The sequence below is a fragment of the Dermacentor silvarum genome, chromosome 3 (assembly GCF_013339745.2).
Source record: "Dermacentor silvarum isolate Dsil-2018 chromosome 3, BIME_Dsil_1.4, whole genome shotgun sequence".
In the NCBI taxonomy this organism is placed as follows: Eukaryota; Metazoa; Arthropoda; class Arachnida; order Ixodida; family Ixodidae; genus Dermacentor; species Dermacentor silvarum.
In genome coordinates, this window is record NC_051156.1 from 213,173,706 (window position 1) to 213,459,464 (window position 285,759).

The window sequence follows — 285,759 nt, forward strand, 5'->3', positions numbered from 1 at the left end:
TGACCGCGAGCGAGTACGTGTGAGTGTGAGCGGAAGAGTGTGCAAGTGAGTGCGTGGTGGTGCAGGTTTCTAGACGTGAGTGTGAACGTGACTTTGAAGCGAGCTCTACAGTGCACCTTTTAGTGAGCTGGTAATTCACACGAGTGGGCGATTCCATGAGATTTAACGGTGTCTGATGGCATGACTCCGTCATATTGTGTCCATGGGCGTCCCTTCCGGACGCGTCCCTTCCGGATGAAAAGTATGTTATGAAAAGTGAAAGTATGTGAAAGTTATTATGTTATTATTATGTTAAAGTGTTAGTGAAAAGTATGTTATGATTAATCGTATCAAAAGGCTTTAGTGAAGTCTGAAAATACCGAACCAACGAAGTTACCAGTATCTATCGAGTGACGAATGTAGTCGGTTAGGGATATTAAAGCTAAGTTAGTTGAACTGCCAGCGCGAAAACCAAATTGAGAAGATTGCAACAGATTAAATTTTTTAAGGTAAATATTTAGGCGCTTACAAAATAACTTCTCAACAACTTTACTAAACGACGAGAGAATAGAAATAGGACGATAGTTAAACACCTCCGTTTTATGACCTTTCTTATGTACAGGAATAATCTTAGCCCTATTAAGCGTACTTGGAAAAATACCACATTTACAAATGTTATTAATTATAATACAAAGTACATCAGAAATAAGTGGTGCAACAAGTTTTAGATGAAATATACTAATGTTATCTAAGCCAGGGCTAGTATTCTTCAGAGCTAATGCCACGGAGCATACCTCATCAGCAGTTACGGGAAAGAGAAAAAAAGGATTGATTGCATCGAAACATGGGATAATTAGAGATCATCTGACGACTGCCGTATATGTTATAGAAGTAGTCACCGAACGAATTTGCAATGCTAGAAGAATCAGTAAGTGTTTTATTGTTGTAATTTCTTTTATCAGCACTATTACCGGACTTAGGTAATTTCATGAACGCATTAAGAAGTTGCCATTGTTTTTTGGGGTTGTTCTTGTGTTTTGCAAATTCATTTTCGTAATACTGTCTTTTAGACATCTTTAGCAAATTATTCAGAATGTTACAATAATTTTTATGACGTGCCGCTAAGCGTAAATTAAACGGTTTCTTTTTCGGGGTTTTTTTTTTTTGTATAAGTTTTCTTTCTTTTTTTCTCATCCTAGTCAGTAAACCTTTCGTTACCCAAGGATTGGAGGGAAACTTAAAATGTTTCCTGCATCTGACGGTAGTTGTGTTAGCACGAACGGCTTTTTCAAAGATGGAGCAAAAATTTTCAAGAGCTTAATTGGAATCATGCAGAGAGTTAATTAAAGACCAATCAGTACCTGCTATAGTGTTAACAAATTAAGTTATCTCGGTCAAAAGTGGAAGAAGAAAAAGCAAGGCTCGGTCTGTCACCTTTCGGCCTGAAAGGTGACAAATAATGGGAAATGGTCGTTGAGTATCTATGACACCAGGTTGGAGTTGGCGCGATGTTAGTTAGAGCATGGTCAAGAAACGTGTTGGTACCATGAGTAGAACACCTAGTGGGAGAGGTGATTAATGATTCAAGTCCGAAACCAGCAAAATAGTCTGCATAAGGTGTTGCATTTCCTGTTGTCGGTGCCAAGTAAATTAATGTTGATATCACTGACAATTAGCACTTGCTTATTTTCAAGAGAATTGTTTTTTGCAAAATCATGGAGAGTTCACTCAGAAAATCATGGATAGATGAAGAAGGGGGGCGGTAGACACAACCAAGAATAAAACTGTTACGATTATGAGAATTCGGCTGTAAGTCAGTTTCGATCCATACCGATTCACATTTATTTAGATTAAAAAAAAGATCAAGTCTTCGCTTATACTTAATATGGGGTGAAACAAATATAGCGGAACCACCATGGCGATCCGAGGTACGGTGGCAGTATTCTGCTTGGTATGAACAAAAGCCGTATAAATTATCATCCGCATTATCAAGCCATGTTTGAGAATGAGAACAAATAAATGAGAATGAATGACTAAGTGAGTCAGTAAATGCTGAGATGGAATCGTGGTTCTTGGGCAAACTTCGCGCATTGATATGAAGAACATAGTGATTAGAAGATTTAAGCAATGGTTTGACTTCGGCGGGTGATAGCAAGGACGTGATGGAAATTATTCGGGGACGAGTGTGCAATCAATCCACAGGGCAAGAAAAGCAGCGATAAGCTATGCCGACGCGAAGATGCGAAAATCAGCCTCCGATTCGATTCGGAAGACCCTGCTATCAGTTGATTTACGACCTTTAATCTGGCAGCTTTTGTTCCATAAAAACTGCCATTTGTTCTCTTTTTTTTATGCAAGAGCTTTGCTGAATAGGAGTTTGTTATCGAGTGTGAGTTGTTCGTTGATGTAAACGGGATGATCAGTGATACCAGAAAAGCCTATCTGGGAGCGTCGCAGGCGAGCTTTTCCGACCCTTGCGAAGAAATTCTTTCTTCTTCTCGCGTGAACAAAAACGAACAATGGCGTTCTTGTCAGACGTCTTGCTGGCCACACGATGAACTATGTCAATTTGCCCAGAAGAGATTGAGCACTCAATTGCATCGGCAACCTTCTTCAAAATTGCAGAGCAGTGCTCTCCCCGTGGTGATCGGAATGCCTTTTATTTCGATGTTATCCATCCTGCTGTACTGCTCCATGTCGGCGATTCTTTTTGATAAGGCGTGATTCTGAGCAGTTAATGCTCTGTTAGTGGATACCAGTTCATTAAATGTCTCTTTGAAGGTGTCATAACTGTTCGCTCATGAAACGCACGCTTTCAGCTAGAGAAGCACGGTTGCCGAATCCCTGATCATCAAACTTCTTCCCAATTTTGGCGGCAAGATTGTCAACAAGGGAATCAAGCTTATTGTTTAGCAGTGATTCTAGGTGCTCAATCTTTTTAGCGAGTTCAGTGTTGGTGGGCATCGTAGAAGACAAACGGACTCAAGAGAGACTTATGAGCAGAAGCCGCAACGACAGTAGCATAGGACGCAGTGAAAAGTATAAAAACTAACCCGCAGTAGAAATAGCGGATGCTTAGAATGCGCCCTTTCCGGTTACAACTGCTGCTCAAAATGAAACTCGAAATGAATCTCCAGGATGACACCAGTCTCAAAATATTATTTCCCAAAGTGTGGGATAAAATAAGTGAGCGTTGCAGTTACTTTTGTGCTTCAATGTATAAAAGAGCGTTCTTTTTACAAAAGTAAGTGGAACAACAGTGAATTTTGACTGCAAGTTTGATGGCGCATATACGTCCAAACTGGTGTCATTCTGGAAATCAATTCCAAGTAAATACGCCTTGCAAATTCACCGGATACGATTCGTAAATGGCAATATGTACCGTAATGTAATTAATTAAGAAGTTATTTAGTGTTTTTTTTCAATTAGTTGAAGATTTCTTACAATTTCTCTTGCAAGTAATGTCTGCCTCCATGAATAATGCTGCTTAAGGACTAGAATTACGCTATCTGTGGCAGCGTATGTGTTGTTGTTTTTTATTTTGAGAAACCTAAACATGATCACCCCGTATATTAAACTTATAGTAGCATGCCAAACCTCTTGCTCGACTAACCTCCCCTACCATCATTAAAATTTACCTCACCAGCGTGCAGATATTTTCAACTATACTTGTTGATATTTCAACTATACTTGTTGTTGTGATACATTCTTGGAATACGCAAATTATGTACATGGTGGATGGGCTATCCGGTGTGAATAAAGTAAGATGGCAGTGTGAGGTCAAGAGACTAGAACACTATAGGCTAGCGGTCTGGCATAACGCAACTCCATCATTCTGAAAAGTTTAGCACACAGGACCAATATGCAAAATATCATGTCTTCTTGTTCACTGCTGTACTATATATCTACACAGGGCGTTTCAGCGAACACTTTCAAAAATTTTTAAAGGTTTCCTATGGCAGATAGCACAATTCTATTTCATGAGCTGGTGTACTCGAAGAGGCGGACAATACTTGCACAAAAAATCGAAATTCATAATCGACTAATTAGCAAACATTCACTAATTAAGTTTTTAACTAATTTCTTATGGCCCATATTGAAATTTACAAATTCTAGCCGTGGAGTTCGCAAGACGGATCCACTTGGAACGAATTCTCAGGATGACACCAGTTTCGAGATATTAATTCCCGAACTTTGCGGAGAAATGTATTGGCGTTCCAGTTACTTAGATACTTATGCCGTAATCTGAAAACAGCATCTCGTGAAAACTTTTAAGGAGATGCTTTGATTTCGGCAAGTCAGTGCTACAGCTCTAAAACGCACTCTGGTTCTATCACCACTTGAACCACGTCGAATGATATGCCGTTTATACTTTATTCTTCACTTATATTATTATTGCGATATCAATTATATGGACACTCAAAGCGAATTTCTGCCGTCGGCGTCGCCGTCGCCGGGAGGTTCCGTATGACGTTAACGGTGATGAAATCGTCGCCGCGCGCCGTATGCTGTATGCTGTATGTGCGAGTGAAAGCGCACGAGGGGCGCGTGCTTTCACGGGAGCGAACGCACGGCGGAGGGCAAACGCGCGTTCTGCGCCGTGCTCCCCGAAGGGCTGCAGGTTAGGCGTCTCTTTCCTGGTTAGGCGTCTCTATCCTGGCACCGGCAACAGTCACCAACGCCGCGCACGTTCGGTGCGAACGCGGGCAAAACGCCGACGGCGTAGACAACAGTTCTGCGCGTTTCTGGTGCTGCTGCATGTCCAAGTTTATACAGCTGATAAAACTACTATCCTTACTCCATATAGCTCTCTACTAATTTGCTATCGCAATTGATGCTTCGCCTTTCGGGTGAAACTGCGACCATTTTTATACCACAGAATCACGACACGCACTCCTAAACTCTCCCCTGAGAACATCTTCCCGTTTATCTCACAGCCAACCGAGAGCACGTCTCAAAAGTCAAGCAACAGCGAAGAACCACTCATTCTTTTCCCATGCTATTATATACTGTGGAATTTCCCTCCCTGATAAAATTGCATCTTGCAAGGACCACTCAAAATTTCGCGAGATGCTCACAAGCCATCTTCTCATTAACAGAAACGCCTACGTCGCAGCGTCAATCTTTTACTTCCCCTTTTCATTTTAATAACGAAGCTTTTGTTTGCGAACCTCACCGGGTTTGGTGACCGTGACTGCGGCCCAGCTGTTCTCTTGCCGAATAGACCAACCAATCACAGGGGAGTACGCGCGCCGCGCGCGCCGCTGGGTTCCTTGCAACACCACCAGATGGCGCTCGCCTCCGCGCACCCACTGACTATTTGTCGCCACCCCGTTTCAAAGGGGATGCCAATAAATCATCATCATCATCATAATCCACAAGAAGTATGAGGTGGTGCTTGGAATCTGGAAAGGAGTAATGGTGCCAGCGCTAACATTTGCAAATGTCATTCTATGCTTAAAATCGGATATCTTGTCGGGTTTGGAAGGAAGGAAAGAGTGGAGAAGGAAAGGCAGGGAGGTTAACCAGCTCAGCACAACCGGTTTGCTACCCTACACATGGGAGCGGTCGGGTTTGGAAGTTAACCAAAGATTAGTAGGCCGGTTGACTTTGGGAGCCCACGGTAATATCACAAATGAGGCAGTGCATGGTGACATGGGTTGGGCCTCTTTTGAAGTCAGAAAAGCACAGAGCAAAATTAGTTTTGAAGAAAGGCTCAGGAACATGGATGAAAATAAATGGGCGGCTAACTAAAGTGCACAAGTATCTCTACATGAAAAGCGTGGACACAGAATGGAGGAAGAGGTCACGGAAGTTGGCAACCAAGTACAGGATAATCGAAACTGTAAATAGACAACCAGGAGTCATCAGAAAGAAAGTGAGAGAAATAGAGACTGTGAATTGGATGCAAAGAATGGAAACAAAAGGACAATGGAGATTTACAAGAATGAGAAGAAAGAAATTAGAAGGGGAAATTTGTACGATAACACAAAAGGCAGTGCCTTGTTATTTCCAGAGACCACTCAGATCCAGAGACCACTCAGCACATCCTAATGGCATGCGACGTGATCCACCCAGCGAGAACCGTAGGTAACGTGCAACTCCCAGAAGCGCTTTGGTTTAAAGTGGAAGGAAACATCAACAGATCAGCCGTAGAGATAAGCAAGAGACGATTAGAGTACTGGTGGAAAAAAAAGCAGGGAAAAGATGGATACGACCTGATCTCTTAAAGTCATAGGTAGCGGTACAAGGTAAATTTTTGAAAAAGAAAAAAGAATAATGAGATGTATACAAAAATGCTAGATAAAGCACATGTATAGTATACCTGATTAAATCAAGCAGGCTAAGTGACTATTTGTCGCCACCCCGTTTCAAAGGGGATGCCAATAAACCATCATCATCATCATCACCGCGGAGGCGCAGAGGCGACAACATGTTTTCGGGGTTGAAAATTCACCAAAGATCGGTAGGCCGATTGGCTTTGGGAGCCCAGGGTAAAGCCACGAGTGAAGCAGTGCAGGGAGACATGGGTTGGACCTCTTTTGAAGTCAGAGAAGCGCAGAGCAAAATAAGTTTTGAAGAAAGACTCAGGAACATGGATGAATATAAATGGGCGACTAAAGTGTACAAGTATCTGTAACTAAAAGCGTGGACATAGAATGGATCGTAAGAGGTCAACAAAGTTGGCAAACAGAGTAATTGAAAGTGTAAATAGGCACCCAGGAGTCATCATAACAAAAAAAAGTGGTAGGAACAGAGACAGCGAATTAGATGCAAAGAATGGAAACAAAAATAATGTCATGGAGAATTACAAGAATGGAAAGGAAGAAATTTGAAGGGAAAATCTGTACGATCGATAACACAAAGGGCAGTGCCTTGCCATTTGAGGCTCGAGCTGGTTGCCTAAGGACAAAAAAATACCGGTGCAAATATTCGCAACCAGGTGAGGCATGTTTATGCTGCAGCAAAAAATCCGGGGACCATGCACTCAGCACATCCTTATGGAATGCGAAGTGATTGACCCAGTGAGACCCGTAGGTAACGTGCACCTTCCAGAAACGCTTAGATTTAAAGTAGACGGAAGCATCAACCCGTTAGCAGTCGAGATAAGCAAGAGACGTTTAGAGTATTGGAGGAAAAAGAGCAGAGAAGAGATTGATACGACCGGATCTGTTACAAGCATAGGTAGCGCTGCAAGGTATATCGAGAGGTTTTGAGGTCTAAAAAGAAGATTAAGGAGATGTATACAAAATTGCTATAATGAAAAACTTGTATAGCATACCTGATTAAATCAAGCAGGCTAGGGGGCTATTTGCCACCGCCTCGTTTCAAGGGAAATGCCAATAAATCATTATCATCATCATCACCGGGGCAGCGGCGGCGGCGGCGGCCGTGCGGGGGCAAAAAAAAAAAAGAACCAGAAAGCTCGCCTTCGTGCATCCGCGGCTGCACGGTAATGAAGAAGTAAGCACTTCCTGCGGATAGAATGGATTATAATTGCGCTATACGTACCTATGCGCATGCTGCCTCTGAAACCATGATGCGTTCAAGGCGTCCGTCGTACTCGCTAGTGGTCAGCAACTCCGCTTAACAAAAAGCTCGGTATATATAATTTGTGTGCGCCCGCACTTGTGTGCGTGCGATCCGCGCGTGCGTCTACTCGTGTTTCGACTCTTTATGAACTCGCACAAAGCTTATATAGATTCCAACTCGATGGAACTGTTGCATTTTTATTTCTCCTTTTGTGTTTAACGTACTACTTAGTTACTTGTGAAGTTCCGAACTATAGTTACGCTATTTGGTTTTCTGCCAGAGTTACAACTGTATTTTGACACATCCTGTGGGGTTGTATTTTTCTATTTATATAGTGTGTATTTATATGCACTGCTGTATCCCCTTCACACCTTACGTAGTGCCCACAGGCATTTAAGGTACAATAAATGAGAAGATCAGAATGAAAAACAAGACACATACGAGGCCTTCCTCGGGCTCGCGCTCGTTCAACGTCTGAAGCTTCAAAGATTCGAGATTTCGGGTTGCGAAGCCTGCTGCCGTACCGAGGCAGGGCTCAGGAAGGAGGCAACGGCGAACTAAGAAATGAGCTTCATGCTTTACAGCCATTTAAATGCTGTAGTTTCGTGGGCGAAATGTTGGCGAAAGCTCTACAACCCAGCGCGCATGGGCGAAGTCGAGAGTCTGCGCGTCTTCTGACATGGGGGTAGTGTTGCCAGATGGCGCCGAGGGACATAGCCAAAACATATGGATATTATAGCCAAAAAGTAGCCAACCACTGCAGTCGGGCCTCGGTAGCTTGTAGTCAGAATGTAGCCATCATTTCTTCTAGCGTAATATGGCAAAAATGAGCCATGGAAACTATAGTAATGTTATTATTATTATTATTATTATTATTATTATTATTATTATTATTATTATTATTATTATTATTATTATTATTATTATTATTATTATTATTATTATTATTATTATTATTATTATTCGCAAGTAAATGTGCTAACTGAAAGCATCAAATACACGGCCAAAACCAGGTGTTTGACTCGAATAGCACACATCAGAAAACTTAAATTTATCACATGTACAAGCATCAAGCACACGCCCAAGCAAAGGGGTTGTTACAAGAGGTAAAGCACACGAAGAAAAAATATCAAATGGAAATCATTCACCATGGTTGCCCAGTGGCTAACCGCACGCACTATTTATAGCCAACATGACGATGATGATGATGATGATCGTACGGTGCTCTTCCCTTTGTAACAGGCGGACGTAGAAATTAGGCCTCCCTAGCACAAAACCCGGTGTATCGTGCCATGCCATGGACACATATGCGGAAACAAACAGAAAAAGGTTGCGCCACCGGCTCGTCGAAGGTACCGAGAATCTCAAAACACGCTTTCTTGCGATTCCTAATCTACATAAAAATGTAGCCCAAAATAGCCACATAGCCAGCTCATCTAAAACACAGCCAAATTAAAATTTAAGTACCCATATTTCGCTACAAATAGCCCAATCTGGCAACACTCCATGGGAGCAGAGTACCCACCACGGTGGCTCAGTCAGTTAAGGCACAGTTGTGCTGCTGAGCACGTAATCGCGGGATCGAATCTCGGCCGCGGCGGCCGCAAAAAAAATTCACAGCATATCCACGGGGTGAATGATGATGAGTGGGCGAAGCTCCGGAGGGAATCATCGGATCTCCCGCTTAAGGGGACGCTAGCATAAACGCGTTAGAAACGTGGAGTACTAATGGGGAGCGGCCACAGCGTCTTACGCAGCCATTTACACATGCCGGAACGTGCACCGCGTTTGCCGACGCCATCACATGACTGCTGAGAGAGTATACCCCCCGTATTCATAAACGCTCCTCGACTTGAACTTGACTTGCCACCGCCTTGGGCAGCGCGTTCGAAACGCGTTGAACGTAAGGCGGAGAGGCCACAGCGTCTTACACCAGCTTCTTACACGGGCCGTAACGCGCTAGCACAAACGCGTTAGAAACGCGCTAGAAACGCGGCCTTTCGTTAATGTTGGGTATTTATAGCCATCGTGATGCGTTTGTCCATGTCCGCTTCGTGGCGTAGTGGGCTAACGCCGCGCGCTCGGAAGCGAGGGGTCCCTGGTTCGATTCCGCGCTACGGACACAACTTCGGAATTTTTTAACACGAAAGTGTTTTATGCCGGGGTCCACCAAGACTTCACTGACGTATTTCCGTCACGGAAATACGTATTTCCGTGACGTATTTCCGTCACGGAAATACGTCATAGAACATAATACAAAGAAAGAAACCAGAAGAAAAAGTTCCACAAACATGCAAAATTTGGAAATCGAACCCACGACCTCTCGGTCCGCGACGATAGATCGCCGAGCGTTTAACCCATTGCGCCACAAACGCATTTGCAGAGAGCTACACAGACGCGCCTTATATATCTAACACTCCTCCGTGTACCCGCGCTCTTGCTCGGGGCGGTGCCGCCGCCTACGAGCAGAAAAGAGAAGTACTGCATTATGACACTAACGCGCACCGACAGTGAACGCTTCGGTGGTCTCAGCACTACGACGCCTCGATGCCAGCATTCGAAGGGACGCTGGCATCAAGAAGCACTACCAACGCCACTTAGGTGGCGTTCACCGTACTCAGCACAGCGGAGCGTGGCCTCCGCAATTAGCTCTGAAAATGTTTCTGAAGTTGATCGCGGAGGCTGCAATTACGACGCGCTGTACGCGCTGATTTGACTCGGTGACGATTCAGTTACGTGCTTTGTCTTGCGCGTTGTATTAGTGTGTCAGTTACGTGCTTCGTCTTTCGCGTTGTGCTAGCGTGTGCAGCGTAGTGCAGCTTCCATATGCACGACGGTTGCTCATGGTCATCGACGTTGGTAGTCGTGATGGAGGAGACGTGCCACCAGGCGTCAGCGTGGGTGCATCAACGCCTAAGGGCGCTTTAGCCACAAAACACCAATAGACATTATATATAAATGTGCAATAAACATTACACTACTTCTGTGAAGACACGTTTCACTTTCGTGTTCTATACCGATTCCTATATAAGAGGGATCAACCACATTTTTTTTCTCATTTTTCTCAGACTGGTTACACACTACTACTACTACTACGACGGGGATGGAACGGGTGCCGCTATAAGGAGCTTCGCCCCTAAAACGCCCGTGTGCTTGCGTTGTATACTGCACGTTAAAAGAACCACAGGTGGTCAAAATTAATCCGGAGCCCTCCACTACGGCGTGCCTGATAATCAGAACTGGTTTTGGCACGTAAAACCACAGAAAGATGAACAGGGACCACCCAATAGGAGCGTCGCGCGCTCTTCACGCTATAGTCGCATGATCATTCTGATTCGATGGCGCTGACTCGGACGAAATGACCCGATCCATAACTGCAGTGAAACTGGCTCCCTGAAAGAAGCGCAGCAGCGCAAGATTTTGTGGAGAAGCCCTGCTGTCAGGAGAAGTCTCTGTGGAGAAAAACGGCCCACCTGCGCGCCGGCCGTTATAGGAAGGACCACCGGATTTGGCCCACGGCCTGAAGACCCCTGGCCTATAAGAAAGCAGAACGTCGGTATAGAGTCATCTCGTAGCGCTTTCTTTAACTACCACGCATTGAAATTGTTCTCTCCTAGCATAAGTGTTTCCGTAGAAGAGAAGAAAATCGCCATTTTGACGTAAATTGAAGTTTATTTCGAATAGATATTTGCAAAGTTTTCATAAATGGGTTTGGACCCTTAAGTAGAAGTACCGGGTCCAAGGTAGAATCGGGTACATAAGCAGAAGTCTCGGGTACCATTTGGTAAGTATGGACAAAAAGTTAAAAAAATGCGATTAAGTAACTTCGAAGGCATAAACGAACAAGGACACATTGTTGCCGCCAATACATTTGCACCAGTGCATAATCATCATCATCAGCAGCAGCAACAGCCTATTTTTATGCCCACTGCAGGACGAAGACCTCTCCCAGCGATATCCAATTATCCGTGTCTTGCGCTGGCTGATTCAAACTTGCGCCTGCAAATTTTCTAGTTTCATCACCCGCTCAAGCTGTAAAGGAGCGCTTTACAAACTCAGGTTACCCAACTGATTTCAGAAGCTGACTTATTCTTGGAGAGCCATGCGGACGAAGAAGCTCTAAATGTCTTGCGGGAGAGGCTCAGTGCCCTCCAAGTATATACAGCTGAAGGAGGTGGACTCAGCCATCGAGCTGTTAGCTGTAGACCAAGACGCAGAGCAAAATGATATACGGACCATACAACGACCGTATCGTCGCATACACCGCAAAAACTCCGCCAAGAATTAAGACGAACAAGACCAGCGAACAGAACAAGCAGAAATGTGATAGCGACGCGGACGCGAACCGACGGCCATCCGATGGGTCCAAAGTGAAAATGCCGAAGCTCGAGTTACAACGATTTAGCGGCGGTGCCACAAGGTGACAGCCCTTCTGGGTGCAGTTCGAGCAGACGGTGCAAGCTGAAACGACGCCCTCTCCAATGCTGAGAAGTTTTCGTATACTTACGATCGGCACTTACGAGAAAAGCCGCATCGGCCACTGCCGGCATTCGAGTGACTGAAGCGAATTACACCACTGCGATCGAACTTCTAACAGAGCGCTTCGGTCGACGAGATGTGCTGATCCATGGAACTCCTGACTTAGTTGCATTTCACGCATCTTCCAGAGATACAGCTGGATGAATACCTCTGACCGAAGCCCTGGAACCAGGACCAAAGTTTAACCCAGACTTATTGAAGGTTTAGCTAAACTTAGGAATTCATCATATTGGAATAAACGCAGCAGTTGAGAAGGCATTCCTGCGAATTTCTGTGCAACTGGCAGACCGAGATGCCACGATTCTCCTGGTATGAACTCCTTCCAACGAACGAAGACCCAGAACCTCCGAAAGAAGTCTTGAGAATGACACGGCCGGGGGCCCTTCGGTGTAACAAGCAGTCCATTCCTCCAATAGCAGCTACCGCGTGTAGCCATTTGTCCACGACACGGAGTTATCCACTAAGAACAGAAACTATTAGTGAGAGCCTTTACGTGAACGACCTCATAACAGGAGCGAACTCAGAAGAAGAGGTTGCAGACTTCTACCGAAGGGCACTAGACGTCATGAACCGAGCAAGCATGACATCACTCCGCAAGTAAAACTGAAATTCCAAAAGCTGCAACAAATGTTCAATGACGAAGGAACCGGATGTGCCCTGAGCTATACGTGGAGCGTCCAACAGCAAGTGTTTTACGGGTCCTCGGACTTGTATCCATGGGATAAGGAAGAGTTCTTCTGGCATTTTCCATGGAGGCCATCTTTGATTTCCTAGACCAAAACAGCAACACAAAACGATTCCCTCTTCAGGCATCGGATCGTATACATATGACCCATTGGTCTCATTTCTCCTGTCGTAGTGACAACCAACTGATGTTCCAAACACTGTGGTAATTGGCTATTTAGTGGGGCGCACCTCTACCTAAAGAAGTCAAAGCAATTTGGACGCTACATGTGGCACACCCAGCTACACCATTTCACTGGACGTAACAGTGTCAAGACGATATGGTAGCTTGCCAAACGATAACTAGAAAGAAATGCACATCGTCACAGATGCTAGCCTTAAAGCTTATACGGCGCAATTGCGTATTTGCGCAGCTCTGGGGTCAAGGAAGCGACGAATACTCTGGTCCTCTCAAAAGTCCCGAGTAGAACCGATTAAAGAGCCGCCCACCAGGTGTGGCCATTTTGAGCTGACAAGTGCAGTGCACACAATGCGCGCTAGCGATCGTGTCTGCTAAGTATTACGTCCCTACGCGCCGCGGAAAGAGCTTACATTTCAAACCAAACGCCGTTTGTCCTTCTCCTCGCGGGCGCCGCGCTCCCAGCCGGAGAGTCGACGTCGGTCGCGCAAGTGCGCCTACGTACATAGAAGTACTGTGACGTCACTCGTGGTGGCACGTGACTTCGGCAAAGGCAACATATCAGTTATTTGTTTAATCTGCTGCTTCAATAGACGAATTAAAGTTTAGAGAAACAATAAAACATACAAATCGAATCTCTGCGTGGTTTTCTTTTACTTCGTACCGTAGCAAGAGATGTACTTCTGTTTCAGTCTGCTTGTTCCCACGTCGTGCAGTCGCGCGCGCAGAGAATGGAACTATGTAATTTCGTACCGTGTTCCCGCGCCGCGATCATGCTCTTTCATCTGCTCACGCCTGCCTCAGTGCTCGTGATTGTGGCACGGACTTGTGGCCGTTAATCAGGTGTTCTCGTCCGCTGCGCGAAACGAGACAAACGCAACAGCTTGCGTGCGAGACCGTCACCGGAAGTGCGCCACTCAGCAAAAACGCGAGAGAGAGAAAAAAAATGAAAAAAAAGGCGGGGCCCATGACGTATTCGTCACGCGACCCTCCGGCTCCGGTATGGGAGAACGCAGGGAAGGAATTTCGCTTACGGAGGCTATAGACGGGGCAAATGGAGAGAGTCTCTATGTTGGCGGTAACACTCGCCTCCTGAAATCATGGGTTCGCGGCATTTCAAATATTTCTGTCAGTTACTTGGTTACTGCATTAATGAACTAATTTGAAAAATTCTTGCGGTAGAACACTCCTTAGAGGGCACGTAACAACGTCCAGCGTATAACCAATGTTTGCTATGTGGCCATGGTGAGGGGCCCTTTAGAGGCTTTTCTCTCAAGGCTGGAATTGATGGGCTTGCATAGTGATATGTGCTCAAGCCCTCGCCGTCTCCTGCATGCTGGCGCGCTGAAGACTCTTACCGCGGACTGAGGGAACAGAACTGGATTGTGCTGAGAAAGCTAATGGTGAAAAATGTATTCACGAAATGTGTGACGTGCAACCGTTTTAACAACCGTGCTGCTACTGACTCAGTCGCTTCTCTGTCACGTGTGAGGGTGACACAAGCGCCATGTATTCTTTGATGTATACCATTGTAGACTTCGCTGGACCACTGAACACAAAGGATCAAGGAAACAACAAGAAGTGAGTCATCGTCATTTTCACGTGGGCAGTGATGCGTGCAATATACCTTGAACTGGAGACCAACATGTTGACTTCACTCTCCCTGGTGGCATTCCGAAGATATGCGAGAAGATGATGTCTGTCCAGTAATCTTTTCCGACAACGTCAAGACATTCCAGCGCGCATATAAGGGTCTAAGGTGGCTGTGGACAAGAATACGGGAAGAATACATCCAGAACTTGTTCACAAGCCACCAGGTCCGCTATAAATTTACACCTGCAGCTGAGAAAGCCGCTTGGTGGGGTGGTTCTTGGGAAAGGATGGTTCCGGCCATGAAAACATCCTTGAAGACTGTCTCGGGAAAAAGCTACTGCAGCTTCGAGAGAAGGATGGTTCCGGCCATGAAAACATCCTTGAAGACTGTCTCGAGAAAAAGCTACTGCAGCTTCGAGAGCTCCTAATACTAAAAATACTGCAATAATAATAGAAATCAAAGCTGTCATGAATTCTCGATCCCTCACATACGTCTACACGGGGCCGAACGAACCCGAACCTATATATAGAATCTCACTTTCGTGTATACGAAAGCGACTGACCACTCTTCCTGGCAGCGGTTGTGCTACAGAGACGGGCAGTCACTTGGTCAACTCACTCGTCACTGGCGAGTGAGTTAACCTACGTAGCTCCACAGGATGGTCGACTAATTTTGGCGTCGTTGGCGAAATGAGTATCTGACGAGTCTCCGATCAGCACATTTCGCTATGCCGAATTCGTCAAGCGCGCTAAAGGAAGGAACTCTCGTTTCAATTCACGAATACCATGCATCTGCCGAGGCAACTCTGGATAACTGTAGAAGTGGTCGTATAGTTCTCTGACTAGATGGAAGGATCAGAGCCTGCATGGTGCGCACTGCTGAATGGAACCACCTTTAGAAGACCGATTCAACAGTTGTATCTTATCGAATGTCCTGAAGCTCAATCAGGGGTAATATGAAGGAACTAACGACTTCAGACTTTTCCTTTTCGTCAACTGGCAAGTTGCAACCCTGTACTCCCGAGAACTGCGCTCGCCAACGGGCATTTCTGGCGAAATAAACGTTATATATAGTCGTTTTGTTCACCTCAAACGGAGCAGTTGGCTTTTCTTGATCTGCCATAGTTTTCTCAATCCGTGAGCAAGTGGCCGTTTACTTTCCGAACGTTGTTCTGCCATGTCTGCATCGACGCGTAACGGTTTGGCTCGACGCAGACACCATCCGTGAAGGAATGCGGCTGCGGCGTCCACAGTCGCACCATCGGAGCTCTGGCTTCGTCTAAAATAAACGACCAAGGCACAATCATAACGGAGTCCAAAGTAGCTCAAAACAGCAAAGGTGCTCTTTGATGATTGTCCGGCGTTCGGTGCCACACAATGCGGGTTGGTCGAATTTCAATACAGAAATTAAAGCGTCAGCTATAGCGATGCAAGCATATCGAAGGTATTGGGCACGCGCCAGCATTCGACGTAATATAACAGATCACGCCATATGGAGTGCGGGCATGCATGCTGCTCCCTAACAGGTCTCATGTACGCAATGTTAAGATCGGCCTGGAATTCAGCGTCGCAAGTCTCGACAACCTTCCAGTAGGGTTGCGATCTGGGTCAGTTGGTACATATTCTTGAGTACTGAACCACTCAAAAGACGAAGCGTGTGTACCACGTCTCTTCTCTGTGCTTCGTCTTTTGACTGGTTTAATAGTCAACAACCTTCCAGCTCGCTTTTCTTTGTAGAGCTAATTGCCCTCATCTACGAGTAAACGTCACACCACTTTGGCCCCTGCCACTCCCTGAGCTGACCCGGGCAACGAAGCAAGCAACGAAGGGGAGGAGGCCATTGACCTCACTAATGGACAACAGGACGAAATCTGCGGCGAGAACTCAGGCACTGGCACCGCCATGGGCGCACCCACTGAGATGACTCAGACAACAAAGATAAATCACGATGGGTAAACGACCTTTTCTTTGGAAGTACCTTCGCATTCCTGTACATTGCCACTTCCTTTAATCCGCCGAGTGTCTCGGCTATACGCGGACAGTTATATATGGCCGTCTTGGCACCAGTGTTAACCAGAACCGCTCGCGGCTCTGATCGAGTCACTATACCTTGTACATACATTTCTTCTCATTTTGATCATCATAATATTGCCCGCCTTCGTCCTCGTCCCCTCATTCCTGCGGTGAAGCCCCATCTCGCGCGGTCTTGGTCGCATCAGAGAGCTTTAGCGCGTCCGGTATTCCGGTAAACGCAAGCGAACTGAGCGCTTTACTGGATGAGTGGAGGCGCAAACCTGAACGGACTATATGGTGCCAGCCACCTGGTGGCGCAGAGCTCAACCGGACAGACACACCTAATATTGCAGTAACCAAGGGTATCTTACTTTGCTGCTGGTGTACATTTTCGGCAGCAACACGATTACGCCGCTGCCGAAAATTTACGCCAGCAGCGAAGTAGAATACGCGTACACTTGGTTACTGCAATATTAGCTCTGTGTTTGTCTGGTTGAGTTCTGCGCCACCATTTGGTTGCACCGTGCAGGCCGTTCACGTTTGCGTCACCGCTCATCCGGTAAAACGCCCAGTCCGCCTGCGTTTAGCGAAATACCGGGCAAGCTAAAACTCTATTCGGAAGAGCAGAATGCCCGCACCTCATACGGCACCGCTTGTACGTTTTGTAACATGCATATGTTTTGTAGTGCAAAACATTCAAAGCAACAGTTATTAGACCTGCTGCCGGTGCCGTACCAGTGTCTTACATCTATATACGGTGTCTATAGCGGCGGCGAAAATGTAATAATTATGTTCTCATTGTCTCTTACCGTGCACTTTACTTTTAACGATTTGTCAAAACGCGAAACAATGTGAAAAACAAGCAAAGACAAGCATATGAGAGAGCGTTATAAGTATATGGACCACCGTCATAAGATCGTTATAAGTATGAACTAACTAGCCCAGCAACAAGTTCTTATACGTCATCATCATCATCATATCATCATCATCATCAGCATCAGCAGCCTATATTTATGTCCATTGCAGGACGAAGGCCTCTCCCTGTGATCTCCAATTACCCCTGTCTTGCGCTAGTTGATTGCAACTTGCGCCTGCGAATTTCCTAACTTCATCACCCATATACATCTATATAGCATGGCCGGGGGCGGGCATGTTGATCCGCCGTTGATAGGGCCGGGTCCGCGCGGCCTTTCCTCAGCCCGCCGTCGGGCCGAACTGGACACGAGCAGAAAGAGCAGGTGCTCGATGTGGTTCAGCAACAGTGAACACGCAGCGGTCACGCATCACACGCATGCGCGAACAGGCAACATCGGCAGGTGTGGTTCGGCACAATATATCTGCAGGTGTTATATAGTCCAAACAAGGGCAGAAGATGAGCATATTATACACTTGGTGCTTGCTGCATGACCGCGACGAGTGTAATATACAGAGGGGCCAGCAGCAACGGATCGTAACTGCAAAGAAATATCAAAAAACTCACAAGGATGCGAACAGGTGCGCGCCGCTGCAGAGAAGATGTATTGCGAAAGTTTTACTGCGGCAGCAGTACACAGTTTCGGCATGTCCGTATACATATTGCTCCTTACAGATTACCGGATGCCAACAGCAACGCTGACAGCGACATCTTCTGGCGCTTCATTCAACAACAACGTGTTAGAAACGTTTCTTGTGCGGTATGATGTATGGTTGTTGCAGGTGGAAAAAAGAAGAAAAAAAAACACTACGCAGTAATAATTGCCGACCCATTCAGGCCAACGACTAAAAGTACGTTGTCCGTCATAGCAATATTACAGTTCTGCTCACTCCGGTTGAACTCACGGTTCACAAGATGGCTCCACCATGAGCTGCTACGCATGTCTGCGTAACCGGTATCTTACTCCGTTAAAGGAAATACATATACGGCCAGGCTAAAGCGCTAAAATTAGCTTTAGCCGGTGCAGTAGCGCTTTAACGGAAGACTGGGACTTCAGTACCGCGAACAGTATAGCGTTGGCAATATCTTGTGACGCTGATATTACGATTCGATTAGAGCGGCCATGCCCGGACCACGTGCGAACGCATGTGAATCGGCAGGCCTAACGATCTCGCTCGTCAACATGAATAGACGTGTCCGTCACAAGGGTCAGAGACGAAACATGTCGTGCCGCCTTGCAACGCCTCTCATCCCCCGCTGAGGACGTTCACCCCGTTACGGTCACGCACCCTCTCCACTTCGTCTGGTTTGCCCTGTCCTGCAGTGGGGGAGAGGAGAGAGGGAGAGGGGGTATAAGAAAGCCAGCCAGCAGCCACGTGGCAGAGAACACTTTTGCTTTGCCTAAGCGCGCGGGTGCATGCACGCTGAACGTTTCTTGTATGTTTTCTTCGGAGCACACCGCTCACCCGTAATCATGTATTAAACTTGTGTTATTTGTTTTTACATCGCCTCGTCTTCCCTGTCGGACCCTCTCCGATGGTCAACCTGGTTCCAGCTCCAAGCAAGACGCTGTTACGGCCCGTAACACTGAGCTCAACTGACTGCGTGGACCTTTTACTACGTTCTGTTGCTGTCCATACAAGGCAGAGGTTCACATGAAGTTTGAGACTTGAAGTGATCCCCTTGTGGAAACGCTTTCTCCTGCCTGAAACATGCCTTGTTCGACCACAATGACTTATATAGTTCATTTCATAACCGCAGTATCACACTTACGGAACACGAAGTTACCGCAGCTGTGGACGAATGTATACTAGAGTTTCTTCTAAAGTGTACTAAAGCTTCTTCCCCCTTCGCGCTTGATTCTCAAGCCGGCATATAGCCGGATTATACTTGGCAGCAGAAACTGATCTCCCTTCCTGTCGCCACCGTCGTTGCTTCTGATTGACAGCACTCACAATACAGGCGATGTTAACTGGTTTTAATGCGAGTAAATGAGATAACAAAAATGTTGCAGTCGCGAGAAAGCACCGTTCACCACACATCTTGCTCGCACAAATCTCTGTCCTCATCTGTCTGCCGTGTTTATTGGCCACGTCTCGCGTGGAATCGAGGAGGGAGAGCTGTGAAATGCGGCGTATGAACCCGATTCCTCGGACGCCAGGCGCGTTTCGGCAGTTGGCCAGGGGCGTTATATGCTCAGGTGGGGAAGTGCCTTCTTCGTCATCGTACTCCTCGCGCGAAGAGAGGCGCAGGTGTAGCTGCATGCAATGTTGGAGGCGACTCCATGGCGACGAGATAGCCTATTATAAATGCTGCTGACATGACCATCAGAAATGTGACGCCATGCATGGACGCTTATCATTATACTAGCGGACAACTTTTATTGGATATGAAGCAAGGGCTACGGAACAAAACCGCGCTTGTGACTTTTGACACTGCCCAGGCGGCGCATCGGATGATGATGATGATGATTTATTGGCATCCCCTTTGAAACGGGGTGGCGTCAAATAGTCACCTAGCCTGCTTGATTTAATCAGGTATATTATACATGTTCTTTATCTAGCATTTTTGTATACCTCTCATTATTTTTATTTTTCAAAAATTTACCTTGTACCGCTGCCTATGATTTTAACAGATCAGGTCGTATCCATCTTTTCCCTGCTTTTTTTCCACCAGTACTCTAATCGTCTCTTGCTGATCTCTACGGCTGATCTGTTTATGTTTCCTTCCACTTTAAACCCAAGCGCTTCTGGGAGTTGCACGTTACCTACGGTTCTCGCTGGGTGGATCCCGTCGCATTCCATTAGGATGTGCTGAGTGGTCTCTGGATCTTTACTGCAGCATACACATGTCTCATCTAGTTCCGAATATTTGTTCCGATATGTTGTCGTCCTTAGGCAACCGGCTCGAGCCTCAAATAGCAAGGCACTGTCCTTTGTGTTATCGTACAAATTTTCCCTTCTAATTTCTTTCTTCTCATTCTTGTAAATCTCCATTGTCCTTTTTGTTTCCATTCTTTGCATCCAATTCACGGTCTCTATTTCTCTCACTTTCGTTCTGATGACCCCTGGTTGTCTATTTACAGTTTCGATTATCCTGTACTTGGTTGCCAACTTCCTTGACCTCTTCCTCCATTCTGTGTCCACGCTTTTCATGTAGAGATACTTGTGCACTTTAGCCGCCCATTTATTTTCATCCATGTTCCTGAGCCTTTCTTCAAAACTAATTTTGCTCTGTGCTTCTCTGACTTCAAAAGAGGCCCAACCCATGTCACCCTGCACTGCCTCATTTGTCGTATTACCGTGTGCTCCCAAAGCCAACCGGCCTACTGATCTTTGGTTAACTTCCAAACCCGCCAATATAACCGATTTTAAGCATATAATGGCATTTGCAAATGTTAGCGCTGGCACCATGACTCCTTTCCAGATTCCACGCGCCACCTCATACTTATTGTGGCCCCATAGTGCTCTGTGTTTCATTATTGCTGCATTCCGCTTCCCCTTTATTTTCAGATTATCTTGGTGGTTGCTTGAGTAATTCTTTCCTTCGTTTATGTGTACGCCAAGGTACTTATATTGCTTCACTATGGGTATTACTTGCTGTTTAATTGACACCACGAAGTTACTCGTGTGTTCATTAAAGATCATAATCCCTGATTTCTCCGTGCTAAACTTAAGGCCTAGATTTGTCGCTGCGTTCCCACAGATATTCGCAAGTATCTGTAAATCTTTTTTATTGTCCGCTGGTACCACAATGTCGTCTGCGTACATCAGTCCAGGGACCTTCTGTTGCACCATTTGTCCATTACGCATGTAGGATAAATCGAAACCTAATTCGCTGTTTTCCAGTCGTCTTTCTATACCCTTCACGTAAAGCGTGAACAACAATGGTGACAGAGGGCATCCTTGCTTCAATCCTTGGTGAATTCCCACCATTTAATTTCCTTTTCGGCCTTCCCATACCACTTGTACTTGGTTGTCTCGATATATCTCCCTCAGCAGCTCCACGAAATCGTCATCTATGCCATCGTATTGAAGAATATCCCACAACAATTCCCCGTCTACGTTGTCATAAGCTCCTTTAATATCTAGAAATGCTATCCATAAAGGTCTTTTCTGAGCTACTGAAATCTCTATGCACTGAGTTAGTACAAACATATTGTCTTCTAAGCGTCTGCCTGGCCTGAACCCATTCTGTAGTTCCCCCAATACATCGTTTTCCTCCACCCACTTCGACAGTTCTAATTTTATGGCTTGCATTGCCATTCTATATATCACCGACGTTACTGTAACTGGCCTGTGCGAGCTCGTGTTATCCTTATCTCCTTTGCCTTTGTAGATGAGATTCATTTTGCTTTCACGCCATCCATCAGGAATATTCTTTGTTCTAATCACTTGCTCTATGGCATTAGTCAGCAGTGCTTTGCTTTTTGTACCGAGGTTTTTGATTAGCTGTATTGGGATTTCATCGGGTCCTGCTGCCGTGTTGTTAGGGACATTTTCTGCTGCATTTTTCCAATAAAAGCTTTCTATGCTAAATTTTGATCTCTCAGGCCTCTCTGTTGTTACTGGATCTGTTGTCTGAACTACGCTTTTTCTCGTGCCGAAGTTATGCCTGATAACGTCTGTGATGTACCGCAGCGCATCATCGCCTTCATAGATGTTACCGTCTTCATCCCTTAAAGTCGTTTGCGAGTTTATAGTTGGAGCCCCGAGTGCTTCGGAGCACGAACTATCAGCGCCTCGCGCGGCAACTTGGGTCAACACTGGCACGGAGGTACAGTGCCCCTTCTAGAGCACTGTAACGGAGGGACCGGGCACCCGCGTTGGGCTAGCATCGAAACTGCATGCGCGCTCTTGCTTAGATCAATAGAAATGGCGCGAATTTTGCTTTGTGAATCCAAGCCACACTTTGAAGAAAGCGAAATGGAAAACTAAGATTTAGGGGTGCTTTAAGGTAATTAGTAAGTATAGTCTTACTTAAGTAATTAAAGTAAGTAAGTAATAGGTATTTGTAAGTAAGTTTTATTGTATTTCTTTGTTTGCCCTTTCGGGTTTTCACACATGGAAGACAATCGCTCGTTTTACGCGCTCTTCAAAGGAAAAGTGGCGCTAGTGGCGCCTACGTCTTCTGGTGAGCGTGCGTCACTTGCGCTGTTCCGACTGTCAGCTTTCCTGAGAGAGAGAAAGATTGACTACCTTCAGCTACAAATGGATGTCCGACCGCGCAGAACAAGTGCGTGCGATGTCTGCGCGGACACCTGCAGGCGTGTTACCGACGCCAAGGTCGAATACACGGCCACTTCGGGGATCCGACGCAGGTCGAGTTGCTCGCTGTTCAGAGCTCTGTACACATATGGGATGCCTGTAAAGATCGAGTAGCTTCAGAAATTCGCGCAGAGTCAACTGAGTCTGCCGGGCACCACGAGTACTATGTACTCGTTGCTTTTATCAAGTACTTCTTTTTTCTTCCTTTTTTTCAGGGCGGCAGCCTCTAGTGCATGCTCGCGCGAGCAAATGCCGTTGGCGCGCAGCAATACCTGGACGGAACGCGCAGCGAAGTACTGACGGAAAGCGCAGAGTGATACATCTTCGTAACCGATCTTGTGTAGATTACACAGCGTTGCACTTGGTGTTTGAAGCGGAGTATGCCTTCTGCATTCATCTCATGGATTTCTTAATGATCGACTCGATGCAGCGAAGGCTCGTGTCAGTCGGTAACGAGAACCACTTTCCTGTGAGTGCGCCCCACCGTTAGGAAGGTGTACCATGAAAGGGTGAATGACTCCATTGAACCTCTCACAATGGGTATCAGTTCAACCTGACGATCCTAAAACTCCTCCAAGGTGACATTTTACTGCCATGGAATGCCTGAGCGAGACAAAGGTGCGTATGATGCGCTAACGCATGTATATATATGCATGTTTCTTCTGAAGGGCATATGCGGCTGGCACTCTTCGCCTGTCATTGAAGTGGCTGTAGTGTACTGCAACCGACACTACAGATGGCCGTCGTTGGTGTGGCACGAGGAGGGCCGTATCCTGGAGTTTTAATTTCCAGGAAAATTTTCCACTTTCGCCCGACGTGACTACCGCATACTGTTTGCTCGCTCAGCCAATCGGCACACTCTCACAAGCTATATATTCCTGATAGCGATCGATCGAAAATTCAGCTCCACGATCGGAGACCGGCGAAGAATGCTTCCGCTCAGTAGACCCCTGGAGGATGTTTCCATCCAAGCCCTTTCGGTCACGCCGATGATGACGAGCCTTCAAAGCATGGCAGGTATACCACAGTGGGGGATCATTCAGGAATCGGGGGATTTGTACGCGCTTGTAATTGCAGGAACGAATGAAGAACTGTGAATGATAAAGCTGGGGACCAATTACGATGACCTGTTTGAGAAGTAGGACCAAATGATTCATCAGGTTTCTTTTTATTCCATGGGACAACGAAACCGCAGTTTCGGTTTCGCCACGGGCACGCATGGTTGAGGCAGGGACAGGGGAAATTAAATACGGGGATGTTAACCAGAATGAATGTGCTTTAGGCTACCCTGGCGTGCTTTTCGTGCGTGGGATGCCGAGCAGAATGTATTTCCCTTTTCCACATATAGCCGATGTGCACTACTAATGGACCATTTGCAAAATGATGCCGTCAATGCGAGAGAAAGGCTTTCTTTCTTATTTTCAACCGAAATATATTGACCACAGATTGGTAGGACAAAGTATTGTTCACATGGAACGTCCTCACTATCAAGCCCAACGCAACACGCCGAGAAATCTGGCACCCAACGAGCGAACGTAAACAATGCGGTCGACGTAAACCGTGCTCAACTTGCACGGATTACGTCTGGTCGGTCTCAACTTGCGAAACAGGCAGACCACTTGCCGCGCAGCGAACTTGCGCATTCCTTCGGCTTAGTGCATGGATTCAGACAGGCAGAGTGTGCCTGACCATGGGAAACGCGTTCGCCGTCCGGCGATCTGCAGGTGTTACGTCTCAACCTGAGCCAGCGTTCACCACAAGGCAGCCCGTTTCATCAGCGTCGCCCAGACGGCGACAGTGCTCGACGCAGACGGTGAAGGGCAGACAAGCGTCCCAAATCGGCAGTGCACCTCCTTTGGGTGTTGCCTCGAGGCAGCCCCTTTCATAAGCGTCGCCCAGACGGCACTACCGCCCGACACCGACCATGACGAGTTGACCGGATTGAGGCGAGAGGCCAACTTCGAGGAATTACCACCCTGGGAACGACAACGATCTCGGTTTCCTGGATGAACCCGCAGTGGCAGCAAAGGCGAGGATGCAACAGTAGAGGCGGTGTTGGGTGAACAATACAACCTCTCTGATTGGCCGCACCAAGGTCAGCAGATTCCCCAGTCGAGTCTCCTAGGGAAGACCAAGGGATTAAAAGCAGAGACCGGGGGTGTTGACGTGACCTGATACGAACTCAGACGTTGGAATATGCTCCTGATGGAGTGGGCTTCCGTGCCAGGAGCCAGTGTACCTACTGTAAATTAAACCATTTTCCTGTTTCCTACTACTGGATGTATTCATCGATGTGCTTGGTGGATTCTTGGCCCAAATGCCACCTCGAGCCGCAACAAACTGGTTGGCAGCGGTGAGATGAAGAAGGCAGTCCTCATGATCTGGGATCGGCGGACTTCAGTAATTACGATGAAGCTAAGAGTGCGTTACTCCGGCATTTCGGTATTTCCTGTTGAGCACTAGAGGGAAAGCCCGAATGACGATCAACAAAGTGCAAGGAAAGAGGATGAGACAGCCGGCGCCGGAGACGTAGTTAAGCTATAGAGGAAGAAATCGTTCCTATTTCTCCGACCGAAATTCAGGTAGATAATCAGGCGCTGACTTGCGACGATCATAATGCAAAGAAAGAGTAAGAAACAGGTAGCTCCGGAGATGTAGTTAAGTTGGAGGAGGAAATCGTTACGATTTCTCCGACCGAAATTCAGGAATGTAGTCAGGCACTGAGTTGCGACGATCAAAGTATAAAGTAAACGGAAGAAACAGGTAGCTTTGGAGACGTAATTAATCCGGAGGAGGAAATCTTTCCGATTTCCCCGAAAGAAATTCAAGAAGGGGGTCAGGCTGAGGAGCCGCAAACGGAAAGAAAGAAAGGGTACTCGAAATGGAGCACAAGAAAGAGTGCGAAGAGAAAGAGACGTCGCAAATTGAGAAATGCGGCAGAAAAGGCAACGCGGCGAAATAATCCAAATGCCACTAAACCTTGTGGGGAGCGCAAGGAAAGAGTTGGAAAAGCGCGTTTGTCGATTAGAATGTTTCGAGACAGAGTGTGTCCGAACGGCCAGACGAGGAAGAAAAGAAAGCGCCGTTCGGCGCGAAGGTGGAAAATAGGCAGGGGGCATGTTCCCCTTCGTGGAGTTGTCGATGTGTACAAGGCATGATCGACACCGGAGAGCGAGGCAGTGAGGCGACGCGAATTCGTCATACAGGACAGGGAATTCGAAGTGCGATACCTAGAATGCATATGGCGTGCACGTACTGTGTCGGAGGTCGGCAGTGAGGGTAATGACCTGAGTGTCCTTGGTATTCCCTGGTTGACAAGACGAGCTTTCAGGCTGCGGCCACCTGGTGTACGGCTTAAAGATATGACGGCACCGTGGGCTATTCAGAATGAAAAGCGGTAAACATTTTTTGTGTAAGCAGTTGTTTGTTTCTTTATTTTAGTGTCAGTTTAGACGTTTGAGATCTATAAAGATCGTGGCGAAAAGTAAATTTTGAGCTTTGTTTAGCTTGTTTATTTTAGAAGCTCACCGATATTCTGAAAGAATGTTTTTCGTGCCTATAATGTTTTGAAACTGTTTTTCGATGTGTCATTTTTATGAGGTACGCTTGCAACGTCTAGCTTAGGTGTTGGAAGCCTGTAATGGCGCGCTGGAGGATTCGTTCACTTTTCGGAAGTGTTCGCGATATTTTTTTTTCTTCAATGATAAGACTTGTTATTTGGAGGAGCCGTTGTTAACTGCACAATTTTAGAAAGTGTTAGGACCATTCCTTTAAATCGTGTCTTGCTCGGACCTAGATAGGTAATGAGTTGGTGCATGTCACAACAGCGTCTTGAGTAGCGCTTAGAACGTGCGTAGAAGAATTTGAGAATGAGCTCGAATTTTCGTGTGGTTCCGAGCACGTAATTTACGCCAAGTATTTTTTTTTTTTTTTTTTTTTTTTTTTTAGTGCGTGCCCATTGTGGACAAGAAAAAGAAATTGTTGGTGCGTGAATCACACGGAAGTGGGAAATTTGAGAAGCCGAATTCGGAATATGTGGATTGTTTTAAGAAGGAATCTTGCTTTGACTTCACGACCTGTGCTTGACTCGCTAGACCACCGGCTACCGGGGTCTAGGTGTCGTTCTTGCCCAACTTAATGAAAGCGGTGGAGAGCATGCCATGCTCTACTTCAGTCGAAAATTGACATTGAGAGATGGAGTCTTTTTTTGCTGGAATAGAACATCAAGGTCGAGAATAGGAAAGAGAGACAGAATAAGAAGGCAGACGGTTTGAGCCGGGAATTTTAAATAACGGTTCAAGGTTTTGTTTTAAACAAAGAAACGTGTTTCGTACGTATCGTTATCGAAGTTATTGAAACAGGCGACTAAATTGTGTCTTGTCGAGGGCTGACCAGGACAAAAAGGGGAGAGAGACTGAGAGACGGGTAGAACTTGGCAAAGCGATGTGGGAATCACAGCGTCCGGTAGGCGTGTCGTTCGGGCACGCCGACCAGAGTTTGTGTTGTGTGTGCTTGTGTTTGCCTAGGAAGAAGGCCGCAAGACGCGAGTGCTGGGACGCCAGCTGCAACAGGTCCTCAGCCATCACCTCGAAAGGGAGCCTCGACACTTCGGGCAACCTGACAGCTGGTCGTGCACCCTCAGGTCAATCTCTTGGTGGCGGAGGAGTCTGTTACGTCTCAACATGGGCCAGCGTATAACTTGGAAGTTTCACCAGCCCGTTTCATCAGCGTCGCCCAGATGGCGACAGTGCTCGACGCAGACGGTGAAGGGCAGACAAGCGTCCCAAATCGGCAGTGCAGCTCCTTTGGGTGTTGCCTCGAGGCAGCCCCTTTCATCAGCGTCGCCCAGACGGCGCTATCCGCCCGACACCGACCATGACGAGTTGACCGGATTGAGGCGAGAGGCCAACTTCGAGGAATTACCACCCTGGGAACGACAACGATCTCGGTTTCCTAGATGAACCCGCAGTGGCAGCAAAGGCGAGGATGCAACAGTAGAGGCGGTGTTGGGTGAACAATACAACCTCTCTGATTGGCCGCACCAAGGTCAGCAGATTCCCCAGTCGAGTCTCCTAGGGAAGACCAAGGGATTAAAAGCGGAGACCGGGGGTGTTGACGTGACCTGATACGAACTTAGACGTTGAATATGCTCCTGATGGAGTGGGCTTCCGTGCCAGGAGCCAGTGTACCTTCTGTAAATTAAACCATTTTCCTGTTTCCTATTTCTGGATGTATTCATCGATGGTCTTGGTGGATTCTTGGCCCAAACGCCACCTCGAGTCGCAACACAGGGCATATTTCTGCGAGTGTGATCACCTCCAAGCGACGGCGTTTACATCGACGCGATGCGGAATAAGTGGATTCCCGGAAACGCTCCCTACGGTGGTGTTCGACTGTTTGTACCCAAGGTATACCATGCGTGAAACCAAAGACCCTGTGTACGGCCACTTGTTATATGAGAACGAACAAAAACACGCCGGCATATAGCAGTTGTTCCCGCGCTGATCCATGTCTGCGGGGTCGGACGAACCAATGATTGTTGTGGTTGTACCGTGGGAAAGATTGCTGCCGAATCTGAGACCAATGAACAACTCCTGCGAAAGACTGCGCCCAAGTCAAGACCGATGAACAGCTGCTGGGAAAGAGTACTGCAATTTCCCGACCAATGGACAAATTATGGGAAAGGAGAACTATCAGTTGACTTGACGTTACTGTGCATTGCGGTGTGAGATAATATTTAAAGAGAGGATCCAACCTTTGGGGAGACAGATACATCAGAACGTAGAATAAAGATCTGACCAATTTCCATGCTTGTCTGGAAAAGTCTTCGAATTGAACCGAGCTTTGCAGGAGAACAGAAGCAGTGTTGCGAATAGGAGCGTCGGAGTGCAAACAGAATTTCGTATAAGACCACCTAATATCAGTCGCGTCAAGTTTCACACATCCAACTCTCATATCTGCGTAACTGATTCCCCCGCACGTCTCTTTCTGGGGGGATTCAGCAGTGGTAAAGGCAATACACGGTGTTTTCCAAACAAGAATTGTCATTCTTCTTTCAACAAGAAAGCACATTAATTCTTGTTAACCTCCTTGTTTTTTTTTTTTTTGTTTTTTTTTTTTCATTTCCCATATATCTCTGTCTCAACCACGCGTGCCCATGACGAAACCGTAACTGCGGTTTCGTTGTCGCGTGGAAAAGAAAGAAGCCTGGGTGAATCGATGATCTGGTCTGACTTCTCAAACAGATTTGACCCCATTTGTATCATCGCCAGTTCTTCATTGTTCTCAATTGCTTGTTAAGAACTCTCGTTCACAGACTGCATTTCGCCCTCTAAGTGCTGTTGGAGGGCATTTCCTTTCAGGAAGGAAATGCGAGCACAAAGGTTGTTCAAAAATTACTGTGAAAATTCCGTGTCCTCATAGACACCCTACACCTGCTCACCAGAGAACGCTATATATGCTATTATTCTATAGGCTTTACCATCACCAAACTCTAGGAGAGCACAGGCGTGAGCAGGGTCAAAGCCACCTATAGGGCACGGTTCGGTGGTGACGAAGACGAAGCTGTGGATGGGAACAATAGTTCGTTAAATTGGTGTTTCTCTCTTCGACTGCCCTACTTTACACCAATATTCCAGGCAGAGTTATTGGCTATCATTCTAGCTCTACGAAATCTTCCCACATATATTTTGTCAGCCGTAATCATAACCGACTCCTTGTCCGTTTGCTATGCTCTACCAGTTCAAAATTCATCTACCATTCTACAGCGGATGGTGGTTAGCAAGAGAACATGGTTTCATTTACGAGAATGCCTTGCCGAATACCAATGCTAAATTTTTATTCCCACAGGTCTCGTTTGGCTTCTTCCACTAAATATTGTTTTTGCAATGAACCGGAAACAACGGAACACATCTTCATAGAATTTCGTCGGTTCGACGTGCAAAGAAAACGACTTCTTGTATTGGTCATTACGCTTCCTGTGATACTACTATCTCTTAGGGCGTCGGCACCAGGATACTGCAATAGGAACGTATGTGATGTCATATTTAATTTTGTAAGCAAAACAAACTGCCATGTTAATTTTATCGGTTTCTTTTCATTTCGGCCTCCCCATGAAAACAAACACATTAGCTTGGTATTCAAGATTAGTGTTCGTTTAATATCTCATTCTTAATTTACAAAATGCCATTTAAGTCTTCTTCCCTTGATTCTTCTCGTAGTGGGTTGAGCCATACTCATAGGCACCAAACCAAACCAAAGTTCGTTCTGCTAGTCTGTGGTCGAGATTATTTTGTTGGAAAGTACCTTTCTCGCGCATGCGCACCAACATTCTTGCGAATGGTCTACTGAATGGGAACAATACATTTCATCTCCTTGCCGTGAACACGTTTGGGCGTATACTCAGCGAGTCGTGGCGTGAAATTTTCCTGGAGTATTCTAGGAAAGACTTTGTGTTCTCCCTTCCTCTCTATGGACAAGTATTTCGTTCCACGAAACAACCTTCCCGAAGCGCGGCCGGATTAGAGAGGAGACGCGAGTAAAGACGAAGCTGTTCAATGGGAACAATGCTTCGTTCTGCTATAGTCTGTGGTCGAGATTATTTGGTTTAAAAATACCTTTCTCGCGCATGCGCAGCAACATTCTTGCAAATGGTCTATTGAAGGGGAACAATACATTCCGTTTCGTTGCCGTGAACACGTTTGGGCGTACTCAGCTGGTCGCAACATGGAATTTTCCTGTAGTATTCTAGGAAAGGCGCGTCTACCCTCGAGCCCTACCCTGCCCGAAGACATTTCTTCGCAGCATCTTGCCAGCCAAATTCTCGTCGCGACACGCCTGACCGCCGCGGAAACATTTTCCATTCCTCCTCCACACCCTCGTACCATTGGCGTGTGTCGTGTTTTTCAACTGCCTCTTACCCCACCACTGGTCTTTCACTCAGCAGGATGGCTGCGGATGCTTCTGAACTGTAACATTTCACGTTGGATTTTTTTTTCCGACAATGAAACACGGAGGCGCTTGCGCGATTCTTCAAGCTCCTTTTTCCGAGTTTCGAAAAAAATAGAAAGAAAGAGAAAAAAAGCTCCTGCGCGCGCCTAAGCACGCGCTCTCCCACAAGGCCCCCAAGCGGGGCCTCAAAATAAACGGAAAGCCGATACGCCGGAGACGCCCGCAAAAATAAACCGGCGCGGCGTCGAGTGCGCGCGCACGTGCAGAACGAGGCCCACCGAGCGCCGGCTAGACCTTTCGGAGCGGCTTGTGAGCAAGCGCGCAGAAGTGCACCGTAGCCAGCCAACTCTCACTAAACACGGCGGTTCCACGCTTGCCAACTGCGGATTGACCCAAAGGCTCTCATTATGTACCGGAGGCACTCCTTCAAGCCTCGTGCACACACCAGCACAGGGGCGAGCGAAAAAGACCTAACGATAAATGCACAATGAGCACGGGGGGTAATGGCGTGGCAAATGGCCGCCCGGAGAGCGCCACAACATCGGCGAAGCTGTTTCCCAAAGGCCACGCCACGGCCTCGTTCGAAGCAAACACAAGCAGACGACGCGGCAGCTCCAGCCCGCTTCCCCCGCGGCGCCCCGAAATGGACTCTACCCGAGACGGCCTCCTCTGCTCTGCGCATGCGCAACGCCACGCGCTTGCCTGGCCAATAGGCGCTACCCAGAACCAGCGCATAACCGCTTCCTTCATTGGCTTGAATTTGGGCCGCCCAAGCAGTGTTCCCATGCTGCTGGGGTAGGCGGGACCAATTATCATGGGAGACCGCGAGCTGTACATGACGTCACTTGCTCGAGCAACCAATAGTAGTGCAGGGTTTTCGTCGCAGAAAGTTGGCCAGGCGGCCGCTCAAGAAGGAAAGAGGTTCTTGCGTTTTTCTGGGGGTGCGACGTCGCCAGCGTTGGTTGCCGCGCGTGGATCGTCGACTGCCCGTGCGCAGTTCGTTTCGCGAAAACCTCGGTGGCATCACTGTGGCTTGTGTGTGTGAAAACTGTGTGTGATATATCTGCGAAGCACTCGCTTTGGATAACCGGCACGAAGCAGCGACGGCCACTTGGATCTAACGACGACTCGCAGACCTCGCACCACCATTTCGGTGAGTCGCCCAGCATGTGGTCGCGATACGAGCATGGTTACGTTCGTACCAGTCCCACATTACCGCGTCTGAAACAGTGTACGTTCTCTTCGTGACGCCTTTCTAGCACGGTTTAGTCCTGTAATGTTGTTTATGGCATTTTCGATTTTCATTTATTTATGTCGAGCGTGTGCATGGCGCGCGTATTACGACCTGATATCGTCGAAATTTGCGATTTTCGAACCTCACCTTGGCACCCTGCCTTACAGATTTTGGAGCAGATGTATCCGACCCTAGACTTCTTTAGTTTTGTGCCTCCGCGGTCGCGGCTGGCTGCCTGTCGTCCCGCATAATAATTACGCGACAACGAACGAACCAACGAAGCGACCCACGGTTCCAATCATAATTTCCATAGTGGAAAGGGGCGAGAGAGAACCGTCAGCGAAGCAAACACAACCACCTTGGCGCGGTCGACGGAGCAATGAAAATATCTGCAACGGCGTACCGAGCGCTTGCATCGACCGAAGCGGAGTGCGAGGAGGCGTCGTTGCATAAAGCGCATACACAAAAGCTTCCGTCGCCGTTAAATAATCTGCGCAGAGAAAAACTCGGCGAAGCAAAAAGTGTCAAGTGGAGATCACCGTCAATGCCCGACAGGAGGCGCTCAGAACGTGGCCCTCAGGTTGCCATGGCGACCCCGGACGCCCCCCTCCGTTCGTGTCGTCTGCTACAATGGCCGTCCTGCTGCCGCCGCTGCTACACGCGAGTTCGTGCGTCGGCCGCCCACTGGGCGCCGCGTGTTCGCGAGGCTCGCAGCTGAGTTTGCTCGAACGTCTGATCGGCTCCGACCCGTTTTTGCCTCTCGCTCAAAATAAGCGCCAGCCTGCGCGCACCACGGCTGCTAGGGGACGGCCGTTTTATGCACGGCCAAGCTTTCTTTCGAAGACATCCGCTTACGGCCTCCGTATCTCGGCCCCCTTGCCATCTCGCGTTCTGCGCCCCCCCCCCCCCCTCCCCTCATCTTTTCAACCCCCCTTTGCGATGCCCCACTCGCCTGTTTGTTGCACATAGCTATCAGCTCCGCGAGTCCTTCCGGGAGCCGGCCCGAAAAAAGAGGGGGGTCGGAAGGGGGGTAAAGCAGGCAGGGGGCACTCTTCGCAAATCCCCGTCGCTCCGGATGTGTTCCACCCACCGCTGTCGCTTTGTGCATTTGCTTCATTCGCTTTCCCTGCGGCCGCACCCCGCTGATACGAGTGCCAGTAGTTTTCCTCCTGCGGGGTATCAGTTGGGGGCTTGTCTGTCCAGCGCCGATGTGTGCTCGGTTCCCAGGGGGGACGCACGTGGGGGGAAGAGAACGCGGGGGGGTTTGCTGTGAAAGAGCGTTAAAGGAGGAGAGGGAGGGTAACAGTAGATTCGCGCGCCTCGCTTGCTGGACCGTCGGCGCCGGTCCGCCCTTCCTTTCCCGCTTTCCGTCTCTCTCGCACGCGCGCTGTGCACGACGGGACGAAAACAGCCGGCAGACCTCGCGAGTGTCTGTACCGGCCTCCGGCTGGTGCGGCTTGCCTCCCCACAACGGTCTTCGACGGTTTCAAATGCGGTGCTGTGTGATGCGGCTTCTCGTCGGTTCTCAAGAGAGGATTGCGCCTAAACGTTCACGCCGTTTCGACGCAACCTTTCGCGATGACGGCAGCATTTGCGGGCGCGAGAAATGGAACAGCGAACGGTCGTGTGCGCGTCGCAGCCTCCACGGACGTGTAGTACGACGCCGGTTTGCTCTGCGATCGATACGGTGTCCTCGGTTTTTTTTTTGGGGGGGATATCTGATCTTGAGCTCCATGCATCTGGGTTTGGTTTTATTCTCCACCTTGTGTGACCGTGTTCAAGCAGGTTGTATTGGTTTTGTGAACTTATATTCGTGTTGCCTATCGTGGTTCTTTCTATTTTTGTTAGTGTAGAACGGCGGCGGAGCGTGTTGCACATTTTGTGTGGCATTTCTCCAGCAGTGGTTTCGCCCGTTTCGTGGTACTTCGACGACTCGTTAGTCCACCATGGTGCAAGTTTGTGTTACCTAGTGGGATTGATTTAATACGCCCGCCTTGTCTTACCTCCCCTAACTTGGTACCATCGGCGCGCTTTCCGCGTATTTCCTTTCCTCCGAGAAACAGACGATGGTGTCGACTTGCAAACTTCGCCCTCTTCGTCTCGTGTTTAAAATGTTCTAACGATCGTCTATCGTTTTCTGAGTAGCGTACTGTTACTTCGCTAAAACATTACTTGCCGTCTTGTAATGCAGTTGACATTGCTATGTGATTGTGTCCTTGCAACTTCATCGCAGTAGCTTGTTTTTGATGTGTGACGTCGTCGCACTCAGTTTTTATGCTTCACTGTTTCTTCCTCTACATTGGGAATGGATGCCCCGGACACAAACTTTGTTGTTGCTTTGATCCGCAGACACGCCTTTCGATTAACAAGCAAGGGTTATCAGGCGTGACGGAAGCTTCTTTATTTATATTTTCTTATTGTACAAGGTCGATATCTCTTCACGCACGTTATAATCGTTCGCAAGTTGTTCCGGTCTGGGCGCACTTGCGTTAGGTCTGTTCACCGCATGTGCTTATGTGTCGCGTTGACACAATCTATTTTGCTGGATATCATCGAACCTTTGACTCTGTCACTTTCTCCGTCGTGGCTTGGTCAACATTTGTTGGCATAGATCCAGACTTGTGTGCTGCGACCCACTGTGTTGGAAAAAAAAAATGAGAAGGAAGTTAAACATGGTCTGCAGTAAATGAAAAATGAAAAAATACAAGTCGAAGCAACTTGTCTCGATTCTTATTGAACGCTTGCTTATTCCTTGTTACTGTGGGTATTTTTCGTGCTCTTGATATTGGTGATTCCTGAATAAAGATGCCTCTGGTTTATTACTATACGATTTGTGTGCGAGACTGTTTATGTGTGTGTTTATGACGTTCATGCGTTCTTCTTTAATTCAAGGACGAACTGCCTGTTTTATTTATAGCGCCACAAACTCTACAACTATTCGAATTCACAGTGCGCTGTATGGTGCGCTATTGCCATGCGAAATTTCGTTCGGTATAACCGGGATGTATCCATATGAGGGTATAACCGAAGAGGCAGTCGGACTTCGCAAAGCACGCTTGCGCGCCATGAACATTTTTCTGACACAGGTCTGTGTCCCAGATTGGCTGCAGTTACTCGTATCATTGAAAAGATAATAAAACGGTCATAGGTCGAGGATGATCAAACGGTTTCATCGTCTCGATGTCGTTAGCTACATTTACCAGTGCCCTCACAAGTGAGTTGTGTTTTCTCACTGCGTACTATAATTGACAAAAGTAGGTGGTTGTCCTCAAGTACGAGTGAATCGCATCGTGAATCGCATCCGCTCGTGTTCATAGCAACCATTCTTGCGCAGTTTACAGTCGTTTCTTCTGAGGACGCCCGCATGACCAAATTATTAGTCTTCCAAAGATTACGCCGGCCAGGCGAGCTCCAATGCCGACCTAGTCTTTAAGTACGCTGCTTCACTTTGTTAAAGCATATTTCTTAAAAGTATTTGAGGCTCTTTTGTCGACCTTATGAGAAAGACTTGTGGATTGTTCCTGATGGTGGGTGTTAGGCGGCACCGCGACAAAATTCAGCACTTCATAACGGTCTCGCGCAACAGCAGACTATTAGCGGGTCACTTCGGTACGTTCGAGAGTGTTTTCGAGTGCAGTAGCTGGCGAACATTCTGGAAGTGGGCTATATACAAAACACTATCGTGCAGACTCAACTTTTTGTGCTTTCCGAAAACGAAAAGAGGAATGCCGTTCGTCTTTCACAATTTTCAGCAAGTTGAGGTCCTTGACCATAGCGAGTGGCCACAACGAGTGGCGGCATTGGTGCGGCGTGTCTTTGCACAAGGTATACAAAAGGGGAGCGACCTTGCTGAGGTACAGAACAGAAATAGAATCAAATTTTGGTGTATTAGTTCTCCGAAAACTGAGAAAATAGCGCTCTAGCTGCGCATTTAGATTTAGCTACGCATCTATAGCTTTAGCAAGCTGGTTCAGGGGCGATATTGCGATGCCGCTTTCCGCGGGAACTGAAAAATGCAGTGTTTTGCCGAACCATGTGCGGAACAGTCACTTTAATTAAAGTCTAGTCCAACGAGCCAGCGCCTTCACTGAAGGCCAACTAGAAAGGGCGCGTTTCGAACGCAATTCTCTAGAATGCAGTTTCCTTCGCGGTGGCAACGCTTTTTCCGAGTATTTCACCTTCATAGTTGTTATCGACGCGGAAAACGATGGCAACGCGAAGCGCACGGACGAGCGATGTCCGTTTGCCCTGCACTTTTCTTCAGGTCGACGAGAGACATGCGTGACTTTCTGTAGTTGAGCGAAATAAACTTCTCTGATTTGCTCTTAAGGGGGTGTTCCCGCATTTGTTCAAAGTTGAGCATTGTGACTGGCCACTTCCACAATAGGATTTTCTTTGAGTGGCTGCAACGCGACATTAATGTCACTGCTGATGCCGTCGATTGGCGAAGGTCGCAAAATCGGTCTTATATAGATCAGCCAAATGTGGTATCCGCCTGAGAGGCAGTGCACTTTGATCTCTTCGACGGTGGAACGACCGTCGCGCTCTTGCAAAGGTCTGCGCGCAGCCCGGCAGTCGGCGCGCTGCGTGGAAAATTCCTGCCGCTGCCCGTATAATGTCACAGCATGGCGTGTATGTATCCCCAGTGAGTGTCGTCTCTGCCTTAGGAATTCTTCGCCTCTTGAGTGGCAGACACGACGACCGTTGAAAGAGCGGTGCGTTTCAGTACGTGGTCAGTGCTCACTTTCGCGACCTTAATTTCGACGTCTCTCTCGTTTCTTTATTGGGTGAATGACGTCGGAGGGTGTGCGCGCCGAAACGCAGAGCCATGCACGGACAATGTGGAAATCTTTCTGTCTTTTTATGTGCCTTTTAAAGAAAGAATTGAAAGAGCAGTGATGAGGCGTGGCTCTTGTCCTGTTTCTTTTTTCTTTTTTTAATGCCTGCCTGTTCTTTCAAAGATCGGTCCACTTGGCACGCCTACATGTGCAATACTATAACATTTTATTTCAATCGAGAACGTGGGTTGTGGGTAAAAGCTGCTCCCATAACAGCGGTCACAGAACAGAAATCCCCTTTACACAAAGTTATCTACTATATACATATAGCAGGATGTACGCGACGCTGTAGTAAATACTATAGTCATTTTATACTGCTATGAACTCAATATATATTACATCTGCCTGCGGGAATAGATCACATGTACGACAGCCATGCGAGATGTTCCGATAACCTCAATAATTTTCTTTTCTTCATGTATGTGAAAGTCGGGGTATCGCTGTTTTCAAGGCAACAGTGAAGGAAACGTGTATGAAGTTTAGACGCGTTTAATCGAGTACGTTTTCGGTGATTTCATTTCACCGTACACCGTTGGACGTCATCGCAGGCGCAGGCTCTCAGGTACATGCACGACAAACTTGGGCAGCAACGTCGTCTGTTATTTAAGACCCAACCACAACACACGGCGTCGACGAGCTTTCATACATGATCTGCTATAGTCGCCACTTCGGGGAGTCGACGCTGTGATCTGTCATGGACAAACTTCGGCGTCAAGCGAGCGTCACAGTGTTTTTTGACGACGCCGAATATCCATCGAAAACTTGTTACTTAATTGTGGTTGGGGCCGTTATGCCGCTGCTTCTTGGCTTCGTTCAAGGCAGGGTTGACTCGCTCTTGTTCTCTGACAGAAGCAAGATAAGTCTATAGACTCAATAACGCAATCGCTGCTAACAGCAGACAGTTTTAGATTACTTGATGCGTCACCTAATGGGTATATACGCAAGGCGCCTGCATTCAAGCGCCTTGCTTACCCAAAATCTGTTCGGGCAATGAACTCTGTGGCAATGAAGCGGAAGCTATGCAGAGACTCCACATGTGTTTCAGCGCCGAGCAGTCCGGCACAGTCTGGCAGCGCTTCCAGGAGATACCGAATCTCATTTCGCCGAACGCGGAAGAGAAAAGTGAAACAAAGAAAGGGAAAGTCAGATTTAACACTGAACGAGCGCGTTTTATGCCTTGTTTTAGCTTAACCTGACGCAAATAAGACTTCGGGACTATTTTCAAAAGTGCTGTTTGTTGCTAGTGCACGCTTTGTCGCCGCATCTTTTTCTTCATTGCCACATAAAGCTGTCCGCGTGTATACAGCAACGCGATGCCGCTTTGACGCTAACGGACCCTTGATCTGCACTTTTCATTTCCGCAACGCACAACTTGAAAAGCACTGCGCATAAGGACGCCATGATTGTATAGTTTAACGCCTTGAGCATAGCGCGATATTTAACACGCGATGATCTCCCTCCTAACGAATTCGCCTCTCATCTAAATCAGCGTCGTGTATCGTCGTCGGCGTCAACGAGTAACGAACGAGTTATTCCGGCATATTCTCGTGTTGACGAAACAGACACCTCTCGAGCTAGCACGAAAAGAAAGAATAATAATTAAAAAAAAAAACGTTAATCGTAGCACCGTGTCAGACGAGGTTCTGCCGATATGTTGCCGATGGCCGTGGACGCATCCACGCTGCCCTAATCAAATAAAATGTGCCGTGAATATGTTGCTAATGGGCTTCTTTCTCTCTGCGCGCGACTTCGTCGAGTTTGCTCGCTCGTGCGAGGCCAAACGCGCTTGGACGAACGCTTTACATTCTGTATAGTTTCTTTAATTTGCAGGAATGTCAGGTTTGGCTACACTGCGCCAAAACCTTCCATAGTCTGCTGCGTTAATTTTCTTGCGCCTCACCGTTTGGCTACATTTAAAACCAATACCGTGCATTGACGGTAATACCTGAAGGCATACGCTCGTATATTTGGACTTTGCGTAAACCGTCCCGTTTTACACACCGACACTATAGCATAAGATACACAGCGTTTTCGTCCTGGGTGGTATCAAAATTTAATAATGTCGCAAGTCGTCGTCCTAACGTGCACCTGAAACATCCGCAGTGAATACTAGTACGGCTTTCTGCGGTGACCTAAACGCTCGCCTTTTAATTGCAATGGTAATTATGCGGACGCTCGAACCGCATTTGCGCCGTCGCCGTGCTGTCCTGCCATCGACGGCACATGCCTGCAACGCGTGGAGGCACTTTGGAAGGTTTCCACAGATGCGCAATGCGTTTGACTCCAACAGCGATGAAGCCAAGTGCACAGTCACGCTCCATTGAATCGTACTCTCCTCCGTGGTGGCTTCCACTGCTGGCGTAAGCGTTGTGCGCACAAACATTGGAGTGTTCCCGCTGAGCAGCTGTGCGCATATACCACACCGTGATACGTGCACACACTTGTCAGAGTGGAACAGATAGCAAACGCCAAGCTAAATTTATGCGGTGCTTTCTTTGGACGCTCAAAAAAAGAACGCCGACGGTTTTCCTTCGGTCTCCTTTCGCGCACTATCGAGGTGTGCGCAACACCGCTCGTAAGTTCCTCAGCACGTCAGTGTTTCGAGGCGCTTTCGGCGTGTACGCTAAGCTTTATACTATCACTTTCCATGCTTCTTCGCCTTCGTGCGAAACTAACAATTTTTCCAGCAAATATCTTGTCTACTTTTCGAAAATTCGTGAATACATTGGGGAATTTGGGACATGGAAACCGTGCCTACAAACTCGCAGTTTAATGCCGTTACACTTTTCTTGAAATACTAAGGACTTGTAATTGTTTTCTCGTATTGGGGCTGTTTTGAGCACAGGAAAAGCTCCTCGGAACTTGCCGGGTTGATCCTTGAGTGAATGCAACGTAGTCCCTTCTTTGTCGGTGTACAATTAAACATAGACTTGAGTAGACGCTGTGAAATATACGTAACGCCACTGGCGAGCTGGAGCAGGAACTTCAAGGCGGTGTCGCCTCTAGCCTTTCTTCGTTTTTGACTCTTTTTCTGAATCACCAAGCCTTTTTCCACGGTAATAGTGGCCGCATTGCTATTGCAGCAACGTATAGTGTACACACACAGCATGACTGAACATGCAATGTAAGCGTAGATTTAAATTGTAGATGTTTTGCCCCTGCAATGGCGCCGAATTGGCGGGAGAAAGAGCACGCGCAGAACGACGATGCCGCGCAAACGTTTCCCGACGGGGTCTTCGCGCCTATATGCGACTCGCAGGGATTCCCTTCTGCTCTCGCCCAGGTCGCAGGCTAAGGCGATCCACTCGCTACTCGTAGGTGCATGACAGCATCGGGGCCATGCCGCGAACAAGTGCACACGTTTAATACATTGTATACAACTCTCGGCCTGCCCGCACACGGCCGCGCGACGCACACACAATCCTCCTTGACGGGCGAGGACATTCATCACCGCCACCGGCGTGTATAATGCTGTTCGCATCAGCAGCAGCTATGCTGGCCGCCATGTCCCACGGTAGCGACAGCAGGCTGGCCTCCTTTCTTTCTTTGAAGACGCCGCATCGCATGCACGCCCGTGGAGGCGCGTTCGTTGGCCAGGCCCCGGTCAAGCCGCTGCAACTCTCAGTCGCGCGGTCACACTGGTGGTCACTTGCGCTGCGCGATTCGTCGCTGCGCTCGTCGGCGACCTCATTGTCGTGTCTGTGCCACTCGGGGGCAGGTTGCCTATATCCCCTCGGAATCATCAAACCGATGAGCAGACACGGGTTGACACCGATTGAGCAGTGTAATTTCGTGGTGGCGCGGTGGTCCTCCGCGTGGTCATTTTGTCCAGCAGAAGCTGCACAGCCTGCGCGGCGCCACCTTGATCCCGTCAGGTTGACCCACCGAGAGAGAGAGAGGATGAGAGAGAGAGAAAATATGCGGAATTGGATTCGAAACGTCGTCTCAACGACAGCCGATGCAGTTTACCTTCCGAACGCTCGCCGGTCGCTCGGCAAGCGGCTGTGTGTGACGGTTGCCGGCGAAAATTGGAAGTGGCGGCGCGGGAAATGCGTCAGTGCCAATTAGGGGCCAGCTGGCCCGGCGTACTCTTTTGCTCAAACCGCGTGTGCGCAGAGAACGAGCAGTGCAGGGTATAGGTCGGTATGTATGCTGCGGGCGAGCTTGGAACGTGCGCGCTTCATTTTGCGTGATGCTCACGTTCTGCGGTCATTACTCTCCGTCGAGAGAGAGAGAGAGAGGAGCGGCGAGGTGCGGAAATCACGGCTACGATGCTTGTTGGGTCGTGGGCGCTTTCAAACAAGAATCCAACGTAAACCGCGAGTCCTCCGATGATTGCATGACAACCTTCGAACATCGCGTGATGGGACATGTTGGTCATGCATTCTATGACGGGCCAAAAATTGCTGCCTAGGTTGGTTACCTTTCTCTGTACTAAAGTGCTCTTCTCGTAGTGGTACAACGCACAAATGGCGTGGGCAAAGAATAATGTGCCGCCCCTAGAGTGAATAAGGCCAGTCGGTCACCTCGCGCTACAGCGCTTGGAAACCGAGAGCGAGACACATTTGCACTAAAGTTACTACACTGGATTATTGCAGGTTGTTGATCAGCGTTAACTGGGACATCAGTTCATCTCGCCATAGATTTCGAGAACGTATTCCTCGAAACTGCTGCTATGCCAAGGACTTCGGCTAAATTGATATTACCGCGGATACTACCCCGTTTCAATTCCGTAATTGTTACATGTGCCGTGAAGTGAATACGGCGGGATTGTGAATCCTCGTCATTCAAAATCACGCTGTGATTTATCATGCAGGTATAATGTCCACAGCTTTCAATAATCCAGCTGATACGACATGATTGCGCTATATACCACGGCCCATCTTCCATAACTCTGTTTCAACAACAACAACAACAAAACGTTCGGCAGCATGTTGCACTCCTGTAACACATGAAGGCGGAAGCCTGCTACACACTTGGTAATGCGCCGCCTCACGTCGCCGTGTTGCTGCAAAAGCAGCAGCGCGACTGTTTCTTTAATTTTTTCCTTCTTTTTGCAAGAAGACCACCAAAATCGCGTTCAAAATTCGCTCGATCGTCTAAATATCCCGCTAAAAATCCGCCGTGACGAATTTAAATGAAAACGACGATCGCGTATGCAGTCAACAGGCGACGAATCCACAAAGCTTTTTCGTTTGTAATTGCTCCTTACCATTGGCCGGTCGGCTTGACTAACAGCATTGTTACGCGTAACTCAGGTGCAAAGCTATATATACGAGATATATTTTCAGCGTCAGTCTAATCGCGACTAAGATGGCGATCCACTAGTAATCGGCGCCACTTCGTCTTTATCTTCGTCTCACTGCAGTACTTCGTCTCCAGCGTCAGGATTGGCCGGTTCGTAAGAACAACGCCATAGCGTAAGAGCTTTTTTGGATTGTTTGTTTGTTTGTTACTACGGGCCCAGAAGTTTTGAAGACACGGAAAACTTAATTATTACGGCAGCGACGCTTCGAGCTCCTGAAATGCAAACTTGGACGTTTATTTACGTCGACAATCAAGCGCATGCATATTCGACCCCCCCCCCCCCCCCAAAAAAAAAAAAAGAAATATATTCGGTGTTTGAAAGCACATCTACTGCAAGGGTTGTGTGAATGTAGTCATATTATCGTATGGTCAGTATAATTACTAACGTCATGTCACGAGTCATGCTTGGCTGCATCGGCCCCACGAGCACATTCCCGCGAGCGCATAATGGCGCCTTATACGTAAGCTTCCTCACCAGCGCTGCATTCATTATATGCGGCGTGTTTTAACCTGAACGCGTTGCATGCTGCTGTATATATACCGCCGAAGTGCATGCAGAGGGTCGACATTGTGATTCTCAGTTTGCGTCGAACGTGTCACAGTGTGCGGATATACGCTGTACGAAGGTCAGCACACATGTCTTGAACACTCTTCTGAGGACCAAAGCAGCGACCAAAGCTTAAGCGGACCACCATGATCGAGAGAAGTCAATGGAAACTGTAAATGTAGTCACGCAACCTCACACACAGCCGATTTTGTGCCACATGGCATCTTCAGGTATCACCAGCACAGTCCCGAGAACGTGGTTCGCGTGTCCTAGAGAAGTGTGTTGACCTCTGTATACGCCTATTTCGTAGCTCGCCTCCATGTCGCGTTTGGCGGGGTGGGGCGACTTTCTTTTAGACCAGTCTTGACTTGACTAAGACAGTCTTGCTTTAACATATATAACAAGGCAATCCGCCTTGAAATCGGGAGCAAGATGCTCACTGTTATAGCGGCACACACGCCCTCGGCGCTGTTACGTACGTTCTTGAGTATATATGGAACTGCGTCAACTATCTTCTGTCGGTGATCGCTTAATGCAGCAGAGGAAAGCGGATATTCAAATTCCGCACATGACCTAACTGCCCCAAAACGCAACTGGTTGCAACAGTTGCATGCTTTGCAGTGTCACGAAGCTTATTGTCGAACCCAGTTACGTGCCGGAAATAGTTCGATATATCGGGTAATTCGATATACCCAAGCTCGGCTATACCGACGCGAAATAAGATTTTGTCACGAGGTCGTTATACACGGCTTTACAGCGCAGAAAAAAAGCCTGTATATTGAGAACTCATCGATTTATTGATAACAAGACTACGTGAAGAAGGCATATTAATGAAATTGCCTGTGATTTATAAAATATAAAGCACAGGCAATTTAATAGACTTTCTACTACAATTTTTGTAAGGGTATAATGTTTCTCAGTGTCACTAGGTATGGCTTTCTCGATGCACGAGATTGTTGATACCTGCTCCACTCGACTTCCCTATAAATATCGGCACAGTATGCCGGCGTCCTACGAGGCGGCAGCAGCAGACACCCCGAGTACGATAGATTCATTGTCCATTTCATTATGAGGGAGGTAATTACTTGACACGTGTTTCGGTCAGCAAGTTTCGCGTGTTCGATATAAAGAATACCTCGCTTTATCCGGGTTTGGCGGTATATCTGTATGTGTATCTGCACATTCGGCGTGCAAGCAAGCGCGGGGCCGCTCGTCGAAGTCTCACTATGCACTGATTGGGACAAAGCGAGTGTAAGCGCTCGTGCGCCATCATATTGCATGCATCTTTCTCATGCGTGCTCTTGCAGTCGCGTGCGTGCGTACGCGAAACGCGTGTGACCGTGTACACGGCTTCGGCGCTCGCTCCGTGCGTTGTACGTCTCGTTCATTAGGAGATAAGCCGCAAGCACCCATTTATAGCTAGCTATACACAAGAAGGCAATCACGGCAACGACTACTTTCTGTAATCGAGCCGGACCTGAGTGTGAGCGGCGATGTGATCGCTGCTGTTGCTAACGAGTTGTTCGCTGGCAGCGTCGAGCATGTGGGTCGGTATAATGTATAGCGGTTCTATTCCAGTTTCTTTGTTCTCTTTTCGCGCTTCGTCAATGGTTAAGGCCTTAGTAAGTGGTTGCAGCGCGCGGCCGCCCACTTTATCACCAATACCGGCCAGTCGTGAGCGTTGGATGATAAGGAAAGAATAGAATTGAGCGAAATGAATCGTTACGTTATATCGGTCATGGTTTGCCGGCACTCCTGACTCGCTATATAGCGCCTTATTCGACGGAACCATGTCTTAGGAAAGCACGTGGATTCAGAAATTTTTCTTCTTTCTGAGGTTTTACGTGCCAAAACCAGTTCTGATTATGAGGCATGCCGTAGTAGAGGGCTCCGGATGAATTTCGACCACCTGGGGTTCTAAAGATTAACGTGCACTACAACGCAAGCACACGGGCGTTTCTTGCATTTCGCCTCCATCGAGGCTTCAGAAGTTAAGCACGGCGCACTGCAGTGGCGTAATTTCATTCCTGTCAAACGCTTTAGAATTCTTCGTATGTTTTACGAAGTTGGACTCGTTCGACGATCTCACAATTTTTGCGTCGAATTTTATCAAAAACTTCCTTCGAGCAACCTTATTTTATTTAGCAATACTGCCGATCTCACAAGAGATTCATATTCATACAAGTTCCCGAAGCAGGTGTAATCGGCAACAGCAAAGCCACTGATAAAGTCACTGCATGTCTAAAAACAAGCGTGTTAATTGCTTGTCTGTCTGAGCTGTTCCATTGCTGCTTATTTTCGTGCTACGTCTGAAGGTAAATCATCGTAAATAAAGTGCGCATATATGCCGCAAAGATGTGTGCTCAGGACAAACTAAAAAAAAAAAAAATCGTGCTATTCCTTCACTTATGCTCCTATTTGCCATGCATGTACGCTTGGTTTTTACTAATTTTAATGTCCACGAGTTACAGGCACGTAGTTCTGACGAACGTCGAGCGAGGAGAGAGGTTTTGTATGATTAAAGGGGGAGAGAGAGAAATCATAATTGCTACAAAACTTTTTTCCCTTGTGATAAGGCATGCGATAAGCAACTCCGTCGACAACGTCTAAAAGAAGGCTGAGAACTGGTCAGCATTCGTTTTTCTGGAGACAGCCGTCTGCATGTATCGGTGCGTGCAATGTTCGCGTCACCGGAGCCTTGCGTCATACATTTCTCTCGCATACAGCGTCGAGCTTGCCCGCGATAGCGACGAAGTACAGCGCGCGGTGCCATTTCCTCTTCGCCTCCCTTCTGTACTTTGAACCGCACGTCTTGCTGTGTGATTCACCCACCGGCTTCAGTTTCCTTCTATGCGGTTACTCTCGCATCGTATTCTCTGCATTCGATACCGAGATTTGTCGCAACTCCACCGTTTTTGGCAGCGAGAAACATTTTCGGAAGGCGACGCAATCCCAAGAAATCTCAAAACCACAGTTGCAACGCACCTGTTTTATTTCTTTCTCTTCTTGCTGTTCACAATCGTTCCTTCGCTCCACATACTCAGTCCCCTCCACTGCGCTGTCGGAAAAAAAACTCGCTTACCGTTTCTTACTGCGGGCTCGCCCACCACATCAGGCGTATTAGCCGTCAGCTATACAAAGGTAGTTATACGCGAAATTTTGCTTCTGTAGTCGTAGACCGTAAATATTGCATTTGCTGCATTGTTTTTTTTTTTTTTGTTTTGCTCCCCAGAAAGGTTTCCCGTATGGTCTGGTGCCCTCTGTACTGAAATATGCTGCATGTCAAAAGCTCTTTGATCTTGCTATCAACTAGCGTATACTTCTCGTTCCCAACTGTACACATGACGTCCGGTGGCAGCGGCCAATGCAACACCAATGGTTAGTTTCTCGCATCTATCCAATTGAGCAGCTTTTCACACGGTTTTTCCGCTTCCCTTGATATAACATAATGGCCCAGTGTGGTAAGACAGTATTTACGCAGAATAATTCGGCGAAGCAGGGCGCTGTATGAAAGAGACGCAAGCATCAACCATTAAAATCTTCAATGCTTACTTCATTCCTTCATGTAGGTTCTCCTTGTTTACGAATCGAAGGAGCTGCTGGTCAGCTTAGTACGAGAGCTTTCTTCCGCATATAGATCGCGGGACGTATCTTTGAGTACAAAAATCGCCTTAATATGTTTTAAGAATAGCGCGAAATACCTACTCGGGGTTGGTTGAAAGGAAGTTGGGGGACAGGGCTTATATATTTCACGTTGCCATCGCATCTGCGCGTTTATCAATAAGCCCAACTAATGACCTTAATTAACGTTCTGTGAAAATGTGATATCGCACATTCCCGACGGGCAAACCTTGTGCATTGCTTTCAAGTCGATGCACTCTTGCTCTTATTTCTTGTCGTATCGGAGTTCCGAGTCCGTACAGCGACAGCCAGGCGCGAGGCAGGGAGCCCTCGCCGCCTATCACCGACACCAGCTGCGCCCTCGGCAACCGATTGCGGTGGAACACCGGCTCGCACGCTTGCCACCGATCACGCGTGCGTCAATTTTCGAAACCCTCGTTGATTACCGCCGTCAAATGCGCGCGCAACAGCGCCAACTTAACTGGCGACGAAGTTCAGCGCAACTTTTTTGTGCTCACCAATTCGTAACGCATAATTGGCGTTTCACGCGCTGCTTGTGAAGCACAATGTAAGTCAAGAAAAAAAAAAGAAAAAAAATTTTTTGACTCGAGTCTTAGCCACATGCCTTTCTTTTCTTTCTCCCTGGATTTTGTCGCCTATAAGCGCACGTGAACACACCCGATTGCTGGCGAACGTGCAAAAAGCTCGCAGTTGAGCGCACTGCTCGGAACACCGAGGGCGAGCTTCAGAACAGATCGAAAGGTGAAGAAACAGAGAAGCCAGCCATGGGAGCCGAAAAGGGGTTTCTCTGTAGTGCAGCCTCCCAAGAAAAGCGCTGCAGAGGCACCTTTTTCTTTCTCCTCTATCTCTCTCTCTTTTCGGGAGGGGGGCAAACAAAGGAGTAGGGGTCCTAGGCTGGAGGGGTTAAAAGCCATAAATAACATCGCCTGGTCCGAGGGTGGATACACGTATGCGCACCTACGACCTGTCCGCCTGTGATCGCCTCGGCTACTTCGGTGAAGGCTTTTAGTGCGTGCGCGTCCCGGAGACACCGTGGAAGGCAGGAGGGGGTGTGGGCTTGGTGCTCCTTTCACACAGAGCCTGTTCCTTTCTCTGCTCGTCGCTAGCTGGTCTCTCACATCGGCATACCGGGCCAAAAGGGTTTCACCCCCCCCCACCTCTCTTCCCACTTCCCCACCACGCCAACTCCCAGGCACCGTCTTCTTTCGTGTAACTGAAAATGGTCCCCGGTTGAGGTGGTGCTACGAGCAGAGTAGCGTAGTGGCAGAATCGAATAGAGGCGCGACGTGTTTCGAATGGCCATTACCTTGACGAAAGCATTAAGCCTGGTGACAGTGGCAACGACGGCCGGCTTCGTTCATCGGTGCTGTCAAGAACGCATATCCCAAGGGTCATTGCGACGAGAAGTTGCGAACGACCTCCGCTGTGTAAGGACTGTGGCTGTGTTGAGCCTTCGTGGCAGTGATTGACGACGCGTGCGCAGCATTTTCGCAAAATATCGCAACGCAAGATGGTAATATTAAAACTTGAAAATTTAGTCCGTGCAGGCGCCAAAGGAGCAGCTCTTCTCCAGAGCAGCACAAGTGTTAGTGATGTCGCCGGGAATTTTTCGTCTACTATCGGAATAATTTCTTTTTTTTTTTTTTTCGTCGGCAGCACTTGCATTCTTCAAAACCGGTAACCAAGGAATTCAATACAAGCTTCGTCAACAAAACCGCACTGCATGGCCCGTACCGTCCGTGGCTCCATGCTCAAAAACGATAGTTCACGAGGGACGCCGATATTGAATGAAATTCGCCTTTGCCGTGACGTCACGTAAATGAGCGAACACAATGAAGTGTGGCATCTAGGCAAGTTACTTTGTGAGCTAGACAGCTGTGTATTTGTCAGTGATCGTCACCAACTTGGCACTTTGTGCTGTTGCTGAGCTCAGTATGGGCCACGAGCCTTAATTTGGGAATGTAGACAGGCGTTTGCCATGCCTTAGTGGAGCATTTGCGCGCCAGTATTATACCGAATACGATTCTCGCCGTAATCATGGCTTTAAAGTAAGCTATAATATTCGCTATAAGGTGGCTTCGTCAATAGCAACGTGGGGAACATTCGTGCGCGCTTTAACGGACGAGCACCTCTCAAACGCCGAAGGAGTTGGTAAAATGTTCAATGAGCGTTCTACTTGCGATGATGCGTATGCTTGCGCAAAAACTGTAATTGCCCTACTTTTACGCGACGCAACGTTGAATATTCCTGAAATTCGGCGGCGTCATTTCTTCATCTGTCTGGAGAACTCCTCTCTTGCCCGTAGCAGTAACTTTGCATAATCGTTTGACGTCGCCAGTATTGCTCCCATATCCAATAATGGGCGATGTCAGCGCCACGATTAGAGATTTCACTGAGGTGTTTATTAGTTTTATTGTTTGTTTCGTAGCGCATTTTTTCAAGCCGCTCTTGTTTCGCGAAGTGCACGCATGGATATATTGTACTGAGACGCAGAGGGCGATGTTTAATGAAAACTGAAGATTACAGCCCTGCGACATGCAGGGCTTGCTACTTTAGATGGGTGATGGAAATCGTCAAACAAACAGTAAACTTATAAAGAAAGTAGAAACAAGTCAAGCATAGATATTCAGAGTGCTCAAATAGTGCCTCGACAGTCCTGACGAGCGAGCGTATCCATGCCGCTGCAGTCGAACGGCTTCGCTTACACAAAGTGATCGCCGACGCGCCCAGTCTCACTGTTCGGGGCGCTAGCGCAATAGCAAGACCGCGGCTTCTCACCAACGGAGCGTGTTCCTTCTGACTACTTCAGTAGTACTTCTGTCTTCTCGCATACCCCCCCCCCCCCCCCCCCCCCAATCCGCTCTGTGCAATGCTGTGCACGCGACGGTTCTTCCAAGTGCGTTCAACACGTCCCTCGAGTTTGCCGCCTGAGCTGCACGTTTTCCCTTCGTGCTTGTTTTTTCTTTCTTTTCATTTTTTTTCTTTTTTCTTTGTCGTCGTCTCCGTCCACGGACGCCCAGGCACGAAGCTCTCAGAAAAGAGATCGCCGGGGGCGCACGGCCTGCTGCAGCAAAGGGGAAAGGCAGACCAGTCGGACTGCGCGTTGTAGAAAGCTCTTCGGGAGGTAGAAGGGGAGTACGCGCGCGGCCATTTCTTCGTCGCGAGCTATTTCATTTTGTTTCGTTTGAATCGGCGTTCCTCTTTGGACTGATGCTGCTGCTGCTGCTGCCTTTAATATTAAAAGGCCTCTTCGTCGACGAATGTATATAAGCAACGTAGAGTGAGGGGGAGGAAGGAAGGGGAGGGCGTGAGCGGCGCAATCGATGGGAGCTCCCGCCGCTGTGGCCGTGGCAGCGACGGCCGAGCCGAAGCGCGGCGGCCTCGGCGGAGAGAACGCGTGCCGGGAACGAGCGCGCTGCTTGCTCGCGCGAGAGGAGCTTCCGTTCGAGCTTCCGTTCTTTTTTGTGTAACAGGCGAAAATGAGCGGGGAAAAAAAAATAGGGAAGATCGCGCGCCTGCGGCTGCGAAGCGCTACGTCGTCTCACCAATATGCGCGTCTGTGTAGTAGACAATGTCGAAAGCTTTCGTGGAGGCAAGAGAGACGCGGTCGTCCCCGCTGCGGTCACGTGCTGAAAGGGACTTGTAAATAGCGCTGTATACGGTTAAACGCAACGCTATAGCGTGAGTTTCGTCGCAAATCGGTGCCAACACAATCTAGCGTGTGAAGACGCTGTTTGTTCATATTGTTCGCAATTTTCCGCCGAGACATCCGACTTCCGCATCTTTTTCGGTGGCCGCCGTATTGAATAATAAGTATTCAAAGCGGCAGTAGTGACGGAGAGGCGGATTATGGCAGTACGTACACCGTAGAGTGACTGTATATTTTTTCTAAGCTACTGTCATCATCATGAATGAGCCTATTCGAGTCTATGGAATCCATGGAGGGTAAAAAGCCTCTCCGGGGATTCTCAAATTATTATTTGTGTGTTCCCATATGCTGTGCATCTAGTCAAATCCAAGTTTCAGTAAAATCCAGGGTCTGATTTCGTTATAGAACGTGCAGTTTGCTTCAAGCGGCCTGTCGCAGAGCTCGAGGCAGACGCCGGTTCCGCTTGATTAAAAATGGAAACGCCGGTGTAGTTTATTTCTGGTTGAGTAGCAAAATATACATGTATATTTGTCGCAGTAAAACACGAACGAGTGAAGAGAGGACAACAGGACACGCGTTGTCCATTCTGTCCGTGCCCAATTATACATATGTAGACAGGTCTCATTTACCCTGTCCTTCTCCCCCCTCGTCCCCTCCACTGCTGACCGTGATTCAGGTGTGAACAGACTGCGCTCAGTAGCAATTTTTTCTTCCCTTCTTCCTTTTCTTCCATCATGTATACCCAGTTTATTAAAATAAACTAACAATTACTACTACTACTACTACTACTACTACTACTACTACTACTACTACTACTACTACTACTACTACTACTACTACTGCTAGCTACTACTACACACGTGTCCTGTCCGTGCCCTTAATTCGGCATAGAACATCAGGACTAGCGACCGCACAGGCTGGCTAGGTATACGTGGGACTCAAGTGTTGAGCTCTCGTGTGACGCGCAATGCGGCCGTGTTTCTGTCGCCCAAAACTTTGACAAAAAAAATAATAAAACACTTTTTATGGGCTTTACTGTCGCCGTTCGGCTGAGCACGTCAGGGAGCGGTCTTTTCTTTTTCCAAGGACTAAGTAACGAAAAGGGCCAGTACTCTCGACAATTTTGCCGGTCATACCTAAACATTGAATCACATGTCCTGTCTCCCTAGCGGTTTCAACCCGTAGTAACCTACCTTACCTTCCCCATCCCCCTTCCCCTTTCTCCCCTCGTGCCTAGGTGAGGCGTGCAAATCTTGCGAATTTCCGCCCTCGGCAGTAGTATCTATTGTTGAGGAAATGGGAAGAGGCCGCGGGTATCGGAACTTTACGCGAACACCTCTACTGTTCCGCGGCCAGGAAGGAGTGGAAGGAAAGGCTTGGCAGTGACCGAGAGAGGGAGTAGTAGAGGGGGGGGGGGGGGGGGGACTGTCAATGGTAAAGACTGTCAACGTATGCGCCTAGACGTACACGCGTGGGCAACGCCATAGTGCACCGTGAGTACTGCGTGCGTGCTCGTCCGCATGCAAGACTCGAAACGCCAGCTTCGCTTCGCCGTATACGGATTGGAGAGGAGCGCAAAGGCTCCGTGCAGAACCGACACTGCGGAGGAGGTGGGGAGAGGGTTTCGAGCACGCGGGAACTAAAGGGATCCTCCTATAGGCAGGGAGGAGGGAATGGCCCGCGAGGCGCCGCTTGTTATGGGACGCTGGGGAAACGTAGAGCTGCAAGACCCCCCTCCGAGGGAAGATGGCGACACCCGCGGGAGCTATGCCTCGTTGTTACCTTCCGCGTCGCATGCCGTACTTCCGACTCGCAGCAGGCAAGGCGAGTCTTGGTAGTGCTTCCACTTCTCCCCCTCCCCCTTGAGAATTTACGTGCGATGTGTTGCTGGTTTTCGCGCTCGTTTAACCCCCCCCCCCCCCCCTCCTTCTGTCTCACTGTCTCTGCGCGTGTGTGACCTCCGTTGTCTTTAATTAATAGGAGCCAGATGGCAGTCTGGATGGGAGCTTGGACTGCACAGCTGTGACGTAAGCAAAGCGAATGAACGTGTGGATGACGAAGCAAGCAACAGCCTTCAGCGCAGTCCACCTGACGCATCAGCGTACGACTAAAGAGGATGTACGATAAGCGTTTTTTGAGATGTTTCTTTGCGTTATATTCCTAGGTGATTCGCTTGACACTGAGTCGATATATCGCCATGCTTTCAGCATTCCTGGCATAGTGATGTGCTCTGTAAAGTACCTATCAGAAAACCCAGTGGTATTGTCTTGTCTTTAATAAGCTTTCTTGTACTCTCTCCTCTGGACGAGCAGCGAGTCAAAAAGGATGTTGTCATGCAACCTGGTGGTATCGCGGGCCACTTGAAACAGTGTCATGTCAGACGAGTGTAGCGTTTGGGAAATCGAGGGCTAAGCTAGTTTTTGGATTCTCGAGTATCGCTCTGTAAAAACACGTAGTCGATAAGGAGACGCTGCAAACTGCATCAGAGAACACGAAGGTCAAACAAGGAGACCGAGGCAGTCACAAGGCGTTGACAAACCCACTAGTCCAACACTACGTTCTTACTAACGCAACGTAAATTAAAATTTAATTAAATGGTGGTGTTTTACGTGCCAAAACCACGATATGATTACGAGGCACGCCGTAGTGGAGGGCTTCGTATTAATTTCGACCACCTGAGGTTCTTAACGTGCATAACGGGACACCCAATGCACGAACGCTTTTGCATTTCGCCCCCACCTAATTGCGGCCACCGCGGCCGGGATTCGATACCGCGGCCTCGGGCTAAGCGGCGCAACGCCGTAGCAACTACTCCTCCACAGAGGGTGACTAAGGATACGTGTAGCAGGCACTGCTCCGGAGAGTTTTACAATGTAAATGGTTTAGGAACGCCATTAACACCCGGCGGGCGTTCCCGTGTGGGAGAGGCCGGGATGGCTGACGTAAAATCGGGCCCGTCTCGTTCCCGAAGGGTTGAAAGTTGATTTCCTGCTGACTGACGTTTGTCTGGACGGTTGCTCGGTTTGGTCACCTATAGGCTAAATCAGTTGCCCCTCTTACTTTCATAGGTATTCAGACTGCTGCTAATAACAATCGAGTAGCAGAAGGTTGAATCGCAAATTGAGACCCACGTGCTAGATCGATGAGGGGTGCCAGTGTCAACAGATATCATTTCGTTCCAACTGTGAGAAGCCACTCAACCGGCTCGTGCCTAACGCGCGAGAACGTCGCGTGTGTCGCAAAGTAAAACACGAACGTGTCTCTGTCTTCCGTGCTGGGCTCGTTCTGCAACTGAATTACCAAACTCGCCATGCTATACCCTTGTTGTGAGAGCTGCCTCAACCACACCCAGAACGTGGCGCCTGTTCGCCAAGGGCTGCACCTACCAGCGCTACTATAGGCACCGAATTCCTCGGGACTTTCCAGCTCGAACCTTGAGAATTCCTGGCAGCTTCCCGTTGAACGATTTCTTCGTCTTCTTACACGTCTTCGTATGCAAAACGGGAGAAGGGATACCACGAGCACGTGATAAGCGCATCCCGGATTCGCGCCTGCGTTTCGGGACGCGAAATGCTCGTCATGCCGGCTCGCACTGACGGCGCAAGTTAAAGCCTTCCTCGCCTCGCGAGCGCCAAAACGACGAAGGCTCGCTCGCTCGTCAACTGCTGCTGCTGCTGCTGTTACTGCTGCTCGTGCGTGCACGCGCGAGCCCGCTCTAATGACACGCACGTCTCGCGCAGCCTGGCGCCTCATCCAATCCTCGGTAATCTTTTTCTGTCTCGCGCTCACTCGTTCCTCCAGAACGTGCACGGCTGTCGTTAGGGGCTCTCGCGGAATTTCCTTTAGACTCGCGAAACGAAAAAGAACGAATATATGGTGAGATAATGCAGAGGAAGCGGACGGGATAAGGGGGAGTGGAATGGAGGGGGGGGGGGGGGGGGGGCGTTAGAGGTAGCACTGTGCTCACTTGGCTATGTGCACCGTGCACCAACCACTGCACTAGCGCAGTACCTCCTGCACCCCCCCCCCCCCTCCCCCTTCCCCTTTCTTGAGGAGATGAAGCAGCGAGCGATGAGGAGCCTTGCGTGAGTTGAACGACGGGCAAACTTTGGCAGGAAAACTCGCTGTACGCCTAAAACGGAGTGAAAAAGAAAAGAAGGGGTGCTTTTTCTTATTCCTTTTTTTTTTTTCCTTGTGTATTTATTAGGCGCCAGCTAAAGGGACCAGTGGAAATCGGTGCGTTCGGGCGTTTGTACGAGAAATGGGAGGACGGACGGGGAGAGGGTGGAATGAGGGGCTTTCGAGAAGCCCCGTAGGTTGTTCGTTCGTACGTGTGTGTGTGTTCCGGGGCGAAAAGTGCTCCGTTAATTCGTCGTTGGCATTTGGGGAAAAGCGCGCGCGCGCTGCGTGAAAAAGAATGAAGAGGGAATGAGCGGCGACGAAAGACGCCGTAAAAAAAAAGGCTGTAAAGAAAGAGAAAGGAAAGAAATAACTAAATAGAGAGCGCGATTAAGTAAAAGAGCGGACCAGTGCCGGGCGCTGTGTAAAACTCTGGAGATAACTGGAGGAGATGGAAAAGAAGAGAGCGGACGGCGAGAAGGAAAGAAAAAGAAAATTAAAGCAGACACTCGTGGAACTGCTACCAGACGAGGCCGAAGGAAAAGAGAGAGGCAGAGATGCCCTTTGTGTTTGGAGGAGGGCGCGCAAGCAGGCCTCCCTCGGTGTACGCACCACGTAAAAGCTCTGCAGGCTCTCATTTTTTTGCTCGCGGTCCTCTTTTGAACTGCCAATTTAAGGGAACGTAACAGGAGGGGGAGAGAGCTAGGACGGATTCGAGTGTTGGCCCGTTTAGGCAGCAGGAAAACGAGTGGTTCTTCGCCATTTGTGTTCCTTTTTCTCTTCTTCCGCTCCCTGCTGTCATTTCGTTATTCGGCAATGGTGCGGCGACGCAATGAGGCGGCGAAAACGCGAGAACGCGGTTTTAACGAACGGCCAATGAGCGGGCGTTCATCTCGCACACCCCGCCGTCCTCCGCTCCTGTCGAGCAGTACAGTCGCGGAGCCGTTCATCTGCGGCGTTTTCCTAATGGTCCTTTATGAACGTGCACCGCGGAAGTTTTTAAATGCTGAGATTTTTGGCTTCCTCCTTCCCCCCCCCCCCTCCTTTGTCCTCCCCCCACCTCAACTCCTTACAGGAGCTCTCATTTGATCGTTCCCAGAGACGGTCCCCCATTTCGGCCTTGCTCGCAGTTCGTGTCTGTCGGCAGAGTCGAGGCGAAGTGAGCGAGATTGAGCGATTAAAAAACGGTCCGGGGGGCTCGGTTGGAGCGCCCGGACCACCGCCCGAGCTATGTTGGTACGGGGGCAGTTTGTTCTGGAGCTGTATAGCTACGTAGCTTGCGCATGCTGCGAGCTGCCGTTTCGCGTGTAGTTGACCTTTTCCCGACCTCAGCAGACTCGAGTATACGGTCATTTCCAGGTACACACACTCCGATGCTGACTGCGCTGTTGCCGACTGGTCACGTCTTCTCGGCAGCTGACGCTTCGAGATGGTTTGAAATGGGGTGGGCTGCAAGTTACAGGTTGTCACCCCCTTGTGATATACGGTGTACTTGCTGGCGTACAGCGAGGTGAAAGAAGGGAACGAGAATCGTGCCAGGGTTGGAGCGCTTAACTGTCCGCCCCCATTCTCTTCGCTAGTGAAGCGGTGGTAGTTTATTTCTGACCGCGGTTGTTATCACGATGCAGGGCCGAAATTCACAAAGCTTTTCGTACGTAAGTCCTCTGTGCAATTGGCTCGCCGCCTTTGCTAATAATATGTCCAGCGTCAAGACTGGCTGAAATTCGCTCTTACGAACAATTTTTTGCGTAAGAAAGCTTCGCGGATACGGGCCTAATTCTCTCTTGAAGCGTGAGGTTTTAGAAACCATGCAATATCCTGGCTCAGCGTACGGCGCGTGAGCTCTTAGTTGCCTGCATTTTCGTACCCGCGTCAAGCAGCCGCTGTAAACTGAAATACGCTCTCCATAGAATTGTAGAAACACCCTCGATCGCCATGAAATACTGCCATGGAATCTAATGAAGACGCTCTCGAGTAAGCCGCGGTGATGTGGACGTCACCGCTTTCGTCACACCGGGCTCGGCAATGGAAATTTCAGTCCTAGTAGCATGACGTCATAAAGCAGAGTGCACAGGCCTGCTATCTATAGGAGGCGTTGACAATGGGAGTAAAACGAAGGCGCAATAAGGTAGGGCATGGGAAAGCCCTCGTGATAAACACGGCTCTACAACGATAACAATTAGCTCCGTTTGCTCCCCCTCGAAACGCTTAACATGTCACCAGCGCTGATTCGCCTAGCTTTCGGTTCGTTTGTTTCATAAGCGTGTATATACTTGATAGATGTCTTGCTTTCTGTGCCGGTGAAGACAGTGTAGCGCCACTGTCAGCAAGGATACTTTCGCATAATAGCTCGTCTGGTTTAGTTAGTATGTATCGGAACTCGTTAACCATATGCTATAGCATTTATGTAAGAGGCTAAGCCCTCGTTTCCAAGATCACTTGCGAAACGTAACATGCTTGAAGCGATCACCGGACATACGAACACAATCAAGAATGCCGCGTCGCTTTGGCGTGAACTGATCTCATCTGTGCCCTATACAAAATTGAAGTATAGAACTGTGTCGGCTAGTTATAAAACGCTAACCTCGTGATATATATATACATTTGTATCGATAGTGCAGCTATTTAGAGAAGGCTCTCTGTGAAAGAAATTGTGTGCAAAATGCAAATTGGTGCGTGTAAAACAACTCGCTAAAATAATGTTTTCTGTGCAGAAACTGGCAAAAACGTCGCTATTACAGGTCGCCGAAAGCGACGCTGAACCCAGACTCGGCCTGGCGGTGTGGTATCGATGCTTGCTGCTTCACATGCGTAGTGTTTGCTGCGTGCTGTTGCACTTAGAACACGCGTTTACTCGTGTATTTTAAACGCAAATAGCATTGCGACATCTCGCGACGCGCCCCGTGTGGTTATCGGATTGACGTCATATCAGCCTTATCACGTAAGTGCGCGGCGCACGGATGGGTGCCTGTCGCCTGCTACAGTGCAGTCTGAGCGCTGATTAAAATCTGTTTGGTGGCTAGCCATGCGGCTTTATCGCAGTTACTTTGATTTACTTCATTTGCCATTGGCTGGCACGTAACTTTCCCTAGTATTATGACCGGCGTCAGGATTGGCTGCAATTATGCTTACGAACAATCCTTACGTGAGAGCTCTTTGTGACTATATACGAGCTCTCTGTGAATTTCTCAGCAAAGCAAATAAGTGTCATTCTGAATTGGTGGCAGCTGCAGCAATCGACAAGCGAACTTCCGCTTTTAAAAAACGGGTTTCGTGATAAAAAAGAGAAGAAAAAAGACGGTTACGCTGGTATTGTTTCTATAAGATAACATTCTAGTCAGTCCTGATTCTGAACATATCAATAGGCAAAGCGGATGAGCAAGGAGTCGGACCAAGGGCGCTTGCGAAGGAAAAGCACTGTGAATACGGGCCCACTCATTAAAGCGCGAACAGAGAATTGTAGTTATGCTGGCTAAAACGAGAGGCCAAATTCGTAAAGCTATTCGTTTGTAAGCGCTCTTTGGCAGTGGCTGGCTGCGTTCGCTAATTATGGGCCTGAAAATGCAATTGGATGACATAGTCTCTTATCAACATATACTATAACTTCAAGATATTTCGTAAATATGGCTCGTGTTTAGGATGATTTCATTGCAACATATGCAGTTATTATTATTATTTTTTTTACTTCATCGAATCGCACTCGCAATTATAAATCGAAACAACGGGTGGTTTCTAAATTTATAGAGGTAAGACATATGAGTGAGTCGTACAGTTCGTAGGAACAAGATGCTAATTTACGTTGGCCTAAATATACTGGCATTTTTTTTTTAGTTTTACGTAATTAAAAAAAAAATCGCCTGTTGCAGATGGCACAATTCTTGTCCTTGAGCTGGATGAATTTGAAGAGGCGGACATTATTACTAGCACGAAAAATTAAAACACACATTTAACTAATTAACAGAGTGAACTACTTAATTGCTTTACGGCACATATTGCAATTTGCGAATCGTAGCTGGTGAGTCTGCATGCACGCACCCACTTGAGATGAATTTCCAGGATGGCACCACTTTCAAGATAGTGTTTCCCAAAGTGTGAGAAGAAATAGATGGGCGTTCTATTTACTTTTGTGCTTCAATGCGTGAAAGAGCGTTTTATTTAAAAAAGTAAGTAGACCAACAGTGCATTTTTATGGCGAGTTTGATGGCGCATATCTCTAAATTCCAGTAATTCATTCTAAGTCGATACGCCTAACAAACTCACCGGCTAGAATTCGTAAATTGCAATACGTGCCGTAAAGTAATTAATTAACAAGTTAATTTGTGAAATTTTGCTAACTATTTGCATATGCATTCCGTTTCTTTGTGCAAGTAATTTCTGCCTCTGAAAACTTGTTATTAGATCTGCAACAGGCGATTTTTGAAAATTGCATAAAACAAAGATGATCACCCCGTATATATAGCAGCACTTGTATAATACTTCCCGCGCCGTCGGTTGCGCGACGTCTTTCGTTTCTTTTTTTACGCAATACCGTTTTTGTTTTCTTTTTAGTATTCCTGAAGGGTTGCACATTCGCTGGGGAGATTTGCAGTTTGTGTCACCAAATGCTCCGTGTGACAAAGCGCGTGTGATACTAGCGGCTGACAATATAACCAACGAAGAGTCCTTACAGTACTGAGTTGCTGTAGGTACGAATAGATAAACAAACAAATCCATGTTAAAGAGACGGTGAACATGCCCATCTGACGCGGAATATTGTTCCTTTAATATCTCACTCAGATAGTTTGAAGTTTTCTTTGTTGTCATTTGCTACTCAAATTTAGAATAACCTACATGCTTCTTAGCGGAAATTGCTACCTGATCGTTTTTTGAAGGAACTTCCTTTGCACGTGATATGTTCATTGTATGTACGTTGTATTAGTAGTGTACAAAAGCAGGAGGCAACTTTATTTCTAAATAAATAAAAATATTGAAACGCACTTCTGCAGGAAGTTGCGCAAGTAGGCTATATTGGCAGGACGTTGTATTGTAGTGATGCTACATTGCTTAAAGTAATAGCACGATAATAAAGTTAAAAGAAGGTGGTAAACGCAAAACATTGGCCCCGCGGAATTCAGCGTTGCAGTTTAGCGGGCATTTGAACTATGCCGCGGGCAGTGTCATCTAGTTAGTTCCGTACGCGAAGCTCTCGCCGAGTTCGCGAATCACGAAGATATAAAACACATATCGTGGAAAAATATTTTGACGTGCATGCATGGCGCAGACATTTGTCAACACGTTAACAATGACGCATGAAAGCAGCATGCTATCTGAAGTCACTTCGGTTAAACCAAAAGTACCATGCGCGCGGTAAAAGGAGGGGGGTGGGGGGAGAAAGAGAGAGAAGCAGAGGCTGTGACACAGCTACGGATCTCGTCCGAACAATGTGGTGTGTTACTATGTGTCTATGCTGTTTGCTGGTCGTCATACGGATGTACTGTATACACCACTTCGAAGATTCATTTGGAAGTCCCGTGAGGTGTGTGCTAGGGGCCCACGGCGTGACTTCTGTCGTGATTAGAGAGCTGCACACGCAAACGTCCGCGCTTGCACGTCGCATCAAAAAAAGATACACTACTGCCCCGATGCCCGTTAGCATTTTGCCTTTGCCAGCCGCATGGCATTCGCTTGCAGCGGACGATAGATAATCCTGGCAGTGCTGACCTTCTGCCAAAAAGTCAGGTCGTCGTCCAGAGACGAGTCCGAGCAACCTTTGCGAGGCAAAAAAGGTCGGCCGCGTCGCGTCTTCGGCATGCTTCGGGGGTTCAGTAAGCAATTCTTCGCGGGACCTTCTTTTTTCGAGGGGCCGGCCTTTCTGCCGAGGCCGTGGAGAGTCAGCCAGCCGGTGCGCTGCGCTCGCACGCATGTCGGCGGACTCGGCGTGTCTCCTAGCGACAGGCAGGCAGGTTCGAGGCAGAAAAACTCAGCGGGGTGCCCGGCTGCTGAACGCTGCGAGCCGGGCAGCACGCCAGGCCAGCCTCGCCAGCCAGCCCAGCCGGAGAAGCCTCCTCCTTCCCTTCTTTCCAATCTCCGGTTCGCCCGCCCCTCTAGGAAATGCCGGTCCCCCTCGGTCTGCGCATGCTCCGAAAGCCTCGCCTCCTCGCCTACGCTTTCTGTTCCGTCCTTTCCGTTTTATTTTGCCTTTTTGTGGCTCCCTCTGTTCGTGTTTTATTTTTCGTCTTTGGCTATTGTGGTTACTACGCTTCCCCCTCCGCACGGCCGTGCGCGGCGTTGTTTGATGTCTTTTTCCTCCGCTGCGCGCCCTCCTCTCCCTTTTGTCTTTCCCCCTTTCCACCTAGTCCTCATCCTCAGCCGACGCTATTATCGAAACCTTTTCGAGCGGTGCTTTGGCTGCGTGCTTTCTCGCCCTTTCCATCTCTCTCTCTCTCTCCAATGTTCTTTCCACTCACGTGGCCCAGCTTGCTCGCGGGGAGAGGGGGTCATTGCCACAGACGCTCCCTGCACGCCGTTGTGGAGAGGAGGAGTAAGAGAGGGCGAGAGTGAGGAGGCCGAGGAGGAATGTTTTTCTGCCCGGTTGCAGCACTGCCCGGCGCCGGCGTGCGGGGCTGTGGTGCGGGTTCGCTCGTACGAGCGATGTGCCGCCTCCGCGCCGCGGCAGCCGATCTACGGTCGTTGCTGGGTCGGTGGGTCGCCATCGCCGTAAAGCGCGGCGCGTCGCTTCAAATTCTGAAGCCCTGCCGGCTCCCAAACCACTCTGCCGCGCTTACACACCCACCTTCCTCCGTACGCACACACACACAGTCCAGTGCACCTTCTATTCGCCATTTATTCGGTCCCTCTTTCAGTGAAATTCCCGACCAAACCCGCGTTCGGGCAGCAGATTTCCCTGAAGACCCGGCTATCCCCCGTTGTCCGTTCTGCACTGGTCACGCACTGTGAGGGCCAGTAGCGATGGGAGCTATTCATTACGAACACTTCTCTCACGCTCTCTCTCTCTCTCTCTGTTTACTTTATTATTATTTTTTGTGTGTGTCTGTGTTCGTTTTCATCGTCATTCGCTGGTTTGAACGCACGCCATGCACTATCCGCTCTCGAAGCGCTGCTATTGCGGCTGCGGTTGACCACTTTCTCAACGTCCGCGTGGGCCTCGCTAACCGCAGGTAAAAAAAACGGCGGGTTGTCTTGCGGACGGATGTGTATTACGCGGTCGCGAGTAGAATTCGGGCTTCTCGCGGGGTTGTTGTCTTTTGCTTTTGCTGGCCGTCGAGCTGCGCCGCCCCGATCATATTTGTCTTTCGCGCTCGGTGGATGCAATCGCCGTTTCAGCGTATATAGCCGGTGTGTCTACCGTGCGCCAGCGGAAGCACCCCCGGGGACCCTCCTGAGCGCTCGCCGCAAAATCAACGGCCGTTTCGCATTAGTCTTCTGGCCGCTTCGCGCGGGCTTTTGTCCGTGTGTGGCAGTGCCTGGGAGGCGCTTCGGCCGTCACGCTTCCGGCTCCGCAGCTGGGTACCGAGAGCACCGAGAGAAGCTGCGGAGAAGCGAAGGCGATGGGTCTCGAGCGTCGAGCGAAAATAACGAGTGAAAAGAACCGTCTGGCACGTACAGGGTGTTAATTTGACTGCCGGAAGCGCACTGGGCGCGAGAAGGTCGCGACGCTCTGATGAGTGCCGCTGCGGTAATGGAAGCAAGCTGAGATTGCTGCGTGGTTATGGTCTCGAGTGTGAGCGTAGCTAACGTTAAGATAATGCCTCGCTGCGAGCGCGCACCGCGTGCTTGTTTTTGCCCTTTTCGGTCGAGCATTCTGCGTAGCGGATCTTCAGAACAGTCAAACCTTTATTTAGAACGAGGACACTCTCCGGGAATAGTTTGCCAGAAGAGAAGGGTGCGCCGCGTTTGCGTTTCAGATTCGTTAGCAAGTGTGGTGTTTTACTACATTGCCTGTATTTTCCGGTTATGCGTTCTTTTTTTTTTTTTCCTACGGGCAGCCAGATGTTGTGATACGCATAAGTTCGCTCTGCCCCATGCCAGGGCCTACGTGTTTTGCGTAGCAGGTAGTAAAGGAGAACTTTGACTTCACTGCACTCGTGCGCGATCAAATAAGGAGGCGATAGCCAACGTACCATGCCTCCGCATTCTGATGTCTTGTGGCCGTCTTTCGATGACCTCTGGCGTGTTTTCGACTTTTGCTGCGTCGTACACGCTTCGCGCCTTCCGGCAACCATCAATCCCCGCCTTCAGATGATCTCCGCATTCCTTCGACCGGTTTCGCTCGCTTGCGATTAGCCGTAAGATTCGTTCAAACCCCTTGGACCGCGTACCCGAACGTGACCGATGTCGCATCTCCTCATCCGCGCTTGTAAAGGAGGAGACGCGCGGTATGTATACGACTCCGATAGTTGCAGCTTGTTGGGACCTGTTTAAAACTTGTTCGAATGTGGTTGTTAGTGCGGCTGGTTGCAAGTCAGATAGCACGAGGAATCGTGTATCATGTATTTCCTGTTTAAAGGTCTCGTGAATCTGGGTCCATGCTTCGTTAGCGCCATAAAACACGACAATTGACAGGGAGGAGACAGAACACGAGCTTGCCCTGTCTCCTCCCTGGCTGACGGTTGTCGGAACTAGTGAAACATGATTCTAAACCTAGTAGTACTCTTACTTGTAGATAGCTCGACAGGGAAGGTGTATTCTAGAACGTGGGTCCGGTATTTCAGTAGGCTTCTGTCAAAGTGCCGAGCGCATCTCTGTGCGATGGTCACTATTATGAGAGGCTAGAGCACGCGAACGATAGCTGTCGAGAAAACACTGCCACTTGCTTACGAGAAGTTTTGCGATAACGACTACTCTTGTCGTGTGCGCTTTAACATGAATTCGCATACTTCAGGGTAACTGCTGTTCCCCGTCTTTAGCCGCTGACTTAAAGCGGGTTTACAGTTCGTTTTGCGAGCGCACAGTGCTTGGCCATCTGCTGGAAAGCAAGTCTGTCCACTCATTCAGCAAGAAGGATACTCCGGCGGAACGAGTTCAGAGCACGCGGGCAAGCGGAGGGTGTCTGTGTGTGTGCGTGCGGGGGGGGGGGGGGGGGGGGCATGCGCGCGCTCATCTCCCATCGTGAAGGCCTCGGACCACGTTTGGGGGCCCACATAAAACGCACGGTTTTCGTCGGTATACAGTGGCGTCTCGGCGTCCTTCCTACTGCCGTTTCCAAACGCCGTTGAACGCTGCACCGCACGTGTTTAGGGATGGTCGTGTGCCTAGACCATGCCGTATACGGTATATAGAAATCCTCTAGAACCAACCTTACGATGGAGTTCTAGACAGACCCCGCCTTCCCTCGCTGCTGTCGGATCCGCGCCTTTGTTCTGTGCGCTTCGTTGCGCTGTGCCGGAAATAATAACAATAAAATAAAGAAGAAAAAGAAGGCGAGAACCGTGGAAAGCGAGAAATTTCCGCAGGCGGCCCGGAGGCAAGTGCGAAGGGCGGTGGCGCAGCCTGTACTTTTTTTTTTTTTTTTCTCCAGCTCGACAACGTATAGTGTACGCGTATACCAGGCGCCCGGGGATCTGGTGCTCCCTGCATGCTGTTGTTGGCCGAAGGCGGCTGGAATGTCTGAACGGTCGGCCTGCATACTTTATGAGCCGTAAAACGCGCGGCTTTGGCTGCTGCGTCGCCGTTTCACTCTCTCTCTCTCTCTCTCGCTATTGCCAGTTTGCCGGCTATACTATATAATATATGTGTATATACGGCTGATCGTGCGCCAGATGCGGCGGGCTGAGCTCCTCCTGTCCGTGCTCTATCAGAGGCCACCCTCTCTCGCGCTGCACTGAAAGAAAGCACGCGTCTAGTGAGAGGGACGAGCTTAATGTGGGGAGGTTTCTCATTTTGACGCAACCTGTTTTCTCTCGTCGTGGTCTTTAGTTGAGCTCGCGGACGTCGGTAGGGGCGGTGAATCACATCAAGTCGTGTGTGCACTTGCGCCATTGTCCAGAGAAATAAAGTCACGAGCATTATTTGGCTTATCATTGTCTCTCTTATATTTATTTCTGTTTGTTGGGGAGTTTCGATGTCGTAATATCGGATACCGCGCAGGTTTAACTCGCAAGCGGATCCGCCTAATGTTACCGACGTTGAGAAAAGAAAGAAAGGCGATAAGCACTGAGTGTTTGTCCGCAGCCCACCACACGTATCGACCGCTTTGCAGTTCGGAAAAAAGGTACCCCGACAAGCTCCCGGTTCTCCTCAGAGAAATACAGCGTGCAAGAAAGACAATGTTCACGGCGTCTCTGGTTGCTTAGTTCAAGTTCTCTTAAGCTACCATAGCTACTTTATTGAGTTCGACCTTACCATGCCAGACAAATTCTGATAAGATTGCTGTTGGAATGGCGAGTACTGTTTCACTCGGTCTTGGTATACGTACTGTAATCGATGTTGTGGGCCCATGCCGCGCCGTAGCTGTAGTTAAAGGAACACATTAAAGTCCGGCATTGAATAAGTTTGGACTGGTAAATTGCTCCTCCAAAACATTATTTTGATTCATTTGGCGTGAAAGAATGGCTATTTATTACTGGAGAAAATTTAATCCACCTGGTGTTCTTTAAGCTGCATCCAAAGCGCGATATACGCGGGTTTTGCCTTTCGCCCTTGTCGCCATGCGGCGACAGCGGTCGGGCATCGAACCGGCCACATCGTGCTCAACAACAGAACGCCATACAGTCGAACCCGGATATAACCGAATTATTGTGTATAACGAACAGCACTAAAATCCCATCGAAAGATTTTGTATAATATTTTTATTTTTATATCGAATTACCTATATATCGAACTTGTTTGTGTGATCCCCTTCAGATTCGATATATCCGGGTTCAACTGTATATCCACGAGCTGCAGGTACGAAAAAGGACAAGAAAGATACAAGACGAATGAGAAAATGCCACTTGGAAGCGGGCGGACTGACCCGCGTTTAGATCAATATTCAGATCAACTGAATACTCGTCTGCCGCCGTTAACTCGGGAGCACTGCGTTTCGTCGTACCTTGTGTTGGTTCGTTCATGACGCCCGGTTTTTCGAGTTCTGAATGCATGCATATACGAACAACTTCGCTGCGCAGCAGAGGCAGCAGCACCGCATGCATCTTCAAGGTGGAGGAAAAACAACAACAACAAACGTGAACCCCCTCCCCCGCTCTCACCCCCTCGCAGCCGCTGCGTTTAACTGTCGGTTCGCGTGTCCTAGAGACGTACTCACACGTGTTGTGTGCGCGCGGACCGGCGAGTCCGGAAAGTGCCGGGTGCGTGCTTTCTCTACCTTCTTCGCTGGCCCGCGTTGTCGCAACGGACGGCTGGTAGTCTTCCTCTAGCTTTTTTCGCCGTTCCTTGTCGTGGCTCGTGCGTCGGCGTACGCGGTGTAATTGCCGGCGGTCGTCTCTGTCCATCTGTCCGCCCATGCGTAGGCAGACAGCTGACGGGGACAGCAACAGGTCCGAGGGAGAGCCACGCCCTGTAATCGCCCTCCCCCGTCTTCTGCTTCTTCGCATTTCCTTCTATTTTACAAGCTGGAGAGAAAGCCGTCCAGCGTCCATTGCCGGCAGCGAAGTCGACACTACTGTGTCCTTTGCACGCACTTGTCGCCGAGGCTGCAAGCCGGATTCTGGCTCCATGTGCGCGGTTGGACGAAGCCTTTGCTCTGTACACGTTAGAGAAGCTGACCTGACGCTCGTGACGTGGCCAATTACAAAGCGCTCTTACGTAGAAGAGTAGCTCGGTGAACCTGACTTCTGAGGTCTAAAGAGCAATAAGTGTTGCTGCTTGGGCAGTAGGAACCGCCGCGTTTTATTGATCTTATATAAACGTGTACGCGAAGGTGCAGCGTTCTGTACGTATCTTCTTTAGGTGTTCTCACGGTTGGTTTGTTTGTTTCTATGTTTGTTAGCATCGCGCGTGTTCTTTGCTCCTCCTTCGCGAACGCAAGATGAGCGTTGGAGCCAATGGTGGCTCGAGCGCGTTTGTGTGAACGTCACCCCAAAAGAAAACTGGGTATACACAGGGCTTCCACGAAGAGGGCATAACCAGCGGACTCGGTGCCTTACTTTGTCCTCTTCCTCTCTGTTACGCTGTCCATGAAACCATTGCGAGAACCACGTTGATGATGGCTACGGAAGATACAGCTCCGAACCACAGCGGCCATTCTTTTCGAGGTAGCCTCGCCGCTACGTGCGCTCTCCTCGTGATTGATTCGACAACTCGGGAGACAGCGAAAGCAGCGGGGACGTATACGACTCCCCAAAGCGATTCCGTGGCTCAATTCAATGGAACCAGGGCGCCCTGGAAACAGAGCTTCGCATTATATAAGACAGAGCCCCTCGGTGTCGGGTTCTGACGGTCCTAGCCGGCCGCCGTGTCCGATTGCCGACTGAGCTCTTTCTCGTCTTCCCTATCTTTTATCTCTCCATTCCGACCCCCTCTCTCCCCTATTGCGGAAGCCCTTTTCATCCTTTCAATCACAGCGCACGGTTTTGGATGTTGTCATCGTCCTTTCCCGAGACATTCGTCTTTTGCGCCTCTGTCCTTTTCCCGCTTGTAACACGGACCATTCCCCCCCTCTTTTTGTTGGTGGGGCGCCCTTCGAGAACAGCGAGAGGAAAGGCTTCCCTATATATAGCCCGCGAGGCCAACACGTTCTGTCTTGCTTACTGCCCGCGTGTTGTGCCACCCCTGTCGCGTGAAATATACGAGCGCCCATATATATAATCCGCGCTCTCGTCTTTTTTGTTCGCGCCCTTGTCTCTTTTCTTTCTCTAAAAGAAAGTGGAGGGGCTTTGCCACTTCTTTTCGCCCCGCTACGCGCGGGTCGCACTCGCGCGGACCTGCAACCTTCCACGCTATATACTTCAACTAAGTACGCTGCAGTGCTGGGTACGCTGTACAGACGTGCAGCAGGTCCTCCCGGGTGGCCATGTTTGGGTGCTTCGCGTTAGACCGGCTCCTGAATGTAACGTTTCTGTAAAGTGATTGTTTATCGATGCCGTACACTTGTTGGCGATCCACGAATCGGCGAGGCAAACGGCGCGCGAATTTAAGAAGGTTTATTAATTTTTAATCTGCGAAAGAAATGGCCTTCGCACCTCGCCACCGCATTGGGAGTTTTAGAACTAGTGCACCCAATCGGCCTTTGCGTAACCATAACTCAAACCCCTTTTGCACGACTCTTGCGTTGTTGTTTTTTTTTTCTCTCTCTTTGCGATCTTTTGTACGCCTGGCCGATAGCATTTCCTAGCTTTGGGTTTCCTACCTATTTCTAAAACTCCCTAATTAATTTGCTTCTCAACGTCATCCGCTACCAGTATCGCCGAAACACGGCTCTATAGATTCTCGTCTGCGGCACTCTGGTCGCCGCGTTTTCGCACTTCGCACCTTTCACAATGCTGCACATATTTATCGGGGCGCGGTATGAAACCCTGCTATATATAGCGATGGGCCTTTCTTCTTCCCTAACTCGGGTCGCCATTTCCCCTCTTTCCCTTCCTTTGCAGCGAAGCCGACGCGCATCTCTTTCTGTCTCCGCGACGTTCTTCCTATTTTCTTTCCCCTCCCTATTGTTTATATGCTTACCCGCGTCGTTGTTTGTACTCGTTTGCTTCGTTTTTGCTCCTTTTCGGCGCGTTAGGAGCGTTAGGAGGCGGTCCAGCTACACGTCGAATAACAGAAAGCGCGCGTGATGCCGCGCCACCTATACGCAAAAAAAAAGAAAAGAAAAAGTCGCGGGACGCGACTAATTAGGATTTGCATGACGAACTAATCTTCGCCGTGTTAGCCGTCGTTAAACAGCGCTAGCAGGCAGATTTCGCTGCAAATTCGCTATATTGAATAAAGCGGACGTCTAACAACGTTGTCAACGCCAAAAGTAGGATGTTATAGCGGTATATTATATCAATAAAGTAGACTGATTGTATACGCGGCGCTTTCTGGCCTATGTGACCTTGTTTTTGGTGCTATACCAGGCAGTTAATGGGTGCAGTCCTGTACGGTCGGTTGTGAATGCTGATGAAGCTCATGGACATTCTCTTTTATTGAAATACATTTCGTTTGCTTTGACGAATGGAGTTGCATAAATTATTACCCAACGGAGAGTAGTCACGTGTGTTTAGCAACTCGTTGTCTTATTTTTTGGCGTCGGTGATAAATAAAAGAGGTCAGCTACGCTATAATTTGATTCGCAGGCTAGCATTTTTCGTGGATCGCTCTGCACTATACTTTGACATTCAAGGACTTTCATGTGATTTCGTGTATTCAAGTTGTGTGCGCAAAACGGTAACACGAAATCTACGTTTCGTATCCAGAGCTCGTATTCACAAAAAAGCGCTTACGGTATAATTGTTCGCAATTGAAAATTTCAGCCGATCCTGATTCTGGTCACATCATTAGCGAAGGCGTCCGGGCAGTGGCAAAGTGCACTTAAGAATGAAGAGCTTTGTGAATTTCCGCCCCAGGTTTTGAAGCAAAAAGGAACGTGAACATTGATTTAGAAGGGGAGGAGGGGAGATAAGTGGACGCCCTTAGACTTCAGCCCTGTACTTCCGTGATTATGGGAACCTGCGCGTTAACCATGATTTAAACCACGGCACTTAAGCGACGCCGAAAATAATATAACTTCGCAGTCTTCTTCGAAGTTTTCTTCAAGTTGTGCTTCTCTTCTTTTCGCCTCATGATTTCGTCTCCGATTGTTCCTCTCGCCGGTCGTGCGTGTATACTCAATGTCGGGTGCACCCTTCTCAGCCACATAATGACTTCGCATTAGATTACAGCGCCCGCGCTTTTCCTCATCTCAATGGCTCTTGGCTTTGCCGTCCCCGGAACTTACGCGGATGCGCCGGGACTCGTCCTCCTGATCGCCGTATACCGGGACCAAACTCTCGGGTCTGTCATCACATTGCTGCTCGCTTATGGTACCATCACGACCGTGTAATGCGCTCCGGGCCATGCACAGCCAACAGTCTCCGACGGTAAAAACAAGGGAAACTTAACGTTGCCGCCTGCGCCTGTTTCAGCCGCGTTACCCTTCGCCCTGATCACACCCTCTCCCTTCCTCAATCTCCTTTCCAAACTAAACTGCTGTTCTGCTGTTGCAGTGGGGGATTGAGAAAATGGCGAGGGAGAGAGCATGGAACGGCCGCTGTCCTGCTTAGGTCCCCGCTCTCTTAGTACCAAGCTAGCCGCAACACGCAATCTACGTTTATCAATCCGGCGATTTGTGCGCGGCAGCGCCGTGCCTCTCTGCACCTATATATGAGAGCCATGACGTCGACCCCCCCACCCCACCCGGTTGTTTCTCCCGGAACAGCCAGCGCGCTTTATACACACGACTTATAATGTGCAGCTTGCAATGTGAAGTATCCAGAAAAAAAAAAAAAAAATCATGCCGAAGAAATTTAGGCGGTTTGCTTCAACTTTTCTTTTCGTGTCATTGCTGTATGTAGTTGCCAGTTGATGTCCGTCAGGTTTCATTGCTCTCGCGTTTCTCTTCGCATTCCTGTGACGTTATAAATTTGGTCTTCCCACCATTGCCCCCTTGCTTAGTTTCTTGCTTTCCTTCTTTCTTTCTCTTTCGTTCTTTCTTATTTTCTTTCTTTCATTCTTTCTTTGACGCCCTGTTTTTCGTCGCCTATTCCTTTTCTTCCTTTCTTTACTAACATCCGCATATACTACTATACGGAGCAGAACGCGCCCCCTCCGCAGGAGAGGATACATTGTATATTGCGCTCTCTGTGCTCTGGTCGAGGCCCACCTTCTCCGCGAAATCGAGGTGCAGAGGGAGAGATGTGAATCGAGGGATGGGGGGGGGGGGGGGGGGGGGGCAGCCGTAGTGCGCGTTGGCGCGCTGAGAAGGGTGGAGGGAGGGGGCGTCGGTAGCATACCGTAATTTCGCTCCGAATCGTCGGAGGCCCGCAATTCGCGTTGGTTGCGGCGGCGCGCCGGCGGTGATGCCGGTTGCGCGCAAGTGGTCGTCCGGGGGCGAAGAGGGAAGAATGCCTGCGTGCGTTGTTCGTGTAGTGCGCGGTGGAGTGGAGGGGGGCGGAAAAGTGGTGGGGGGGGGGGCGGAAGAGGAGGGGGTTGGGTCGTATAGAGACGCCTGGCCCCGGTCGCAACGAAGGACGCTCTCGGCAGCTTCGCTGCTCTCCCGCTCGAAATAAATGTGAGCCACTTGGAGAACACAGCTGTGCGCGTCGTTTGGCCGTGCGGACGAGGCCTCCATGTACATCTGTCTGTCCTCCTCTCTCGCTCTCTCTCTGTACACGCGTCCTTCCTTGCTCGCTTATCAACCTATTACTGCGCCCTTCCTCTTTACCGTATTGTCTTACATTTGGGTACTTTTCTTTGGTCCGTGTGACCGTCAGCCTCTATTGCTGCTGTAACTACGTCTGTCCTTAGCGCCGTGTCTCCTTGTCTTATTGCTTTTTTCCCCTCTACACTCTCGCTTATCGGCCTATTAGTGTTTTCTTTCTCTAGTTTCGGATTTTGGTGTCCTCGCCCTTTTCATAGTTGTGAGAATTTGTAGCGTTGCACGAAACTGCACCGAGCGCTGTGCATCCTCCTGAAGTTCCTCTAGGACAAGGAAATCGACGTCCTTTGCTGCCTATTATCTCTCTCACTTTTTGTTATATTTTCCTCCTCCTCTTCTTCGAGCCAGCGAAGCGGCGTGTCGTATGACTGCACTCTGTGCCGCTAGTGCGTTCGGTAATAACGGTCCCTAGCCTGAAAAAAAAGGTAAAGAAAGAGAAAGGAAAACGAATAGGAAAGGAAGCACGGTAAGGAAAACAGGATAGCATAACAGTGCGCGTGAAAGCGAACACTTATATATGCGTACATTTATGTATGTAACTTAGCTTAAATCTTCGTAATGCTGGCTTGCTTCAGAGTATAGTGGGAAGAGTAAGAATAAAGTGGAAGTTGAAACGTCTCGCGGGGATGTTTTGTAATTTGTGTACCTGGCATAGCGGGATGGAAATCACGTTGGTGACGGATTTTAATTTTCAGTGGTCGTGCACGGCCCCCATTTGTTCCGCTTTATTTCATAATATTGGCCCCTTGCAGTGGAAACCTGTTACTCACAACCGCTACTTGGCCAACAATGCTCGCTTTTTATTTATCTGGCGCCCGTTATCAGAGTGCCTGCTGCAGCTTCCTTGGAGCCGCTGTAGGAAGCTGAGTGCAGATGTACCACTGCCGAAATGTTGCGCAGTTCTCTAAAAGCGCGTTTATGCGTCCCGTTGGCGCTCTCACTTGTGGGAAGGACAGTCGACTTCCTCTTTTATCTCTCACTTCTGACTTATGCTCAGGGGCAGGGGCTGGGTTTAGTGATTAATTGCGTTTTCCGTTCTTTGCGTCATTGGTTCCCCTCGCCAATGGTTGCTTGTCTAACCGCTAGTATTCATCCCTAAATCTAATTCTGGCAATTTGTGTCTCTCTTTCTAGTCATTTGTCAATGTGTTCATATGACTCAACTTTATAATAGGATATTCCCCACTCGGTATTGCTTATTCATTGAGGAAATATTATTTTTCTTGAAGTTTTGTAGCCACATATCGATGTGCTCATCTGCCCAATTTCATCGGGAAGCGCAGGGGTCAGCAGCTTATATATTTGTCCTGTAATATAACTAATGTTTTCAGTTATCCACGCAATCAACATTAAGAGGAGTCATCCTATGATGTGGACAAGAAGGTGTTTCTGTTGAATGGATTTTATCGGTTGCACATTCCAGCTAAGAGCGAGCAAAGTATCGTGAGATAATTTTTTTACACGACTCGAGGGGCACTAAACGTACGCGTTCCGAAAGAAGCAGTTTCATACTCGGCCCCAGCAAGGTTTTCCTTACGTGATTGCCATGGCGACAGCTTGAAGACTTTTTGGGCTACCTTTTTAAGCAGCTGCAGGGAATTGACTACTTTCTTGACTCCTTGGAGATTTCTTCTATGATTCTCACTTTCTTTTTAGCCTGGCAATCAAACCTGGTTCCGTCTTTCTTTCTTGCCTGCCGTCTGCGCTGTTCACTATTGTTATTTACAAACAACTAGCCCGTTTTCATTTTTCCTTAAGGGGAAGACGCCCTTTATTCGAGAATCCAAAAGAAATGTACAAAAACTGTTCGTACTCTCGTACAGTTTTAATGCACGCGTGTGTTTCACACGTATGTGCAAGTGCGCGCGAATGGCAGAATGCAGGGGGAAAAATAATAAAGAAGGTCTATCTTCGGATGTTGAAATGACATTATTAAGTTACGATGCAGTTATTGAACTGCACGTGACGCGGTATCACAGTGTGTCACATTTTCGCCTCGCAGGAATTCGAGCACTGTGACAGGTCATGATGCCGTGCGAAGTTCACTTTCTTTCGACATCAAAATCGCTGGCGCTTCCTCGTCGATTCATCGTCTAAATGTTTGGCGTCACAATAATAAAAAACTTAACACTTCTCGCGAGAAAAAAAAAAAAGGAAGAAAATTGGAATCTTACTCTGTAGTTGGTACGTCTGACAGATGCACGCTACTTTGATCTTAGTAAAGCAGCCTCAGGCGTCGCGAATCATTAAATGCTCATGACATAAAGAAAGCAACAAAAGAAAGTACGAAACGAATGGAAAAGCTTTGAAATGATCGTCGTGTACCGCTGCTCTTCGGAGGCATTCTCCGTTCTGAGAGGGTGGAAGCGAAGTCGCGGCGAACGCGAAAGCATTCTTTCTTTTTTTTTTTTTTTTTTTTTAGATTATGTTCTGTTCATGCAAAGACGACGCTGAGAGAGAGAGAGAGAGCAATCGGTTATGCTCGCTGCGGCAGGAGCGTTCGGATAAAGATGCACGCGAGCTTCCACTGGCGGCCGCGTCGGACGACGTCCTTCCCTCTTCGTGTAACTCGCCGTGGCGTTGTAAGAAGGAAGCGAGCAAGGCGTCCCGAAGAATGCATAAAACTTATCGCCCGTGGCGGCGAAACGATCGAGCCATAGCGGTCTCGGTCGGTCGTCTCCGCCGCGTCGATGGCCTTATTTTTTTACTTCTGCAGTTCCGGTCTAGTTCCGTGCAATGTGCAGAAGCCTATCGATCGTGCAGCTGTGACTAGTAGTGCTGCGTAGCGAGCTTATATCACTGGAGTTTTGAGAATCTCGGTATAGATAGCCAAGACTGCATGTTAGTAAACTGGCGAAGATGATGTTCGATGCGGGATGGCAATTAATTATGCCGTGTAGGCAAGCATCAGCTCACGTTATAGCAGATCGACCCTACGTTTATTTGTCACGATCACCGTACTTTGCGATACTCATATATTCAAAAATCTTTCTTTCCCCCAGAACTGTTGGGGTTGCTTTGAACCAAAATTAACGCCAGGAAAAGCTAGTCCTATGGGGGCCAATCACGAACTCCGAGATAAACGCGTAAGTGCCGCAGCAGGGTCCATCTACAAAACAGCCGATCAAAATTGGGTAAGCGCCTGGCGTTGCACGGATTAGTGGACCGAATTAACGCTTCAAATATGACAGCTTGCAGACCAAAACTTAAATAGCCTACACCACGTGTTCGCCGGATTTGCGTATCAAAGCGTACTGATTTCTTTCAGCGTAATATTCTGTGTTCACTTACAGACTACAGCACTTCGTGCCTTTTTTTTCTTTCCATCTTTGATAGCTTTCAGTGTCGGCTACTCCTGTTCCAGAGAGAATACGACGTTATGCCGCCTACGTATGTGCGTCTGTATAACACTGCGATATAATGTATATGAGCTTGTTCTTTCGTTTGAATTAAATTGTACAGCAAATTCTATAGATGTTGAGTTCACGCATCAGGCGTCTTTGTATACATAAACTGACCGCAGAGAAAATAATAAGAATAGCGTTAGACGGCGCCTTACTGTTGCTTTATTATTTTTTCTATATAAAAGCTCCGTCTCTCTCGCGTGACTTTCTTTCTTGCTTGCTTGCTTGCTTGCTTGCTTGCTTTTCTTATCTGTACATCATACGCATGCCTTGCCGGAGCGTCCATCGCAAAGCAACGATTTGAATTACAAGAGAAGGCGAACGCGGTAATAAGGACCCTGCTTTCTTTTTTTTTTTTTTTTCCTCTGTGTATGCTGGCCTTTCATCCAAGCAGCGACATTGTGCTCTTTCTTGGACACTGTACTCTACGAAGAAAAGGAGAGAGAGTGTGTGTGTTCGTAGGATCCTATAATGCAAGCTGAGACTTCAACGGAAAAGAAAGCGAGAGAAAACAAAGAAAAAAGAAGAAGAAGAAGCCTGGAGTGTATATTTGAGCGAGTGCCGGGATAATTTTGTCTATTTCCTTCCGTGTTCTCTTTTGCTATAACTCCATCTTTTTCTCGCCAACCCTGCTCATTCTGAAAGAGAGAGACAGCGCGCGCGGGGGGATGTGCCCGATCGCGGCGTCTGCATATATCCCCCTTAACGACTGTTCAGCGGCGCTCGAATTTTGATCGTCGACGTCGTTCTCCCGCTGAGCACGTCCGGAGAGCCCCCGGGATGAGCCACCGAGGAGGAAAAAAAAGGCCTGGCTCCTTTCGAATGCACCACGCCACGACGAGAAGAAAGTCCGGCCCCTGCGCCGTCCGCAGTGCATGTTCAGTTCTGCGCGGACCCCCTTCTTCTCCCTGCAGTATAGCCGCCGTGGTATACATTATTCCGCAGCATTCACTGTCTCCCGCTGGGCTCTCTCTGATGTCTTTGTATAGTGAACGTGCTGGCTCCACCCCGCGCTTTCAGAGACGCTTTGCCGTGGTCTTTATTCGGCGTATTTTCTTTTATTTATTTACTTGAGTTTGCATTGAAAAGTGTGCTTTTATGTTTCTACGTAATTTATTTTTAAACTGGCCTCCAACTCCCGGTTTCCCGCTAAGCGGGGATGTTTCGTCCACCGCTCTCTAAGGGGCGGTTATCATCTGGGACAGCGATAACTGGGCCTGCACAGTGTGGCTGTACCCGGCTTCTAGCCACGTGACATACATTACACTATTTTGATATGGTGTAAGTATTGGAACTGACCCTGTATATGGCTAGCATACAGAATATACAAAATTCACGCGGAGTTAGTTGAGCAACTCAACTCATCCCTTGCCTACAACACCGATATGTGCGGCCGCTTCCTGTACCTAATAGGCGTCTCTTCCTGAGTGGGAGGGAGGGAGGGAGATGGAGGCAGGTGACCATAAGTACATCAAAATTACGGTGCTAAGCGGTTGGGTCCTATTATTTTGCTCCCCTGGAATCCATTCTGGCCTATTTCTTGAGTGCCGAAGGGACATTCGTCGTCAGCCGCCATTCACCAGCCGTATACGAAGGACCCCGAAGAACGAACGGGTGGCTTTCCTCTCCCAAAAAGGCGTTCCGCTTCCGCCCGTTTCAGCGTTACAAAGCCCGCTGTGCGATTGTTTGGGACGAATTTGAACGAGCACTCCTCCTCTACATGGGCGTTGTATACGCGCTCACAGCCGAACAAAATGTGTAACGCCGATGCGCCAACGGCTGCGAATGCGAGTCACGTCGGCCGTTCGCTCGCTTCGCATATAGATCGCGCATGCGCACGCGTGACCCCACTGGCATGTGCAAGCACTCAGTCGGGCATGGGCCTTCCCCTTTACCGTGCTCTTGGCAAGCCTTCCTTGTACGTACAGCTGACGCCGCAGCAGGATACACTGGGCCGGCCGCTAACGGGTCTTCAGTGGGGACGAACGGCAAGGGTTGCGAACAGGTCGAGAAAGGGGTGCCGACGCTAACTCGATTTTTACGATGGCAAGCACGACCAGCGCCGCCGACGCCGTGTTCTCTCTGAGCGTGCTTGTCTGTGCTGCGCGTTCAGCCTTTTAAAGAGTGAGGGTCCGCGCGGGCGCCTTGCGTGTTGCCGCTCGGCGGATATGCAAATTAAGTGCCCCCCCCCGTACACTCATCCGACGCCAACCGCCGCCAGACAGTGAGTCTCGCCTTGGGCACGGATGAGGCCCGCAAGACCGACCGACCGACCGACTGGCGCAAGGGCCTAACGATCGTCGCGGACGTCGTTAGCAGAAGCCCGCACGCTGTGGGCAGAGGATGATGATGGTGCGTTGCGGTCGCTCAGTGCGGAGCCGCCGCTGCTGCTGCTGGCAGCGCAGTAGAACGCGTACTCCTATCATGGGAAGCGTGCCGCCAGCAGGCACCTCCTCGCTATAGAAGTAGCGCGAGGCTGCAGAGGCTTTGTAGCTTTCTACGGGCGGCGGACCGGTGCTTGGCTGCTGAGTTGTTTTTTTTTTTTTTTTTTCACGGCCTTGCTCACTTTCTCTTTAGCCTTCCTTCCTTCCTTATTCTTTCATTCATTCATTCACTCTTCCTTCATCCATTCACTCACTCTTTATTAGTCTTCTTTCTTTCTTTCTTTCTTTCTTTCTTTCTTTCTTTCTTTCTTTCTTTCTTTCTTTCTTTCTTTCTGTGTTGTGTGTGGTGCGTGTTCGCTGCAAGTGAATTCATTCCCGAAGCGCCCTCGTCGAATGCTTGCCGATTGTATCGGTTTTGCAGCCGTGGTATTATACCTATACTGCTCTCGACTGTGGTGGTGCAGCAGTCGATGTGCACACTGTGGGGGTCGGGGGGAGAGAATGGCCCGCCGTGGACGGTCGTTATAGACAGCGCCGCCGGTATTATTAGTGTTCCGCCAGCGCGGCTGCGTGAATGAGATGGATGCGAAGATGGAGGAGTTCGATGCCGTACGCGTATACACCGAGGGTGGATTGTCCAGACTCGTGCACCTTTTCGCGAGCGAGATCGATCCGTGTGCGGGTGGCGATAAGAATGTTTTCTCGCGTACGAGTATATAGTACACGTCAGCGTGGGCGCCGTCGAATGGACATCGTTCTTCATCGCGTGCAGCAACAACTGCTGCCGTGACCTCTTTTATTTGTAATTGCCGTCGTCGCCTAAGGCATGCAGGCTTCCCTTCGGTGCTTTAGCGGATTTAATTAGCTATTTTGGTTATTTTAGCTGTGCACGCATTCATTGATCTAGTGAGAAGTAGAGGCGACGTTCGGGTGAGCGTGCATGGTTTCGCAGAATAAGCCGCCATGCGACTGTCAGGTCTATTTTGAAAGTGTTTAACATTAAACATACTTCGTTCAGGGTACTGTCGCATGATTTGTATCTGTTGAACCGACACATTGTAAAGTATATGATCGTCATCATCATCATCGTCAACATAAATGTTTCAAGTCGCTATACACCTTGCGCTCTGCTTTGAATGCACAACGCACGCTTCTTCTTCCTTCCTACATGCTCATGGTAAATGTCGCAGATAGCTTTATTTGGACACGCTTTCATATAACCACTAAGCCGAGATGCTGGCGCAGACCATGCGCTTGAATGGGAACCGCTAGCGACACCTAGCGTGGTCACTTTTTTCACCTCTAAATCACGGTTTTCAATGGTAGCGTCGACCATCCTCGACGGCGTCACACTCAGAGCGCCCACTGTGTTGATGACCACGCGCACTATATAGACTTGCGCGCGCGTGAGCTGTAGGTTTCCACCGTAAAGTTTCCAACGAAAACGACGTCGGGCCTGCGTGCGATGAAGGAGAGGCGTGCGCGGAGACACGGTCGACCACTGATGACGCCGAGCATGACGCGCGGTTCTCCCATATACGTTCCCGCGTGTTTGGGTCCCGCACATGCACGCTCTGTCGTATGGGGGCGCGCTCTTCCGTCCTCGATGCGCGTCGACACGCCCTCGTCTCCTCGTGCCCCCATCCCGGTTCAGAAACAGGCTCCTTTACTCTCTGTTACCCCCCACCTCCCTCTCCGCCCCGATTTCCCCGCAGGCATACGTCATTCCAGCCTGCATTCGTACGCCACGGGGACAGGCGCATGCATGCCATGCAGGCAGGCAGACCGAAATGTTCGCGTAATGCAAAATCCATATCCGACGGATATGCGCGCCTGCATGTCGCGTGTGTGTATCCGTGCCTGCGCGTAAGTATTCCCCCATGTGCAACTCGCAGTTTCGCGTACGTTCTTCAGCGGAGAGATGTGTGTGTCTATATGGGGGGGAGCGAGCACGCTAGGGGGCTTCTTCTTTTGAGAGACGTGTGCGCATTGTTCAACCCCGACCGTATATGTGGTACACGGCTGTATACGTGGAACGTATAGCGTCCATCCATTCCACGCGGCTGTCTCAAAGGCGCGCTCCGCCTCGAGCGCTGAAAGCAGCCGGCTTTCGTCTTCGGAACGAGCGTATTCGATCTTCCTTTTGTGCCGTGTGTTGTGTATGTAGTCCGCCCGGTTCACTTTAGAGTTGGCATCGTGCTTCGGTACCATCTCCTTGTCGGATTCTTGCAGCTTTCCGCGTTTCTATGGCTCGGCTATCTGTGTTTTAACGTTCGATAACGCCGAAGTTTCTTCGTGTCGTCCTATAGTTCCGAAGGTATACGCCAACGTCTTCACGTCGTCCGGAGGTGCTCACTTGAAGTCAGTTCAGGTCATAGTTATGAAGGCGATAACGTGGAGAGGTTTATATGATGATAAAACCAACTAACAGTACCTGAACATGTATTGCTTGATCGAAGCCCTAAGTTGTGTCCAAGAGGCTTTGCTGAGGTATACGATTGGATCATTGTTGCTGTGTGACCGTTGTCGCCTTGCTACGTCCCATTCCTAAACGGGGTTGGTGTTCTTCCACAACACCTTGCCACTTACTCGTTGTTCGTCACCGCCCTAATTCTTGACATTTAATGTCATTAAGAAGTGGTGAAAATCGAAGCAAGATAGTCATCGGAATGAGGAGCTCAGCAACATTAATGTTCACTTCAGTCCAAACAGCCGGGAATGCACATCGTGACGCTTCACTTAATGGCCATTCAGTGGTGCAGGTGCGCACAACTAAGTATATAATAATAATAATAAAATAATAATAATAAAGAGAGAGGAGGTAGAACTAATAGTTGTTAGAAGTGGGCGGAGCTGGACTTGCGCGGACGCCGTAAAGGACTTCTACAAGGCGGACAACTCAACCATTCTTACGCGGCAGAAGGTAAAAATGGCGGGCGTTGGTTCGAAGAACGCTATACAGTAGCTAGAAGCGCGACGAGCGTGCGCGCGCCTTTGGATGAATACTATCAGCCTCAGTTAGGTCACGAAGCTGAAGTCAGTGTGCATCCACGTCTCTCTTGACTGACATCTGCACGCGTGACTGACAGGCGCATTAATGTCGCGCGCCAATCGACCTCTCAAACCTGGCTTCCTTGGCGCTCAGCTGGACCGAGGGAGCGCGAGAGACCTCAGAGAGAGAGAGCTCCTCTGAGCGCTGCAAATGATTCGACAGGTGACCGGTAGCTTCGCGTCCGCCTTTCCTTCGTCAAGCACAACCTTGCTGCCTTCCCCCTTGCTCTTCTGTAGCGCTGTTGGCGGCGTTCTCCCTTCTTCCAGCGCCGAGGCGCGCCAACCCCCAGCGCAGCTTGTTACTTCGACCGCAACAGGCCTTGCCCACGCCGCGCTATCTGCGCGAGGCCACGCAGAGACGCTTGGTGTCCGCGCATGCATGCACGCCGCGCGAGACCATTAGCGGGACACGCGACCACGCACGTTTACCTACCCGCCCCTCTTTTTCCTCGGCCGGAGCGAAGTAAGTGGAGGGGGGGGGGGGGGGGGGGGCAGAACCAAGGGGGGAGAAAGAGTTCGCCTTTCAGTTGCATCGTCAGTTGCGTGCAGCGCTCCCGGAACCTCGTTGCCGTACTGTAGGAAGCGTTGGTTGGCTGCATGCCGGTGTTGTATCCTACTGGATAAGCGTAGCTTCATATTCGGGTGGATGCACGCAATAGAAATGGTTAGTCATAATAATACATTGTCTCGCCAGGCGTGAAACTTGGTGCGCATTCAGCGTTACTCTGATTGACGCGATATTTAGAGATTCCGAATTGCCGCGTCATCTTTGGGAGGAGAAATGAACTACGATGCCCGCCATGTGGCATCTTGTGGACGAAAGTTTAACATATCTGGAGCAAGTACCATCGATACCCCCCCCCCCCCCTCTTTCAAAATAAAAGAAATTGTATAAACTGGGAGAGTGGCAGCCGGGTATTTGTCGTGCTTCTCCAGGCCAACCACCTGCGTTTCGTGACACACCCACAGCAGAACGTTTTCGAAAGCTCTGCAGGCATTGCTAATTGCGCGTAACGTTCAGAAGGCTGGTCGTCTGATTAATGCAAGGGCCACACATTAAGACGCCGCGCGTCGACAAGTCGGCTACACCGGCCTTTTAAAGCCTGACGGAACCTGTTGGAAACTTGTTGGACGCGGCTGCTGTAGTGCGACACGTCTCTCCTGCTTTTGGCCGTTGTTTACCGTATAGCCATTGGCTTCCGCTGCACGGAACTGCGCCGGAGCACTGCAGCTGCCCGCGCCTTCGACGACGACTCGCTCTCTCCCGCTCCCCGAGTCGCGGCGCGCGAGCGGCGTCGCGGGCGTAGGCTGCGTGTTGTCTGGAGCGGGCAGACAGCGCGCCAGTCAAGCAGGCGGGCAAGAGCGAGGCGGTGGCGGGATCGATACGGGCCCCGGCTTAACGCAAGCTCAGTTGAGGGCGCCCGTTCTCCTCGGTCGGTGGGAACCGTGAACAGCCGCTCTCTGTTGGGCCCTGCCTGCCTGGATGTCGGCTGCGTGCATGCCGTGCTGTCGTTGACGGGTGCTCGCTGCGATCACGACTCGCTCGCGTGCAGCACGTGCCGTGGACGTGCCCGCGCAAGCGGCGCGGGTTCGTTCGTCCGGTCTGGACTTTGGCGGCGTGCTGTTGAAAGATGTGCGAGAGAGAGGTTTGGGTTGAGCGGGACAGAGGAGAGAGAGCATAGACAAGCTGTGACGGCGACGAATGGCGGGGCATTGATGTGTGCGACTTTTTCGTTGGCTCTTCGTTAGCTGGCTGTTGACCTGTCTGTCGTCAGGCGTCGGTCGTCGTGCTTTTGCTGGTCGACCCTGGCTGCGCAAGCGCAAGTGTTCAACGGCAGGAGGCAGCTTGTTTGCCGAAGAGAAAGAAAGCGAGGAAGAGAGAAAAAAAAAGTGAGGGTGGGTAGTAGTAAGCGTGGAAGGAGTTATGTTTTTATTACGCGCGAGCGGTTGTGACAAATTGCCGCGGTGATTAATGTAGCCCACGGCCACCACGATGAAAGCCCACGGTTTCCCCAGGCCCCCCACGGCATCTGATGCTGGCTGCAAGAAGGTCCCTCCCCGCATCACTGCTACAGAAAAAAAGTTTGGGCCCATATTGGTTGTTTTGATGTGTTTGTCGTTGGTACTTGTGCCGCGCAAGCCTTCACGATCGCTCATTGGCTGCCAAACTCGGAGGAAAGAAACAAACAAACCGTACGTGTTCTCTCCTAGTGTCAGGCCGCCGTTATGCTTGATGAATAAGTGGACGTGTTGCGATTGCATTCTGAATTAGTCGTATCGCCTTCCGAGGCACCGTCGACTGGCTAACGCCCGCTGCTCGCTCCGAAGCCGGAATGCATCTCGCTTACTTTGATATAACCAGATGCAGCCTTTAAAATATAGCTTAGCTGCTTTGTGTGTTAATGTGCGCCTCGTGGGGATGCAGCATGCCTTATATATATATATATATATATATATATATATATATATATATATATATATATATATACCATCAGCCGCGGTCTCGGTTCGAAAGCGGTATACAGTGCCAAATACCGAACTTCAAAAGGAAATTGAAAAGAGCACTGTACAGCCGAGTTGCGATTAGCTGTGAAGTTCAAAACAAGGTCATGTATACTGCCAAGAAGCTTTATACGCTTGCAGGAACAGCGTGTGTCGGAGGCAGAGTCTGGCGGTGTCGATTTCCTGATAAAATATTTGAAACGCCTTTGTCGGAAGGTTGTCAATTTTAGCGCACATAACGCCCCTGTACTACACAGTACACTTGTCCTGCAGACTTCTCAAAACACCAGCAAATGTACTTGCCATGCCTGCGCCATTTGCTAAATAGCTAGCCAGATGTTTACAACGGAGAGCAGCTTCCGCCCATGTCCCCTCCGTTCTCTCCCAATCCCACTCTCTGATTGGCTTGCGACAAGCGATGCTCTTTTTAGGGGCGAAGCTCCTTAGGGTGTGGGTCTGTCCCTCCTCTGTAGTAGTAGTCGTCGTAGTAGGTAGCCACGTCTACTTTTATGAGAAAAAAAAAATTCCGAGAGTTGTGGCCGTAGCGGAATCGAACCAGGGACCCCTCGCTTCTGAACGCGTGGAGCGAGCGCAAACGGGGCGCGCAAGACGACAGAGAAGGACAACTTCTCTATCGCTTAGCGTGCCCCTTTTGAGCTACACATCGCTTCAGTTAAGTTTATAATCTCCTTGGAAAGAAAAAAACTCCTTAGGTACTACTGGCCAAGAAAATCTGGCAGTCCATTTATGACTTGCGCGCTTAATGCGTATCGTTCACTTATGGTGTGCACGCACACGAAGTGCACGGCTCATCAGATTCCACCTTTTAAATTTCAGGCAATTTTCTCACGAAGATGCAAAGTGCTGCTTTACATCTAGTTCAGATAGACAGCACACGAACTTCCAACTATTCATGATATATAGACAATACCGCGTTCGCCGCATCACTCCACGAGACGGACGAAAACAGCAAAGTGCATGGGGAGTAACTGTTGCAGTTCGTCCTCGCCGTTGCTCTCTTTCGGACCAGGAATCGTACACTTACTCTGGAAAATTTGCACACGCCACGCACACTCCTGCAGTTACTCCCTTGAGGGACGGAAATTTCTAATTGGAACGGGGCAGAAGATCGATCCCTCGAAGACGGCTGTGCCTCTGTGGCCGGAGGCGGTCACGTCGGGGGTATGGGGTGTCGACGGCTGGGGTTCCCAGGAGTTAATTGCTTGGCGGCGTTTCGCCCAAAAGCAGACAAGCAGCTCGGAGCTGCCCTATATAGACAGCGTTGCAGGGCCGAGTAACAGGTCGATCCCTGATATATAAGGGAGTTTTAGATTTCGTGTACGCAAACGGTGGTTTGGGTAGCCAAGGGGACCTTTGCGTAAGCAAAGCGCCACGCCCGGTTTGCGTTCTTTCGTACTCCTTTGCAGTTCTCTTGTATCCCTCTTCGCGTTCTTTTGAAATCCAGGCTGTTCGTATCCCCTATAACGTTGCGTCGCAAACTCTAAAACTCCCTACAGTGTAATCAAATGTATCACGTAGCTTTGCTGGCCGTTTTTCACGCTAGTGCGCGATATGTGTCCTCGCAAGGGTGTTTTTATTGTAGTTTGTAACGCGAGCCGATCCTGGACGCAGTGCAAGAAGTGGTGTCCAAATGCAAGCCCCAGCGACTGTTCCCTCCGACTAGTGGAAACTATATGCTGCTGGTCACATGCGCCAGAAGCAATTGCAGAGCCGGAAACACGTCATGGGCATCATGTTTCCCACATTAGTTATGGTGATAATGCTGTCGCGTTACAGTCGCTCAGGTATATATACCTGTATGATATATATAGCGTGTATAGATCTATAGTTTCGTCCACCCTTTTTCTCCTGGTTTGACGCCGAGTAAATGTGGCGGAAATTGAAATCATTGCATTCTACCGGTGCTAACATATGGGGCAGAAACTTGGAAGTTAACAAAGAAGCTCGAGGACCGTTCAAAGAGCGATGCAACGAAAAATGTTAGGCTCAACGTTAAGAGACAGGAAGATAGCGGCGTGGATCAGAGAGCAAACGGGGATAGCTGATATTGCCCATATTCTAGTTGACATTAAGGGAAGGAAATGGAGCTGGGCAGGCCACCTAATGCGTAGGGTAGATAACCAGTGAACCGTTAGAGTTATAGAATTGGTGCCGAGGGAAAGGGAAGCGCAGTCGAGGACGGCAGAAAACTATGTGCACGGTGTGATGAAGTTAGGAAATTTGCAGGCGCGAGTTGGAATCAGCTAACGCAAGAGAGGGATAACTGGAGATCGCAGGGAGACATAAATACAGCCTGATGATGGAATGGCGTAAGTTTGAAATAAAATACAATAATTGCACGCATCATGTGTCTCTTCGCGTGCATATCCTCTTGAAATGATTCAATAAAGCTTCGATCGCTTTCCGCTTCGCTTCGCTTAGATTCCAACGAGTGCCTCGGATCTGCAGTGATTCTTTATTTGTTTTTCCTGGATTCACCTGCGGAGAGCGGGTAGCGCTCGCCTCCACGTTGATCAGAAAGCGGTCTGGCGTGACCGATCTATTTATAGCACGCCCGGCGCGCCCGTGTTCGCGGGACGTTACGTAAGCTACGGGTCCTCGTTTCACGTGGCACGAAAGCTGCGCCATCATTCGACACGATATGCTGCTAGCGCGCTAAATTTTATGCACGGTAAGGAATCGACCGCGTTGTCCGGTGCAGCGAAAAGTGGTCTTAATGCGTTCGCATTAGGAGTGTCAATGTGTGGGAAGTGTTGGGAAGCCGAATCACGTGGTAGAGCTGGATACGTGGTCTGCTCCGAACCGCCGTCACTTGCGCTTCGCTCCTCGAAAAGGTACGACGTGTGTTGATCGAGTTCCTGAACAACACCTTGCAATGTGGTGAATTCGGTGTAAAGCATGGACCCCGGATATCAAAAACAAAAAAGAAAAAGTGTGACGTAATGCTAACGCATTTCATTCGCATTTACAACTAAATCGTCCCTGATTTTTTTTTTTTTATTTTTTTATTGGAGTTACTCTCGACCAGAGAGTGAAACGGGACAAGAGAATTCGCCATATGAGAGTCAAGTCAAAACACTGCACTTAAAGTACGTGACGTTCATCTTGGAATAGGTGTATAAAAAAGAACAGATATAGGACGACATGGGACAAATTCACCTGTTCCTTCCGTGTATCCCTATCTTCCTATTCTATTTTTTTTTATTTTGCCGTTAATAGTGACAGGAACTGTTCGAACAACTGTAAGAACCAGGCTGAGTGCAATAACACGAGGCAGTGACTGATCTTTTCTGATGCACAGTGTAATGTGTACGACGCTAGCCGTGCACGTGTGCTTGGATGACACGGACACGCACTTGGCTTTGCTCGTATAGTGTCGTGCTCGTATACGCTGCACGCTTTTCTCAGCACAACACAGTCGCATAGAATCAGCACTCAGCTCCTTCCAAACACGCATGTGTTGTTATGCTGTTGTACTAGGCAGGTAGTCATCTCAGTGCAAACGAAAGAAAGAAGAAGAAAGAAAGAAAGAAAGAAAGAAAGAAAGAAAGAAAAGAGAAAGGGTGGGTTAGTCGCGCGACAATAGGACTGTTCTCCTCCCATATTTCCCGATGAATACAAGAAGAAGCGAAAGGCAAAGCTCCTTCCGTATAGGATCATAGATGGAGGATCATCTCGACGCACTAACTCAGCGACATGGGAAGTCTCTCACCGGGGATAATGCAGCCAGGTGCATATCCTTACGTCGAATCCACGCTCACGTAAAACGGAGCAGTATATACGAGGGGTCGACTGCAGTATATATATAGCCGCGCTCCATGGGAAGGTATAAACGATGATTGTAAGCTCGCTGAAAGCTATAGGCTTTTCCTGCGCCAGGCATTCCCGCCGGGTTAGCGCACCAATACATGTATGTAGAAATGCACTCTCATCTGTTGTGTGTATGCGTCTCGCACACTCAATAGCTATATAGGGTGTCCAAGCGGAGGCGCCGCCACACAGCCACACTGCGCATGTGGAGAACTCGAACTGAGATTGGGTAACTTTGGGTACCCTATTTCTAAAACTCCGTAGTATTTCGCACCCACCAAACACACCTGGGACGTACGTACGTACATACATACATACATACATACATACATACATACATACATACATACATACATACATACATACATACATACATACATACATAATACATACATACATACATACATACTACATACATACATACATACATACATACATACATACATACATACATACATACATACATACATACATACATACGCGTAAAAACAAACGGACGGACGGACGGACGAACACGTGTTGACAAACATCGCACGGACTCGGGCAAGCGCTCTGGTTTCGCAATGTCGTCCGCATAGCTTGCCACCCGGCTCCCCAGTATGAAAATAGGCACCCGCATGCATACACTGTCCACGCAGGGCGCATAGCCGTCGCCGGTGGCTTTCCCCGCAGGCGTATATTGGAGGTGGCCGTCGTCGACGTCCACCCCCCTGGGAGCAGCCGCCAGGAGCTGCTGTTCCCGCTGAGTGGTGGTGTGTGCCGGGAAGGGGGGGACCACTCGCCTATCGATTGCTATTGGATTCCCATCGGGCCTCCTCTCGCCACCCGCTGTCCCGAGCGCTTTCGTTCCATGGCTTCCTCGGGTTGGGTTTTTGGGATGCGGCCCGGGAAAGAAGTGGGAGCGAGCGCGCAGGGCCTTGCCGGCCCGGTGTTGTCGCCTAGATGACGGCACCCGCGCTATACTGCAGATGATGGGGCAGATCGGTTTGACTGCGTCCAAAGCATGCAGGGCAAAATGGGGCATTCAGCAGATTGCGGTCGTTGCTTCGATGCCCCCCCCCCCCCTCCCCTTCTCTCTACAGTTCCTTACAGTGTGTGTGTGTGTGTGTGGGGGGGGGGGGGGGGGGCTGTTTTATTAGCTTTCTATTGTAGAGAGAGTCTAACTTTATTGACAAGCTGGAACTGTTAGTTTCCCATGCTACTCCCGATGTTGGGTGAGCAACGTGATATAGGCATTGATCACACAAACGGCACATGCGCACCTACATACACGCACGTGCCTAGAATGTCCCGCAGCTCCAGCAGAGCGGCTGTGTATATACGTATAGTACTGTCTTCAGTGATTGTGTGTCTCTGGCAAGTAACGATAACAGGCACATAGAACGTGCTGCAAGTCCTTGAGAACATTATGCAGAGAGCACATTGGCGAGTCTCCCCACTGCATTTCGCACTTCAAGTATAGTTCGTGCGAGCCACATTGTGTCTGATGAAGTCAAATCAAGCTACTTTGCCGCTTGTTATGCGGACCAACCACGCTACAGAAGGACAGGATCCGACTTTTGTGAGGAAGCTTAATTGGTTTAGAGGCGTTTCTCACAAAACCGTAGTAGCTGGTGGCTGTGACTAGCGCGGTGATAATTAACAACCCGCGTTATACTGCATCTCGGGATGTTCGAAACACCTGAAAAACCGGCGTGTGGTTACGCTTTGACTTTGTGTCAGTCCTGCGCTTGCGAGTAAGCGTCTGAAATTAAGCCTCTGATGTGTCCGTTTTGTTGATATTGTTTCTTTTTTTCTATATTTTCCGTCTGGATACCCATTTGCATGGCTTTAACTTTTAACTTTACTCAGTCTTTTTTTTCTCGACCCTTTAATCTGAGGTTTAGCGTTCTTATCTAGATTTTATTGATCTTGCAATATGTCCGATTGTGTTGGTCTATTGTAGTAGTGTTTTGTTGTCGGCTTTCCCCGCAAGATTCTAAGTTTTCTGATGAATTCGATCATCGCCGCAGCGTTTGTGTTGCGAAGTATCGGTCCAGCCACTCCTCGACGGTTTGCCGTCGAATCCTTTGTTTTGTGCGCAGTTACAAGGAGAGACCTATTAAGCGATAAGCTCTTCTATCCCGAACCATACCGAGCGCAACCCGCTCCTGCAACACCATGGGGCCTCGTTCCCCCTTCCACGAGTCTTATTTATTTTGAAAACACCATAGGCGGGTTTCTTCATTTATAAATCTTCTTTCTGCACTTTTTCTTTCCCTCTTTCTCGGCTCGTTGGCCGCGATGGGAGATTGTTTAAAATGTCGCTTCCAGTCGTCCGTGCAATTCGTCATATCGGCCATTGCCGCGCGCCGGGAGGTGAAAAGAAAACGAGAAGAAAAGAGAACTGGAAGAAACGAAGTGCAGGAGAGCGGCGAAAGCGTAAAATGAGTTCTGCAAGGAAACGCCGCGACGTTGGCGAGGCCGGAGGCTGCTCGGACAGCGAAGATGAAGCGTGCATGAACAAGTAGAGGTCGTAATAACTCTCTCTCTCTTTAAAAGGAAAACGTGTAAAGGGTGAGAAGTTTTGACGGAACGGCAGGTTTCGAAAAAAAACAACAACGAAAGCGAGAATGTAAGATTATGAAGGGTTGCCGGTTTGTTTCAACTTCTTCTCTCTCTGTCTCCCCTTTATTATTTTTCATTCATGTGGAGCGAAACCGAAACATTAAAGAAAGAAAAGCATGATGGAGGTTAGGAGAGGGGAACCATCGCATTGAATAACAGCGCACGTGGGGGCCTTTACGCCTAAGCCGAAGTTAAAAAAATGCAACGAATAAGACGATTCTAAGAAAGCAAGAGGAGAGGATGGAAACTAAGGGGCGAAAATAATGTGTACGGCGGCGCGCGACGGTTTATTTCGCCGGAGTTGTTTCCTGGTTTCTCTTTCATTTCATTTTTGTTTCCTGTTTTTCATGCCACATATTAAATTGGAAGGAGTAGTGAGGAGAAGGAATATGCCAAGCGTGGAGCGCATTAACATGGGAGGCGGAGGTCGGCCGCGGTGGGCGAAAGTGAAAAGAGAAATAGAAATTACGGGTAAAAAGAACAGAGAAAGAATATTTACAGGGCAGAAAGAACAGAAAAATAACCGTGCAACGTTATGGAGGGTATACGACGTACTCACTGAGGCGGTCACTGCACGGCGCCAGGGGTTCAGTATAACGCCGATAATTATTAGCCGCACTTTTTCTGTACATTTCTCGGTCTTCGAAGCTTGCGTTTACGAGTATACTTTTATGCATAGGTTAAAGGAAAACGTACTATGATGTTTTTTGTCGTTTTTTTTGTTTTTTGTTTTCTGAATAAAAACAATGAATGAATGAAAGAGTAGTGTTCCGGCTGCAGAGGGCACACGGACATGCTATAAGGGCAGCTCACACCGAGCCATTTATCTGTTTTCCGCTTTCATGCTCACTATCGAGCCGTTCGATTTCTCTGCAAGCCTCGGGTGACCACCGTGAAGAAACACACAGCCAGTGTTGCCCTGATTGGGGCAGCGAGGAACCGCGCCGGCCAGAGGGCGCGAACTCTAGTTTTATGCATGGCTTCAATGAGGTAACGTGAAAAGAGACGCGATGAGAGCGTATATAAGGATGCGAAGGAAAAGAGGGGGAGGGGGAGCTCAGGAAAGAGTGAGAGAACCGTGGTTCGCTGATGAAGGGAATACTTTAGCGCTCGAAGTTCGCTCCGTTATGCAAACAGCCGCTGGAGGCAAGAGCTAACGAAGGAGTCAACGTGAAAACGCCTTCCTTCTTTTCTTTTTTTTTTTCTCTCTTCTACCCGTGACCTCGTACATACGTGTATACGTTGTATGACTTCTTCGTCTCTTATCCTGCGTCTGTGAAGTGCACTTATGCGTATCATTTCTATTCTCATCATTAACATCTTGTGTAGCATGCTATAGGCGTGTGACGCTAGGCAAGATTGCCAGATTCGTGAAATCTATCTTTTTTTTACTCGGTTTTGGTTTAAGTGCTGAACACGGTAAAAATGTCGATTATGCTATGCAGCTGCCTTCAGTGCATGTCTTCGCTCATAAGTTTCTCATTTCCTCTCTATTTAACTCTTTCTTCACCCTCTCTTTTCCCACTTTTTTGCCACAAGCCGTGAAACCATGGTGTCCTGGCATGTGGCCACTTTGCCGACGTTTCCATCACGAAGCGCGCAACACCGGCTGAAGCAGGGGTGCGCGCTGTGGTCTGCGGAATCGGTGATCTTGCGGGCTGCCAGAACTCAATTCTGACGTAAAAAAAAACAGCGATATTTAATTCAAATCTCCACGAGGAGTATCCCGCGCAGCTGCCGCGCGGCGGTGGCTCTTGTTTCATTGTAAGTTGTTTAATGCAATGGTCATACTGCACTTTTGTTTGTCCGCGGTATGTTATAGATATGGAACACCCCACGTTGCTAGATACCAGCCTGCTAGGTAAAGCTGGGTTCTCGACGGCAAGTAAAGATCTTTGCGCATCGAACGAATAACGAAGAGTTCCTTGGAACCGCTTCCACTGCCTGTGTGTGTGTTTTTCTCTTTCTCTGTCGGTGCCTTTGACTCCCAGCATGTACACTGCACAGGCTCATAACACGCAGACGCTGATGATGTATCGCCTGCCCCGGTTCCGTTCCCCTTTTCATAAAAGGAACGACTGAGAGGAAGCCGCGCTTTCCCGCACAAAGAGGCTGGCAGCAACAAAAGAAGCCCGGCTGCGCATGAATGGGCCAGAGCTTTTTCCTTACAGAAACTTTCGGAGAATTCGCATTCTTCTCTCTCTCTCTCTCTCATTGCGCGTCCTCGTGTTTACTGCGCTTTGCATATTCACTAAGTCCCGTGCACCGCATTGTCCTCGCTCGCTGCAGTGTGAAACTTACTTCATCCTCTCTCTCTCTCTCACTACCCCTTCCTCTCCGCTCAGAGACGTATTTAGAGTGCTTTAGCATAGCGCCGACATTTTAGACAGCATCTCTTGCTGGGCGACAGCTTGCGACGTTCTGTTCGATCGTAACGTTTTTGCATATCGCGGCTCATTTTGGCGAAGTAAACACTTTCCTTTAGAATGTATTACTGCCGTCACCTTTACCCGTATATTAGGGTAGCACATTTATAGAATTAGCGCACTCAATCATTTTGAGCGCTCTGGTCGGTAACCCTGGCGAAACGCAGATGTCACAAAGTGTAGCATCCTGCGCTGCGGTCACGCCCTCCGTTGTCCATCTAGGGACGATATGCTAAAATATTTTGTTAAGAGATATTTATTAGACGTATACAATGGTGTATGGGTATGCCGAAATACCGGCATACGCATAACTCCGGATCAACAGCGCTTGGGGCGACGCCTGGCGAATGTTCTGCACGACTCTTTATGCCTTTTCTCCCCAAGCAACAAAAAATGCATAAACGCGTTCGCGGGGATTATGTGGCTGCCGACATGCTTACGCCAACTAAGTCGGATAAAGAAAACAAAAATATTATTTCGTATACCAAGTCGCCTTTGCGCTATGAGTTATAGTGCAACTGTACAACACTCCCTAAAACGTTATAGATTATAACATTTTAGGGAGTGTTGGCAACATCGTATGGTTTGATCTGCAACGTAGAAAGAAGCGCGCTCAGAATTTCGTGTTTCCTTGCTCTTCACTATTCAGAACCGCTCTTATAGCGTTCATATGGCGTTCATAGTGTTCTTATACTGGAGCGTTCTCAGGCAATCGGTGCACCGAGTTGCCGATCTCGGCTACGAAGGTATGTCATTACACCGCATCAAACGAAGTCTGGAACGGTAGAGCTTAGAGTTGACCGAGTTGGATTCCTTGCATTCTGGTTAAAACAGTGCCAAAGACGATGGTGACTCGCCGACAGACCGCTGTCGTGCTGTGCAATGTTCTGCTCCTCGTCTGTCGCCATGTTTGACCACAACGAATCCTATAGAGGGGGTCTAGTCGGAAATCGGGCTGACCGAGACCAGCTCGATTGCGTTTACATGCATTTTAGGAAGCGGATCGAGCGAATCGACTCCATCCCTTGCAGCTGCTATGTTTACTCGAACTCGGGTTCACACAGCTCGGATCGACGCTATAGCTTGACACGACTTAATGAACCCAACAACCGCTTTTTGTTCCACAAGCCGGTGAAGGTATGAAGGGGGGGGGAGTCTAGGAGAACAAGTCTAGCGCGCTTTTGGAGGAAAGCAGGAGTTTCTGCGGCATTCTTGACTGCTGTCACCGACCTGTCAATGGTTTCCCGAAACCTACATACACGTATTTCCTTGTGACGTCGGAGGCGCCACTCACCTATGGAAGCGATTACACTTTACGCTAAATCCGGCGAATGGGCACGTTATAGCGGTAAGTTTGCCTTATACGCCCATCCACGGTCTCCCGCATATACCTGTACAAACATACTGCCTTTGACCACCACTCAACCGGAAGGTAAAGAAAAACACGCTGAAAAAAAAAGGGGGACTCCGCGTCGTAGAAACGTGAAGCAAAGGAACCACAAGGCCTCAGCGAGGCCCCCTTTGATGGAACCGCGGCGTATACGTAATACAGCCAAGACTCGATGCCTCAGTGGACGCGATGATGCACTCCGTCTATAATACTCTCGGCGTTCGAGCGAGATCGCGCTGCTTTTTTTTTATATGTATACAGCCATCTCGCGCACGCTGATGTATGTGCGTCAGCGGGGCATACACTGCCTCCATCATCGGAGCAATACAGTAGACGTATCGGAGGCATATGGGCCCGAGGGAAAGATAAATATGGGCGCCAGCGGTGGATGGCCCCGTGCGCTTCCTTCTCCTCTGCTCGTCGGTGCAATCCCTTCCGTGCCTTGCTTAACGCGTAGAGAGAGAGAGCGCGAAGAACCTCTTTCGCGCGACTCCGAACGGGCGCTCTCTTCTTGCGAACGCAGCGTGCACTGTGTCTGCCCCGCGGTTCATTTGCATGCGTTTTTGTTTGATCTTCCGCGGCCTGAGGGGGGAACGGGAGATCAAGAGAAAGGGGGGAAGAGGCCTGAGAGGAAGGAGTGGGGGGGGGGGAGAGAGAGAGCAGTCGCAGCCTCTGTTGCTGCCCTTCTTTTTTTCTTGCGTTTGTCTTTCTTCATCACTTTTCTCTCTCTCTCTCTCTCTCTTTCTTTTTTTTTTTTTTTCTAGTGTGTGATACTTGGAAGGAGTTTTACGCCTCTTCGAACATCTTTCTTTTCCCTGCGCGCGCGGCGAGGGTTGTTTGCCTTCGTTTTAGTGCGATCCGCCTGCGTGGCTCTTTTGTGGACCTCTCCTGTTTTTGTCTTTGCCGCGAGGTCGTTTGGTATTTCTTACGTCCGATTTCCTTAATCTCCCTCCCTTCTCTTCGGACTCGGTACAGGGAGCAGGTGCTCTCTATCGCATCCTCTCGCTTTAGTTGGTCGCTCGTCGGCGCAACTTAATTGTTTTAATTTTATTACGCCGCCTTGCCAAGCTATTCGTTTGCGTTGCGCCAATTCCTCTTCGCGATGATGGCGGGCGCGAGTCCGAGCGGCCGAATCTATTATTCTCCGTTGGTGCACTTCCGCCTCGTTGTCTCGGTGTCCAAAATTCTACACTTGTGTTTACGAGGTTTTGTGGCTTTCTAGTTCTTACATTGTCTCCTTTTTATCTTTCGTTGTCCACATTTCGCACGTTTTAACGAGTCTGCTTTCTTTTCGCTTTGCTTCCTTGCAGGATACTTGAACGCAACGAGGTGTGGGATAACCTGTACGCCAGCCCCCCAGGTTCTTCATCCGGGGAGTTATAAGGTAAGTACTGCGTCGTGCAGTAATTCTCCCGAACAGGTTTCTTATAGATGTAAGAACAAATAATGTACGTGACTTGCGTCTGTGCAGGCGAATGGGCTTATTATAAGGAAGTGGGGAGCGTTTCAATTGAAGGGCTCGCGTGGTACACGAACAACGATGGACAAGTGTAAACTCTTGAGAACTCACCTTGCCGGTGCACCCTGTCGTTTATCGAACTACCACCGACGTCGGTGGTAGTTCGATAAAGGCACAGTCGGTGCAAATTTTTAGCTGTATCAGATGTTCATAATTACGATAATATTATACGTACAAAACCTTAATGCGCGCGCAGAACGCAGGATCTGTGGAAAATAATTCTGAGATCCCTGTACAGCGTGGAGTTGCAGTTTGCAGAGACTCTGTATATTAATGCGCGCAACCGACTCGATGTTTCATTAATTTTAAATTTAGGCTGCGTGCCTGAACAGCGTTGAATAGACAGCCGTGTTTTTTTTTTTTTTTTTTTCATAACGCAGCGCGCTGATTGGTCCGGAGTTTCGGGGTATCACTGTGTATATCGGTCGCAGTGTTGCTGTAATAACTGACGAAGCTGACACACGAGGCCTTGGTGGTGACCTTCGCACAGGTTGAAAAGGAACAGACAGTATGCGTTGAAGGTTTGCACCGACGGCAAAATAAGAGCGACGAGTAGTCCTCTTCTCAGCCTCCTTCCCTGAATACGAAAAAAAAAAAGAAAGAATAAGAGAGAAAGAAGAAAAAGATTCGTGGGGTAGAGGGAGAGGGGGATCGGGCCTAAATGAATCATAGCAGATGGAAAGAGGGAGAGAAAGGGCGAGAAAAAAAAAAGGCAAATCGATGGGCCGACGGAGCACATTCGCTGCTCCGACCAACCGGAGCCCAGCAGAGGCAACGGGGGTTCTCGTATTCCCGTTTGGCTGGTTATTTATCCGTTCGTACTACGGCGAAAAGCGTCCCGACCCGCAATACACGCAAAGGTCTGTCTGTCTGCGTCTGTCTGTCTGCACGCTTGCCTCGGGGGTGCAGCCGAAAAGGCGGTCTCTTGCCAGTTGATGGCGAGGTGCCCACAACTCGGCGAAGTTGTACACGATCGCTAGTGCTCACCGATCGAGCGATGCGGATGCGATCGAGCGGCGGTTTTAGAGTGCCGCTGCTATACAGGAAGGATTCTTTCTCGCCGCGATACCGGCATGTTTACATTCGTGCTCCTTTGCGCCAACGCCAGGAGGAGCTGGATACGTTGATACAAAATGTGTTGATTCGTGTGAAACGTCTATAAATAGGGCGAATACGATTTTCCAGCGTGTTCATCCTCGCTATATAATATGAGCGCGTTTTATTGTTTTTCTGCTTGCTTCGCCTGCGTCTTGTTTACGCTAATGGCGTATGTTCTCTCCTTCATGTCTTGTGCGCTGTTTCTCAGTATGGAATAGACCTAGCCAACGAGCCCAAACCACCACCGTATATTGAACAGAATTCCGCTCTCTCGTGTGCTTGAACGATTGCAGGAATCTGTAATCAACCTTGCTACGTTAATTGCTTGCGTTCCTCGTCTTTCGACGGGAAGCAGGAGATTCTGCCTCGTAAGTGTGTCACCATTATGCTCGACATGTCCCCGATATGTATTTTTCTAGCATCTTCGAGACAAGCTCATCCGTCAGGAGCCGGCGCGCTGCCCGCAGCGCTTATCCTAGAAAAACACCGTTGCTGGAAAAATGTGTCCTGTTTAAGCTACAGATTGGAATTAAATTACGGGGTTCCACAGGCCTCTTATACTCGTAGCCTCACGCTTTGGCGATTCAACGCCGCACCTCTTTTTAATAACGAGCATGACCGTCAATCGAACGCTGCACCCCCCCCCCCCCTTCCCTTTTCTTTTTGGGTGTTTTATTGGAGCTTTCCTTACCGATATCCTCGGGGTATGGCGTGGCTGATTTACTCGCCGTGTAAGCTGGGCGGAACCCGGAGGGGGTGTAATTATGTTCGAATGTGAATTGCAGTCCCGACGTTCACGAAGCAGTGTGCTCAGCAGCAAACTGGAAAGACACCAGCTCAGCTGACGTTTGGCAGAAAATTGCAATCAAACCTCCGCAGTCTGTTCCCTGCAGATTCAACGCGTAGACGGTATGTGTCGATCGCAAACATGTCCTTTCATCCCTGTTAAGAAGTTTTTGCACGCATCCTCAGAACGGGACCACGGTTGCGTTCCAAGTGTTATTGTGTAAGAGCGACCGCACCCCGCTCTTGGCTCATCCAAAAGAGTCTCGGGGGTGATATGACGTCCTATGAATCACTACCGGCGTGGGTCCGCGGCGTTAGGAAAGATGAGAGTCGCACCCCCATGGCGGAGGCTGCCGACGCTCACGGAGCCGATCAGACTTGAACAACCCACACAGGCACCGATGCCCGCCGAATAGGTATATGCAGTTCTCGACCGACATTGGGGAAGGCTGCTGTGTCGCGCCACTGCGAGCCGCATCGCTCCGTTCACAACCGCCTCTGCGCCAACATCGCCCTCGCCCGCTCCGACCGCCGAGACTCCGGTAACCTGAACCCAAGCAGAGCCGCAGAGGGCGGATAGCGTCAGCGACTCACGCAAGCAGAACACCTGCAGCCGCCTAGCCGCCGCACTTCGTATAAAGAGCTAAATAAAGAGTTTCACAAAGGCATAACAGGAAGTAAACTGTCATTATTTCAGAGCGGCATCATTATCTGTTCGACCACTGATGATTACTTCGAGTCTGCATCTTCCGCTGACCGTTAGATAACGTCAACACGTTTAGCATTACCACAGTCATCAATTAAGGTCCGCGTCCACCGCTTCCCGCAGTGCTTGGGAACCGCATTTCTCTTTTATTTCCTATTTTTGTTTACTTTCTCGTGTCCTGGAAGTCTGTGTGCACGGTCTCTCTCTCTCTCTCTCTCCCTCTATCTCTCTCGTTCCTCTCTCTCTCTGACAGGTCTCGCTGGATTTCTGGCAAGGAGAATCCGTGAGGTGGGGTCTGCCGGCGGGGTTTCCTTGATTAAGCGCGTTAATCTTGCACGAGGAGGGAGAGCTCGCGTTACCGGAAGCCGTGCTGGAGTTATGCGCCTGCTCCCGACACTCGGCTGAAGGGAACCGTTCCTCTCGTTCCTGGTATTTCATAACTTTACTTCAACCATTTACGCATATATAAGCATCGTCATATCAATCCTAAGATCAGCGGGAGCGACAACTGGCAGTTTCGATTTATCAAGAAAACCTGATACAACGAAGCGGTAGAGAAGTCAGAAGCGTGACAGGTATTCCTAGGAGTTTCGAGGCCTGTACTGCGCATACATCGTGGCTTACAGGTCGAAGTGACTGCGCATGCGCTTACAGGTCGAAGTGACTGCGCATGCGCTGGACTCAGCTATTGCTCTAGCTGACTGTATTGCGCTGTCTCAGCGAACCATTAAATCCGCTCGCTAGAAAATAGCGTAACATAACCTCGTTGTTACGCAATACTTCGACGTGCAAGGCCTGTTTACGCAGTTTATACAAGCAGTAATAACCTGACCTATATAACATGTACGTGCGAGGTAATTCGAAGACGCGCGCGACAACGCAGGGCATCCGTCATCTAGATGTACGCTGTCTGGAGACGGGCGTCTGTTTCTAACGGTGCAAGGCAGATGACGTGGATGTGATTCCAGGTTCTTCACGTTTTGCGTTCGTGTCCTGTCCGCACGTGCGTGTATAGTCTCATACGGCATCCATATCGCCCCAAAGCGTGCCGCATTGGTCGCATGACCAGGTAAATTTATCCGGTGGATATTAATAGAGATCTATATTTCCGCCTGCTCGTGAACAGGTGTATCTGTGGAGTCAACCTGTTTACTGAGTATATAGCTCTTCAAAACGTCTCACTTTTTACTTATGAAACATGTGCAATACGCAAATTAAAACCTACACCAGTCTGCATTCTTCTAAAACCAGTTTACAGCAAACAAAGATAAAGAGATACTGACTTCAATGATGACCTGGAGTAGGTTAGGGTGCCGGGTGGCCTGGAGTGCTATTCCAGCTGTTGCAACTGCAACGGGAGCACTGCTTATCGCACTTCTGTACGTCTTATAACTGCGCACTGCACGACGTCCCCACTTCGCGAAAAGTAGCATGTCTGTCCACGTTTGGTCCCCGAACCCGTGTCTAGCGAAAATACCCCAATTCGAACTCAACCAAGAATTGCGAACGCGAAAAGACGGAACTGCCGGACGAGTCGACTACGTGGAAGTATACATTGGGAGGGTGGGGAGGGAGGTATTCATGTAGCCTGAAATAATATACTACTAGGTGGGCGCGGGATTATATATACTGAATGTACGAAGCCGCCACGGGCCACCGCAGGCGTCCCACAACGCGCCCTTCTTTGAAGAATGTCGCCTGCATGCAGGAGGAGGGCTAACGTTGCATCAGCAGTAGCAGTTGTGCAAGCGCGCATTATAAGACCCCGCGTGCTTGCGCGGAGGCAAATGCGAGGCATTCACTACCGGCGCCGCCTCCGTGTTTCCCAGAGAGCGCTTTTAAAATATTTACCGCTGTGTGCCGCGCGCGTTTTTACGTTGAGTGCGAGAAACGCGCAGGGCGTAAGAGGCTTTTCGCTCAAGCCCGCCTGAACAGAAAGAAAGAGAGGAAAAAAGAAAGCGAACCAAATATGCTGACGATCTGTTTTTGTCGATCTTCGTGTCTCTTCTACGCTGTTTCACTTGGGAGCTCTTCATTCCATAACGCCCTCTATATCTCTTTCATTTTTTGTGTGTGTTTGTGTGGGGAGCTCAAGTCTGCTTTCCGTTCGTATAGTAGCCTTCTTTTCCTTTTTCATATTTTTATCCGCCGCCTACTGTTAAACATTTTGTACGCAATAGACAGCGCGCGTAAAATATATATACTACACCCGGCCCTTTCTACCGCACGTATCTACATATGCGTCGTGTCTGTCTATTTTATATAATCTCGCACGATTCGGTCGCGTCTCGGGAACGTCTCGCGTTTCATTTTCTGTTTACGTTTTCCTCTTCCGGGTTATATGTATGCGGTCGTAAAGCGAAGGCGCGAAATGGCTCTCCTTCTCCGGCACCGCCACCCTGGGAGCAGCAGTGCGCGGCACCGTGGAACCGTGTAACTTGCTCGCCCTCTGCCTCAGCCGAGGTCGTTACCCGCGCCGCAAAGCGCGTCTGTTGCGTTTAATATTGCCTCGTGCGCCAGTTCACGTAAGAATTTAAGCGCTGCGCGAAGTGCGCCGTAAAACAGACACGCGTGTGCCCACGTAGGGGACCTTGTGATCTTATAGTTGACTAGCACCCGCCGGCGGTGGATGTTGCGTCCTGCTGCTGAATGCGAGGTTGCGAGTTCGATTCCTAGCAGCGCTGGCCGAGTTCGTATAGCATCGGTGGCCGAGTTCCGACGGAGGTGGAACGCCAAAACGCTCGCGTGCTTGGATTTAGGCGCACGTTAGAAAAAACACTCCACGTGGCCAAAACAGAACTGGAGCCCTCCTCTATACGGTGTTGATGTGTCACAGCCCAGGCGTTGCACTGCGCACAATGGTTGAACGGATGACAGTACGTGTACCGTGCGAACACTCAAGCTAGTAATAGCGACTGAAAGAGTTTGGCCTGAGCTATCAGGGGGCACTGTTGAGGACTAAGGATTAGTTTTGAGCGGTTTTTTTTTTCTTCTTTTTTTCTCCGCTCCCATCTGAATACCGAGGCGGGGAGTCGCACCCGGGGCCTAGTGCATGGCTGCAGAACGCCATGGCCAGCCAGCCCAAGCCAAACGCTCCTGCCAGTTGTGTCTATAGTACACGCCTTAGTGCAAGTGTCCCTGCCTGCTGTTGTGAAGTTGGGTGTCGATCCGAGCGGCCACGAAGGTTCCATGGCTGGTGCGGTGCCGGGCGAAAGAGAGGTCCAGTGCGACGTCCGAGGGATGATAAAATCGAAGTTTTATGTACGAATTTACATATTGAGGTTCACAAGAAGGCGTTGGCTCTTTGCAACAGTTAATGAGCTCTCCGTAACGGCCATCTTGTAGTGACAGTCGCTACCGCTTCCAAAGAATGTGGCGGTTGTAGTTACCTCGAAGGGAGGTTCTTTGTCCGCCCGTCAATAGTCGGCACCGGGCCCCGCCGTCGTCCGGGTGGGCGCTGATGAAATATTCGCTTTGCGGGAAGGACACAAAGAATGACATTGCCGTTTAGAGACGCAACATGACTGATGACCGAGTGCAGTTTGGGGTCCCGGAACTCGTCTCGTTCGCCAGCTCTGGGTCGTCGAACAGACGAAGCGACTCATAGGCGCTGTCAATTATCTTTATGTGAGTGAGGCTGGTTTCGTCGCCAGCTCTTTGGCGTCGAAAAGACCATGAAGCGAGGAGGGTGGCATTCAATAGCTGCACGCTCGCCGGTGAAGCACCTTTTGTCCAGAAGGAACGCCAGGCACAAGACTGTCCTCGCTCGGAACTGTTGCGCTCAAGGGCATGTTTGTTGAGCGCTTCCTAGAACTCCTGCTTGGTCATCTGCTCCAGGTCGCGTGCGGCTTTTCATATATAAATACTCTAAACCAGCCTGTCGGTCTCTCCTGCGCTCTCGTCGCATCGTTCTGTCTTCAAGGACAGGCAAGCGCTGCGTCATTGGCGAGACCTCACTGTCCGGGCGCATCTGACAGCTGACGTCGTTTTCCTGACAGACCTATCCGAAACGGCGATTGACGTCGTTGTGCGAGACACGCATATGCGTGTCTGCGTAGGTAGCCCGTGCACTGGCTGCGTACAGCGCACGTGTCGAACGAAAAATTCCCGTGTAGAACCGCACGAGCTACTCGGTGCAAGGACATGCCCGGTTATTCCTTGTATGCCGGAAGCACTCCGTCACTGTGTCCTCACGCGTCCACTCTTTCGCGAAAGGCCAGCTGGCCGTGCATGGAAAGCACTGAATGATGCGTTGGGGAGGCCTTCGAGAAGTTGCTCAATCGAAAGGTACCTGTCCACGGCGAATGCGTAGAATGCAAGCAAGACAACTGAAAGGGGGAATGGCGAAAGAAAGGACGCGTCATAAAACATGTATACGTGCAGTCGGCGTCAAAAGTGTACAGACCACGCGATCTGAGGAGAACGCCGAATGTTTCCGCACCAGGTCTGGACACGCAGCTTGGTATTCGGATTTCCAGCTTGCACTGCACTATACTAGAGGAGAACAGACTGCCGTACAAGGTTTTACTGGCTACTGTCACAAACAGCTCAGTAAAGTCAACGTTTGTTTTCTCTGACTCCACGTTTTCTCTGTGGAGGCCTATTCATTCAAACTGTGCAGGTCTGCGTGTTATTAATAAGCGCCGCGGAACCCTCATGCGACTCCAAGGTGTCGTGATATGTATCCCTTTACGCCCTGGACTGCATAAAAAGAAAGAAAAAAAAAGAAAAAGACTGCCTGAGAGAAAATGCACCACAGTGCAACGTCCGGGAACCACGCGCCAAAGAAAGATAGTTTTGACGCGAAACATTATTACAGTTTTCTTCCCTCAAGACGACGGCTTCCCCACAATGCCCATTCATTCCACTTTCTGCCACAGCTGCGCATTGCGTGCCTCATTTTCGTAGTAAGGAAGGCGTTCTTTCTTTCTTTCTTTCTTTCTTTCTTTCTTTCTTTCTTTCTTTCTTTCTTTCTTTCTTTCTTTCTTTCTTTCTTGTCTTGTGTCATCGCCCAACCAAGCTGTGCGCGTAGCCGATGCTCCGAGGCTCTGTTTCTGCCGCCGCTGCATACTTCATGAAGCCTGCTGCCCGAAGCGCTGTAGTAGTCGGGAACCGCATTCCCGAATGTTTGCGTTGCTCGGCGTTGCGCCCCCCCCCCCCCCCCCCTTTTCCCCCGTACGCACACCGCCGCTCCTTGGCAGAGGTATATAGTCGCGGAATTACGGTAGCATCACAAAGAAAGATTGAAAGGGAGAGCTCGCGTGAGGCTTCTTTGATGTCGCCCCACGAAAGCCGAGCGAAGAGAGAGGCGTGCGCATTCCCGAAAGGAGACACAGCTAGCGTTAGAACGAAAAGGAACAGCAAGATGGAATGGTGATGTAAGAAGAACGAAAGAAAAAGAAAATACAGGAGAGGGAGCGAGGGAGGGTTGCGAGAAACCGTTTTCTCCACTTTCGCCACCGCCGTCTCTGTCATTCCTTTCGGCGGCGGCGTGCACGCTGCAAAAAGAGAAACGCTCGCGCCCAGCTGAAGAAGGCACGACCGACCGACATTGCCGACCATTTGCGTGAACAATGGGCCGGAAAAAAAAAAAAAAAAATGTAGGGAGGCATCTCTCGGCTTTCGCCTCCTCTGCCGTGGTGCGTCTCTGTGAGGAAGGAGAATAAGGAGGGTTGTAGTGATGAAGGGAGAAATAACAAAAACAAACCACAAGACTCTCTCTCTCTCTCTCTCTCTCTGCAAGCGCCGCTGAAGGAGATGGAGAGAAAAGGCGTTGTTGGGAGAGGGAGATGTTCCGCGAGGAAGTGTTATTTCTTCTTCTTCTTCGAAGAAAGGAGGTGGAGAGGAGGCGATGCCGTTCCGTGGTATAGACCACGTGGTCCGGACGGCCAGCGCCGCGGAAGGCGCCCGACGGGATTGGAAGGTGGTTGTGGTGATGGGTGAGGGGGAGCCCTGTGTGGCGCGAACTGTTCTAGTGCTTGTGGAGCGGAGGCCCGTGGCGGCGGAAGGAAAGTGTGGCTCCAGTGTTGCGCCGACCAGGCGTCGTTGCCTGTTTCGTATGAATAGAACAACAAACGAGCGAAGACTTGGTGCGTAGGGCCGGTCGGAACTTGGGTCCACAAACTATGGCTGTGCCGTTGTTTCTGCAGAGCGTTGCAGAAGAGTTCGCGTCACGTTGCGGCACCACTGCATGGTGGCTGCCCGTGACGATGCGTATGCATTATTCGTTAACTAGTATTTTTTTTTCTCCAGATGTACTTTCGCATTCACTACAGAGCTAATGATCCTCCATGCTCACTAATCGGTTGTTTGCGCAGACACCGTGCACACTAGAAACATCCCACGGGCACTTTCTCGATGCGTCTTTCATGAATAGCTTGTGGCTGCTTTCGAGGTCCAGGGTGTCAATGTCAGCATCTTTACCGTTCGAGCGAAACAGAGGGCTCCTCTCGCACCCAAATTGAGCTAGTTGAGCTGTTAATGAAAAGAGCTGGACCCACGGTTCGAACGTAGTCTCGGTGGCGTTATGGCCACGTGTATTTAGGAACATTTTGTTTTTCCAGCACAGCTACGCAATGTGTAGACAGGAACACGGCACTCAGCGTAACGGCACATCCATGTCTCGCTCGAGGCTTCTACGTCGGTTTACCGTAAGGCGTCCGCTCCGGGCGGTGCGCACCTCCTTGCGCTGCTCCCCGCCTGGCACGCACAAAGGGGGCGTCTTCTCGGTGCTTCCCAGGGCGAGGAGCATAATGGCGTAATGGAGTCTGCGCTGCGTGGCGTGGCGGCGGAGGACGCCCCTGTGTGCACCGGTTTGGGGTCTTACGTCAGAGTCGGCTTGCGCGTGGGCCCAGATAGCGGGGCCGACACTACTGCTGCAGAGGCGGAATATTACACAGGGAAGAAAAGGAGGAAAAGAGGGAATGAACAAGAAAGAAAAGCATGCGCCGAGCGTGCTCGCGTGTACACGCGTGTGCGGCCCGCCCACCGTAAGACTGAGGACCCCAAGGAGACCGTCTCTCACTTGTTCTCTCCATTTCGTGCGTGCGTGCGTGCGTGCGTGCGTGTGTGTGTGTGTGTGTGTGTGTGTGTGTGTGTGTGTGTGTGTGTGTGTGTGTGTGTGTGTGTGTGTGTGTGTGTGTGTGTGTGTGTGTGTGTGTGTGTGTGTTTCGCATTGCACGTCAGCAGTAATGTACCTGCGACCAAAGCGGCGAGGTCTGTGATGCAAAGGAGGCTGGAGGAAGAAAAGAAAATGCAGCAGAAGACAATCAGCAGACGGCAGCGAAATGATGCCTCGAGAGGGAACATGCAAAGAAAGGGAACTCGGAATTCAAAATGTTTTTCATGTGGAACGAACAATAGTGGCAGCGGCGGCGGCGTGTTCGAATCGGAATAAGCGAGCGAGCGCGGCCGAGCGTTTGTGAAAAGAGCTCTGCTCGTTGAGCGCATAAATTCGTGTGCGTGCGCGCCTTTCGGAACCCACACGCGTGTACGGCGGATGTTGTGCGTAGCTGAATAGCGTTTTCGTGTTGCCAGCGAGCCAAGCTTATAGCTTTGTTCTTTTCGTCGTTTCGTTTCTGTTTGATTGAAGAGTCAGCTTCGCGCATGAATGCCCGCAGAGCGGAAAGTTTTTTTGCGCGGCGTTTGCTGTGAGTGCGTTGCAGCGAAGCCGTACTAGCGCGTGAAGAACGGGAAATCTCACAGCAGCAATCCGTGCGTTTTGGTATTGATTCCGCTTGGTGACATGTTACCGTTATAGCAGGCCTCGCTGCTGTTACTGTCTATTTTCGTCGCCGCTTACACTGAGCATTTGAGCAGCCGGGACATCAGAGCTTTATAGTTGGCGCGCTGTCATACGAAACCCATCTCACAATCACTAGTCGTTGGTGCCTTACTTGTTTCGTGGTCTTTAACCCGAGCGGCTCGAAGCACCGCGTGCACTAGTGGCTGTAGGGAACCCATTTTCTTTTTTCGGTGATCAGAGGCCTTTCCTTGCCAGCCTAAGCCGTTTGGAAGAAGCTCGCTTACGGAGCAACGGATACCGGGACCTTGACCTCGAACGTCATTCATGCAGAAAACACGTATACAACGCTGTAGAGACATACAGAGTGAGGCCGAAAGTCGTAATACTGACAGCGAGACACAGGGTGTCGCTCTACAAACGTGTAGCTACTGTATACATACTGTTTGAAGAGCTTTGCCTTCGCCTCGATTTCGACGTCCTGTTTCGTGCGTTTTTCTTAATTTTTTTAAGCAACATTTGTTCTCTTTCTTTCATCGGGAGACCGGGGATCTTTCGTTTTTTGCCGCAAGCTGGCCTGGTTGCAGCGTGCACGGCTGCCGACCCAGCGGCTGCGGGACGACGCCGCTGGAAGCGGTTTGTCCCGCCACTGTTACCCGAGATCGTTACTCGAGAGCTAGCTAGCTCTCGCGTTTTGTTTTTGGCGTCCGTTCGGGAGGCATCCGCTAGCAGCGCGGCGCATCGCGTACACTCTTTCTTGGTAATTGCGTGCAGCGCTGCTGATACTATGTGGAGGCTGCGCACGCTTATCTGAATAGCGGGTGCGCTACAGTGTCCCTCCGCAGTGTGCGCATGCACATCGACGCGTCCTCTGCTGTCGATACTGACGAGCAGACGAACATGAAAAGTGCGCGTTGGCGCAAGCTGGCGGCCCTTTTTTCACGATTGTTGTTTTAAGCCGCAATAAATACTCAGTGTGTAAGCGTCGTCAAGTCTCATCACTTCACCTTTGTCCCTAGTGACCGGCTGTGTGCGCTCAGATCGTGAATTCCTCGACACTGCACGGCATCGGCGAGACGAGAGCGTATATAGCTTGCGGCGGTGTTCGTCCGTTGAGCCGTTCTGGTTGCCATCGCTTTGTCGTCGCTCGGTTGCGTGGAATACGACACTTCTTCTGGGCGCTGCTCAACTTCCTGTGCCTCCTCCGATGCCAGACGGAGAGGGCGAGCTGCGTTATATCTAGGCAGAGGAGAGACGGTGGAAAGAACAGTCGAGGAACAATACGTCGCGCCACTTCTTCTTCCTGTGCTTTTTCTCTCCGTGCCCACCCTCCTGTTCTCGTTTTTGCCTTTCCATTCGTCGCTTCTCCCACCCACAGCCAAGCGCCCGAAACTTGGATGAAGTCGTCTCTCTGCTTCGTCGTCTCTGTACGTGCGAGTTGAAGCTTCCTGTCGCCCTCGTGTAGTGTGTGTGTGTGTGCGCAGCCAATTGTCTAAATGTTGTTCGACGCCCGTTTCCGCTTCCCTCTTTCTTTCTCTCTTCTCACCTCCGGTGTAGCTTCGCACTCGTGAAGGTTTTTTTCTTCTTCTTCTTTATCGCGGGGTGCGCTTTGACTGTTGCGCGAGTTGTGCCCCGCGGTAGCTTTCTGCCGCGATGAGAAGACAGTTCCGTCTCACTCGACGCTAACAACAGCGCTCTCTGAGCAAACGGTCGAACTTCTGGAAGACACTGGAACTTTCTGGAGCAAACGAACTTCTGGAATCAAGAAAAACCAGCGCTCACGTTTTGCGTTTATGGTCTGCTGCTGCTGGCTGTCGCTGGTACTGCCGTTGGCAGTCGGACTCCCTTTAGCTCATTTCGACGTTTGCGAATCGCGATCGCGGTGATGTGCACGTCGTGGGACGCGGCGGGAGTGGGAGCGTCGATCACGCGTGGCGCGCTTTGCTGACGCCCTTCGCAGGAGAAGTCGAGCGAAGCGGTCGGCTCCTGAATAGTTTTAGATTACGAACACAAGCCGCTTGTTTCCCCGAACCTCAGTCTCTCTTATGACTTCTGGATGTTTCGCTATGCCAAGATTTAGGGCGGTTGATGAACTTCCGTAGTGAGCGCACTGCTTCTCATACCACCGGAATAAGACCGTCACTATACAGCATTCAGACGTTTTTTAGGAAATGAATGAATGAATGAATGAATGAATGAATGAATGAATGAATGAATGAATGCGGAGCATCTGGCTAGTGTTTAGTTCATCGTGAAATCCCTGAAGCCGTGTAACTTTTCTATCATAGATAGTAACGAGTAATGATCTTTCCGGTGACTGCTCTTGGCTATTTTTCTTTCTTTGTGTGACATAGTGTCTGCGACAGCAGCATAAATGCTGTTGAATAGTGCACTTGCGACATCCGCTAGACAGTATAAACGTGCAGTGCAAGAAACAGCAGGGGTGAACGTCATGATATTTTTCGTGACATTCCCACACAACGATTTATAATAGTAACTCGCTGAGCGCAAGAAGGCTTGAAACAAATAAAGCCAGAACATATATGCTGTTCTTGTAACACGACTCGTTGCGCAGTTAAAATATCGCTTCGCTTAGGATTTTGTGCACACAATTGCTACTTATCAAAGCGTGTCTACGAAGCGAAACTTAACAGAGTACGGCATTTTAATTTACCGGGCGCCCTCGCTCGGACTTACTAATATAGCCGTCACTTCGTGGAATGGCTCACAGGCTGGCAGTACCGGCCGTGCGCCCGTTCTCCATACAGAGCACGGGCACTCTTTTGTTTCCTCGTCGTTCACCGGGCCGGCAGCTCGGAGCAAAACGCGCAGGCACCGGAGTCTCCTTTGTACTAGGCAACCCCTCCACGTCGTAGCACCATCCCCTCTCACCCTCTAGCGTTTCTAAACACGGCGCCGAACCCTGTGCGTTCTTGCCGTGCGAGGCTTCATTTGAGCGCTTCTTTGACGGCAGAGCACGTGACCGGGCCTCGCGCTGCCGCCGCCCTTTTGTTTCCCGCGCCGGCGCCGTCTGGTCGCTCCCTGGGAGACGCGACCCGATGCATCCTATACCACCACGTGGACTATACTACTTGCATACGGGTTGGATGGAGGGAGTGTGGGAGGGGGGTTTAAGGGGCTCGAACGTGCCGTGGCAACAACTACCACCATCCCCCACGCACCGCTCCTCTCCTCCACCCTTACCGCTCGCTGCTGGCGCTGGCATCGCCTCCATCTTCTTCTCTCCGGTTCCATTCATCGCCCGGGGGCAACACCTGAATCTGCCACCTGACGTCTTCTCCCTGCCGTCGGAGAAGTGACGCTCGAGAGAGAATGAACACGTTTTCGCGTGCGGGCCGGGCTATAGCCGTCCCTCAAAGGAACTGGCGAAGTGTGTACGCCGCCGCCGCTGCTGCTGCTGCTGCGGCGGCGCCCGACCGAGGCCTTCCGTCTGCTGCGCCACCTTGCGTTGTCTCTGCGTTGGCCGCTACTTTTTTCTGCGCTTTCGTCGCCGCGACTCTGTTGTTGCTTTCGCGTAGCCGTCTGGCGCGAGCTGCTGGATGTCGGCCGTCTGCACGCTCTGTTGAATGGCCGCCCTACGTAGCCGCCCCCTTCGTGCGAGCGTTCGCGCGCGACCGTCGGCGCGCCGACGCTCTCTCTCTACTGAGCGTTCCCTTGGTTTACTCCGCTTCTTTCTTTCTTTCCTTCCCTGTAGCGTACTCCGAAGCAACACCTGTTCCTCGGCACCGAGCGAGATGAAGTGAACGAAACGCAGTCTGGCGTGAACTGATATAGCGTCAGCTGCCCCGTTATATATACTCATTTCATTTCAGAAGTCATTTGGAAAGTCCATCAGCTCTTCCTTGTTCTGAATCCAGAAAAAAAGAAATCGTATATGGCTGGGGCCCGTTTAGGGCTTCGTTTGGATGTGTTACTTCTGGGAACTCTCTTCGCGAAAACCTCAGCGTACAGTGCCTCAGTATAAGCCAAGCGTCTGAATTCCCTGGACTAAGCGAGTGCCATTGAACGACGTGTACCTGCTGCCTCTCTCTCCCCCTCGTTTATACTTGTTTGTCTACCCGCCAATAAATGACATACGATATAGTTACCAAAGCTAAACGCTTGTGGGATTTCGTTATGCAAGTGCTACGTGGAAGCTACGTTGTAGTCAATGCAGCAGTGGGGAGAGCTAGCTGCCATCCCCTTGAAGCGAGGCTCCGATATCGACTTTTCTGAGGCTAATTAGAACGATCCAGTGAAGAGGTGGAATTCGCTATGTTTTGGCGATGCTCTAAAGAGCCTCTCTGAGAGACAGCAATTGAGCTCTGTAGTTAGTTGCAGAAGGGAAGCAGCTGAGACAAGCGAGTCTCTTGATGCGTGCTGTCCCGCGTGGAGAAATCGTTCCCTTCACGCGAAGCGATAAGCAGAACAATACGCTCGTATACAAATCCAACGGAGTTCAACTGGCTGTTAATTGCTCCTAGACGATCACTATAGCATCCGTTGCCTTCATTCTTTTGACCAACAATTTTTCGCCCCCTCGCTCACCAGTAATTGAAAAGGGTTGAGTGGAAAGGGCCTTTATGAGCTCATCCATCCACCCTTTCCTGTTTGTCGTGGTATTGTCTTTTTTTTTTTTTTTTCGCATAGCGGGAAGTCTGCGCGCGGTGCACGCTCAACTTCCGCTCTACGTTCTCTCGTAATCGCGTGCATTCGCCGCGAGTTGAGTGCATACAGTCGATCTATTAGTCAAGAAGTGGTTACGGGCTGACATCTCTCCAGCCTGAAATGGCCTCTTAAACTTATAGCCGTGTCGTGGTTAGACCGCGTACTTAGGTGGCTCAAGGGATGGGGCAAGTTTAATAGCGGGTAACTAGCGAGTACGTAACGTTCCCCACGCGCAGGTGCGGCTATCTTGAGTCGTATCTCTTTCCGCGTGCGCGTGCACGACCCGCGCACTCGCGGTCGTGCGATCGTTATTTTGCCGTTTCTTCTCGCTTCGCTCTTTCAGTGTTTGTTTACAGAAAGAAAGAAAAAAAATTACAATCGACGTCAAAAGTTCATAAGGTCCTAAAGAAAAAGTGGAATATTTCCACACACTTCGGGCGTGTGCAAGCTGGTATTCGGATTAGCCTGTATTGTATACACGAACGACATAGTGTTGCATACTGTTTTACTGGCTAGCAGTTGCAAACTTCTCGGGAATTCCACGTTTTTATCCGGTCACGCGTGGCCCGTAAATTTATTACGCTGACTGTTCTACACTATTCGCGTCGCTCGTGCTAGGTCATCGACAACGTTTGCTAAGTTTCACACACGGCGCAAGCGAGTCTCGAGCGAGAGGTATAAACGCGATAACAATGACGAAGGAAGCAAAACGACTGGACGCATGCGGCACTAGAATTTTGTCAGCCCACCGCTGCGTGGGGCTTAGTGGCTATGGTTCTTCCGCTGCTGTGAACGAAGGTGGCGGGTTCGATTCCTGGCTGTATTTCTCTCATAACCCACTGCGCAGGCAGTTTCGGGAGCTCAAACCCCGCAATTTATTATTTATACTTGTAACTTCGCATGCCTGTTTAGCTCTTGTGATTCAGTGTACTGCGCAGCCTATCGCCGGCAGTCTGTACCTACATTATCCTGGATATCTCAGACACTACACCGGTACTCCGTTTGCTGTCTGCTGTTTGTTCTAATCTTGCATTAGTAATTCATTTTTATACTACAGTGTGAAAAGGAATAGTCATCATCACTATTGCCAGAATGTCTCTTCATTTCGTTTCTCTCTTTCACACATTTCATTTCACCACTCATTTCATTTCAAATTAAAGAGATAAAAATAAAAGAAATATATTGAAAGAAAGTAAGAAAGAAAGAAACGGGCCCGTGATACCGTATAATTTTTAAACGGGACACACTGTCTAGGTCGTCGTTCACATTGCTACAGAACATTTACTTTTTCGAAGAGCAGGCCTACCAATGCATTGAAGACCACGACGATGACATGATCGAAATCTATAACCTTGCGTGGGTTGTTCGCCTATAAATAAAACTGTATATAGTATCTCCCCTTTCCGTGGAACATTTCCACCAGGGCGCTCTTCTCTCGCAGACACGGTACTCAAAAGCTGCCCTGTGCCCGTTTACAGTGTTACAACGTTGTTTCCCTGTTCTTGAAACATCTCCTTCGCGAACGTGTCGCAGCGGTCTCGTACATCACGGAGTAGGGAAGCGATAAGCGCGACCATCTCTCCCCGAGCCGTGCACTACGTAGTCTGTATATTGACTATGGTATAAAGTAGCATGGAAAGAACCGCCCGCACGGTGCCGGACCATAACATGGTCGCTCGCAACACGTGCCATGGCATGCCCGTATACGCGAAGTTCGACCCCGCACCCCCGACTTTTAGCTTTCCCGAACTTGTTTACGACTGACCTGGGAAAAAAGGCGCGCGCCACGATCGCGGACTTCCCTGCAGCTTTGCTGCGCGCGGGCGGGTTTCTCTTCGTCGCTGCGTGACTCTGCCTGCTGTCCCTATAGAACCGTTCAACATTGCCGAAGGTACAGTGAATGCTAAGCAAGGGCATAGATAGATAGATAGTTGGATAGATAGATAGATAGATAGATAGATACCTAGATAGATAGATACCTAGATAGATGGATAGATAGATAGATAGATAGATAGATAGATAGATAGATAGATAGATAGATAGATAGATAGATAGATAGATATGAATAGATACAGACAGACAGATAGACAGATTGTCAGACAGACATATAGATAGATAGATAGATAGATAGATAGATAGATAGATAGATAGATAGATAGATAGATAGATAGATAGATCTGAAGAGGTTATAGCGACTTGCTTGCATAGAGTTCCATACAATAATTGCTAGAAGGAACTTTGGCGCTATAGTGCCTACGGGAGCTGCAAGGCTGAGTCATCATGGGAATGATGGGTAGTACATGGATTTGCCTCAACGTCGTCCTTCTGGCTTCAAACGGCTTCGTGACTTTGTAAACTCGTCATTTTTTAACAACGTACTGCGTAAAAATATTTATATAAGCATTAATGAAATTGTCCGATGGCAGGATTCCAATACTCTGTAGCACAGAATCCCGATAGTGAAACCTTTACGCCACAGACGCATGCATTGACGAGCGGCAGCAGAACGCCCTTATGAATCCAGCGCGTTGAGACGCTTGGCTCATTTCGATTTGGCAACCTCGACATGCAGGCCGCTGTAATTAGTAGCGATTGCGTTCGCATCTTCCTGTTCGCATTTGAATATTCACGTTCGCGTGTTACTTGCCTTCATTACAGTCTACTGCATGCGATACGCGTTATCCGCTTGGCCTTATATCATAGTATATGTACCACTTGCCGGGCTGCATGCCGGGGCCTCCGTAGAACTTCCGCTGCTGCGAAGCCTTTAGAGATTGAGAAGCACAGTGCTTCTCACTTTCTTCAGCTTCAGGAGTGCCAGGAATGCATTCAAAACTTCCTATTTTTCTTTTTTCTTTCCTTTCCTTTTTTTTTTTTTTTTTTAAAGCAGCGCTTGCTATTGGGCTAGTCGGTGTATAGCACGAGACCGACACACAACGAAGGTGATGGAACGTATCCAAGGATTTCAAAACTCTGGGCAGAGTTTGCATTACGGACGGGCGCTCTCGCTCTATCCTATATTCTGCAGGTGTACCTGCAGAATGTGTTGGGCTATATAGTTAGTGCTTACTTAATGACCTAATGCAGCGCAGCGACAACACCGAGATGAAATACGGAGACACATAGCGGCTGTGACGTGTGTCATGTGTGTTTCAGTCTTGATTGTGTCGTTCGTGTTTCTGAATTACATCGGTGGAAAACACGGGGAATGCGGGAGATGGAAATTCAAGACTATGAGCAACACGTGAACAAGGCGAGAGCAGGAGACAATGTGTGAGCAGGAACCAGCGTTTCGACTTGTCTTTTTGAAAAAAGACAAGTCCACTTGCCGAAACGTTGGCTCCTGCTCTCACCTTGTTCTGGCGTTGCTCATCACCGTATAGTCGGGTAACATGACTGCCGTACATCGTCCAGAATGCTGCACGGTATTAATGTGACGGCGTGTAGTGTGGTGTATGCATGTATACCGCCACCTCGCGCTTGTCTCTCTCTTTCCCTCTCGCCTTATTTATCTGCATCCGGCCGCGCTTGGCATGGGACAGCATGTTGGAAGCTGGCAGCGGGGAACCGACCATCCGCTCGTTTAAACCTGTTCCTCTGCAGCCAGTGCTGTGTGTTGTACTACATACGGCGCTTCGCGACTGTACACGCCTCGTTGTTATGCCTCCACGCCGACTCACGAACCGTTTCTGTCTCGAATATTTCTTTCAGTTATTCTTTTCAACTTCATTCGCTCCTTTATCCATACGTGACCAGGAAACCGAGGTGCGCGGAGGTGGTGTTTTATTAAGAGGAGCGATTTCTGTTGCCGGCTAAGTGCCTCGTACGTTGGGGGCGATGCGTGTATGATTTGTTGTTTATCTATTTATTTTCTTGCGTTCGAGAAAAAAAAAAAAGGCAAAGCCCGCAGTTTGTCGTTAGTTCTTTGTTGAATGTTTTATCGATATGGCATCTGTCGTCACGGCTGGCGTTGCACGAGCGGTCGTCGTCGGGGAAGTCGTTATTGCACCATTAATGAGTAACACGGCCTCGGGGCGACCGTAAATGGCCATTCAATGCACGAACGGGCCGCTTTCTAATGTCGCGGTGACGGTCGTTGGATGTGATTCTGCGTCGCGACGGTTATGCGGTACAGGGCACGAAATCGTGCTCGTCGCTGAGATTCAGCAGCCTATAAGATATATAACTATAGCGGTTCTCTTCTTTGATCGTGCGGTATATTCCTGGAGGCTATGCTTACGTGTCAATTTACGTGCACCGGAAGCTGAGTCCTGTTTTGACATTACTGCGCAATTTTTGTGAGCGCCTGTATGTAGCCTGTTGCAGTTTTACGTTTGGTCATTCAAACATTTTATTTATAGGCATGCACCTTGCACTGCAGCTTTCCACATTCCACAGTTGACAGCAGGCGCCAGAAAACACAGCGTATAATGAGCGGTGGATGTGAAATTAGAGGTACGCGATCAACATTCGCGGTGACATCTCCGACCGCTTATCTCGAGGCAAAAGTGATCGAGATCTGAAAATGTCCAAGAGCGCGTATTCTCCGCATATGCCTCGGCATGCTTGCGATCGAGATTAGAATTGCGAGCATTCCCCCAGCGTCAGCTTGGCAAAGCAACATTCAGGCAAACGTGGAAGCATGGGTCGTAGTTTTTAATGTCATCTCACCTTCTCTACATCCCGAATTCGCTGATGCCGGGGTGGTAAATGAAATCTTCGTCGCGCCCTCTGGTTGGTACAAGGCGTCTGTAGTGTCACTGATATGTCAGGATTTTGAAAGTATCTTATATATATATATATTCGTATTTCGACCGTCTTCAAAATAGCAAGACGTCTCAAAACTTCACGGTCTCGTCATTGCCTCTTTTAGAAGACAATATAGCCCTTACTTACCGAGCTGCACGATGCGGAAACTTCAAGCTTGCCGGCTGTCTTTCGTTTTGGCTATACCAACTCTCCTGTTATACGGTGCAGTCGCAGGAACGTAATTTATTAGCGCAGTTAACTTAATATTCTTCTTTAGTATTCCTTCATCTTCCATACAACTAGACGAGTGTTTCTGCGCTTGCGCATGCAGTTTCGCGGCGGCGTTTGCGCAAGAGCAAACACCACGTGGTTAACGAAGATATGCAAAAGCACCTGTCTGGAAAGCTGTTGAACACGGAGGCGCGTCTTTTAAGAAATGCTCGCTCTGAGTTACATAGAGCCAGGAGCCGGGAAGGTGTTTTCAGAAGGCACAGTGTGAGCTCCCGCAACGGCATGATCTTTCTTTGCCATTCTGTGCGTCCTGAATGCTGGCAACGTGTTTACACTTTCAGTTGCTTTTGTTTGTTGCTGTTTAACTAGACCGGAATAGGCGCAGGCGGGCGCGGCATGAACGAATATTTGTTCTTGCCAGCGTTGTAACTCCGCACTGTAACGACTCGGATGAGCCAGGGTAACTGCTGAGCGTGGGATGAGAAGAAAGTGCGACAGCGGAACGGCTGTGCCTCTAGAAACGAGTCAACGCCAGTGGAAGCGGCTCGCGAAGCGGCAGCGGCGTTGATTGAATTAAGAGGTGTTAGAAGAAAGCCATCGATAACGGCGTCGTCGTTTTCGGGAGCAGAACGCGAATGAGCCGGAGGAAGTCAAAGAGAAAGGAAGTTTTCGTTCTTCTGTGTCTCGTTGTATTCTATTATAACTTCGCTCCCAGGGAACTTGGTGTGTTAGTAACAGGGCCAGATAACATATGGCTTGAAAAAAAAAAAAACGGAACGCTAGGTTTAAAGGAAGTGTCCGGGAAAGGGCCGTTTGTGGGAAAGAAGGGGATAGAGAGGAAATGAAATTTTCTCAAGCGGAACTCGTGCTTCTGTCGCATAAGTGTAATTTACGAGCGGTTCCACTCGGTCGCCGGCTGAAGAGAAAAAGACCAGTGAGGAGTGTGTCGCGCCCGCCAAATGGCGATCGCTAAGCATAAATAATAACCCTCCATCTTTGCCTCGCCAGCGCAGCGTATCCGTTCTGGTTCAGTATCCTCCGGTATACGTTTTGTTCCGATACTCACTGACACTTCTTATTTTCTCTTTTAATGCGTTAGCATTATCAGTGGTTAAGTCGAAAAAAAGTGAATGTGTGTGAAGTGTAAGAAGCCGGTCACGTGGTATACATATATAGTGCAACGGGCCACCGTCACTTGCACTCCGCTCCTCCAATAGACAGGTCGTGTGTTCTCCTGAACAACAATGTGGCGAACGTGGTTTAAATCATAGATATACGGGACCTGAAAGAGGTGTGACGTAATGCTGACGCATTTCTCTCGCATCTATACCGCTAAATCGCGAATGCATTTCTTTTTTCTTTTTTTTTTTCGGTTTGTATACTCCTTAGCAGTATTTGTCGCCTCTTACGAAACTGTATATAGTTTGTTCAGGTGTTGCGCTAAGCAAAATAAGGTGGCTTAGAACGAAAAGTGCAACGACAAATTGATACGACTACGTCTGAACCACTTTACAAGCCAGTCGGCAGTGCTTGTTGGTTTCTTTGTTTCCTTATGCAACCTGTTTGCAATGTTTCTTCAGTTAACGGTTCAGTAAACTTCAAGCAATATATGTAGTAACGAGGGTGTGTGTGTGTGTGTGTGTGTGTGTGTGTGTGTGTGTGTGTGTGTGTGTGTGTGTGTGTGTGTGTGTGTGTGTGTGTGTGTGTGTGTGTGTGTGTGTGTGTGTGTTCGACAATGCTTCACATTGCTGCCAAACGGATAAACTTGGTCCCATACGCATATAAGTTTGCAAACGCAGATATCTTGGTTACCGAGCACACACACCATCGAAGCTATAGACGCATTCCGACCAACGAGGAGCACGGTTACGCAGCCTTATCTGCACGACACCGGTGATGATGACGAAGAGGCCAGCGACGAGTCGATTTCGACGCACTTGAATCTGGAGAACGAGCGGGGTGGGTGGGCTGAGTAGTTGCGCAGGACGGGGGAGAGATAAGTGTAAGAAAGGGTGATGGGAATCGAAGAAGGGCGTATACGATATAAGAGCGTGCCAGGAGTGTCGGAAAACTGGGGTGCAGATCGGATCGATGAATCCCTTCTCGTTGCGTTGCGAACCTCACAGCCTAGCTATCTCCCTCCCTTACTCGTCGTCCCCCCTCTTCCATAGAGTATATAATTTTGTTTATGCTGAAATGAAAATGAGGAAGGAGTCGTGATCATTCTGAATTGGCGGCGTGTATACTTCTTTTTTACTTAAGTGAGGAAGACGTGTATAATAAGATCGCACAGAAATAATCGGAGGATTATTTATCAAACTTTAGTGATGGCTCTCCGGTAGACTCACTTAGCTCAACGTACAATTTCCTATTTGTCCCAATGCCTCAACGTATCACCAGTAATGCCCAGCGCATAATTTATTCTACACTGATTTTTATACCTCAAAATTCTAATTTAAGCACAGGAAACCTAACGCGTAGCGTTTTTGGTAGTCGCATGGAGCGAGTTTTCAGTTCTGGATGGTTTAGTAAAAACAATTAGTAAATAATTACGATACTGATTAAGTACTTACTCAATTAACACTTCATTGCATTTTGTGTACAAATTTTCGTGACCATAAATAGAGCTGAATAAGTTCTATAATTTTCCTTTATGGGGAACTGTGTTTTCGCCATTATATCGTTAATGTTATGATGCATATGTATGGACTACTGCCATGTCGCACTGTTTCTAGGATTGGCCCGCGTGACAAAACCACACTGAAACCCTCGCGAGAACACACATCGTGCACTGTTCTCAGTATCGGTCTACAAATTCACCACCTTTGATTGCACTCTCTTCGGGATCGGTTCAGCTAACTCATCCAGACAGCCGACCGTGCACGCAAAAAAAGTTTCGCTTTAGAAGATGACGCAGGTGAAGACGCGCTATAACAGAATAGAACGGATACAAAAACGAGTATGGCCGGTGTTAGCTTGCAGAGAGAGAGACACAAGGGGCAGGCGCAGCTGGATGCCCCCGTTGTGTTCAGAAACGTGCGTGCCGTCTGACCACAGAACATGTCCTCTCACTCCCTCGCTTATTACATTTCGCCGTGTCCCATTTCTCCCGTGATACAGCATTCGGAAGATAAGGGTCTGCTATCCGGCACCTACTGTGGATAGGGGTGTTTAGCTTGAAGGGAGGGCGGTGGCTGTGGGGTCGTTATAGGTGATTGGAACGCCCCTCCAGCTTCAGTAATATAACGGTGCCTATTAGCGTGTATCTCGCATTCCCACAACAGCTCATTTTTTTTTTCTCTCTCTCGCTCTATCTGACCTGTTCTGTCTTAATTTATTTCCATGCCGGCTGTTAATACGGCGGTGCAGCGACATCGATCCCTGTATCAGTGTCAAAGCGCTCGCAGCTGCTGCGTCTCGTTATCACGCAGGCGGCTTGTAGGTGGAAGAAAAAGAAATAAAGATAAGTAATGCAGCTTGCGGTCCCGCTGTCGACCCAATCTCTCTCTCTCTCTCTCTCTCTGTGTGTGTGTGTGTGTGTGTGTGTGTGTTGGAATTTTTTCCGATAAAAAAGAAAGAAAGGCCCTTCTAGTGAGCCCTTCCGGTCAGAAAAGTATTTGCGTCAATCGAATACGTGTCGCGAATGAGATAAAGACAGTGATAACGGTTGTTGCACATACGCTGTGTGGGTTCGTTTCGCGCTAACGCTGAGACGAGCGCTCTCGTATGAGCGAATTGAAAAGCCGCCATGTGTCGCGATCACGGCGTACCAACTGCGACTTCGCGTCTCGTTTCTCTCTCTCCCTTTTTCTCGTTTTCCCTTTTTTTTTTTAGGAGTGCGTTTTTCATTAACATTCCTGTACAAAGCAGGATTCTCCTGCGAGTGAGTAGTGCGTGATTACAGGCAGTCAGTTCTTCATCAACATTAAGTCTTCCCCAGTGGCGTGAAACGAGCGACATTTTGGAAATGTAAGAGCCGAAATCTCGCAGATTGGTTGGGGAAATAGAGCGGCAGGTCGTGCCTTGATTTGGCCCGGATTATACGCCGCTAGAAATACACTACTAACGATAATTTTCGTTCTTGAATTGCATGACCTCGTCTCCCCGCTCCTTCCATCCCCCCCCCCTCTCCCTCTCCCCCCTCTGATTTCGTTACCGCCAGCACACGTTTTTGATATACACGTAATAGATGCATGGTGATGCCTCGTTATCATGACCCTCATTAGCAATGAAAGTTCAACCGCAGACAACGTATTCGTATTATGGACGACATTACGAAAACGATGGGTATCATGTATTAAGCAACTTCCTATTTGGCCGGCTGTTTACAAATGTAGTGACTCGCCACTTAGGTATTTACGGTGTTGAGTAGCACTCAGTAACAATCTCGTTAAGTAATCAATGTGGTCAGGTGCTCGTTAAAAACCCCAGGTGGTTCAAATTAATCCGGAGTCCCCCACTACGGCGTGCCTCATAATGAGATGGTGGTTTTGGCACGTAAAACCCCATAATTTAATTTATTCTACGACTATTGCCACATCGTGGAGAATTCGTTGAGTCAGCCAGGAGGCAGAGATATGCCTGTAGAAATTCGACAGAGGGTCTTTGCAAGTGTATGCCACTGTACGATGCGGACATCGTACGCGTTCGTTCGTCGACGTGTGTCCCGTTACCGTGGCGCATGCTAATAGACTCGCAGATTAGGCGCGTATACGTGGATTGTCTGTGCTGACTGCAGTTACGAAGCGATCGCCTGTCGTGCATACTCGAGTTTTCAGAGTTCGTACGGGAGTTCGTGGAGTCGCCGCTTGGAAGCGCTAGCTGCAGCCTGTATACCTGCAACACGCACTCGGAACACGCGCGTCAATGAGCCCGACGTCAATGCCGTTCCGTTCTTCTTCTCCCCCGAGGCTTTTGCCGGGTATTCCTTCGGGAGATGGCCAGGGAATTACTGCGGGATGGCTGCTTAGACGAGGAGACGGTAATTAGCAGGAACCAATCGATACAGCTCGCGAGTGATTAGTGCTGCGTGGCCCCTCGTTGGCGGGCGCGCATGATCTTTGAGTTGTATTTGGGTCTTGCCTAATTGCCTCCCCCTTTCCCCAGACGATTAATTTCGAAGCCTTCAGCTCGCTTCTTTGCAATCATTTTGGCGGCGACGGGTCATGCAGAGCAAGAATATGGCGAATGATTTGTAGCCTTGACTGCCAAGCGCGCAGTATCCCAAGTGGTACTGTCTCAGGGCCGGTCCCCTTCACTATTGTCCTTATGGAAACATATTGTGTTTCGGTAGAGTTTCTGTTGATTTCAATATACATTCTTTTGATATGTAATTGAGTGTTGTGAATAACTTTTGCCAGGGTTATGTGGAGAGAGATAAAGACATGCCCTTTTAAGCAAACCTAAACTAACGAATCTGGCGACCCGCAGTGCTGACATACGTATAGCACACAAGTGATATGACATTTGAATCATTTTCGCTTTCTGGCTGCTTTGAGAAACCATAGCCTGCTTGAACCCGATTAAACCCGCGTATTGACCGAGTAAATTTTGGAAACCTGACCCCGAGTATCGAACGCATCTTTCGTGTAAAATTTATGCCAGCAGGGTTTTCTGAAAAGTTATTTCGCGTGATCCGAAAGTGACAACAATGCAGCCGCATCTTCGCGACATCAAGCTCTGCGGCTTTTTCTGAATCATTACGAACGCTACATGTAAGCGTAGCGCTCAGTGGACCGGTTGAGACACCTATACTACATTATATGTTGTAACGCTAATTAGATATGACAAGAGTTACTGGTTTGTTTTAGCGTGCATTTCGAGCGTTTATCTTATATACTATAGCCTCCTCAGGATAGGACTCAGACCGGGTTATTTTGATTTGACTTTCTCAATGCCACAAATTCACATGCTGGTTTCCGTCCGTTGTAATGCTATTCCTATCCCCTGCCCCTTCTCCCATTATTTAGTGCATTTCAGTATGCTTACATAGTTGCATACACTGTCGCATATTCGGTGGTATCTGTGCCATAGTAAACATCACGTGGTATTTCATTTTATTTGTTATATGTAGCAGGTTTGTGCATTAAGCAATTTTCCGACAACATGGTATGATGTTTATGAATGTATGAATTGTGTCCCCCCCATTTGTCATGTCCATCTAGGCGTTCAGGGTACACAAAATAAAATACACATAGGCCGGTATTCACAAAGTGAACTTAAGTAAGGCGTCAATAAGTGCGGGAAAAGTACAAGCATTAGCAAACTTGTAGGAGAGTACTTAAAAACCACACTTGAGTATCACTTTCGAAAGTAACACTTTTCGAGTCAAGTATGTCGTCTGGTGTCGAGGATACGTGAATAATTTACGTGTACGATCGGTTCAATCGTTAAAAAAGGTCATTTTTGCAGCAGAGTAATGCGGATATAAATATTGCAGTGCTTGCACGCGCATTCTGCTGAGTAAAATGCGAATAACTATTTGGTTTTAGCGCTTTACTCAAACTCGTCTGGCCACAAGTTCACATTGGTTCTCGCAGCCACTGCGGTTTGTGTCGCCGTCCCGACTTTTTTTATTGATGAAAACGTGCGGTGTTTGTCCGTAGAGTGTTTTTTTTTTTTTTTTTCAACCCGCGCGGACGATGGAAAAAAGAAAACAAACTTTCACGAAGAAGAACGCGCCGTGCTCTTGAAGCTCGTTTCGCGTATTAATTAAATTAATTAAATTAACTAAACATTAACGAGGTCCCCGGTGACAACCTAAAAGTTTCCGGCACCGTAGAATCGCAGTGCGATCAGAAGCTCGTGCAGCGGCGGCACGGGTTGACCGCGTTCGTTGTCTTTTGGGGCCAGTGGCAGCATTTCCAACTAGCCGTGGCACCGGTTGCTCGGAAAAGCGATACCGCCACGAGAATTCCGCGTCGTTGTATACTTCCATGGGATTCTGTCGATCGCTAAGCCGTAGCCGTAGTGGCGGATCGTATCGGTATGCGTCATCCTCCGTAATATATCGTGCACACGTCCGGCGAAATCGGCAAAGTCGGCGAGGCTGCCCTATAGCAGTCGGCCAAGCTGGCTAGGCGAGAGTAGCGAAAGTCGCACTTAAGGTTGCCAATGGCTGTACTTTACTTTCCGGCACTCAAGTGTCGATTAAAGTTTACCTTAAGTAGAGGATTTCTATACGAAACGCGTTAAACATCGACCGGCTACTTCAGTCATAAGTTAAGGGCAAGTTCCGTTTGTGAATACGGGCCATATAAATAAATAAATAAGATTGTGCAGATCCAGCGCACATGCTGTGATCCACGTGAAGCGATCGAAGGTTTAGTCAAGCGGTGTGTCCTACCTAACTAACGGCGGTTTCGTGCAATTGTGTTTACTTTCATCCTGTGCAGCATAATGCAATGTTTATGTTTATCCACCACGAAGATCACTACTCTAATGTCATCCTTAATCTTTAAACCTTAAACCGGGCGCAGTTTCGTCATTCGGGATTAGTTCACCTCTCGGGTGAACTTCCTGAAAACAACAAGTTCCATATCTGTGGCAGTGAGGCGTGATCTACCGATTATTGTTGCCATAGGCCGTCGTGGTTGAAGACAGGGGCCGCAACTCTTGCGAACTTATCTATGACCGCTAAAGTGATTCAGTGCGAAATACAAATGAATAAGCTGGTGATCTCTACCGTGTGTCCCAGCCAACGTTAGCTAAGCTGTTGAACGGAAAAAAAGATTGAAAAAAAAAAAAAAGCATGGTGCAAGACACAAGATTTACGGTGTTCGGTCGTCAGAGGTCTGCCTACAGAACAGTAGGTCTTGCACCACGTTCTCTTTAATTTTTTTTTTTTCAACAGCTTGGCTAGCGCTAGCTGGGACACCCTATATAATGCTTTTATACTAAGTCGTATAACCTTTACAGGGTGACCTGTACTGGTTGAATACGGAGTATTAAGGAACACTGTTTCGTGAAACGTTTCAAACTTCCATGTAGGCTCTTCTAGATTTCGACTCTAACAAATGAAAATATTCGGCAGCAGCATACGTTAAACGCCGTCCGAAAGTTTCTCGTTGTGTGCCTTGTCTTGTGACATATTAGGTATAATTATGGTCGATAAATTCCCTCGCTGTCTCCTTTTGTACGCGCAGAGTATAATAGCTCGGCCTATACTGCGACTCCGAGCCACGAACACTGTTCTGATATCTGACAGGGCCACCGGGCCATCACCACTTGCAATTGCAACGTAGCGACTTGAAATTGAGGAAGGTTCCAGCTCATCTCTCCCTCCCCGCTCGGACCCGAGTAAAGAAAGACGCGTTCCGAGCTTCTCGATGTCTCTTCGGAGGCGGCCAGTACCGAAGAGACTAGGAGCACTGTGAGCGAACCTGCGTGCTGCTGCTTCGAAGTAGTGGCTGCAGTAGGACACACACCACACAGTGCGAGTGAAACAGCCGAGTGGGAGAGGCAGACGAGGGGGTTGAACTTCGCAAGAAAGGCCTGCTTCACGCGTCTGGTGTGCGACTCCCCATATCTAGCGTGTCTTTCTTTTCTCGGTGCACTTTTTATTTTATTCCGTCCTTCCTCTTCGATCTGCCCTTCCGCTTCCCCCTCCATCCTCTCCCGCGCTTTGTGCGTCCCTCCTGCCCCTCTTCCTCACCGGCCAGGCTCAAAGTGCGCTCGCAGCACATCTAGCCTCGCGGGCACAGCCAGCCGCGCGCAGCCAGCAGGCTGGCGCACGAGATAGGCTCGCGAGTGCGCATGACCGGCAATCCATCGCTGCCCGCCCTGCGGGAAGGCGGGTCCGGACCAGTTTGCGCATGCGCGCTCTTCGCATCTCGTAACCTAGGGAAGGGGAGCGGCTCAAGGCAAAAGGAAGGGGAAGGGGGGAGGGGGGATACAAGGGGGGGGGGGGTGTTCACGGCGTGCACGAACCTAAGCTTGGCCTTCCTTCTTTCCTTCCGAGCTGAGCACGCACGCACAGTATTTTACACTGATATATAGAGGAAGCAGCGAGCGGTCCCTGCGCACACGCCCGAGGCGGCGGCAGCAGCAGCGGCCCCGAATTCGAATCGCTAGCACGCGAGGACTGGGAGAGCGCGAAAGGCGAGACCGGGGAACGCGTCCTCTGTGTACGCTATATATATATATATTCATTCGCAGACCCTGTCTCTCACCCACTCTTCTCCCTGCTTGTCCCCGGCACCGTTGAAAAAACACCGAAGCCCCTTACTTCCCTCCCCTCCTTCATCTCTGCAATGCTTGAGCGCGGGGCTGGGGAATTAAGGGAGAGGAGGGTGACGAGGGCACCGCCGTGTGCCGAGCGAGCCGTCCTCTTTCACGTTTGCCCATCGCATCTTCGGCTGTTGTGCAAGTCCAGAATAGTGGGGGGAGCAGAGCGGGCGCCTCTGTGAACGTTCTCTCCACTTCTTTCCGTCGTCGTAATCGTACAGCCCCGGGTTGGGTTGACGTCGCCCAGCCGCTAGCACCACTCGCTCCTCCCCCCCCCCCCCCCCTCCTTTAAATATATATATTTTTTTCTCCACCGCCAACTTTCTTTCTCTGCCGTCTACCCTGTATTCTTGTTAGAGAAGACGGCTCTACTCGGCTGCCGGGAGCGAACGTTTCTCGAAAAAGCCTACCCGCCAGCTCGCGGGCTTCGTGCCGGCGGGTAGGCTCCTACGCTGCTTCGACTTCGACCGGCACAGCGGCTCGGCGGAGAACCCCCTGTTCCGCGCTCCCTGTTGGGATAATGGACTAGACCGCCGCGTTCCCCTCGCTCTTATCCTCTCCCATCTTTCTCTCTCTCTCCTCTTGCAAGGCAGGGGAGCACTTTGCATCGAGTGGAAAGAGGGGCTTGGCAGTGCCTCCCTGCCGCCTAGCAATCTTCACCTCTCTTTATTCTGTTTTGTTTTTGTTTTTCATCACTGCGCTCCTCCTTTGCAAGGCCTCCTTCCCCCGCCTTCCTCTCCACTCGGCGCTCGCCCCTTGACCCACTTCCTTTTTATATTTCGGAAGTTTCTGTCCGTATCTCTCCTTTTTTTTTTCTTTTTTTTTCCCGCCGTATTTCTTTTGACGTATTTCTTTCTGTTTTCTTTTTGTTCTTTTCCTCCCTGGGAGCTTGTGCGTATGCCTTCTTCCTTTGCGTTGGTCGGAAGAGCCCGTGGGCCTCCCCCTTCTTCTTTATGATTGTTTTTGCTGCATCGTTTCGGCTGGCATCGCATTTCTTTCGTTTTCCTACTCGCACTGCAGCCGCCGCATCCTCTCCTCTCCTGCCGCGGTTCAGTCGTCGCCCCCTCTCTCGACCTCTTGCCGACCGGCGCCCCTCCTGGCGGGCTTCCCTCCGCGTCTCTGAAAAGCTTCGCCCAACTTAGCTTTTACCGTTTTTATTTATTTTCCTTTTCCGTGCTCTCTCGGTGTTGCCGGCGGGGGAAGCCCCGCTCGGACCAGACGGATGGACTTTGGCTGCTCGCTTTTTGCTTTGCCCCTCGCTGACGCGTCTTTCATTTATGCCTGCTGTTGCCGCTGCCGCATCTTCTGCTTCTGTTTTCTTTTGCTTCTTTTTTTTTTCGTTTGTTTTGTTTTTAGTTTATTTCGGTCTTGGCAGTAGAGGCGGCGCGAATGAGAGAGGCCAGACCGTGACACTGGGGACGAGAAGAAAAGAGAAACAAAAGTAGCGGAAGTCCTAACTTGTGGCACGGAATGTCGCACGCGCGACCGATGCAAGTCGCGAGTACAAGTGGGCGAGAGAAAGAGAGGGACAAAGAGAAAAAAAATACACGATACAAGGCGAGGCGAAAGCGCTAATAGCAGCCGGAAAACTGGGTAAATTGGAAGCGCCAAGAAAAATGAAAGAAATAAGGAAGTGCTTTTTTTTTTTTTTTTCGGGGGTGGCACGGGGGATACTTAGGAGGTGCGTGCCGCGCGGCTGTATTGGAAGCGGCACAAATATAGTGAAGATAGACGCGTCGAGCGAAGTCCTTCGTGCGTACGTGACACTTCGGCACTCTCTGATTCACCGTGTCACGGATTTGGTTCGTTTGTTTGCGTACTGGAGTGCTCTGGGAACGGGAGGAACAGAAGTTCATCTCTAGCTCTCTAAAGGCCAATGGCATCAACTTCAAGGGATTCGGCGACTCAGGATTCATTTTGTGGTTCCACGAATGCCATTGGCTGTGTCCATTCGTGCTCTAGTTGCCCCGAAATCTTTGAGCAAATAGTGTCGGTAAATAGAGGGCGAGGAAATAACAGGGGGGGGGGGGGGGGGTCATCAAAGCAGACAGAATACGGGGAGGGGCCAATCTGCGGCCCCCTTCCCCCCTTCTCCATCCCTTCCTCTGTATCGGTCACCGCTGGCCATGATATGGGAACATTGAGCAGAAAAGACGGAGTTCATGGTCTTCTCGAGAATTCTTGGCGTCGACTGCTAAGTCCTATATATACATAGATAGAAAGAATACATATTTATTAGGTCTTTTTGAGCAGTGTATCTTCCTTCGGGTGGAGCTCCGGTGTGTCTCACGTGGCCTCGCCTGTGCACCAGAAGAACGCTCTACTGCCTTTGTCCATGTTACCGCTGATAAGCCCCTCTCTCTCCTTATATTTCAGGCATATCTTTCTGCCGTTTTCCGAAATAAATGTCCCTATTTTACTTTATCTCCGTAGACGACTTATCGTTGGCAGACGTTGGTAAGTAAGAGGCGGAAATACAGGTCGGCCCGTTCATAGATACGACGGGGCCCACTTTTCAAACCAATATAACTTCAGTATTTGTCTTACTTTATTATGTACAAAGAAAGCGACCGTGGCATGCACGCATATAATAATAAAGCAATAGACTGCATGAATTCATGCCGGATTCCGGCTGCTATAGGAGCGTGTATACGAGCGACGTGTTTTCCCCGATAGCGGACGACCCGCTTTCCTGAATACTCTCGCATGTAATGGCTTCGCCGCGCAAATGGAACGTCGCTAACAGAGAGCTCTGGCTTTCACGGCATTGCATAGTATTAGCGGTGTAGACAGTGTAGTAGTAGTACACGCGGAACGGGGCCCATGGAGTCCGTTACGAAAGCGCGCTTCGCCTCGCCATCCACAAGCTGGCGCTTTATCGGAGGAGTGACGCGCGCTGGCGCTTCGGCGACGGGACAGGTTGCAGCCCGGCGGCCCCTCTCAGCCTTGCGCAACCAACCGTCATGATGCCACGGCCGGCGCCGCGTCGCCCGCGAGACAGATAGATGCGTCTGCTGCGAGTGGGCGGAAATGGGTGACGCACGATTCATCACGATTCCTTAGCTGTGTACGCTGTACGCAGTGCAGCGCTTTGCGTTTCTCTAGCTGTCTCTCTCTTTCAATGCGAATCGCAGAGCGAATGCAACCTGACTGCGGCGAAAGTTTGTCCACTTCTGCGTTGCACGTCGTTCGCCAACGGCTCGTCACGCGGGTTCTCGTCGTCAGTCACGTCAAGCTAAGCAGAATTAGTCTCGGTCAGTGCCTGTGTGCGTGTGGTGAAGTGCGCGAGGAAGAAGGGGGGAGGGGCGGGGGGAGGGGGGGGGTGTAGGTTAGTGCTACCTTCCATGGTGGCTTTGCGGCTGTCGCGTTCTGCAGCCGAGCACGAGCTGTCAAGTTCGATGGCCGCATTCCGGTAGGGCAGAGTGCGAAAGCGCTTGTGCACTGATCTTTGAATGCACGTTGAAGAACCACGTGCGATCAAAGTTAGTCCGGAGCCGTCCGTTACGAAATCCCTCATAAGCAATGTGTTGATTTGGGACGGTAAACGCAAAGAATCAATGTAATCAGTTAGTAGGTTGATCCGCGGATCAGCATTGAGTGCGGATGGCTCTTGGGTTTGATCAGGTGTTTCAGGTGGCTCATGGGTTGATCAGGAAATGTCAGATGTCAGCGTTGAGTGAGATAGATTAAAGTGTACAGTATCCGCCTCTGCTCAAGCACTATTATCCGTGTACGTACGTAACAAGGGCTCATTTATAGCAGTAGGCCTGCACAAGTGCATTAGAAGCTTCATGAAGCCTCCACATCATTCGCGTTCGAGTACACGTTCAACCTGTAGGCATAGCCCACATTATGAGCCACTAACCTTAACCAATGCTCGCAGCCAGGGAATCGGCCACTCTGCTCGTGCAGCTTCAACGTCGATGTGTCGGCACGAGTCCACCTGCGCGGTTTTCCGGTTTTCGTTCCCGCTCTTCCACTACCGCACAACCCGGTCTGCGTCGGAACCTTTCAGCGGTTCCCAAACATGCGCGTGCCATTCCCACAGCGGCTCAATCTAATTACGCACACGGTGCATTGCACTATGCTTCACCGGCATTCCTCCTCAGGCTGTGTGCTGCTGTCTGCACACGGCGTTCTCTGCACCAGAGGAAGCCCTATCCGGCCGCCTATCCTTAATTTTTTTCGTTCTCTCTTTTTTTTTTTTTTTTTTTTTTTGCGCCCCGCAAGCTTCTTGTGGTGGCTGGTCCCTGCGGTGAAGGGCCGGTGCCCGCAGGGTTTTCCAACAAGAGCGCAAGGCCACGGGGAGCCACAGTATAGAAAGAGGGTGGTGGGAGGGGAACTCAAACCGCTAGGGGGCGGAGCCACACAAAGGGGCTTGTGAGGAAGACGAGGAACGAGCCTCACAATAAAAAGCCGGAGGAACGCGGGAAACAGAAGTAGATGAAGAAAATACGAGAAAGAAAATAAAATGAAAGCGCAGAGGCTGCCTGCAGAAAAGAGGATCTTCGCAGAGCTCCAGCAGGGCACCAGCGGTGTGCGCACGCACTTGCGCTCGGGTGCGTCTTGAAGGAAAACGGATGAGCAGCGGAGGCGGCGGATGGAAGCCGAGGGATGGAAGGGAACTGCGAGCGGTGCGTCCTCGTATGGAAGGGAGGAGCGGGTCCGCCGGGAGGATTAGGGGAGGAAGGGAACGCCACCTGGTGGTGAAGACACCGCTGGCTCCATTTATCTTGGTTTGCGCGCCCGCTGCGGACAAAAGAGCTGCGGATCCCCCCTCCGGCGTCTTCGTCGCCGCCGCCGTCATGCCCAGGATTTCTCTCTCTCTCTTTTTAACACGAAAGTGTTTTATTCCGGGGTCCACCAAGACTTCACTGACGTATTTCCGTCACGGAAATACGTCATAGAACATAATACAAAGAAAGAAACCAGAAGAAAAAGTTCCACAAACATGCAAAATTTGGGAATCGAACCCACGACCTCTCGGTCCGCGACGATAGATCGCCGAGCGTTTAACCCATTGCGCCACAAACGCATTCGCAGAGAGCTACACAGACGCGCCTTATATCTAACACTCCTCCGTGTACCCGCGCTCTTGCTCGGGGCGGTGCCGCCGCCTACGAGCAGAAAAGAGAAGTACTGCATTATGACACTAAAGCCCGGGATACATGGAGCGAACTTTCTCGACGAACTTCACGCGTCAAGTAACGACGCGGCGACACGACGCAGGATGTTTGCTGTGTTGCAATACATGCGGCGAACGCCGCCGCGCGTTGGCCGCCGTGTTGGCGGCGGTCCCGGCCGCCCGCTTCGAACTGAATTTGGCGTTGTCCTTGTAGAATTCACTTAGTTGGAAGCAAATGACTGCGTAAACGGCTTTCGCTTAGTCTCAGGCCGCTTCGACGACAGAGTATTATGGATAACCTTGAGTAGTTTTCGAGATCGCTTCTCGTTTCGAACGCGTCTAAGCCTAGCGAAAGAAATATCCGATGCCAACGCCATCTATCGGGGAAGTCGGGAGATAGGCATGACGACAGCATGTGGCCTCTGAGATCAGAAGATTTCTGTTGAAGGTTGTTGTAGAGAGCTTGCACTGCTTGTCTGTTTCCTCGCAGATCAGCGGATATGGGATGTACAAATACAACGCGATTCCTGAGAGATCATACTAGGAACTACTCAATCGGTGCAGAGACATGCAGACACGGCAACACCAACGCGATTGCAGACGACGCGAAAAGGCGCGCGCGCGCGAAACACCAGCATGCATTGCGACCGGAACTAGTGCCTCCTGATTGGCTGTCGTCCACCGCTGCGCGCTAGACGCTTCCGGCGGCGGCGTTCGCCCGACGAAAATGTTTGGACAGGCAGATCGGCTGCGGACGGCAAATTTCTTGACGCCGGCCGTCGGACGTTCGCCGCCCGACGAAGTTCTTCGCTCGGACGCCGGTTATTCGCTCCATGTATTCCGGCCTTAACGCGCACCGACAGTGAACGCTTCGGTGGTCTCAGCACTACGACGCCTCGATGCCAGCATTCGAAGGGACGCTGGCATCAAGAAGCACTACCAACGCCACCTAGGTGGCGTTCACCGTACTCAGCACAGCGGAGCGTGGCCTCCGCAATTAGCTCTGAAAATGTTTCTGAAGTTGATCGCGGAGGCTGCAATTACGACGCGCTGTACTGCGGACAAAAGAGCTGCGGATCCCCCCTCCGGCGTCTTCGTCGCCGCCGCCGTCATGCCCAGGATTTCTCTCTCTCTTTTTTTTTTTTTTACTCCGCATTTCGTCCTTGTCTTGTCTCGCTCTTGATGGCAGTGCCTTTCAACGTCACCGATGTTCCCGCCTGCCTTCCGATTTCTTCGTCTTCCTCAATGTCACACGGACTCCCTCTCCGATCTTTACTGCGTTACGTTCTGGTTTCAGTACTTCAGTGTTTTCCTGCTAGCCGTCTCCTTCTGCTACCTGACTAGAACGGACTCAGATGAGACGTACGAGTCCGAAACGACTCCGGCGGGAGTGCATTAGGGAGTGGCTAGTTGACGTCTATCGGAAGTAACAACGCGTGTGCAGCTGCTGAACAAGGCCGGTGCATATGTGTTAGTAGGAGTTAGCATAGCTGCATGCGAAAGTCACTGTGGGGACAAGCCTAGTGCTCCTTGCAATTACCTGGAAGAAAAGGTGACGCTCCGATATTGTATCAAGTACTGCTATAGAGAGGCTGATGATTCCAGCGTCTCTAGCTTTGCAATGCTGCGAAATGGGGAGGGGGTACCTTCTTTACAGAAAGCCGGGGCACACTGAGCCGAGCAACGGTGTTGCGAGAAATGGGTCGCATCTTGTGAACACTGTTTAGTGCTTACCAATGTATCCGCTGTTTTGCTATGTTAAGGAAAACAGTACTGATCAGAATCTTCATGCTCTCGCGCTAGGGTGCGCTAAATATTAATTCTCGACATCATACTGCAGGCGTTTCGCTTATATGTGAAAGAAACAGAAGGTTAACGTTCGCTGTGCTCCTGTCCCTATCGTGTTTTTTCTTCCTTTACTTTTATACGACAAATCCAATGCGATTTGTAGCAAGAAAGCTTTATTTTCACAAGCATCGGCACATTTTGCCGAAGCCACATGCAACGCGATCCGAGCATTCTGCATCTCACCAGCATGCTGTTCTAGTAGCCACTCAAATTAGATTCAACCGTCTTCTCAGGCAATCAGAGCAGGCGAGATAGCGAATTCGACACGGGCAAAGTGCGCACATTATGACCCTAGTATAGTGGTTACTACGCATAGATGGGGGGCGCCACCTTTCGCCCTAGCGGCAGCTGTGGGTAATTAACTCTGGCGATAAACTAATCGGCCAGAGGCCGCATGCGTGAGCTTGATTGAAACACGTCTCGTCCGAATATGCGTGTTCTTGTAATCGTGAGGTCGTACTCTCGAAACCGCACTTCGAATCTCGGGCGCCCTGAGTTATTCGAACGCCGATCAGGTTTAATCTGCGCACTCCCATTACGTCGCGCAGTCTGAATGCCAACCGCAAGCCTTCTCTCGCATCTGTCGGTCGGTCCTCGACAGACAATCAGGCTCGCCTAATCTAATAATTCTGCCTCCCCCCCCATTCTTTTTTTCTTTTCTTTTCAGTCGTCTTTCGGAACGTTTTTCGTTCCTCCGTTTAATCAACTATGTATCTCAACTCCTGTCGGATTTCTGTTCCTTGAGGTCGCTGCTCCCTCTCTCAATCTCTCTGTTCTTGTTGCGAAAGTTGGCTGGCCGCTGCACTTTGGACGATTAAGTACAAATTAGAAACACTGCGAGGTATTTAAAAAGCGCCCTCTAATGAAAAAAAAAAGATATCCATAATCCAGCGTATACTCCCACCGACGCCATCAGAAACAGCCGGCTAGCCGCAGGCGCGCGCCGCCAATTCCGGCGTGGTGGCTTCATTAAATCAAATTTGAAACAAAATCGATACAGCTTGCGTTCAAGCGCAGGAAAAGAAAAATGTAACCAACACTGAACGGTATAGTAAAAAAAGTAAATGGCACCCATTCACAGAATTTAATACCGCACTCCCTTTTCCTGCCGCAACGAAAAGGGGGAGGAGGATGACTCCCACTCTCCCCATTTCCCTCTTCCTCACGCTTCCCTTCGTCTACCATAGAAGGGAAGGGCGCCAGTGCGTCGATCTGTTTGTGCGCCGTCACGATGTGCTTCTTGTACGCCGTGCCTCCGCGTTCTTCTCCATTTGCTTGCTTACTTCGATCTTCACGTTTGAAGTTGAGGTTTCGGTCGCACGGCAATCATTCTTCTTCATTTGGCCCCCCTCTCCCTCCGTTCTCTCCTTTCCTGCAATCCTCGATGCCTCCTAACCAAGGCTTCGTTTATATTCTAGCTTTTTCCCCATGGCACTCTCTGGTTCAATTCGCTTTCCGTCGCCATCTCTCCCTTTCCCTCTCTCCACTCATTTTGGGATAGCTCTGGTTCACGAATCTTAACACCGTCCGCATGAGCGGCGACTGCGCGCGCGAAATTCATTCCGCTCAAATGCTTCTTTGGGCGCGGAACTGCCACGCAAGACGTCGCACCAGGACAGCGGGATGTATAAACGGGAAGCCGCATAAGTACGCCTGGAACCGCTCTAAAATATATCTACGGCTTTTATACGGGCGCTCGTCGCAGGCGTGGAAATCAGTCTCCTAAAGAATTGAAAAACGATAAGTGAGAGGGGGAAGCGAGGGAGTGAGAAATGGATACTTTCTGTTTCTGCTGGCTCGAAGTAGAATCAGTTGAACTCCATTCTCTTTTCTTTATTTCTTTCTTTCCTGTCTATTTTCTTGCTCCTTTCTTTTCGGTGGAACGTCGCTGCGTTATTAATTCATACGCGGTTCACATTTGGCTGGCTCCTCGAGTGGCTATTTTTCTTCGGTTGATGTTTCCTCCAGGTGTCCTCCTCTGCGGCGTGCCCACCTCCCCTCCACCACCTGCCGAATTTTGTGCTGTACTGATTTTCGGAGTAGTAATTTTGAATTATAGGGAATGGAACTGATAGCAAAGACGTGTGGCCTTCCGAACACTGGCCGGTGTTTCCTAAGGAAAAAAAAAACCCGGTAATTCGCACGCACGCACGCACGCACGCACGCGTGCACACTCAAAAACAGCACGCCGAAAGCTCGGTACTGCCACCTTTCACTCCTGAAAACCCTGACGCCCAGGAAAAAACAAATAATAGAAAAGGACAAAGAGAAAGAATTACGCTTAACCTTTCACTCGGCCGCGCAACGCGTGGCCGGAATCAACGCGTGACCGGAATCAAGCATTTGCCGGAAATGCGCGCGAACTTTTGATCGTATTACTCATGATGATTTGACGTCACTCATAATCATGATGATTTTACGTCAAACACTTGCCTTTGCTTCGAGTTGTTGACAAATTCGACTTCGCCCTGCCATCTCCAAGCCGCCTGGTTAGCTCAGTTGGTAGAGCGGCTGCCCCGGAAAGGCGGTGGTCCCGGGTTCGAGTCCCGGACCAGGACAACTTTTTCTTCAACTGCGAGGCTTTCTTTCGAGGAACCCGTATGGGTTTCCTTTGTAGCAATTGCTACATTTGGGTGGATGTCTCATTTTCCCTTTACTCATGATGATGATAATTTCTTTTCGCGCGTCTCTGACTTACGTCCGTCATTGCGCGTTGCATAGCGCAGCTTGCAACAGCGACACCGCGTTCCAATGCCGACACCGCGTTCCAGGAGACCCGCTCCGTGAATGCGTCTCTCTCTCTCTCTCTCTCTCGCAGTCGTAGCGCGCAAAACCTTTTCACCTCGCAGAGCACAAGCGTACGAACGCACCAGCTGTGGACGACGCTCGAACGCAATCATATGGTTCGCATAAATACATGTTCTGTAAGCGTGGCTGTATAGCCTAGTGGTTACGACGCTCGCTTTGGGATCGCGGTTACGCAGGCTCGAATCCCGCTTCGGCAAGAAATATTATTTTATTTTCTTTATTGGTAGATTCTTGATACGCACCACAAATTACGGCTTGCTTTTAAACAGCTTCGCTGTTAAAAATGTCATCAAGCTGGCCCTCTTGTTCCCATTTTATTACTGATCGAAGCCGAGCGGTCGCTTTGAAGAGGAGGATGGGGAAAGGAAAAACACTCCCGCACGAGACAGCCCTCAAAGGGAGAGAGAGAGGGCGGAGGGTGGCAGAGCAGTGGACGAAGGAAAAAGGGCTTCCGCTCAACCGGCGGCCGGCTGATTTGCCCCCCCCCCCCCCCTCCCCCTTCCCGTCCTCAGCGGCTGGCCTGTCACTCTGACGCACTGAGCGCCAGCAGAGCACTTGTGGCGACGACGCTGCACTCCACGAACGTGAGCTGAGCTGTGTACGCCCCAGTCAGAGACGAATGTATGTACAAGAAACGATGGGGCCGAAGAAAACGTCGCCAACCGGCCCCATCGATATCGCGCACACGTAGCCACCAATACTGCTCTTCTGAAGCACCCCACCCGCCGGCCCTCCACACCAGCTCACGCTCTAAGCAGGCGAATACGCTTAGGAACGTCAAATCAAACGGCGTTTCTTCGAAATCCCTGGGGAAGGCGCCCTGCCGGCCTGTCCTGCTGCTGCTGCATACGGCGCCAGCTTCCTCGGCTTTTAAAAGAATTGTTCCACTTTCTTCTTCCTTCTTCTCTGCTGGTTTTATTTCTTTCTTTGCTCGGTGCTGTTGGCTGGGTAAGTTCTTGCTCGACTTGTGACGATTTGGATTTCGGCCTGTGCTCTGCCCGAGCTTGTACACGGGGATAGCCGGACCTTCAAATATGGCCGCCAGCTGTGCAGTGATCTCAGGCGGCTCTGCGTGGAGCCATATGCCGCTGTACGCTTGGGATCAGATCCGAAGAGTCGCTTTAAATTAAAAAAGTGAGCGGAGCCGCGGGGGCAAGCGAAGTCAGTCACGTGGCACGGACTGCAACGCTGCGGTGTTGCTGCGTTGCTAAGATCGTGCGCCGAAGAGAATGACGAAAAGTAAGATGGAAGGTCGGCTGCTGTCTTTCGGTGCTTCGTATTTAGGCTATGGCTTTAACTTGGCCGATGCTATCGGATAGCTGCCTAGTGCACTTGGCGGCCATGGTTTCAGCTGTAATCTGCGTTCTAAGTGATGCGTTCGACAGAGAGAGAGAGAGAGAGAAAATACCATATAGCAGGAAAGATAGGTAGGATAGATGCCTCTTCTTCGTATAGTGTATACTAACCGATAGGGAACGGTGAACTTTCGTGCTTCTTTCTGTTCAGCGCTGCTTTTGAAACAGTGCTATTGAATTCAACTTTGGCGCCTATTGGGTTAGTCGCAAACTGGAAAGCCTGGTAGACGATGTCTTTCCTTCGTGTTTAGTTTGGATTGACCTCACTCCTACCGTACATAGCTGCATTCGTGAATTAACCTTGCACAATACCAACAAAGGCACTCTTACTGTGAGAATAGTGTAAGCCAGAAAAGAAGCAAAACTTAAGACTGGTGGCGCTGTCACCTTGAAGTTCGCGCACCAACTTGCAGTGACGTCATGGATTTTTACGGTGTCTGCTCGGATCAATACAGATTTTTTTTTTTTTGTGAGATCGTACAGATGTTTTAAATTAAAAAAGAAGTAATGAGCGCAGCGAACGTGGCGTTGTTAAAGACAATCCCGCAGGCGAGGTGGACATACTTTGCCACGAATAACGCGAACTTCGGAAGACTAATTACCAAAAATGCATTAATTAACTTTGCAATACAGTTCATTGGATTCTTTGTTGCGCTGTAACGATGAAAGTAATTCCAGGTGCATTATTAAATACGAGAAATATGTAGCACGTATCAGCTTGTGCCCGCCTGTATACATAAGGTATAGAATACCACATGTCATCGTGAAAGAAGGTAAGGCGTGCAGACACGGACACAAGAGAACCAAACAGCACAAACGACGGCGTTTGTGTTGTCTGGTTCTCTTGTGTCCATGTCTGCACGCCTTAACTTCTTTCACGACAATTCCCTACCAAGTAGCTCAATTTTCTGTGGTTCTAAATACATGCACTTGACGTAAGGATTCTTCTGTGCTTTCGAACGAGTGGCCGATGCTTTCTGTTTCACAAGAAGACATCGGGCAGTTTCTTTTCCCAGTGTCGCTTTAGGCATACAGTCGGCGCTATTAGTTGGCGTCAGAGTTTTCTATTTCATCTTGGATTTTACTTGCGTGCGCGCCTATTCGGATCATCGCACGCGCGCGCACACTTCACGCGTTCCACGGTTTCGTCACATCAGCAAGGCGGTGTCATTGCCCTGAACATTTGGGAACCGTAGCGCTTCCTCAGCAGAAGCAGCAGCCCTTCGTGGAACGAGTAGAAGAACTTGGAATCGATGAAAAACAGAGGCCAAGAGAAGGAAAGAGGAACTGACGAGAAGAATAGAGTAGGGCTGGCTGCAGGCTCGCGGGAGGCACTACGGGGCCGGCAACGAGGCGAGATACGATATTCCCGGGGTGGCGGCGGCGACCGGGCGGGGTTATCTGGGAGGCATGCCGTTCACACGCGCACAGGCCCACACACACACACGCACGCACAGCCGGTGCCCGTACAGCGGGCGAGGAAGCAGCTCCCGGAGATTGGGAAGTCCTCTGCGGGGGGCGATAAAAGAGAACGGGGTATATGTACGCGCTCGCGGGCTTCCAAAGCACGGTGCCTTTTTTTTTTTTCTCTCTCTCTCTCCCGCCTCGGTCGCCGCCGCCGCCGCCGACGGCGCCTCGGTCTGTATAGTCTCAGATGTGGCACGCTTTTTAGTCCGGGATCGATAGTTCCGGCGTTGGTAGTGTTGCCGTCCACCGATACTGTCACCATTGTCCCCTTCGCTGTTGACGAAGGCCTATTGCGTGCGTGTCCCTGTTGTCCCGCCGAACTCAACTCCTTCCTCTTTGCGTTCACTCGCCGACCCGTGATTTGCCAGGTTCGGCCAGCGTGATGCACAACGGGGCCGACAGAAAGGAAACACGAACACCGCTGACTGTTATCCGTGGTCCGTAGCTACGTTTACTTGAACGCTATAAAGTCGCGTCGAATCGGCTTGTCGGGCCTCAAACCGGTCGTCGGGTTCACGCTGGGCGAGCGCCGGGGCGAGTGTTCTGTAAGCGACCTGTTCAGGACGAAACAGTACCGTCTCCACTTGTTCGCAAATGTGGTCGCAGAAACTTAAAAACAGGGTGAACGGTGCGCTTCTTGTAAATCGCTCCCGTTTGAAACCGACCGATAGCGAAATAAGTTGGCTGGAACTCGACACTTCCTCTTGTTTGGTTCCTTCGACAACCTCTGAGCACGCCTCCTTGGTGTCACAGTGCTGCGTGGCATGGCTTACGCCGGTACGCAGGGGGGGGGGATTCGCTTTCTCTGTCTCCGTTCCTTCTTTCTGCGTGCAAACAGAGGGGACGCTGCGAAATTTAAGCCTCTGTCTCCGCACTGAACTTCCCCTCCACCGTGTTATATTCCTCTTTTTTGGAGAATCCTCCCCGAAACAAGTCTTTCGCTGCTCGTTAGCAAGGTAGAGCTCTCGCAGCTTCCTCGGGCTCGACGCTTACTGTTTACACACGCGCCGTTGCCGGGATGCGAGCACCGGTTGCGTGGCTCTGCTTTCTCGCTTTATTACCGCGAGCAGCGCCGCGTAGCGGGAGGCTCAGCCGACAACAGCGCGCTCCCGTGGCAACTCTTGCCGATGAAACTGTCGTCCCCTTCTTTCTTACGAAGGGGTAAAAGCACTGACGACGGTGGCGTGTAGGAAGTGCACCGGTATAAGTAAGGGCAAAAGACAAGTTTACGTCGCTGCGGGGCGCAAGCTCCTGGAGAGTAGCTGAAGTTCCCCGGTATAGTAAGGGGAGTAACAGCATCCCCAGAGTGAGCGTATACGTTATCGACAATGCTTGCAGAAAGGCCCGAGCCAATATGGGTTTCTACGCATGCGCAGTGCTGCTGACGCTATTGTAGGTATAAGATAAAAGCCCTTTAGCATAGAGATAATTTTCTAATAGGAAGGTTCAGAACAAGCAGAGACAAGTTCGAGGAGCGGGGCTATAATCTGCTTTAAATGTACAAAAATAATTAGCGCTCGGCGCATGCGCAGTGCCACAGACGATATTTTACACGTGCGCCAAGGTCTTTTAAGGGAACGCGAGACTTGTTTTGTGCGCTACCACTGCAATTCTTCAATGCCGTTGTCGATGGGATAGAAGTAGGCTTCACGCGTTGCGCGTGGCACGGCAGCGTTATTTATGACCGGCTACCGGATGTGCCGATTGCCTCCGCACCTCGCCTCCCGTGCCCGCCTTATGCGAAGTGCGTTGGTATAACGTGATATAGTCAGGGTTGAGCGTCCTGGTAGGCGGCGATTAAACCACGAAAGACGTCGCGAAGCCGACTTAACGGTTCCGAAGGATGGGAAGGAGCGGCCGGGGTTCAGGCCCGGGATTAGCCTAATCGCCGACCGCTTTTGCTCCCTCTGCCGTGCCGTGCCGTCTAAGTCCCAGACCCCGCTTGGACACCCCCCACCGCTTCTGCTTGTTTCTTTTTCGGGCCTACCGTCGTTGTGCATTGTGTTTCCTTCTCTTTTTCGTTGCCTGCCAACTCCAAGCGCCCCACCCCCCACGCTCCTCTGTCTCTACGTCACCCGGGCCTCGGATATAACCCCATCGATTTTGGGGCCTTGCGTGTAGTATTTTTGTATTTTCGTCGTAGGGCGCTGCCGTACACACCGTTCTTTTGCGACGACTCTGCCCTTTAGTTCTGCTTGCCAGCGTCCCAAAGTCCATCCCATTACAGAAGGAACAGCAGATTCCGGAGGAATGGGAAAGGCGGGCGTGATAGAACGAGCGAGTGAGGGCAGCACTGCCATATCTATAGCAGTGCAGCCAGGCAGTACATCGAGGGAGTGGTCCTCCGCATTAATACTTCCAGCGGTTCTAAAGAAAAGTGCTGAAAAAAAAAAAACTAAATTATATCGAGCTTCCAACTAACACGGCTGTACGCATCAAACTATAGCATCCTTTCGTTTTTCTCGCGTGCAAATTTGCCCGGTTGCATCGACGCTTCCGAAGCTGATAAGCGATTCTTGCCGCAGGCAGATAACGGATATCGCCGGAGCTGTTCCCGGAGTCGTGTGTCTCTCACTTTGCCCTTCGGCTATATAGAACCCGGACAGAAATCACCACATCTCCAGGGAGCATATAAGCAGCGTTGTCGGTCGGTCCGTGCGCGCATACCAATTTCGCGCATCAGCGCGAGCTTATTTTCCACCTCCCGGCGCCATCGTCGCCGCCGTTCCTGGTGGGCGCGCGCAATTTCTGCAGCACCCAGCACTGCAGCCGGGTAGAGGGGTGGGGGGAGGGACCGGCTCGTATGGCGCCATCTGACGCCGCCATTTGCGTCCGGACCCCTCCGCGCCCGCTAGACAGGAGAGTTTCGCCTGGCGACGACGACCACGCATAGACAGACGTATAGTATACGTAACACAGGGACGCGAGAGAGGGATGGCGGGAGGAGGGCGCAAAGTCCCAAGTCCAGCAGCTGCGCTGCCATCACGCCGCCCCCTCGGCCCGTCGTTTCGGCCTTATCGGGACGGATGGCCGCGCGCGCGCCATCTGATACGACCGCGCGCGGCCGCCCCATCTCCGTCCTGCGAGCGTCCGGGGAGCTCGCGACTTGCAGAACGCGGTTCGGCGGGTGGATTGAGCCGTTTTACTGGTCTGCTGCTCCTGGGCTTGTCGCCGTACGGAGCGTGTCTATGTCTGACATCTTATCTGGACGTTAATCGAGAAAAAAAGGAAAGCCACTTCCGGAGTTGTCGTATACCGATTGAAGCAGATGCCAAGAAGTTCGCATTTTTTTTTTTTTGAGCTCCTTAATTTTGGTTATGCTCATCGAATTTCGCCCTATACCTCCGTGCAATTTCATTTATCCTACCGACCTCTCTCACCCTGTCGACCTGTGCAGTGCATGCACACATTCCTTCGTTGGGTTGCCGACGGGACATCCACATTGCTGCCCACACCAGGACTAATTAGAGGCCGAATCCACGAAGCTCTTCGTTCGTAAGCGGTGCCTGCCATTGGCTGGTTACTTTCGGTAATAATGATGTTCGGCATCACGACTGGCAGGCATTTGCGATTACGAACAGTTATTGCGTAAGAACGTTTCTCTATATACTGGCCCAGTTTTTTTTTCTTTTTTTTTTTTCTCACGATTTTCTCCTGCTAGTTTGCGCACCTAACAGAACTCGACCCTGCCAGTTCATGGGGCGATTGCCACACTGCAGCCAATGTGCGACTGTCGCGGCGCGCTCTTCGGCACTTCTAAACACGTTCGTGCGCGAGCATCCTGGTATATATCCCCGCGGCCTCGAGCTCCATTCGGCAGCACTATGTAGCGACGGTCGTGGTCTCCCCCTTCCTATAAACGATCGATATTACGGCTTGAAGCCTTAGTTTGGGCGTACTTGCGGAGCGGGTCTGGGCAGATCCGAGCTTTTTTATCGCCGAACCTGCGGCACCGCGCTATCGCTATAGAACCGCGCGTTTCGGCAGTTCATTTCTCACGCTGCTGCCAGCGAGCCGCTTATCCGCCCTCATGCATCCGCTCTGAGAGACGACGGCAACCGTCCGCCGAATTGCCGATCGTGTGTGCTGCTATCTGTGGGTCGCCTCCACAGGGGATGCTGCGCGCTATTTCGATTGCACGAAGGAGATGACGGCTCAGTTGTCCGTAGTATATAGGGGCGGCGCCCTCTTGTGGCCACTACTGCGTCGCATACCGATCATAAAGGGCCGAACTGTCTTGCGACCGCTTTCCATACGTGCCCGACAACGCTGCGCCTGGCTTTATCTCTTGCTTTTTTTCTCTCCAGCGCCCCTAGATGCGCGGTTTCTTTAAAAGATGCCACTCGGGCGTAACAGTTGTGGGCGCAGCACGGTTATAGAGAGAGAAGTGGTTCTGTATGTGGAAGGGAAAGGTTGGCACTATGTTCTGTAGCCCTTGAGGGAGCACGGATCCGCGGTAACGGGAGGGAGGATGGGTGGGAGGAAGGGTTATAGATCGCCGAGCCCTAACTTCCTCCTCCTCTCTCTTTTCCTCCTTTTTTTAATTTTCATGAAGAGAAACACTCGCGTCTTGCCTTTACCGAGTCTTGCCTCTTTTGCCTACATGCTGTAGATCCACAGTAGAGCGACGCGATGTCTTAAAGCGAGTGTATGGTTGAGCCTTCTGTATGAGTGAGGCATGCATGCGCTGTAATGTACACCATGCATACGCATGTACTCTACACCTGTCAATTGAAGCACTGCATTGTCCTACATATCCGTCTTTGTCGGAGCGATATACCATTCTTTACAGATTAGGAAATTAGCGACGCATTCATGAGTTGCCCTCCAGTTATGCATAGGGTCGCTGCAATCCAATCTAATTTTCGCTCATTATTTTCCGTTGTTCGGCAGACCTATTCATATATACCTCTTCCTCAGTCGCCGTCATTGTAGTCGTATCATCTAGTTGGCCTGTCGCTGAGCCTCGTGAGCATTGGTGCATGTACTATATGGCTATAAGTGGTAATTTGGCTCTTGTCCTCGTCGCTTGTTACGTTGTCCTGTGTCTGCTTTTGCGCTGTTACCTTAGCTCTAGCTCGTGAGCAACTTTGACGACTTCCCAGTGCCCACCGATGCTGTGTGATACCTGCCGTCGTTCCCTATGCAACCAGCGAGAGTTCCTTCTCCTTTCGAATACGGCAGGCAAATGTCCAACAAAGCTTGTGAGAGAAGCACCTCCGTAGCCATCTTTCGCCGCCCGACTCGCCACCGCTGGTTGTTGTTATTCGTTCCGCACCATTATGTTTCTGTCCTTCATTGGAGAGACCCACGAGCTGGCTGGTCAAAGTGCCACGATGCAAAGAAGCGCTCGTCTTCCACGCTCTCCACACCGCGGAGGCAGGCAGGCAGGCAGGCTGCGAGCAAATGCGAGTGGCTCGCTCCGGAGTCGTCAAATGGCTCGGTTCCCACGTCTGAGCCTCTCTCCGCTACTCCCCTCCAGCCATTATGCCCTCCGCCACCCAGTGGTGAGAGATGCAACCAACCGTCGCTGACGGGACACGTGGTCACCGCGGTTGCAAGGAGGGAGGGAGAGAGAGAGAGTCCTGTGGCGAGTCCTGTCTGTGTCCGTGCTTCCTCGAGGGCTGCACAAGATAGTGCCAACTTTTTCCCTTCCTCATACAGAACCACTTCTCTCCTGTCTGTCCAGCGCTCCACAGGCGGTGGTCACGACTTTCTTGATGCGCTAAGCTAGGGATCACGTCTGCGCGTCCGCGCATGCGCTCCTGTGTCGACATCGACGCACTCCGAACTCATATATATATATATATATATATATATATATATATATATATATATATATTCTGCTTCTTGTCCATTTGTATGGCGCATCTGTTGCGGCGTGCCGGTGGAACGCCTGCCGTGAGCCCGTGGGAAAACAATGCTGTGGTCGAGAGACAAACAAGATATATATATATATATATATATGGAGAGCTGCTCCTGTGGTGCACAATGGAGTCATTCGGTGAGCAGTCGGTCCCCCATCCGATCCGATCGCTACAACGTCGCAGTCCCTCGATGGTTCTCGGGAATGCTGTGCACATCCGGAAAGCAGCACGCGTTCATGCGCAGGTTGACGTCAAGAGCATTCTCGGCAGACGTCATATACTTCTGCTGCCGTTAGTGAACGACGTACGTGTGTTTAAATTAAATTATGAGGTTTGACGTGCCAAAACAACGGTCCGATTATGAGGCAGGCCGTAGTGGGGGACTCCGGAATAATTTGGACCACCTGGTGGTTTTTAACGTGCACCTAAATTAAAGTGCACGGGTGTTTTCACCGATTGCGACTTGCGACCAAAAAGCTACTCAATAACACTGATGTTCACGCCTACATGTGCGACCGGCTCGTCGCCACACCGAAATGTCTCACGACTGATGCCGTTCACGTCTACTCGCCACGTAATTTAGGCGCCAACGTGCACAAACGTCTTGTTCCTGCGCACCTTGTTGGTTCAGTGCATCTGCGACTGCGGTCGCTCGACTGGAAAATCGAGCAGTGAGCGACTGGCCCAAAACAGTCGCGTTTCGTGAAAAGCAGCCATTTGCGACCAGCTTTGTCGCGCGACCTCCTCAAGTCGCCGGTGCGAACGAGCCTTAAGTGCACCATTGCCATTGGCCTGGCTGGCAGCCTTCGCTAATAATGTTTCCAACATCAAGATTGGCCGGAATTTCGCTCTTACGAACAATTCTAGCGTAAAAGTGAATACGGGCCCAGAAAACGCTGGTCCGTGTCTCTATATCTCCCCCCTTCTCGTCTTTGTAATATACGTTGCGCTGCATCTCCTCTTGGCAGCATGACTATTATACCTCGTCGCGCTCGGGCCCCACTAACATCCCCGGGCAGCGATGCGGAGGCACGGAGCCCTCCTGGCATCATCCCGGCGCAGCTGTACCCTGTAGCCTATAGCTGGCAGGGCCGCTATTTCACCTCCTCTGCCCCGCCGGCTCGAAGTGGGAGGAAGGCGATAGGCCGGCCTGGAGAACGGGAGGGAGGACAGTTCTGGGTGGGTGAGGTCGGTGCTCGTTATGTGCGCATTATTTTTCGGTAATCCTTCTCGGGCTTTTTTACGCTCGCCCGCCCTTGCCCCCCCCCCCCCCCTCTCCACCACCGGCGCCCACTTCCACCCAAGCATTTACCAGGGCGCACGACGGGCTGCCATGGGACCCCGCGCCGTCGCCGCGGCGATAATTCTACGGCGCCGCCGTCGTCGAGGACGACGACGACGAGCGGGCTAAAGCGGCCGGCGAAAAGCTTCTCTAATGCCCGCGTTACTTTGTCTGTGTGCACGTTCGCTTTTTCGTTCTTTTCTTCTCGGGGTCCCTCTCGATCGTTCTTACAGTTGCCGGAGCCGTCGGCACTTTTATCTACAGCTTCCCCCGAGTTTGCGCACATGCAGGCCGCTAACTAACTGCCCCGGGATCCGCTGATTGTGTGAGCCGGCGCGGGGCCTCGGCTTGGCTTGGCTAAGCGCGCGCGCGCTTCCTCGTGTGTATAGTTCTTTCCGTATTTTGGCCTTATTTTATTGTCTTCCCATTGTCTGATATCTAGAAGAACAAAGAATGCAGGCAATGAGCGTGCCCCATTCTTAAGTGAAGTTTGAGAGAGTGCAGGTCTCTTTAGGGGGAGGGGAAATAGGGAGAGGAGGACTGTGGAGAGGGCTGTAGCGGCTTCAGTTCGCAGTCGGAGACGAAATATATCGGTCATTACAACCTCTCCTCGGATGATGATTATGGTAATGGCGCCGACGGCGATCACGATAATGGATGAAATAAAGTACTGCCACGTGCTGGAACGTTTCGCGGCTTCCGCTATATATACGCTGGAGCTGGCGCAGCGGTGTATAGCCACCATGCACTTGCGAACTTCGTGTGGTGTTATTGAAGAATTGCTTTACATTTGTCGGGCTAGGCTTTCTAGGCTAGGCTAGGGCTTTCTGGCTAGGCTAGGCTAGGCTTTCGGGCTAGGCTAGACTTGGCTAACAGGTTCTTTCTTCGTCCCATAGGCGGCGCGACAGTTCTTGTACGCATCTTTAGACACGAAAATGACAGCTTAGTGTACTCGAGATTTAGCGCTCGGCGGGTGCCTCCAGTACAGCTAAAAATGGGTACATTTCACGGGTTTATTTCAACTTCGCACTTTTGGCTTCGAACGATTTCTCCTTTTTCGTACTAACCTAACCTTAGTTATGCTCTAGTTATGTCTACATTGTCGCTGCAAATTTTCTTAACATTGATGTTACTTTCAGACATGCCAAGAAACAACAAAAACATTCAGCCAGCCATGTTCTCTTCCACATATTTACGATAAAGAGCGCGGCTCCCTTATAAAAGAAAAGGGTGTGGGGGAGTGCGCGCCTTTGCAAAAACGTTACCGTGTTTGCAGCATACACGCATGAGCGGTGCGCCACCTAGCCTGTCAGCGTGCCGAATCGTGTTTCACCCGGTGTGTTGCACACGTTGCGTGCACGGCCATTATCCTCCAGCTTGCAGGCTAAAGACGTGTACGCCAGGCGCAGCCGAGGGCGCGCCCGTGTGCGGTTACGGCGGTATGGGAGAGTAAGGAAGTAGAAATCGGACACGGCACGCCGTTCAGATAACAATCATCCGAGCGAAGGTTAGGTCGCTTAGAAAGAAAGAACGAGTGAAGGAAAGAAAGAACGAGTGAAGGAAGTATGGATAGAATACTGTGTTTCACGCAAAGTTTTGCACAATACTTAGCTATAGGGAATTCTCCATATTCTCTATACTTCCTTCGTTCGGTTGCATTGTGCTGCTTTCCCTCGGGGCCCTCTGAAATCGAATTTTTTCTTCCCTGGTTGCATTATTCATAGTAACGTTATTTTATGCTTGTGTTTGTAGAACTTTGCTCGTCGGCCGAGATTCCACTGCGATCTAACCGATCTTATCCCGTTAAAGGATTTATATCCTCATCGCGCCCACTGGGCTCATCCGTCTGCCCGTCTTTATGTGTTCCTTGGCCGTCCAGCTGCGAACGGGAAGGGATTATTATAGGCTCCAGAGTCTATATGACCAATGCACAAAGAGGCTGTGGTCGAAAATTTGTTGGGAGCTACCCAGTCTTCTTTTAGGATGATACTAGCTAGCCTATACGCTATGCTCAGCTTGTGTTCCATGTTTTTTTTTTTTTTTTTTTCACTTAAGTATACTCAAATGTGTTGTACTTGTGGTGCCACTGCCACCATAAGGCTCCTACTCTGTCTCCTCGACTTTGGATCCAGGGAAGCGCGAAAAAATAACGACTGGCTATCTGCCTTGCCTGCGTCAGCGTCAACTTCTCACGGTTGCTGGCTACCGCGTCTTTCTCGAAATAAGCGGCTCTCGGCGCGACCGCGTAGAAATACGCGTTGCGTGTTTCGAATCGCGAGCGCAGTTTTATAGAAGCTCGGAAAACGTAAGCGACGATCTTCTGACTCGTGCGGCGGAATCTTGGAAGATCATCCAATCGAAAGAAAGTTGCGCCGTCTGTATATAATCTTTCGGGATATATACTGTATATAGCGCCAGCGATTGCCCGAGGAGGTTTGTATAATACCCACGCCAACTGTGTGTGTAGGAGTGAAGGACTAGCGCGAACGAAAAGAGGAGAAAACAGGAGGCGGGGTTAGAGCAACTTTAAAGCCTAGCTCTCACAGCGGCGCTGGTTTCGCCTGGCCAATATTAACTCCGCTTCTTTTACTGTTTCGTTGTTTCAAGCGTCTACTTTGTTGCCCGCTTCTCTATATACTAGATTAGGCAAAGGCACCCTATGGTGAGCTCTCTGTTGGTATGTTTTCCTTTGCCGTTATCGTCTTTGATCTTTAAGTCACCGTGTATACTTGTTTTTGCGTGGCTTTGCCGGGGCTTGGTCAGGAGGAGCTCGAAACTTCCACTTTCGTCTGATGGAGGGGGGAGGCGCTTATATTCGGTCTTGATGCACTTCCACCTCCTCGCCCTCTTTCTCGGATCTTGCGATGTTTTAAAGCCTCCTCCACGGCGTCTTTTGACCCCGCTGTTTTGTTTCGCGTGGCGCGAGAGTGTTTGGAAAAAGCAGGGAAATGGCGGCGCATATGCCTCAACGCCAGCAGCGTTCACAACAAGAACAGGAGAAGAATTTTAGTGCGATGTAAGAGGGTGTGGGGGATGAAGGCGCAACTTGTGTCGCTGTCCTGTATATATTTTATTATTTTCCTCGCAAGATCTCCTGGCAACAACAACAACAAAACTAAGTGTAGGTATAGCGAATGAGGGTTATTGGGTGTTGGGTGCATGCAGCCCACGCCGTCTCCCCTTAAGCTCTGATCCACTCTGGATTCCCGTTGGGGATTTCAGAGGAGGAGGGGTGATGGTGAAGGGGGGGGGGGGGGAGGACAAGGGACCGGAGGGTTCGAATAGCTTTGAGGTTGAAACACAGAAGGGGGCTGCACGTGGGCTTGCGGGGAAAATGAAAGATCAATGTGGGATGACAAGGGGCGGTTTTATTCATTATTTAGTTCGTTTCTGTCGATCGTTTTCGATCGTTTCTTTCGTATTTATGCATCATGCAGAATTCACATTACGACTCGTCCGCCTCCGAACGTGGAAGCCCCTTCGAGTACGCCAAATACGGAACGAAATTCGTGCAGTTGCGGCCTGTCAACGCGCCGGTTCTGGTAAGCCGGTGCTGCGTGCATGCCGTAGGGTGAATAGCTTTGTCCAAAAAAGATAGCAGTGATGTGATTGTATATGGCAGACATTTACATTCGCTGTATGTTCTGGTTTGTCTTCTTCGCTTCTAACGAAAACACTTCCAACGTTTTGGAGGTGCTTTGTGACTCAATGATGCCTTGTGCATATGCTTAGATATTCTCGACTACTTTCATCTGTTTGTGAGTGTATGTTGCGTCATCACATAGCAATATTTTCTGGAGTTGAGTGGCACGCCTGCGGCCATGTATGCATGTCTTATCTTTCTGGATTCTATCAAATCCATGACGTTTTCTCCATTTCCCTGAGTGTTCGTCTCCAAACACGTGGCATTCTTTCGTCATTTGCTTTTGTGGTCGTGCCTAAATTTAAAGAGCTGCGGTTTAGTAATCGTACTGGCACTCCTACAAAAAGATAACATAAATGCGAAAGTATTCAAGTACATTGAGACAAAGCTCTTCTTTGGTCCACGTTTTACGCTCCCGCTTGTTATCTCTGGCTATCCCGCTATCTGCTGCCCTATCCTGATACATGTTCCTGCTAGCTTTTCCCCTTGTCTTGTCGCCGTGCTACGCAATACGCAACTCGCAGAAGGCAGTGCCCTCTTTCAATCCACTTATTTCCATTCACACCCTCATTCCATCCCTGCTGCTCCTCCTGTGCGATGTTCGTGAATAGCGTAAAGGGTAAACAGACTCGCGCGCCCGACGACGTTCCGGTGGGGAACGAACTTCTTGCACCTTCGTCTTCTTTCTTGGCAGTTCTCAGGAGCCAGCATCATCCATATGCTATGCGCTCGCGGCGCTCGACCGCCAGTACTTCGCGCTGCCTATCACCTCCCGCGCCTCCGTCTCCATCCTTTTGTTTGCCTTCATTGTAGTCTCTCTCCCCACTTCTCCCGCATCCTTCTTCAAACTCGACGCTTTCCACCGCGTTTGCCTCCTCCTTGTTCGTTTCTCCATTGGAGGCTTGTTTGTTCTTCCCGCCTTCCTTCATTCGGTACGCGCCCAATTTTATTTCCTTTAGCCCCGGTAATCTTTCTTGTTCTTCATCGCCGACGTCCCGGGTTCGGTTCGTGCAGCTCGGAAGGGCTTCTACAGGGAAGATAACTAAGAGAAAAGGAGTGATAGAACGAAGACGCGCAGTTGGTGGAGAGAAGGGGGGGGGGGGGGGGCAGTGTCTCGGGATAAGACCGGAGATGAAAGAAGCGGCGGCAGGCGCTGCGTTCTCTGCGGGCCTCTTCGTTCTCTCGACGCCTCTTTCCGACAGAGCGGCGTTGGCAAGCCAGCCTCTGCCGGCCCCATCGGCTCCGGAGAGAGCTGCCCCGGCATATTGGCAATCTCCGACCTCGCGCCGCGGCGGAATTTGATTGGTTGCTCCCCTCGGAATTGAATTCGAAGGCTGCGCGCGAGGCGCTGCAGCGCGCTGCCCTGCTTTGACCTCCCTCCCTCTCTCTCACTCTGCTGCCATTTATATTTCTTTTTGCGCTTCTGCAACGCTTCGCTTTTCCTGCTTTCTTTTTCATCTCTTCCGAGCTAGAAATACGGAAACAAGGGGAAACCCCTGCGGTGTTTATATTGACGCTTTGCTTCCTTACTTTGTTCCGTTCTTCCATCTTTCTCTCTTCCTCGTTGAGTCTTCTCGTGCGTGGACGAGATTTCGTCTTCTGCTAACCGGCGGGGTGTGTTCTCTCTCGCTCGCGAAGCGTCGTCTGCTCCGAGCAGACGACGTTAGCCCTTCAGCAGACGAAATCTCGCACCGTTTTGAAGTGTAGTATTTCCTTTTTGTTTTTTTTTCAACCTCGCTATTTTTTCTGCCGCTGCATAGCAAACTCCTACTAGCATACTCGCTGTGTGTGCCTGGCCTGTCACGTGCTTCCATTCTTGCCGTAGTTTATTATTGGCTGGGGAACCAGCGTGCGCATTTAGCGCCCGAGTTGGGCTTCTGTTCAATATGGCACTGCTGGGACGTAGGGGGTGGAGTCGAGAAACGAAGATGAAATTGGAAAGCGACGTAAGTCTTGGAATGGCTGGGCGGGTGAAAATTGAGAAGGCGCGAAAGTTATCGAAAGTATGAACGTGCATGCATGGTTCAGTTGGGACACGACGCTTTTTTTGTTTCGCAACTCTTCTGCAATGGATGACGACAGTGCAAAAACAAGAAAAGAGTGAAAGCCAGAAAAGAAAGAAGAAGAAAAAAAGATAACACGCCGCAATCCTTTTTTTTTTTCTCTCATAAGAAGAAGAAAAGTACTTGCACTATACACTCGGTAACAACCGAAGATTCAGCATAAGCTGAGCCCACAACACTGCAGTGCACTTGCCGTCTGTGCCTCCGTGTTCCAATTGTATGGTTGATTAGACGTGATGATTAAATTTAGAATAAAATGAACATTTTCAATAAGTTGAGAGAGAAAATGAAAATAGGAGAAACTTGCCGCCGGTGGGAGCCGAACCCACAACCTCCGCAAGACGCGTGCGATTCTCTATCACTCGAGTGACTGTGACCTTTGGTATTTGCGTAGACATATTTGTAGACTGGCCCTAGGAGTGTTAGCCAGCGCCACTCGCGGCCATGGCGGCGGATATGGGAATGTGATATATGCAGCGCACGTCCCGAGCGGTGGTTGCTTGTCTCTGCTGCTTCTCAGGGTGGCAGGCCTTGGCAGGCGCGAGAATTTGCAGGGAGGGTCTGAGAGAGGAAGAGAGCAAGTAAGCGAGGGGGAGGGTGTTGTGCACCCCAGGGCTTGGCAATATTCGACGCCGCTTCGCGCCGACCGATATATAGAAGAAGGGAGCCATGGCATCCCCGACGCTATAACCCTATGCCTTTTACTGCGTGTGAGAATGTCCCGGTGACAGAGTTCGGAGCGACGACAGCGGCCCCTGGGGGCAACTGCCGTAATCAGGGTTCTGGAGGCACCGTTCCTTTTTGCGCTTGGATTCTTTCCTTTTTGTTCCGCGCCCTTCTTATTTCTGATTTTGGCGTTCTGCTTGTTGGTACCAGCCGTCGAGGCTGCCTGGCGCGAACGACGAGCTGTCGGCGTGGTAGCGTCTCTCTAGCAGGCTTTGGCGTTCTTTGTTGCCTTGTCACCGTTACGGGCGCGCGCAGCGGGAGCTGGGTGCATAGCCGGAGGTGGAGAATACCGCGTCGTATTCGCTTATATACTTGCCCTTCTTGGGTGTCAACGAAAAGGCAAAGAAGTTGCGTACGCCGGTTGCTGCTCGCTCACAAAGTTGCGGCGTGCCTGACAAGAATCATGGGTACGTTTGGGCGTGGATGTGCTGGAACAGGTGTAAGCAGGCTTTATCCAAAAGATCCTGATCTACGGACGCAAAGCGCAGATGCACCGCGGCTTGGTTGACTCCCCCATTTTTCGTTCTTGTTTAGCGTTTTAATAGATCAGAGCGCCAGTTCAGTGTTGAATGTGCGCCGCCCAGCCCTCATTTTCTTTTCTTTTCTTTCTTTGTTTATCTCGGGCTTTCGTGCACTTTGCGAAATGGGAATAATAAACTGACGGAGACGGATTGCATTTAGAGCCTCCCTGGAGACGGATGTTACCGAGGCGAACGTTGTATTGGCGGAGTTCCCGGCTGTGCAGTTGGTGTATCCTACGCCGTACTCGCATTCAATTTCGTCCTGGTCCGGATTTTGAACCCCGGACGCAAAGCCTTTCTGGGGCGGCAGTCGCTCTGGCAGTCCGAGCTAACCATGAGGCTAGCAGAGGGTAGCGCGAAGACGAAGTACTGCTATATTACGATCACTGTACTCAGTTACGACCTAAGAATTCAGTACGAACTACGCCCACCAAAACCGTGCTGCGTCTACCTTCTCTGCGACCGCGCTCCAAAACATGCCGAGGGACGCTGATATTGAAAGTTCATCTCCGTGGTGACGTCGCGGATGTATACATTTTATTGGTGTTGGACAGAGCTGCATTTGTAACTTTATTCTGAGGTTGTCACTGACTATGTATACGCAGTCTAATGACTAGGGGTGTGCGAGTAGTGATTTCTTAGACCATATCGAATACGAATCGGATAGTTTTCGAATATCTTCCGAATAATGAACAGCCGTTATCACAATTAATACAAAACTATGTTCACTCACATCCTAGTATTCTTAAAGTTAGCAAGTTTCTGTCATTACATAGTACCTTATGAAGCAGTTCCTTAGCATGCCAAGGACTCTTCAGAGAGTGCGAATGACCGCTGTATAACCTGTAAAGTATGACTTCCTAAGCGAAGTAGCCTGCTCGATTACGCAAGTTCTCGTGTTTTGTGTCTGTACTATGCCCGCAGGGGTGAGAATTTACCGTACTTTTGCTCCAATTTTATGTTGGGTGCAGTTAACGTTGTGACCTAGTTGAACTGTATTAAAAAAAAAATATTCGCATTTACGAATAGCTACTATTCGATTCGAAGACCCGAATCGAATAGAACGACATCCGATTCGTTATTCGAAAGTTTCGAATAACGAAGGTGTCGCAAGATGCGAAGACAAGCTCTATATTCAGAGACTCGAGAATACTGAGCACGAGGTCGCAGGATCGAATCCTGGCCGCGGCGGCCGCATTTCGATGGAGGCGAAAAGCAAAAACGCCCGTGAGCTTGCGTTGTAGCGCGCGTTAAAGAACCCCAGGTTGTCAAAATTAATCCGGAGCCCTCCACTACGGCGTGCCTCATAATGAGAACTGATTTTGGCACGTAAACCCCAGAAAGAAGAAATACGAAAATAATTGGCAGTGCCAACTTTATCTTCTTCAGAGAGAGACGTGCTTGCTCTCGTGTCCCTCACTTCCTTGTCTTCTGTGGCTGTTAGCGCTTCTTTAGTCGTGACAATATTCGCACCCACCTAATAATTGACAGTTCTTAGCTGTGACATGCGCTTGCTGACTCAGTCGCGAAAGTTGGGACCGCTTTGCGCTGTCACACCAGTATACGTATACCATGACGAAGCTCGGGCGTGCGTGCTTCGACCCGACGCCGTCGTACGCCGTCCGTTTGGACACCGCCGCGACCGATACGTAACGGTGCGCGGAGTCGATGCCCCGTTCGCCCCCCTCTCCTCTTCGTCTCGGCCGACGGCGCAGTCTCCTGCGGAGCGTGGTGGCCCCGGGCGCAGTCCTCGCTTGGCCGGCTGACCGTTCCGTTCCGCGGCGGGGGACACACGAAAGCGGCGGCGCACCGTCGCCAGCCGGCGGCGGCAGTAGGGCCGCGTCTCCCCCCGCCGGTACGCGTGGACGCGTCGCCGCTACGGCACCGCCGCGGGCGCTTGCCACGCCCGCTTTGGCACGCCGACACCACGCCTCGCTGTCTGCCCTCTCTTCTTTCCTTCTTGCGATATTTCTCTTCTCTTTGTTCTCTCTCTCCCCCTCCCCACCCCCTTCTTTTTCGTTTCCTTTACCTTTATGTGGATTTATGTCTTCTTTGGCAGACTAGATACAACGCTTTGCACGGATGTCGGATAACACTCCTGCGCTCGCGACGTTGCAAAGCCGAGGGTCTATCAGAGCAGCTGACCAGTGGCTTCAACTTGGGAGATGCTGTGTATCGCGTTCTCTTTTAGTATTCTTTTCTTTGCAGGGTCTTGATTGAGTCACGCGTGACTGCGCGAGCTCGGCTGATTGCAGTCGGTGATGCCGTCCGCGCGTTTCTCCTATAGGTGGATTCGGGAAGGCTGTATGTATACTTTGGCTGCTCACCGAAGCAGCGCCGGGTGCGAGCATGAGGGCAGTCTTGCGGCGCGTGTGTTTGCACTGGATTCGCGGCTGTGCCGGACAGTGCGTAAACGGTGTCTGGCGTTAATATTGAGTGCCACGAAGCCGAGAATGGAGGCGAGATCGCTTCATTGCTCGGTTATAGTTGTGCAGTCATTGCATGATACTAACTGCACACCGGGCCCACGTTGGGCGCCAGTGTGGGGCAGTCACGAGCCCGAAGTTCTAACCAGCGAGTGGGTCCCAGTTGAAAGTAAACCGTCATCTTCCTCAAAACGCGATATGTTTTCAGTGACTATACCTCATTGAATGACAGCAGTCCCACAGTGTTCATTAGTTTGAGAGAGAGAGAGAGAGAGGGGGGGGGGAGAGCTGGGCCTTATCGCCCACTGGAGGATATTGCTGGTATCTGCGCAGTGATAAATGCGCGCTATACGTACGCTTACGGAACCCGTACCTGACTGACATGATATATGGCTTATGCGCGTATGCGCCTATTTCCATTGCTTGCACAGACGTGATAAAATCATATCTCTCTCCCGCTGTTTGTGCGCACTCGGTATTTTCCTCTGATAGTATATTTAAGGGATATATACACCGCCCATTTGACTTCGATTGCGACCGGATAGTTGTCCCGAGGCCTTGTGGTGTTGTTGTAGGCAATACTATACGGTAATACTTCCAATTGACGCCACTGCCAATAGCCGCAGCGCCGGCATAAGACGTCTCGACAACTCCACGTGTGTCCATACAGTGTTCTACATTTTCTCGGAGAATGCGTACTAGCGCGTTGTCGCTAACAGTGCGCACGTTCTGCTTTGTGATGCGGAAGTGCTAGGAAACAAGCGAAGCTGCGATACAAGCAGTAGTATACACAAAATTGTCTGATTTCATTCTGGCGTATACTAAGTGATCGAGAAGGTGATGCAAAAACCAGCACTATAGCGGTGGTGACGAAGGAGAAATCTGTGACAGCAGTGAGAGGTGGGTTGATGTAGTCTTGGAGCGGAGAAATGTTCTACAAGCATCTTTCTCGTCACAGGAATCGTCGAGGAAGATCGCTGAAACGCAGATACGAGTCGACACTTTTGAGAATACAGGAGTAAAACGTACCAGCTGAAGAACGTGTTGCTCCATACTGAAACGCTCCTTTTGTAGTCCGCGCTACGGAACCGTGTTAGAACGGTGACAGCTATTTGAGAAGCATGCGCAGGGTGAACAGAAACGAACAGTGCACTGGTCGGCCCCTGTGCCCTATGTAGCCGCGTCACAAGTGCATAGTGAGCGACCCAGCTTGCAAGTTTTTTCTGCCTTCCCTTACAAAAATGTTCGTGCACGTTCTGTATATTCCGCTTTGAGCTTCTGTAGCCTTCAGTCTACTTTCATTAGAAAACCCTTTGACATTCAATTGGTACTTCTGTAATGGTTAGCATGAACCGGCTATCTGCGACGGACACACATCGCTGGGAACTTAATGCGCGCGCATTCGTCAGCTTGCCCTCGATAAGCACGAACTGCAGGAATTATTGCTTGTAACAAATCTGTCTGGAGGGCAGGGTGTCTATTTAGCCTAACTAACCAATATCGCGAGAGCAACACCTACCGTGCTGGCGTCCATCTATTTAGCTGACGGCTATTGCGCTTAATTACAGGTGCGCGTTGCACTTTGTCACGCTCGCTCCCGCCGCACGGGGGCGTGGCGGCGTGCTTTTTGCAACAAGGTTGCTCGGTCGCGGAAATGAATGGCCGGCCCCCAATTGAGATTTGCACTGGGCGCGCCGCTGCGCTGCATGCAGACCAGGATGTATAGGTCACAGATTGCGCTGTAGTATCCTATACGGGTCCACGTCCAGACACCTGTGGACGCTGTTTGCTACTCAGAACCCAAGGCGAAATGTAATTATCGCTGTGTATAGTGGTCGTGACGACGACAACGACGGCTCAGCGGAGGCGTCCTTCGTCTGGCCTCCTATCAGCAAAAATATCGCAGAAATCTCATCGAATAATTAAGTGATGGCATGGCTGTAGTCGTCGCTCACGTTTGTCCTATACACAGGCGTTCGTGTTTATAAAAACACACAACATTACAGGTTCCTCAGGCTCGCCAGTTCGTATACAGCAGTGCATTCATAATTCTTCAGCAGTGCAGGCCTGCGGCCAAAACTTGTTTACTGCGTTGGCAGTGACCTAAATAAACACACTTTGCTGAAGGCGATGAAAACAATAAAAAGAAAAGAAAAGCGTCTCCTTTTATCCCCCACCATTGCGATCGCTTCATTGAGATACGGAGACCGCGCCTTGCGCTGGCCGTATCACGAAACGATGGGACGCGACAGCGTTTGTCTCGTCGCGTGATCCGTTATTTATAATTAGGCGTCGGCCTCACCTTGTCACTGCTAAGCCGTGATGAGATATGAATGCCTTTCCGCGTCTGCGAAGCCGGCGATATAGCCTTCTCCTATGCGTTAAGGAGAGCTTCGCCTGAGGCGTAAACAATGTCTCGAGCCTTTCAAAGCAGTTTTGCTTCTTTGGAAGGCTCAAGTAGGTTTTAAGATGCGTCCGAGTGACCAGCGCGAAGTACATGTCAGGCCTGCTCCACCCTTGCCGTCGCGAAGCTCACCGTATGCACGCCCCATATTTCGAAAGCGAACGAGGTCGTTGCGACGAAACTCGAAGCATTCCGAGCTGTAGGAGGGGTTATATGTAAGCAGGACGGGTCAACATGGGCCTGTCCGTCGCACTTGTCCCCGTCATTTGGGCTGTTTGCCACGTTGACCGCACTGTAGTGCTGGCTACTGTGGACGCCGGAGCTCAAAGGGGAGGGGAGCGTTAGCTGGCGAGTGGCCGAGATAAGGTATATGTAGAGTACAGCCGAACCCGGATATATCGAATCAGAAGGGGATCTAAAAAAAGTTCGATATTTAGGTAATTCAATATATAACATAAAAAATTATACAAAAATTGTCAAGGAGATATTACCGCTGTTTGTTATACACAATTATTCGTTGTATGGGAGTTCGATATATCCGGGTTCGACTGTAATGGTGGGAAAGAAATAAGTAAGGAAGAGGTGGGGGTGGGATCGTCACATGCATAGGTACGAGATAAAAGCAGATGGCAGGGGGGTAGAAGATCATGACATGTTAACACTTACACTTGTTAGGTATTTTGTCGCCAAGCCCATTCTATAATGTGGCGTGGTTAGAGATAATCATCGTCATCAATAACTACCTGCAAATCAATGAACGAGCGCCACAAAGCGGTAACACCTTGGAGGCAGGCGCCTTCTTACATGACCTTCGAGATTGAGGCCGCCCTGTTTCGGAGGCCATGCTTTTTTTTAATCGAATCGTAGGACACTGCCAAGCTATAGCATGGGTTCAGGATACGGGCGGAATTTGAAGCCGATTTGCACAGCTGGTATAGTATTGAAGGTACCTGTTCCTGTGTTAACGCCTGTAGCAAGTGTATACATCGGGGAAAAAAAGAAAGAGAGAAAGAAAGAGCTGAGTGAAAGAGTAGCCCAGTGACAGTGTCACGGATGCAGACGAACAGCTTCTGGAAAGTCTGCCGCCGGTCTGCTTCTGTTAAGTGGGTCCCATTAGGTTGTGAGTGGTGGTTCTCGCGGCCGACGAGATACGCGCGCCGATGATGAAGCGTAACTTTGTAATACGAGGGGCGTTAGGCCGGTGACTTCTTGTTTATGCACAACCGTGCGTGTGCGCTCGTTTGGACGTGGTCGTATCGCGTTATGCGATCGGCTCGTGTTCGGTGCTCACGGGATCGCTCCTTCATGCTTTACGTCGGGTTTCTCTCGTCCTCTTATTTCTCTTTCTCTCTCTTTTTTCCTTATCTGTTTTCTCTATCCTCGTTTATGGCTCCATCTTTCCTCCTGTTCGTGACGTGGTTTCGAAGAAGTGCCCTCGCTTTTCAGTTTCCCGCGAGGCAGGTTGGTTATGCCGTTTCGTGCCCGACTTAGAAATGAGGATGATAACGCGATGATAAACGATGCGGTCTCACAGGTAAACGGGCTGTCTCCTTGAGATTAGGCCGAACCAAGGTCCGCGTGTATCATTTTGTTTGTTCTTTTGTGTCTGTGTTCTTCAGACCACTAGACCTGCGCCCGTAAGATAACGAACACCTTGGTATAACGACGTAGCGAGCCGGTTTGGTGCTTTCAGTCTACTAACGAAAAGTAAAGAAACCGAACAGAAAGATCGACTTGATTTTCACTCTGTGTTTAAGTTAGCACACCTGAAATATCATACCCACCTCGTTGCTAAAAGCTTTAGCATATGTTAATATTTCTCACAAGTGGCATGCAATCCTTGCGTTTCGAAACTTTTGTCCAGGCCTGACAACTTTGAGCTAAGCTTCTAGCACACAGCCCTGGCAGTTTAGTGCTCGCAAGAAACAAAGCGGCGAACTTATGTTGCTCTTCTTATACCCGCGGTTTTATGCCAATTGTGCGATCCACCTGTTATGAGTGCCCCTGCAATACGAATACGAATGTAATACTCTTTTCATTTCAGCTCATCTCTTTCTCTTACGATATATATATATATATATATATATATATATATATATATATATAGAGAGAGAGAGAGAGAGAGAGAGAAATTGTGGAAAGTTATGGAACTATAGGCAGCCGTGATGGTAAAGCGTCTCTTTAGGTTCATTGTCCGCGGTCAGTTTGCAAAGAAACAGCATTCCTGAGGAGAGGCCAGGGGCAATGCATCATTCAAGAAAAAAAAAAAAAGAGAGAGAGCAAGAGAATGAAAAACAAGGAAGGAAAGAAAGAAATGGAAGAGTATCAAGCGGGGTGGGGTGGTCTCGTGCAGACGAAAAGGCGACAGAGGAACATTGCGGCAATAGGGAGCAAGAGGAGGGTCGGGGGACGCCGTGAGGGAGGGGGGACTTGGTAGGGAGAAATAAGAGTGACGGGTCATCGGTTTCTGCTTCGCGGGGCATGGGGGGCACACACGGCAAGGAGAGAGAAACGTGCGCGCGCGGTCTTTTATTATGCAAATTTGCTGGGGCTAGAGATCCTAACCTCAGCTCCTCCTGTCTCCTCGCCGCTTCACCCCGTTGCAAAAAGAAAGATAGAAAGAGGGGGGGGGGGGGGGGAAGGTAAAAAGAAAAGTGGGCGGCATGTATTCTTTTACATTTTGTTCAATAATTCTGTATTTCTTGGCGGTTGCACGAACGCACGATCTCGATTGAAGCTCTAGTGTTTCCGTGCCTTCTATACTATACTATCGTTATGCGTGCTTCGAACTTGCTGTATATGCGAGCCTCCTCCTCCTACGCATATGCGAGCACGTGCTTCGTCTACGGATGGAGTCGTCTTTCCCGGGCTCACTCTACTCAGCCCATGGCCTTTGCGCGATCTTTTTATTTCTGCTACTTTATTTTTTTTCCCCTCTTTGCGAAAGAGACCATCATCTTGTTACCGCTTATGCGATTACGCGTATCGCGTTCTTTTTTTCATGTTGAGGTTGGCGGTGGTGGCCGTTTTCGTGATGGTGTAACGACTGGAAATCCTTATCGCGTGGCTTTCGCTGCCCGCCCCTCCCCCCAATGAATTCTTATGGCTGTACATTGTTTTGTTTGTTTATATTTCTTTTTCGTTATTTCGGAACATGATATCCAGGAAAGATACAGCTTGTAACGAGGGGCTTCCTATTGTGGTAAAGGTTCTTGTGCATTCGCACAGTGATCCATGTTTCATAGGAAATTGGCGCCACAGTTTTCCTGAGATTGCATGGCTTGGTGTCTGCAAGAAGTTTCCTTTCCCAACTTTCTCTACCCCTAACCTCTGCTGCACCATTTCTTTTGTCTCTTTTTTTTCCTATGTAAAAGATGAAATCGTGTGATTATCTTTTCTCACCGCGTCTGCGCAGATGTGAGGCCCACATGAGTACAGCAGCACGTTAAGAACTTTGTCATGCTTATGTGCTGCTTAGACACTCTCCGAGAATCAAGGCTGACGGTCTTCGTTATATGTCACATCTAGCTAGGTAGCATTCTTGCGCGAACTCGTCGAGTTCATCCATCCCGTCTGTTTCGCTGATTGCAAGGTTTAAAAGGAAGAAAACTAGCGTAAGGAAATGCTGTGGGCGGTAAATAGGTTTGATCCGTTTAGTAACTGCGCCGAGCGAAACTGAGTACGGCTGCTAACACATAGGGACACACCAGACAGGACGAGAAGGTGCAAAGGCCTGCGGAGGAAAGCCTTAATTGTCGTCCTTTCTGGCGTGTCGTACTACGTTAGCAGCCGTACTCAGTTTCGCTCGGCGCATTACAAAATCAATAAGCACTGACTAGCCAAGTACCTCGTTTTACTAAAGTAGATGTGATAATCTCTGTCCGGATTCAAACAGGGGACCTTCGTGGGTTCACTTGCACTTCGAATTCGTTACGATATTCTTCGGGCTGCTGCTAAACGTCACTCAGCAAGCTTCGAAGAACCCGTGACCTTTAGAGGTATATTGTCCAAACAGTCATCAGGAGATGAATGCGACCCGATCATACTTGTAAAAAAATTATCTGAAAGTTTCGTGCCAGTAATAACTTTTACTGCAATGATAACCCAAGACGTAACAAAGTGTGTCTCCGACAGTGCTTAGGAGGGGTGCAGTTTGAGCCGTCTCTGGCCTTACTTTAGTGGCCAGAGGTTAACGCCCGCCAGTATGTTAAGGCCATGCATCTATGGACCGCGCGATATCGGTATCTCTCTCCGGTTGTGCGCACTGGCGCTCTATAGCGACAACCACCGAGCGTGGCGGCGCCTGGCGGCACATTTGCCAGCGCGCACTGAGCGTCAGACGGAGCGAGACCCCGATGGGTAGCCTTGCGTTACGAATTAATCCGACGACGATAAGGGATGGAGAGGGAAGACGGTTGGTTGCTCGTCGACTTTTTTCGCGCTAACAATGGCGCAGCGTAAATAAGCTCGTCGGCTGCTCCACGCCGTCGGGAGCTGGCTCTTTGTAAACTGTCTCAAAGGCAAACAGCTGAAGATAAAAAAATAAAATAAAAATAAAGTAAAGATATACCCAACCGGGCAAGCCGGCCTAGTGGAATCACGGGCGAGCGAGCGTCTCTCATCCACACCAGGAAGTCCACGGCGGCAAAACAAGCCCGATGGCAGGGCAGTCGACAAGGGGGAGAAGGGAGAGTGGGTGGGATTGGACAAAGGCTGAGGAGGGGGGGGGGGGGGGGGGCGTGAAAAGACGCAGACAGCAATGTGACTTGGAGGAGGAGGAGAGGAGAGAGTGGTTGAGCGTATACCGAGAAGGCGGCGTCTCATTTTCGATTGTTCTCGTAATTATAAACCAATTAAAGGAGTGTTATCCGGGCCTCGCCATGCGTGAAGTGGACTAAACGAGCACCGCCGTTGCCGCCTCTTCCTCGTCACGCGCGCGCTCGGTGCGGGACCAAAATAAACCGGCGCAAGCGAAAAAGATTACGGGACGCGCACGGGCGCGTTGCGTGGTTGCGTCTCCTCCAGAGCGCTTCTCTTTCTTGGCGCTGCTGCCATGAGAAGGCGCCCTCCTCTGTTCTCTCGACGCTTGACGTTGTCGCGGCGTCTCTCTCTCTCTCTCTCTCTCATTTCTTCTCTCCCGTTGGCTCGCGTTATCTGTGCGCACATAACTATGTGACTTGCTTTTTTTCTATCTTCACATTGTCCCGCTGACAGCGGCAGTACGGGGCCATCTCGCGACCCGCTCTCCGCTACTTACCGTTTATCTCACCCTGCTGCGTGGTTGTGTATCTCTGAGGCTGCGCAGAGCACGGAGTCAGCGTTCTGCCCGCTTTGTAGTTGTACGTGTATGCGGTTGTCGCGCGGAGAGGAAGGCCCATCGCTTCCACATCGCGACAGCGACCACCGGCACACGGTGCACCAGCACATGCGCGCGTATGGAGGTTGCGATGGTCGCACGGAGCCCATCTTCTGCGACTCGCTTCTTTGAGTCGTGATTTTTTTTTCTTTTTATCATGCTGCCCCGCGTAAAAGCTGGTCCGACGCTAAACGAGGACATGTGCCTTGTTATGCCAGAACTCGTTTTGATGCGTCGCGTACAACAAGCGCGTGTCTTATCCGAAAGGATGGAAGGCGCGATGCTTTACTGCTCGGCTCATCTCTTGCTGGCAGAGTTTCCAGAAAGGGAGCCTCTACCATGCACGTCTCTATAGCACACCCGTACGTTGTTATCGTGATTAATGCGACGCTACGAAGCATCGTGACAAGGTCCGGGATTCTTCATGTTTACAATGGAGATGTAATGAGGCTTTTAACAGCGGAGCTGTTCCTAGTCGAGCACGCAGGAGCAGAGCCGTAGAGGTCACGTGACCCGCTCGCCGGGACGAGAGGCGCCAGAGTGCTATAGAAGCGCTCCATTCCTCCTCGTTGGGGACTTCAACGTGGATATATAGTTAAAGAATCTTGGCTAATCGAAAAAAAGAAACATACGCGACTCGACAATCGCATAAACAGAACGACGATATATATATATAATAGGAATGGCGATAGCGATGTTCAGAAGATCCGGCTGCATGTGGATATCGACAGTCTTTTCTGCATGCAACAGTGTGTCGTGGTGTGAATGCATGCGACCGCCAGTATGAGATATGCTCACCATCTATAGATGGCGCTTCAAACGAAGTATTCTGTCATCCTCAGCCCATTTATGACCACTTCACAATAAAGGCCTCTTCCGGCGATATTCAGTTACCCCTGCCTTGCGTCAGCAGACTCTTATCATATGCCCGCTGCAAATTTCATCACGCAGTCTGTGCCCCGGTGGACCGCGATTTTCCTTCCGCTGGCACTCATTCCAATACTTATTAACAGGCTACGGCTATCTGTCAATCGCATATGACCTGCCCAGCTCGACTCATTTCCTTTAACCTAAACCAGAAATCAGCTGCACTCGTTTGCTTCTCTAATCCATAATGACGCCTTTGTGTCTCCCAAGGTTACGTTTATCATTTTCTGTCCCATCCCTCAACTGTACATGCCAGAACACAAAGGTAAGTCTACGAGCTGTAGCGATAAGCGTTGCATCGACAGGAATTTATCGCAGACTGCTCGACACATATGTATACGAGCCAACGTGGTATACGATATCATAATCGCTGCTCGCTAGCATATAGCGTCGAAAGCAGCTCTTTGTATAGACGGTCTGTGGCTCCGAGCTCATGCCGATGTATACCGTGGGGGTCGTGAGCTGATATAACGACCACAGCTATCTGCGAGGCTACAGAACGTGCGCTGTAAAAGATAGTCCGTGTAAATGAACAAAATGAGGCATGGTTATGGCGCGCGCTAGACTGATCTCGGGGCACAGTTGTTCAGGAACCGATGAAGTAACTGAAGGGCGGAAGCCACCGTCCAGCGTCCCGTCATCCGTTCGTGCACCCGTGCCTCGGTACCAAGATATAGCGCACGCTAAAGGCTACAAATCATGTCGGCCCGAACACCTGGTTGGCTTGTGCGGCACTCGTAATGTGCCCACGCCTACAGTATAACACCCGCGTGTACTAATTCGCATTCACACTCTCGTCCACCCACACTCACCTGCACATTCACGATCACGTTCACGCCGCACTCGCCGATACACGCCAGTGTACTCGCCCACGACTCTCACGATCCTGCTGGGCCCGAATTGAGAAAAAGCTTTCGTTCGTAAGCGCTCGTTTCCGTTGACTGCCTTCGTTAATAATATGTCCGGGTTGAAAACTTTCTCTTCCGAGCAATTCTAGCGTAAGAATTTTTTTGTTAAATAAATACAGGCCCTGGAATAACGATCGGGAAGCGAGTGCAATTCCGAGAGTGTCGACTTTTGGCCGCCCTGCGAGGTGCAATACACCCTCGCGGGGTATAGCGGGTGCAGCGCCGACTGCAACGGTGTGTTTCCTCTACGACCATTACCCGAAGTCTAAAGGAAGCATTACGGATGATTGCCTCCTCCCCTCACCTACAGCGCCAACCAGGCCAAGCCAAGCCCCCCCTTGTCGACCCGCCGAAACACTATTGCGGTGCCGAATGCGGTCTTCTGGGCTTCGTCTTGGCCCTTGGCAAAGCCGCGAAGCTCCGCTGCTCGACGCCGAGCGCGTGCAGCTCGCCGTGGTATAACACGGCAGCCGCCCGGCAGCCGGCGCGCCTTGTCTCGGCCATCGGCACTCGAGGCACGTGCGGCGCCACTGATAGGCTAAGCCCTCGTCAAGGGGCAGGCCGACTATTCATCGTCTCGCCGCCGCAGGAAAGGAGACGGTTCGGCTCGAAGGGAGGAAGGAGGCCGGCTTGCGGCGGGCCGGTTTTATATTAGATCGGCGCGGGACGCGGCGTCACGAACGCACGCAGATGCACAAACACACACAGTCACACGCTCGCAAACGTCAGCCTGCAGTCGAGAAGGGGAGGTCTTTGCGGGGCCCCGACTTCCTCTGTAGTTTTTGTCGATTCGCGGAAAGCTTGCGCCGAATTGGCATCGCTGCGCCCATCTCTGCCTGCCCCCCCCCCCCCCCCCCCCCCTTTCTTTATAGCGACGCTCTTCTAATCAGCGTTCCTTCGGCCACCACTTTCCGCTACGCTATCTAGTGTATACCTTTTTCTTCTCTTTACACTGCTTCGCCAGACACTCTATATTCTCCCCACCTCGCCTATCGCGTATACACCCCGTTCCACGGTCGTCTTCGTCTGGGGCACGCGCCAGACAGGCGGGCCTTGAAGGAGAGGGGGGGTTCTGCCGCTGTTTTTACGGTTTGGTCTTCCCACGTTTGTCCCCGACACGACGAGCCGATCGGCAGTCTATATACCGGCCAAAATCGGCTCAGCCGATCGCCACCGCCACGTGCTGCGTTGCTGCAGCGCGCCCGAGCACTTATCGAGAAGTCGGCCTCTGAATGCAAGCGTATCGGCGTCGTTTGACGGCGGCCAGTTATACACCTAACTATATGCCTATTACACCGCGCTCCCCGAGGCAGGCACACGTGCACATACCGCGTGCTGCACTATTAACCAGCTTGATTTAACGCCGCAGAAACAGGGTTAGGGGAAGGATGGCGCGCCGTTCGATCATATCTGAACGGGACTAAGAGATGGGAACGAGAAGAGCAGGAACGTGTGGTTCAGCGCGTTGCTGCTATGCGAGTCGCGAGAACGCGGCGGCGACTGTCTTTCTTTTTTTTCTTTTGTTTGTCGTACGCTATATATAGCTTACTTGGCGTACATAATGTGGCGAGCGTGCCAGTTTTACACTTTAGTCTTTACGTTAGTCTATCCAACCAGTACTATGTACCCCTGCAACTCGGCAACCGATTTCTTGCGCTGTTCTGAAGGGTGGAAGGAGAAAAACTTGAGCTTCCAACTCAGTCGGAGTCCCGCGGCTACGAAGAGAAATGGCTCCAGGAAAATAAGAGGGCTATATATATATATATATATATATGCTGAGATCTCTATGATGAGATAAAATTCGTGTTTGTCTTGGAAAGGTTACTAAAGAAAAAGAAAAGCTGTTTTTTCTCGCACTGAGAGTATATAGTATACTGATATAGGCTGGAAAGCACCAGGCCCGCATTCGCGAAGTTGGTACGCTGGAGCGGTTCGTGAGAACGGACACCAATTGATCGTGGGAACGGTTAGTGAAAGGGGGACAACGACAAACAGTTTATAATTATGGGACCAGTTCGCCTTCGTCCAAACAGCAACGTGAAAGCGGAAAGATCCAACGCGTTGGTTGTGCCACAGTTATACCTCCTGTACGAATGGCAAGAAAGGGTTGAAATGCGTAGCATTTGCTCCATTCAGGCGTTGCTCCTATGTATACTTCGAATGAGGAGCCAGGAGAAGTTGTATAAACTGTAAGCCCTGCAAGAACAGAAAGAGAGCGAAGCGGAACGGTATGGTTTTCTAACAATATTTGCAGGATCAATTACACTTACAACTCGGTTGCACCGTGACCCCATAAGTTATGACGCGTATGCGGGCAACAGCTGTGGTATTTGAAGTTGAAGTTGAAGTTTATTCATATACAAAACATAGGTACATAAATGTAATATACAGACGAGGGTCCCAAAGTATTAACTGGACCCTCGGTTAGAACCTACAACAGAATTGTAAAATTGTTGGGAGCATCAACAGTGGACAGCATAATATTATGTTAGTTGCAAGAAAAGCAAATGGTAATAACGAAAGAAAACCCAACAAACAATGCTACAATCGATGTAGTGTAACAGAAATAATAACGGAAGTAACAAAAATTATACAAATTATTAAAGGCAGAAGAAAAGAAAAAAAAACGCGCAAAGAGGAAAAAAAAATGTGGCGCAGTGTGAACACTGCAAAATAATAATAATAATAATAGGTGATACTTATTATTTAGGTGAATATGAAAATACAAATATTTATTAGGGAAAATTGTCAGAGGTTAGCAGAAAAGTTTTAGCGAAGCTTTGAAACGCTGAAATGTAGGTAGTATTTTAAGTGAAGCAGGAAAACGATTCCAAAGTGTAATGGTAGCCAATGTAGATGTTTTTTACCGTAGTTAGTGTGAACTGATGGTAACAAAAAATTATAATTAGAAGCGAACCTAATGGGGTTGGTATTTCTAAGGGAGATACTTTGAATCTATTGAAAAGTCAGCTAGTGATAAAGCAATTGATAAAACATCATTGCTAAATTGTAGTTGAAAAACTTTTTTATACATAAAATATTGTACTGCTCAAGCAGGTCGATAGCCTTAGAGCGCGGTCAACTGTGGGTGATGATACGAATTGCTTGATTTGGTATATGCTGAACTGAAGACAAATAACATAGATATGTATTACCCCAAACGATCAATCCGTAGTTAATGTGTGAATGAATGAACGCAAATTAGAGTGAAAGCAAAGCACAAGGGAAAAATAGTGTCGTGCCTAAGCGCGGTCGGCGATACCGTTTTCTTTTTTTTTTTTTTTTGGGGGGGGGGGGGGTCAATGACTGTATCGAATTTATCCGCGTAAACAGGTGTCGCACGCTGCTTTCGACGAATGCTCGAGCCAAAATTGGAAAGAGAAAGACAACGTTTATCTCAATTGAACGAGTACTGCGCGTCTCAGTTCAATGCAGTTTTTCTAAAGTTCTGGGCTACACTCACCGGGATCCCGTCCAGCCAGCTAGCTCTTCATACAGTTGGATCAAAAGTGCTCAAGTGTATTGCAGCATGATATGAAGAAATCAGAAGAGAAGCGGTAGACAATCCTGGCGTATCCATCGGTGCACGAAGTTGTGGAGACTCGGACAGGACTAAGCGACTGAAGATGCGACATATTTGAAGAACTGTAATTTGGACTATAGCTGGTATAGATTCAACGTGATGTCTTATAGGTGACAAGCGAAACACAAAAAAGGAATAGCGCCGTTGTCCGTCTTGTTCAATTACGTTAACCGCTTGGCACCTAAGGACATCCACGATGAATGTATCATTGATAACCAACCATACAACATATATTTGTTCTTTGTAGCTTCTGCTTCTTCGGGCCAGGGCCTCTTGTTTCAACATACCTTGCGGCAAAAGCGGAAAGACCCTCGACCTGGGCTTCTCGTTCACATGCGTGTCGGTCGACATTTCCGCTTTTAGCACTCGAAAACACAGAATGGCGCGCCATAGTACAGGTGGCCAGGGATATATAAGATGACCCATGCAGGGATTGGAACTCTGTGGACTGGACTTTTGTGATTTCCGAGAACATCGACGCTGGGGCGTCGGTGGTGTCCATGGCACTATCGGAGGCCACGGCTCGACTGTTTGTCCGGTCGTTGTGCGCGACGCGACAAAGGAACGCAATCGCTCGTGCACTGCCGCCATTAATAGCACCGGCTGCGAACGACAAGGGACGCCAAAACACGCAGAGATAGAGAGAGATAAAGAGAAAGGGGAAAAGAGAGAAACAACTGTGTAAACAAGAACCGGCGGACAGGCAGAACCCTGGTGACACCGTGGGCTGCATTGAAGTCGGTGTCATTGTTACCGTACTGGAAGATCGGCTGCGTTGCATTGCTTGCATTTTATTATTCTTCTAGTCTCTTTTCTTTATATATTCTTTTACTCTACCACGGACGCTTGTTCTTCGTCCAAGACGTCTCCTGTCGACGACTTCGCAGAGTTCTGTTCGACTGTTCCCGATTCATTGGAGTTCGTGTATGTCTCTTTTTTTTTTTTTTTTTTTATTTTTTTTTCAGCCTTCGCTATCTATAGTGTATAGAATGGCGTGCAGGAAAGAAGGGAGGGCAAGTGGGGTGGGGGGTCGCCGCCCAGCCCGGGGGCAAGTGTAATGTCGCGAAGCAGCCGCGGCGTCGTCGTTGTTGTCGCGCCCCGCACGTGTGGGAAGCTGCTTCCGTCGTCATTTTGTAGCCATCCATCACCGCGCACTTGCAGCAGCAGCAGCATCAGGCGTTCTCCTCCTCGCCTCTCTCTCTCTCTCCCGCTTCGCTTCCATCGCGGCTCAGCGCAGGCGAGGCACCAACAGCAACAAAAAACCGACCCCGTCTGCTCGCCTCTCTTCCCCTGCAGCTTGCTCTGATCAAGCGAGACAGGCCAGGCGTCCTCCCCACTCCCGCTGCACTGTTCCAATGCGTTTCTCCTCACCCTCAACAGCTCCCAACCCTCCGTTTCTCAACGCCCTCCGCACTTCTTATATTATCGAATACTTCGCCCTGTCGCGTTTGCTTTTTTTTTTTTCTTCTTATTTCTGACCTCTCGGTGTGCGCATTCTTGCCGTTGCCTGCAGCTGACTTTATAATGCGACGCCGTACACACGAGAAATACTACATGCATCCCTCTCTCTCTCTCTCTTTCTCTACGCCACGTTCCACTCTGCCATCCGTTGCCGCTGCTCTGTCGTCGTCGTCAATGTCACGAACGTTTGTTTCTGTGTCGTACATTGATGCCTTGTACTTCTTTCTTCTTTGCTTCTTCTGCCCACCGTAGGCGCCCAACGTTGAGCCCTTTATATGTCTTCCCTCCACGCACGTATACATACGTGCGAGGAGGCGCATTTGTCGTGCGTCGTGCAGCTCCTCACCCCCCCCCCCCCTTCCCCCCCGCGGGCAACGCACGCGCTTTCGTACCGACCGTTCGGCGGCGAGCCTCCTCCTCCACCGTCATCCTTCTCTTTCGTATATGTAATGCGGGGAGCCTCCGCGCGAGAAGGTCGTGGCGGCCGCCTTAAATGAATGAACGAACCGGAGGGCGAATGGATGGATGGATGGCTGAGCGCAAAATGAAATGAATTCCGGTCCGTCCGCTACTCCGCGCCTGGTACTCCCACCCTCGCTCTACCCGTCTTACTTTCCTTCCTGTTTATGTTGCGCTGCGTTTTCCTTTCTCTTTTTTGCTCTTCTATTTTAATTTTCAATGAGCGGTATAGTGGTGTAGCATCTCGAGGTTTCCATGGCCATCGCTCGGCAAATTCGCAAGCCAAAAGGAGGCGGCTGGGAATCCAAACATACTTTTCGTTTTCTTCCGTTTTTTTTTCTTTCTTTTTCTTTTATCTTCTTTTTTTCTGTGCTGTTTGCGATCTTGCAGAGCCGTATCTGTACCACCACGTGCGCTCGTGCTATTATGCCTATGGGCATTTGTTGTTCTCTCAAAGATGAAGTGAATCACGCGGATTCACATGAATTTGCTGGCAGTGGGAGAAAAATTTCAACCTAGGAGCCGTATGCCCCTTTGGTCCTGCTCGTAGTGTCCAGTCTTGGTATTTTCACCTACCTGCCTGTTTATCACAAGGGCTAGTCCAGCCTGTCACGCTAGAAGAAACAGGAAAGCAAGTAAACTTCGAAAGGTTGAAAATCTATGTGCTTCCGACCGTAACTAACATTCACTCTGCTAATGATATATACCGACATCTTTCTTGGCGGCGTTGCAAAACTCGTCGCGAGGGTGGTGCATATCGCTCCCACGAATTCCTCGATTTCGATAGTTGATGACCGCCTTCATCTTCTGGTGGCTTTTCTTGGCATATAAACTGAACGACCGATCATTGGAAGCTTAGTTGAGTTGACTGCTGGCACTAAACAAATACTCTTCTTGCGCGGTTCTCTGTTGCATGTAATGTTTGAGTGGAGTCATGTCCGTAAACTTCTTACCGTTTACGGATTACCAGGTTACCGGAGACTTGGATGGCAGTAGCAAGGCTGGTAGCGGCATCTTGTGGCGCTTGGCCTAACTACAATGCGTTAAAAAAATTATGAAAAGTTTTGGTCGCCTGATTCTTCTCGTCGAAAAGAAAATCATAAAAAAGACTGCAGGTTAACGATTATGAAGCTACCAGTACTTTCCACCAACTGTTAAGTAGAATATCGAAAGTAACTAAGCTCCTTGTGTCAGGTTTAACTCTACGGTATCTAGCAGCATAGACAGTTTTAGTTTAGCAGAATAGCGGGCGTAGCAAGCGGGATTGAAATGCGCATGCGCAGAACGCTGACCCATGCCGTAGCGGCTATTTCTCAGAGTTAACCGTTACCGTGTTAGCGTGGTTTGCGTAGTTTACGCAAAACATGGCGGCGGTCCCGGTCGGCCGCTTCTGAATTTGGCGTTGTTTTTGTGAATTCAGCGCAAATGACTTAAACGACTTTTGCTTAGTCTCATGCCGTCCAACTATCGCTTCTCGTTTCAACGCGTTAAAAAACCTGTTGGTGAAGGAAGAGCGAACGGCATATGGCCTCTAAAAATTTTGGTCGCCTGAGTCTTCTCGTCGAAAGAAGGATCATAAAAAAAAAACTGCAGGTTAACGGTTATGAAGATACCAGTACTTTGCCCAAACTGTTAAGTAGAATATGGTAAGTAACTAAGCTCATTGTGCTTTCAGGTTTAACTCTACGCCACCAGATGTATCTAGCAGCATTATTGCTGCTGTACACATTTCAGATATTCGCTGACGGCCAAGATGAAGTTCTGTCGCAGTGCACCTGTATTAGCTGATCTTGCTACAGCCAGACCCGCTCCGCGGATTGTTGGAAGGAGGAACGAGCGAAACCTCGGCGACGACAGTGACGCGGGCGAGCAACTTTCCGCAGGCTTTGTGACCAGATAGTGAATCCTTTACTTTCTTCTTGCGATGCTTTCTCCTTTCAATTTCTGTCCACGTTTTGCCCCCATCACGCTATCCCCCTATAGCTGCTGGTCGATGTACGGGTGTCAGCCGTCTGCTGGGCAGTCACCAGCAGAATTCTCCTCTCTTTCTTCTAAGCAAGCGCGAAACATACAAAGTGCCACCGTGACAAGCCATCCTTCTCACGTTGACGAGCTGCGAACATTCGTTCCGCTGACCCTTTCTGCACGAGCCACCGCAGCAGCGACGGCTGCTGCCGCTGCTACCCGCGCGAAGGGAGGAAGGAAGGACAGAGTCTTCCGAGCCCTCCGCCGCTCCCTCGGGTTTTCGGCGGCGTGCCTCGCCTCCGTCGTTCCGCGCTTTCCGGTCGCTGCGCCTTCCTTCCTGGAACGCCGCCGCCGCCTCCTCACTCGACGAGGCCCCAAAGACGTTTTGCGGACCGCAGATGTGCGGGCCGCATTGGCAGGGAAGACGCTTGCGCCTTTGTGCGGCTCATTCTTGTACAAAGTTTTTCGAAGCCCCCCAAAAAAGGACAAAGTTTAGACACATCTGTGTACTACCCGTCAATTTTCATGGTGGCTGAACCAGCCTACTTGCAGCTTCCATAGACAAATAGCGCCACATTTCTTGGTAATTTCTCTAGGAAATTCAGTGCTTGCTTCTTTGCGTGGCTAGACGGAGACATGATTACGAGGCTGTCCGCAAAGCCCGTAGAGGAGTAGTCAAGGCGTGGTCGAAGATATCGCGCGCAGCGGAGCTTCTATATTCAAAAGTTCGTTTAGAAATTTTGCACAAAGATCAGACGTCAACAAGCGGCATGTCAGCAAGGCAAATGGCGATTATCGTTGTGAGAGAAATATTTTATTGACAGGTATCGATACTGTTTACTGTTCCAAAGCAACACATGAATGAAAGGCCACTACCCTGCATGACAGTGGTGTGCATCACGGCCGCATCTCTCTGGTAAAGTATTTTCGTTGACCATGTTCTCGCCTTACGACCTGAGCCTCTTTTTTACTATGAAAAAATTCGGCCACACCGTCACCGCCTTTTGCTAGCTGCGCGTGCTCTATAGCCCACGGGTGCGTGGTGGCGCGGTAATCGTTCGGACGGCGGAGTGTTAACGACACTCTAACGCGCTCTAATTATACACGGGTTGCGAAACTTCCCTCAGGACCCACCTCTCCTAACCTGACGACTGGGCCAAAATTTGGGCGCCTGTGGATGAGTGCGCACGTCGTTTGTGGACAGGCAAATGGACCATAACAAACGGGCCCATTTTAACCGCACGCAGAAACACCTTTCTCGATCTGTATCACTCGATTTTCCTTATAACTCGTTACCTCAGGCTTGAAGGTATAGGCGACTTGCAGCCTACTTCGAAAGCAGAATGCTTGAGGGGCAGTAATATATTCGAGCCTCCGTGAAAAGCATGGACGCATGCTGCGTTAAGCTGGATCCACGTGACGAGGGATGGGGGCGGAGGGGGGGGGGGGGGGGATAGGTGGATTTTATTTTGTCTGCGGACGCGCATGCCGTGGTTCGGTGCCGCCGAATCATAGGGTGTGTTCCAATTCTGGCCAGCATCGGAGACTGTCTACGTAGACAGCTAAGGAGACAGCCATGACAGCTTCGAGGCCATGTAATGGAACGCGTTTCGAACCGTCTGGATGACGTATAAAAGACGCATCTGCGACGAGACGCCACCTCGCGGCGACAAGAAAAAGTTGAGAAAAAGCACGCATTATTTCCGTATTTTAGGTCCTTGCGCCTGCGAACCTATGAAAAACACGGTGTGACTTACATTAAGGGCGTAGGAAAGCACGTTTACGCTTTCTTGAGCGCAGACGACCTTCCCGTCTGCTTTCCAAGCATCCTGCTCAGCCGCCATCTTGTTTGGACAGGAAAGTAGCCTGCATCGTTTCCGACTTCGATGCTGTCTTCGCGAAGCTGTCTACTTTGACGCCTTCGTGAGAATAGGAACGAGACTTAAGATGGCCGCTGTCCACTTAGCAGTCTACTTTGCAGTCGAGTATTGGAACCCAGCCATAGCCTCACAAAAATCGCGCTTGCGGCGCGATTCCTTGCAGTTCAGCGACGTCACTGCCGTTTGCGGACTTATTAAGCGGTCCGTCCCGCCGCATGAAGCTTTAGGACATTTTATCTCTGACAGCGTCGTAAGGTATGCTACCAGTATACTTATGCCGTTGTGCGCAGGCTCCCTATAGCCGCGAGGAACTGCACGTATAGGTTCCTCGAAGTGGCGCTACCCGTTACATTGCTTTGCGGCGACGAGCGGATCTACGCAGAGGGGCTGCCGATGATAAACACGCGCATTGCTCCTTACTGAACAGTGCCTACCGAAACATTATGGACCTTTTTCCTTGCGTATGGCCGCACAATGTAAATCACTGCAATATACCAATTATTAAACTTCCGTGGCGTTATCGTGCTCTATTGTGCGTTTTCTTATCGCGTTGTCCGTGTTATCGCTTCAGTGATAGCGCTATACACTTATCCTGTTCACACAGCTTGCCACTTGGACAAGTAAAACCAGATAATACAACAGAAACGCCTGACAAGGAATAGCTAAACTATAGTTACAGACACCGAAATGGTGGCGAACAATTACGTCTTATCACATTTCACTACAGTGCAGCCGTACAACGCGGCTCTGCGCATGCATGTCACGAACAACTCAAGCGCTGCTTATCTACGCGCATGGTCTTTGTATTCTGTTTTCTGCCTTTTTCGCAGCGGTCTGAAGTGACTGCTGTGTACAAAGGGAATGAATAAGTGGCACGCTTGCCTCCTTATCTCGGAGTGGCAGTTGGCTGCTTGTTATCCTGCGTCGACCGAGGCGTGTTGTGGGGTCGCCGAGATTTCATGCGCGCGGCTCATGCTTCCCTTTGTGCGTTACGTCACGGTCGCGGTGTGCCCACGTGTCAGCACGCTTTCGTATATAACGGCTTTGTTCTCGCAGCGCGGCGCTTTATCGCAAGCTTCTGAAAGACTGAAGCCCTGCGCATTACGTTTGCTTACCAGCACGAACCGCGATATGTTTTGCGTGTATGTTGTTGATTATGTGCCTTTTTGTTTTATGTTGTACGGATCAATTTACGTGAAACCTAACATTTCGCAGTCTGGATCGAGCGATGCGATGTGAAGCATAATCATACCTGAGAGACTGACGAACAGCGCAGACGCCCGCAAGAGAGGCGAACAGGGCACGTTATTGCACTGTTTGTGTCTAATATATCCGTTGTCGGCGTGGTTCGCTATGTCAGGCTAAGGTCTTTACGTTAAACGAACATGAACAGGCGCAACGTCTCGGACAGTCGGGGACTGTCAGGGATGGATAACCGAAGAGGCCCGCGTTGACTTTCAGGTTTCAGACGATGCCGACGAAGCTGAGTTCAGTATCTCATCCGGCTGGCGGCATTTTGGCACGTCATTGCGAGAGCAAGCGATTTCTGTATGCCAAGCGTTTTATTCCACACGAAGCGGTAAACGCACGTAAAGTGAAAATCACACTTGCGCGAGTGATCGAGCGGTCGGCTGCTGAGTGCGCCAGCGCGTCGCCTAGCGGTAGTGGCTGGGTTCGAGATCTGTTAATTGGTTACGAGCGCATCACCATGCACGGCCTTATTGCGGCGTTGGCATACACCTCTCGTGAGCGATGGCGACCGAATCGGCCACTTGTCCACCTTATAGTCAAGTGTTTGATTCATATTCTGTACGTCAGAATCGTCTAGTCTGTCAGACAACGGTTCGGAAAAATGGCTGCTAAGGAATGTTGTGACCAGTGGGAACTTGGCAGGACCTTGCAGGAACTTGGAATGTTGTTTTTTTTTTCCTTTTTTTTTTCTTGGGATGTCTCACTGGTGATACGTGATCAGTCGTTCGGCGCATCGAATGGTCTCCACGCAAATGTGTATATCGCCATATGTAGTACCTATGTGGAATTTTCACAGTGATGGCAAGTCACTTGGCTCTGGCGGTGACTTGCGGCATTCCAGAGCACTTTGTTCCGTGCGAAGAGCCCAACTGGGGCCGCGTTTCTCCTCGATTACTATATGATGCGCGTATGTGTATGTGTTGAGCCAAGGTGTGTCTATGCCTTGAAGTGCCGTGGGGTTAGATGTATCAAGTCGGTATGGCATGACAGTCGTGACTTGATGGTGTAGGTTGCGTCGCTCACGTGACTACTCACGCTGACACGCACACACTTGTAAGATCTGTGTACGTTTCGTGTTTACGTGTCAGCGCACTCATGTGTGTCAAGTGAGCATTGCACGTCCAAACCAACACCACCTAGATAGCACAAGGCCTACACACTCCGATCCATGACGTCATTCTACCTGGCCCGACTGCCATAGAATCTAATTGGGATGCTCCTGCGTAAGCAACAATGATTTTGACGTCACTGCTTTCGTCACGCCGGCCTTGGCAATGGAAATTTCGGGCCAGATAGCATGACGTCATAGATCGGAGTGTGCAGGCCTGTGCTATCTAGGTGGTGGTGTCCAAACCACCAAATCACGCTATGCTATGCAGGTATGTCGCCTGCCTTGCAGCCGTAGCACTCCTTCAGTGCTATGCATGTATCTGTACTTGTGTGTCGTCCAGATATCTCTGTTAAAAAAAGAAAAAAAAAAAGAACATGAAGTAAACATTTACAAGGAAGAGGGCTCCGTAGAACCGCGTCCTTTCCACCTACTGTCGCAACAAGTGGGTCGGCACGACCGCGAAGGGGTGGCCCGCATTCGAGAGCGTCTTTGTTTATCTACCCTTTCCTTTTAATCGCCGCCCTGAAATTGGCCTCGCCCTCGGTTACTTGCCACTTTATTTTTTCCTTCTCTGCGTTCCCTTATCACTTGTTGTCCTTGCTGTACGCACGCCCTCTCCGCTTAGGTTCCTTCATTTCTTTCTTTCTTTCTAATAGAGCTTTTTCGTGTCGCGTGCTGTTTTTCGCCCAGCTGACACATCCTTGGGTTGTGCGTTACGTGTGCACTGAGCGGGGGTCGGGGGGGGGGGGGGAGAGAGAAAAGAGCCAACCAATCGCTGAATGCGCCTCTCTCTTTCGTTCTCTTCCTCAGGGATATCCCGCCAACTGTACCACTACGAGCATCGCCGAAGCGCCCGGGCACGCCCAACCCCGCGCCACTCCACTGCACCAGTGCAGCGGGCTCGCTGCGCGGGCCGCATCGAAAAGACGAGAAGAGAGCGAGGGAGACGGAAAGAAAAAAGAAAAAGAAGGGCAGGCTTCCGAGGACCCCCGCCAGGATTATGAGCCAACAGCCTGGTGAGTGGTTCAGGCAGCGCCGCCTATATTTATACGCGTGAGCACTTCGCCCCTATGTTCGATCACTCGGCGTATTTTCTTAGCCCCCCCCCCCCCCCCTCCTCCATTGTGTAAATTCTTTACTTGTTTCATTGTGCCGCCATTTATTATTTTTTAAATTAATTTCATCGCCGTATCTCGTGATGCAGCAGAACTGCAGGAAAGCAAGCTTGCGATCATATTCAGTCGGGTTTACGAAGCTACCTGTAAGGACGTGTCGAATATAGTGCCGACGCTGCCAAGACCATTTTCTTTTATTTTTTTCTTTCCATGAAAAACACCCGCTGCCAAAGAATCAGTTCGTGGTATATTTTGGTTTGCCCGGTGCCCCTAAATGTAACGATTCTGTTGATTTTTTCGCTCTTCCGCCCTTCGTCAGCGGTTGGCAGGACGCCACGCCTGTATCTATCGCCGGTATCGGCTACTCGTCGCCATGGGTGATAAGGAAAGACCGGAATCAACGGAAACGAAATATTGCAGCCCCAGTGGACAGCGGTCATTATGACGTGCTCGTGCTGTGCCTCTGAGCGCAAAAGGGGTGAGGGGATGGATGGGTTGGATGTGTTGAAGGAATTACTGAATTTTATCATATTCCGCTTGGAGTAGCAAAGCGTACGAAGTTCAGTGTGGCGTTCTATAATGCGAGTCATTTGGGCCGCATTTCGTCTTGGGCGAAAAAGCCATCTTGTGTCGTATTTCTTGTGCCGTATATCTGATTCAACGGAGTTCCTATTACTTTATCGCCCACCCTGCCAAGCGGCCGACCCCTGGCCGTACAGCGGGAAATTCGTGTAATCCCGGCCCCGGCGGCCGCATTTCGATGGAGGCGAAATGCAAAAACGCCCGTGTGCTCGCGTTGTAGTGCACGTTAAAGAACCACCCCAGGTGGTCAAAATTAATCCGGAGCCCTCCACTACGGCGTGCCTCATAATCAGAACTGGTTTTGGCACGTAAAACCACAGAAAGAAGAAGGGAAATTCGTGTGAGCCAATGATGAAGGGGCGAGAAATATTGGGAAGTGAAATGAATCGTTACAAAACGCGTCCCCCTTGGTCGCCGCTGTGTTTACCGGTCTGGACAATATCCAGTGGCCAGCGAATATTTTGGACGGCACACACACACGCGCACGCACGCACGCACGCACGCACGCACGCACAGCCCCCGTTTGTGCAGGGGAGGAAGGAAATCGAGCGAGGAGCTCCTCTCATCTGATCTCCAGAGGAAGAGGAGGAGGAGGAAGAGGGGTTTCCATAGCTACGTAACGAACGGCGGCGGCTGCGCGTGACTCAGATCCTCCCCGGCGCGGACCACCGCACGATGCACCGCTGCGTGCCGGCGAACGGTGTGCCGAAGAAGGGGTCGACCGTCCACCAACTGGGGCGCTTTCTTACTCGCGTGGGCTCGGATGCCCTTCCCCCCAGTCGACACGAAACGCGATGTTAAGTGTGGCACAGTTTTGGTTTTATAGTAAAGGTTGCCGCGCGACTGGCCGCTCGAGGCACTTTGCGTGTATTCGAGTGCTTCTTACACGCTCGGAAAAAAACACTTTTATGCAGCACGTATCGAGCAACATAAAGCTGTATCGGGAGTGTTTTGATGTTGCTCCACGATTTTCTCGTTGACACTTTGCGAAGTTGATTCATTAATTGGGACTAATTATGCAATTAGGCGGAATGCAAAAAATAATCTGAGTATCTCCAAGCGACGACAAACAACATTACCTTGGTTCTGTCCAGCTACGTGGCATTTGCATGTTTTTAAATCTGGGTGCATGATAGTTGGGACACCCTCTATATACTCTAGCATTGCGCGGTTGTGGAGTGCATGAATTGCAAGAATCGGAACACGATGATCCCCTGGGATGAAGGCACACTAGATGTTTGCAAGTACTAGAAGCTCCGAATGTGGTTCAGGGGGCGGAGTACGGTCACTGAATGACAATGGAAATGAGCGTTATATATATATTTAGGTTAATTTTCAGGTGTTGTCACTGTCGGCCGAGGCAGTATCATCGCTGGCGAAAGGGCCGCTCGCTGTGAGGTTTTTGAAAGATCTCAACGGCTATCGGAGTGTACCTATATCGCAGCTATACGCAACTTGTTCGAGAATCTCGAAGGCCATCGACTCGCGATAGCGCGAGAATCTCGAAGGCTATGGACTCGCGATAGCTCTTGAAAGAAGAAGTCCTCTCGTGAAACGGTTATTATACGACCTAGATCGGGTTGCAAACGGAGCTTGCAGTTCGTAAACTGCCCCTATATACGAATAACCTTCTTCGTGGAATTCCCACTCCTATACGACGGCACCTGGTTTCACGCCTCGCGCCTCTCTCGCCAACGCCGTATATTATTACGCGGGGGATGGGAAACAGCTAGGCGCGGGCTACGCTATACATAACTCACTGTATCGCCCATCTCCGCGTGTTGGCGCGCGAAATTGCCCCAGACGCGCGTCGTTGGCGGCTCTACATCGCCGCGCACCCGATGAGTCGCTGCACGCGTTCTGTATATGTAATGAGGGATCGAACACGTGCCGTAATGGCTGTGCCGCGACAACCGTTCGCGTGGACGCTTTTCGTCACCGCATTGCGTGTGGACGCGGCATGCTTAAGGATCGACAGTCGATAGCGCGACTGCGTCCGGGTAAAACCCAACGGCGATTTCTGCAGCGTGCGTTGCAATTTGCCTTATACGGTACGCGCAGGTATACAACGCTGTGCGTTGCCTCCGTGAAAACCGTCCTGCTTGCACGCGGGTACGTGCATGTGTTCAGCCTTGTTCATATTCCGCTGTTCGACTTGAGAGTTAGTTAGGCTCGAGGTTTGGGGCCGATAAGGAAAAGAGAGCCCGCGGTTAGGCATATGCATCGTGAAAGCAGCAAACGTGTCCCTGTAATCGCCGTTCTTCTTCTGGCATACCGCAAATATTACCTGCTTTCCATAAGCCAAGGAGGTAAAGGTAGACTACAGTTAACGTATATGTGCGCCTAACAGCGCGTCTTATTTACTTAATTCCTGCCTGTTCTGGTCGCGCGATGGGTTTATTCTGCGACGATACGTTAATTATATTTCGACCACCCGCAAGAAATGTGGTAACCAACGCAGCAACTCTCAATATCGAGCCAAGATATTTAAGCCAGTCACTTACTATCTTTACGAAGGGCAGGGATGCCTTATCAGCTAGGAGTACATTTGCCGTGCCTTACATATAGCCTGTTTTAAGTTGACGTCACACTGGAACGGGGGCCAAAGCTGGGTGTCAGAGACCATAATTTTATTGTAAGTATAGTCGGGGAAACTTTGGTGCTAGGGCCTGCGCAGGCCGTCAGTACAGCGCTTCATCTCGGCTAGTATACTTATACATTTGATGGATATACTCCTTGGGAATGATGACGATGATGATGTACTACGTAACCATAATTTCCACGGAACTGTGATGATGATGATGATTTATTTGGCATCCGTTTAGAAACGAAACGGCGACAAATAGTCACCTATAGCCTGCTTGAGCGAATGCAGCGCTGTAGATTTCCGTCTGGTAATATTAGTGCGAAACAACGGTTGGCTTGTGGCCTCCGAGATTGGGGGCGCGCATGCGCGCGATGACTATATCGGAGGCCACAGCTGGAAATAAAGATGAGTCAGGTAAGAAGCTTAGGCAGGGAAGCCTTCATACGCACACTAACAGCGCTTTAGCGTGCTTGCGTTTGTCTGTCACGAGGTCGACGTTATGAGGCCGTCACTGAGAATTGACTAAGGGGGTACGCGTATTATGCTCGGCGTAGTCTGTAGCAAACGCAGTGAGTGAGTGAGTGAGTGACTTGAACAGTAACAAAGTGCGTTTATCAGTAAGTTCAAGGTCGTTCGATAGACAATCAGTAATATATATATATATATATATATATATATATATATATATATATATATATATATATATATATATATATATATATATATATATATATATATGGCAGTGGCGGCACAATATAGAAAGGCTACGGAAATTAACGTGTTCTACAGTGTAACAATTAGCCTTGAGCAGAGGGAATTTACTGAGCGTCTGGTTGCAGTTAGCGAAAGAGAGTGCAGAACGAAACAGGTTTACGGTGTTAATTCCCCACGACGACGCCCGAAGAGCGACCCTCGAAGACGGTGCTTCCGGGGGGCCGGGGACGATCTCTGGGAGTTTCTTAGCGCCGTTTCCACAAAGCGAATTGACTATGTGAGCATGCTGGCCTCCCCTTTCAGCTATCGCATGTCGCCCGGGTATAGAAACCCTCGCGACCAAAGCCTCAGTGGCCTAGCGGGGCCCCTGACCGTACACGCATAAACGCGCAACCAAGGCAGCTAGCACGTACGCCACTTCTTAAGTTCTGCGTGGCAGCCATGTTGAAGGGGAGAAAAAGAAGTAACTGATAAGCAGAACATTATTAAGACTTCAACTGCAGCCGAAGTGACTTTGAACCGACGAAAAATAACACACAATCGGAACAACCGGCACTGCTTCGGGTCATCTTGAAGGCGAGCGCAAATAACGAACGCACCAAACAAACCTTAACACTCTGGCTGTGCATTTGGTCACCTTGCGCCCGAGAGCATTAAATGGAACAAAAAGAAGAGATACGTGCGGTCTGGCTCGTATACTGCCGTATTCGACGCAAACAGACGAACCACATAAAACGACTAGAATATATACCACGGTGCATTATTATACCTGTACGCAGGAATCACACAGGAATACCTGCGCAACTTGGAACCAGCTAGCATTAAGACTAGGGATAATTGCAGATCGCTGGGAGATGCCTTCGTCTTGCAGTGGAACATAAAATAGGCTGATGATGATCATGATAATGATGATGACGGAGGAAAAATGCAGGGATACCGCGAGTTTTTGTGACTGTGTGGGAAAGCCCCCTAGAGTCGGTGATCAGGAAGCGTTAGAGTCCGGTCATCAGGAGCGCCATCGTGCCAATGCACTTGTCCCTGCGTTGCTTGCCCCATGGCCTCGTAGAGGAAGGAAAATACATGGCCTCTGAAATCGGAGAGTGCGCGCCGGCTGGTTGTCGTCTGGTCAATTTTTAGAGCGCCAGAGGGCGTTGCTACAGCTTCCTTTACACGGACAGATTATTTTGCGTGCTTTTCAGAGAATGTCGGATGCGTGCAGAGAGCGTTGCGCTAATTTCTATCTCGCATGCGCCCTGCGTTGACTAGGTGCGCAGGTCGCGGAGGTCATTGGCCTGCCGCGACATTGAGAATAGTTATACGGCAGGTTTGTTCCAACCGCTGGCAGTGAATGATGACGGTAAAGGTCTCACGCGCGCACGTTGTTATCATACACGTATACGACAGCTCGGTGACGATAACTGCGTGCGCTTATCGCAGAGAGCGCGTTGCTGCTGCTTTTCTCGAGTCAAGCTGGAGGATGCAAAGGGAAAAGGCCACTTCTCTTCTTCCTTGGGGGACGCCTTCTTCGGGCCGTGGTACGAGGGGTCGTTCAACTGGTTGCGGTGGACAAGGGAGGGGAGGCGACGCGCGGCTGTGTGTGTGTGTCGACAGCAACCGTGTGTCGCGTTGTTTCCTTCGTGCTACAGTGTATACTAGAATACTTCGTACACTTCGTGTCCTGTCCCACGTCACGGGTTGATTGCTGCCCCGGCGCACCTAGTCAGAAGAAACCGAGGGAAATTAGCGAAGGCCTCTGCTGCGTTGCTACGTGGCTGGCTGTAGCATTAGACATTAGAGAGTTTTAGCTTGTCGGCGAACTGCAGCAGCAACGCTAGTAGCGACACCTAGTGACTATTTTTGAAACTACGACACGAGAGAGTGAGAGAGACGTCTTTGTGTTACATAGGTGTTCTTGTCGAAGAAGAAAGAAAGAAGGCTGCATGTTAATGACTCTGTCACTGCCGTCGCGTACGTTACACCAGCAGCTACTCTACGCCGCCGATCCGGCCGCTGACGTTTTCGGTAACCCGTCGCTCCGCAAAGGGCAATACGTTTACGGTAGATTGTACACTTCCTATTATACAGTACCGCCCGGAGACGTCGACGACAGGAGCAGTGCAAGCGCTGGTGGCGCCAGCTTGTGACGATGTCTTTGACGAAAGCGTGCAGAACATTTGTTGCACTGACTGACTGCATTAAAGTTGTCTGCTGGTTGGCGTAAACTTGTCAGTGGCAACACTATCATCAATAAAGTATTTTGGTACATTTTCGAAGAGTCGCGTAGCTGCGAAAAAAAAAAAGAAAGAAAGAAAGCCTTTGTCCGGCAATCTAGGCTGATATCTTCTAGTAAACAGCTAAACCGGCGGGTATAACGTAATTGCTCTTGCCTTGATTCTATTCCTTTATCATCACACACCGCTTACGACCGGCCAATCTTAATGATGAAATGGGTGCAGCGCTGCTCGGACCACCTAAGAAAGAAAAAATGCAATATCGTTGCGTTACCCCAGACGGGACGCTTGAGGATGGTATCGCAAGACCTATAATTATTCGATAACACGACTCGCTGGAAGCCTGCGAGAATTTGGTTCATTCCACCGTGCAGATTACCGCCGCAGGACACATTTCGTAGTTTGCAAAAATGTTTCTCAATCTTTCCTGTGTCGCCATGCGCTCTCCTGTGACAGCTGAGAAAAAAAAGAAGAGAGATATTCCTGCGCAAGGAAATGTGCTGACAACTGAGCGTACCGCAAAATACTGTTAAAAGAAATGCCGTCGCGTCTTCTAAACAGCCCAGCCTCTCGAGATACCAATTATGTAACCGCGCCCGACGTTCGACGCCGGCCGCGGGCGCTCGTAAACGAAGAACATCACGAGGCGGCACGTCAGAAACAGATAGGGTTTCTTTTCTCTAGCACCAGCATGGGGGAGAGCTATATAGCTTTTAGATTACATCGTTTGTTTGTTTGTTTACCGCTCACTTTTCAGTTTCTCCCCCTACTTCTGCGCATTTGGGCAGGGAGCGACATTGCATTCTATTTTGGCGAACGAGCCCTATACTTTGGACGCGGTTCCATATCCGTATAACGCCGCGGTATCCCTTGATTTGATAGGGGAACAATGGGGGCTCTTCTCCGAGGCGAACCCTACAGCTGAAAGCGCACTCACGCGCAACTTCTGCACGTGGTATATAACCCTCGCCATATAGAAATCGCGTGGTACTTATATTCCACCGTGCTCGTTTCTTAAATCGCGCGGGGAGTGGGTATAAGAAAGGGGAATGGAATTTGTGGAATGGGCGGGCAGCTAGTGGCGGGGGAGGGGGGGGGGGGGGGTGAGCGAGTGGTTATAGTCGTCGGGACGTCGGGAGCGCGTGGCACGCGCTCTTTTCGGCGCGTGCGATACGTGGCTGCTGCAGCCGTAATTTGCCTGCAGACATATCTCGCGCGCTCCGGTGAGCGCATGCACGCGGACTCGCGCGCTGCTCATATTATTCCCAGCGCGCGATGAAGGACGGCTAGAAATGTTTCAGAGACCGGGGGAGGACGACGTCGTCGGGGTTCCGTGGCTCGAATTGCGTGTTTGTGTTCGATGTTTCTCTCTTCTCGCTCGCGATATCCCGTTCTTATAAATAACGAAAATGTTTTTCCCTTTTCCGTCGTCGGTTCTTCGTAGCCACTTGTTCATACTTTTCTAGTCTGCAAAAGTAAACGAGCAGACGGAAGTTTTGGTGCGTCGGCAATTCGTAGAAACAGCACGAGCGCGCGCATGCAGAAATCTTGATCGATGATTAGAAAGGAAACACAAGCCGCGTTTGCGTTTCGTCGTCTGCATGGATACCCGTGTGCTTGCTGATTCAGAACTCACGCGTGAGTTCACGGTGCAGGATGCCTTGTGGGGAAGCCGCTGTCAGTGATTTGTGGCGTAATGTTGTAGCGCAAAGGTATTTAAAAAAAAAAATAGGCGCAGATCCCACGCAGTGTATGAATCAGTGTTATGCGAAACGTATTGAATGTAGCTGGCTATAGCATCGTTTGGAGTTTCGCAGTGAGCTAAGGGGCGCAAATGGCGCACTTGGCGCAAATGCTACGACCTTGTGTAGACCTCTGTGGCAGTCCCGAAGAGTGCACTGTCGCATATAGGGAAGAATAGAGTAAACTGCCGCGCTGTCGAATGAAGGAAGATAATTGTTGCTGTGCGAAATGACATACGCGCCAGCCGTTCCAAGCTTGCTTGCACGTGGTAAGGAGCGTGGTAAAATTGTTTTCTTTTTTCTTTTTTTTCTTTTTTGTTCCATACGTATACGCCTTGGCCTAACGGGTGGAGCATAGATCTGGCTGTCAGACTCTAGCTCAAATCCGACCAGTGGGCATGTACTTCTTATTTGATGAGGACACAAGTGAGGCAAGACATGAACTTACCTTACAGCGAAGTGTCTGGTATAAGAGGGAAAGAATGCTTAACGTTAAAAAGACGCCGCCATATCGTGCTGCTGGCGCGGAAGTGGGGAAAGTCTAGCGTCAACACCCAGCGTTTAGCGACTAGGGGCCGAATTCACTAAGCTTTTCATTCGTGAGTGATATTTTCTTTTGGCCAGCCGCCTTCGCTAACAATATATGTCCAGCATCAAGGCTGGCTGGCATTTGCTTTTACGCACAGTCCTATCGTGAGAGGTTTTGTGAATACGGGCTTGCTAGTAAAGAGCTAGTATTCTTTCAAGCGTGCTTTGTAGCGCTTGATCGCAGTAGACATCCAGAAGAAAGTTTCACTGGGAACAGTCGGTCGTAATGGTAAGACCCGCTAGGTACTTGTACTGTATATATACATATAGTAGAAGGCTACAATGCGGAACCGACGGAGACTAAGGAGGCACACAAAGTACACAGACGTCGGTTCCGCGCTGTAGCCTTCTACTATATAACAAGCCCAACTGGTTACTCTACAACGGTAGCGATGGGGGCTTGTTGGCGATTCATTAGGAACACTTTTGATGCAGCGCGAAACGTAACAGAACACAGGAAGGCACAAGTAAAAAGACACCACACAGCACTACTAGCAACAACAACGTTTATTCTCAAAACCAGACCGCTACATGTCGCGAAGCACAACACATCACACTATCGAACCATTAAATATGGTTCGATAGTGTTAATTCATTCGCGCATGTTTCTCAGTGCTTCCACGTGATGTATGTCTGCTATGGCGCATGTGGTATATAAGCGGTCTGGTTTTGAGAATAAACATTATTGTTTCTAGTAGCTCTATGTGTTGTCTTTTTACTTGTGCCTTCTTTTGTCCTGTTACGCTTCACGCTGCCTCAAAAGGGTTACTCGACGTCCTTGCGTTACATTACGTGCAATATTTTTTTTTATTTTATTATTATTTTTTAAGGAGAATTGTTCACCGGCTAGCCCGGTAAACTCGGATAAAAAAAAGATGGCCCGCTACGTGCTCTGCTCTACACATGGCGATGTCAGTGTTATGATGTCGCTTCTCGAAGCGGATGGATTCGGCCGAAACAAGAGACGGCGCGGACAAGAGACGGCACGGAGAGCCCGAGTGGACGACGGGGCGCTCGCCGCGTATACACTTCGCCACTTCGGCCGCCTGCACGGCGCGAGCCCTGCTTTCTGTAAAAGCACGCCTCTCCATCACCATCGCCGTAGTGATGGTGCTGGGGAGAAGTGCCGCTTCCTTGACGGCTTCGCCAAGAAAGAGGGGCGCGTGGAGAGGTGCACGCGGTGCCGGGGCCGTTCTGAGGGGCCTTTCGCGTCGAAGCCCTCCCGCCTTTTATACGACCGTGCCGTGGGTCTCTCTCGAGTCTAATGGCTTCTTTATTATTTCGGGCCTGGAGCGCGGGTCTCCCTCTGTGTGCTCGGTCGGGCCCGTAGAGGTGCCGGTGGTGGTACTACAGTGGCTGCGGGGGGAGAAGCTCCTTTCGAAGAGCCTGCCGGCCGGCCAGCCTTCCGGCGGCGTCAGGTTTTCGAGGGTGGTTGGGGAGAGGGGAAGCAGGAGGTGAGCGTGGTAGTTCTGAGCGCCTTTATTTATTCTTTTTCTTAAACTTATTTTACTTTTTCGCTCGGCTTCTTCTCTGCCTCTCTTCGAAGAAGAGCACACCGCCTGCATCGGTTGCTGCTGAGGGGGCGCAACAAATGATGCCCTCCCCCCACCTTCCCTCCTCCTCCCGTCCTCCTCTTCCTGCTGGTGTGTCTCTTGTTACCACGACGGCCGTACCGCGCGTGTCTCACTAATACCGTGCAGCTTTCCTTGAAGCCTCTAGTGTCTACGAAGCATCCGCTGGCGCTCAGTAGAAAGCACTGCGGAGCATGCCCGCTGCCGACACGTTGGTTGCTGTTTAGATTAACCATACATTCAAAGCAACCTCGGCGGTTGTTGAAGGGCAGGAACACTCTGGTGCCGAGCACGACGTGGTTAGTTCGATTTCGATTATTGGCCAAGGGAGCGTCAGTCTCAACCTGCGCGAAAGGGCAAAGGCCTAGTGCTCAGATTACAGTGCAAATGTATAGTTTCGTAATGGACTCGTGAGTGACGCTGTAAGGTAGTTCTGGTAACCCACAGTGTATATTTTGGGCGTAGACCTACCAGACAGTTGCGCTTAACTTTCTTGCTGCCCTGTGGCAGGCGCGAGCTCTAGCTCACTAACAGCGAAGCCTGACAGCCGGCGAGCAGCTAATTGGACTCGCCACCGTGCCGCCGTTCCCGATTCTCTCGAGCGAGTGGCGCGAAGGTATGAAAAACCAAACGCGGTTACTTGGATATCAGACACAATTGAGCGCTGTTCCGAATTGACGCTCAGATAAGGATGATTTTTACCTCATAAAATTTTGTTGTATATAATATGCTGCTGGCAGAAAGCTGGGCTAGTTGGATTTCTTGTAACTGATGCATTTTCAGTGCTTCGGAAGAAACAGAAAAATCGAGAGATCAACAAAGAACAATACAGGGGGATGCTGGCTCCATGTCCTGTTGTTGTTTACTGCCTGTAAACTTCTGCTACTTCCGAAACGCTGGAAATGCAGCAGTTTTTGTGAATGAACACTCCCGACCGTCGTTCAAGGCTTGAAAGACAGCGCGCGTATGCAGGCCTGTCATGCACGGAGGAAACTTTTGTTGCGTTAACATGTTATTGGAATCGCCATGCCACAGATGAAAATTTTATCAGGCGCTGTCTTGTCTACACATCCTCTCGTGTCTCACAAAAGCAGTGCAGCTCCGCTAAGGCTGCAGGGTCGTATACAGATTCGGTAAAAAATAGTGTCGAGTTTAACCAATAAAAGTTCATTGTCTGTCTGTCGACTTTACCCAGTCCTTAAACTGTACATAACTGTTCTTTGCTACACGTAATTTGATGAACAGATTGACCAGACGTTAGGCAACAATAACGTCGTCAGCCTTCCAGCAGGAGCAGACGACGTTGTTGATACACTTCTGCTCAAGCAAGAGCAGGCGACGCAGCCACTGAAGAATACACGCTCGCTTTTTTTTTTTTCGATTGGCGTACACTCTTGCTATATACATATAGCGTTGAACACGCTGCACGACTTTCACGAGACAGAACTGAATGTATTAATGAACGTCAGCCATGCGCGAAGGTAAGGGCGAACAAGCAATCAGGAAAAGCCTTTGTAACGTTCCGCGGTAAAACGAAGCCTCTGTTGCGAGAGGCGCGCGATGATCAGCTGCAAATTTCGCCCGTCACGGATGTTGTTAGCTCGTTCTTGACACCGGTCGATTCTGAAACATGCTTCTCGGATAACAACGCGTCTCAGTAGCTTCCAGAAAACTCAGTAATTGTCGCTCTTGTAATATATACAAGTTACACCATGAGACGTCGATATATAGATAACGACCTAAGGCGTTGCGAACGCCGTTATGTGAACGAGAAAATACGCGCGTCCGTCGAGATAGACGACGCGCGATGCCCATAGAGCGGCGTTCCCCCCTGGCAATGGTGTTTCTCCTGCTGCCGTGGGCGTATAGATATCGCCATCATCATATTTTCTGCCCCCTTCCCTTTTCTGTGTACGCGATAGACTCGGGGAAGAAAAAAAAGGAGACCAGTACGACAGCGGGCTCAGTAACGGCTGCGCGGTACGTCGCGCTGGTGATAGATTGTGATGGTAGCGTCACCGCACTGATGCATAAATAAGGGCCGCACGTCGACTTCGTTTCCAGGAGTCAGACGCTGACGTCTGCTACTGCTGCTTCCCGCGGGAGCAGACGACGCGCACGGGGTACCGTAGAGATTTCTTCTTCTTTTTGATATTATCGTTTGTTTTCTGCTGTTTTGTTTGTTTTCTCTCGTTGAAGTGACGTCTCAAAGGAAGGCTTCTCTCGTCGTCTTGTGCGTAGTGTAGCGATTCAAGAGCGTGGCTTGCGTTGCGTGACGCCTTCGTACTTCTTCGGAGTTACGCCACTGAGAGGGTCCTGGAATGAGTGCGTGCTTCTCAGGAGAAAAAAAAAAAAAAAGGGGGGGGGGGGATCTGTCTGGCCTTCTCAATTTTTCGCCATTTTGTACAGGACGTTCCCCTTCCACCGCTCCCCTTTTTTTCTCCCTTTTTATGTGGCTAGCTGTCGGCTCTTCGGCTACATACATACATACATACATACATACATACATACATACATACATACATACATACATACATACATACATACATACATACATACATACATACATACATACATACATACATACATACATACATACAACATACATACATACACAGATACGTACATACACAGATACGTACATACATACGTACATACATACATACATACATACATACATACATACATACATACATACATACATACATACATACATACATACATACATACATACATACATACATACATACATACATACATACATACATCCTCGGTTCCCTTTCTTCTCGTTCATTGCATAGCGAGGGTCTCGAATCAGGCAGCTTTGGTGCATTCAGGTAGCATGTGTGGGTTTAGTTGACCATTTGCCTTCACCCAAAAATGTTCACGTGACGCTTGCGGCAGAAAGGATGCTCCACATCCGCCGCCAAGGCCGTCAGCAGTGGCGCTGGCTAACACTCTCAGGGTTATTTCTAGTAGATCAACATAAATACCCCAGAAAGTGGATAGTATAATGGTTTTGTGGTAGCTCAGTTGGTAAGAGCATCATTGCAGGCGTAATGCAAAGACGTGGTTCGTATCCCACCTGCTGCCAGTTGTTTTTTCGTCCACCGTCATTTCCATTTATTTATCATTTCTTGCATTAAATTAAGAACAAGTAATTTCCCTTGTACTGCCCTTGGTGTCAATGTTTACTGACTTCTTATGATATGACTAATGAATACACACACACACACACACACATATATATATATATATATATATATATATATATATATATATAATGCGGTAATGCAGTAATAATCCGTTGTGCGGTGCACAGACGAACAGCTAACATAAACCAGAATGGCTAATGCTGACGTATAGGTATAGTAGGTAAAAAACAATGTCAATGTCACAAAGTTCTGACCATGATTTACAGCACCGTGAATATAAGCAGAGCACGTACGTGTCATTTGTTTGTCAATTATTTCTCTTGTGACGTGTCGTAGATTAGTCCCAGTTGCCGCCTCGGTTAAATTTTGTACGTTAAGTAACGCTGATATGATGAGACTTCATGGCTCTACGTAGACCCAAAGGTAGCTTAGACATGACGCGATCTGTGGAAAATAAAAATTAAATGAAAACAAAGAAGCAGGAAAAGAAAGAAAGGAAGAAAACCACAAGAATGTTATCGTTGTTACACGTCTGGTTACGGGCAGTACATAGTGTATGGAAACTTCACCGGCATGCTTGCCTTCGATGTTGATGAGAACGGCGAAAAAAGTACTTGTGTTATTTTGTTAAAGCAGTGCTGTCGCGAACCATTTCAGAATTCTCTGCCACCATTTTCCCCCGTTAAATAAAGAATCTAATGCTCTAAGCCGCTGAAAATATATTGGCAAAAGCGTCAGAACGCCCATGAATAATTTACAATACCTGCTTCTAAGAACCACGGGCTGCACTTACAAAGGTTTCCGTTCGGATGTGCTCTTTGGGATTGCTACTAATATGTGATCAGAATTGGCTAGAATTTGATCTTACGAACAATTCTAGCGTAAGAGTAGATACCAGCCAACCGTGATGTTGGACATATTAGCAAAAGCGTTTGACCAATAGCAAACAGCACTTATACGGACTAAATAAAGGTTTCGGTACTGGGGGGTGATGCGCCATGACGTCATGTGACACTGGCTAGCTCACTTCCTGTGGCTGCCTCACGCGAGCACAGCTAGAAGAGACAGGTGACCGGTATGGCTACGCCACTGTCTGTTCTCCGTCTTGCTTTTTCCCCCTTCTCATTAATAACCCCATCTCTCTCTTTATGCTGTTTCCGTGACCAGAACATCGCATAGGGTTACAATCAGAATAAAAAAAATCAAAGCCCCTTTCTTTAACAAAGATGGTTGAACGCGAAGCTTTCGCCCATACAAACTGAATCAAAGTCCTAAAGCCAACGACCACGCAACTAACCCAAGAAATGCTGAGCGACCCGATGCGATGCATATGTGATTTGATTGCTTGTTTCGGATTATATTTTTTGAACGTTGAAGTTGAATGAAGACACATTTCGTTAAGTTACATAGCCTTTATTTTAGATCATGTAGCCGTTGATTACACGCACACACTCACACTTTCACGGACTGCATGCCGTTGCCGATAGACGTGATCAGCCTTACGGGCACGATCGCGCTTACATTCGCGTACGGCAGCCTCTTCTTCTGCCGTGCGCTGCACCCGCGGCCTACCCATTGGTGACGGCCGGGAATGCATTGCGTAACGCGCGTAATGCAATGCAGACACATATACAGTTCGTCTGGGAAGCGTGGCGTTGCAGTTCCCGTTGTTCTTATAGGTGCAACTGCGAATGTGAAATATAGTGTTCTACGATTGTGCGCGCAGACAGTTCCATTGTGTAAGTTGGCTTTCCTGTAGTGCTTTTTCGACGCTCGCGGACGAACTGAGTGAGACATAGAAAGCTTCGCTTTAAAAGCACATGCGAAACCGCCTGCTTCTTGGCCAATCCCCCGTAGTGGGTATGAGCCAGTGTTTGGACACAAGGACAAGAAACGGCTGCACTTAAAGGAGTGTGACGCACGTGGTAGTCGTTTTTGAAGCATTGTAACTTGTAAAAATGCACACTGGGGGAGTGACACTCACCACAACAGCTTTCTTCGGCCGCCTCAAAACGACGGAAGAAATGAAAGTAAACGAAAGTCGTTCATGTCGATTATCTGGCGCCCTACATCGTTCCAGCCGTGTTTGGGCGGCAGCGCCGTTGCCGCCTTTCTCCGCATGGTACATCGCACGCGCCAAAACATTTTGACGGCGTGAGTGCGCGTTCCGGCCCAGCTCTGAGGGGACGTAAAAAGAAAAACAAGAGAGAGGGCGCCTCCTCGAGGCTGGGCCGTAATTTGACTGCAATCAAGCAAGCCCGCCCGCTCGCGCAGCCCCCCCCCCCCCCCCCCTCCCAATTCTCTATCCTCACTCTCTCCGTAGCCCCCCTAACTCCCCGCCGTCTGGATATCGGGTTGTACCTTGGACTCGCGACACACCCAGGGTTGGGACGACAGCAACACAACGCACGCCCCGCCGGCGAAAGCGACAGAGGAAGCACCGGCCCTGCGGCAGCGAGCTCTCAGAAGTGCACAAAATGCGGACAACGCCCTTGGCATTCCCTGCTTGTTCGCCTCTCTCTCTCGCTCTCTCTCTTTCGTTGCCTTCCAAAGTTCTTCGCATGCTACAGAGCCCCACTTCCCTCCGAGAGCGGAATGGTTTCACCCAAGGTCGCGCATGCGCAACAACGCAGTCGCCGTCTGTTCACAAACGCTCTCACCGCCCCTGGGAGCGAAGTGGTTTCGCCCAAGGTCGCGCATGCGCAAAGAGCAGGTAGGCCACATTGCCGTCTGCTCGTGGCGCGTTGGGTTGGTCGTGTGGCGGAACCGAGTCGGCGCTCGCGGTTGAGTGCGTGATGATTGTCGGTGCAGTTTGTAACGGCTGACTGCTCTTCTCAATGGTTTACTGACTGATCTTCTGCCTGTACTGTGGGAACCAGCCTATCGCCTCGCCTATCTTCGCCGCCGCGTGGACCAATGGTTCTGCCAGTTCTGCGTAGCTCCGGATATATGGGAAGCTTTCCCCCGATACGGCGGCTCACGTGGAACTACTATCTCGAGTGCTGGCAGCCGATGGGGTGCTCGTCGCAGAGGGATCTCTGTTGTCATTAATGGGAGCAACAAGGTCTTGTGAGCGCGTGACTTGGGCAGCGCGCACCTTTTTACTTTTCTCATCCTGTTGCAAAATCGTACGAAAGTCGTGCAAGCACATCCGGCGCAACTGACCATTCTAACGCCACTTTGATCCAGTGTTACGATTTTCTTTAGTCATTGCTGTGAACTAAAGGAAGCGGTAATCACTCTTTGCGCCTTCATAACTCGTATCTTATATGATAATTTTGCTGTACTTCCTTCCTTGGTGCACACGCGGGAGTATTTTCAGCGTTTTCACCGCAATGCCATGATCAGACGGTCGCTTGAACGCCTCTGCACTTTTTTTTGTATTTCGTACATTGTTTTACGACGTCACTCGTATTAAATGCCTTCCAGCAAGACTTGTCATAGTTCACCTGTTCATTAGCCTTAAACCTAGTCGTGTTTGCTCGCGCGTGGTGATCTGCCTACTATCCGTATTATTTTCTGCATTTGAGTCCGCTTTCATAAAGCAGCATCCTTTTCCCTGAAGTCATGCGTTTCATGAAGTGTAGCACAGTCGGCTCAGGTTATTGCAAAAGCCAAAAAAATGCATCTCAAGACAATTTAGACGTGTATAAGATGTGTTATATAGCACCCCTCCCTATAAGAGTCGCATTGTTCACAGTGAAGCGGCTAAATGCTCACTCTGGGTATAGCAGGCTTCACTCAAACAACCTGTCATTGCAGTGAAACAGTGCTGCCGCTAGAATGATCCGTTGGTAGCAAATTAGTTAGTTAGTTAGCATTTCGTGCGGAAGCTGCCGTGTACAAGGGAACATTGATCGTTAGTTGCACCAAACTGAAAAATAAAAGTGCGATATTTATTCTGTAGTACGGACTAAAGAGGTACATGTACAAGCAGGGTGGGCAATACAGATGAAAATAAAACAGTGATACACAGCAAAACGAACAACAGTCATGTAACCACGATAATTTTTCGTAATCTGACAGTTTGTCATTCACAGCAGTGTCATTCACTTATCGTCCTTGGAATTAAAAAAGAAACTAAGCCTCGAACAAGTCGGCTCCTGCAAAATGTGGCATTAGTGCGTTTGGCGATGGCGATGCATCTTTGTTATTGTAAAGTTAGCAGAGATAATTCTAGCCTCAACATTTGCTTTCGCACTTATAATAGCGCTGTATGTGATTGGCTTCCATTAGTTGTGAGGGTGAGTCTCACGCAGCAAAATTGTTAAAGGGATAGACAACCGCTCAGAACATGAATTGAGATAACCCCGCTGATGGAAAGATCGTCTATCGTATTGGCTAGAACGGGTTCTGTTTCTCTCATTAAACGTGGATTTATATTTTTCATTCTTCACCAAATGTCGCAACAAATGACCTTTGGCGCCTAACGTACTTATGAGGTCTACCACGTGACCTTCTACTAGTGTACGCTGTTCGTGGTCTTTTTATTAATATAGAAATGCAGTAACATTCTTTCTATTATAAGTTATTTTTTTTAACTTACAATGTGCAGATAAGCCTTCGTTTTTGATGACTTGGCTTGGCTCGTCTATCGAATGAATAACGACGACGGGGGCCAGCAAGCCATGACGTAGGCGTGTACTTGGGAAAAAACGCGGTAGCTTTAGCTCGGGCGCTTCTATCTAAATACATGTAAAAGTAGAATTCGTTTTTCTCAGCAACCACTGCACCAAATTTTACGAGGTTTGTTGCATTTAAAAGAGAAACCTAAAATATGGTGACTGTAATTGGTTTCTAATTTTTATTTAGGTCGTCAATCTTTTATCAAAAATTGTCAAAAATCGCAAATTGTCAGAAAACGAAACTATCAAGTTGACGACTTTGTATCTCAGCAATGAAAAAGTGATACCACAATTCTGTGCATTGCATCTAATAGTACATCTAAAGCCGACAAAATTTATATATTACACATGAATTTAAAAATTTTTTGTAATATAGAAATACAGCTTTTGCAGAACCCTTGTACGCAACGTACCGAATTCACGTAAGATACAAATTGACATATCGAATTGTCCGCTTTGAATGATCTAATGGATGCCGTTTACAGAACCGCAATAACTGCTCTTGATGCAAATCTATTAATTTGTAATCTTCGTGCTTCTATATTTTTCGAACTTTCGAATTTTTGAAAAAAAAAAAGAGCTTGAGGCCCTAAATCGAAATTCCACTTTCAACAGTCACTAGAATTTAACTTTCCCAGATACAACAAATATAATTAAAATTCGTCCAGTGGTTATCTCAGAAAAGCGTTTCTGCGTTTTACATGTATTTGAATAGGCCGCATCGGAGTTGGGCACGGGCTAAAGCTTCCTATTAACCTTCATTCGACGCTGTAAATATAATAAATGAATAAAAAAAGTGCAGCTGCAGTGTCTTTGTTTCTGAAGGCCGGCACGCAAGAGCAGTGCGACAATAACCAAGTTCTAATACTATGTCGCCAGTGCATGACATTTGCGGTCAATATAAACCTGAAACCTTCGATTGTTCCTTGTATCCTTTACGATTAAATGTTGCTAGTTCATTTACAGTGCCACCGCAGGCGCAGCATTCGGAAATCCGCGTTTTTTCTTCTTTTTCTATACCTTTCTACTTGTATTGCTATGCGTGTGACAGCGTATGGAAGGCGGGCGGTGGCTGTAGCATGAAAATTTCGGGCCTCGATCAAGGTATACTGTAGACTCGTGGGTTGTGCAAGGTCTTTCATTAACAGCAAACAGCTGTCGACGGAACAATCTTTCATTAGCAGGCACGTTTCTTACGCACAGTTGGCTATGTTCCTTGTTGTGCTTCCTTTCTTTTTCTACTTTTACGTGTTCGTTGCCTCTATCTGTTAAAGACAGCCACGTCTTTTCTGCAGCCGTCTATCTCTGTATGTTCACGCTTCCTTTCCGGGACGTTCGCGGTATAACTCGACTGAGGTTCCCGCGAACAACGTCCTCTCGCTCGCTTCCGTCGCACTCGCCGCAAACGTCCGATACGGCGGCCCCGGGATAATGACGAAAGCAATAATTAGAGACGGGAGGACGACATCCAACGGCGACACGCAGCGAAGATTGGCAAGAGAGGAGTTTCAGAGAGAGGGGATTGCGGTTGAACGGCGGCGCGGGCTGCGATAAGACGAAGGCCTCCTCCATCAGGGCGAGCGAGCGAGAGAAAATGGTGTGCCTCGGAAGAAAAAGCGAAGGACGATCGTGCTCGTTTCATAGCAAGCCCCTCCCAGCGGGCATCGTCGTCGTCCGATGGCGGAATAAATAACGATCGTTACCTCATATCGAGGACGCCGGTTGCACACCCCACCACGCCGCGAGCACGTGGGTGCTCTCGTCAAAGGAGGAGGAGCGCGGCGCGCCTTCTGCGCTCGAGCAGACGAACAAGGATGCAGACGACGCACGTGTGAGAGACGGAAGTGGAAGGGGGGGGGGGCTCTCCAGTGTGCACGGTTTTTTTTTTCTTTTCTTTCTTTCTTTTTTTTTTTTTTTTTTTTAGAGAGATAACTTCGTTCTGGGGCTTTTCTTCTTTCTAATCTTTTTTTCGGTTCGGCAACGAAAGATTGAAGATTAACGGATGGAGAGCGCGGGGAAGGCGAGGGCGTTGACGCTAAAAAAAAAAATAAATAAACAAGAAAATGCCTTCTGCTGCCTCTTTTTTGTCGTTTGCAACTCCGCTATCGACCCGCTCGAGGCTTCTCAGCTCGCCCTCGCCTCCACGGGCTCGCCCTCTTAATTTCGGTTTTTCCTCATTTAGTTTACGGCGCCTCGCTGCCTTCCCGATATGTGATTCTGCCTCTCCCCTCCCGGTGTCTCCCCCCCCCCCCCCCTCTTTCGTGCTTCCCCCACTCAGCGCTCGCTCCTTCGTCACCGGGTCATTTTTTTCTTTTTCCCCCGCAGCGCTCGCATCGTTTGGTTGCGGTTCCGCGCGGCCTCCTTTGGCTTGTGCGTGGGGCTCGTTTCTTGTTTTTCTCTCTTGTTTCGTCGTTTCCCGGTACACGCTGTTGCGGACCCCCTCCAGTGGCGGCTTGTTTCTCCCATCGCTCTCTCTTCCCTTTTCGAAATGACGTTGATTATTGGAAGGCGAGTCGCGCGGCCGAAGGACGCCCCAGGGCACGAAGCCAACTAACGAAGGCCTGCGCCGCTCCCCGCCGGCCAATGAGGGGTGGGTCCCGACGCGTGACGTCACGCGCCGAGCGGTAGGCCAGAAGCCGCCGGTGGGACGGCTGGCCGCCGCTCGCTGCGCGCCTGACACGTTTCATACTCCCCCTCGCCTCCCCCCCCCCCCCCCCATCTCGTCTGTATTATACATTCTTTTGTTTTTATTTCGTTATTACTTGCCTCCCCCCGTCCGTCTGTATCGCATGGCTGCGTCGCGCTGAGCACGCGGTGCTACCCGTCCCTCTGCATAATGCAGGCTTTTTCCGAGAGCGCGCGCGCGCGCTTAATGATAAGCCGCGGACCTTGGCAACGAACGGGCGGGCCCGCGTGAGCGTCGGCTCTCTGGTACGCGCCGTGCAGGCGGGCGCGAAATACCGTGCTGCATAGTTTTGGGGGCTTGCCACTCGGTGGCCCCTTTGCTGTTCTTTCTCTTTTTTATTTTCTTTTTCGTTGCCTTTGGGCAATATTAAGCGCTTCCTTGCTTGCTTTCATTTTTTTTTTTTTCGTTGCGTTATTCAGACTTTTCTTGGACGAACATTCCGTGCGTGCTCTTCTTTTACCGTGGGATGGATATGCAACCTTGCAGATTGATCATTTCGTGGCGGAGTAGGAGCATTTGAGGCGGTTTTCTGCTTAGCATCGTATTCGTCCCGTTCGTTGTCTCTCGTGTATAGCGGCGTTTTTCAACGCCTGGCACGCTTACGGGCTATGGGTTGGCGCGCTTTCGCAGGATACAAACAGCTCAGACTAAAGCCCTCTACAGGCACCCGCTGATACCACGACTTGCGGGAGTCCTGACCACACGTGGGGAACGACGGTTCTGGACGGTTTCCGCGACGCTCAGTAAACGCAGCTAGTCCTCTGAATCATCAGAAACTGTGACTTTATTGCGGAAAAGGATAGGATAGAAAGGTGGGCGAGTTGTGGTGGATTCATAGCTACTTTAGGTTGCGACAAGAACTAGGACACAAGAAGGAGTGACCTGACAGGACGGTTGACTGTTCACTGCATTCAGAGCCACCACTGCTGAAGTCTTCAATCTGCTGGTACACTTTACTCTGTGCTGCGTTGTTCGCGGTGCCGAACGCCATCTGCCTATGGGTGCCATTCTCACCTTGGCGGCGACCTTACGCGTTTGGCGATGTGTCTGTATGGTGCTTCGTCAGCGGCTCTGCATATCTGTGCTTACGCCTTCGAAAGTTTTGGATTTGTTTGTAGGGCCCTATTGCGGTCATTCTTGCGGATATCGTAAAATGCAAGTCCGTAGTCGTAAGTAAAAATATAGAATAAAACCTGGTTTCACAGTGCCTCAAATCATTCCATCGTTACTAACGTATTGATGAGCGAGATGTAACTACATTTGCAAATCCGCTTATATGCAAGGACGATTCCTATGATTTTAAGCCTGCTGATAATGATAATCAGAGAGAGAATAACGACGAACTCGACTAATCGACAGCGGATGTGAAGAATAAAAGTTTTGTGAATCCGCCCTCTAGTTTCTGTATGTCTTTTGCTTTGCGCGCGAGCTAATAAAGTGAAACTACAAATTAACTTTGAGATGTATTCGTAAATTACTGTTTTGCAATAGCAAAATCACTACCCTTACCGTGAGAGGAGGCTTCGTGTATGAAGAATAAAAGTTTTGTGAATCCGCCCTCTAGTTTCTGAATGTGTCTGTTGCTTGTGCGCACGAGCTAATAAAGAGAAACTACAAATGAACATAGAAGTGTATTCGTAAATTACTGTCTTGCAATAGCAAAATCACTACCCTTACCGTGAGAGGAGGCTTCGTAAGCCATATATTTTGCAATATTTGTAAACTAAATATGATTTACATGAAGTCGAAAGTCAATTGCCGCACCAGCTCGTCGTGACTTCATGGATTTCGACAGCATCCACACCGGTCTAGTTAATTATTTATCGGTACAAGGAGTAGTGTATTCCTTTCAAAAGCACCGAGAAAGCGAATTTCGAGATTTATTTCTTCTCTTGGGGGGGAGGGGGGATAGTGAAGGTTGCGTTACGTTATTGGAATGGTTAGGCACCATTCTGTGCACTCTGGTGCCTCGTGTACGCTGATATAAGGTATAGACTTCAGGTATGCCCATTTACTATGCGCTCGAACGACGCACTCTCGAACACAACACACGCTCTCAACCGCGCTTTCGACGAGGCAGTTCGCGTTTCCCATGTCTGTCTTCTTCGTGCTTGTCATGTGCTTCTGAACGGTATATAATGACTTAGGGTAGCTCAGTTCACTCAAAACACTATAGTGACCATGGCTGTGTGTTTGTATCGACAGCTAAATACGCGCAGTCCGAATCATATCAATGTCCTGCCGAAATCCTACTTCCTCAGTCTTGGAGGCAGAATGTCTTGAAAGGTCTATATATGCCTATGCATTACGTGAATGTCAGAGCTGTTTAATATTGCTCTTCAAAAAACCGACCATCTCTTGAGGAAAATTACACTCGCAAGAGGTGAGTGACCTCTGCGCGCTGTCTTCAAGTAAAAAGTGCTGCAATCGGCAAAACTGGCTTTATAAAAAAAGATAATGTAATAAACAGGAAATGCCGTTTGCTGCGCCTCTGCAGATGTCGTTCAACACTTTGGCCGATAGCATCGGCAAACCTGCGCTGCAAGTTTCTCCTCAATGCAGCACCGTGATGCATCTGGGAGAGCGGGATAGTGAGCAATGCCTGATCAGCGCGTGGGATTTCTGAAACAGGGAATCTCGAAAAAAATTCCAAGCTGTTTCCAAGCGAGATCTCTACGCGGAAGCCACGGTAATAGTAGTAGTGGTGCCTCCATCTATCAGCAGGCCTTTGAAATATTTGCTCTCCGGAACCGAGCCTAGCGCCATCTATCTTTGGATAGTCAAGTTAGTTTTTTTTCCTTTTTTTTTTTCCTGCTCGCTTTCTAGTCGATTTCTTGTCGCTGCTCGGTTTCTTGTCGTGCGATCGACGTCTCCATTTTTCCTTCCCATTTATCGTCGGACCGATGCGCCGAAGGTGTCGTGTATCGCACGCAGCGATCGCTAAATTCGTTCTTAATGTCCCACCCGGCGGACCTGCCGACGGCATCGTTATAGAAGTTTCCGGTCTCGCATATCCACAGGCACATCAAAAATCAAATAAGGAAAGGTAAAGGAACGGCACGCCGTTGAGTAACGCGATGGTTGTCGAAAATTGTGCGAGGACGGTTCTGGCCAGGAACATACCGCAAGCAGAAAAAAAAAAAAAAGCAAAAAAGTCTGGAATTAAAGAGGGCATCACCAATACGGGCCATTATGCATGCAGATAGCTCTGCAAACCAGATGCCGGGTTCTGCAGGAGTCATTAACGTCATTAGCAGACCGTTAAATCCCGCACGAATTTCGGCGAAGAACAACGTAAAGATGCGATAGGAAAGCGAAGGCCAACATAAATATCGAACTCCCGCCCCAACTGCGCTGTGGGGTTGGGGAGGCGGCAAAGAAACGCACATAATTTTTTAAAGAATAAAATACGTAAACAAACGAAATGTAGGAGGAAAGAAAAATATAAAGAAAGGAAGGCATGATGAGCGGAAGGGGCTTGGAAAGGAAAAATTTAGCGTTACCAGATGGCGGTGTTTGTGCTGGGCGCTGCGCGAAGCCAGAAGAAGCGGACGAAGCGAAGCCAATCCAAGCACGGGGTGCTTTTGCGAAAAAGAAGAAAGAAAAAAAGGAGGAAATAGAGGGAGAAAGAGGGTAAGATGAAAGAGCTGGAGATAAACACAAAGAGGCGGAGGAGGAAAGAAAGATGGATTGGTGGATAGATAGATGAAAGTTCGAGCGGAGAGACTGTGGTGGAAAGGGTGGTGAGAGAAAAGACTGCAAGCGAAGTTGGAGGGCGAAGGAAGAAGAAAAATATCTACGTAGTGAGAAAGAGCAGCGATGTGGAGAGGAAAAGAAAAGTGTACAAAGGAGGCCGCTTTGCTATTGGCCTCAACCTCCTCTCCGCCGCAGTTGTGGGCGGAGCGAAAAATCCATTCGCTCCCACCCCGCTCGGCCGACGTGGCTCGCTTGGGGCGGCATGGGGCTCTCTTTAATTTGCGGCGGTACGCGCAGAGGAGGTGGTGCGCGACTGCGCTCTTTGTCTAGCCCTTCTTCCCCCCCCCCCCCCTCTTCGAGCTTATCTTTCCTTCTCTCTTCCTTCATGTGACCCTACCTACTTCATCCGAGCGGCACGGCGAACAGCCGGGTAGCCTGGCGTTTCCACATAGGTCGCTTCGTCCCCCCTTCCCTCCCTCTCCCCTTCCCTCATTCTTTGCCCCTCTTTTCGGCGTTGCTTGGCTTGCACGACGAATCGAACACCGCGCGGCTTGCTTACTTGTATTTTTCTCCCCCTGGGACGAGGAATGAACGAGCGTCGCCGGAGCTCTTTCTTTTTTCTGTTTTGCGCCGCCGACGAACTATGGGAAGAAGCACCACCGTGCCTTGCGTGCGCTCGCCCGCGCGCTGTCCGCCCTGCGTTGGCCCTACCCGAGGATCGCTGGCTGCTTGAACTACCTGCCGACCGTCGACGAAGTTCGAACCGCGTGACCACGTCGCCGCGGCAAGTACCGACATTCACGAATGCGACGTCGCGGTGTCAGCATGGCGATGAGTCGCCTACGTAAAGGCCCCGGCACCAGTCGAAATAAAGGGACGGTGCTGGCAACGAAGTGGCCAAACGGCTACCGCGCTATGTCGTGCTAGTCGCCTGCATGGCGACGAGGAAGCGATTGGTTGTTGGTCCGTCGATCGATGCTGGCTGTCGCGAGTGCGGATTGGCGCGGATGAACATTCCCATCCTTTTATTTTGACCACGCGCCTTTTGGTGCGTGAGTGCAAGCACAGCTGACAGTGCGCGTGCGCTGTCCTGCCGAACGCGTTTCTCATGACTTTCTTTTTTTTTTTCTTTTTTGGGGAGCACTTTGCTGCGCTGACAACAGTGCGACCCCGGCATTGTCATTTTTTAGTGAACATTAATTGCCAAGTTTCCGTATGTCTTGTAGATTGTTTGATGTAAGCACTTATCTCTAACATCTGGGGTGAAGCTAAAAACTTGACAGCATTAGCTGAACATATTTGCCTCATCTTCCACTCTTCACAGCAAGTACGCTACTAAGTGTCAACACTTTTTCAACACTGTTACTCAGCGCGTCACTGAGTAACAAAGAAAAGCAAACCTGGAAAACTTATCTAGTATTGAATTCACAACGGTTCAGCACATGCTTTGCATTAGACTGGAGCATAAGAATTTATCGGGCCTATCTCACACATTTTTATCATTGGCAACATGGTACACACGGAATGCATACAAAGTATAGATTGCTTGTCAGGCCTTTATCAACGTCACGAGAGTTCTGTGTCAGTCAGCAGATGGTTTAATGAATAGTTCCTGTATCTACAGCATCTCGTACTAGTCATTGTTAATAATGCATAGCTTCCTCTCTTTTTGGCTGCCCAACAGAGCGTGTGAAGATGGTGGCGGTGCATTAGTGAAGAGGAGGCAGGCCTGCTGCACCCAACGGGATCATGGTTTCCACGCAGACTGCCATGCCACCACCCGCACCACCGCCTGCCGTAAGCTCACCCATGAACGTCCAGCAGGTTGGTCTCGGGCTGAATTAACGATACATGAAATGTGAAAAGAATCAAACTGCCGAGACTTGATTGATGTAACTATTCTATTTAAATTCTATTCATTTTTGCACTTTGTCAATGACTCTAGCAGTGCCTTGCTTGTGTAATCACCTGACTCGGACGACAGTGCAGGAAGGTGTATGATAAGGTGGGAATAATATCAGCCAGATATAATTGTTACATAACGCTGGTCGTGAATGGCAGATAGCACTGGGGTTTTGTGTATCTGGCAACTTCATATGGCACACTGGTACTAAATTGTCATCTTTTAGGAGAAACATTAAAGCACTCACAGAACCTTGAAAAAAGCACATGCATGGAGCCTCGGTAGATTAATCTTTCATTTAGTAGGTACATTCATTAGGCACCACGTCTAGAGGCACACCAAGCATTTAACACCCTAAGATTGTACTAAGCTCAATGCTTATGCAGTAGTATCTCTCTTGTGCAAATCAGCATTGCATGGGTACTCTCACACAATATATCTTTGGTGTGTGTAACCCTACAATCTGGCAAATGACACAGCGTGCTTGAATGCTTATTTTTTATGTTGCTACCAAGGTGTGTGTGTAATCTGTGGCCGCTATGCTCTCAGTGTCAGACATTGTGTTGCACCATATGTTGCCGAGTTCGGTGGTACAGTTGTCTACAGTACTCTCGAGTATCAAAAAACTACCACAATAAGCAGTTTTTCCCATTTTTCAGCCTAGCTTGGGAATCTTGTGTCACACAGCTGGGCTTTTCACCAGAATACTCCAGCGAAACGCTAAGCTTGTCGGCACCACAGCGGCTTCAATTGAAATGAAGCCATTGCTATGAGTACAAACCTTTACATAATTTCATCTTCGGCAATGAACTGGTAACTCATGGTGGGCTTTTACACAGTCTGCTAACACACTGTTCCATTTCACACACTGAATAATATTAAGCATGAATTCCCAAAAGCCTGATAATGAAGCCAACAAGGCAGTTGATAGAGCCAGGTGTGGTTATCAGCATGCCAGTATAATATTTACTGTGCTTGCAATTAGAGTATCACGACCACTAGAAGGGATTGCATTGAATTGCCTTACTACGTTGGAAGTCAATCAAAGATTGTTTGGTGGACTTGATAATTAATGGCTTTTGCACATCATATAATTATTTTTCTTTCTTCCTTTATCTGCTGTTCTTCCCCCACTAGAGCTTGAATGTTACTAGTGCCTGTTCTTGTCTGCATATGTTTGTGACGCTCTTTGTTTTACGGATTGTAAATGTCTACCTCGCAATCTTTACAGCAGCAACAACAACAACAGCAGCAGCAACAGACTCAGCAGCAGCAGCCGCAACAGGTTGTGGTCAGTTCACAGCCCAACCTGGCATCGCCCACCTCCGTGGCTGGGACCCAGGTTCCCAACCAGGTCACCATGACCACCAGTGCCCACCTACAGCCTCAGCAACCACAGTCACCCATCGGTGGCCCCATGCCCCCGCACTCTTCGACATGCACTGTCATCCCCCAACAGGCCATCCAGAGCATGACCCAGTCGCAGTTGCAGCCCGTAAGTGGCTACTACTATTCGTGACATCGTATTGTGCCCGTTGTCTACATCCTGTGGATTCCTGCAATACACATTTGGCTCGTGGATTGTTTCAAGCTATCCAGGGGCTTCGAGATACTGAAAAGTTTAGCCTGCCATCTAGTGGCATCTTAGTTGGCTTTACTGGTAGAGCAGTTGCCCTTATCTTGTGGTAGGTTGTGTAACTTAGGAGCAGGTTCAGTTTCTTCCAACGGCGTAGTTCCTATCTTTAGGGACAGCATGTGTTCTCTCTGTAGTGTGTGTAGGTTGGTGATATAAACAGAACTCGCTCAGACACATTCACAAAATATATATGTTCAACTTAGGTCTCACTCGAACTCAGAATCACTGAAATCAAACTCAGCCGAGTTCACTTGGACTCAAACTCACCAAAAGCAGACTCAGTCGGACTCAGACTCGCCGGGTAGTACGAGTCTGAGTTAGTCGACTTATGAATGAGTTCGCCGACCTATGGTAGGGTGTTATGTTAGATTGGTGCAGGACCAAGGACTGTTCCACAAACATGCCTTTAGCGCAGTAATCCCTGAAGTAATCCCTGATGGAGCTTGGGGGTCAGCTCTGCAAGGTTAAAGGGGTTGAATGACAATAAGCAATGCTGTATATCAGCAGCTGCTCATAAGCACATGCATTGGCAAGCGGGGTGGTTGGCTAGTCCAATGCAAAAAAAGTTCATTGAACGGTGCCATCACAAGATGCTACATACTGTTATCCCAAAAGTATTGTGCAAGAGTTAAGAGAAAAGCAAGTGTTTCTTTAATTTCTTGAGTCGACAGAAAGGTAACAAAGTCCAGCATCTTGGCATGCTGCTTCCATTGTTTCTTTTTATTCTTTTCCTAACCCGTATGTCACGAGCATTTGGTAATTGCTTGTTTGCCTGTTTCTTCAATTGTGTTGCATGCACCTTGAGTGAATATTGCCACGCATCATCGCTTTACATTTTCAGAATGACTGCTTTGCCAATTTCTTGTTATTGTTGAATTATTGGTCTCACACACAACATGCGTTCAGTATCTGAAGCGTTGTGAGCGTTGTCACAAATTCAATGCTGAGAATACTTATCGCATCAGATTGCATGTGTGACTGCAAATTGTGTTTTACATTCTCGAATCTACTTGGGCACTAGCGATTTCTCTGGAATGGTTCGTGATGCATGTTTCATATTGCTATTTGCATTGATGGCTTCTACATCCACAGTTGTGTAGGACGCGGTGAAAATAAACAATACATTACAAGTGAAGCCAGTATGTGCCTCAGGGGGTGACATCTATACCACACGCATTTATGTTTCGTCCAGTCGCACTCATGTTTATTCACGTGCTGTAGTACTTGTGCGAAACAGGTTCTCTAATGAAGGCCTCTGTCTGGTATGTGCAGGTGCAGGTCATCCAGCAGTCATTGCCTAACCACTACCTGCCGCAACTGTACTCGACCCAGCAGCAGATGCTTTTGCCTGGCAACCTCGCCATCCAGCAGCACAACATGGGGGCCCTGCAGAGCCTGAACTTGCAGCTGCAGAGCAAGGCCCACATGGACCACACGAAGCAGGGTGGGGCAGGGGGACCGCACGGAACGACCACAATCATCCCAGCCGTGTCCATTGCAAGCGTCAACCCAGGTGGCAAGGTGCGTATAAAGAAGCATTTTCTGGAGCTGTATTTGTAGAGAATTGTTTGCAGCAATTTATATTTGAGTTATGTATTTCAGATGTTTTATTGTGTATTCCAGACAATTTTTTTAGCCGTGTTGATCACCATATCATAATGTAGGGGACGGAGCCATGTCTCACACAGTATCTTTCCCAGTCTTCTTTTTTCTTTGGCATGTACGTTGATTGAAACAACCTTCTTGTGGTTATGGTAGCTAATAATAATAGCGCTCTGTTACGTTAGATTTAGCTACCGTTGTACTATAACCAGGAACTCTTGCATTTTGGATTGTTCTTGTGACACACTAGCTGATATTGCATGACTAGAATGTTTCTTGCATTGTGCTAATTACACTGTGTTGTTGTTGTTGTTTGTCATTCATTTACTACCACTCCTTTCTGTAGTTCCTCTGGCTCTCAGGGTATGACAAATAAGGTTGTGCACTGAATTGAATATATATTCAATAGTTGGTAATGTCCTGTATTTTAGTTCCTGGTTTAGCATAAGGTATCTGGAACGCATTATAAAAGTGTCTGAAGTCCAAAGTTGTTACTATGGCCAGTACACTCTTAAGTGGCATATGCACATCATCAGCTAGCACAGCAGCAAAGGAAAGATGCAAGCAGCGTGCAATACACAAGGCATGCACATGCATCTGTGAAATCATTTGCTTGAAATTTTGCATGGCTGCTACCACCTAGCTTTGTTTTACGATGATAGCCACCACATGCTCTTTCCCTTGGTTCTAGGTGCCATGTATGGCCCATACCGCACAAATCTGGCAATAGAAACTGACAGATTAGAAAGAAAAAAGTGTAAAGATGTTTTAAATAAAAGATTTGATGCAAATTTTCTCATAGCCAGTTTCCTAGGCTCTGCCTCTGAGCCACAACAGCTTTTTTGTCACTGCCAAAATGTTTGGTCTAGCTTACAGGTAACAATCTCATATGGACTACACTTATACATTCCCCCAGTTTGAGCCTGTTGAGATAGCGAGACAACAACGCTTTCATATTTTTTACTAGTTGGTTAATGATGGCTGTAGCATACTGCCTAAATTTACAGACATGACAGAAAAGAGGTCAAAGAAGTATCGTGTTGCCTCTTCTTTGTCCTGGCTGTATGCTACAGCGAGCTGATGAACTGCTGTAAAAGCATTAGGATGATGACAAATGGCCATTAATGGAAGCAGTATGATTAATCTCAAACTGCTGCTATGCATACCTCCTTCAGCTGAAACATTGAATTTTTCTGGGAAATGTTCATGAAGGAGCAATTGTCATCAAGGCCTCTAAAAGTGGAATCGAAGGTAATGTTGCCTAAAGTATGTCAAACAGAGGAGACAAGCATCCCTGCCTACTACAGCTGTTCTGTTCAGCCTTAAATGCCTCTTTGTGTGGCCTTCCAGAATTTTTCTTCTAAAACTATCTGTGTGTTCATTTCTGACTTGTATGCATTGCTGTTTTTGTGTCCACTGGTGCGTGTGCACATTAAGAGAAATTTGGCATTGACCATTTTTCTGCTGGGATTGTGGAAACTGCGAGAAGACCGACTCATTGAAAGTGGCTGAATGTTGACAACAAAGATCCAGCAGAAATAAGTAAATGTAATTGGTACACGTGAAAGGCTCTTGAGGACCAAGCGGTTTGAGATAGTCCGCTACTGCGTGTGTTTGTGTGCTACTTGCGTGTATGAACATGTGTATTGGAGAGAGAGATGCTGTCCTTAAAGAGAGACTAAATAGAAAAATAAGTTGAGCTGTATTAGTAAATTACCATTCTACAATGCTAGAAAAGCCTTTCAATGGGAAATTCAGAAAATGGAACTTTGACTTACAAATCTCTTGCCATGAAACTAGGAAAATAGTGTTATGAAAGAATAATTTACTAGTCTAAACTGACTTAATGTTTTTGTGTGAAGTTTACCTAGCTGATGGCCTAGAATGCTGGTACTGGTGTTTGGTAGAAAATATGATAAACACAGTGATCACACACATAGCACATTTATTCACAGACACTCACATACCCTCAAACTGTTCATAAAGTCTCATTAAAGCCTGTAGTACATGTTGTATGCTAAAGCTTTTGCATCTCTGGCTTTTCTGTTCTGATTTTCAGGGGGTGACCATCAGCAGTGCGCCAACGCTGGTGACCACCAACTGCCACATGATGACAGCTTCTGGCAAACCCTGCCTCCCTACCGGTCAGATGATCCACAAGGGCGCCACGGTCATGAGCCACGGCGGCTATCAACTGCCATCGACCAGCACAGGCCAGCAGACACTGGTCATCAACCCTCTGGGACTCATCTCGAGCCAGAGCCTCCTCCCAGCTGCCAATCAGGCCAAGCAAATGGATGCTAACAAGGCCAAGCCTTTCGTAAGTTGCTTCGGAATCCACGAGCATCCGGTTTCAATGTGGCAACATCAGCAACAGGTTCGACAAGACTTGTTCCGTTTTGTGCTGCTAATTTTGTCTGCATGCAGGCAGGGCTTAAAGTCAGGGAGGGCTCAGGGGGTGTCGGGGCTCTCTCACCAAAAATTTCGGGGAGTCCCGGCCCCTCCTTGCCTGGCAATTAGCACTACATAAATCGTACATATCTGCATATGTATGTACAGCATACATCAGACATACATCATACAGACATACAAGCAGCCCATGTATGCATGGGAGCGCCTCCTCGAGCAAAGGGAGACTTTAAGCACTGCATATGTGTTTTACCTGTAAGTGTGCAGTAGCGCATTGTCACCATGGTCTGTAACAGAGGGCTGTCTTTTATTTTCTCACCTACATACAGTATTGATTACATTTTACTTTGTTTTTGAAGGAACTCATCAATTTAATTATTGCATAATTTAGAGCAGTACCTAATGTACCTCTGAGGTTTAATTAAGTTGAACGGTTTACAGCACTGTAAGCCTTACCTAACCATGATTGTGCAAACAGAGTGCTTCGCGAGGTACTCACCTTGAAAGTCAACCATCGAAGTGTTGTAGATTTCTGTCCTCCGTGGTTGACTTTCTTTTTGTCTGTGTATTACTTGTAACCGAGAGCGTGGTAAATGTGCAGCAAACAGGAAATGCACATGATGTAGCAGATAGCACTGCAGCACAGTTGATAGTTACATAAGTTTTGCATGTAGTGAGTGAAGATGTATACTTCACTGTAAAATATCGAGGGAATGCCCATGGTTCATAAGCACTCACCCTTCTATTACTGACATAGCAAGTGCCCCACACCATTCAATGTTTGAAGTTATTAATGATGCGTCAAGCTGAGGTGCCCATGTCATTAATAACTTTGCCCTTTGTTTTATATGTAAGAATTTATCATTTTGAACATTTCAAGTGGACTAGTTCAAAAATGTCATTGAGGTAGAAAAATACTTATGAGCTAAGGTAACTTAAGTGTTCTGGATACTTTATTGAAGAGGTTTAAGTCAACAATCACAAGGGAGTTTTAGAGATAGCGTAACCAAATGTTCTTGAGTACTCAAAGTCCCACACCCTGCTTGCATTCTTTTGTATACCGTTTTGCTTTATTTGGTACGCCAGGCAGTTTGCCCCCCCCTCCCTCTAACATTGGGTGCATAAAACCTAGAACTCTCTATTAGTGCAAGCTGAGTGCCCGTGCCATTTGGTTCTCAGACCATATGAACACCCACTCTCTGACCTGTAGTCTGGTTTGCATTTTGGCAATGTGGCCAGACAAGCACACATCCCCGTCCTTCTTGCCAATGTCCTTATCACTTCTGGGTGAACGCTTGCTCTCTGTGTTGTGTTACGGGTGTCCTTAGCATGCTGATTTTTTTGCTTCTATCCCGATTGGCACTGCTCCTCGCAAGGGGTGTCTGTTGTGTTATGGCTGTTTCCCTTTTTGGTTGGCCCTGCTGTATATATTCCTATTGTGTTGTTTGTTCCTCTTCTTTCCCCATGCATCCAGATGGTAAAGCATGCTTCCTTGATGTCCCAGAAGGTACACACCCCTACCTCTTATGCTCAGGTCAGCCCTTAGTGACACTTTTGTTTTTAGCATTACTATTATTATTCATTTACAGTTGAACCTCGTTATAATGAAGACAGATATAACGAAATATTAGATATTGTGAAGCGAATCTAAAATTTGGTTGGACGTGTTTTGTTTCGTGAATGCTATAATGTTACAGTAATACCTTTTTATTAAACCATTGTTAATCCAGAAAATCAGATAATTCGGATCCGTCCTCTGGTCTTGGCAGGCATATGCATTGTTTAGTGCAACAAAGCTCTCGTTAATTCAGACATATTTGGCCGCACGTTAGTTAATTCAGACAACTCGGAGCTTGGTGAGCGCGGAGCACCGCAAATGTGCGGTGCTAGCATTGTTCTTGACACAAAGGTGCAAGAACAATGCTAGCGTCCATCCAAAACGAAGCGGCAAAGTCTGCATTGCCATAGTCAACAGTGGAAATCATACGCGAATGACAGCAACGCCGGAACACTTTGTGCCTATTTCTGCCTATAAAGCCTTCATTTTTGCGTTTACCACTGCGCACAACACCGCATTGGCCGCATGCCTTCATAACTGCATAGTCACCATCCATGATTGCGTCAATAGTCACCATGGTTTCGTCCACAGCAGTTGCGGCAAACAGTAGTTCCATTTTAAATTGGTGCGCACATTGGTTGCATGTCTTCAGAACTGCAAGATCGCCATCCATGATCGTGTCGATAACGGCTGCGGTTTCTTCTGCAGCGGTTGTGGCAAACAGTTGTTTCTTTTTGACGCGGTCAAAGCTGTCGAGAATGAAGAGCACCGGCTACATCTTGATGGACAGACGATCCATTGGCGACCAGCCCACTGTCAGAAAAATAATAGGGATGTGCGTGCAGTAGTGAAAAGCGTTTTTCAGATCAAGGCACGTTCCGCAGCCATGCTGCGAAAGAAGTCGCAAGGCCTTCGCCACTGTGAGAGCCAATCAGTCAAAAGATAATGAGTATTGCTGCTTCCGCACTGCTTTTGTGCAAAATTGCAACAGGATTTGCTCATTCATTAAATAAAAGTGTGTTGACGTAGTAAGCATTTGTTTATTGTTTTCATGACGCCCTCGATGATTCGACATTTGGTTAATTCAGACATTTTTTTGTTCCTGCGAAATCTGAAACAGTATCAGTTAAAGCAAACCGAATATTTGTACGCTTGAAATATGCATTCTGCTAGATATCAACTACTCAACAAGAGCAACATGAAGCTGCATATTCTCGACACACGTGCATATTTCGTCCCACGGTATCACTTGGCTGGCCAGCAGTTGGCAAGCCAATGTGCCAATCACATGTTGTCACCGGTCGCATGATTGCATTTTAATGATGCAAAAGAGATGTTTTTCATTTGCTACACGTCAGCACAGCATGCCAACAGCGATCTATCAAAATTTACAGGATACCCTTTACTGGCCCATAGCAGACATCATACTTGCATTTCTGTTTCATAGATTTGATCACAATTTCTTTTCTTGTCAGTATCAGCTTGTACCTTGATTTCAGTTGTTTTTATTGCCAGCGTTAGCTTTTGCCTTTATAACGAATATTGTATGTAACAGGTATTTCGTGTTCAATGTGTCTTCATTGTAATGAGGTTCAATCATATTCCTTTTGTCATCCCATTTTGCTTTTCTTGCCATGTGTTTCTTGCTGCCTTATAGTTATCCCTGATGCTTGTGTGATATTTGTATGCTTTGCAGCTCTAGCATTAAGTTTGTTTCATTTATTTGAGTGAAAATACAGAAATGTAAGTTGTTTAGGAGAAATTGCCATTTTGATTGTCATCATGTGTTGCTTAGCAAAAAAGTCCAAAAGACAAATCAATAGCCTATTGGATTATTCCACATATTGGTGCTAAAGGTGTATTGGCAGTATATCTGTATTTGTCCAATAGGTGTATTGGTCCTATAAGTGTATTGTCTCAGTCGGCTAATTAGTCTCAAACGCGTATTGGTCCAATCGACTATTGGCTTGCCAGACCAATAGCTGCATCATAAGGAGACCGCGCACCACGCATGCTAGTGCGATACGAACATTTACACCATGATAAAGCTTAAAGTACTTTATTCGCACTCTGCAGGACGGTGCTTACCTAAAATATGCGGAAAAATAGCCACAGATGAATCACTTAGGCAGGCATAAAAATTTCAGAATTACACAGGACTGTGGCAGAACTAGGTGAGCAACTCCTGACAAGGCTTAGAACAGCTTTGGAAGCTCGGATGTGTTCACAGAGACAGCAAGAAATAAATAAGAAACACACAGCTTCCTCGAACTGCAGAAACTATCAGTAGCACACGTGGTAGTATCGCTGCTTATGTCGGGGCACCCCATCTATTTTCATAAAAGTTGTCAGGTCTCATCGACATATCGCCTATGACAACATGTGCTATATATCGATATTCCAGGCAAACTTTCATAGTACGTAATAGATTAGGCAGTGAGCGGCCGCGTTCAAGGAAGATGCGATGGTCAGTTGGCATGCATTTCGTGCTTTTGCGGTCAACATCGTAGCAGTCGTTAGACATAGGTCATGCCGGCTCTACTTCGAGTTTGGCGTGGCTGACGCTTCTTGTTGTATTCGCCTTACGGGTGCCTAAACGGTGCCTCTGTGCAATTATAGACTGCAGACAACAATCGTAAATTGACGACATAAATTCCAGCAAGCACAGGGAAAACCCAGGAGATTGAGGAGCCAAAGTCAGCACTGCCAGCGCTTGTTGGTCGCACGCTACCTGTCATGGCGACGGAGTGCCGACGAACAGTCAGGCGCAGTTTCGTAGCCTCGTTGTACTCACACACCGATTAGCATGATTGTTATTAGAATGCCAGCAACGTACCTGCGCATACATGGGCATCCCTGGCCCAGCAAAGTGGTGGGGACTGTCGTCGAATCAAGTCGATTCTATACAAAACTGCGACATTCTCGGTGCATAAGTTCTGTAATTAACCAACACCGCTTTATCCTATGCTTTTCTGAGTGGCACAATGAAGTATTTTGGGAAATTGTGCTGCTAGGTAAATTTGCAGCTCCATAATTTTAATGTTTACAATCCCTATTATTGGTCCAGTGAGAAACAAATAGACAACACATAGCTCCCGCTCATTGGACCTTCTTGATATCAATAAGAGCCTCTTGGTCTTAAAAGCAACATATAGCTGTCACCTATTGGTACCAATAGAATCTGTTGGTCCTATAGGTGACAGATAGATGTCACCTATTGGACCCTATTGGTACCAATACAATCCAAAGGAAGCCCATAGTTCCAATAAGTCACCTATAGAACCCATAAGACTGCTCTATTGGACTAGTAGAAAATTCTATTGGCATTTTCGCTAGGGTTATTTTCTTACTGGCTCAGTGGTTGCATAACTGTGGTTCAATGCACATTTGATGGCTTCAGAGCGCAACGAGTGATGTCAATATAATTGGCAATCTCTAAGCTAACTGACCTCTAAACTGCAGCCTCCGCAGCACAAGGTACGACACTCTCTTAGAACTGACCTGCTAACTGCAGTTATGCTAGGCCTCGATTGCTGTCTGCTACAGTTAAACACTGTTTCAAAAAGGAACAAGACCCTAGTTACTTTGCTAACCAAGTGCAACTGCATCTATCTGTAAATGAGGTTAGGTGATTTTCTGTATTTAAACACTGTTTCAAAAAGGAACAAGACCCTAGTTATTTTGCTAACCAAGTGCAACTGCATCTATCTGTAAATTATTTTAGGTGATTTTCTGTATCCTAGCATGACTGTGGTAAGCAGTAAGTAAGGTTCAGCCTAAGCTTGGTTAAGCTGCCCATGTAACTTTGGTATCGGTGGCAGGAAGTACTGCACATCTAGAATAGCAAAAAAGGTTTGTCAAGCAGAACGTCCAGCCTTTTTCTTGTGTGCCAGCATATGTTGTGGTTCTTTATTATTCTAGAGGAGTGCTGGCATGATCTTCGTCACTTCTTTTTTTCGTAAAATGGAGGCCTTAATCCTCTAAACCTTGGAGAATATACTTGCAAGTTCCAGATTGCCCTAAATAATGAACTATAATGCTTGGTTCTGGAGACCTGTATCAGTTTTGGTACCCAGGGGTGGATGCATTGTGACATCACTGTACAGTGGCTGGCTCTGTTCTTGTGACTGCGATGGCTGCTCCACATGAACACAGCCAAAAAAGAACATGCACAACATTCTTGTTTATACATTTATGAGAAAGATCAACTTACCTAACCTTACTGCTACAGTATATCAAGAAAATTTAGCTTTGTGTCACAATCTTGCAATAATGTCGCTGTTGCTAGGTCTAGTATTTCGAAACCAACTTAGATGCCAAATTAAGACACCTTATAAGTGTTTCCCAACTTTAATACATTTAGGTGTCATCCTTTTACGTGCTTGAATCATATGGTACCGTTTCCACATCTTTTGAAAAAATGTGACTCCTTTATTAGTGGAAGTGCGTGCTTTTGCAGAAGTGTTTTGTTGTAACTATTCACAGTCGCATTGTGTGTTTGCTTAGTTCGTAATGTCGCTTCCACTTGCAGGTGATGAGTCAGCAGACACCACTGCAGCCAAAGTCACCGCTAATGGCCAACACAATAAATGCCCAGGGATCTGGCCAGATGACCACTGCTCAAGTGATCAACACCAACCAGTTCAAGCAGCTTTCCCAGAACAACCCACAGATCATCTCCAGCCAGCAGCCCACTGTCATCAGCCAGGCACAGCTTCTAGGTTGGTGTGAATTCTGGATCAGTGCAGCATGTGTGGGAGCATATATAGAACAGAAAGTGCATTGGTGCTGGTTTGGGAGTGTGCGCAGTAAAAGGGCAAAATATATTCAAGCACGATGCCGATGGAACTTCAACAGAATTTTATGATGAAAAACACTTGACCATATACGTTTGCACAAAAAAATGAACCCACTTTCAAGTGCCATAAAGACAACAGACAGTAAATACTAGAGCCGATGCATAATAGTAAATTAATTTAACAAGCTGAGTCAGTTATATCAAAATTTTGTCTGTGGATAATCTGTGGGACACTGCTTACCAGCTGCTGTAAGAACTACTCCCCGTGATGCGTGGTGGCACAGTGTAAGCTCTGCTCACGCCTGGAATGCCCAGATGATAGAGCTGGCCTGGCTTTGCGGGAGCCTTAGCTGCTTGTGGACTCGGTTTTCATGAAGGCCACAAGCTGAGTCCAAGATCGCACGTCCCCACAAACCTATAAAATGATATTTTTACATTCCTGTGTCTTCCGTAACTATTGGAGTGCAAATACGAATTTTTGCGACCTACTCATACTCAAATTCATACTCGAGTACGAATTGAATAATGCCAAAAGCGAATTGATTCGTGGTGCAAATCGAATAAGATAATTTGGTATTTCAAAGCTTTGAATATTCATCCCTCCCCCACTACTGGTAACGCCCGACACATACAGTGTCTGCAGGATGAAGTCTTCTAGTGATCTCCAGTCATCCTTGCCCTATGCTTGTCGGCTCCACTTAGTTCCTGCAAATTTTTTAACTTTATCACTTCTCTGCTCTCCTCAACTGAGTTCCCCTTTTCTAGTAACCAATTCTGTTTTTCTAATTGACCACTGCTAGCATTAACTGACTAACATAACATAGAAGTCATGTTATCTAATATAACATGACTTCCTCTTAATTTGAACTAAAACATCAGCTACCCGTGTTAGCTGTCTAATCCACACTGGCATCTTTCCATCTCATGATGTAGCACTAGTTCTCGTTCTACCGCACATCACGTGGTCTTAAACAAGCAGTGAAGGGGAACCTGGACCACGCGAACAAACTCTGCAGATGAATAAAAAAAAAAAAAGCTCGTCCTCAGACTTGTCCGACCTTGCAGAATCCGAGACCAAGTTCCACTGAAGCAGAGTTGACCTGTGACGATGAGGCAGAGGTGTTTGGTGCATTCCTTGTTATATCCTCGCAACATTTTTTTTCAAAAGGGCATTTGCTGGTAAAGTTCCCGACTCCAGCAGTTCTATTGGAATGAAGATTCCAACTCTCATGCTGAGTGGACGCAATTTCCGTCTGCACATGTTTTTCTGCTGCTTCTACTTGCACCAGAAGCTTCGCTGTAAATCGGGTTGGAGCAGATTTGTCAGGGATTCCCACGTGAAAAACTTTGCCACATCAGGAACCTCATGTGTGTCCTCTGGTGTGCAGGCTCGCTACAAGCTCTCAACGCCACATTCCCGCATGGCATCACGTGGGCACAGCCAGGGCAGCTGCAGAGCCCGACTCTGCTCACCCAGAACCCCATCTACATCCGGAGCCAGCAGTCGGATGTCTTCCTGCAGCCAGGACCCCAGCAGGCCCTTCATGCACTGCCTGTGGCTACTGCTCAACCCACCGTAGCCCAGGCACAGCCCCAGGCCCAACCCCAGGCCCCCCAGCAGCCCACCGTTGCACTGGCTGCAGCCCCTCCCACGCAGCAGCCACAGCCGATCCAGCAGCAGCCACCCAAGCCTAAACAGGTGTGGATGCTGTTTTCCTGCAATAGCAGCCCTCTGTAGAGATTTTTGGTCGTTACCAGTTGCGAAAGTCTGTTACAAAAATCTACCTCGGTGGCTGTTCGTTAGTTTGTTTGTTTATTCAGTAATCTCAGCTTTCCTGTTTCCAGGAGACTAAAAGGCCAGGAACAAAAGGCACTCACCGCACCTGACTAGGTCCCCAACCTCATGTGTTCTATACATGGAGTACAGCAACAAACAGCACATGTACAGAACATTTTAGCCTATGCATTATACATGATAAACTCAGAATTAATGTAGTGGCTCAGTGGCTTTGGAGTTTTGCTGGTGAACGCAAGGTCGTGGGTTTAATTCTTTGCCAGTGGTGGGCGCACTCTGATTACAGTGGAATGCGCATCAAAATTAAAGCGTGTCAAAATTAATACGGAGATCTCCACTATGGCATTTTTCATAGCCTGTGTGTTGCTTTGAGTCATTAGTCCCATAATTTGATTTGATTTTGATTTTAACCTTGGCAGCCACCTAATGATGGGGACAGAATGCAAAACTACCCTTGTATGTAGCAATGGATGCACATTAAAAAACTCCAGGAGGTTAGAATTAAATTAACCACCTACTGCGCTGTCCTTCATTGTGCCTGTGTTGCTTTGGGACATTAAACCCAATTAGTCATTTAGTCTGTTTCCAAAATCTGAGTTGCCTGTAATTTTAATACCAGTTGTGATTGTGGTCAGCTTCACAAAACGAGCAGATGTGTGCACCTTCTCTCTTAGTCACGAAGATATTTATGCTAGTCATGCAAATATCTGGTTTGCACTTTCTGGAAGCTAGTCACAATGCATAGTTATAAACTTGCTTTCTATTTACCTCGATTAGTGAGGTTACCACTAAAAAGGCATGCTAACTTGGTACTTATGTTGGGACTGCGGTGATCTTATCTTTATTTAGAAGTGCAGAATTGGGTACTTGTCATTTTAGATCACAAAGCTTCTAGAAACATTGAAGTACAGAACACACTGAAATGATGAAGTGATTAACAACAGTCTGTTTCTTTTCGGTGGTACATTCTTGCAACGGTTGCATTGCAATTCATTGTTTTTCTTTCCATCTACCCAGGTTCGTCCAGCCAGCTCAGTTGCTACTCAGACTGCCACCTCAACTTCTGTTACCGTCAATTCTCATGTCCTCCCGGCGCGAACACAGGTGTGTATATGTAGATTATCATTACAGGATACCCTTAAACATTAGAAGTACCATCACGAGATACTGTGTCAGCTTTCTAATCATTGTCAGTTATTTGTAGTCATTATCAGTCATTTCTAGTCAATCCATGTTAGGCAGGGTGTGGCTATTAGAATAACCTACTTCATCACATGGTCTCTTTCATTTGGCAGTCGTTATCCATCCTCTTGTACAAACTAACATCAAAAATATAATGCGCACATTTCTTTCCGAAAAAGTCGGTCTGAAAATTGCCTGCGCGTTACAGTCGGGTGCAAAACCAAAGCCGCATTCGTGATGTTGGCAGCAGCTTACCGTCGGAGCCATCAGACGCGGTGTTATCGGCATATTAGAGATGGCGGCAGTGCATGTTTTCTTGTTGCTGTCGGTTCATCTTGTGCTCGACTATTATCACTTTCGGTACTATAACTTGTGCGAGATTTTGCGCTACTCAGCACTGGATGCATCGGCGTATATGGCCACCAGCGTTTCTGGAGCTGTGCCATGCTCGCTGTCTGCACAGAGTGCCAGGAACGTTCTTAGCTGCATATTTTGATAAGTTTGGTGCAGAGTCGCGTAAAATGTCACGAAAGTGATAGTAGTATCTCTAAAAGTGATTGCTCGAGAATATGGCCTTGTGTGCTTGGTATATGTGGCCAGTAAAGTGCTAGTGGCGATGACGATGCACCGCTTTCATTATGGAAGCTCACATTAAAATGTTTCCCTCCTCTGAAAGTAAAGTCTGCCCTGTTTTTGTTGCCAACGTAGGAGGCATGCTACATTTTTTATTTTATAAAACGGGGAACATTTAGGTGCACATTTAGGTGCACTTATATTTTCTTACATTAAGCCATAAAAATTGGGTGCACGTTAAGATTCGGATGCGCATTATAATCGTTTAAATGCGGCAGGTGTTCACAGAGTGACACTGTCTTCACAAAGGGCTACCACCTGCAAAACATGAGTGCACTCGGAGTGCTCCTGCTATGAAGTAGTCGACTGTCCATCCACCACAATAGCTAGCTGAGTGGCTATGGCATTCTGCTGTTAAGGACAGGTCACGAGTTTGAGTCCTGGCTGTGGCAGCCACATTTAGATGGCAGCAAAATGTGGAAAGCAGTGGGAGTTCAGCGGCAAATGCGAGAGAAATGCATTAGGACATTACCTCGCACCTGTTTGAGGTCCCGGATCCATGATTTAAAGCATGTTCACCACATTGCAAAGTGTTGTTCCGGAGCTCAGTTGACATGCATCCTGCCTCTTCAAGGAGCAAAGTGCAGCTGACGGTGGTCCCGCTGACGGGGGGGGTGTCTGCATCATGAACTGGTAGAATGAATCAACCAGTCTATTATGCAGTTCAGCACGCGCTAGCTGGTCTCGCAATGGGTTTTACTGTGAGTTTTGTTTTATTGTTTTCCTGCCACAGGCCAATGCAAGTGCGAAGTTAAGAGCTTGCTATGCAAGAACATTTTTTGGGAAATTGCTGATAGGTTGAAGTGGGGGTTACACAGATTTTGGTAATTTAGTGTTGTTCAATGTAACACTAACTTGCTAGTTCAAGGTGCATGGCTCGTCCCCACATCAACGTTTATTATTGCCATTATTGGGACCTTAATATCACTGCAAAAGTGTGGATGTTTGTAGCAGGTCGATCCTGATGCACCCCCTTTTTTTTCTCTCTTTTTTTTTTCCTTACTCCCCTTACAGGCCAAGCCGAGGATCAGGGCGCAGACAAACCGCACTTCCCCAGGCCCTGGGCAGCAGCAGAATATGATCCACACTCAGACGGCAAACACACAGACGCAGACATTTGCCGTGCCATCTCCGCAACAGCAGACAACTGCACAGCAGCAGCACCATCATCATCAACATCAGCAGAACCTTCAGCACACTCACCCTCACCAGCACACTGCTCAGTTCCAGCAGCAGATTCATCAGCAGATACACCAGCATCAGCAGCAACAAAAAGGTACGCAAGCTCTTGTGATTGGCCAAGCTTGGCACACTTGCTTCAAGGCGTTTGTGTTAACGATGAGCCGGTCAAGGCGGTATTGTGTGCTGGGCGACTCACAAGCTGCAGGTTTGAATCCTGTGCTGCCCTGTTCACCAGTCTCGCACTACTCGGGATGTGGTACCTCAGCAACGGTATTGGAGAAGGCAGGGAATTGATGTCGTTTGCTGAAGTTAATCGAGGCAGAGGGGGAGAGTGTCCACATTGGCAGTGAAGCTTGCCTCCTGGCAGCACGGCAATGCAACGTTTCAAATTTCCTTATCTCCTGTAATAATGAACCGGTTCGTAAAATTGTTACAGCAAGATAATCCTTGCACGGCGCTGTACAACATCAGAGTATAACCAAAATTTGCAATGGTGCAGGTCTAGCAAGGCCACAACACTCTGCCTTCAAAATTTTACCGTGGCGCACAGTTCAAATTTCATTTTGGATGTTAACGAAGACGCCACGACTTCCGATTTTGATGCCTACGACGCGCAAAACGTAAACCAAACACGGTTGTCCTCAGCGAGCCACAGTGCGCTTAGCCACTGGACTCGTGGCGGCACCCTGCGGCAGCCGTGGTGTAGCCAACCGCAGCAACCAATAGCAGCCACTTATGGGAATGTGCTTTATTAGGAAATAAACCACCCAGAAAGAGAATCATGGCTTCTGTTGAAACTACAGCGTTTGAGAGAAAGCAGTCTTCGCGCTTTGCTTGCAAGCTCCATGCACCGCGTACGACAGCAAAACTTGGCTGACATGTTCACAGCAGCATATGCTGCTTGCAGACTATGTTATTTCACCAAGCCGGAAGGGTGGTTCAGGGCCCCTTTAAGCAGACTGATGCATGCACCTTATGGTTGACAGGTATGAAAGCCCAGCATATCGCCTCCAAGATTTTGCAGCGCGCTGCTGAGAAGCCACGGTTAACAGTTAATCGCGGAGGTCATGTGAGAAGCCATGCATTCTAAGTCATGAGTCACTTCCTGCAAGTTACATTGGCAGCTTTCCCCTCCCCATTTTCGGTGTCAAAATGTCTACTTTTGTGAGCCTTTCGTGACGCATCCACTCATATTTCAAGCATAAAATTTTGCACCGAGGCTGCTTTGTATGTATGCTATATGAAACCCTGCTTTTTACGTAGCCCAAAATTTCATTGGCCTTTAAATGTGTAGGTTTGTTACATTCATCACAGCATAATTTGGGGGGGGGGAGTTATCACTAAGGGAAGCTCATTCGACTGGCTGATTCCAATTCCACTCGTAGCTTCCACACCAGTGCCACATTACTGTGAAACAGAGTGTAGGCTATGTGCATCATAACTCACTGTTCAGCTTATTTAGGTATTCTTCTCTATGATTTCACCTAGGAGCCGATTGCAATACATATTGGCCTTGGAACTGGCAACAAACACAGTTTCTCGTGTTTGCAGCCGATGCAGCCAATCAGACAACAGTCGCCCAGCAACAGCAGCAGCAAGCTCAACAGCAGCAAGCACAGCAGCAAGCTCAGCAGCAGGCACAGCACCAAGCGCAACACCAAGCGCAGCAGCAAGCACAACACCAAGCACAGCAGCAAGCACAACACCAAGCACAGCAGCAAGCGCAACACCAAGCACAGCAGCAACAGGCGCAGCAGCAACAGGCGCAGCAGCAACAGGCGCAGCAGCAACAGGCGCAGCAGCAACAGGCACAGCAGCAGGCGCAACAGCAGCAGGCGCAACAGCAGCAGGCGCAACAGCAGCAGGCGCAACAGCAACAGGCGCAACAGCAACAGGCGCAACAGCAACAGGCGCAACAGCAACAGGCACAGCAGCAACAGGCACAACAACAAGTACAAGTGCAGGTGCAACAAGTGCAGCAGCAGCAGGTGCAACTTGCACAACATCCACCCCAGCAGCAACAGCAGCAGCAACTCCATCACCATCACCACCACCATCACCAGCACACTCCCATTCAGCCTCGTATTCTTCCTGAGATGAAGAGCACGTCCACTCAAAGCGCAGTGAAGACATCAGCCGTGGTGAACATTGAGCCAAAGCCCGCCACCATGCAGGCCAACCTGTCCCAGAGTCACCAGCAGCAGTCGCAGGCTCAGAACACAAACATGGTGAACCACGGAACACCTGGCCACGCCGCCACTGCCAATACTCCTGTTCCGAGCTCGGCTCCCTCTCACTCCACGCAAAGCCACCCTACTGCGAGTCACGGCACGCCCAGCCACTCAGTCACAGGCCACTCGACTCTGGGCCGTGCAGCAACACCCACCAGTCATGCGGCGTCACCAAGCCACCCGACGGCCAATCTTACAGTGACGCCCAACCATTCTCCTTCTATCCATGTCAGTCTTCCCAGCTCGACAGCGCACGTAATCACCAGCCATTCGGGTCCGTGCCACACCGCCGTCAGCCACATGACTTCGACCCACGTGTCTGTGACGCCTACATCGGTGACGCACACGTCGAGTACCTCACATCCAACCATGGTCCATGCGCCGGTGGGAGGTCACATTACCGCTACTCACATGCCGGGACCTCATATGACCAACCACCATTTGACTGGCAATGCTGTGTCCGGAGGTCTCAGTGTTAGTAGCCACGTGGCCGTTGCACCTCAGCAGAAGGCAACTGTTGGCGTACCATCTCCTCCAGTGGCAGCACCACCACCGACAGCTGTCAAGGGGTCAGCCGAAGATAAGGTTGAGGTAAGTTATTTCTCACTTCTGGTGCACTAGACTTTACCAGTGTCCAGGAGCGGCTAAACAGTCATAGGTAGGATTTCTCAAGCAAAGTACTTACGAGGGTAGGTCTCAGTATGTGGATTAACACTGATTAACCAGCCAGGTTGAAGTGCCTTGTTGAGGGATGCTGCATAACAGGTGATGAAATGTAACATGATAGGCATAACATTAGGAGATTCAAAGATGCCAGTGTGGGATTAGTGATAAAATGCATGTAGATAATCTCTAGGTCTGAATGGGAGGATTGGGCAGGTCACATGATGCGCCGAAAAGAGAACCACTGGTCTACTAAAGTAAAGGTGAATGCCAAGGGAAGGGAAGTGTAGTTGAAAGTGGCAGAATATTGGATGGAGCCATGAGAACAGGGAGTTTGCTGGCATTGAATGGTTTGTTTTGACACAGGATAGGAGAATAGTAATTTAACATTTCTGGAATGGACCATTGTCCTACAGCGGACTGAATAGATTGTTGCTGATGATACTGTATTCTAATGCACACATTTTTTTCTGAAAAATCTGCAAAAGAAAAAAAAAGGGGAAAAAAAAGAACAATGGTAGTGACAAGATATTTTCATCAACATAAGAAATTTCCTTAGTCCAATCCAGATGTAGCAGCAGCTGTGGGAGAGCTGTGGTAACTTTTTGCCGACTCCTTAAGTTCCTGAGGCTGCCATGGTCTGTAAGGCGTTAAGGAAATGTTGCATCTTAAGTGCCATAGATGGCACTAAAGATGAGATGCTTTGACACCGACGATGAGTGATACCTGGTCCACCGTGGATTGTATGCAGTTTTCTTTGTTTAGGTGAGAGCAAATCACTATTGCGCCCTCTTTTACCATTAAAAAAAAAAACTGGGGAGGGAACATTCCAGAGTATTGCATTTATAATTCCTTGAGGTATGAAAATCGTGGTGGGTGCTACAATCGAGGGCATCGCATTTTTCTTTTCTGTCCGTAAAAATAGGGTGCAAATTAGAATTGAGTAAGTACAGTAATTGCCATCTTTTGCAGCAAGAGACCCAACTTCCAGTGACACATTCCATTGGCTTGCAGGTTTCTGCTCCCCCAGAAGCAGCCATGCCTTATGACAAGCAAGGCGGCGAGTCGGGCCAGAAGCCTGAAGCCATGACCAATGGTGGTGCGGTGACGCCTCAGATGACCATGTTGACGGCATCAGAGCCTGTTCGCCAAATCTCCCAAAAACCGGTGGTCAAGCCTAATGTCTTAACACATGTCATAGAAGGGTACATCATCCAAGAGGGACCTGAGCCATTTCCGGTGAGAACTCATCCATGTGCTTCTCTTTAATTATTTTTCTTGTACGCAGGTAAATGTAATGATTGTGAGCCATAAATATTGGCTAATGGTTAGAAGCTGCGCCGCTGCTACTGTTTGTTTGGCTGCTGTATAGCTTCAGATTTTAGGTCCTTCCTTTTAAGGACCTTGATAGGGCTGAAATGATTCTTTGCACGGTGTCTTTGGTGGCCGAACTGTTTCTAGCGTTTTCTCATTGCCATTGACGGCGACAAATGTGATACTCTTCACAGCATCGCCGCAGGAGCATTTCTCTCTTATATAGTAATGGTCTGTAGTAACACATCTGCTTATTAAAAGCAAGGAATGTGCTCAATGTGTGCGTTGCTTTAGATTACGTCTTTTTGTTAATGCTGCTTACAAGACCATATAGCACAAGGTGTTATAGCTGTCTGAAACGGCTGAACTAGATTATTAAGCTTCAATTATGTGGAACATATTTTTTATTATTTTCGGAGCCGTGCAGCCCCACGTGAGCATGTTGAGTCGACATCATGTGACAATGATGCTGCTATCATAGTTGCAATGTGTTCAATAGGAGTATACCCGCTTTTCGATGCTGAATGGCACTGTTCCGGGATTGCAATGGAATGTTCGTGGCTGCTGCTTTGCATTGCAGTCTTCGTGCTTTCAAAGAAGTGATTAAGTGCCCATTAAACAATTTTCTTGTTGTACAGTGCTGGAAATTTCTACACATTCGTGTGCCATTTCCTACACATAGGTCAGCCGCTCATCCCTCATTGCTGAAACTGAATCGCCAAAGCCCTCTGTGGAGACGAATGGAAAGGCAGGGAGTGATGAAATTCAACACATTGCTCAAGGTATGCCTGTTTGATTTTCGGCACTCCTCAGATTATGCATAGCAATACTTTTCTCACTGTCTAGTATGGGCCATAGATTCATTTAATCTCGTCATGTGTGGAGAGGACAAGTCGCACTCTGTTAGAAAGTATCTCTCGCTTTTCTGATCCTGTGTAACCTTCACAGATGGTTCCTTATAACTCGTGCACAATTTCAGTGAGCTGTGCTTTCTGCATTTATTGCTCCTAAAGCAGTGCATCTGAAAACTCGTTTCATTATATTATATAGTGTAGCAGCATGCTCTCGCATACATGCCTGCCTTAAAGAGGCCTATGCCAGGCTTGATTCTAAAATCTTTACCCCAAAAGAAAATTGGGAACTTAATGCCACTTCAGGCCTCCTCTGCCAAGTACGTCTCTTGCACTTCACTAGCAGCACTTTCTTTTCATGCTTCTGGTAGCGCCGGCTCACTGCTCTCACTTTTTTTTGTGTTGGAAGTAGGGCTGTGACCTGGAATGACCACTTTCAATAATATAATTCCTTTTTTCCATATTCTGCAACATATCGTAGATCGTTCAACTACCTCATAGGCAAGCATAACAGCTGCAACATTTGTCTCTGAAACATCTTTCACAAAAAATGTGCGACGCTTTTACTTGAGTAGAAGACCTCCTCCCAAAAACTGATTCATAAACTTTTTCAGCCTGAAAGGATAACACCGGCACACAAAAAACATCTAAAACTCCATACAAGACAAAGGGTTAACACAAAGACGGAGACAAAGTGATCAATATTGGCTAACATATTGGCTAACAGGAAAGCCTCAGTCTGGAGCCAACGTTCTTACAAGGGAACTTGGCAAAAGGGACTTGCCCTGACAATGTCAATCCTCCTTTCGAAACAATAGCTCCAGTATGAGGTTTGCCTGTTTTGCCATAGTTGATCACAGGCATGTGATGCGTAAAAGGCAGCTGGTGAAAAAGTGCACCATTCCTCTACCTGCACCTATGCACAATAAAACTCCATTCACGGAGTTTGTGAGTGTACCCACTCACAAATTTGTTCAGTCATGTTTGATTGCATCACTTCAGTCATCACCTCAGCGAAAACAGTAGCATCCCCGAAAGTGGTTGTTCCATGGTACATGGCCTTTGGTTCTTGCTTGTCTCGCAAACTGCCTACTACTACAGCCTTTAGCACCTCACTTCTTCTCACATTCCCGTCACCTGCTTTGCTTGCTTGCTCAAATGCAAACTGGTGCATGTTCTCTCTCTCTCTCTCTTTATCCTCCTCTCCCTCATTCCTTGGCCCTCCCTCTCCACTGGCCCGTGCAGTTCCTCCTTCAGAGGCTGAGCCTCCTCCTTCAAAGGTCGTGGCTGCTGGGCCGGACCGGGTGGAATTGGCCAAGTGTGAGATGTGCGGCAAGCTAGGCACAAAGTCAAAGTTCAGAAAGTCCAAGCGCTTTTGCTCGTCATCGTGTGTCAAGCGCTATAACTTGGCATGCTCTGAGCGGCTCGGCATATTTGCCTTCACCTCGGAGCCTGAAAATGAGGACGAGCTCCCAGGTGAGGCCACCACCCTCCCTCCTCCGCACCTGCGGGCTTTGTGCACTGCTTTTGCATGACTTAAGCTGAAGGTGTACTGGCTTAGAACTTAAGCAATATTTACTTCTGGATTTCTCCTATTTTATTGGACAGACTATCATCAGTATCATGAAAGGAAACTCCAATTGGCAAGCCTTATTACCTTACCTAAGCTATAATCAGAATTTAAATACTAAGTTGATGTTCCCCTTAAGTTCATATTGTACTGCATGTGCTGTGGCCATTTAGTGAGAACTAAAGTCGCGAGTAGCCTGTAAGATACTTACTTTGCTGAAGGTGCTACACCTGGCCAGCACCAGTGTGTTCTGATGTGAGTTTGTGGGGCATGTTTCAAGTAAGTACAAGGGTAGTAGATACCTCGCTCTTCACAGAAATTTCATAATGTTTATTGGACACTCTAAATGTTTTTAATGTTCAGTGCCACTGCTACAGTGTAGTTCAGCAAGAAAAATATTTTGTGTGAATTGTAGGCAGTTTGAAAAAAAGAAAAAAAAATGTAATAAAGTTTAATTTCCCTTCTGTGGTGGTTGGCACCGAGCCTACCGGGTCATCAGTCCAGTGCATAAACATATTGTCACAGTCGAAGCACGTCAGCCAGTTTCTAAATAAACTATAGACTGGACAAGACAGCATACCTGGATACCGTTTGTGAGGTTCTGCGTGGTTCTAGTTGAGTAGACTTTATGCTCGAAATGTCCAAAACATAGCCTGTGGTGACTGGGCCAGCCAGTTCTTTGCAGTCAGGAAGGAGGAAGGGGCTGGAGGGAGGCTGTTTGCTATTCCTGCCTGTAATACTGCGTTCTATTATACTTCTTCATGATGATTTAATTAGTCACAATGTATAGAGTAGTCCATCTTGACTTTAATTTCCATGGGTATTTAATTAATCTCTTGACCAGCTTTTCATGATGGTGAATACAGTTTTGCTGGAATGTGGTTTGCATAAACAGAAAGAGCAGTCACTATGAAGTTGAGGAGTTCCTGGTAAAGTCCCGTGCCACAAGTTGTCAAATATGCATGCGGCAGAGCCATGCCTGCCGGGGGAGGCTGACGCCGGCATTCTCAAACGTTCCTAGACTTGAAGCTGTTCTTCCACTACACCGAATTGAACACAGCGCCACCTCTCAACTGATGAAGACGCTCCACTTCTCGTGAATTTCCATGGATGATCACGAAGAGCAGTGACCACTTCTTCTGAGGGGTGGCGCCTCCATCTACTTTCTTGGATGCAAAGAATGTAAACAAAAAAGACCATGGAGATTTACAAGAATGGGAAGAAAGAAGTTAGAAGGGAAAATCTGTATGATAAAACAAAGGGCAGTGTCTTGCTGTTTGAGACTCGAGCTGGTTGCCTGAGGACAAAAACATACCGAAGCAAATATTCACAACATGAGGCATGTGTATGCTGCAGAATAAATCCGGAGAACACTCAGCACCTCCTAAGATAATGCGAAGGTATTCGCCCAGTGAGACCAATAGATATACCGTACACCTTCCAGAAGTGCTTGATTTGAAGTGGATGGAAGCATCAACTAGTCAGCAGTGGAAATAAGCAAGAGACATTGGTGGGAAAAGAGCAGGAAAGAGATTGTGACGACTGGATCCATTACAGGCATAGGTAGCGGTATACGGTAGATTGAGACGTTTTGAGGGGGGAAAAAAATATTTACCCCCATATTCAGAAATGCATCTTAAGTTGAAGCCCATGCTTGACTTGATTTAAATGACGCCTGTCAGGGAATGCGCCGGAGGAAACGCACTGAGCGTTGTGGGCACGTTCATGCAGATCAAGTCAAGCATGGGCTTCAACTTAAGATGCATCTCTGAATACGGGGGTAAGGAGATGTATACAAAAATGCCAGAATGAAAAACACGTACAGCATACCTGATTAAATGAAGCAGGCTAGGAAATAGTCACCGCCCCGTTTAAAAGGGGATGCCAATAAATCATCATCATCATCATCATCAGTTGAGTCGAGGAGTGTTCAAAAATACAGGGCTAAGGCTCCAAGTCTCAACAGGCTTGAATGTGACAGAATTGAGACTTCATCACAAAATTCAGGACAATCCCACGAAGTTTAGGACTACTGGCAACCCTATTGATTGATAACCTTATTAAATATGAAGTGCAGTTGCATTCCTTGCAAGACTGGTGACCTTATCTTGTTTAACACTTGTGTTTTGCCTTCCCATTCAGTATCAGGCAGTCATATTATTTGTAAGCAGTAGACTGAATGTTTTGTATTAGTCTCTTCTTAAACGGTACATTTTCATTTAATGCAGGCAAAGTAACTAAAAAGAAGAAAATGGGAAGGAAGAACTGGCGAAAAGTTCAAGGAAATAACTTCAACGAGTTCTCATCTGAAAAATGGGTGAGTAATACTGATGTCCTTCTTTCCCTTGTCTCATTGCATGGCTTTGTGGTGTAGTTTCAGGTACATTTAATCTGTGCTCCTAGCTGGGATAGGGTGTAAGAATGACTAGTCCAGAGAGCAGTAGCAGCAGTATATGAAACTGATTAACATGCCGCATGTGCCAGGAATGACCGCCTGTGTTAGTTTAAAACAGGAGATTCGAGATAAAATGGTTTACTTTAGTGACCAAGCTGTATAGTAGTAGCGGACATCACGATTTGCACGATGATTGCTGCCAATATGATTATTAACAAATTTAAATTATTATCTTTTAAAATAATGACTCTGGGGGCAAATTAAATAGTTGCACAATTAAAGACATGCTGTACTTAAAGCATAACCTTTGCTAGAAACTTTGTACCCCACACCAGTTTCGAGAAATACTGACTCAGAGTGTGCCGTCAAATGCATTGCTGTTTCAGTTGAATTTCTTGTACTGAATTCTTGCACAGTGTGCAAACATATTAAATAGAACTCCAATGCGTTCTGCCACAGATCCCGACTATTTCACAGTGGCAGTGTGTTTGACTACCAATGGCAACAAAGCAGCAGTGTGCGATGTATGTGTTGATGTGCCAGTGATAGTGCATACCTGCGAATGTAAAGTTTGGCGGTTGCTTTATCAGTAGATGCACTTAAATGATACATGTGCAACAAACCTTTTGCTATTGCTGGGGCAGTATTCTATTCTTGGTCATTGACTTTTGGGGGATATGATCACTTTTGTGAGATTTGGCGTGACTTCCACTGGGCTCTGGTGTCCATGAGTGACAGTGGTCTTGGCATTGCGGTAAGACAATGTGCTTGGCACAGTGCCAGAAGAATGCTTTAACCATTGACGCCAACGCGTCACCTGCCAGTTGCATGAAATATTGTGGAAATGTTTGTATCCCCAAAACTGAACAGCCGAGAACACTGCCCCTATAGCCACTTGAAACACATCTTGTCACAAAATGGCACGATGCAAAAAGACTTAAGGGAGGTGTCTTGGCCTTGTTAGCCTGTGCACACAGCTATGTCATTACCTAATTTTGACTGATTTATTTCCTTTTATTTCTGTCTTTTCATACCTCTCAGCAACAGCAGCAACAGCAGCAGCAACAGCAGCAGCAACAGCAGCAGCAACAGCAGCAGCAACAGCAGCAGCAACAGCAGCAGCAACAGCAGCAGCAACAACAACAGCAACAACAGCAACAACAACAGCAACAGCAGCAGCAGAAGAAAGAGGATGTTCCCCAGCTACAGCAGCAACCGCAGCCACAGCCACAACAGCAGCAGCAGCAGCAGGCTCAAAACAAAGACGTCAGCATGGACAGTGTTGAGCCAGCCAAAGAAGACGCCAGCACGCCCATGGAGACAGCTGCCAGTGCCTCGGTGCCCGAGCAGTTGCTAAGGCCTGAGAGCTCGGTTGAGTCGCCCGTGCCTGCCCCACCCGTGGAGATGGAAGTGGATGCACCAGAGGCAGCACCAGTCCTGCCAAGCAAGAACCCAAGAAGTTGGACGGTGAGCACATGTGCATTGCCAGTGCCTTGTAGTAGGGAAAGTTGACAAGTTTGTGACATGTGGACATATTGAAATAACAGTGCAAATGCCACTGAGTACATGGTGGCAAGTTCGAATGCCAGTTGCTGCAGTGCAAGTGCATGTATTGCAAGTGCGCCTATGTACTACCTAGATTTGGGTGCCCATTAACCCTTTGATTGCTGGGCATTTTCACCCGATGTGTCCCAGAGATCCTTCCAAAGTGCATCAAATTCTTTTTTTTTTTCCTAATATTTATGCTCATAAATATGTTAAATAATGATTTCACCGAATTTGGTTACGTTTTTTGCATTTAAAAGACAAAGTTAATGTCTCCAGACTTTTAGGGAGTAGAGTAGAACAGATGACAAAATATATGTTCCACTAGCTTTAAAACTTATTGCTCATAGCACCTTGTGATCTGGCTCATCGAGTACAGAGCATAGAGGGTTGGAATTGCATGGCTGCAAACAACAAATTCTGTGATGATGCACCATGATGGCTATGACGTTCTGCTGCCGAGTGTGTAGTCACAGGTCCAATTTTTTGCATTTTTAATTGGCTGAAAAGCAAAAATGCTCATGTGCTTAGATTTACGCACGCGTTAGAAAACCTCAGGCAGTCAAAATTAATCTGGAGTCCTTCACTACGGCATTCCTCATAGGCCCAGTGTTGCTTTGTGACGTTTGGCCCTATGGCTTAGTCAGTTAATCAGTCAATCAATCAGTTAGTCGATGATCAGTCCTTGTGCCAATTTAGATTATGTAAAGAAGGGTATTCTATTCGGCTGGTTGGTTCACAACTTGAGCAGAAACAGCATCAAGAGAACAGCGATGTAAGAAAGGGACGTCGTTGCCTGACCCTTTCTTGCGTCCTGTTCATTTGTGCAGTTTCTGCTCGGATTAGATTATGCTTATCTCATTTGCCAATAAGTGATGCACAGGCTTTTTGATTGTCCAACTTTCTGCACTTTGTCATTCCTGATTCTTGAAAGCAGAACACACTGCGTTTTGATCATTTGATAACTTTTACTATATATCTTGTTCATAGTAAACCCCTTTAAGAACTCAAGTTTGCCTTCTGCTGCAGTACTCACAGTGCCTAAAACATGGTTGCAGTGCTTAGTGCTAAAACAGCAGACAGCTTGTATTGAATGGCAAGTGCAGTTGGTGGCTACCATGTAATTAGGCAACACGGCACTGTGGGAATGTGGCATTAGCTTTCATTTAAAATTTATGAAAGTTCCTATTTGCAATACTTCCAGGTACAAGAGGTTGCTGACTACATTCAAGAGCTTCCAGGTTGCACTGATTATGCAGATGAATTCCGCTCCCAGGAAATTGATGGTCAGGCATTGCTTCTGCTCAAGGAAGATCACTTGATGACAGCCATGAACATCAAGCTTGGCCCAGCTCTCAAGATATGTGCCAAGATCAACGCCTTGCGAGAGGAACAGTAGCGCACGCACATTCAGACAGCCTCTCACACCGCTTGTGTTCGGACTGTATTATATATATTTTTTTCCTCCTTCTGCTCAAGACAAGCTCTCAAAAACCAAACTGTGCCGTGTGGAGTCATTTCAGTTGATTTGAGTGAGCATCAGTAAGTGTAGTCAGCTATGTGTGTGATCACTGTAGTGTGTGTGTAGGTTGATTCTGTGATTTTGTGGAAAATGTGAAGTGGATCCCCTAATGAGACACTGCAAACGAGTGTGACCAAACTTTGAGGTGGCGACTTTGCGCTGTGTTGGTTGTGCTTTGTGGACTTTGGTGCGAGAAACGCAAGAGGGCAAGTTCATCCTCGCATCAGCTTTTCATCGACAGAACTTTTTCAAGCTGTGCGTTGTGTCCTGGGACACCGTGTATGGACACTCCTGTTCCTTCAAAGCAGGCTTGAGTGTGTTGTTTTAAGGTTTTCTTCTAGTAACTCACTCAGAAAGAAGCATGTTCTTACTGGACGTTATCCATATGAAGCTACACTTGATCATCTCCACATGATATCTGTGGATTAAGATCACATAAAAAAAAAGGAGGCTGAAACATGTACAGCTTGACGAGCCAGGACACTGTGCAAACCGACAGGATTCACCTATTGCTTATCGTGTGCAAGGACATGTGTGGACTGCACTTCCCATTTCTTACAGCATCTTTCTGCCTCTACTGTTGTGAGTGTGTGAATTCTTAGATGACATTCCCTACACCTTGTAGAGTTCCTGTAGTGCACAGCTGCAATGTGGGTGAATGTTTGTTTACGTTTAATTTATTGTTGGCCCGCATAAAAATTATTGTACATCCTGGTTCAGAGTTGAAAGATAGACCCTATTCATTTATGTGAGTTTGCGTGAAAGGTGGCGAAGTGTTAGTTATTAAGCTCACTGCTTGATTCGTGGCAAGAGCAAATTGTAAATCTCATCATAGCTGGAGGAGTGAAGCTACCATGCCTGGCAGTGAGCATCTCATGTACAAAGTTTATCGTGCCCATTGCAAGAAAGTCCTCCGGTTAGTTTTTCTAGTGATGTGCGTAAGTGTGCGTGCCTGCTTGAGTGTAAGAGAACACATTTAGTGGTGACGTCAGTTTGTGTAAGATACCGATCTGGATATTTTTCTTCAGAACTGGTGAGGCAATCTCTGTATTCCGTGATGCCTTGGAACATATGATGCGTGTACCCTGAACATCTGTTAATTTGGTTGTGTATGCTTTCTTTGTAAGTATCTTTCATGTAGGAAAGCAGAATGAATGTTCTTGCATGTTCCGTTTTGTTTGTTTCTGCAGCTTGCAATGTGGCAGCTGCAGTTCTGAGATTCATACTTATAAAATCAAATATTTCATATTTATTTGTCACGCTGGAAGAGCCACTGTGTAATTATACTTAAAGTACTTGCCCAGATGTTAATAAAAAGGCTGTATCCTCTCCTATAGGCATTCTCCAACAACCACTACCTGATGTCAGGAAGTTGGTTGCTTTTTCTTGGCGAGACCTGTTGACACATGTGCTAGAATTGGCTTGAAAACTTGGAAAGTAATTTTGGGTCATGAGAAACTTTAAGTATTAACAAATTTGGAATGTGAATTGAATGCATTTGTATCAAATCAAGGTATGCTGCTACAAGTGTGTTTGATTTCTCAAAGTATTTGATTATGCTCAATTATAATAGGATTGATACGATTGTTCGGGCCTGCTAATCATTGAAAAAAAGGTCTAAAGAAGTTACGTAGTTTACCTCAGCCTACCAGGAACTGGGATGAGCATTCACCCTGTACCTTGAAAGAAAAAAAAGTATTGCTGCAAGGAACCTACACAAAGACAATACAACTGATACAAAAGTGCAAACTACCAGCAGAAATGCCACACACCAAATGTAGAAACATGCAGAAAATTGAAATATATTGAAAAGAACAAAACCGAACATTGATAGCACACAAGAATTAGTGCGTCCAGAATCAGTTCTGTGTTGCTTATTAAGGTGGCTGACTGGACTAGTTGGTTATTCATACTGATAATACACAGCACGAGAAGAAACACGGGGACGAATAGCAGACACGGGCAAGCGCGTGTCAGTGTTTGTCCGTGTCTACTATTCGTCCCCGTGTTTCTTCTCGCGCTCTGTATTATCATTATCTGTGTTGCCTTTGCAATCTAGAAATTTTTTACATAATGGTGGATGGGGGCACACTAACACACAACCCAAATCCATGCAACAGCATGCTAAAGGCTTCCATAATTTCTCCTGATTTGCATACATGATTTATATTTATCACTTTACCAATAGGCTGGTCCTCTGCACTATAATCATTAAATTTTCTCTTATCACTAAAGTGTTTTCAAATTGTAGACTGCAACTACAACATTTACAGTAATGTGCGAGATGGCCTGAAGTTTGTAGCTGCTCACATGCCCCCACATAGATTCTCTCATAACTGTCCTTCTGACACATTGCTATTTGGCTAATGTAATTGGTGCCCTGAGAGTAGCATTCTGTAAGCAACATTTAATATAAAATTGACAAACTTATTCCCATGCTTAACTGTGCATGAATTTATATCCTTTTCATTATGGCTATTTGCTTTTTTTTTATAAGCCTACGAGTTCATTCGAAGCTGAGAACATTTCATTGCACGTCCATTCTATTCAATTTTCAAGCTGTTCCATTGTCAAGCCTAGTGTCAAACCATTCTAAATGTCACTCCGTATTCATCTGAAAGCTCGTTCACTTATCGGGGCTGGCAATCCATCTAATTTTCAGGGAAGACATGCAAGCTTAGTTTGGGGCTAACTTCTATTTTCAGTTCAAGGTACATCCGAAACACAGATATGGTGTCTTCTAGCCACATCCACCATATATGAATTTTGTTGCATTTAAAGGACAATACTAGTGAGTGTCGAGATGTCTTGTTTAGCTTTGAAAAAATTTTAGAAAAACAAAAACAAGATATGTTGTTTATTTGTCCACCACCCGTCTTTCATCACTAACAGTTGCCGAATACTGCACGAGATGGTTTCTGCAAGCATCCTAGAGCTTGTGCGTCTTCATTGCGATGAGAATTATAGACCCCTTTCGTGTAGCAGTTAGCTCTAGAGGTACGAGAAGGCGCTTTCCGTGAAAGCGCATGCATACGAAACCATTATGGCGTCTGTCCTATTAGCCGCGTGTGGTTGTTCGCTGACGCACCATGCTTCATTCATGCTGCTAAATAAGGAACAGTTAAGGGAGGACGTGGGGAGCTGCTGGCTGAGAAAAATAGTGACTGGCATATTAGGTATTGAAATGAATCTGTGGGACCAAGTCCACCGACCGCTGCCACATAAAGACTGCCTGTGTTGCCAGCCCTTCGCGATGCACGGCTGACCTCGAGGATAAAAAAATTCACTCAACTGCCAGCGCTGTATCACAAACCTCCAAAAAAAGGAACTACGCTAAGAGTGAGTACCACATTGACAAGGGGAGTCGCGCGGCTTCCTGGCATAGTAAGTTTCTAGCACGTTATCTAGACACATCCGCCCCACTCACATGCAAACTTCCACTTTACCGCCTATGTTTAATAAGTGGATGTGTACTAACATTTAATCAATGCGGTGAAGCATGGCTGACGACGACTACACCGACAACACACGAATGTTCGAAGCTGAACGTTTCATGATGGACCACAGAGTAAGCCAGTGACTAGCGATAGTACATATTTGCTACAAGCTATTACAAAGTACAGAACATTACGTTCCAAGCCTTGTACGCAGCAAGAATAAATCTATCGCTACCTAATCACCGTCTACAATATCCGCCCAGGCAGAGCGTTTCTGTGCCGCACCGGGCGTCATGCATAACCATTGTAAAAAAAGTCGCAGGCCTGCGCGGCACTCGCAGCACAGTCACAGCGTAAGCTGGCGGAGCGGCTCAAGAGTAGCTCCCATTTGGGCACCACGCACAACAGGGTCTTCGTGGCAGTCTATTCGCCTCGTTTTGACGAGAACGATCTGAACTGTCCGTCCGGCGTCGACGGCGAGCTGCGGGCAGAGATGCTCTCTACACAGCAGTCTGCTGAGCCCGATCAAGCCTTGCAACTGCAACTTACATGTCGGGCGCGCCGCGTTTGCAGGCACCTTAACTAGATGGCGCCACCACACTGAAGGAGGCTCGGCAGCTCGGGAGCGCGTTGATTGCGCGCCTCGTCCGAAACGCATGTCGTCGTCTGCGCCTGCGCATGCTGCGTTTGCAGGCATCTTACCTAGATGGCGCCACCATACTGACGGAGGCTCGAGTCGTCTCCCCCTGCTACCCCTGTGTTTGCCTTATTAGCCCCGAGAACGACCTACAGGGGCACTGCGAGCGCCGCTAGCGTGACGTCAGGGCACGGACTCGCGTCTGTCGTCTGCTGCCGTTAGGGCGCTGTCCAGGCGGCGTATTTACAATTGCTAGTAGGTACAGCGTTTGACCGCTGGCGCCGCGCTGCGCCGCTCGCGCGTACCATGTTTCTAGCCGCCGCCGTTGGAACGGAGGAGGCCTTGACGGAGAAAACGCTGGGCTGGTGGTGACTAGCCTGCTGTTGGGATCGGTGGTATTATAAACGCATCACTGTTTTGATGATCCAAATATAATCTCACTATCAGGGAGGGAGCAGTCTACCTGACTGGAGCAGTATTTTTTTATTTGGGGTGTTGCTACGCTGCGCTCCGCAACACCCCAACGACCGCCGCTTCGCGTCGGCGCCCGGTACCACGGCTGCCGCCGTGGCACCGGGGTTCAAACAACCACGCTGGCAAACGAGAGAAAAAAAAAGAAAAGCGTGATATTAAACAAAAAAATTCTAGCCCGGTGCGGGATTCGAACCAGCGTACGCCGCATGTTCCCAAAGCGAGCGCCGTAGTCACTCGAAGGGCAACCATATGAATGCGTTCGAGCGCCCTCGGCGAAAGAAACCACCTAGAAACGCGGTACACGCGAGCGGCGCAGCGTGGCGCCAGCGGTCAAACGCTGTACCTACTAGCAAATGTAGTGTTGCGTCCAGGCGCCTTCCGCAGCGTTTCCGTTAGTTTGCTGCCGTTCCCTGTGCTTGTATACTTATGACGGTCATCTCAAATACATTTTTACGGCGTATTCATTCGCGCAAACTTATTCAATGAGCTTATTTCCTAGACGACAATTTATTTCTCGAGGGCAACACTGCAGCGCCAGCCGAAGGAGCTGAGACCAATCCATTGCGTGTTTTTCATGCGCGGATCTAGACTTTGCAGATTGAGGGACTAATAAAAAAGCATAAATAGCACGTGACTAATAAAAGCATACACGCATAAACATAGCACATAAGAACACAGTTAGGATACCATACCTGCAGTGGTGCAACGAGCAGGTCACTATGTCTGCTACATATGACTGTTACATTTACCTTGATTTTAACCCATTAAAACATGCTTGCTTATGACGAGTAGCTCATGGTATAATATCTAATTTTTCATTTCTTGACAGAAACGCTCGGCAGTAACACGAGGACCTGACACTGCAGTTTAGATTCAACCAGCACCACTTGTTCCTTTAACTGCTTCTCAAAATTAGGCCGTTCTTCACCGGTTAATTTCAAGTGGCGGTAATTTGAAGTAAAGCTAAAAAAAGGCAATTGAGGTTTACAGCTATTTGCAGAATACGCAAAGGAATGTACCAATATTTATTCACTGTGGTAGAGTATCCGGCTCCCACGCAGTGGGCGCGGGCTCGATCCCGGTGGGAATAGGGTACTTTTTTCGCGTTTCCGGTGATAGCGGTTACGCGGACGCCGCCGGCGGCGGCATCATCGCGACCCGAAACGGCTATTGGAATGAGCCCATAACAGCTTACGCTGTAAAATTCCACCGCCCATGCAGACCGTACAGATGGTGAACCTCGAATCTCAAATGTGCGGCCCCTGTATGAGCCACACGTGATTTCCTTCTTTCTTGTCCCTGGCTCATACCCACGTCTAATCGGGTATGCGCCACACGTGATTTTATTATCGTTAATCGTGACGTAACTGACGAGCATGTGATGTTATTGATCACATGTGGCGCGACACACCTTTACCACTGCCGCTCGCTCTGTGCGCCCGATCGCGACAAGGCACGTGACTGAGTTTCGAAAAAAGCATGCAAACAATGTCGTTTACTGCAGAATGGTGGCTTGCTGGGCTAGTTGGTTCATTGCAAAACCATCGCGCTGTTTGTTGCCAGCGCTCTCTTCACTCTGTCTCTATCGTCGTCCCTTCCTTTTTTTTTCGCACTGTTACACAAGTTGCAAGTCCTTTACTGATCGGTTGTCTGGGAGCGCTGAAATAGTGGCGCTATCACGCGCTTGTTTTTGTATTTCGCAGGCTTTCTTTAAAAGCAATTACAAGAAGCTCCATCAATGGTAATTAGTTGCAAACACTTCAGTCTTTAAATGTGATCTACAACTTTCGTATTGGCACTTTTTTGGTTAAGCCAATATTTAAAAAGTTAGGCAATTAGTTTATACTAATTAATTGAATTTGCAAAAAAAATACCGCAGACTAGGACACGCGATCCTCAACATCACTGAATTGGTTTGAGCCTCCTAACACACTCCGTCGTTTCTAAAACATTGGCTACATTTAGCTATTTATTATATGGCCATGCTGTCGGGGCACAATGGCGGTTTTGTTATGGTGGTGTGTGCTCATGCGCGTGCTGCCCAGTAGGTGTTGTACCATGGTGAAGGCGTCGTGTGTGCAGGATTGTGTTAGTTTCAGTGTTTGGTGACGCTGTGCTATCTAGACGTGCTCTCCCAGATGTTATTGTGGCCAGGTGGGACTGGATGAAGTAAAATATCACCAGCCCTTCCCCTGTCGAGAAAATGGGGGTAAGCGAAGCTTGTCGTGTGTGTATCTGACCATCGTAGTGATTTTCTCTCTCTTTCTCTCTCTCTCTCTCTCTCTTTGTTTATCTCCCCTCTTTCTCTCTTTCTATTTATTTCTATCTTTCTTCCAGTCTCTCTCTTTTTCTTTCCCTGACCTTCGTGGTGACTTGCTCTCCCTCTTTCTATATTTCCTTCTCTCTCCCTCTCTTTCTCTATCCTGCTCTCTCTTTCTCTCTCTTTGTCCCTGGTATGTGCCATTGAGCTTGGATGTTTTCTGCACTATCGCCAGGATCGGCCCACTTTTCAGCGTGACACCACCGCCGACACTCGTGAGCCTATAAAGCTTCGCTTAAAAGCGTGAAACGAGCGCGATGCAACGCCGTGCACCACGTACCGCGCCTAGGACATAGGGAAGCTGTGCATTAGGACATGTACGATAAACGCTTTGCAGGTGATTGACAGCTGTGTAGTGTTCCTGTGACAGCGGACGATGTATTTTTGGCACGTAAAACAGCCATGTGGAAGAATGGGGAAGAAGCGGCTGCTGTGAGTTGTCGCGTCCGCTGCCGGAGCGTTGATGCGAACGAAAGACTGACGCCACTCCGATGTAGCCACGTACCCAAAAAGCCCCGTGTTTATTAAATAAGACAGCCGCTTTTTATCCCTTTTCCTCGGTGATGTCACAGAGCCGGTGCACACGAGTGCTTGGTCAGCTAGATCAGAGATAACCGATAACACAACATCTTCCTTTTTTTTTTAACAACACATGGAAAACAGACGAATCACAAAACAACAAAACAGTATGAATCATACAAATAGAATCAGTATGAATCGCAAGAGCACCGAACTGCAGTATGCAGGTCTCAACTGTAGCCACATGGCTGCGGCGGCCTTATTTCTCGACCGTAACGTGACATCTAACCACCGAGTCTCCCGTCCTCATATGAGGCAGCATCCGGCGTTAGATTAAGCGCAGAAGGCTCTGCCGAGGCCTGGTGTTCCTCGGATTGGCCTGCGGCGTCTGGAGTCGCAGGAAAGTCATAGGACGGGTCATGCGCGCCGGTTCGCTCGCTGTACCGTACCAACGCGCGTCTGTTTCTCTCGAGTTCTACCCCGTCGTCTGTCCGCACCCGATAAGACCGAGGCCGCATGGCTGGACTCAACACTTTTGTTGGAATTTTTGTCTTTTATCCATACCCGGTTTCCTGGGGCGAGTAGCGGTAGCTGCGTTACCGCATGGCGACGGTCGTATAGTCGAGTTTTTGCTTATTCCGCACTATCTTGTCTTTGTATCGAAGGCTCCTGAGACCACTCGTCATTGACGGGACTAGCTTTTTCGGGTGCACGGGAAGCGTAGAGCGCAATCGTCTGCCCATCAATAACTGGGCTGGGCTAGCTTGTACCTAACGGACCTGCGGAATCCCTATAAGCTAGGAGGGCCAGGTAAGGGTCAACTGATTTTTACAACATCCGTTTTACTGTCTGCACTGTACGTTCGGCCGCTCCATTGGACTGCGCGTACCTGGGGCTGGACGTGACGTGATGGAAGCCATAACTTGTCGCAAACAATGCAGATTCTGCAGAAGCGAATTGAGGACCGTTTTCTGTTACGACAAGTTCTGGAATGCCGTGCCTAGCAAATATACTCTTGATTTGCACAATAACCGCCGCTGAGCTCGTGGAAGATAAAAGGGCAAGCTCTGGATAGCGCGAGAAATAGTCTACGACCACAAGGTACGTACAATCTCCCGTGCAAATGGAAAAAGGTCAGCTCCTACCTTCAGCCAAGGCAAGCTGGGAGACTCTGACGGCATCATGAGCTCGGCTTTTTGAACGCGCAGTCTCGCGCACTCTCGACAACTGTTTGCCAGAGCTCCTAGCTCGGCGCTGAGACCGGGCCACCACACAGATTCGCGGGCCCTTGCGCGACATTTCACAATGGCCTGGTGACCAACATGCAATGAACAAAGTATTTTACTTAGATTCTGAGGCACCACGAGACGAGACCCATGCAGAAGCACACCGTCACATATTGTAAGGTTTGCTCTCTCCGACCAGTAAGGGCTTAGCCAACTGCTCACTTTATAGCACGACGTGGCCAGCCCTGCCTACAATACAACCGAAGTTGTTGGCAGGTTGAGTCTTTTTCTTGCGCGAACTTTATTTTGTTCCAATGGGCTGAAAATTTCAGTTCGCTGATACAGCCTTGTGCATGGCTCGCTACTTCATTGCAATCTAGCTCCCCCATCTCTGAATCCGCTTCCGTGCACAGTGCACGAGAAAGGGCGTCGGCGGTGCCAATCTGCTTTCCTGGGACATAGGAGGCTGAAAAGCGATATCGCATGAGCCTAAATCGGAATCTTTGTATTCTAGGGGGAAGCACATCAAGGGGTGACTGACCGAGTAGCGATACAAGCGGCTTGTGATCGGTCTCAAATTGAAATTCCAGCCCTATCAAAAACCCTTCCAACCTTTCTGCCGCCCACGTCAGCGCAAGCGCTTCCTTTTCTATCTGCGCGTACCGTTGTTCAGTTGGTGTTAATGAACGAGAGTGCATGATATGCAACCGGCCGCCTTTCCCCATCTGATTGCACTTGCATGGGCACACAGCCGAGACCGAATGACGACGCGTCGGCGGACACAATAGTGCGCAGCTTAGGGTCAAATTTTGCGACGCATTGCGCCGAGGTGATTAATGCTTTCAGAGACTCGAATGATTTTTGCTGAGACAGGCCCCAGTGCCACCCACGCCCTTTCAAGAGAAGACTACGTAGCGGTGCTGACACATCGGCAAGGTTGTTCACAAACCTTACCAGATAGTTTATCATGCCCAAAAACCTGCGGACATCAGCAACATTTGATGGCGTAGCCATTTAGTTTATGGGTCGAACTTTCTTGGGATCCGGCGTGATTCGAGACGCATCGACTACGTAGCCTAAAAACGCTACTCTGCTTACACAAAAAGAACATTTTGCCCGATTGAGCGTTACCCCCGCTGCAACCAACCTTTTGAGCACTGCATGCAGCCGTTCATCATTTTCACGCTTCGTAGCTCCGTAAACCAGAACGTCGTCCATAAGGTTCACTACTCCTTGAAGGCCATCTAAGATTTCCGCCATTCGCTTTTGAAAGTATTCCGGGGCCGAGGTGATACCGAACGGCAGTCGCTGGAAGCAGTACCTACCAAACAGGGTGATAAATGTAATTAGCTCTGGACTTTCTTTCGCCAATTTAACCTGGTGAAATCCTGAATTGGCATCTAATTTCGAAAAGTATGTGGCCCCCGCCACATACCGTAGATGACGCCCAAGTGCGTCGTCTACGGTTAGCAAGACAAACCGTTCACGTAGGACACACTTGTTCAGCTGGGTTAGATCCACACAGATTCGAACTTCCCCACTTGGTTTGACTACTGGCACCATTACTGCACACCATGTAGTCGGGCCATCTACCTTACGAATGACTTTGCTTTTGACCATTTTGGCCAACTCTAGTTTGATGGGGTTAAGTGGGTCAGGCTGTCCAGCCCTTTTTAGTGGGTCGATCCCTCCTGCGCTTTCCTCGAAAAACGCGGCTCGTGCTGAGAGCTCGTAGCCTGAAACAACGGTCGGCTCAAGCGGCTGGTGTCTAATGAACGCCTTTACAGAAATCGCAAGTTTCGGGCGGCCGCGCACCGCGGAGATGTGACGAGCCACAGTGCACCGACGAAGAGGCCAGCAGAGAACGACGTTACGCGTTTAAATACACTGTCTGCGGCCTGAGGTGTATTGTTCTTACGGCAAATGCAGCTTCACGGAAACAAAGTTCTGTGGTATCCTCCGCTCGGTGCCGAACAGTAAGCGCGTATGCATGCGTCGGCCTACAGGCGACCATGAGCCGTTTGATGTGCGCGCAGGCGTTCTGTCGAGCCTTGTTCACTCTTGGACCGCATTCGCCAACCTTCACTTCCATGCGCCCCTCGGGCGCACAGATATCTGCTGTAAGGACGGTTATCTCTGATCTGATCAAGCACTCGTGTACACCGGCTCTGTGACGTCACTGAGAAAAAGCGATAAAAAGTGGCTGTCTAATAAACACGGGGCTTTTTGGGTACGTGGCTACATCGGAGTGGCGTCAGTCTTTCGTTCGCATCAACGCTCCGGCAGCGGACGCTACATGATGGCAGCGGTAGGATGGCTGCCGGTGGCGGGGCCAGGCCTCAGGAACTCCGCTGGTTTTCGTCCACGCGAATTGCAGCGCCATCCATGAGATGGATGCGAAAGCAAGCCTTTTCCTTTTTTTTTTCTTGTCAACCCTCTCTCAACTTTGTCGTTCCTCTCTCGCCTTCAACTATCGGCGGCGCGGCTGACGCGGCCCGCGCTCGTCGTCGGCCGTGCTGATAACGGCCAAAACGGCAGCAATTTTTTTTTTCTGGCATTATGCGGTCAGTTTTGCGGTTTGCGCTTTCCGCGCTAGCAGCGTGGTCCGTGTGGTACCCTACCGTTGCACGTTTGTGGGCTTTTCCCCGCAATGTCTCACAGCTGTCGCTGTTCGTGTGTGGTTCAATGGTGTGCGAACACATCAAGACGAAGTGAGCCATGCGACGTGAAATTCTACCGCATACCTAAAGACAGCAGGTGAGCACTGTGCAGTTTACTTCCCGTTTTTTATTGGTGGTAGTAATTGTGCGCAGACGTACATGCTTGCTGTCCGGTGGTGAGACAGCAGCTAGCTGATTTGAAAACACCACAACGATGCAGTAAATCGTTATGTCAACAAGCAGCGAACATAAATCTCCTTATAAATATAGTAATACCTGAGCGTATCGCAAGGAACACGTGTGCAGGTGTGCGCTTTGCACTCATTTCTAGATAATTGGTCACCATCGCTTAAAAATGCGTTTCTGCGAATTAAGTACTATAGTACTGGAATGAGTACTATAGTACTCTGCCGCGACGCGAAACGAGCTCAGTTTTGTATGTTCCAACTGCGATGTTATAATTTATGATCTTCACTATTCTTCAGGATAGAAGCGTTTTAACCTACGCTGGAAGGATTGACCTAATGGGTTTGCCCAGATACAAGGTCAGCAACCGCAGAATATGCTAGGCGCACTTCACGGAGGTGCATTTTTTGGACCGAGCGAGAAGCAGGCCATTAGATCAATTACAATAAATGTTTTTTACATGTGCGTACATGAAAACCCCATCCGCGTTTTGTTGCATTCTATAGTGTGTTGCACTGTCTGCTCCAATTCTGGTTTTCGGAAACGAACACAATAAAGTGAGTCCAAAGAACTGTTGTGTTGTAAGTGGAATTATTTTTTAATACAATTTGGGCACATGCTTACTTGATTGTAAGAATGAACGCGACTGCGTGCATGAAAACGCAAAAAGAATCCACTGACCACAAGCACGCAGCACGTATGCACGAATGAGACGGCTGGACAGGAGAGTAGGGTGCCGCGAGTAGGGTGCTGGGCATTGAAGCACCCTACAGAAGAGGAGTGCGGAGCGAGCGCTACGGTCCGGCGGTGCTTCTGATAACGCTCGCGACGAAAAAAAAAAGAGCATTGCGCGAGGCATGAGGGGAGGGGAGGGGAGGGGAGGGTGAGGCGAGGCATGGGAGAGGGATAGGAAAGTCAAGAGGGAAAGGAGAAACGAGCGGAACAACGTTATCATAAAAAGAAGCAGCGAAAGGGGGAAGGTTAAAAAAATCGCGCCGCTTTTCTTTCTTTTTTTTGCCACCGTAGTACCGTCATCCATCCGCTAGGGCCTAACTGAACGCTAGCGTCGACTGAGCGTTTGCTATAGGAGAACCAATGGGAGGTATAGGAAGATTCACCTCCTGGCGGGGCTGCCGCTGGCGGAGCCGTCATCGCGCAGACTGAACGCCGGGTGAGCGCCGCCAAGGCAACTAGGAAGGGGGGGGGGGGGGGGGGTCGATCCCGTTTGGAAAGGAAAAACAACGCGACAAACAGTGTACGTTGTAGAGTCACTGCAGTGTGTTCTGTTAGGGCTCCCAGCCATTGAAGCATTTGGCGTAGTCAAATTTATTGATGTGGTTGACGATAAACAGTACGAGCACATGTATCCGCAGCTGTTCTCTGGACTGGGCATGATGTCAGGCGAATACACCATTCGCATGAAAGAGGGCGCGGTCCCCTTCGCAATTTTCGCGACACGGCGGGTACCCATCCCGTTAAAGAATTGGCGTTCGTATCCTCCGCTACAAAAGCCACGACCAGCATACGTGTTTGTTCTCGTAAACTGCAGATGGGTTCCATAGGTCGTGATGTGCGTGAAGTGTGCTACCGGTTATCGCCTGTGCATACTTGCAGTGCAGTGAGAATGCACAGATTTATTTTCAGAAAGGCCAGCAAAAGTAGCGGGGGACCGGCCTCGATGGTATACACCGCGATTGGATGCGTTGGTAGGACCACTCCGGCGTGCGCACGTCCGCGCAGCCCCGGCGGCGTATACGAAAAAGATGGGTCAGAGCTGCGCGCCAAGGACGAGAAATGTAGACAAGAGAGGAGAATTTGCCCCGACAAGATGGCGGAGTGACGTCAACTTCTGGCGTCCCTTTTAACAGCGGAGCTGTTTAAGCCGCCCGTTATTCCGTTAGTCGTCCACAAAAAATGTGTGCCGATCCTGGCGGTAGTGCAGAAACAGTCCAAGCGCAATGGAACATACCCCTGTGAACTAGCGAAGCTGAGCCTGGCTGAGTCTAGATAAGCATGGTTTGGACTACTTAAGCTTAGTCAGTAATCGATAGCCAATCAATAGCTAATCGATAATCGAACAAGAATCAATAAATTCCGGAAAATGCTGAGGATGACTTGGTAGTGCTTAGCCTAGCACAAATACATAGCCAATACCTTGTGATACCCAATCAATAGCTAATCGATCAATAATCAACAAATTCTGGAAATGCTGGGGATGACTTCGTAGGGCTTAGCCTAGCAAAATATGTAGCCAATACCTTGCGATAGCCAATCGATGGCCAATTAATAGCTAATCGATCAATAATCAATAAATTCCGGGAAATGTTGGGGATGACTTGGTAGTGCTTAGCCTAGCCCAAATACGTGGCCAGTACCTTGCGATAACCAATCCATTGCTAATCGATCAATAATCAATAAATTCCGGGAAATGCTGGGGATGACTTGGTAGTGCTTAGCCTAGTCCCAAAGCGAGGACTAGCTATAGGTGCCCGTCAGTTCCGCTGTCTCTTTAGCATTGCGCCTCCAGTGCATACGCGACCCACGCACCCATAGTGCCATATACGGGTGAACTAAGATGGCTGGTGGCTTCATGCGCACCTAGTTTTTGAGGTTGCGTTATTGGTTTCGGAGTAGCGGCACAGTTCAAATAGTGAAGCGAGCGGTTGGACGAAACATTCGCTCCGCGCTGCCGGCGCTCATCAAGGCAGTGTCGTTACAGCGAGTGCTCGCGATCATCGAGTGAGATCTGTTCATGTTTGGCTGTGCGCACATGACACGTACCATGCTTGTTTAGTTAGTAAGCGAAAGTTTACCGCAATTTATACGGCCACTTTGGCTAACACTGTATAGTTGTCACGCACTAGATCGGCACGGCGCGCACGTGGTTTTGGAATATTCTGGAACAGGCGACACAGCACGGACCACGCACTTTTTGATGTCATGCAAGCCACGCCGAAATTGCAGTCGCTGTTGGTAGGAATGGCGTAGAGACAGCGATTTCATATTGAAATCCAGGGTTTAGAATGTGCGCCGAGAGCCTAGCTTTTTTTTTTCGGTTTAAACATATTGACCGCTCTATACTCAGTTACATTGATCAACTTATAATAGTTTACTGGGGAGCCGATTATTAGGCTCGAGCCCTGACCTTGGCCAACCTGGGCTGTACGAGCTACCGGTGGCGCTCTTTGGCCATAGCTGGCCCTTGCGCCATTAAACGCCACACATCATCAACTTATAATAGCTGTACGACCATGTCCTGAATCCTTCTTTTAACCCTTTCAGCCCTGGCGTCGTCAAATGACGACATGACTTAGAATCAGAATTTTCAGCATCAAAAAAAGAACCGAAACAGCTTGTATTTTTCCCGCATCGTACTATTGAAAGTGCTAGTGCCATTGCCATGGTTAGTCACCTGACTCTACGGAGCCGTGTCGAACGAGGAAGAAGAAATGACAACAAGAAACATTGCAGACGCGCCGTCAGGTACGTGCACTTTTTTTTTCTTTTATAATTGAATAACCCCTGCGTAGTTTACGTTGCGTTTTTTTTTATAGTGTCTAAACAGATTGCAGAGAACGCATGTACTTGAATAAGCGTCATTGCATGGTGATATTACTTGTAAGAAGATGTTTTTTCCGTGTGCGGTTTTGACGACAGCAGGGCTTTGTGGTTGTATATGGCGCGCCGTCGGCTTGCCATTGCGTCCGATTTCATTGGGTGTTTTTTTTTTTCTTTTTTTCAGGCACGCTTATACCGTTGTAAGAGGGACATGAGGACGATGACGTGACCGGTATCATGGTCGTGTCGAGGACATTGTGCGCGTACTCGCCCGAAAGAGACCCCTGGAGAGAGCCGGAGGCCGGGGACGGTGCGGTAGCGCATCGGGTGGTCGACAAGACGGTATCGGGGCAAGTCGAGGGAGGAAGGCTTGTCTGATGGTGGCTGACGGGCACAGGACGAAATGCGGGTAGCGCTGGCGGCGGGAACGCAGGCAGCAATTCGCGCACCGTGCGGTCAGCCACTGGAAGAGGGTAGTACGACGGCTGTACGAGCAGTGCTGTCGTTCCTACTCAGAAGGGCGAAGGCGGCGAGCCGAGCGGCGGCTGCGACGACCAGCGTGGCAAGCTTCTGAAGCAACACTGCGCGTGCCGAGCTTGTGCCTCGAGCACGCGCTGCGCTTCCTTATTTTTCACTTCTTTGACAGCCGGCGCCAAGGCACCGGCTGAAAGCGCCGACCAAAACGCCCAGCGTTGCGGCGTCGGTGGGCGCTACACCATGTATACCGACAAATTCATTCTATTCCCGCCAGAACTTGCGTTCTAGGCATCTGTAAGAATGCACGGATGCAATTTTCCGTGAACTTGATAATGGAAACTTGTCTGATGTGGAGGGAGAAATCGACGGATCTTCAGACAGCGGTGATGAGTTTGAGCAGCCTGAGCCAGATATTTCACGTTATCAATGCCTCAGTTGTGAACGCATGGCTGGAGTATAGAAGTGATCCAGCTGCAGAAGGACTGATGCCTGCCAAGGAACTGGACTTACTGGACTTCACCCTCCATATTACTGAAGCACTTGCACGAGCCGAGAGCCGGCCAAAAGTGCAAAAGCGAGGAAGGCCATCACTCTCCCCTCTGGTGACTTCGAAAACAGCAAGATAAGCTGAAAATAGGCCTGTACAAGACGTCAGGTTTGATCAAGTGCGACACTGGCCTCTTCGTACCGACAGCAGGGAACAGCGTTGTAAGCTTGAGGGATGCACAGGACAAACCCGTATCATGTGCGAAAAATATAACGTGCACCTGTGTCTTGCCAAGGCTCGAAACTGCTTCAGGGGCTTCCACATGAACAATTAGTGAAGTTTGTGATTGCAGTGATTGTGTTTTCCACCTCTGAATAAATTAGCTTTTCACTGCGTTTCGCAACCACTGAGCCCTGATGTGCGGTTTTGACGACATGACTGTAAATCGGCAAATAATAACACAAATGACTTATTTTTTGCTCAGGCATGTTTCTAGAGTCCTTGTGTAAAATATGCAAAGCAAAAAAATATATGCAAGAAATAGAAAATCCAGGGCTGAAAGGGTTAAGGCATTCAAGCATGCCTCCTTTACTACTTGACCGTACTGTTTTCATGACTGCTGGTACCTTAACCTAATCGAACGCTTTTTCGTAATATATTCCTAATATATAAAGTAGATATATACTTTTCAGCCATTGTTGAACATGTTATAAAGCCAAATTGTTATTTGGCCTTGCACAAGTTAAGCGGTGCTCTCATTGTGTTCGAAATAGCCGAAAGCAAGCTAATTGTCTTATCTGCGCAGTTAACTGTCGGTTAACCTGCAATGTGCCCGCATGTCGTTTTCTCGCGTGTGACGCTTTTATTGTCGCGCCTTCGCACGAGGCACCGTGGCGCCCGAAAAACGAAAGCTATATAATTCAAACAGAAAGAGAACAAGTTCAGTATGCATTGCACGTCGTAATCCCCTCTAGCGCGGAAGAAAAAAGGTCCCGCCGCTGACTTCCCGTAAACACGCGTTGCACGAGGGGGGCGAATTTATGTTCCCGCGACGGGTTCTCCGGACGCCGCTGACGTTTTCGGGTCAACGCACTAAATCCTGGCTGCTGAGGCGAAGGGGGGGCTGCAGGCAAACGCACACCACCCCGACTACCGCCCCGAGCCCGGGCACCCCCCTTCTCTGCCGAGCCAGCGAAAAGTTAGACGAGGAAAGGCGCTGGAATGAAAATAAATGGGCAACGCCTCCTCGCTCGCCGACAGAGAGGTCGGTTCGACGGGCTCCGCGACGGCCGCCAAACCCAGCGCGGCGCGCGATCCCAAAACATTGCGAACGGAAATGCCAGCAGCGTCCGCCGCTGCCGCCGGCCGCACCGAGACGCCGACGACAACGCCGCCTCTACGCGTTGTGTACACGTGCGGTATTGCGTGGGCGAGGGGCACCGATCGTTTGCCCGGAGGGCCGGTGATGGGTGCTGCCGACACAGTCTCGATTCCGGAGGCACCGGAGTGTGGGGGAAGACGTCTATGGACTCTATCGGCGCCTCCTGTATACGCGCGGAGGAGACGCACGGTGTAATGCTGCCGGGGAGGCTTGGCTGTTATGCTTTGCTTGGATGTGCTTTCTTCTTTCGTCTGTTCCTTCCTCCGCAACGCCCGCGTGACACTCCGGATCGCAATTTGTAGGCGGAGTCGAAGCCATCGGAAACCGCGTGGGCACGCGCGATGACTACGAGAGATAAGGCGGACGCACAACGGTCCCTTCCTCGTGCCATGCGTATTTTTTATTTCTTTCCAGCCGGAAGCGATTCTGTAGATTCTTCTGGTTCGTCAGGAAGTACATCCCGTCTCCTAACATACATACATGCACGCACGCCGTTCCCATCAGATGTTTCACGCAGGTTGATGGCGTTCGATGAGATGCTAGACAGAAGCAGGTAACTTATCTGCTGAGTAGATATTGTTCGGTCATTGTATAAGGGTGTCTCGATGCCAGTGCCATGTTGTATTGAGGTACCCTACATTTAGGTTACTCCAATATCACACGGCGCTGGCATCGCATTTTCTTAAACAGACACAAGAAACAGGTATTCTTTCTAATCATCGTTCTCATTCATTTGGCAAAAAAAGGGGGGAAAAAAAGCAGAGAGCGGTTGATTGTTATTAAAAGAAATGTAGAGTAAGCGTCCCTTTTTTTTCTTTCTTTTTTTATTATCGAGTCGGGACTCCTGCGTCAGTACACCATTGTGACGTAACCTGTTTCAGTTTTGTTTACGGCCGCCATGTTTGCAGCAGCGCGCGCGCGTATCATGGCCGAAATATTGAGCGGCGCGGCGTGCGGCATCCGAATTTTCGGTTGCTGTTATGCATTGATTCTAGGGGTAGGTGACAGTGCCGCGGGGAAGTGCGAATAATCGGTCCGGAAAATTGGGCGCACGGCAAATTGGTCGGCGAACTTATTTGACAATTTTGCCAACCAGAACACATATTTTGAACCGCGTGCAAACAAAATCTTCGTATCCCGCATTTTTTGTTTCGTTATGGTAGAACAATTCGGTTTGAAAAGTTGTAAATAATTAGCAGTGAAATGAACGTGGGACCTGCGGCCTGGCCGTTTCCTTGCCGGACAGGCCAACCAATCACAGTGGAGCACGCGCGCAGCTGAGTTCCTTGCAGTACCACCAGACGGCGCTCGCTTCCCTGCATCCGCGGTGGCGCCGGCCGTGCGCGGAAAGAAACATAGCCAGAAAGCTTGCCTCGAGGAAGTAATTAAACGCTTCTTGCGGATAGAAATTCGAATTGCGCTACGTACGTATGCGCATGCTGCCTGTGAAACCATAATGTATTGAAGGCGTCCGTCGTGCTCGCTAGTGGTCAGCAACTTCGCTTAAGGAAAGGCTCGGTATAATTTGTCTGCGATTGTGTGCGTGCGTGCGTGCGCGCGTGCGCGCGTGCGTACGTGTACTCGTGTTTCGACTCTTTATGCACTTACACAAAGCTTCGCTGTATATATATATATATATATATATATATATATATATATATATATATTCCAGCACGTTGGATATGCTGCATTCTTTTCATCTTTTCTGCGTGCAATAACAAGGTGTGGATGCATGTTCTTCGTTAGTCCACAGACTTAATACAACACCGTTGAGGCTTCGGCTAGTCGGTACATACTCGATAGGAGAACAGCGCAAAAAACACAACAGACAAGAAGGGAGACACACCAGCGCTGACTGACGACTGAATTATTTATTCAGAAAGGAACACATACGAGGTGTACGAGGTGCCTCTTCCCTACGGACGCTCCCACATTGGACAGACTGGTCGTTGTCTAAACGATCGTTTAAGAGAGCATGCATGCCTACAGCCTTCGCTTCGGTACTAGCAGCAACTTGGCCTTACACTATAGTGTATGTGATGTGTGCCGTAATCCGGGACTTGACTTTTCACTGTGCACGATCCGCAAACGCTACAATGACGCGTGTGCACGAGAAATCTTTGAGGCTGCTGCCATTGCAGGGAATGGTGCGTCTTGCATCAGCACTCCGTCTGTGGCCTTATCTGAGGCAGAACTAACATATCCGCAATAATTCGCGGGAAATCTAAATAATCGGTGTCTATTTTTGCCCATGCGCAGTAATCTACCCTTCCTTTCTTTTTCTTTAGGTATATATGTGTTCCTTCCTGAAGAAGGAATTCAGTCGTCAGTGAGCGCTGGTGTGTGTCTCTCTTCTTGTCTGTCTTGTTTTTTTTTTTTTGCGCTGTTCCCCTATCCAGAGACTTACTTTCACGAGTCATTTGTTAGCATATATTTTTGGTTTGTGTTACATGAAGATATATAGTTGTGCTGAGCTTTCGATGGACGGTGCAGTGCCGTGCTTTCTCTCCTACTGGGTGCGCCTCTGCCTACACCCTATACCATACCTGTCTCTGTATAAACACGCACACATACATAAACGCATATCCCTTTATTCCTTTATTCCAGATATCCCTTTATTACAACCACCTCAATACATACAGAAATAGAAGGCGTCCGGGGGGCGGGGGCATGATATTGAGATAACCTTATTAATGCGAAAGCGTTATAAGCCCCATTACGCGAAAATCTGGCGGCGGCGGTGTGACCGAGCGATGCTACCAAAAGTGGCCGATGGCGCAAAGGGTAAAAACACGTCAGAAAAGCTCGGATTGACGTCAAATTTCTCAGGGAGGTTCCTGTAAACAAAGTAAATTAATGGCTGGCTTTGAAAAGAAAATTTGGTACATTTTGGTCTGGGTGGGAATTGAACCCGTGCCTCCAGGGAGCGAGACGAGCACGCTAATTCCTCGACGCCACGGCGGCTCCACGCGGTTCTGGCTGACTAAAGGTGTGCCTAGTGCGTGCGTCATTGCACACGTCACGCCGGAGCCATCTGGCTTACTAAAGGTGGGGCCTATTTCACCGAAGGACCTATAATGATTTCGCATTCCCATACGTATATAAGCAGTTTTAGGTGTATCTGCCGAATTTTTGTTTGCTCAGTGGATTAATGAGCAGGTGGCCTCAGTCCACCCCACCTCTATCCATGTACATGATGGCGGATATTATGTACGCAGCCAGGTACTCCTGTTCTTGGGGTGTGTTAGGATCGGCATGCGTTACAAAATCGAGCTTTGACCTTTGTAATGCTATCGCATTAAAAAATTGACTTGCCAACCCTGCCCTAGGAAAGTGGATGTCCAGTGAAGCTGCTGGAAACCACCACTGCAACCGCTGGAGGGGGGGGGGGGGGGTATACAATGCTTTATTGCTTTGGAGTAATGGTAATTTTGGCAGCACACCACCGCTGGTCGTATTGCCGTTTCTTTTCCCTTTGCCGCTCCTCGTATTCAAGCTGCTCCTCGCGAGTCCTAACTATGCGTTGCATATACCCATAGTGGTGCTGCAACAACAATGACATCAGTTGCTAGGCTGGCTCTTTTATATACGAAAGGCTAGTGACGTCACTCCCCACGTCGCAAGCTGCCGTCGCCGCGGCAGCTTGCGCAACAGTAATCTTTACCGGGAAACGTATGCGGGGAGCGCTACGTGCTTCGCATTGTTGTCAGGAGCGCTTTAACATCAATGATGTGGTTTTGATGCTTCTTTTGTGCTTGTTATTTGTTGAAGCGAATGCTGTGCTGTGTGTTGTATGCGTGATACCAAAGAATGTATGCACTTTTCGCGTCAATCACTGAAGTTTTTTTTTTTTTTTTTTAATTCACTGAAGGCTTTTTTCTTTTCTTTTTTTCCCCCCATGAGGATGCACCGCAAAAAATCCCGACAAACTGGGCTAACAGCGTTGCTGTAAAACATTCAAATACGACTTTTCAAACACACACGCGTGCCCACGCAAATCTGCGCCACCGCAGACTTCCTAACCTGACCGAACTGTCCGACACCATGAATTTGTGTCGATCGCTATAGTGTTGGCCGATTGCCCCAATGCAGCTATCGATCGAGTGGGGGCTAAAACAGGAGTTTCCTGGCCTCTAAAATGTGTACCGAAAGGCGCCGAGAAATATAGTGCCGCCAAAGAGATGTTAATTAGCAGGACGAAGAAGCGCGCCCCACCGCCCACCCACGGCCCTCTTACATTCGTCGTATATCCAGCGCCCTTTATAGTCGGCGACGTACAACGTGTTTGGTATCGCGTAACATCTTCAAAGTATATGGGAGCTCGGCTTCGAGCACACTCTTCAACTTACATCGGTGTTTACGCGCTCGCGGGCGTATCAGTAACATCGAGGGCGGATCTTGGAGCCTTGTCGGAACACTGTATCACCGCCGCCGTCACGTTATGCGGTCAGTGTGAACGCACCATGTCGGGTCGGGTGCCCTGTGATCGCACGGCCTCACCGCCGCCCTGCGCAGCGGGGCCTCCAAAGGGCTGCCGCCGTGGTGGTAGCAAGAACGAACCCATTAGTACGCGTGTCGTGTGCCGCGCTTGTAAGGAGGCGCCGCCGTCACACAACGCGAAACGTACCTGTGTAAAATATATCCGACGCGTCGTACGATCAGTCGTACAGAGAACTACATCCAGAAGTTTCTAGCAGCTTCTAACAAGTTTCCAACAGATTACATCACCTACAAGTGCGTAACAGATTACATCAGGATTTGACAAGTGCCGAAAGGTACCGCAGGCGCTCGACAGATTACGTAAAGTTCCGACAAGCGACCAACAGATCACATCAGGTTCGTACAAGCGCGGTAATATTACATCAGGTTTCGACAGGCAATCAATAAATGACATCATGTTCATACAAACGTTTATAAGATTACATAAGGTACCTAATACACCAAGAGACCAACTGATTACACCAGGTTTCCTCAGGCGGCCAGCAGGTTACATTTAACTCCTATACAGGCGCCTTACAGATACGGCAAAGCTTCATACAAGCCACCAACGTATTGTGCCAGGTTAGTACAAGCGGCCAGCACATTGCAGACTTAAATATGTTCTCACAATTAAGCAACCATCAGACTACATGAGGTTCTTACAAGTATCCAACAGATTACGCCAAGTACAGGCGCCCAGCTAATTATTATATTATTAGGTTTCAATAGACGACTAGCCGATTACATCAAGTTTCTACTGCCGGCTAAGATATCAGGCTCCTCCTGGCGCCCAACAGATTACATAAAGCTCCGGCAAGCGACCAGGGGGGTATGTATTCCGTAAGTGTCCACTTAGTGGGCATGTCCATTTCGTCTGCTGCTGAAGTTCTGAGTGGCTGGGCTGGGGTACGCGTCAGAAGGAGACATGTGCCCAAGCCAATCAGCACTTCAGCACCAGACAAAATGGGCATGCCCACTAGGTGGACACTTACAAAATACCCCCCCCCCCCCCCCCCCCCGATCACATCAGGTTCACAACGTTTGTAACAACAGTCATCAGGATCACAAGGTTCAACAGGTACCAACAACCGCTGATACATTATTACGAGTAGGGTTCGTATAATCGCCAAACGCCATGGTGGCCCGTTTATATAGCACGTCGCGGCGCTGCCAGTCGGTGCGGTGATTTCGGTCAGTTCCGTCGTGCGCTCCGATGAACGAACCTTCGACGTCTCAGTCAGTAGCTGCGCCCGGCTCCTTTGGACGTCCACGCAAGTACGCGAACGAGGCCGTGACGTCATCGGAGAGACGTCGCATTGCTTTCGCACTCAGGCCACGTATATAGGGATACCTAAGTGCCCTAGAATTGTTCTTTTGTGCTGCTATATAGATGATGAACACGGAACGGATTTCAGGCTTGTTTTCAGTGTGCCTCGTCCACGTGTCACGCCCCAGGATCTCCGCGACGCAATCACGTCTGAAATCCGTTTGATTTGGTGGCCCCTACGTTTTGACTACGTGGAACTATATCATTCATCCTTTGCGCGCGGCGTGATACATGCGCCTAATGTATGCCGGAAACGCATTCCATGTGCTTGCCGCCTTATTCAGTAACTACGCGTTCAAGTCGATCAACATTCGTCGGGCCACGTTTGTGCGCCTACGCATCTGGCAGACGCGGTGAATCATCAGAGAAGAGTGCCCTAGCTAGTCCGACGATAGGAACAAAGCAAATGACTCTGCTTGTTTCGAATTCCAGCCAGGAGGCGCTTTCTTTTCTTTCAAATGCCAGACCTCCATTGGCAAAAGTGTGGTGATCGGCGTAACCCTATTTCCAAACCTTCAGCACTAATAATTCTGGGCATGCGCTAAGGAGCAAACACCGATTATGTAGCTCTTACAAGTTTGCCAAGGTGATGGTAAAAGACGTACGCTAGCGGAAAAAAGAAAACGAAAAAAAAAGGCTTATTTAGTGCGGGAGCACGTACAGTCTGGACCTTCCAATGTCGACCTTTCGTGGAGCGTCGCAGTATTAGTGGTTTGAAAACCGCAGCAAGGGGCTCAAGCCGGTAAGCTAACCCCGCGACTTCACGCTGAGCGACAGAACGCCATCATGAGCCACATCTATACGGTGCGAAAGATATGTGTCGTACAAAGGCACACAGGCAAATGGACAGCGATCAAGCAGATAGGCTAAGGAAGGGAACACTCAGACACGGCCTTAATTAGCCAATGTTTCGACAAACTTCTTGAGTCGTTGCCCTGACGCAGACAAGTTCCTATTGTCGAATCGTCGGCTCCACGCTGAATATAGCGCCTACAGGAATCCTAGAATATTGCGCGGGCCCGCAAAACTGAAAGCCATCGAGATTGGCGCTGCTATACCACGTCTCTCTTTTCTTCGCTTCCGCGCACCTCGCGCGGTCGTTGCCGCGGCGGCATGCACGACTCCGCCGCAGTGCCCGCGCGTCTGGCGGCGCAAGCCGTATCTCTCGAGGAAAAAAAGGCACCAGCTGCATTCGGAATTAATGCCGCCGCCTCGAAAGACGGCAGAAACGCCTCCCGTGTGAAGGCGCACCTCGTCAACACCTCCCCCTCTTTCTGCCAAGCCCGGCTGCTGAAGCGCCGCGCGCTTTCTGTCTCTCACGCAGCACCAGCTGGGACCGACTGCTGCGTCTCGTGCGAGCCGCCGCGAGTCCCATAACGCGAAGGGGGCGCGACACCTCGTAAATTTGCGAGGCAGTCGCCGGCTCTTTTCTTTTCCAGCCGTCGTCAATTTCTCTCTCTCCCTCTCCGTCTTCTTCCAATCTCGACCTTTCGTGGAGCGTCGCGGTATTCGTTCCAAGTCCTTATTTCATTTCTCTCCCCGTGTTTTCTTTTTGTCTCTGCCTGCCGTGTCTTCCGCTTCCTCCAGGAAGAACCTTGGGGCTGCAGCAGCGTGCTTCTCCGGGTCGGACAATTTCGCGTGGAATCTCGCCTCCGCAGAGCGTGGCTTTAAGACATGACGTTACGGGTCATCGCCACACCAGCCACCAGCGCATCTAAGCACACACGTACACACCAGTGTGTGTGTGTGTGTGTGTGTGTGTGTGTGTGTGTGTGTGTGTGTGAGAGAGAGAGAGAGAGAGAGATACCAAATCATCGCAAATACATTACAGTAATCATGCAGTATTAATACTCGGGTATCGGAACTTGAAGAAGTACTAAAAAGGAAACAAAAAATAAATTTAGTCTTACAGATGCGTAAAAAAAAAGAAAAAAAAACGTAGACTGCTTCTTGTTTGGCAGGAAGAAAATGGGATTCTAATCCTAAAGCAAAACGCCCTGAACTTCCCCTGTTTGTACTGCGCGCTCAAACGTCAACAATGACGTCATGTGATGCCACGTGAATTGCGGCATTTTCGTGTCTGGCTCGTTTTTTATGCATCTTGTGGAAGTTAGGAGGCTGTGTCTTTGTTCACTTTCGAATGCAATGGAATCCTTCCTTTAAAATAATAATAATAATAAAAAAAACTGGCATCAAGTTTACGACCTTGCAACTCACCCATAAAAAAACAAAACCACAATTATTTTAACAGCACCTATTGATACATCTGAAACAGAAAAAAATGATGAATTAAACTCCTTTCTGAAATAATGCCGCTAATAATTTGTGGGTAGGACTCTTGCGAAATCCTCGTGAACACTGTAACAATTCCGCGTAAGTCTGTAAACTCATATGCCAAGTTTAATAGTCCGCTTCCGATGCTCCAACAGATGCAGTTTGAAGAACTGCGATATGTGTTTTATCCATCAATGTGTGCTTCAATAAACTTGGTGCTTTAATTTTTTTTAATTTGCCAATTTTCGTCAACGTTTTGTAAAAGCTGCGAAACCCTAAACCAGAATTCTGTATCCTACGGTCAATAAAATTAATATTTTTCTGTTAAATGCAAAAAAAAAGCAACATTTTGATCAGTTTATAAGTTTTCTAATAAGAGCGTTTCTGTGTTTCGCGTACTTGAATGGGGAAATTGGAGTTGCCCCCAATGTATAGATTTTACTCAAAGCAAAAAAGTCCTCAGCTGCAATCAGAGGAATACAGAAGAAATGTGAGAAATGCGTCTATTAAACATCGTCGTCGTCACCACTAGCAGCAGAACGGTAGCGTGATTGATTTGATTGACGGGGTTCAAATGTCTCATATCAACCCAGCTCCTATGGTATGTAACCACACTATAGTATATAGTATACGGCTTATAGGGTACCAGTCCTAACATTCAACCCAGCGCAGCTGAATTATTCCACAGCTGGGAAAGAGGCTCTGGCCATTCTTAATGGCTGCGCGTCACTTCCGATCATACATTGACGGAAAGTATCTATTTCGAGTTGTACCCAGACCATCAAGTTATACACAGTTCATAGAAGAAATGGTCGCGGCCGAGGATGAAACACGAGTGTTTTGGGCCACCCATAAAGGGGGTGCTTTGACGTGCCCCCGATGCTCGGTACACGAGGCGCAAGGTTCGCGGTGTGGCTCTCATGCTGCAGGTGAACCCAGCAGGACGTCCACTCTGACGGTCAGGCATGGCTCTCCAACCGCATTCCATACGTGCCGCACCCCACGTATTTTCACCCCTCGAATGAAATTTTCGCCACACTTAAAGCTCGGGTATTGTTAAAACCTTTTGTTTTCATTCTCATTTGTCTCAGCACTGCACCCGTGGGTGATTCAGAAATTTCCCTCACATTCCCCCCCCCCCTTTTTTTTTCAATTTATATAAAGTAGAATGGGAGGGTAGGCTTAGTAAGGGCCAGATCACAAACCCTACTATCGCATACCTCACTCAGGAAATTGAGAGAAAGGCACCCGAGACATGGTCTTGTTCTCTGGCACAGCCACCGCATCAACATATACGGAGAATCCTCACACATCCTCTAATTTTACTCGTTTATGTCTTTCGAATGGGATTTAAAGGAGAAAGGATCTCTCGTTCCGGGCTGCCGGTGTGTATCTCGGCCTCCTGTATACCGACTGCCGCAAATCTCCTCAGCAGCGCGCGCGAAGACGGTGGCGAGGGCAAGCCGTCAGCGTCCGCCCTCTCAGCGCGCGCATGCGTGCCTGAAAAAACCCCGCCCCGGGAGCCCCAGCCTGGGAATCCCGGGCCCGGACACACAGCCGCAATAGCTAAAGGACGTCGGGCGCGCCTATCACGGCCGCCACTCGACGGTGCCGAGCGCTCGCCCTTGAGCTTGTGAGTCGCACCTGTCGGAAAGCATGAAACGTCGCCAGTTGGGGTGGACGAATGTTTGAAGTTTCGATTCACGAATCGAAATGCAAACTATCCTTATTGGTATTCGAAAAGAAACTGTTCGGTATTTTGGAGTTTTCGAAGCTATCCAAACATTTCGCAACAACCAACCGTTTAACTCAGGTTACAGTTCTCCGTCTGCTAAAGAAAGTGTCGTAAATTATCAGACGCGCGACAACAAAAGTTTTTGAAGCAAAATCGGTAATTCAGACTTTTCTTTCTATCTTCATTTTCTTATCTTTCTTTCTTGCTTATTTTCCTGTCCGAAGGCTATATGGCACTGTGTGAGCGTTTCATGTAATCTGTAATTGAGTGTTTTTGGCAGTCTAGTCATATAACAGTTTTATCTGTTACGCTACGACCTGTGATGCTTTCCTTGCAACCGGTCCTTTTACCTCTGTCTGCGGCACACAAGTCCTTCAGTAGCATTTTCTTTCTTTTTAAACAGCTTAACTTTTTTCGGAATCATTTATTTAGCGTTTTTTTGGAAAGCTAGTCATACAGTAGCCATTCTTTCTTGAAAAGTTTGTTTGCAACCAGGTTCTAAAGTTGTTGTGCGGCTATTCGTGCAGTTTTCTTAAAATTACAATCAGTGATCTAGTGTTTAAAATTGTCCCTTTGTCCCTGATACTTAGCTGTCTTTTTTTTTGCCCTAGTCGCTACAGGCGTGGTACCTAATTGCACCAACATATATATTCCTGCTGTGAATATATGCAACTTTGTATGGCTTATTTGATATTCGACACTTACTATTCGTATTCGATTCGTATTAGAAGAAGTTCATATTCGCCCACCTCTAGTCGCCAGTCATGCTGTAGACCAGTATAGGCCCTTTCCGGAACAGCTAAATTGGCTTCATCGCATAGCTCGGTGTCGCGAATGCCGATTTACCCACGGTGGGAAATTCCCACCTATAAAACGGCAGTCAAGTTATCTGTTTAGTTTTGTCTTACTGCATGTTTTTTTTTTTTTTTTGCATGCCAAGCAATTTCGTGTTCTTCAGATGCATATACTGCACGGAGAAATTCACACTAGCAGCAAACATATACAACAGATAAACAGTATGCTGACCGCTAGTTTGGGGATCGTTTATGAAAAATTGTATTGACTCCAGTCAGAAAGTATAAGCGTCGCCAGTCATATTGTCGACCAGTATTATTAGGACAGAAGGTGAATTTAACGGATTTGTCCGGCCAGAATGACGCTTTCTTTTTGTTTTTTGTTTTTTTATAAGCAGTGGTATACGTTTTTCTTTTTATCTTTTGTCATTTTGGGTTTTGAGTAGTAGTATATCTTTGTGACATTTTACGACGTGTGTCGCTTGCCTTCGGGACGTTTTATTTATTTATTTATTTATTACAAATACCTACAGCGCCCGAGTTGGGCATTATCGTAGGGGGGTTAATTACAAACATAAAGGTCATATATTGAACTTCAAGAAAAACAGCCTCATATAATTTATGGTATTACAAATACAATAATCGTAATTACAGAGAAAGACAACACGACGTTCCGACGTCGTGTTGTCGGACGTCGACGTCGTGTTGTTGTTATCCTGACGTTCTGCAACTTGTGCTATATTTATTATTTTCTACGCGACAAGGGGCAGCCGCCACCTACTAGTGGTACCAATAATTGCTTGTTTAGTCATGTAAAAAAATTCTGGTGTAAAATTCACCAGCCCTTCCCCTGTCGACAAAATGGGGGTAAGCGAAGCTTGTCGTGTGTGTATCTGACCTTCGTCAGGGTAACGAAAGTTCACGACATGTCACAGTAATAAAACATAAATGTTTATTAAATGCATGCATCGAGGGAAGGAAACGTACAACGCAACGGAAGGAAAAGTTGCACGAAAGGGGAAGAAAAGTAGAAGGAAAGGGAACGAAAAGTAGTAGGAAAGGGAAGGGAAAGTACGTAGTAGGTCAAGTACACACACGACAACCTTTGCTTAGCCCCATTTTCTCGATAGGACAAGGACTGGTGATTTCCTTTCTTTCTCTCTCCTTTCTCTCTCTTTCTACACTTCTCTCCCTCGCTCTGTTTATTTCTTTCTCTCTTTCTTGCTCTTTCTTTCTTTCTCTCTCTCTTTCTTTCTTTTGTATGCCTGGTACGTGCCATTGAGCTTGGACCCTTTCTGCACTATCACCAGGATCGGCCCACTTTTCAGCGGGACACCATCACCACCACCACCGCCGAAACTTGCGAGCCTATAAAGCTTCGCTTAAAAAGAAACAAAAAAACATCGCTGATTAATTACTGGTGAAGCTGTGCATGAAAGCGTCTATACGCCACCCACAACCCCCCTTTCCCGCCGCACACCCGCATACAGAACTGTTCACGTTTATTCAGTAACTGATTACAGAGAGAGTACAGTATTAGTATTACAGTCGGAGGTCACAAAGTTCAAGAACTGTAAGGGTGGGGGAGGGGTGCGACTCCCTCACTCGATGTATGTGTTATTTAATAAAGTTGAAAGAACAGAGTTGATATTCGCCTCGATGTCAGTGAGGGAAACTTGAAGGCGTCGTAGATGTCGCGAGAGCGAATTACAGTAGGCAAGGCTGTGACGCTGATTACATGGGGTTAATTTTTATTAAGATGTAATATGCGAGCGATCAAACGGCAACATTTTACACGGACACTTAAATACTACGAGTCAAAAGTTACAATGATGTTACCGTTTTGGTCTTCTTTCAATTTTCACTGAATCTCCATCCAATCCCCTTTCCAACGGCCCTGCACCTACTTAAACAGCTTCCCCGACATCACCCGCGCCCCATCGTTCGTCCAATCCCACTGCGGTGCGCGCGCAGCGTGCACACAACTGGGCTCCAAGGTGACACAATCCGGAGTGCCAGTGTCTCGAGGTAATTGCCAATAAATCCTTTGCAGTGCAATGGTCCTCTTGTCTCACCACCTCGCAAGACACAGACCCCGAAGGAAAACACTTTCACGCTCGTTGGGGCACCTGGCCCGTTCGCGGAATGTTTCGGCAGGGGTGTGGTCAAGAGGATATGGGTTGACTTCAAAGCAATGGCAATGCTTCCGCGAACCAAATGGCGGAAGTGTTGCCTCAGTTAGCCCGCTTGCGCGCTCTCCGTAAACCACGGCTCCACCACTGGCTATAAGTCTCCGCCGCCAGGCTTGTCGGGCCGTGCGTCTCCTGTGACAACTGCTCGCTCCTACATGTAGCTGCCCACGCGAACAACGCTGACACTTCACTAACAGCTAGTGGTATAGAAAACCTAAGTCTACTATGAAAAAAATACGTTATACGAAAGAAGAATAAGTTTATACAAAGAAAGAGAGAGAGAGGAACAAATGGAAAATTGCCTCGAATACGTTAACCGAAGTAGAATAACCGGTGGCTGTGATGTTTTGGGATGGTTTCAATGTTTTCAAAAAGTGAACTAGTTATCGCTGGCTTTTAGCGTGGATATTAATGGCGTTAAATTTGTTGGATCAAAGCTACCACAGCATTAGCTCTTGAAAACAAACCAACCATTGCGGCAGATGGCAGGAAATTAGGAGAGAAATCAATATACATGCGCTGCCTGATAAAATACGTTGTTCTTTTCTGCAAGGCTATGACGAACAAAACGAAGTACGTATAATTAACAATCAGAAGAGTAAATGTTCTTGAGGCAGATTAAGATTTCTGGTGGCAGTGCATACTGAAGGTTGAAGTTTCCTGTGGCCGCACGTAAATAAATCTTATTTATTTGGAAAACTATACATGTGCAACTTGCTCCCTCTCGAATGGAGCAGTAGTTAGCAGCGCCTGTGATGTGTGTCTGTGCATGTTTTTCATCGTAGTTATGTCTTAGCGCTGCACTTCCTTAAGCGACTCCCAATTATCCCGACAGCACGTCCGCCTACACTGAATTATTCTGTCATGAAACTTGTGAGGGCCCGTGAAAAGTTCGAGCAACAAGTAATGCATCCTTAACTAGCTAGTAGGTGCACCTTATTTAATTATTTGTCATCATGTGAGAGAGACTGCCAAAATGAGCATTCGTATAACCTCAGTAGCAGCATAACGTATAGCCTTTTCTTGGCTCAATTTCTCCTGAGGCACTTAAAGTGGTCTTCGTACAATGTAGCAATAAGCGATAAGCTGGTTTCAAGATAAAGTGAATGGTTGGAAGTAATTTCACACGTTTCCTTAATGACTCGACTTGTCTTCGTGCTGTATCACCAAAAGAGGATACAGTATACGCTCAAAAAATCTATGCTGCCAAAGGCAGTTGTAGAGAGTCGTCAAACGTATCTGCACAATTACTTTGGTGCTAAAAATCAGCTGTTATGCCGAATCGGGTCATTGCTATTAGGAAGCGTCCTTGTTATCATTCCATGATAGAACATCTCTTATGCGTCCTTGAAACTATTTTCCCTGGTGGCTGAAGACGTGTTTCACAATTTCAAACTTTACCAGTAACCTACCAATAACGTAACGACTTTTGCATTGCAACGTGAAAGCGCTTTTTGTTCAGTATACAATAAAAGGGTGTCGTGCAACCTGTCGTACGTTTCTCCAAGTAAAGAAAAAGAAAAGCTTTCGCCTAAGTAGACTATATTGTCTTCGCCTCAGTGCAAGAGGATTTGTAGAAGAAGCCAACTTTACAAAACTATTTATTTATGCCATCGACAGGAACTGAAACGAGAATAACCGATCAAAAAAACTTATGCTAATCTAGCAAACGTGTTAGAATCTATGTGAATGGGTAATTAAATGCTATAAAAATAAATGCGATGCAGACAAATGTCTTTATTGTCGTTATATGCAACGTGCAGTCTCGTACAATGTCTGTGCATGTGCACCGCGCAGGTCACAACTTTGTTGTCATGAGACGTTTTGTTTATGTGCGTCACCGCTCGCAAGCTATGCCGAAGTGCAAAGAGAAGTTCATGCGACTGCACACTTAGAGGCGTCTACGCAGTGATGTCACAAGGACGAACGTCATGTTTGATGTTTATCGAGGAAAGAATGGTGAGGAGGCGTGTGTGCAGAGAGAAGACGTGAAAAGAGAGTGGTAAAGTTGACTATCCAGCGACTTTAACCTAATGAAAGCTGGCGCACACTCACGTGCTCGCGCACGTGCCATGCGACGTAAAGCACGTGCCAGTCCTCTGAAAGAGCTTCTGGGCGTTGTCACGAGAGTAACACGCGTGCGTTTAGTAAGAGATGCAATGCGTAACAAATACGCCTGCGGCAAAGAACGGTATTTATGTAGCAGTGTGAGTTCCGCTTTACCTGTCTAGGTCAGGAAACCTCGGGACATTCTATCAGTGGTAAGTTTGTTGTGAAAAAGAGCGGGCTGTTTGATGTGTTCTCGCCATGGGCACTGTCATGGACAAGAAAGCCGCGCACACCTTTAATGTGTTTGTAATTCCGGACTAGGAGGTCCGACCACAAAACGACTATTAATTTTTCACGAATAAATGTTTTATTCTCTCTAACTCGTTGTACAAATAAAGAAGAAGAAAAAATTGGGATAGCTTGCACCAGTGGCGCAAGGCTAAAGACACAGCGGCGCGGATCGGTTCCTAGCTGGTCATGGCTATACGAAGTGTATAAGCATTTCCTCGTGATCCGTGGCATCGGGGATGAACGCCTCGCGAAGTACTTGCAGTCCGAGCACACGTAGGGGAAGTGGAGCGAAAGCTATGCAGAATGTACGGGCGGCGCGCAGCAGGCGAAACGCCGGGATGACGTCACGGCGCATGTGCAGTAGCGCGCAGCTGGTGGGAGCTCGGCCGAGCCGCTGACAGAGGCGCCTGCTGCAGTCACGGACACCGCGAGCGTTCGGCACTAATGCAGGGAGACGGAGAAGCGCGATTGGCGTCGGCAGCACGTCTGCGCGTTGCCTCGTTGGTACTGTTACAATTTGTTTCTTTCTCCCTCGCTCTCTTTCTCTCTCCCGAGCATAGCGCGCGACGCGCGCACTCTCTCTCGCTCTCATTTTCTCTTTCTCTTTCCCAAACATAGCGCGCGACGCTACACGAGGTAGTTGCTAGGCAACGCAGTTGCAGACGGCTGCGGCGCGGCTGGCTTTTCGTGAAACGCCCACGTTTTACGGCTGGCTTAAACAGCTTCAAGCCTGTTTCACATGGTGCGATTTTGCACTGCGATTTTCGCAGCTGCGATTTTCGCAGATGCGAAATTCGCAACGGCCATTTCACATGGTGCGATGTCAACAATGCGATTATGCGACGCCCAGGGTTGCTTGCTGCCAGATTTTGTCGCACACGCCGCATAAATTCGTTTAATCTAATGAAAAAGACGTGCGCGTTATAATATAATTGACCTCTCTTTATTAGGACCGAATAATACGCGCGTTTTGTAATTTAAAAGCGCTTCAAAGTTTAGTTTGTTTTGGAGTGCGCAACAGCGGTTTGTGAAGTTCAATACGAGGAGAAATGGCGGACGTAAACAGCTGTTCGCAGGTGGTCGTTCAGCGTTGTGTGCTGTCTCTGTGTGTGCTTTATGCCTGTGTCGTTCTACCTGCGGTTAAACAAATTACAAGACGACCTATCAACAAGCCCTTATAGCTGTTGTCATCGCATATGCAGTATTCGGGATTCGGCGGAGTCGTCATGTCAACGCAGAGACCCTCGCGCTACCCGTGATTAACGTCAGCTTCTGAAAAACAGATGTGTGTGTATTGCTCGTGATTGCGCATTAGTGGTTCCTGCTCCTAGCAATATTCTTGCACCAAACTTAGCAGCAAGCACCAACCCAAAAGCTCACGTCTGCCCCTGAACAAAGCCGCAAATGATCTGTGTGTAATTACTGAACGTGCAATGGAATTTGTGTTGTGAACGTTTATCTTAGGGCCAGCCCGGCTCGTCCGTCTCGGCGCCTGTGCTGTAATTATTCATACAAGTGCTCTCTGAATATTTCGAAAGGCGTAAAAGCCGACACCACATTTTTTTTAGGAGCTGCAGTCATTTGTGTACGTAGTATCGTATCATTCTGGCAGACATGGGCGTCGTCTATTTTCTCGTCCTGTTTCTCGCGCTGTTAGTGTGCTGTGAATCTGTATCAAGAAGCTTAAGTTAATATGCTGCAGTACGTAGCGCAGCCGCGTAGCCACACGGCTAACATTAAAATACCTTGTTAGGAGTACGTTTGTTTGTTTAATAACAAAATCGAACGCTAAAATTTTGTATTCATGGTGGCAAGTGTAAGGTAAGAAGCTATCGAAACTATCCGCTAATGGCATGCGTGTGCTTCTACCTGCTTCAGCACGTTATCCTTAAAGTGAGGCTGAATACCCCTGATAACCAAAAACATGCAACTGGAGCAGGTGCTATGATTCCTCTCCTGGGAAATGAAAGCCAGCATCCCAGTCTGTTAAGCTAGTCATGTACTTAACCTATATTAGACCAATGTTAGAGTATGCTAACTGGTCCATTTAAAACTGGGTTATTTCACCAAAATAAGAAAGTGCAAGAAAAGTTTCAAGGTACAGTCTAATCTGGTATTCCCGAACCTATTGTATTAGCAAAACTTTCTGCCTCCCTGAATTGCCTGCATTAACCCAATGCTGAAAACAGGGGAAGCTGATTCCCTTTCTTGCTGTTGAAAAGCTGCTAGAATCTCAATAACAGACCACTTATGTTCTGAGAGAAAGTGAGGGGCACTGACAATATCTCTAATCTTTTGTATGAGTCTTCACCTTGAACGAAAATGGAATAAAAATATTTACCTTTGCAAGCCTCAGAATCCAAACATTCTCAAAATTTTGAGGAGCCACATCAAAATTTTGAGATACAGACAATAAAAAGGGTGCCCAAGTACAAGTGCACACTGAACACACTTGAGTGGTTGAGTGGCCAGCTGCGAATGCAAAAGCGTCCATAGCTGCTACCTCGAGGTAACTGCTAGGTTGCACGTGTGTTTCTCCTATAGCCCATGTACCTGGCAAGGGGAATGGTTATACGTAGTCCTGGGCTTTTTCTTTTCAATAGGTGGTGGCTAGCTGATTCCATCTGTTTATGTATTTATCATTTGTGTGCATCTTATGTGCATGTGTTTGTGTCATGTTCTGATTGTTATACGTGCAGTGATGCAAGCATCTTTTTTTTTAATATATTGCACTACAGTCATTTATTAAACTTTGTGTTGAAATGTACAAAATGTGGCCACCCAGTAATGGTTAGGACAGACAGCAGGATTGGCAAAAAATATGATGCAGATCCAATGCACTTACTTGAATCGACATGAGGCGAAGCTTTCATGCAACGGTCAGTTGAACTCTAGAAAACTAACTGCAGTGTTTACAGTTGTCCTTATTTCACCCGATGCAACACGTACTCATAGACAATGTTTGCTTATTCACCGCACAGGTCACATAATGTAATGTATACATAGCACGGTGGACTCACTCAAACGTCGGCTCACTAAGACTTCGAATTAACCGTGAGTCTGAGTTCGTTTGAGCCTGACTGAGTAGAATTTTGGTGAATACGAGTAAGAGCAAGCTCAGTTGAGTAAACGTTTAGTGAATATTGCCATGTGGTAGTCGGGGAAAGCTGATCCAAGTATAATTTTAGTGAATATGAGTCAAAGCAAGCTCGGCAAGTAGATTTTTGGTGAATATGACTCAGTGCAAGCTCACCTGAGTAGAATTTTGATGAATATAAGTCGGATCAAGCTTGGCTAAGTAGATATTTGGTGAATATGACTCGGTGCAAGCTTGCCTGAGTAGAATCTTTGTGAATATTAGTCAGATCAAGCTCGGCCAAGTACAATTTTGGTGAATATGAGTCAGAGCAAGCTCGGATAAGTAGAATTTTGGTGAATATGACTGAGCAAGCTCGATTGAGTAATGATGGGATATGGTTATACGAGTTTATGCAGTAATACATGTAAGTGCAGACTCATTAGCAACATTGCCTCCATCTTGATGGGCTATACCTACGCCTCGTGATGAGTCTGCACACTTTATGAGCTGTGGACATGCAAGACCCACCCACACTTGAAAAGATACTATCTTCATACGAAGGAATGCAACCGGCTCACTTCACTGCACAATTTTGATCTGCTTTTGTTTAATGAGTTATCTACTGCTTATAAAAACAAGGTGTTCGCCTGCTTTTCGCATTGCATGTGTTTTACAGGAAGTAGAGACAGAGAAGCAAGAAAAGGCAAGGATGTTTATGGCTATGTAGTTTCTTAGAGTACTGCAATATGTTACAACCAGCATAAACAAAAGTAATTCGATGCACTGAAGTAAGCGAAATGTGCAATTACCTTTTAATGTGAGGGTTAATACAGATGCAGTAAGGATACAAAGCCTGCAACACACTGAAGGTTTATTGTTTTTTTTATTCAGGAGAAAAATGATGCATCAGAAAAATGAGAAAAAAACTGTTGAAATATTGCTTCGAAAATAAATTGTCAATACTGCTTATTCCCAGTCAAAGCGTGAAATATGCTATTGTAGAACATTCATTACGATATCCAGTTTGCACGTTCGCTTTGCGTCTCGCAGCGGAAGTAACAGAACCTTGAAATGAGATAATTCATTGGGGAAAATGCGCATGAAAGCCCTAACCAACCGACTGCAACTAAATGGTCGCGCGTATAGCGTGACCTATTGACCACAGCATTTGTCCGTAGTTGCATATTCTTTAAATTGTTCCGTCCGTAAAAGCATACGGCGATAAAACTGTGGCGTTTTCGTATATCGCGAGTTGTCTCCAGAACCAGAAAATTGGGACGACATCCGAAGGCCATGCCTTCCCGTGAGGGACACCTCGTAGTATTTACACACTCGCAGCGCGTGTGAATAACGGAAAATCACGCAAAAGTACGTACTATCAGCACCCGAAGCCAACCTAAAAAACAGCGTCGCCAGATTAGCAACGTAGCGTGTCAACAAACTCGTAGAAATCACAGAACCGAATCTGACCTACAAGTTTTTATCTGCACTGTTCGCGTTTCGGTGCTGATGTTACGTACCGATTGCGTAATCCAAGGCTCTACTCAATTAGTTGCACTATTCGAGGCTCGTTGATCCAATATTTACAGACAAAAAAAGTATCTATAAACGTTGCGTTGAGCGACCGCCGCCATTTTCCAAAACAGACCGCGAAATACCTCTCGGCGCAATTTCGACGGAAAAATCGCAGCGATTGCTGCGACGTTGCGACGCTGCGACCAACCGGTTGGTCGCAGCCGAAAATCGCAGAAACGGCCCTGCGACTGCGATTTTCGTCGCATGCGACGGAAATCGCACTTCCGGTGCGATAATCGCAGTGCAAAATCGCACCATGTGAAACGGCCTTCACTGTTTAAAAAAATGTCGCACTTTCACCCGAAAGGCGAAGCATCAATTGCGATAGCACCTTAGCAGAAAGCTATACGGAGTAAGGATAGTAGTTTTCTCAGCTGTATAAACTTGGACATGCAGCAGCACCAGCAACGCGCAGAACTGCCGCGCGCGTTCGCACCGAACGCGCGCGGCATTGGTGACTGTTGCCAGGGCCTCTGGGGTCGACTCGTAGGTTTGCGACGAGATCAGAACGGGAAACTCGTCGAGCAGCGTCGGAAGTCTTTAGTAGTAGTAGTAGTCCCTTCGGCGCCTTTGTCATCTAACAGCTGAGCCAAATTAATTTCTCCACTTAGTCTAAGCGCAGATGCTAAGATGCGTTTACCTAGCACGCATAATTGATGTAATGAAATGTTAGCATCAACATAGCATGTAGCTACATACCGCTACCTCCACCCTGAAGATTTCCGCCGATCTCATCTTGTGGCACAAGCATAACAATGAGAAACAATGTCTTGTGGGTGTTAGAAAGCTTTTCTGCAGAACTTCTGGTCATTGCAGGTCAGATTTCCCTTTCTTTTTTGCAGCATATCTCAGTGTTATCTGCTTCATGTGCAAACGTCAGAATTTTCCCCTCATGCCTACACGCACATAATAAGGCGGTTGCGGCCTTGCGTTCTAGAGTAAAAAAAAATAAATAAAAAATAACAGTACAATCACTCATACTTTACATATGAAGCTATTTCTGAAGAAAAATAAATAAAAAAAAGTGGTTCAGCGGTTGGTTGTAAAGCTACGTACAATGCTGTAACACGTCCCCACAGTTGTAACACCTCCGCCACTGCTGTCTGCGCGCGCCGTTCCACCACCTGTGGTTTGTGTTATCTTTTCTGTTTGAATTTTAACACATCCCCACGAATCTGCCATGGTTTCCTTTCCCGTTGCCCTAATCCTCGCCTTTATGTGCGCAAACGGTCGCGATCGAAGTTTTTGGCCCGTTTTCCCCGAAAGCTCGCGCACCCTAATCGTTGCTTTCTTTTTTTTTTCCCCGTCCAATGGATAGCGGCGCTCGCTACCCATGCACCCTTTCTCGTTCAGCCTTCCGGGTCTGCCTTTCCCCTTTCTTTCCTTTCACTTTTTACCGCCCTCTTTTCGTGCGATCGGTTTCGATTATTGCTACACCCACCTCTGTGCTTGCTTCCTCCTCTTGTATTTGCGTATAGTTCACTTCCCCTTTGAGAGGGTTGGCCTCCAAAAAATCCCGGAAAAAGCCTCAAGGTTAGCGAAAATTCGGCAACCTTGGGAAAGAGCTCCCTGCGCTGACATGAATGCGGGAGGCCGGTGTATGCACCCGAACGCACGCGTGCTCCTTTTCCCCGCCCAAGTAGTTCCCTTTGTGCATTTTATAGCCGTGTCATCTTGCGGTTACAAATGTTCCCTGGATAGCGTACACTCTTTGTGTACTCTGTGCAGCAGACGCCGCGGACCGCGTCGTCTGCTTCGATCTTTGTTATTTCGTCTGCTTCGTTAGATAAGCCCCCCTCCACTATGCCGTCTGTCTGGCCGAATTCGAGGTCTGCACTTCTGTTTTCTATTTGTTTCTTGTTTTCTGGCGCTTTTTCTTATTCAAGAGTGCAGGACCATCGCGCGTGCCCAAAGGCTTTGTAGAAATCCGAAAGGCTTCAAGGTTGCCGGAATTTCGGTTAGGAAGGACGCAAAAATGCAGCTGCAGGGGGGGAGTGCGATGGATATGCAATCCCATCCTGCTGGCTCCATTTTCTGTTTACCCCATCTCTCTTATTTCGAGGAACGACAGCAGTCCTCCGGACGAAAAAAGAAAATACAATTGAATAAAAAGGAAGAGGTTCAGAGAAAGGAAGAAAAAAAAAAAAAAAAACTTTGCTAACGGTTAAAATCGGGAAACGGCCGTATTCTTCCTGTTCGTATTTGCCAAAGCTTCGTTGCAAAGCCCATGAGCGGGGGCGTAACAGGACCGTTGAAAGATATAACGGCTTTTTCCTTGTTGCATTCGTTATCTTTTTCTTTCATTTTCTTTTCCTGTTTTGACGCGACCCATTTCACTTTAAACGTGCAGTTTTATTACGTTCCCTGCGGATAATGTTGGCCCCAATACGGGTTTATGTCGCTCGCAAACCTATATATACATGTATAACGCAACGCCGTGCTGTGTAAATGGTTTAGAAGTTGAATAAACGTTGACGTTGAGCGGGATAAGTACAAGCAATGTTGAACTGCGTCTTCCATTTCCTTGTTTATTTGCCGGAACGCCTTGCGAAATCGTGTATAGCTTAAACAAAACGAATGTTATACCGTGGTTATACTCAGCGCAAAGCGTTGCACTGAGTGGGTCGTAAGAGCGATTGTCAGGCCAGTCGCTCTTTAGGTTTTACTCCACGTAAAACAAATGGAACGCCACAGTTGAGGGCCCCATAATAATTTCGACCAGCTGGGATTATGTAACGTGCAACCAAAGCTCGGTATATGAGCGTTTTAATGCGATTACCATTCTTAGGGTACTGTCTGTCTGTACTGTCTGACTGTCTGCTGTCTGTCTGACAGACGGACGGACCGTGTCGGTCCGTCCGTCCGTCCGTCTATAACCATTTTCCAGCAATCTTGGGTCACTGGAAATGGGTAGTTCATGGTCTAAAACTGGGTTCTAAACCAACTGTCAGGCCAGCTTGGAGCAATGGGTATGTGCCACTTGGCCTTCTCGCTCTTCAACGAACCTGACGACAAATTGGGTTGTTGGGTGGGTGCCGCTTTTCAGTAAACCGCTCCGACGCCACCTTGGGTAACTGTGTAGGTGACACTGCTCCTTCAGTGACGCAAAAGATTCCTTAAATTTTCCGGTGTTCGGCGGAATCGAACCTTCGCCATGTGCGGACTTCGTGGCTGCGCCGATAGATGATGCAGCGTTTTGCGCGAGGAACCCGGATGCATTACACGTTTCGGCGTTGGCGATACGGGGCCGCGACATTGTCGCGATGCTAATCACATTACCGTCGATATTCGTCGCGACATGTAACGTACGAATAAATATAATGCGCGGGCTTCGTAGTATCGAGGAATATAATGTGCATGAATATATTTGCAAGAGAGCGAGAGAGATAAATGCGAAATCTCCTCAATGAAAAACACTAAATGTTTTTGTGTGTGTGTGTCTGTTTATGTGTGTGTGTGTGTGTTTTATAGGAAGGTTGACGACAGTACTAGTAATGAGAAGCATCAGGCGCGTTTATCCGTTGTAATTCATTGCGCGTTTGCACGAAGTCCTCAGGATGCTACATTGAAAAGAAAAAAGTAATATGGTACGTGACCTCCCGGAGATACAATCAGACAGGGGACAGCGAAATTAACGCAGGACAAACATGCGTAAACGCCAAACGCAGGAGCAGTGTTTCGCCTGCGCGGATGTTCCCGTTTCTTGCCATATAGTATATAAACGCACTAGATTGAGTATGAAAATACTTTCAATGAACTAGGCCAGCTATTTTGTCTTGAAATAATGCAGGCATAATATTTTACAAGAAACACCTTGTCAGCCACTAATTCTGATTCATCATTGCATGCTCAGCTATGTATGTAACCTGAGTGAACAGATAACTTGAATAAAAAGCATAAGCGCAGTGATCTGAACAGGCGAGTATTAGTGAGGGCCTCATTATAACAACAAGCAAACTGTTTGTACCAACAAGCGTGATTACACACACTCTCTCTCTCTTACTTTCTTTTTCTTAATTATTAACCACGGTTCGTTTCCAGTGGCCTCCAGCCCACGATGGCTTTAGTTATGTATACACTCGACATTCTAGACTAACGCGAGGAATTGCCCAAACGGAAAAAGCGTTTACTGTGATACTGTGCGACAGAACATGAATTTCAGTTGCTGTCACTATATACGGATATTTTGTGCGTATACTGTATTTCAATAAGTGCCGTGGCCGCACTCACCAACTTTACCGCAAGACGACGGATGAGCTCTTTATAGTATATACTACACGCACTAGAAACGCAATTAAAGAAAAAAAGAAACGGCGAAGCGTGCGTTAGTCATCCGTCATCAAATATTCTCAAAACTAAAGTGCACTGATTGATAAATCGTGGTTTTCTTGCCCTTGACCACGTATGTCCCTAACAAAGGTGCTTGTTGACATTGTAGAATTCCCGATAAGCTTTTATAGATGTTAATAAGCACTCTTTATAAAAGTTACAGAATTTTAAGCTGAACTTTTGTCACGGGTGAGTGCGTATGCGTTATGTTAATCTTCTGTTCTTCATGGGTTTCTTGCGTTACAGCACTCCGGCGCTGTCAAGCGCCCGGAGGACGAATCTCAGAGTACTTGAGAGCATGCAAGCTTATAAGCACTTAGAACTTGTCTTGATCTAACGCGATGCGCTTCAACAGCCGCAACAGTTGCCATCGCCAGGGAACATCCTATCAGTACGTGTATGCCCACAGACACTCTTCGAAATCATCTTCGACACCTTTCCCGAGTACAGCCTTAACGCCTTGCTTCTCTCTCGGAAAGTAGACCAGATGCAACTTTTTCGGGCATTGTAACCTCCTACCGATCCTCTCTTCCATCAGACTTGACGCCTGCAGCAAGATCACCTTGTCCTTTGTGGTGTCTCCGGCAGCCACAAACAAGTCCGGCTTTCCATTCCAGGAGTTGCAAAGAAGTCCAACTTGCCTACTTGTGCCCTTAATCAAGCCGCTCTACATCTACTGCATGATTCATATTCCAATCGAATTCACGTTTGTACAGATGGCTCTTCGACTCTGACCAGCCCTACTGGTGCGGTATTTATTCCGTCGACATAATTCTGCAAGAAGTTCAAGATCAGCCACGTCACAACATCGACAGGGTCTGAAGTTGCCGCCCTCCGTAACGTGGTGCTTTATGTGCACCAACAGTCACCAAATCAATGGGCTATATTCTGTAATTCAAAGACAGCCCTACAGTCACTCTTATCAGCTCTGCGCCGCAACCCACGTGAACAATTGGTAGCAGAGATACGATTACGCTATCATCAAGTGGTAGACAGAGGCCACGACATTATACTTCAATGGCTACCTGGGCACTGCAACATCACTGGCAATGAATGTGCTGACAAAGCTGCCCGTGAGGCACATGAAGAATGTGAAAGAATCTCGATACCATTGTCGAGAACGAATGCAGCGCGGCACCTCAGCGGTCTCGCCTATAACTCTTGAAAATGGAATTCACCGGAGTTTACCAACCGGCGCCTATATGCCATGGTCCTACATATGAAATTACAACTTTTACCGGGTTTTAACCGACGGAGAGAAACATTGATGTACCGCCTACGAATAGGCGTTTCTTTTACAAACACCTATTCATTCCTAATTGGAATGGCGGACAGTGCCAATTGCAGCACATGTTGTGTTGAGGAAACCACCAGACATCTCTTATGTGACTGCCCCAGATACGAAGATGAGAGGAGTGCCCTTCTGACGGCTTTGGGGCACTTAGACCCCTTAGACGACAGGCCTTTCACAGATAAGATCTTGGGCCCGTGGCCTTCTGCTATGAGCAGGGCTACAACTGCGCCGCTGCGTTTTTGAGGTGCACCGGCCTGTATGACTGCCTATGACTAACCAAGGGATGTACTGTGTAACTGTGGATGCACTGTGTAACTGTGCACGGTGTGAACTTGTCCTTTCCTTCTCCTCTTTCAATCCACTTTCCCCCTTCCCCATTGCAGGGTAGCCTACCGGGCTCAGCCTGGTTAACCTCCCTGCCTTTTTCTTATGACTTCTCTCTCTCTTTTCTGTATTTTTTCTTTCTTTTTTTGTTCTTCTGTATAATTCAGTTTGAAGTCAGCGCTGGTCTTGTCAATTTACCTTACTTCGTGTCCTCATTCTTTTTCTTTTCCGCGCTGTATGGCTAGCCCAGAATGGAGTATTGTACAAATTCCGTGCCTCTAAATTTAATTACTGGAAGTAACAAAGTCGTTGACGTTTCCAAGCGAAGACGATTTATAGGCAAGCGCACAGTGGGACCGATTCCTTGTTACATATACGAGGCATTCATCGTAAAATAGGGGGACTGCTTTGCCTTGTTCAGAGAGAGAGAGAGAAAAAGAAAAGAAAAGAAAAAGAAAACAGTAACATCAGGGCAGGCAAGTGACGGATTAGGTCCCCGACCCCTTTCCTAAATCCGCCCAGGCACGCGATTCCTGTAGCCGCGAAGCCTCAGGTCTGCAGCCCCCAAGGGTCGCCGAATGTCCATCCAAATGAAGACGGAGAACCAGAAATTCCTCGCTCCACATACCTGTTTTCCTGCAACCGAATCCGCGTGCGCATGATTCGGAGACACGTTTTATTCCTCCGGTACAAGGTTCAAGAACCATAATAAGCGCAAATATGGCAATTCGCTATATATACAGCGCATCGAGTGCAGCTGAAACTTCGAAATTTCTCGAACACGTTCCCACTAGATATATACTTTGCTCTTACGAACTTTTCGTCTTGGTACGCATGATAGTACGTTATATAACGATGCGTTCTTTAATACCCCATAAAGCTCAAAGTGCAGTTAACGTAAAACTTCGGTGCCCACACATCAACCGTACCATTTCCCATACCCCCGCCAAATTTGATCGCGCAATAGCTGAGTGGTTCTTTCCAAGGAGGTAAACCTCCTTGGTTCTTTCAATACGTTTTGGTCGACATGTGGAGCGGACGTTTGGAACTTGCGTTCTAAAGCGGAAGTTTTGAATCGGACATTTTCGCACCGTCTAGTGAAAGAAGGACGAAAGAGGCAGGTGTCATGAGATATTTTATGTGTGATACAAAGAGATATTAATATTATTATTTGTATTTTTTATTGTATTGTAATCATTGATCAGTGAAAAGGAAGCAATGATCATTATCATAACCACCTATCTCTTGAACACATTTCTTGAAATTCGCAATCACATAAATCAGGGCACAATGCTCTGTCTTGGTTATTATACATATATATATATATATATATATATATATATATATATATATATATATATATAGGCCATTTTTTTACATGCACCAGATTTAAAAAATTGCCTGTAGCATAGCAGAAAGCACAATTAGAATTATTGAGCTAAACTGCGCGATGAGGCGGCCATTACTTCTACGAGAAATCAAAATATCTCATTGAATAATTAACATAATTACACCAATGTACTTTTTAATTAAGTACTTCACGGTAGAAATTTCCGTCTAACGTTGTAGCTGGTGAGTTCGCAAGGCATATCTATACTTGGAGCGAATTCTGAGAACGGTACAGGTTCCAATATATGCGCCGTCAAAATTGCGGTAACATGGATTGTTGTTCCACTTACATTTACAACAACGCTGTGTTATGCATTGAAGCACAAAAGTAACTGGAACACCAATGCATTTCGTCGGAACCTTTGAAATTTAATGCCCCGAAACTGGTGTAGTTTTAAGAATTCGTTCCAAGTGGTTACGCCTCGCGAACTCACCGGCTACAACTCGTAAATTTAAATATATGCTGTAACGCAATAAATTAAGAAGTTGACTCCTAATTCTAATTATATACGCAGACGATAACTACAGCGTAACCAGAACATGCACGGAGGCTAGTGTAATTATGTTAATTATTCAATTAAGCATGTCGATTTCTCGTAGAAGTAATGGCCGCCTCATCGAGCAATTTACCTAAATGGTTAGAATGCTGGTATCTGCCATAGAGAATTTTTAAAAATTTGGTGCAGCCAAGAAAACGAAAACACCTGGTATATACAAATTTCCCATTTATTTTTTGTACCGTACTACCACCCGAATCTTGGCCTGCCCTCCGTAGTGGGTTGTGCCATTTCAGTTGGAAACAACCAGCCGATGGTGGCATTCTGGACATTGTTAAATTCCGCCATGTTGTCAAACTCTGCAATGGCGGCGTTTTGCGCACATCATAGAGGTCGCAGGAGCCTTCTGGGCCAATCAGGGCTGACAAGATGGCGGAATTTGACAATGTCCAGAACAGCTCCCCGAGTAACCTACCTGGAACGAAGGAAAGGCGAGAGAGAGAGAGAGAGAGAGAGAGAGAGAGAGAGAGAGAGAGATCAACTTAAGTTTGCAAACAGCTCAGCATGGTTGGTAATGACAATACGCTGGTCAAGCAATGTTACAGGAAGGCGAAACAAGCTTGCCGAACTACGGGTCCAAGGTCCTACACTGTTTGCACCTTCATCTTGTAAGACCGGCATCTTGATGTCACTTGCTGGCAGACATAGAGGCATCTATCCGGGTACCGGGTCCTGCCTCACGTTTACGTACCGGGTTGGCCATTAAAGTTACAGGTTTCGTTTTCGTTTTATTTGAGCAGTTATTCAATTTGTTCGCAGAACGATAACGCTTTTTGGATGTGCGAGAAAGAAGCGACACGCGCTTCGTCTTTGCTTTCCATTATTTCTATATCCCTTCAGTTCGCAGTGAACGGCTGTAAAATGCTGTGGGTCATATACCGTGACAAGGATTTCATCCTGGGCATATCAAGTCACAATATATGGGTCAAGTGATTATTTCGCAAAATGAGGTGCCAGCAGCGTTTCCTTAGTTTTGAGGTTATAAAACGCACTCTATACGTAAGTCCGTTCTGAAATTTCATGCGTTCATTGATACCTCTGATAGAATTGCAGTCACCAGACTTTAAAATATATTTACGTGGCATTTTTAATCTTAAAGCTTTCTGCACTTATTTCATAATAAGCAGCTTTTACTGCAGTGCTTTCGAACGACTTTCGAGTCTCAGCAAAACGAGAGAAATGCGGGAATGAGAAATTGAAGTCTAAAAGTCACGCTTTCGTGGCATGGAGTTTGAGTGCACGCGCTTATCTTTCTCCTCTCTCTCGTATTGGTTTGGCATCCACTCGAAATGCACAAATGGTCGCGAAAAATCCATTTTGCGAAGTCCATGGCTCTGACGACAGCCGAGATGCGGTCGTTCTTTAATTAATCCTGATGGTGTGCGTCAGGCCTTTGATCGCTGTCCATCGGAGGCGCACTCGTTGGACTGTAAAATCACGCTTTCTTGCTCGTGACACATCTGCGAGATGTCGAGGCTATACAGATGACAGTGTCGATTTGAAACTTTACAACCGATCTCAGCGCTGATTGGCATAGTTGATGCCGCAGTGATCGACGAGCGATTTCGCGTCGCTGTGTACGCGTACATAAGCCGACAAGAGCTCCCACACCTTGGAGAACGCAGCAGTAAATTTACGACTTTTATATAGGGTAATCGCGCGATGCATAATCGCGGTGTTTTTGCCGTGCGCTTCGTACCACGGCTATAATTTGAAGATCGCCGAGTGTGCGTTGATGGAATAATCAAACTTTGTATTTTGCACATAAGCCGGTAAATAACACGCACGCACGCACGCACGCACGCACGCACGCACACACGCGGAGGCTGCTTCGAGGAGCAGCCTCCTCGTCGAGCAGCTTTTAAAAGTAGCCAGTAAAACCGTACATCACAATGTTGTTCGCATATACCAGCAGAGGCTGGCAATGGGAATACCAGGCTGGGGTTTTGAGGCTGCGGAGATATTCAGCTTTTTGTCAGATCCCTTGGTCCGTAACCTTTTTTGGCCGGTAGTACCTATATGGCTATGTCATGTGGTATATGAGCGACTATGTACCCCGGCCAAGAAAATGGTAAAGCATAATTAATTTGGGCGATTATGAAGTCGGTACAACGTCGCACAGTTTCTACGTCGCGTAAGCCTCTACGAGGGAAGTACTGGGAAAAGTGGGCCGGTCCCGTAGATAGTGCAGTCGAACGCAGTGCCTCGAGCGCGAGCTTTCACAAGGAAAGACGATAAACTGGAACGAGGCGCACGCGCTGAGTGTTTCAAAGAGCTGGCTGGCTTTGGAACGAGGGAAGTATAGTATATGTGTGCGATCGTGGCCAAGTGGTTATTATTCTTTTTGTTTCTTTCCGGAGCTCTAACCATGCTTTTATCATTTTTTTTTCAGTGAAAGAGAACGTTTTATTAAGGAAAAAAGAAAAGAAAACGTGGCCTAATCAGGCTGCTGTGCTCGACGGCAGAGGTTCGATTCCGCCGTCAGTCACACATATTTAAAAAAAAAAAAGCGAGGTGACACAGGAACCAGCGTACCCACCGCAATGCGCGAAGAATGAAGCAAAAAATGTTTCCCATTGAAAGAACGCAGAGAGGTAGATATATTGGGAACTGGAGTCAACTCCCAATGAAGATAGCGAATATACCGAAAACAGTTTTCGTCTTTTAGAACTCGTATCACATTTTATTCTGTGTGCACTACGATGTAGTATTGATTAAGTTAATAAGGCGAAAATCTTAGGCTGGTGGCGACTTTTGCGGTGACCTTGCAGACACCTTTGCGAAACTTTGCCGTGACGAAAAATCACCAACGCCGCAAAGAGTAAAGAGACGTCTAAAAACGCTCGGATTGACGTCGCATTGCTCAGGGAGGTTACTGTAAACAAAGCAAATTAGTGGCTTTGAAAATAAAATTTTGGTAAATTTCGGTCTGGGTGGCAATCGAGGCCGGGCCTCCGCGGTGCGAGACGAGGACGTTTCCCTGAAGCTCTCCACGGTTGTGGCTTACTATAGGTGAGCCTCAGTGCGTGCCTGACTGCACACGTCACGTGGTCCCAGAGACGCACTCCTGCCACAGCTCGCGCATTCGTCATCGTCGTCGTCGTCTTCCACAGCTGGCTCCGATGCCGTGCTCCGTCTTGCACAGTCGGTGACAAAGGTTTTGGGGGGCTCACTGTCTGCTGGAAAAAGATGAATATTTCTGCAACCTGGCCACACATATACGCAGCCTGGTAATCGAATTTACAGAACGTACTGCACGTGCGAACAATAGTGTTGCACGGTTTTACTGGCTGCGGTCACAAGCTGCTCGGAATTAAATTCGACGTTTTGTCAGTTCCCACGGGTCCGTGAAATTTTACCGCCAGCTCTATCTTCCGTGTCTGCGTATTAGTGCGTGCGATACAGCTTGAAGATGCATAGGATTGCCCAAAATATAACAAAACAGAAAAACAACTAATTATTTTTCGGTATGACAAACGTTGTTTCCAGTTTATGGGTAATCGGTTATAAAACCGATGAGACGCCCTACGCAGATATGCCTATTCACTGGGGAAAAAGCGTACGCAACACTGAATAAGGACAAAATAAAGACCACGGGTAAGGCGCAGTTTAGCTCGCTTGCGTGTTGAAATGGCGTTTCCATGACGAATCCTCATCGTGCATATCTGTTTCCCTCGCGTTCCTTCTTATCTTTCTGCCCTCGCCCATCCCCGTCCCCCATTGTAGGGTAGTAAATCGTACATTCTGTCCTAATTGACTTGCATGCCGTTCTTCTTACCTCTCTATATAATGAAACGTTATCCTTTTCTTTATTCTGGAGGACTTCATGCCAAACTTACGCTGCCACCTGTGTTTGAATGCTAACAAGGTGTTTTCCAGCTGTGAAGACCGACACTGTACATTTCTATCTCGCAGTTTTTTTTTAAATATTTAATTATACATCCAAGTGCAGTAGCGATACGCCTCGCCTACAGTGTGTGAAAATGGGTTGACTTCTATATAAGCACCTTTCACGGAGGGGGCAGACCGTTTGCGTTTCCCCCCGCTTGCTTCTCAGGTCGTTATTACGCGAAGAAAGGCACCACCCTCACTGTGAGTGCTGTACAAGAGTGCCCAGAGAAGCTTTAACACCGCGCTGGCAAGTTGCGGCCGGCAAATCGGCCTGCCTAAGTGCCGTAGACGCGCCGCAACATCTGAAGGAAACGAAACAGTGCCGTAGCTGCCGCAGTTGTATATGTGAGGCCGCACTGAATGTATACTTCGAGGATCGCACCTTTATCTAGGACCCGTACTTAGACCATGGACTAGTGACGCCAGTGCGTTGCGCTACAAATTTAGTTTTAACTTGTCCGCGCGGCACTCGTCTCTAAAGGAGATACCTCAGTCCTGTATGTTATGTGTTTTGTGTATGTTATGCATCTGTCGCATGTCTCGTGCTCATCATTTCGTTTATAATCGTATTCAACCGGAGAGACGCATGTATAGGCGCGCTACCTGGCACACCTCTCCAGTTTGCGTTAAAAAAACATGTATCTCTCCCTGCACGTGGGTTCGAAATAAAATAAACAGCCAGAATATGCGAAACTGCGATGGTATACGTCAGTGGTTTAGCCAGAACAATTTTTTTTTCGGAAGGGCGGGTGAAGGGAAGCCCACATACTAACAAATTTCCTGGGACGGGGAGGGGGTTGGGCACGTGCCCTGTGGGCCACTCCCTGGCTACGCCATTGGCATACATATATGACGTCATGGGCGCAGTGCTTTTGGGTGAAACTACTAAGTCGTTCATTTGGGAGAGGATAGGTTGGCGCTATCTTCTGCAGCCCTTGAGGGAGCAAAATTCAACGAGCCATGTTACGTCCTCACTTACTCCACTAAACAACCATTTTTCGGACCTACTACTACTAATCTAATAGTACTGATATACTACTAATACTAATCCGAACTTATACAGTGCTTCTCTTTAGTGGCCCATTAAGGCGAAACACAGGGACATCCTCTGTAGACTTTATTATGTGGCTAACAATAACTTTGAGTACCAGCGTAAACCACGAGATCGCGGGTAATTTCGAGCTGCCTAAATCACCGGCTGGGATTCGAAAGTGCGCGAAACTTCAGCATAACGTTGCCTCTACAGTTCGAGTTGTAGTGGTGGCCTCATTGCACTCGTTGGCCGTCCCTGCTCGGGCTCTCTCGACTGCCGCAGCGAAGTGCGGCTTTCGAAGAGTGCGGCGCACTCAGGTGAAAGCGAAAGTGAATAAAAAAAAGAAGAAAAGCGCTTCGCGGCACAAGACGAAAGTGAAAGGAGACAAGCCAGAGAACGCGTCAACAGGGAACGGCCGAGTAAAACAAGCACGCAAAAAAAAAAATAAAAAAAAAAAAAAAAAAAAAACGTTGCGAGACGGAGGGGCACTAAGAAAGAGGCGGAAAAGGAGGGGAACTGCGCAGGTGAACGACATCCAAGTAGGACGACAAGAGCGGCCTTGGAGGCGCGACGTGTCCCGGCAGATGCCGCCACCTGGCGACGGACGTCACAAACCGGGAACAACCTCCTCGTGCTGACGAGAGCTACGGTCGTTATGCACGCGCAGCTAGCAGGCATCTGTACAGAGTTTCCCAAGAAAATTGCTAGAGGGAACTTCGGCGCCAGTAATATGGATTTGCGAAAAAGAAGAGATCGTTTTTCTGTCTTCAAACAGCCTTGTGACTTCGCGAATTGCTCATTTTCTACAAAATACTGCTTTATAAATACAACAGTTCGCAATGATTATGCATGCGCGCAGTGTCTTATTAGCGTTGATGCGCTAAAAAAGTTATGAATGCTTCGTAATTTAGGCCGATAAAGTCCGGTAAACAATTCCGCGAGAACGTTTGATGTCACGAGTATGAAGTTCAGACAAATCCATATACTATAACAATCATTCTCATGGTAGCTGACTGCAGATTTGAGGCGCCAGAGTTGCCTCTAGTAATATTTTGTAGGAAAACCTGTGCATGCACCGGAAACAGTGAAGACGCAACGAGCGTTCTTTGAATAATTACGAAAACGTATGAAACCCACTCGACCTCGGTTTCTATCGCAGCACCCGTGTCGCTTTGCGACATTAAACCTCGTAAATCAGTCAGCATTCGGCCTTGCACCAACGGATACATAGTCCGTGATGAAGCGCTGCAGCGCAAACAACACTTTCCTAAGAGGTTTGCCGAGCGTATGCTGTCTTAGCTGCTTTTATGAAGCCGTGATGTCACATAACTCAGTAGCGCTTCACAGAAGCGATCCACGTGAGCCCCCTTTTTTGAGCAATCTGCGTTAATCGCGAGTGGCCTGGGCAAGATCTCTCAAGTCACCGCGCACGCCGGAGGAGCTTACCGGAATACGAAATTTATTCAAGTGTGCGACAACTTTCACACTTAGAAGAAGCAGCAGCTCGTGGGCCCTCTCTTCCATAGCACTAAGCATCGCACTTGAAGGGATGGCAGAACGGCAGACCCTTGGCTTATCAAGGGCACATTAACTTAGATAGAACAACATCGCAAAAACAATAGAATGCCGAAGATATATTCTTACGTACACATATATACAAAATGTAATATTTTCGAAGTACCTAAGCTGCTTGTATGAAAAGTCATCATCTAAACAAGAAAGAACAAGTACATGTCAGCCGCCAATTGAGCTTTGAAAATTTACGAAAGAAAATCACTCTAGTACGAAGTTGGTTCTCAATAGCTTCAATATTTGCTTAGATTTAGAATGTATTATCAGTCCACCTAGGCGTTCTCCTATATGACATCAGGGGGGGGGGGGGGGGGGGGGGAATTATTCTGCAACAATCCACCTAGTGGACATGTTCATTTCGTCTGCTGCAGAAGTGCTGATTGGCTGGGCTGGGCTTGGGGAACGCGTCAGAAGGAGACAGGTGCTCCCAGCCAATCATCACTTCAGCAGCAGACGAAATGGACATGTCCAGCAGCCAGTGGGTGGACACTTACAGAATGTCCAATCGAACGCCGCTGAGCGGTCGTTCTAGTTATGAACTCCTCGCTGGCAAGCGAGTACGTTGAGACGCTTGACGCGTTTTGTTAGAACGCAGGCGGGAGCCTGTGCGGACAAGGAACGCGCGCGGAAAAAAAAAATTGCAGTACGCTTAAGCTTCACCTTTAAGAGTGTAACGCGACAGCGTTATTGAACGCCGACACCGACACCGTATATTCTGCGACATGGGGCCCGATCAAAATTCAGAAAGGCTCGGTTTTCAACATTCAGGCAACATATGTTGCCTAGAACCAAAGTACAGCGAAACACCATCAGAATTGGAGGACGCTTAAGCTTCGTCTATAAGAGTGGAACGCGATACCATTCAAAGATCCCTGGCTGCTTATCAGGCTTTTTTCTCGTATATTCAAATTACAATCCGACGCTACCACGTCTGTAGGTTGTGGTGAAGTTGTACTTTACGAATTTTCCGACGGATTTTACTTTGAGAAATTCATTTTTTTTTTTCACTAACGCCTTGCGCCACGCGAAGGGCCCGCCCGGTTGGGGTGGTTCGGGGTGATGTGGGTGGTTCGGACTGAGTCGCAATGACGGCACAATTACACCAGGACGATAACATATACAATGTACGGAGCATTGTATACGCTGCACGTTTTGCAAAGAAATGTCCAAGTCCACAGTCACTAACATATAACCACAATAACCCACGGAAACACATAAAGAAACTAATTGTCACATTATATAAAATGATGTTTACCATATATGTATAGTGTACACAATGGTTATTTACAGTGATGATACGACAGAGGTACCGTGGTGGAGTAGAAATGACACGGTGTGTCTGATGAGCGAATCGGTACAGCAGGGCCACGAGATACCACTCTTTATAACATGCATAGTTTCTCAAAATACCCACGCAGATTATTTTATAATAATTTTCTACATATTACTTCGCATAAACCTTTTATCTAACTTATGTTTCAAAAAAGTATGTACCGTCTATCGCTAATAATAATAATAATAATAATAATAATAATAATAATAATAATAATAATAATAATAATAATAATAATAATAATAATAATAATAATAATAATAATAATAATAATTCTCAGCCAGCTGCTACCGGCAACCGCCGTCGAACCATTACATTTTCATTTCTGCGTTAGGTCGTATAAAGCGCGTATTTGTTTCCTTTATTAATTTGTCCTTGTCCACTGTGTAGGTATTCTCATCCCACGAAAAATGTGGGCCAACTTCGTAAGCAGAGCAGTCTAACACGACGTCTTAATTTTTGTCTCAGATCTGCCCCCACCAAACAGGCATTGATAAAGGCGAATATTTGACAGCAGCACATTATATTTCTATATATATATATATATATATATATATATATATATATATATATATATATATATAGGTGCCGGATTAACGCATTTAAATATTCTTTTTTCCTCGCACTATTTATGTATGAAATGCTTTACCCCGGGAAAATGTTGATGCCACCAATTGTCTAACCATTGTTGAAAATATGCTTTAAAACATGTATTTTTCTTATCTTCTTTGATAACTCGCTGTATTGGATGTTCTAACAGTGCTTGTTTTTGTGTTTTTTTAATCTTCTGCAGCAGTATTAATCGTTTATAGTATTGTCTATTTCATGTATTTTGAAATATTTGTAGAATTTTTTCCACGCCCAAGTTTTTTTATTTGTTTTTGTTTTAATTTGCAGGTCTACTGCAGTCTTAAATAAGACGAAGCAGGTGGGATCCTTTGCAGACAGTGTAAGTTTTGCGCTGTCCGAACATACGAAAAACAAAACGACACCCGTATAGAACAAGAATGCATGAACACATTATAATAACAAGGTAGAACATTATAATCACAAGGTAGAACACAGGTGACACCATATTTAACGGGCGGGCACAGCGCGCTCAAACGCGATGACCGTATCTGACAAGAACGTACTGGCAAGCAAGGCATTCCACTCCTGGATTGTGCTTGAAAAAAAAAAAAAAAAACACCGAATGTTTAGAAATGTTGATGCGAGACGAATCGGGAAGTAAGTTGCGTGAATGACGGTGACGAGATGCGCGCGCTGCGAACGGCTGAATATATTTTCGCTTGTCAAGGCGCAATGACCCTTCACACAGGTTGTACAGGAATTTCAATCTTGCGATTTTTTTTAGATGCTCTAGGGTGGGAATGTTGTTAACGCGCATAAGTGTGGATGGCGAATCAGCTGACCTAAATTTATTGAAGATAAAAGCCGGCAGATCCCACGCCCTGTGGCAATCGATGTTATGCGAAGCAGTGTGCGGGGAGCCTACCAAGTTAAGGAAACGACCCTGAGAACACCAAGGGTCGTTTTGTAGTCGTTTTCTCTTATCGGAGAACCGTATATTTCGGCGTTGCATTAAGTTGGCCCTACACGAGCATGCACTTTATTTTTTAGTTCCCACGCCAAGTGATCAGGTAGTGAGGTCTTCCAGTTTACGCTGGCAATTCACAGACGTTTGTTATGTTCCTCGAGTGAAAACCAATAGGGCCAAAATAGTTCACAAGTACACAGACCGCGGCTGACGATGCACGCCAGTTACTTGCGCACTCAAGAGAAATTTCCGCATATTGTAGCTACTGCTGCACCGAAGGGCTACACAGTGGTTTCCCGACGACCCTGTATGAACTGACGTCGCACAAGTTTCACGTAGAATGAGTTAAAACATCTCCAAATCTTTCCACAGCACGCGACAGCAACACATTCAAGCAGTGCCGCGCTGGCTCGCACAAGCCAGAGAGGAGCAAAGGGTTGGCGCGCGCCCTTCCTCCTCGCCCGATGAAAAGGTCTATATGCCTCTCATTTTGGCTGTATGAAGTATGTTTAAAGTATCTGTCTATTACCCGTGTACAAAAGTTATAAACATATTTGGTTTATTGTAGTCCGAAACTTCCGAACGGGCTGTTCGCAGAAAGTATGAGGCTCTAATCGGCAAAAAAAAAAAAAAAAAAGACAGCCCGCAATTCGACAGACTTAGACATCCTTAAGTACTGTATACGGGAAAGCTTCTCTAGACTTTTCATATACTGTCTAAAAATATTCATTATGGAAGAGCGCTTCACAGCGTATGGGCTCATTCCAATAGCCGTTTCGGTTCGCGGTGGTGTCCGCCGCCGCCGCTGGTGACCGTAACCGATATCGCCGGAAATGCAAATAGTACCTTGTTCCCGCCGGGATCGAACGCGCGCCCGCTGCGTGGGAGTCAGATACTCTACCACTGAGCCACGCAAGCGCTTGCTATCGGGCAGTGGAAAAATGCCCGATAAACGCTCCCTAGGCAGGCGCGCAGGCGCAGACGACCCGAGCCTCCGCCAGTATGGTGGTAAGGCACCTGCAAACGCAGCGTGCGCAGGCGCAGACGACGAGATGCGATTCAGACGAGGCGCGCAATCAACGCGGTCCCGAGCTTCCCGAGCCGCCGCCAGTATGGTGGCGCTATCTATAGTTAAGGTGCCTGCAAACGCAGCGTGCCCGACATGTAAGTTGCATATAGCAATTGCATGCTGCATGTAACTGGACCTGGTTCACTCAAGCAGGCTAGGTGACTTTTTGGCACCAGCCCATTTTGAAGATTCCAATAAACAATCATGATCACCATCATCAACAACAGCGTACCGTGCCACGGGTCAAATCATGTCAGATGTGCGCCACGTATTCTGGGTATACCTCTTCGGTATACGTTATGGCGTCTCCTCGCAAGGTACGAATCGCTGATGAAGAAGCGAATCGTAGAGCTACATGCGCGGCTACAACCAGGCTTGATCGGGCTCAGCAGACTGCTGTGCAGAGAGCATTACAAGCCGCAGCTCGCCGTCGACGCCGGGTGGACGGTTCAGATCGTTTTCGTCAAAAGGAGGCGAAGAAACTTTGCCGCGAAGACGCTGTTGTGCGTGGTGCAGAAATTGGAGCTACTCTTGAGCCGCTCCACCAGCTTACGCTGTGACTGTGCTGCGTGTGCCGCGCAGGCCTGTGACTCTTTCTTCCAACGCTGCATTTTTTCTGCTATATACAGCAGTTGCTTTTCACACCGCACACCATCATCTTCTCAAGAACAACTTCTTTGAGTCGCCCACAACTATATACGAGTTCGTCCGCTATACAACGCTGCCAGCGGCGGCCTCCGAAATACACGCACAGACGCCATCACTTTCCGAGTTTGCGTGGGGCACAATCATCCCGTAAAGATTGCCGCGCGCGAATGTTGAGCGATTGCTCTGTCTTTTGAGTGCACATATAGAAGCAATGGTGTCATGAGTTCGTTGCCCAGTGGCGGCGGTGTACGAAGTATTCCTTTTTTTCTCGTCATATTACGAAGTTGAAATTGAGGATGATTAGGCGGTCTAACAATAAACCCATATACTGTGGCGGCGGCACGACTACAACGGCTTAACGGACAGACACGGCAAACACAGTGTCGAACTGTGAACTGCTGTGTAGCAGAGATAAGCTTATGCAATGGCAGTGCACCGCCTGCCTTTTTACCTTGGCTCAAGGAAACTCTCTCT

The 285,759-nt window shown here is 48.5% G+C and overlaps 1 protein-coding gene and 1 non-coding gene across 32 annotated transcripts; both read left to right on the forward strand.

Moving 5' to 3' along the window:
- The first annotated feature begins 31,421 nt into the window (after positions 1-31,421).
- On the forward strand, positions 31,422-230,486 carry LOC119445208 (polyhomeotic-proximal chromatin protein-like). Of its 31 annotated transcripts, XM_049664270.1 has the most exons (21): positions 31,423-31,802; positions 51,847-51,984; positions 58,534-58,670; positions 93,223-93,296; positions 173,882-174,087; positions 200,048-200,187; positions 201,498-201,761; positions 203,175-203,423; positions 205,564-205,881; positions 207,388-207,447; positions 212,003-212,192; positions 213,658-213,968; positions 215,082-215,168; positions 216,894-217,155; positions 218,550-219,883; positions 220,970-221,194; positions 221,952-222,051; positions 223,366-223,596; positions 225,919-226,007; positions 227,127-227,552; positions 228,835-230,486. In XM_049664270.1, the coding sequence occupies exons 6-21, from the start codon at positions 200,113-200,115 to the stop codon at positions 229,027-229,029; spliced, it is 4,416 nt and encodes a 1,471-aa protein (XP_049520227.1). In that variant the 5' UTR covers positions 31,423-31,802; positions 51,847-51,984; positions 58,534-58,670; positions 93,223-93,296; positions 173,882-174,087; positions 200,048-200,112; the 3' UTR covers positions 229,030-230,486. The 31 variants fall into 31 exon arrangements, with proteins under 31 accessions (XP_049520247.1, XP_049520231.1, XP_049520237.1 ...); XM_049664269.1 differs by lacking the exon at positions 58,534-58,670; XM_049664290.1 differs by lacking the exons at positions 51,847-51,984; positions 58,534-58,670 and having other exon boundaries at positions 31,422-31,802; positions 212,069-212,192.
- Positions 132,093-132,167, forward strand: Trnas-gga (transfer RNA serine (anticodon GGA)). The gene has a single exon. It is a non-coding gene; the product is annotated as a tRNA-Ser (tRNA).
- Positions 230,487-285,759: the final 55,273 nt, after the last annotated feature.

Bases quoted from the DNA above. Each gene is read 5' to 3' on its own strand.
- LOC119445208 (XM_049664270.1), top strand. From the start codon at position 200,113: ATGGTTTCCACGCAGACTGCCATGCCACCACCCGCACCACCGCCTGCC. The intron at 217,156-218,549 runs GTACGCAAGCTC...GATTTCACCTAG, and splicing joins GCATCAGCAGCAACAAAAAG to GAGCCGATTGCAATACATAT. The intron at 222,052-223,365 runs GTATGCCTGTTT...TGGCCCGTGCAG, and splicing joins AATTCAACACATTGCTCAAG to TTCCTCCTTCAGAGGCTGAG.